Source organism: Rhinoraja longicauda, chromosome 9 (genome assembly GCF_053455715.1).
Source record: "Rhinoraja longicauda isolate Sanriku21f chromosome 9, sRhiLon1.1, whole genome shotgun sequence".
Classification (NCBI taxonomy): domain Eukaryota; kingdom Metazoa; phylum Chordata; class Chondrichthyes; order Rajiformes; family Arhynchobatidae; genus Rhinoraja; species Rhinoraja longicauda.
The window spans coordinates 30312156-30600513 of record NC_135961.1 but is presented as its reverse complement, the minus strand read 5'-3'; the positions used below and the strand labels follow the sequence as shown (position 1 = coordinate 30600513).

Sequence of the window (288358 nt, the reverse complement as noted above, 5' to 3'; positions counted from 1 at the left end):
ACGTTCTCCCCGTGACCTGCGTGGGTTTTCTCCGAGATCTTCGGTTTCCTCCCACACTCCAAAGACGTACAGGTATGTAGGTTAATTGACTGGGTAAATGTAAATGTAAAAATTGTCCCTAGTGTGTGTAGGATAATGTTAGTGTGCGGGGATCGCTGGGCGGCGCGGACTTGGTGGGCCGAAAAGGCCTGTTTCCGCGCTGTATCTGAAATATGAAAAAATATGAAAAATAAAAAATATTCCCCCAATTGCACCTGAGGACTGAGCACATGTGCCATTCTCCTGAATGCAAGGACTGCCAGAAGGGTTCACAGCTCTTGAAGGATCCGAGTCTGGCCCCTGGATCTGCTGCTTGTTTGACCACTTACCAGGTGAAATGGATGAATTACTTGTAAAGGAAGAATTATTTTCTAAGATCACCAGGGCATCTTTAAGCATTGCAAGCTTCCTCGTCAGAGGTTTCTGGGCACCCTTGTTGGGTCTTTCCCCCACTCTCCTTAAGTTAATAACTGCTCATTACCCATCTTTAACATAAACATAGCTGATATTTAAAGGGTGGTGGGGTATGCATGAGGAAAGCCAAAAGCTTCCGAGGAACCCAATTAAAAATGCAGAGGTCCTAAGTAATTTTTAAAATATTTATTCCATTTCCTGTCTGACCAAATAGTTGTTAGACCACTTCAGAAAGCTTCTGAGTAAACCAGGTAGTGCAAGACTGGTGTCATCCGCAGACCAAACCAGTTAGTGGAGGCAGGTTGCTTTCTCTGAAGGCTATTGATGAACCACCTGGATTTTCACTGCGATCCAATAATTTACGAGGTAATTTTATTTGCTGTTGCTAACCCATATTGCCAACCCAGAGCACATTTTGTTCTGCAAGTTCAATTACCTTGGCAGTGTGTGTCAAGGAATAAACAACACAAAATTCATCTAAATCTATTTAATCGCTATTGAAAAAAGGCACATTTTAAGAGATTTGTGTGCTGCTTAAAGTCATAAGCGAAAAATGGCAATGAGGCAAATACTTGGTGACCAGCTCAGACAATCCCGGGCTAAAGCCCGAGTTCAGTTCATCAATTTTTACAGAAGCCAAGAAACCTACAAATCTGCATATCTTTGGAACATGGGAGGAAACCGCAGCACTGGAGAAAATCCACGCAGTCACAGGGAGAACTTACAAACTCCGTACAGATAGCTCTCATGGATCACGTCCCTGGCACCTTAAGGCAGCAACTCTATTTTTGCGCCACCGTGCCGCCCTAAATACTGTGTGACCTTTTTTTGTAAAACAGCATCTGCAGTTCCTTGTTTCTACATATCCAGTGGTTTAACTCCCCTATTTCCACCACTTTGTTCTCTCCTCCCCACAGCTCTCAATTGATACTCCATTTGCATTTACCATCAACAGCATGTGGTTATTGGAATTAATTCCATTATCGATTCTGACAGGAAAGGGGAAAGAGCACAGATTTTAGCAGAGCAATTGTGCAGTGCACCAAATAAGTGGCCTTAAGCAAAAAATACTGATGTTTCACAATGAGCAGTAAGAGACATTGAACCACTGGAGAACCACACATATCACTCGGCTGCAGTTTGAACTCTTCTCTCCCGTGAGTGATGGGAGCTTAATTGAACCGAAGAATTCCTGGTCTGATATTTCACAGCAAATTTCAACTGTACATTTTTAAGTGAAATATTGTGAACTCGCAAACAAGTTTGATTTAATATCTCCACAGTTTATTATGCAAAATTCTCAGCCAATCACGTGAACGTTTCAGGTTGATGGCATTTAACCAGAATTGGTAAAAGTTGGAGCAAGAACAAGTGCAAGGATAAAAGGTAATTGGCTGCTTACCAGTAGATTGTCCTGGGGAAATATGACTTCCTTCTGAATGACCTCCTCCTTCTTCCTCTTTCAGAAGATCCTCAGATTCTGCCTGCTCGCCATTCATTTTCCTGGCTATGTTCATTCAATTGAGATCATTTACCCTAAATGGCATGGAAGGAGGATCATTTTGCCTGCTTCTTAGTATAAATTAGAGTGTTAATCCTGAGGCAATGTCATAGACATGGTATTTTGTCAAAACTGGGATTAAATCACTACTGCGTGGTGTACTGCCTAATTCACAGCAAAAACATTGGTCATACTGGGTGCAATTTGGTCCTCGAACAGTAACCATACCATCCAATTTCTCTCTATTGTTCCTAAACCTCACAGCTTGCAAAAGATTCTGGAGATTAAATCTTTTTAATACAACCTTAGAAACTTCGAAGAGATTTAAACATCTGGACCATCTGGATCACATATATCTAGCTGTTATTCATTGACTACAGCTCGGTATTCAACACTATCATCTTGAAACTCACCACTCGGTATATTAAGTGGCTATACAAACAAAGGCACGTTTCCATACTAGATTGGTGCTTTAAAATCTGCCTACATCAGATACAATTATGTCAAGTGGTCTCTCTTCTTGCCCTGTTAGAACAGTGGAAGAAGAGGCGTCATAGAGCCAAACAATATGGAAACAGGCCCTTCATCCCATCTCATTCACACCGACCAAGATGGCTCTCCAAGCTAGTCAGAAAAGACCCAAGCAAGCAACATTTTTTTACAATCCCTGGGAGGGATCCGCCAGTTCGCAAAAAAGGTGAGGCAGAGATTCACTTGCACCTCCTCCAACCTCATCTACTGTATCCGCTGCTCCAGGTGTCGACTCCTGTATATCGGCGACACCAAGCACAGGCTCGGAGATCGTTTCGCTGCACACCTCTGCTCAGTCCGCTTAAACCTACCTGATCTCCTGGTTGTTCAGCACTTTAACTCCCCCTCCCATTCCCAATCTGACCTTTCTGCCCTGGGCCTCCTCCATTGTCAGTGAGGCCCAGCGCAAATTGGAGGAACAGCATCTCATATTTCGCTTGGGTAGCTTACACCCCAGCGGTATGAACATTGGCTTCTCTAACTTCAAGTAGCCCTTGCTTTCCCTCCCTCTCCATCCCCTCCCCCTTCCCAGTTCTCCCATCAGTCATACTGTCTCTGACTACATTTTATTCCTGTACCATCCACTCCCCTGACATCAGTCTGAAGAAGGGTCTCGACCCGAAACGTCACCCATACCTTCTCTCCAGAGATGCTGCCTGTCCTGCTGAGTTATTCCAGCATTTTGTGTCTACCTTTGATTTAAACCAGCATCTGCAGTTCTTTCCTACCCAAAAAAGAAACCCAATGCGACCAAAGTCTTTGAGCATTAAACATAGGCATAGAAGAGTACAGCACAAGAACAGACCCTTCAGCCTGTACCAGCCAAGACCATCTCTTATCTACCTGCACATAATCTATATCCCACCATTCCCTGCATATTCACTAGCTTTGCCTATCCAAATATCTTTAAATGCCACAAGGAACACATTCCACTTATAATGTATAAAGATTCGGTTTTTTATCTGAAAACAAGATCCAAGAGAGAGGGTGTGAGTCAATCCCACCATTTAACTGGTATCAAAAGCTGGTTCCTCAACTATGCACAACTTCTCACCAACGTGATGTCCAAAATGAGTGGGATTTGAGGAGAGTCAGGAGTTTCTCAGACAAGTATGTCTGAGCTTACTTCGTGCAATGGTTGAGCTTCCAACTGCCTCTACCGCCTAAAATCAGAGCGCCAATCCTCATTTTATCTAATTGTCACTAACCTGCTCCAACAAATTATATTAATGTACTCGCATTACAATAAATTGGGTGATTTATTACATGATTTTTCAGAAGCTAGCAAGACATCTCAAAATATTGATGTAATTGTTGATACTCTGCCTTTACCCTCCAAAAAATCAATCAAACAATGTGAAAAAGTCGTCAATTGAACAATCATCATCATCATCATCATTTTATTTTATTTCGTACATGTTAAAAGACATCAATGAAAAAACAAAATAAACAAAAAAACAGAATACAAAGAATTTCATCCATTACTTAACGTCTTTACATGTGCGAAAAGGAGTAGGAAGAAGAGTGAACTTATTTAATCCTACCCCCATTCCCTAATCAATATTTATCAAGTATTATCTATAATAACTAATACCTAAAATACATATATAACTACATATATACTCACTCACCCCTACAATCATATGAATATACCTATTTACACAATAATGTCTATATTAACTACATCTGATATATATACATACATTAGGCCAATCATATATATACATATACCCGACCATTTACATACAAAATATAAATACAAATATAGTCACCCACCCGTATAATAAGTCAGATATTAATACAAAAATACTCATACACCCTTATATGAGTATTTTTGTATTAATATCTGACTTATTATACGGGTGGGTGCAATGATAAACAACAGAGCCAAAATTACGTAAAATCTATCAGCTGGATTTTCAATATTTGGAAATCACAACATGACAAAGAAGGAAGAAGATTTAGCCTTTGGAAGGGGGCAATTGGAAAGGGAACATCGTTTAATGTTCTAAAAGACATTAAATGCATTTTTAAAAGTCCCAAATGCTCTTCCTCGCAGTAAAATGGAAACAAAACAAATAAATTAGTTTCAAACTGGCAAAGGTTCAATTTGGAAGTGATCCAAGTGCAGTGACTTATTCTCTAAGTGGATTCAGGGTTAATTTAAAGAGCCTGCAAGTTCATTTTCATCTGTAGGTTCCTTCCAAATTAATTACTCTCTGTCAATTAAGTGACATGAAACTTTCAAAAAACTGATTTGGGTATTTTCTCTCCAAGATCTTTAAATTTCTTTCACTATCTTACGTGCAGATGTTTGGAAATTAAATGAGTCATAGAGCCATTGAGTCTTGCAGCATGAAAACAGGCCCTTTGGCCCAACTTGCCCATGCTGACCAAGATGCCCTATCTGCACTAGTCTACCATGCCCATGTTTGGCTCATAACCCTCTAAACCTTTCCTATCCATGCACCTGTCCTAATGTCTTTTAATGTTAAAATATAATGGGAAATCTTGCACTGAAAAAACGTGGTAGTCCTTGGACTACTTGCTAACTTTTAACTTTTTGGTTAGAAGTTTAGTTTAAAGTTAAACGTAGCTTTTCACTTTTAGGCGTGGCACAGTGGCACAGTGGTAGAGTTGCTGCCTTACAGCACCAGAGACCTGGGTTCGATAGTGCTAGTGTACGGGGTGATCGCTGGTCGACATAAACTTGGTGGACTGAAGGGCCTGTTTCGACACTGTATCTCTAAAGTCTAAAGTCTACTCACTTAACGGTCCAGCCCTCTGCTCAGCTCAGAGCGCTTGCAATGTCTGTGCTGCATCAGTAAGTTCCCCATACAGTACAGTCTCTGCCTAATTTCCCAGCTCTCAAGGTTGAAATATGATTTGCTGAGCCTGTGCCAGTGTAACTTGTCTAAGTCCGACGAGTCCACAGATGTCCTTGGTTGGAAACTGCTGCAGGGTGAATGGCAGGACCAAGCTAATTTACTTTTAAATTTATTTATCTATCTTATTTATTCATTTAAATGGTACTTAACCATTTGCAATATGTTTTACAGGTTAGATGGTATATTTTTGCATTGCAATATCTATGTGAGAAATCATTCCCATCAAGATTATTGCACACAAATGTTTACACAAAACTGCTCATTGTGTAAACAAAACACATTATTGTAAATGGGTGCTTGTCTACATCAAAACAGCAGGGAGTGAGGAATTCAACACAAAAGGCATCATGTAAAAATAAAGAGCTGCATAGAAACATAGAAAATAGGTGCAGGAGTAGGCCATTTGGCCCTTCGAGCCTGCACCGCCATTCAATATGATCATGGCTGATCATCCAGCTCAGGAACCTGTACCTGCCTTCTCTCCATATCCCCTGATCCCTTTAGCCACAAGGGCCACATCTAGCTCCCTCTTAAATATAGCCAATGAACTGGCCTCAACTACCTTCTGTGGCAGAGAATTCCACAGTCTCACCACTCTCTGTGTGAAGAAATGTTTTCTCATCTCGGTCCTAAAAGACTTCCCCCTTATCCTTAAGCTGTGACCCCTGGTTCTGGACTTCCCCAACATCGGGAACAATCTTCCCGCATCTAGCCTCTCCAACCCCTTAAGAATTTTATATGTTTCAATAAGATCCCCCCTCAGTCTTCTAAGTTCCAGCGAGTATAAACCTAGTCTATCCAGTCTTTCTTCATATGAAAGTCCTGCCATCCTAGGGATCAATCTGGTGAACCTTCTCTGTACTCCCTCTAAGGCTAGAATGTCTTTCCTCAGATTAGGAGACCAAAACTGTACACAATACTCCAGGTGCGGTCTCACCAAGGCCCTGTACAACTGCAGCAGAACCTCCCTGCTCCTATACTCAAATCATCTTGCTATGAATGCTAACATACCATTCGCATCCTCTTGCTATGAATGCTAACATGCCATTCGCAAATGCTGGTTTATATATAAAAGGACACAAACTGCTGGAGTAGCACAGCAGGTCAGGCAGTATCACTGGAGAACATGGATAGGTGATGTTTCAGGTCGAGATAATTCTTCAGTCTGATTATGGAGGGGGAAAAGAAAGCTGGAAAATTGGGAGATGCAGGACCTGCGTTGAAGGGAGGGGGATTTTGATAGGTTGCTAGTTGGAACAAAGGCCAAAGACAAGAAAGGAAGGAAAGTGTGAGACAGGTTTGAAGAGTTGCAGATTGTAAAACCATAGGGAGAAAATTGGCAGAATTGGCGGGGGGGGGCAGGCTCAGTGGAGGGGAGAAATAGGTGCAATTCCAGTTGGGGCACAAAGGATGGATGGAAGGGGGTAGAGAGGGGTTTGGGTGGGTGGATGGAAGACATCAGGGGGGAGGGGAGGGAATGGGGGGGGTTTGAGAGGTTACCTAAAATTGGAGAATTCTATGTTGATACCGTTGGGTTATAAGCTATCCAAGCAGAATATGAGGCTTCATGTAATGCCACTGATGGCAATAAATTTATTTCTTTATTTCATTACAGCCTACATCGTGTCAGTGTGAATACTCATATTTAACCAGCTTTAGTTTATTTTCAAAGAATTGCCGCAGGGCTGCATGGTGGAGCAGCAGTAGAGTTGCTGCCTCATTGCACCAGAGTCCTGGGTTCGATCCTGACCATGGGTGCTGTCTGTAGGGAGTTTGTACATTCTCCCTGTTACCTTTGCAGGTTTTCTCCGGGAGCTCTGGTTTCCTCTCACACTCCAAAGATGTACAGGTTTGTTGGCTAATTGGCTTGGTAAAATTGTACATTGTCCCTAGTGTGTGTACGATAGTGTTAGTGTGCGGGGATCACTGGTTGGCGTGGACACAGTGGGCTGAAAGCCTTGTTTCTTGGCTGTATCTCTAAACTAAAAGAATTGACAATAATTATCTTTAATTAGTTACCACATGGGCTTTAGCTAAGCTTTTTAGCAGCCAAAAAACAACAGGCTGTATGGAATTATTCCATGGCACAGGGTAGTTACTTTCTGGAAAATTTGGAAAAATAATAGGACTTTAAAAAAGAACTGAAATCTACAGTAAGTGAAAACACAGTTGCTAATGTGTAGGAATGAATTGCAGATACTGGTTTATACCGAAGATAGACACAAAATACTGGAGTAACAGCGGGTCAGGCGAAGGATAAGGAACCGTTCTTCAAACCCAACCCAAAAAGTCACCTATTATTTTTCTCCAGAGATGCTGCTTGACCCGCTGAGTTAGCCAAGCATTTTGTGTCTGTACACAGTTGCTAATCTTTACTGTGTAGGAAGGAACTGCAGATGTTCATTTACACCAAAGAGCGACACAAAATGCTGGAGTAACTCGGGGTCAGGCAGCATCTCTGGAGAAAATGAACAGGTGACATTTCGGGCCAAGATCCTTCTTCAGACTGAGAGACAGGGGAGAGGGAATCTACAGGGGAGAGTAGCCCACTGAGTTACTCCAGCATCCTGTGCTAATCTCTACTATTGATTTCAAAAACATGTTTTAGACAAATAGTTTACTGATTAATTTTCTATCAATTGCGTTCCCTTGCCCTTCACTTACAAGCACTACTCCAGAGCCCTTTCTTCTCTAGTGCCTCAGATCAGTGGTCAACAATGATGTCCAACAGTGGCCATCTACAGGCAAACAACTTTAGAAGCTTCACTACCAACCAGAAATGCAGCATCTTTGGTAAATCGCAAAATGCTGGAGTAACTAAGCACGTCAGTCAGTGTCTGTGGAGGGATTGCTCCCACCTCTTTTCCAACTTTCACCCCCTCTCACAGTACAATCTGTCTGAAGAAGGACCCCGACTCTAAACATCACATCCATTCCCTCTACAAAAGCTGCCTGACTTGCTCAATTACTCCAGCAGTTTGTGTTTTACTCAAGATACCAGCATCTGCAGTTCCTTGTGTCTTCATGGTTGTATCTTTAACTCATTTCCATGCACCTGCTGTTGCGTCATGCTTCAGTGGATAGCAATAAGGATTACGGCACAGGTTAATTTTCTTTTCTTTAAGCCCGTTATGTTAAGGCCACATATGGCATTTCTGCTATCAATCCGGGACTGGGGACCATTTTATGATACCCTTGACCTTCAAAGTTCAATCACTTTTACTTCTATCAATCTCCACATCTACATGTTGTGCACATTCATAAATCTTTAATTAATAGTCTTAAAATCTTTCAAAGCATTAGTTAAACTGGACTAAAAAATATATCATAAATAACCTCATCTCGTCACTACTTGGAGCCCCCATCTTCAACTGGCTTCTAGTTTTCATGACCAACTGTCGGTTAGAATTGGTCTTAACATTCCCTTCACTCTGATCCTCAACACAAGTGCTCCTCAGGGTGGTGCGCTCAGTCCCTGAGTCCTCAACTCCCTGTACATCCATGACTGGGTGGCCAAGTACAATGCACCCAATCATTAAGTTCGCCGATGACACCATTATTGTTGGCCGGAACTACAACAATGATGAGATAAAGACGAAAGAGATTAAGAACCTAATGTCATGATGTCAAGACAATAACCTAGCCCTTAACCTCAGGAAAAAGGAAGAGTTGGTTGACGAAAAGAAGCAAGAGGCTAATCGACGCAGCTGCTGTAGAGATGGTCAACAGCTTCATGGTCCAAGGCATCCATATCACCAGCAACCTAAACTGATCCCTTCACACTGATTTAGTAATCAAGAAAGTGCAACAGCGTATTTACTTAGGCCTCTGAGAAGATTTGGCATGTTCACAAGGATCCTCTCAAACCTCTATAGATAGAATGTAGAAGGGATACTGTCGGGAATAGTCTCAAGCCTGCTATAGCAACTGCTCTGCTGTCGACTGAGTGAGTCCACAGATAGTGATGATCACAGCCCTGTCCTTCACAGACTCGTCACTTCCTTTCCTCCAGCTCATCTACACAGTGCATTGCACCAGGAAGGCTTAATATGATCGAGGATGCATGCCACCCTAGCCATTTCATTTTTCCTCTTCTTCCTTCTGGAAGAAGATACAGGAGCTTGTAAGCTCAGATTTCCAGACTTAACAACAGCTTCTTTCCCTCTGCTATCAGACGTTTGAACCAATCATTTTTTTCACAGCTTGTTCCCGGAGGTGCTGCCACATACTATTATTCTAACTCTACTTTGTAATTCCATTATTTTACTTCAATATTCTTTTGCACTACTTGGATTTTGCATTATAATATTGCACCACTCTTCTGTTTTGCACTTGCTGATGTAATTATTGTTGTATTAATCATTGCTGTAGGTACACTTTTCACTGTGAGCTTCGTGTACATAAGAAATTTAATTGAACCCTGCTCTATATGACAATAAACTAAATTAACTAATCAAAAGAAGAAAAGTGATCTTCCCAAAACTTCTATTCAGAGAACAGAAGTTTTATAACTGATTTATTCATGCAACAATGGTCAGCATGACCTTGTAATTATGTATAAAGTGCATGACACCTGAAGAAGATCAATACTCACTAACAAGAAAATGTGTAAAACAAACCTTGCTTAAGAGCCTAATGCATGCTGTTCTGGACCTTGATTTTTTTTAAATTCATGCCTGTAATAAACGAAGGGGGAGAACTGGGTATCTGCTCGTCCTTATGTAATAGGATCCTCAACTTCCTCATCAGCAGACCACAATCACTACCAGATGGCAACAACATTTCCTCCTCGATGACCATCAGCATGGGGGCATGTGAAAGCTATGAGCTCAGTCCCCTGCTCAACTCTCACTATGCCCATGGCTGTGTAGCCAGATACACCTCCAATATGACCCCACAGTTAAACACTAGGCCATTATTGCCCTGACTGTTTCCGATCACATCATCTCTGGCGGCCGGCAATGTATTTTGTGTGTTTTGTTGCTTTTTATTGGTATGACTGTATGGCAAATCAAATTCCTCGTATGTTGCAAAACATACTTGGCTAATAAGATATGATTATGATTATGACATCCTTAATGCTTTGGAACTTCAATGATGACTGGATGACCACAACCAAGAGCTAGACCAAGTGCTTCAGGGCCATCAGGATCCGAAGGAGTGGCCAGCACAACAGGGTGGCACAGTGGCACAACGATAGAGCACCAGAGATCTGGATTAGATCCCAACTGCGGTAGTTGTGTGTATGGGGTTTGTACGATCTTCCTATGACCCTGTGTGCTTTTCCCCGGGTGCTCCGGTTTCCTCTCACACTTCAAAGACCTACAGGTTGGTAGGTTAATTTGGCTGCAGTAAAAGTTGTAAAATGTCCCTAGTGCGTAGGATAGTGCTAGTGGTCGGCGTGGAATCGGTGGGCTGAAGGGCCTGTTTCTGGGCTGTATCACTAAACTAAACTAAAGCTAATGCTGCACTAGTATCTGCTGCTTTGAAACCTGGAGATTGGCAATGAAGGAGGGATCAGCAGAGGGCTGTAGCTTGTAATGGGCCATATCCAGTACACAGCAACTTCTGTCCCAAGAGGCAGAAGATGTTGCATCAAATGCCCATAGATATTTGCAGACATATGGATACAAATCTGATTCCAGGTGGACCTAATGGTTGTGCTGTACAAGTGGTTGTGCATGCCAATGCTGACTTCATATTATTTTTTCCTGTAGATCATTGCAGATCTCATTCTGGCTGGTCTCGATCTTGCAGTAAGAGACTCATAAATACTTTAATAAAGTAGCGTGGTCTTTGTTAGGGACTGGCATTAAGGCAAAATTAATCTGCCAGTCCAACTAAGCAGGCAGTTGCATGTGGATCTAGCTAATGTCCAACTGTTGCAGGGTGTCATTATATGTGCACTTGAAAATAGATGGATTTAAGGCACCCACTGTTCATCCAAGAAATGTTCAGCAACCGCAAGAGATTCATCTCCAAAAAGGAGTGGTTGGTTGCAACTCACAGAAAGAACTGATCTTGCTTTTATCCTGCAGGAATTTCTTCTTTCAATCAATACCTGTACACTGGCTGGCTGATTCAAGATAATGGTAAAGCATTCATTGAGTATAAAAGTTGGGAGGGCATGTTACAGTTATATAAGACTTTGGTGAGGCCACATTTAAAGTATAGTATTCAGCTTTGGTCACCATGTTATAAGAAAGGTGTTGTCAAGCTTGAAAGGGTTCAGAGAAGATGTATCAGGATGTTGCCAGGACTCAAGGGAGAGGTTGAACAGGCTTGGGCTTTATTCCTTAGAGCGCAGGAGGATGAGGGGTGATCTTATAGAGGTATACAAAATCATGAGAGGAATAGATCGGGTAAACGCACAGAATCTCTTGCCCAGAGTAGGGGAATTGTAAACCAGAAGACATAGGTTTAAGGCGAGGGGGGAAAGATTTTATGGGAACCTGAGGGGTAACTTTTTTACACAAAGGGTGGTGGGTGTATGGAACAATCTGCCGGAGGAGGTAGTTGAGGCAGGTACTATCAAAACGTTTAAGAAACATTTCGACAGGTACATGCATAAGGTAGTTTTAGAGGGATATGGGCCAAAAGCAGGCAGGTGGCAAGTGTAGTCCAGATAACTGTGGGTAGGTTTATAATAGATGTCAGTCGTTAGTCTGTGCTCTGTGATGGAGAGAGGTCAAGAAAGAGGAGAGATGTGTCAGAGACAGTCCAGGAGAATTTGAGGGCAGGGTGGGTTACTGGAAAGGTCAATGAAATTCATGAGTCCTGCATAGATGCAGGAAGCAGTCCCAATGTAGTCATTGATGTAGTGGAGAAAGTGTTGACAGATCCAAGTTGTGATTGGATCTCCATGGGAAGAAGAAACAGAGGGCTTTGAGACCTTCCTGGTGGGGATGGAGGTGCAGAGGGACTGGATGTCCATGGTGGCAATGGGGGCCTAGAAATTGAAAGTTATTAAAGATTTGAAGGTCATGTGAGGTGTCTCGGACGTAGATGGGAAGGGACTGGACAAGAGGGGATAGGATGGAATCGAGGTATGTGGAGATTAATTCAGTTGGGCAGGAAGAGACAATGGGCTGGCGGGGCAGTCCTGTTTGCGTATTTTGGGGAGGAAATAGAAGCGGGCAGTGCGGGGCTGGGAAATGATAAGGTTTGAGGGGTGGGTAGATCACCAGAGGCAATGAGATCAGAAACGGCTTGAATGAGGTACAATGAATACCACATTATCACTAAAAGTGCCATAAAATGTTGGCCAATTCATGTGTTGCTGTTTATCTTCACACAACTGACTATTAATTAGCCACCAAGAAAAATAGTCAAGGCACGAAAGACAAGCAATGTGGGAGATGCTTCCAGCATTTTATTTTTGTTTTGGATTTACAACTTCTCCAGTTCTTTGCTCCAATTACTGTTCAGTTGTTCCAATTCTCTTCCAGGGCAGTTCAGATAAAGATTCGAAACAATGGCTCTCTGTTTCTTCTTCCACATTTGCTGGAATCTCAGGCCTTAACATTCTAATCATCGCCAACTCACTCTTCCTTTAGCTTCCCTTACATTTCTACCAAATACAACCCTGTGCAGTTAGCAGCGATGAAGACAGGTTCCTGTTCTGACCATTTGGGATGGTCCAAGATCATATACTTTAGGGATTAGAAGCCATAATACGTTATGACTTGCCTGAACAACAGATTTTTCACTCTATCTTGCATCATGAGGCAATAATGACCACTAATAACAGAGGTCCACTCAGACCGGCATTCGAGTCATGCAGGTTGACATCACATCTGCTGATGCTGATTAGACAAGAACTCTGGATCCGACCTTTTAGTTTTGTGGCAGCTTTTAAACAAAAATTACCAACAGGTGCACCCATGTGTACTCCAACAGCCTGCATTAAAATCTAGGCCGAAGCTGTGTTGCTTGGGAAGTAGTGTGTGGGGATTGTGTGGGGATTGTGTGGGGATTGTAAGGAGTAAGACCTGTGTGATCTCCCGGACTAGTTTCGATCGCCTAGCTTGGGGTCGGAGAGGAATTTCCCGGATTTTTTCCCAAATTGGCCTGGGTTTTTTATCCGGTTTTTCGCCTCTCCCAGGAGATCACTCAGTTCTTTTGGGTGGGCGGTTGGAGCGGTTGGAGTAGCGGCCGGGCGGTAGGTTTAGTAACTGAGCGCGGGGCTTTGTTTGGAGAGTATGACTGCCAGGGCAGTTTTTTGTTCTGGGTGTCAGATGTGGGGAATCTGGGAGTCTGATAGTCTTCCAGACATCCACATCTGCGCCAGGTGTGACGAGATGGGGCTCCTAAGGGACCGTATTAGGAACCTGGAGCGGCAGATTGATGACCTCCGTCTGATCAGGGAGAGTGAGGAGGTTATAGATAGGAGTTACAGGGAGGTGGTCACTCCTAGACCACGGGAGGTAGACAAGTGGGTCACTGTTAGGGGGGGCAAGGAACAGAGGCAGGGACTAGGGAGTACCCCGGTGGCTGTACCCCTTGGAAATAAGTACTCCTGTTTAAGTACTGTTGGGGGGGACAGCCTACCTGGGGGCAGCGACGGTGCCCGGGCCTCTGGCAAGGAGTCCGGCCCTGTTGCTCAGAAGGGTAGGGAAAGGAAGAGGAGAGCAGTAGTAATAGGGGACTCTATAGTGAGGGGGTCAGATAGGCGTTTCTGTGGACGCAGTCGGGAGACCCGGATGGTGGTTTGCCTCCCTGGTGCCGGTGTCCGGGATGTGTCTGAGCGTGTCCAGGATATCCTGAAAGGGGAGGGAGAGGAGCCAGAGGTCGTGGTACATATAGGTACCAACAATATAGGTAGGATAAGGGAAGAGGTCCTGAAAGGAGAATTCAGGGGGCTAGGAAGAGAGTTAAAAAAAAGGACTTCCAAAGTAATAATCTCAGGCTTACTGCCTGTGCCACGCGATAGTGAGAATAGGAATGGAGTGAGGTGGAGGATAAATACGTGGCTGAGGAACTGGTGCAGGGAGCAGGGTTTCAAGTTTCTGGATCATTGGGACCTCTTCTGGGGGAAGTATGACCTGTACAAAAAGGACGGGTTGCATCTGAACCCGAGGGGAACCAATATCCTGGCGGGGAGATTTGCTAAAATAACTGCGGAGACTTTAAACTAGTACGGTTGGGGGGAGGGACTCAAACACAGATAGCTAATAGGCAGTGTGTGAGGCAGGAGGCAGAAAAGGGAAACACTCAGACCCAATATGTAGGAGAGAAAGAAGGGAAAAGAAATAAACTGAGAATAAGAAATGATGGGTCCCTTAAATGTGTATATTTTAATGCTAGGAGCATTGTAAGAAAGGTGGATGAGCTTAGAGCCTGGATTGACATCTGGAAGTATGATGTTGTGGCGATCAGTGAAACATGGTTGCAGGAGGGTTGCGATTGGCAATTAAATATTCCAGGATTTCATTGTTTCAGATGTGATAGAATCGGAGGGGCAAGAGGTGGGGGTGTTGCATTGCTTGTCAGGGAGGATATCACAGCAGTGCTTTGGCAGGACAGACTAGAAGGCTCGATTAAGGAGGCTGTTTGGGTGGAACTCAGAAATGAGAAAGGTTTAGCAACACTTATAGGGGTGTATTATAGACCGCCAAATAGGGAACGAGAATTGGAAGAGCAAATATGTAAGGAGATAGCAGATATTAGTAGTAAGCACAGAGTGGTGATTGTGGGTGATTTCAATTTTCCGTATATAGACTGGGAATCACATTCTGTTAAAGGGCTGGATGGTTTGGAGTTTGTAAAATGTGTGCAGGATAGTTTTTTGCAGCAATACGTAGAGGTGCCTACCAGAGAAGGGGCAGTGTTGGACCTCCTGTTAGGAAATGAGATGGGTCAGGTGATGGAGGTATGTGTTGAGGAGCACTTTGGGTCTAGTGATCATAATGCCATTAGTTTCAATATCATTATGGAGAAGGTCAAATCTGGATCAAGGGTTGAGATTTTGGATTGGAGAAAGGCTAATTTTGAGGAGATGAGAAAGGATTTAAAAGGAGTGAAATGGAAATTGTTGTTTTATGAAAAGGATATAATAGAGAAATGGAGGATATTTAAAGGTGAAATTTTGAGAGTACAGAGTCTTTATGTCCCTGTTCGGTGGAAAGGAAAGAATAATAATTTGAAAGAGCCATGGTTTTCCAGGGAAATTGGACACTTGGTTCGGAAAAAGAGGGAGATATACAATAAATATAAGCGGCAGGGAGTAAATGAGGTTTTTGAGGAATATAAAGAATGTAAAAGGAATCTTAAAAAGGAAATTAGAAAAGCGAAAAAAAGATATGAGGCTGCTTTGGCAAGTAATGTAAAAGTAAACCCCAAGGGGTTCTACAGATATGTCAATAGCAAAAGGATAGTGAGGGATAAAATTGGTCCATTAGAGAGTCAGAGTGGACAGCTATGTGCTGAGCCGGAAGAAATGGGGGAGATATTAAACAATTTCTTTACTTCGGTATTTACCGAGGAGAAGGATATTGAATTATGTGAGGTAAGCGAAACAAGTAGAGTAGTGATGGAAATTAGGAGGATTAAAGAAGAGGAGGTACGGACACTTTTGAAGAATATAAAAGTGGATAAGTCTCCAGGTCCTGATAGGATATTCCCTAGGACATTGAGGGAAGTTAGTGCAGAAATAGCAGGGGCTATGACGGAAATATTTCAAACGTCATTAGAAACAGGGATGGTGCCGGAAGATTGGCGCATTGCGCATGTTGTGCCTTTGTTTAAAAAAGGTTCTAAAAGTAAACCTAGCAATTATAGACCTATTAGTTTGACGTCTGTGGTGGGAAAATTAATGGAAAAGATACTTAGGGACAATATATATAATTATTTGGATAATCAAGGCCTGATTAGAAACAGTCAACATGGATTTGTGCCTGGAAGGTCATGTTTGACTAATCTTCTTGAATTTTTTGAAGAGGTTACCAGGGAAATTGATAAGGGCAAGGCTGTGGATGTTGTCTATATGGACTTCAGTAAGGCATTTGACAAGGTTCCACATGGAAGGTTGATTAAGAAGGTTAAATCGTTGGGTATTAATAGTGAGGTTGCAAGATGGATTCAACAATGGCTGAATGGGAGATACCAGAGGGTAATGGTTGACAATTGTATGTCAGGTTGGAGGCCAGTGTCTAGTGGAGTGCCCCAAGGATCTGTGTTGGGTCCACTGTTGTTTGTCATTTACATTAATGATCTGGATGATGGTGTGGCAAATTGGATTAGTAAATATGCAGATGATACTAAGATAGGTGGAGTAGTTGATAGTGAGGTAGATTTTCAAAGTCTACAGAGAGACTTGGGCCTTTTGGAAGGGTGGGCTGAAAGATGGCAGATGGAGTTTAATGCTGATAAGTGTGAGGTGCTGCATTTTGGTAGGACAAATCAAAATAGGACGTACAGGGTAAATGGTAGGGAATTGAGGAATGCAGTGGAACAGAGGGATCTGGGAATAACTGTGCATTGTTCCCTGAAGGTGGAATCTCATGTGGATAGGGTGGTGAAGAAGGCGTTTGGTATGCTTGCCTTTATAAATCAGAGCATCGAGTATAGAAGTTGGGATGTAATGTTGAAATTGTACAGGGCATTGGTGAGGCCGAATCTGGAGTATGGTGTGCAGTTCTGGTCGCCAAATTATAGGAAGGATGTCGACAAAATGGAGAGGGTACAGAGGAGATTTACTAGAATGTTGCCTGGGTTTCAGCACTTAGGCTACAGAGAGAGGTTGAATAGGTTGGGTCTTTATTCTTTGGAGCGTAGAAGGTTGAGGGGGGACTTGATAGAGGTTTTAAAAATTTTGAGAGGGACGGACAGAGTTGACGTGGGTAGGCTTTTCCCTTTGAGAGTGGGGAAGATTCCAACAAGGGGACATAGCTTCAGAATTGAGGGACAAAGGTTTAGGGGTAACATGAGGGGGAACTTCTTTACTCAGAGGGTTGTGGCTGTATGGAATGGGCTTCCGGTGGAAGTGGTGGAGGCTGGCTCGATTTTATTATTTAAGAGTAAATTGGATAGGTATATGGATAGGAGGGGATTGGAGGGTTATGGTCTGAGTGCAGGTAGATGAGACTAGGTCAGGGAGAATGGTCGGCGTGGACTGGTAGGGCCGGACAGGCCTGTTTCCATGCTGTAGTTGTTATATGTTATATGTTATAGACACAAAAAGCTGGAGTAACTTAACGGGATAGGCCGTCATTCTGGAGCGAAGGAATGGGTGACGTTTCGGGTTGAGACCCTTCTTCAGATTCTTCAGATTAAATTAATACTTTTACAACAATTGGTTACATATGTTTCTTTACCAATATTTTTGTTTGCTTGAGAACATTGAATTTGGCAGGTTGAAATACAGAAATAGCTCAAATCTGTTTCATTTCATGATTAGTTCTCCAAATGTTAGGTAGTTTTCAAGAGTGGATCACTGAGAAAAATTTCTAGTGGCCTTTTATGTGACTGAGAGTGTGTAATAAGAAGTTAATGTTATTTCAGTGCTCAGATAGGATTTTTTGGTTCTCAAGGCTGAAGTTTGAGCAGTTTACAATTATCTGGTTCTCTTATATATAGTGCAGCCTTGACTGAATTTGTCAGCACTGTTTAATTTTTTTTGTATATATGGTATTTGCTCTTATCATCTTAGCAGAAGTTCATTGTTGAAGATTTACTTTTGTAAGCCTAGAAATTTATACACGGAGGACATGATTTTTGGACACCATTTATTCTGAATTATTTAATTTTATTGAGAATAGATTACACTAGAGATTATTTCTGGGGCACATTACAGCAGATGAGAAAATGGACCAGCCACTTGCTTGCGCTATTCATGTTAATTTACCCTATGTTCTTCAGCACCCTAATGCACCAAAAAATGTAATTATTCTCCCCCCACCCCCCAACAAACAGTCAGAAGAAAGGCCTTGTCCCAAAATGTCAACTATCCATGTTCTTCAGGGATGCTGCCTGATCCGTTGAGTTACACCAGCACTGTGTTTCCTCTTTCATCAGGGTGTTGTTCATCAACTACAGCTTGGTGTTCAACACCATCATCTCTCTAGTTATTGTCAGATTCGGGGGGAGGGGGAGCATGTGGCCGCTGGCTGGGTGAGGTCAAGTGGGGCGCGGGGCAATAATGTCCCCTTGTCCCTTATTTGGGAGTGAGATAGTTGGCACCCCTACCTAACCCCCTCCCCCACCCCCCACATAAAACAAACCAGAGAACATTAACACATGCTTTTAAAACACACTAAAAATAACAAAAAAGATGAAGAGACAGACAGACCGTTGGCGAGGCTGCCACCGCTGACGGCACCACCCGGTGGAAATATGTGGCACTTAACTTATTGATCAGAGCCCAAGAGGGCAGGTCATTCTACAGGGGCTTCATTATAAATGGCAGGGATCCACTGCTGAATCAGTACGGGAGAGAATGAGCTGGTAAAGTGGGAGTCCTGAACATGAGAGAATGCAGAGCACTGGGAAACAGAAGATGGAGGGAGCTACGAAAACAGCAAAGAAAGAGAAAGACAAAACACAGAGTAGCAGGGATGTAAAGGAAAGAGATAGATGGAAAGGGGGAGAGGGAGGGGAGAAAAGGGGAGGTCCTGCCCTGGTTTGACTTCTCAAAGTGCAACAGCTCACGCTTATCTCTGCAGCGGGCAATGTGATCCACAAGCCTATCAAGCTTTCTGTTGGTAAACCTGGGAGCACACGACATACCTTGAGATATCAATGGTGTCACCATCTGCACGTGAACATCTCCAGAGGTTGGGAGAGTGCTGGTGCTGTTCAAATGTGCCTTTAAAATCAGGCTGATGAACTCTCAGCTGCAAGACCACGTGGCTGCACCTGTGAGAAATTTAATTAGAGCGTCTCAATGAAGCAGATACATAGCAGCAACATGATGTTACACCAGAGATCATTAACATTATTTGTTAAATGGTGTATTGAATGTAGCTACCTTTTTCAAAGCTTTTAAAGGAGTTTTAGGGAGACATGCAACGATCCTTTCACAGCAAAAGAGTGCCACAGTTGAACTAGACTTGCATGCATCAGTACAACTCAAAAAAAGTTCCACTCTGCAGTGAAAAATTGGTTCAAATGGAAAACAATTTTGCTCACATTTCTACATGTTAGCACTCATCAGGAAATACAATTTGGAACCTCATAGGATTTGCATTTGCATTCTTCCTGTGTAGAACTTCTAAAGCTGGGTCTTGACCCGAAACATCACGCGTTCCTTCTCTCCAGAGAGGCTGCCTGCCCCTCTGAGTTACTCCAGCATTTCTCTCAATGATAGTTTATGGCAACATGCACTCAGGTGATAAAAAATCTCTTGTTCACATGAAGCTCACAGAACAGGCAGTATACATACAATAATAATAAATACAACTATACATACTATGATAAGCACCAAACAGTAGAATGGTGCAAGATTGTAGTTCAATCTGATGTAGGGCAAAAAAAAAAAAAGTATAATGGAATAACCAAATGTAAAAGATGTTGAGCCATGTCCTCATCTTGCTATGACCGTTATGCAGAAGCCTGAAGTCCCGCACCACTAGGTTCAAGAAAGAGCTACTTTCCTACAGCCATCAGGTTCATGAAACAATCTGCACAACCCTCGAACACAACCCTTGACAGCGGAACACTTTCACAAGTGTGGGCCTGCTTTCTAATTGTTTTTTTGCACTAATGTCTTGTTTCCCGGCAATGTCTGCTTTGCTTCACAGCCTTGTAAAATGTATGTGTAACTTAGGTATAACTTATGTGTAATTTTTGTTTCTGTTTGTTATCGGAGTCTATGTGATGGTGAGGCTGCTGCAAGATCTTCCTGTACTTCACCTCTACTGCATTACAAAAAACTCAATTTGACATATTTTGCAGAAACCATCAATTGAGAGAGTATTTATTGAAAATTAATAAAGAAGATATTTTGTGATCTGTTCCCCACCATTCCACAGTTGTATAACTTAAACAGTATAATTTGGTGAAACAAAATAAAATTAATTTGGGGGCTGCCTAGGCCCTTGCACTATAGGACGTATCTACAATTGTTTGAGCCAGGCAGGCCAGCTGTCTCAATGGAAATGTCACGAGTTGATGCATCGACACTCTTAATTGCATGGGCCAGTCATTGATTACAGTGTAAGGTAGAGCTCTAGCTTCCTGGAAGGCAATTTAAATCTATGACTAGTTCCAAAGGAACACCTGTACAAATAGTAGAATACATAAAAATGTTGGTGATAAAATGTCACCTCTGCTTCATTCTGTTCTTTGCAGCCTTCGACTGCAAGAAGGCAAATGTACTGTAAGTTGCTCAAAAGGTGTTTATCTTGAAGCCATTGCAGTTTCAAATATGCGTACATATGTCAAACAACCTGATTTATAAGGACACTTTGTTATATGCACCCTTTCAAATGAGCCAACATTTTCAATTAAACTTCCAACTGCAAGTTGCATCCCGCCACAGAACAGGCAGTGATGGTAAATGTTCTACAGCATGGGTGTGAGTAAACAATGTAAAGAATTGATATTTTCATGGACAACTAGTTAATTGTTCAGAGCAAGTATGGATCAGTTCTCATTACTCAGGAGCCAACATAAAGTGAAGGCAGATAGCAATGAAAAAATTCATCATTGTCTTCAGTGGGCATATAGCCTTCAGTTGATTGAAGAAAAGGGTATCTGAAGATCAGGACCTCAAACCTCCCGACGCACTCTACAAAACGCAAGTCTGAAGAAGGGTCTCGACCCGAAACGTCACCCATTCCTTCTCTCCAGAGATGCTGCCTGACCTGCTGAGTTACTCCAGCATTTTGTGATACCTTCCTGGTACAAAACGCATGGCCTACTGGACAGCAATGATCTGTGCTCTTCTATTTGCCTTTGTTACCAAACTGCTTCCAGCAGACACCTTAAGGAACTGGAGGGATGTCACAAATATTGTCTCTGTAAAACCTCCAAACTCACTGGAAGAATAGATGAACCATAGTCAGTGTCCCCTTTCAGGTAATGAATCCCTGGTTACACTCAATCAGTAGATCACAACATTCAATGCCCAGCACTAGACTCCCGACGCACTCTACACAGGGCTCTGTAATGGGAGGAGATCATCAGATTATCGATATTACTAAGATATGTCCAAAGCCTCCTTGAAGAAATGCAACACCCCCAATGACTCCTAGTAATCTCTGGCCCACTACTCAAAATGGAGAACAGCATCGGGGATGTTATTGAAAACCTCAAGTTCATGTATTAGATGCATGCAAAGGCCTTATGTAACTAATGAAGGAGCATCTTACAAACTATCCACCCATTCTGACAGGAACCTCCTGGCTCTAACACATTAACTGCTCCATAACCCATAAAACCAGGGTGAAAGCAGGTTATCCACAAATTCATGGCCTTCTTACGAAGGAAGAGTTGAAGGGCAGTTTGTCCTTGGCTGATCTTGCTTCCCTTTTGGGGGACAGATACTAAGGCTCACATCACTGTTGGCTGAGAGCCTCTTTGCTAATGGTCAAGTTTGGGATCATCATGAGGCCAGAGCTGGAAGAGCACCAGTATAGTCATAGTGTCATACAGTGTGGAAACAGGCCCTTCAGCCCAACTTGTCAACGCCGACCAACTTGCCCCATCTACACTCGTCCCACCTGACTGTGTTTGGTCCATAGCCTTCCAAACCTTTCCTATCCATGGGGCACTGGAGAGCTTGAGTGGATTACAAAGATAGAAAAGCACAAATCCGTTTCCCAAGGATTTAGAAATATCGACGGGAGTTTTAAATTGTTTGCCGAAGATCCACTGCAACATGGATCGGTGAACATGGGATTGATGTGTAAAGGGAAAGTGGGCAGCACAATCTGAATGATCACAAATTTACAGAGCATAGAATGAGAGAGGCTAGCCAGGAATGAGTAAGAATAGTTAAGTATAGCTGTAACAAACTTGCAAAGGCAGCAAAGGCACCTGCAGAGTAATGCGTGGTAATTTGTTTCCAAACAGAATTGAAAATGAAATACATCTGCAACTCATTAAAATCAAAACATCACAAAATAAAGGTAACTGCTGATCTTGTTACACTTTTCTCTCAAAAATGTTAAAGATAAACAAACGAGACACAAAAGAGCCTAATTTGCTTTACTTATTGTGTAACAATTTGTTAAATTGCAGCATCAAATTATACGTTGTGAAATTACTTTTGTTGTATTTTTTTTATTTTAGCAGTCAAGAGTCAGAGTACTTAATTGTCACATGTGCCGAAAATGGAACAATTAAATTCTCACTTGCAGCAGTACAACAGGTCTGTAATAGTTCAAAATAGTAAAAGTTCAATAAATTAAAAGAAAACCCAATAATAGTACAAAACAAAAGCCAGACGTTTCTAGCCCAACCAAGATAATCCGCATTTTGTAGTTTAGTTGGAGTTTGTAGTGTTCAAGAGCCTGATGATTTTTGAACAACATAGTTGGGAAGAAGTTGTTCCTGAACAAGAAGGGTCACACTTTTCAGACTCCTACACCTTCTTCCCAATGGCAGGAGTAAAATGAAAGTGTGGCCAGGGTGGTGAGGATTCTTGATGATGCTAACTACTTTTTTGAGGCAGCACCTCCTATAAATCCCTTCTATGACAGATCATCAATTATTGCATAAATTGTCTCATGCTAATTCATTGGAACAAAGTCTGAGTGTTATGACATTCAACATTTCAGATTGGGACCTTTCTTCAGACCAACCTGCAAAAGGGTCCCGACCCAAACCATCATCTGTCCATTCCATCTACAGATGCTGCCAGTAAGTTCCTCCAACATTTCATATTTGGCTCAAGATTCCAGCATCTGCAGCTTCTTATGTCTCTAGCCAGTCAGAGGAATGGAAGAGAGGGTGGGTGTTTATACTCATAGTCATGGAGTATTTCAGCGTAGAAACAGGCCCTTTGGCCCAACTTGCCCACACCGGCCAACATGTCTCATCAACACTAATCCCACCTGCCTGTGTTTAGACCATATCCCTCTAAACCTGTCCTATCCATGTACCTGTCTAAATGGTTCTTATACATTGCAATACACAATGTATTGCTTACGCAATGTATACAAATAGCAGCCACCCACGGTGCTGACAAAGTTACAAAGTCCTCCTTTTGTTTTCCCCCCCACAGTGGTTCCCCCAAGCCGGGTTCCCAATGTCCCTTGTTCTCCGCCCCTCCCCAATTGTCCATTGTTCTTCCCCCCCGCCCCCCATCACGACAGTCCCCCTATGCCAGGTCCACCATTGTTCTTCCCCTCCCCCCTCATGGCGGTCCTCCACGCTCAACTGCGGATTGACCGTCGACCACGGGTCGACCCACGAGGCACCACCGCCGAGGCCCCATCGTCGCGAGGCTTCACCACTGCCGCCATTTCACTGCTGCTGAGGGCTCACCGCTGTCAACGTCCCACTTCACGCCTCCGTGGTGCCAACCCAGGCCCCAACCGTTCCGCCGACTTGGACTCCGACCCAGGAGGCCTGGCCCCTCTGTCCGACCTGCGAGGCCCCAGCCAGGCCCTGTCCCCAGGCTTCTGCGCAGCGATCCGGGAGGCATCGAGACTGCAGCGTCTCGATAAAGGCCCCAGGCCGTGTTCCCAGTCCACAGCCAAGGCCCGTCAGGAAGCCTTAGACAATAGACAATAGACAATAGACAATAGGTGCAGGAGTAGGCCATTCAGCCCTTCGAGCCAGCACCGCCATTCAATGCGATCATGGCTGATCACTATCAATCAGTACCCCGTTCCTGCCTTCTCCCCATACCCCCTCACTCCGCTATCCTTAAGAGCTCTATCCAGCTCTCTCTTGAAAGCATCCAACGAACTGGCCTCCACTGCCTTCTGAGGCAGAGAATTCCACACCTTCACCACCCTCTGACTGAAAAAGTTCTTCCTCATCTCCGTTCTAAATGGCCTACCCCTTATTCTCAAACTGTGGCCCCTTGTTCTGGACTCCCCCAACATTGGGAACATGTTATCTGCCTCTAATGTGTCCAATCCCCTAATTATCTTATATGTTTCAATAAGATCCCCCCTCATCCTTCTAAATTCCAGTGTATACAAGCCCAATCGCTCCAGCCTTTCAACATACGACAGTCCCGCCATTCCGGGAATTAATCTAGTGAACCTACGCTGCACGCCCTCCATAGCAAGAATATCCTTCCTCAAATTTGGAGACCAAAACTGCACACAGTACTCCAGGTGCGGTCTCACCAGGGCCCGGTACAACTGTAGAAGGACCTCTTTGCTCCTATACTCAACTCCTCTTGTTACGAAGGCCAACATTCCATTGGCTTTCTTCACTGCCTGCTGAACCTGCATGCTTCCTTTCATTGACTGATGCACTAGGACACCCAGATCTCGTTGAACTCCCCCTCCTCCTAACTTGACACCATTCAGATAATAATCTGCCTTTCTATTCTTACTTCCAAAGTGAATAACCTCACACTTATCTACATTAAACTGCATCTGCCATGTATCCGCCCAATCACACAACCTGTCCAGGTCACCCTGCAGCCTTATTGCATCTTCCTCACAATTCACACTACCCCCCAACTTAGTATCATCTGCAAATTTGCTAATGGTACTTTTAATCCCTTCGTCTAAGTCATTAATGTATATCGTAAATAGCTGGGGTCCCAGCACCGAACCTTGCGGTACCCCACTGGTCACTGCCTGCCATTCCGAAAGGGACCCATTTATCCCCACTCTTTGCTTTCTGTCTGTTAACCAATTTTCTATCCATGTCAGTACCCTACCCCCAATACCATGTGCCCTAATTTTGCCCACTAATCTCCTATGTGGGACCTTGTCGAAGGCTTTCTGAAAGTCGAGGTACACCACATCCACTGACTCTCCCTTGTCAATTTTCCTAGTTACATCCTCAAAAAATTCCAGTAGATTTGTCAAGCATGATTTCCCCTTCGTAAATCCATGCTGACTCGGAACGATCCCGTTACTGCTATCCAAATGCTCAGCAATTTCGTCTTTTATAATTGACTCCAGCATTTTCCCCACCACTGATGTCAGACTAACTGGTCTATAATTACCCGTTTTCTCTCTCCCTCCTTTCTTAAAAAGTGGGATAACATTTGCTATTCTCCAATCCACAGGAACTGATCCTGAATCTATAGAACATTGAAAAATGATCTCCAATGCTTCCACTATTTCTAGAGCCACCTCCTTAAGTACTCTGGGATGCAGACCATCAGGCCCTGGGGATTTATCAGCCTTCAGTCCCATCAGTCTACCCAAAACCATTTCCTGCCTAATGTGGATTTCCTTCAGTTCCTCCATCACCCTAGGTTCTCCAGCCCCTAGAACATTTGGGAGATTGTGTGTATCTTCCTCAGTGAAGACAGATCCAAAGTAACGGTTTAACTCTTCTGCCATTTCTTTGTTCCCCATAATAAATTCCCCTGCTTCTGTCTTCAAGGGACCCACATTTGCCTTGACTATTTTTTTCCTCTTCACGTACCTAAAAAAACTTTTGCTATCCTCCTTTATATTATTGGCTAGTTTACCCTCGTACCTCATCTTTTCTCCTCGTATTGCCTTTTTAGTTAACTTTTGTTGCTCTTTAAAAGAGTCCCAATCCTCTGTCTTCCCACTCTTCTTTGCTATGTTATACTTCCTCTCCTTAATTTTTATGCTGTCCCTGACTTCCCTTGTCAGCCACAGGTGTCTCTTACTCCCCTTAGAGTCTTTCCACCTCTTTGGAATAAATTGATCCTGCAACCTCTGCATTATTCCCAGGAATACCTGCCATTGCTGTTCTACCGTCTTCCCTGCTAGGGCCTCCTTCCAATCAATTTTGGCCAGCTCCCGCCTCATGCCTCTGTAATCCCCTTTGCTATACTGTAATACCGACACTTCCGATTTTCCCTTCTGCCTTTCCATTTGCAGAGTAAAACTTATCATGTTGTGATCACTGCCTCCTAATGGCTCTTTTACCTCTAGTCCCCTTATCAGATCAGGATCATTACACAACACTAAATCCAGAATTGCCTTCTCCCTGGTAGGCTCCAGTACAAGCTGTTCTAGGAATCCATCTCGAAGGCACTCTACAAACTCTCTTTCCTGGGGTCCATTTCCAACCTGATTTTCCCAGTCTACCTGCATGTTGAAATCTCCCATAACCACCGTAGCATTACATTTTTGACACGCCAATTTTATCTCCTGATTTAACTTGCACCCTAAGTCGAGGCTACTGTTTGGGGGCCTATAGATAACTCCCATTAGGGTCTTTTTACCCTTACAATTTCTCATTTCTATCCATACTGATTCAACATCTCCTGATTCTATGTCACCCCTTGCAAGGGAATGAATATCATTCCTTACCATCAGAGCAACCCCACCCCCTCTGCCCACCTGTCTGTCTTTTCTATACGTTGTGTACCCCTGAATATTCAGTTCCCAGCCCTGGTCCTCTTGTAGCCATGTCTCAGTGATCCCTACAACATCATACTTGCCCATGACTAACTGAGCCTCAAGCTCATCCACTTTATTTTTTATACTACGCGCATTTAAGTACAACACTTTAACTTCTGTATTTACCTCCCCTCTCACATCGTTCACAATTGGCCCTGCCCTTAATTTCTTTTCCGCTCTAGAACTTCTGTTCCCATTCTTCCGAGAGTCTTTTGCAATATCTCCTGTATTCCCTTTTACCTCATCTTCATATTCACAATTTGTTAACCCCTCCCCCCCACTACTTAGTTTAAAGCCACAGGTGTCACACTAGCAAACCTGCCTGCCAGAATGTTTGTCCCCCTGCTGTTAAGATGCAACCCGTCCCTTTTGTACAAGTCACCCCTAGCCCAGAAGAGATCCCAGTGGTCCAGAAATCTAAATCCCTGCTCTCTGCACCAGTCCCTCAGCCATAAATTCATACCCTCTATCTCTCTGTTCCTGGCCTCACCAGCACGAGGTACCGGTAGCAGTCCAGAGATAACTACCTTCGACGTCCTACTTCTCAGCGTTTTTCCCAACTCTATAAACTCCCGCTGTAGCACCTCCTTCCTCTTCCGCCCGACGTCATTCGTGCCCACGTGCACAACGACTTCAGGTTGATCGCCTTCCCTCGCTAGGATTTTCTAGCCGAGCAGCCCATCGAACAGGAAGGGAGAGAGGACCGTCCCCTGTGGGACCCCTATGTTGTCCACTACCACAGTTCTGTAGCCTGACACAGGCTCTATGACTGGAATATGCTAGTTCTGAGCTCTGCTCAGTTGGTCTTTAAATAATTCCCATATGTCTGATGTGGACTTTCCCAACAACAGCTGCTCCCAATTTACTCTCCCCAACTCCGGCCTAATAATGTTGTTAACTGCCTCATCCCAATTTAGTAGTTTCATAACCATCTTATGATCATTGTTCCCAAAATGCGATTCCACTGAAACACCAGTCATCCGACCTGTTTTATTTTCCAATATAAGGTCCAGTATGATCCTTCCACAAGTTGGACTATGTACATACTGTTTCAAGAAACATTCTTGAACACGCTTAATAATATCTGCCCCATCTAATCCTCTTGCATTGAGGAAATCCTAGTCAATATTGGGGAAACTAAAGTCACCCACGACAATAACCCAGTTATCTTTCAGTAATCAGTCTTCTTATCTGTTCCACGATATCCCGCTAGCTATTGGCTGTTAGAATGATTGCACTTCCAGATGCCCTTGTAGATCTATACTTACAACTTTTTACTAAAATTATGCCCCAGACTCAACTCAAGAAACATGAAACTGTTCTACTCAGATTCCAGTCTCTGATCTGATTAAATACATAATGCCAGAGATGGCTTTCAGCTCGAGGACCACACTCTCATTTCTTCGCATGAATACAATCAGGCCATTCACAAGTACAACAGGTTGAAGGGGAAAATACCAAAGTGCAAAATATAGTTTATCAGCATTGTGGTGTAACAGTTCGAGGGAAAAAGTCCATTGTCCGCAATGAGGTAGGATGGTAGATCTGGGTTATACCCTTGCTTATTGAAAGACCATTCAAAACTCTGATTAAAAAAGGGATTTTTTTTTTTACTGAGTCTGGTGATATGTGCTTTCCAGCTATCATATCTTCTGCTGGAGGGAAGAAGAGGGAATGACCAGGATGAAAAAGGTCCTCGATTATATTGACTGTTTTCCAAGGCACCATGTAATGTAGGTGGAGTCAATGGTGAGGTGTCTGGTCTGTGTAATGAACTGGGCTACATCCACAATTCACAGCAATTTTTGCAATCTTGGGCAGAGGTGTTCTCAAACCAAGCAGCATTTCAATCCAATTAGATGCTTTCTCCAGTGCATTTGTAGAAGTTGGTAACAGTTGTTGGACACGTGCTGAATTTCCTTTGTCTCCTAAGGAAGTAATGGCATTGCATATAGGTGTCCTTGCTATCTAGGTGTTCCAGAGATAAGTGTAGGACCAGGGAGATGGCATCTGCTTCAGACCAGTTGCAACTGTGGGCAAACTGCAATGGATCAAGGGTATCTGGGAGGCTGGAGTTAATGTATGAACATCATAATGGTGGATGTCAGAGCCACTGGATAGTAGTCCAGCGGCATATTAAGGCATATTATATCTTGCTTTCCTTAGTCACTTGGATGTTAGTGGCCTTCTTAAATCAGGTGAGAACCTCAGAATGTAGTAGTGAGAGATAAACGTATCTGTGAATACTTCTGTTGGCAGGTCCACACAGATCACGATGACATAGTCAAGCATTTAGGCCACATGCTTTCCGCTGATTCACTTTCAGGAAGGCAAATCTTGCATCTACCACGGTGGCCATTGGTGCAGGCACAACTGAGGCTTAAGGGGTGAGTGACATCCATCCACTGACCTTCTGTTCCAAGCCAACATAGAATAGAATACATTGAGCTCATCAGGGAGGGACATGTTGTTGCCAGCAATAATGCCAGCTATAATGCTGAAGCCCATTATAGCATTAGGCTTTGCCACAAAAAGTTGCTCATGGTATTTTCACATTAACTTCTGGCAGTTTATATAAAGGACATCCAGGGTCCTAAAAACACCAATACTTTTCAATCTCCTACCAGTGAAAAAATGCTTTTATCTTGTTTTCTATAAACTGTTAGCATTAATAACCAAGTTTTAAGAAGCACAGACTTTCATGTTGTCATTCTTGGCATTCTTCCTCCAAAGTATGCAGATAGGAATGACTGATGATTACAAATACGATGTTCTCTTAAAACTTTCTCTTCAAATTTATTTCTTCAAGATGCAAAGGACACAAAGTGCTGGAGTAACTCAGCAGGTCAGGCAGCATCTCTGGAGGACATGGATATGTGATCTTTGGGGTCGAGATCCTTCTTCAGACTAATTTTGGTGGGGGGGGGGAGAAGGAAGCTAGAAGAGTGGAGAGGCAGGACAAAGCGTGGCAAGTAATAGGCGAGGGAAGGGGTTGAGAGGCAGTGGGTTGGAACAAAGGCCAGATGGTTGGAACAGGCGAATTGCGAAACTAGAAGCGGGAGGAGGGAGGGGAGGAGAGAAATAGGTGGGAGTCTAGGTGAGTCTCAGGGGAGGTGTGAGGGGGTGGGGGGGGAGGTGTGGGAAGTTAGTCGGTTAACTAAAATTAACCCAACCCAAGCAGAATATGAGGTGCTGTTCTTTCAGTTTGTGTGTTCTCCTAAGACGCAGATTAGTTTATTGTCATATATACCAGGGTAACACAAAATTCCTTGCTTTTTCATGGACCTCATAGTAAACAATATACATGGTAATATTAGGCACAACAATAAATACAACAACAGAAGCAAAACACCATATGGGGCAAAGGTTGTATTACAATCTGAAGTCATGCAAAGTTAAAGAGTACGTGGCAGCACTTCTGGTGTGTGAAAGCGGTGATTGGTTCAGGTGCCGAGCAGCAGTGGGGAAGATGCTATCTTAACTCCTGCTGTATATATTCTTTAAATTGCACTCATCTACTTTATGGACCAGTTATGGAAAATAACAGATTTTGTCCAATGAACGAATCTATGCAATCTTGTGAGGTTATAAAATAAACTTGCAATTTGGGCGAATAACGTAATTTCCAATTGATCTCTGATAATAATTCTTGGAATTTGCACAGTTTAATAGAAAATTATAATAATTACATATTTCGTATTTTCATGATTGAGAGTAATAAATTATCATATTGGGCCTGAACTAACTTTGGTTCATAGTTTTTTTAAATTGTCGCGTGTACTGAGGAACAATGAAAAGCTTTTTGTTGTTGTGTGCGATCCAGTCAGTGGAAAGATGTTTACATTATTACAATCAAGCCATCCACAGTGTACAGATACAGTACAAAGGGAATAACATTTAGTGCAAGATAATGTCCAGTAAAGTCCGATTAAAGATAGTTTGAGGGTCTCCAATGAGGTAGATGGTAGGCCAGGATTGCTCTCTCGTTGGTGGGAGGATGGTTCAGTTGCCTGATAACAGATAGGAAGAATCTGTCCCTGAATCTGGTTCTTTCCGTGTTCTAGAGGTGGAGGAGCAGAAAATACAGAGCAATGGTTGCTTCTAAAATATGTTGATGTCTTGCCAGAGATACTCCATGAACACTTCCAGACAGTTGTCTGTGCTTGTTCGAAATTAACTTTGTTCCTACCCTCAGGCCAGTGTCTTTTGACAGCCAATCTTAATCAACCTTGCAACGCATAACATTAACTTGGTAAAGAAATCTACCAAGCTGGAACCAAAGGCCCATTGTCTGACTCTGCCAATCCAACTGCACCATAAGTCAGCATATATGACTTTGTATGCTGACTCCATCAGAATATCTACGGTTAGGTCAGGATAACACTGGTCAGACAGCTGCATCTTGCATTGTGAATGCATTTATGATGATGGTTCCTAGAGTGGTGGGGGGGCTGAGCAAGGATAAAGAGTGATCTTTAAAAATGTTATCCGCCTATCGTCAACCTGCACGCAATACTTGAGAACAGGAACACTAGGAGGTGCAGATGCTGGAATCTTGAGCAGAACACGAAGTGCTGGAGTAACTCAGCAGGTCAGGCAGCATCTGTGGAGCGAATGAATAGGCAACATTTTTGGTTGAGACCCAAGTCCCGACACGAAACGTCGCCTGTCCAATCCCTCAACAAATGCTGCTGATCCGCTGAATTACTCCATCACTTTGTGTTTTGCTTAATGCTTGAGAACGCTTAAGAACATTCAATGAGATCTAAATTAACTTAATATTCACTCTTCGCCTTTACAGCCATTCCTTTCCCTTCAAATAAGTGGTCTGATTTAGAACGGGCTCACCAGGCAGATTTCTTCATCAGGTCTGAACTTGCAAACCTGCCAGTGGAGTCCATGAGAAGTCCAATAACCATATAACAATCACAGCACGGAAACAGGCCCGTTCGGCCCTACCAATCCACGCCGACCACTTTCTCTGACCAAGTCTCATCTACCTGCTCTCAGACCATAACCCTCCAATCCCCTCCCATCCATATACCTATCCAATTTACTCTTAAATAATAAAATCGAGCCTGCTTCCACCACTTCCACCGGAAGCTCATTCCACACAGCCACCACCCTCTGAGTAAAGAAGTTACCCCTCATGTTACCCCTAAACTTTTGTCCCTTAATTCTGAAGTTATGTCCCCTTGTTGGAATCTTCCCCACTCTCAAAGGGAAAAGCCTACCCACGTCAACTCTGTCCGTCCCTCTTAAAATTTTAAAAACCTCTATCAAGTCCCCCCTCAACCTTCTACGCTCCAAAGAATAAAGACCCAACCTGTTCAACCTCTCTCTGTAGCTTAAGTGCTGAAACCCAGGCAACATTCTAGTAAATCTCCTCTGTACCCTCTCCATTTTGTCGACATCCTTCCTATAATTTGGCGACCAGAACTGCATACCATACTCCAGATTCGGCCTCACCAATGCCCTGTACAATTTTAACATTACATCCCAACTTCTATACCCGATGCTCTGATTTATAAAGGCAAGCATACCAAACGCCTTCTTCACCACCCTATCCACATGAGATTCCACCTTCAGGGAACAATGCACAGTTATTCCCAGATCCCTCTGTTCCACTGCATTCCTCAATTCCCTACCATTTACCCTGTACGTCCAATATTGGAATCCAGTCAGAAAATCACATTGGCAAAGAGTGACCTGTGCATTCTAGTGGGACTGCTGCAATTGGTGGTAATTCTGCATAAGATTCAACTCAATGCAGCAAAGTTGATCCACATCTCCAATTCCATTAACGTTTGCGCGCGCGACCGAGCGCCGGTGGACGAGCGCGGCGGCGGCGCGCGCGGAGCTGCCCGGTAATCGGGGCGGCGCGCGGACACCCACCCACCCGCCCGGGGCGCGTGAACCAGAGCCTGGGAGCTCGCGCCACCCCGGCGCTGCAGCGCATTTAAAGGGAACACGCTGCATGCAGCGCGCCAAGTCCAAGTCTAAACACATTTATATATATTTTTTAAATACAGAGAGGACCCAAATGGCTTCTTCTATGACTTATCTGGCCTTCTTGATAAGTTGGAATATTGTCTCCGCGCAGACCTATCACTGCCCCAAGATCTGCCGCTGTTCCACTCAGTTTGTTAAATGCACCAAAAAAACAGCAGCCCGTGTCCCAGCTGCGATTTTACGCAGCTACTCCAGCCTGTAAGTATTCGCTTTCCCCATTTCTAATTTTCTTTAAATGGACTTGTTTTTAAGGGTTATTCTTTTGTAGGTTGTAATTGATAATTTTGAATAAGAAGTAAACTATCCAAAAGTCAGATTTGATAAATGCGTAATTACTGTAACCATATGTATATGAAGGTATTTATTCACAAAATTCTGGAGTAACTCAGCAGGTCAGGCAGCATCTCAGGAGAGAAGGAATGGGCAACGTTTCGGGTCGAGACCCTTCTTCAGACTGATTCAGAGTGATCAGACTGTATATGAAGTCAGTTCACGTGGTAGTTTGTACGTTTGTATTAAAAGTACAAAAGTTTAAGAGACCGAAACTTCCGCGAGCTGCAATCAGAACCATATTGAACCGTGCGTGATAAGTCTAAATATTAGTGCATAATTGTCGCCTTGAAATATTGGTTAGTTGCTGGGCTTTTTGGAAGGAGCCATTCTGGTGATTGCGAACCAGTACAGAGCCCGCTGATGTTTTTATTACTTACTCGGCAGTCCTCGAGATTGTCAAAAACTCCCGCGAAAAATATATTCGACTCTGCGAACGGTACAAGCAAAACCACAAATGTCCCAGGGAAGTTTATGAAACTGGCTTTCACTTCTTATACCGAATTATATGGGGTTAAAATGAATATTTTTTACTGCAGTTGAAACAATTGTTTTTTAGGCAATAATTAAAACCAGTAGCGTGGTCTATTAAACAGTAACACGGCTTTCATTGTCTATTTATGCTTACAATTTAAGAATTCTATCCACACGCAATCCGGATTCATTGTTTTAATTCCCTTTTAAATTCGGTAACTAACAGTAAAAACATCTGCTCCTTGCTCTGGAGTAACCAGTTGGCCAGAATGTCAACCTCATAAAAACCCGTAACTTCATGAATCTTTGTTGAGCTTTTTCGTGATCTTCTTTTTGCAGGTGCACTAACTCCAAACTTGTGAGTTTCTGTCAGCAGCCCAAGATTTTCTATAGCCAACAAGGCCTCCGCAATAGTTTAATTATTGTTTTGTTCTGCTTTTTAACATTGCGTATTTGCATTTATAGTTTATGTCCAGAAAAAAAACTAGATAAAAATATGCTTATTTGTCTGCAGTGACCTTCCTTCCTGCATTGAAAGATTTATGGATCTGATCCCCAAACTATTCAGTTTTCAAGTTTATGTTTCCTTTTAATCCTTCATCCTGAAACACTCTTTCCTTCACATTACATTTCTTAGACTCAGAGATCCTTTCAGCCCAACTTGTCCCTGCTGACTAAGATTTCTGTCTCTAATTTAATTTTGTTTGTGTTTGGCCCATATCCCTCTAAACCTTTCCCATCCACACACCTGTCCAAATTTTGTTTTAATGTTGTACTTGTACCTACCTCTATCACTTCGTTCTTTCTAGCTACTGCCCTCTGTGCACAAAGTCTTGCCCCTCAGATTCCCTTTCCATATTTCCCCTCTCATCCTAAATCTATGCCCTTAGAGTTAAACTCCCTACTTTGGAAAAAGACTGTGACTATCTCCCTTGTCTAACTAAGCCCCTTATAATTTTATGAACCTCTTTCAGTCACCCCTCAGCCTCCTTTTCTCCTCATGAAAAATAGTCTCAGCCTGTCTAATCTCTCTTTATAACCTATGTCCTCCAATCCAGGCAACATCTTGTAAATCATTTCTACACTATCTTGCTTAGTCACATCCTTCCTATGGCCTAACGACTGGAACTGCGCACAACATTCTAAGTGTAGCCATAGAGTTATGGAGTCATACTGCATGGAAACAGGCCCTTCAGCCCAACTTGCCCACACTGACCAACATGTCTCATCTACACTAGTCCCATTGGCCTGCGTGTGGCCAGTCTAACCAACGTTTTATGCATCTGTAACACGACATCCCAATCAGTCTGAAGAAGGGTCTCGACATGAAACGTCACCCATCCCTTCTCTCCAGAGATGCTGCATGTCCCGCTGAGTTACTCCAGCATTTTGTGATCTACCTACGACATCCCGATTCTTGTACTCAATACCATAGTCGATGAAGGCATGCAAGTGTACGCTGCCTTTTCCACCCTGGCTGCCTGTGTTGCCACTTTAAGGGAAACTATTTCTACCTCTAGGTCCCTCTGTTCAACAACATGAACAATGGGCACAGCAGTAGAGTTGCTGCCTTACAGCGAATGCAGTGTTGGAGACCTGGGTTCGATCCCGACTACAGGTGCTGTCTGTACGGAGTTTGTACATTCTCCCCGTGACCTGCGTGGGTTTTCTCCAAGATCTTCGGTTTCCTCCCACACTCCAAAGACGTACAGGTTTGTAGGTTATTTGGCTTGGTAAATGTAAAAATTGTCCCTCGTGGGTGTAGAATAGTGTTAATGTGTGGGGATCGCTGGTCTGCGTGGACCCAGTGGGCTGAAGGGCCTATTTCCACACTGTATCTCTAAAGTAAATCTAAACAACACTCCCTTGGTCCCTGCCGTTCACTGTGCATGTCCTGGTTTGGTTTAACTTTCCAAAATGCATCACTTTGCACCAATCTGAGTTAAATTCCTTCTATCATTTCCTTGAGAACTGTCCCAGTTGACCTAGATCCAGTAGTAACCTTGGACCATCTCATCACTGTCCATTTTATATTACATTTCCTCCAATATTAACTTGTTCTCCTGCAATCATGTGGTTATGATTCCCTAAGTAGGAAAATAGAGATCAATGTAAGAATGGCCTGGTGGCAGCAGACAGGTGAAAAGACTGACATGTTGCCAATCTTGAATCCTGGCACATATAACCCTCACCCTAACCGTTCCCAGAGAAACAGTTTTTTGAACTACCAATTTATTGTGCAGCGTTTGGTGTTTATAACTGAGAATCAAACACGTATTGGGTGACCATCATGAGGACATCTCTGTTCTATTTGTAAAGGTGCCTCTGAGCTTTTAGTTGTCTGTCACTTTAGGTTCATAAGTTCATAGGTTGTAGGAGCAGAATTAGGCCACTCGGCCCATCAAGTTTACGCCTCCATTCAATCAAAGTTAATCTATCTTTCCCTCTCAACCCCATTCTCCTGTCCCCAGTGTGTCGAATAGAATTGGGTGATCGCTGGTTGATGCAGACTTGCTGGGCCGAAGGGCCTCTTTTCACGCTGAATCTCTAAACCTTTCCACACTAGTTCTATGTTATTCTCCCCGTGACCTGCGTGGGTCATCCACTCCCTACACGCAAGGGACAATTTACAGACGCCAATTAACCTACAAACCCGCACGACTTTGGGATGTGGGAAGAAACCAGAGCACCTGGAGGAAATTCACACAGTCACAAGGAGAACATGCAAACTCCACATAGACAGCAGATGAGGTCATGATCGAACCCTGGTCTCTGGGGCTGTAAGGCAGAAGCTATACCAGCTGTGCAATTATTTAATTTTCCAATTTCAGGTAACCCGCAGCCTATGGGCTCTTTTCACTCTCTTCCTGGTCCACACATGTGCGCTCACCTCCTTTTTCCAAACACCACCCCAGCCCCTCGGCAGCCTTTTTTATTCTCCTTTCCTAACTGGTTCCAGCTATCATCCCCTTATTGGTTCCACATCCCCTTACTTACTTATCAGATTTCAGTATCTGCAGCCTAATGTATCTCCACTTATCACCTTCCATCCTCTGACTCTACCTCCACCATCCCCTTCTCCCACCTGGCTGCATCTGCTTCTTTTTTCTTCCCCTTATCTCTCTCTACTTATCACTCCCCAGCTGCTGTTTTCCATCTCTACCCCTTCACCCTCACCCCCATTCTCCCCTCTCCCACCAGGCAAACATAGTAGAAGTGTGAAAACGCACACCTCCAGATTCAGGAACAGTTTCTTCCCAGCAGTTATCAGGCAACTGAATCATCCTACCACAACTGCTGAACTACTCTCTACCTCATTGGTGATCCTGAAACTATCCTTAATCGGACTTTGCTGGCTTTACCATGCACTAAAGGTTATTCCCTTATCAAGTATCTATACACTGTAAATTGCTCGATTGCAATCTATATTGTCTTTCTGCTGACCGGATAGCACGTAATAAATCTTTTCACTGTATCTCAGTACACGTGACAATAAAGTAAACTTAACTCAACCTTGGGCCACCTGCTCAGCTTCCTCCTCACCTGGTTCCACCTATCTGTCAGTCCCTGCCTCACCTCTTCCCCTTCACTTCTTTATACTGGCTATGCTCTCAGACCCGATACAGGTCTTGAACCGAAATGTCAATCATCTCTCTGCTTCCATACATACTGCCTGAACTGTGGAATTCCTCCAGCAGTTTGTTTTTCACTCTCATTCAAATGTCTCTCTTTCTCCTCCATGCTGTTCCAACAAAGCACAATACAATATTATGGACCAGCATCTGATTCTTGGACATGCACATTACAGCCTTTAGGACTCAACATGGAATTCGACAGTTTCAGGAATTCCAGTCTCTTATGCGGCATTCAGTTGGTCATTGAGTCATAGAGTGATACAGTGTGGAAACAGGCCCTTCAGCCCAACTTGCCCACACCGACCAACACTGTTGGTCTGCTCTCGTCCTGGAATTTCAGATTTCACTTGATTCCTATTTGCATCTCCTCCAGGCAACCTGTACCTGTCCAGATGAACTATCCCAACCCCAAACGTCAACTGTCCATTTCCCCAGACAGATGCTGCTCAACCCCTGAGTTCCTCCAGCATTTTGTTTGTTACCAAAAGCCAAAGTTATTCCCAGAGTAGAAGTGATCAGTTTGGCCTGACTATATTTTGTTGAGGTTAGGAAGCCAGTACCAAATATTCAATTTTTGTCTTTTGTAAATGTTATGTTCATCAGAGGCGGTTAAGACTGGAAAATGTTTCATCTTCATTTTGATTACTTCTAAATTCTATATCGAAAGATCAAGGTTGTACAAAGGAATGTGATTTTGATTTTGCAGAGAGTTATGTTTTTCCAGTATTTCAGTGATTCTTCCGCCGAGATTAATATCCGTGAAAATTTACACCAGATTCCCATGTTTCCTTGCAGCACGGAGGATGCTGCTTGGTCGACTGAGTCCATGCCCGCTCACAATCCATCAGTCTCATTTTCCCGCTTATTTTTTGAGATAGGTTATTTTTCCGCCGCATTCCCATCCACTCCTCCCAATTTCTGTCATGCACCTACATGGTAGGGACAATTTACAGTGGCCAATTAACCTACCAACCTGTGTGGTTTTGGGATGATGGAGGAAACTACACGATTACAGGAACATGCAAACTCAGCATGGACATGGACAGCACCAGAGGTCACGACTGAACCCAAATCACTGGTGCTGTGATGAAGCAGCTCTACCATCTGTGCCACTTTGCCACCCAATGAACTTGCATGCTAAAGCTGCCATGGTGGGATTTAATTTTAATCCAGGCCTCTTAATTACATACCCGATATTTTAACCCTGAAGCGCCATGGTGAATAAAGATGACAATTTCTTGCTAAATTCTGTATATTGATATTTTCTTTGTTCTTTAAAGGAAAACATCAACATCAAAAGGAAGTTGAAATTTGGAAATACCATTTTTTTTCTTCATTCCACTCTTGTTTTGAACTTGTTCTGTCTGGATACATGTAATGGTAACACTATCATGCAAACATTTCCTCGTTGTTAGACTGCCATTGGTTATAAAACATTCTCATACAATTCATACATTCTCAACATAATTTCGCTCCAGTGCTACTGATTTTGATCCCCCGATGGCCCGATCAGGGAATCATATTTCTGATTTTTAACTCCTTGCCCTCTCTCCATCAGAAGATCTTTCCCCCATGCTATCTTTGTAGCCTCTTCTATCCTTCTTTCCCCACATTGCATTTTATGCACCTGACCTCTCTTTGTCCCACTATGCTGGTTATACCTTGGATCCAATCTCGAGGACTTCTTCCCAAAACTCTGAACCGTCCCCTTTTCACCCAGACTTGTGGACACATCGTTCTCTTTCATTCCAATGTCCATTGATCAATTTCCCACCTCTTTGCATTTTTGAAGTATTTCGTAATAAAAATTATGTTAATATTTAAACTCTTAAAAATTGGATGCTCAGGATCTATCCAATGACAGAAAACAATTTCTAGAAAACTCAATCTTCATCACATGTGGATGGGAGTTGCATAATCTGGCAGTCTTCTTAGAACTGAATGTTTACAGGTGTAAGTGTAGTTTCTTTGTTGTTGATGCCTTGAGACCCTAAAAAGAGAAAAAGGTTTGGGAAGTACTGCATAATTAAAATAAGCAACTGTATACATTTGCTGTTTCTGCCTTAAAATTATTTCTCATCATTTTAAAATCATAAAATAATTTTTCCTTGTTTTCGGGCAGATGTGTTTTGTTTGTGATGGCTCTTCATGGAATTGTCACTTGCCATTCTTGGGAATGCTGCCTAACTCGGAAATTTAAATTCTTCACTTTCTTTGGTATCAAAGTTTCCAAGTGTCATCTTTATTACATTGTCAAAAATTAGCCCATTTCTCTTTTACCATTCCAACTATATTGGTTGCTACGTGCTGGATTCTGTAGCCTGTACAGTGTGCTACACACTAAGCTCTCTGGGAAGACTTTTTTTGTGTGCAGATAACCTGTTAAAATTGGAAGAACGATGTTTAATAAGTGAATGAACCATCTCAACATATGCTTTGTGAATCATGAAATATGTGTTCTCGCACATGCAAGTATAAAGAATCATTAAACTAGAGAACATAGACATATACCCCACAATACACAGTTGACACTGTGTCACTTTTGCAATTGAGCAATCTGTTAATATTTGAACAATATATTATTGTTGTAATATTTTGGGCATTAGTGTTGTCGGAAAAGCTGCAATTTAGTTTCCTTCCGTAGATACTCTGGGAATTTGGTTGTTGGCTCCCTCCTTGAAATAGTTTAGTCAAAAAGAATATGTAAGGTTTGAGAAGCTAAAATTAGGCAAAACCCGCCAGGAATATAAAAGAAGCAGGAAAGAACTTAAACGAGGATTTACGAGGGCTAGGAGGGGCCATGAAATGTCCTTGGCAAGTAGGATTAATAGAATCACGTAACTTTATAAATGTATTGTATTAAAAATAAGTGGACAGCTAGGAAAAGGATGTCCACTCAAAGGTGGCAATCTGTGCCTTGAGCTATAATTTCAAATGCATCTATCAGGTCTCACCTCAATCTCCGACGCTCCAGAAAACAATTTATGTTTGTCCAACCCCTCTTCATAGCTAATACCCTCTAATCCAGGTATCATTCAGGTAAACATCTGCTATTCCCACTTCACATCCTTCCTCTAATTGGGCAACCAGAACTGCACACAAATGTGGCTTAACTAAACTTTTATAAAACTGATAGACACAAAATGCTGGAATAACTCAGCGGGTCAGGCAGCATTTCTGCAAAAAAGGAGTAGGTTATGTTTCGGGTCGAGTCCCATCAGGACACCCTGACTCTTATACTCAATGTTTTGACTGATGAAAGCAGTCATGCCATATGCATTATTTACAAGTCTATCTACGTCAAATCAGGGAGCTATGAACTTGGACTCCAAAATACCTCAATTTATCAATGATGTTAAGGGTCTTGCCATGAACTATACACTTTCCCCTTGCATTCAACCTCCCAATTGCAGCATCTCACACTTGCTCGGAATAAATTTGACCTGGGATTTTTCATGTCATAACTTCTGTATGTTTTTAAAGCAGTGCTCGCTACTGCTGCTTTCTGTATTTGTTCATTGAAAGCTTTGTTTAGCAAAGATCTTTCTCCACAATTTTATTATTTGCAATCGATGCTTTCTTAGAATGGATGCTCAGAATAGCAAATGTATTCAACCTTACTTTAGCAGTGGAGAATTTAGGGAGAAAGATTAATTCAGCCAAAGATTCAGAAGAAAGATTTGCATTTGATCCAGACTCCACTTCACTATCAAACATAAGCAGCACACTTGGCAAAAGGTCAAATGGAGAACATGGATAGGTGACGTTTTGGGTCAAGGCCTTTCTCATCTATCCATGTTCTCCAGAGATGCTACCTGACCTGCTGAGTTACTCCAGCACTTTGTGCCCTTTCGTGTAACAATAGGCCAAATGTCCTGACTTTGCACCAACACTTCATGAAGGAGATCATGGACATGTACAACCTCCTTTAATATTGGTCTGCTTGCCTTCTCCCATCTTTTAACCAAATAATAGTGATCACTGGATCCTCTTATTACTCTATTATTGGTTACCATTCTATTAACGATGATATTTGGATATGCGAGACATTGAGTCTAGTAAGACTGGCCACTTTGGGCTGTGCCCTTAACTTTTTAGGCTCATTTTAACTTTTTTACTTCCTATGTTAAAATAATAACTTATGAACTTGTGATCATTGCATTTACTTTGGTCTTCCTCTCTGGATCTAATCTTTCAGTAATTTGGACGTGCTGATTGTGGTGGCTTCAGATGTGTGGTAGATGTTCTTATTTTCATTTTCACACAGGTTTCAGATTTCTGAGATTGAAGAATATGTTAAATAATGTTAAATAATGCAATAATTGAATTGTAATTTGTGACTACATTCACATGCTAACACAGAAGCAAAATTTTGTGGCCCTTCAGAGGTAATGCATTTTCGGTTGTATGTGATGATTCAAGGTTAAGGTTTCCCTTGGAAGAGAAAAAATATTCTCAATTGATATTATCCTGTTTGGAAAAATAACATGCTCTTTTAATTTAAATTCACTATAGATAAGAGTCAAGAGTGTTTTATTGTGAAATATCCCAAAACAGAACAATGAAATTCTTTCTTGCAGGACAACAGATGTGTTAACATTGTTTTTTTTATTGCTATCCAGGTAAATCGTATCATACATGACTATATCAGGTAGTGCAAAAGAGAAAATAAATAGAGTGCAGAATATAGTGATCCATCTGCAGATTAAAAAAAATGTGCAAGAGCCGCAATGAGTTACATTGGAAGATCGGGAATTCATCCCTAGCATAGAGAGGTTTGGTCAAGAGTCTGATAATAGCAGGAAGGTACTTGTTCTTGAATCTGAGGCATGTGTTTTCAAGCTTTTGTATCTTCTGCCTGACAAGGGAAGGGAGAAGAGACAATGAACGGAATATGGGTGATCCTTGAGTACGGTGGATGTTTTCCTGACGCATTGATATAGACAATAGACAATAGGTGCAGGAGGAGGCCATTCGGCCCTTCGAGCCAGCACCGCCATTTAATGTGATCATGGCTGATCATTCTCAATCAGTACCCCGTTCCTGCCTTCTCCCCATACCCCCTGACTCTGCTATCCTTAAGAGCTCTATCCAGCTCTCTCTTGAATGCATTCAGAGAATTGGCCTCCACTGCATTCTGAGGCAGAGAATTCCACAGATTCACAACTCTCTGACTGAAAAAGTTTTTCCTCATCTCAGTTCTAAATGGCCTACCCCTTATTCTTAAACTGTGGCCCCTTGTTCTGGACTCCCCCAACATTGGGAACATGTTTCCTGCCTCTAACGTGTCCAACCCCTTAATAATCTTATACGTTTCGATAAGATCTCCTCTCATCCCTCTAAATTCCAGTGTATACAAGCCTAGTCGCTCCAGTCTTTCAACATATGATAGTCCCGCCATTCCGGGAATTAACCTAGTAAACCTACACTGCACGCCCTCAATAGCAAGAGTATCCTTCCTCAAATTTGGAGACCAAAACTGCACACTGTACTCCAGGTGCGGTCTCACTAGGGCCCTGTACAACTGCAGAAGGACCTCTTTGCTCCTATATAATTAATAGGGGGAAGACTGCTTTGCGTGATGGACTGGAGAGGGTCCAGAACCCTGTACAATTTCTAATGATCTTCCCATAACAAGCTGTGACTGTCTGGATGAGATGCTTTCTATGGTGCAGGTGTAAAAATTGGTAAGAGTCGTTGGAGATATGCTGACTTTTCTTAGTCTTCTGAGGGAATAGAGTGCTGATGTGCTTTCTTGACTGCAGCATCCATGTGGTTGGACTAGGACACATTGTTGTTGATATTTACACCCAAGAACTTGAGGCTCTCGGCCATCTCCACATCAGCACTAATGATACCATGGGTATTTATTCCACCCTGCTTCCTGAACGCTGACCAGCTCCCTCATTTTGCTAACATTGAGCGAGAAGTGGGTCAAGGAAGTAAATTACTTCACTTTTCAAATTGGCAGTCTTAGTTGATAAAGACTTGGCTTGTGGTGCATTCTGGATGGGAGCACTAGACAAATGCAGGTGTGGATCTCTTTATCACTGTCATACCTCCAATGATAACAATATTTTTCTCATGCTCGCTACTTATTCTGCAGTACGTGTGAAGTCAATCTTATGAGCTGAATCTTCAATCAGCTGATTCTTGCTGCTCATCTGTCAGCAAGATCATTCACTTGTTTGTTCATACTCTGTAATTCACCTCCATCAGATTGACCGGATCATTTCCTGGGAGTCTTGACCCTCTGAAACTTACTGTGCTTGAACTGTTCCAGCTCGACTGCTGGATCACTGACAATTTGGAATTTAGTCTCTTTCCATGCAAAGAACAAAGCAAGAGTAAAGTGAAACTGCAAAACACTTGAAAATGAGCTTCCATCAACAATGTTTTGTTAGAAGTTGTACATTTCAAGGAGCCTTCTTATTCATCTTCCCTTTATCAGTGCCATGATGGATTGAGTGCAAATGAAGGAGGCAATGAGGAGAGAGAAATAACTAGGAGGGATGACTGGCTATTTAGTTTGAAGAGACCTCTGGTCCACCCTATGTTCTCATCTATTGTGGCCTGTTCCAATAAGAAGATTGTGCAAAGTGGCACAATGATAGCGTCGCTGCCTTGCTGCACCAGAGACCCGGGTTTGACCCTGACAAAGGGTGCTGTCTGTGTGGAGTTTGTACGTTCTCCCTGCGACCGCATAGTTTTCCCCGGGTGCTCTGGTTTCATCCCACACTCCAAGACATACAGGTTTGTAGGTTAATTGGCTTCAGTTAAATTGTCCCTGGTGTGTTGGATTGTGCTAGTGTTCCGGGTGATCGTTGGTCGGCGTGGCATTGGTGGGCTGAAGCGCCTGTACCTCTTAAGTAAAATAAAAGTATGTCATCTTATCCTGTAAACAGAGATGTTGCAGAAGGTGGATTGGGCAGCAGAGTGCTTCCAGATAAATTAATTTACATGCTTTGAAAGATTTTCATCATCAGTGAATTTTTTGAGAGTTGCAGGAAAGTTGTGGTGTATGGTTTGGTATGACAACAAGAATGTGTATGTTGCCTTGCCCATCTCTCCCCGCTACCACCACCACCAATGTGTGCACATACACGTGAAGTACTTCAGAGGGAACGAGCCTTGTCTAAGGGCTTCAGCACAAACTTCCAATAATAATGTTTAGAAAAGCTTCTGAGTGTGTATACTTTCACACAGAGTTCCTAGAGGCAGGCTTAAATCAATGTAATAAGATAACCCAAATACTTAATTTAACTGATCCAAGGGAACTGCAGAGTTAAATGTCTGAAATTTAAGCGTTCAAAACATCTTAGTTTAGATCCTGCCACTTTACTTCAGTGAATGGAAAGTAAGGTCCCCTACTGTGACGTTAGTTCAATAGTTGAAAATGGAAAATACAGTAGATTATCTTGGAATCTACGTGACAATTTTAATATGGTTCCTAGTTGGCACTTACTTGGAGTACAAAACATGTTAATTCAACGTGACCTTGAATGCTCATCACAGCATGGCTTAGACATAGACTTAGACATAAAAAATAGGTGCAGGAGTAGGCCATTCGGCCCTTCGAGCCTGCACCGCCATTCAATATGATCATGGCTGATCATCCAGCTCAGTAACCTGTACCTGCCTTCTCTCCATACCCCCTGATCCCTTTAGCCATAAGGGCCACATCTAACTCCCTCTTAAATATAGCCAATGAACTGGCCTCAACTACCTTCTGTGGCAGAGAATTCCACAGACTCACCACTCTCTGTGTGAAGAAATGTTTTCTCATCTCGGTCCTAAAAGACTTCCCCCTTATCCTTAAGCTGTGACCCCTGGTTCTGGACTTCCCCAACATCGGGAACAATCTTCCCGCATCTAGCCTCTCCAACCCCTTAAGAATTTTATATGTTTCAATAAGATCCCCCCTCAGTCTTCTAAATTCCAGCGAGTATAAACCTAGTCTATCCAGTCTTTCTTCATATGAAAGTCCTGTCATCCCAGGGATCAATCTGGTGAACATTCTCTGTACTCCCTCTAAGGCTAGAATGTCTTTCCTCAGATTAGGAGACCAAAACTGTACACAATACTCCAGGTGCGGTCTCACCAAGGCCCTGTACAACTGCAGCAGAACCTCCCTGCTCCTATACTCAAATCCTCTTGCTATGAATGCTAACATACCATTCGCTTTCTTCACTGCCTCCTGCACCTGCACGCTTGCTTTCAATGACTGGTGCACCATGACACCCAGGTCACGTTGCATCTCCCCTTTTCCTAATTGGCCACCATTCAGGTAATACTCTGCTTTCCTGTTCTTGCCGCCAAAGTGGATAACCTCACATTTATCCACATTATATTGCATCTGCCATGCATTTGCCCACTCTCCTAATCTATCCAAGTCACTCTGCAGCCTCCTAGCATCCTCCTCGCAGCTAACACTGCCACCCAGCTTCGTGTCATCCGCAAACTTAGTATGGCTTGTATGGTAAATGCGAAATAAGTGGCAGGATGATGAGGATGATGTGTTAAAAGTCCTCGTCTGACCATGGGATTGAGGCATGCTGCTGAAGAGTGTGCAGAGAGTTTTATTTAACTTTTTATCTAACTGTGTTATACACATGGAGGTGTTTAATGTTGGTACCAATTAACTATAATGGGAAGGGCTCCATTCCAGCACAAACATCCCAGCATAAACATCTCTCAAATTTGAACAACAAACAGACCTGAAGGTGGATGGCTACTACTATAGAAAGATTGTTTCATTCCATGAATGGACCAATGGAAGGTATTTTACAACTTTCAGTTAGGTTTTGTAAATTTTAGAATGGTTGATTCCTCCTGGACTATCCAGTGTTTGAAGAAATACTCTGCAAAATATAAATTCATTCTGTTCCCATTCCTACACAGAATTACTTGTTAAGTTGAAAATAATAGTTGCTAGAAGTTTGGTTTTTAATTCAGCATAAAGGTTCTGCGAAATTGCGGAATGAACTTTGTGTCCAATCCATTTGTGTGAAGGCTATTATTGACCCAGACTATCTTTAAAAAATATTGAATTTTTTTTTTCTCTGTTCTATTTATTAGTAACTGCCCACATAGAAATAGATTAAGAAAACATTTTGTCTTTTAAATGTACATTTCCAACCACAAATAATCTTGACCACTATTTCAAGTGGTGGTTGTTACATTCAAACCCTATGGCAATTATATTTTTCTCTTCAAACACAATGTCACAGATAAATGACTTTTTTTAGATGATGATGGATGGTTAAGAAGGATGGTATGTCCTGTTCCTTTCTCCTGAGGAAATATTCAAGAGCAATGACCCAAATGTTGCGACTCAATTGAAAACGTGGTGCACCAGTTTTTTAAAAAGTTTTTGTGTCTACAGAATAATCCAACAGGGTATACTTAGGTTAGGTTTATCATTGTCACATGTATCGAATACAGTGAAAAGCTTTGTTTTGCATGATATCCAATCACATCAGATAATACCATACATAAATACAATCCAGTCAAACTCAAGGACAATAGATAGAGCAAAGGGGAAACCGCAGAGTGCAGAATATAGTTCTCAGCATTGTAATGCAACAATTCCATAGACAAGGTCCAATGTCTGCAGTGATGTAGAGGTGAATTGGACGCAACCTTAGCTTATGGAAGGACCATCCAGAAAGCTCATAACAGAGGGGAAGAAGCTATTCCCGAGTCTAGTGATATTCACTTTCAAACTTCTGGACTTTGTCAGATGGGAGTAGGGAAAAGAATGAATGACTGATGTGGGATGAGTCTTCCATTACATTGTCAAAGGCAGTGAGGTGTAGATGGAGTCAATGGTGGAAGTCTGGTTGGAAGGTACTACATCTACAGCACTGCAATTTCTTGCAATATTGGACAGAGATGTTCCCTAACTAAGCTGCGAAGCAACCTGACAGAATGCTTTGCATGGTGAATCTGTAGAAGTTTGTAAGAGTCATTGGAGTCATGCCGAATTTCCTCAGTATCCAAAGAAAGTAGAGGCACTGGTGTGCCAATTTGGCTGTTGCCTCAATGTAGTTGGTCCACGACAGATCATTGGTAACATTAACACCAAGGAACATAGAGCTGTCAGCCATTTCCAGTTTGATGTCCTTGCCTTAAAAAAAGTGCAGTGAAGATTCCAGGAATGGGAGGTATACTGCCTCTGGAATGTCAGAGGTTGAGGGGACACTTGGTAGTATGAGAGGCAAAGATAGGGTAGACAGAAACTTTTTCCTGGAGTTGATATGTCCAACACTAGAGGTCATGGGTATAATGTGAAAGGGATAAAGTTTATTGGAGATGTGTGGGGCAAGTTTTTGTACACGGAGAGTGGTGGGGGCCTGAAACGCATTGCCAGGGGTGATGGTGGAAGCAGACCTGATAATGTTTAAGGGGCTTTTAGATACTTGCAGAGAATAGAGGGATATAGATCATATACAGGCCGATAAGATCAGTTTAACTTGGTATCATGTTCGGCAAAAACATTGTGGGCCGAAGGGCCCATTCCTATGCTGTATTGTTCTATGTTCTATGCTGTATGAAGAGAGCTTGAGTACATTTGGTTGAATCCTCTAGAGGTAAATAATAGCTCAGGACTGCTCTCTAGTCCAATGACGGGGCAATTGCCAACAAGCTTAAAGATGATGTTGGAGCTGTGTCTGGTTACACAGTCATGGTTATAGAGAGAGGAGAGTTGGGGTCTTGACATGCCCTTCTGCTGATGGTCAGCAAGGATGGGGTGTTGTTGCCAATTCATAATGATTGAGGTCTGCCAATGAGAAAGTCGAGGATACAGTTGCACAGGGAGGAGCAGTGACCCAGTTCGATGAGTTTGGAAGGGGTGATGGTGTTGAACACCAAGCCATCATCAAAGACAACAGCCTGACTTACATATTCCTGTTGTTTAAGTGATCCAGCACATAGTGGAAAGCCAGCGAGATTGCATCCATTGTCGATCTGTTGTGGTGGTAGGCAAATTTGAAGTGGGTCCAGATCGCCATTAAGGTAGGAGCTGATTTATATCATAACCAACATCACTTCATCCCATCGGGCATAAACACCACCAATTGCTGAGGCATGACACCACGCTCTTCTTTGACACTGGTATTATAGATGTCCTTTTAAAGCAGGCTAGAGCTTTAATATATTGTAGCAGTCACAGGTGTTAGTTGGAAGTTAACTGCCTTCAATAAGGAGTGTTTTGTTGGTACTTCTACTTCTGTTTGTTACCTTAATAAGATGCAGAAGTAAAGAACTCTGAAACACCACATCTGCTAACTTTAATGAAATGTGCACATACATATCCAGTTCTCTTTGGATCCACAGCCCTTTTGGATTTGAATTACATGGTTGTTCCTTGTTCTCTCCATCAACATGTATCAACTTGCTCTTGTAAACAACTCTTGGAGAGTAAAACCTCCCACAAGACACTTTATAGGAGCGTTGTCAAACAAATCTTTACCCCAGACCACATGGTGATTTATTAGGACTAGTGATTAAGCTTTTATTAGGACTAGTGATTAAGCTTTTAATCACTTTTAAAGTCACTTTTAAAATTACAGCTTTTCACAAGAAGCTGTTAAGGTGAATCATAAATACAGATGCTAGCAATCTGAGACAAAAAACTAGCGGAAGCACTCAGCAGATCTGATGGCATCTCACGACATTCAACATATATTTCTATCATTCTATTCTCTCTATCATTTCCTGCTATTTTGAACTTCAATTATCTTCCTTTACATACATCTACAGAAATATCTCTACCATAGTTTCTCAGCAGGTAGCATGTTATTCTCTCCTGACACTCCTGATCGCCACTCTGTCACAGACGTTCTGTTTTTTTTTACTCTGTCCTCCATTTTTCTGCAAATTAAAAGTTATTTCATTTCTAGTTATTTTCAGATCAAAGACAATCTGGCAGGTTATTTGGCTACATTAAAATGCCCCTACTATGGAGAGGAGTGGTAGAAGAGTCAGGATGGATGGGCATGTGACCGAAAATATGTATCGGGAAAATCAATGGAGAAAGGAGATAGATGAGTTTGCTTAGAAAACCAGCAAAGACTCAATGGGCCATATGGTCCCCTTTGTTGTAAAGGAAAAGCACAATGCAACTATCTCATACTTCTATCTTCTTGCCTGATAGCAATTCTACCGACCCATACTGATGTTATCTGTAAGCAAGTTTTTTAGACTGAATAATGTGAAATTTATTCTCAATGGGGACAAAAACCACAGTGTTTGCCAATTTGAAACAAAACAAAAATGGTGGAAAACTCAGCAGGTCTTACAATTGTGGAACGAAAATCTATCAATGTTTTGGGTCTATGACCCTTCCAAAATCCAGATCTGAGACTGTATAGATGACAATTCTGTATAATTTTGGTTTGACCATTTATATATTTTTTCTTTCTGTAATGTCTATTTTGTCATGGCAATTAATTTTTGTACTATAACCAAATGAATGATGCCTCTGTGAACAGCAGGGGCATGGTAAGGTTCAGGATGCTAGTTAATGGGAGATTGGGGTTGCATTTATTGGTTATGCAAGAGAAGACACAGAATGCTGGAGTAGCTCAGTGAGTCAAGCATTTCATCATTTTGCTCGTTTGCAAAATCTCATCAATTTTCTTTGTGTCTTCTACTAGTTGTTCAATTTACCGGAGATGCTGCCTGGCCTGCTCAGCACTTTGTGTCTTCTACTGGTTGTTTAATTTGTTTATTTCACATCCTCCCCAGCTAGACAGTCCATCTAGATAGCCTCCTATCACCTTTTTTGTCTCCCTTGCCCTAGTCCTATTGCTCTGCACATGCTTACTATATAATTATGGATAGCGCTGCACGTTCATAGGTATGCAATATGCAAGTGACTATGACAAATTTTGATAATTATTGATTACTTCAGAATAGTCCTGACACTAAAGGTTTAGTTTAGCATACCAATGATCCGATCTGTCTTAATTCATTTGACACCAGTGTGTTTTTTAATCATATGCTGTGCACATGTGCTTGGGTTGGCCGATGGGGTGTTTAATCTCAGTATCAATGGATTTCCTTGATGTAAAGTTTCTACCGATTTGCTTGCAAAGCTGTCTTAAATGCTGTTGGTTCAGCAGAGTTGCCCAGAGTGAAAGTGTTATACCTATTGCCAGATATCTCATGTTTGACGACATAGTGGCACAGCTGGTCGAGCTGCTGCTTCACAGCCCCAGGAACCCTGGTTCGATCCTGATCTTGGGTGCTGACTGTGTAGAGTTTGCACGTCTCCCTGTAACCGTGTAGGTTCCATCTGGCTGTTCACGTTTCCTCCCTCATCCTCAAAGATGTGCAGGCTTGTAGGTTGATTGACCTCTGTAAAATTGCCCCAATTCTGTAGGAAGTGGGTGAAAATGTGGGGTAACCTAAAATTAGAGTGAATGGGTGATCGATGGTCAGTGTGGTCTTGGTAAGCTGAAGGACCTGTTTCCATGCTATATCTCTAAACTAAAAAAAAATGAATTTGTTGTTCAACTGACATTCATGTTTCCTTTTGTTCCCAGGAGGTTTACTCATCTACCACTGAGAAAGATCCAAAGACATTCTTTTGAAGGACTTAGCGATATTATAAGAATGTAAGTTTAGTAAAAGTTCCATTCTAAATTTGAATATGTTGCATTATGTATTAAATATTAAAACTACATGCGTTTATAGAAATGCTTAAACTTTAGGGAGTTTAAGGAATTAAATTTTCTTGGTTGCATTTCTACCTCTCCAGTGACTTCTTACTGAATTTTTTCATTGTTTGATAGTGAGGTAGATTTTCAAAGTCTACAGAGAGACTTGGGCCTTTTGGAAGGGTGGGCTGAAAGATGGCAGATGGAGTTTAATGCTGATAAGTGTGAGGTGCTGCATTTTGGTAGGACAAATCAAAATAGGACGTACAGGGTAAATGGTAGGGAATTGAGGAATGCAGTGGAACAGAGGGATCTGGGAATAACTGCATTGTTCCCTGAAGGTGGAATCTCATGTGGATAGGGTGGTGAAGAAGGCGTTTGGTATGCTTGCCTTTATAAATCAGAGCATCGAGTATAGAAGTTGGGATGTAATGTTGAACTTGTACAGGGCATTGGTGAGGCCGAATCTGGAGTATGGTGTGCAGTTCTGGTCGCCAAATTATAGGAAGGATGTCGACAAAATGGAGAGGGTACAGAGGAGATTTACTAGAATGTTGCCTGGGTTTCAGCACTTAGGCTACAGAGAGAGGTTGAATAGGTTGGGTCTTTATTCTTTGGAGCGTAGAAGGTTGAGGGGGGACTTGATAGAGGTTTTTAAAATTTTGAGAGGGACGGACAGAGTTGACGTGGGTAGGCTTTTCCCTTTGAGAGTGGGGAAGATTCCAACAAGGGGACATAGCTTCAGAATTGAGGGACAAAGGTTTAGGGGTAACATGAGGGGGAACTTCTTTACTCAGAGGGTTGTGGCTGTATGGAATGGGCTTCCGGTGGAAGTGGTGGAGGCTGGCTCGATTTTATTATTTAAGAGTAAATTGGATAGGTATATGGATAGGAGGGGATTGGAGGGTTATGGTCTGAGTGCAGGTAGATGAGACTAGGTCAGGGAGAATGGTCGGCGTGGACTGGTAGGGCCGGACAGGCCTGTTTCCATGCTGTAGTTGTTATATGTTATATATGTTATATGTTAGCTGTTGAGTATTGTATTAACAATCTGTACTGCTGTTGGAAGTAAGAATTTCATTATTCCGTTTTGGGACATTTGACAATAAAACACCACTTATTTTACTACCCCTGGCTGTTATTCCTGATGTAATCAATTATTTCATTCTATTCAAATCATCTCAATGCTTTCAGGATGGCTTCTACTTCTACCTACTTAGTGCCTCTACATCTTACTTGCTTCTTTTAATCTCTGTGCTTGTCATTGAGAAGGAATGGAGTGTAATTTGGATGATATGAATCCTGTGCTTGGAATGGTTGAATATGGTTTTGGGTAATTAGAATACTTTGCTTGGGCTGGAACTATATTCAAGCCAGCTATGTGCAAGACTAGACAATCTTAATACAGTAAATGGTCTGTTCTACGTTTAGCCAGATAACTATATGCAACAAGATATGTCTAACAACTCAGTTTGAACACCACATACTGCTCCATGAGAGAAAGATATGCAAACAGGATCAAAAAACACACTGCTGGAGGAACTCAGTGGGTCAGGCAGCATCTGTGGAAGGTAATGGACAGATGCCATTTTGGGTCAGCACCCTTCTTCAGGCTGAGGAAGTAAAAATAGGAGAAAGTAGTAGCTAGTAAAAAGAGGTGAGGCAAGAGCTGTCAAATGATGGACTCTGTGAAAAATTTCCTTCTGACCTCAGTCCTAAATATCTGGTGCGTTATCTCGAGATAAATTCCCTTGTTTCAGACATTCTAATCAAGAATAGTCACTCCACTCCTTCCCACTCACCTTTTCAAGCCCCATCAAACCTTATGTTTCAATAAACACACATCTAATTTTATTCTTAGTCTCCATCTTTTGTCACAGGACAATTGTCTTATCCTAGGAATCAATCTAGAAAATATACATTACAAATGAGCCAAAAATATTCCGACACATATGGAGGAAACAGCTGATAAGGGGAAAGGTTATTTTAGTTCTCATTTAGTGCGATGGTTAAATTGATAATCTTATTGTAAAGGGGCCTTCATCATGAAGTGCCCATGGCACGAAATTTCACTTGGGCAGGTTACAGCCCAGCGGTATGAACATTGACTTCTCCAACTTTAGATAGTTCCTCTGTCCCTCTCTTCCCCTCCCCCTTCCCAGTTCTCCCACTGTCTTCCTGTCTCCACCTATATCCTTTCTTTGTCCCGCCCCCCCTGACATCAGTCTGAAGAAGGGTCTTGACCCGAAACGTCACCCATTCCTTCTCTCCTAGATGCTGCCTGACCTGCTGAGTTACTCCAGCATTTTGTGATACCTTCGATTTGTACCAGCATCTGCAGTTATTTTCCTATCCTACGGTCAACTAATATAATCACAAGCACAGTTGGACTTGGTGGTATTCTGTCACAGAAAAATAATATTACGTGTTGGTTGTTATCATGGCAAGTCTTTTGCTGATGCCTAAGGAGGAACATTATTTACAGCTAGAACAAAAAACGCTCTATGTAACGGGGCATTTAACATGTACTTAGATAATAGTTTTAATCTTATGACTGCCCATAAGCCTCAGTCTGTCTTTCAATGCAAATAGCAAACTGCCCAGTTTGGGCAGTGAATAATGATAAGCAGTGAATACTTGAGCCCCAAGAAAAGTGATCTCAGCTAGTGGTTATCAGTTTTATTATGCTGATTACTTCTTGTGCCATCCCTTACCTACAGTTGAACCCATTGGCCATGAAGAAGTGGCTGTCAAATCAGATGTATTTTGCGCAAGCATAAATGCAGTGCTCAAAATTATAATGCTAAGCAAAATCAAAACTGCACTAAAGCAATATGTGATAAAAAGGAACTGCGGATGCTGGTTTATACCAAAGATAGAGTCAGATGCCAGAGTAACTCAGCGGATCAGGCAGCATCTCTGAGGAAAATGGGTCATGTTTCAGTTAGGAATGTTTCTTCAGTCTGCACTAAAGCAAGATGTGGCTCTTTCACAGTGCATGGTGACAATTTGTTTATAAAAATGGTCATGGAAATGACATCCTCTCCTAACAAGGCACATAAACTGTAAGCCTTGCAGAAAGTTTGTGATGAACTTGTAATTGCCCCTAGCTTCGTTTTTGTATTGTATGGGAATTACATTACGGATTACTCAGAAAGACAATAAAAATATCATGAAAATTTCCTGTTACAGTAGAACGTCAGGTTCCCAGGAATTGATTTTGTGGTTATACTTAAAATCAACAAACATCTACTTTGTTGAGCAATTATGACAGTAAACCTGCAATCACCAGTACAAATGTCAGAATTACCCAAAGGGCCATGATTCAACGTTTGTGTTGATTTTGCAGCTCCAATGATGATTTACTTGTAATTGGTGACAACTACAGTAGATTCTCCAGTGTCAAAATTATCAATTATGTATTGAGGCAGGCTGCAGTTCCAAAACCTCTTTATATGCTTTAAGATAGACACAAAATGCTGGAATAACTCAACGGGTCAGGCAACATCTCTGAAGAAAAAGAATAGGTGACATTTCTAGTCTGAACCCTTCAGACTGGACCCTTTTTTGAAAATTAAAAAAGCTGCAGATACTCAAAATCTAAAATAAAACTAGATAATGATGAAATGCTCAGTAGGTCAGTCAGCATCTGTGGGAAGAGAACCCTGTATGATGAAAGACGTCTGACTTGAAACATTAACTCGATTACTCTTCCCGCTGTTGAGATTAAAATAAGCAACTGGTTTTCAACAGTGATGACCTCTTGTATTCACTGGAATTTAGAAGGATGAGAAGGGATCTTATAGAAACGTATAAAATTGTAAAAAGACTAGACAAGCTAGATGCAGGAAAAATGTTCGCAATGTTGGGGGAGTCCAGAACCAGGGGCCACAGTCTAAGAATAAAGGGGAGGCCATTTAAAACTGAGGTGAGAAAAAACTTTTTCACGCAGAGAGTTGTGAATTTGTGGAATTCTCTGCCACAGAAGGCAGTGGAGGCCAATTCACTGGATGAATTTAAAAGAGTTAGATAGAGCTCTATGGGCTAGCGGAATCAAGGGATATGGGGAGAAGGCAGGCACGCGTTACTGATTGTGGATGATCAGCCATGATCACAATGAATGGCGGTGCTGGCTCGAAGGGTCAAATGGCCTATTTTCTATGTTTCTATGTTTCTAATGTTTGGAACTTGCTACTTGTTTTGAAGTGGATGTATCTGAATAATTAATCATAATGCCACTTTACAGATGAGAATTTTAAAATTGGGTTGTGGCTTAATGAGACACCAATCTGTTCTGTAGTCACTTCAGTTATGGGTGAATGCTACTTGGTACAAATTTTGGATTTGGCAGCAGAATTTTGGGTGGCTTCAAGTTTACAGAGGATAGAATGTGGGAAGGTCGGCCAGTTATTATGAGAATGCCAAGATCAGAGATAACAAAGGAAGGACAAAGCGTTTTAGCAGCAGAGGCCATGCCAGGGATAGAATTAGGCATTGCTCTGGTTATTATGGACATGGGCAGACTTAGAGATAACAATGGTGGAAGCTGATTTTGGAGTAAAGTTCAACACGAGCATCACAAGCTCAAACTAGATCAGGTTTGGGTATTGCATCTGCAGTCTTTTGTGCCTCTCAGATTTAGACTTTTAGATTTTAGAGATACAGCATGGAAACAGGTCCTTTGGCCTACTGGGTCCACAACAAGCAGCAATCACCCCATACACTAGTTCTATCCTACACAAGAACAATGTTACAATTTACAGAAGCCAATTATCCTACAAACCTGTACGTCTTTGGAGGGTGGGAGGAAACTGGACCACCCGGAGAAAACCTATGCGGTCACATGGAGAATGTACAAACTCTGTACAGAGTTTGGATCGTAGTCAGGATCGAACCTGGGTCTCTCTTTCTGTAGGGCAGCAACTCTACTGCTGCTACAGATATTGCTGACAGAGATGTACCTAGAGGCTGTGATACAAAATTTGTGAAGATTACTCAAGACAACAGCTTCAATCTGCCTAAAATTAATTTTAGGAAATATTTATTGTGTATTGGATGTAATAGATGTACTGTAATGGCATAAATAGGAGATGAAAAGGTAAATCGAGAGTGCGGCATGACCCTATTGTTGATGCCAGTGCCAACTTAAGCTAAAGATCCAGGTAAATTCTCAATTCTTAGAATTCATTTCTCTCTACTGGAATTAGAATGAGAAAATAATTTTATAATTTTATAGATTTATTTAATTCATCAGACAATGGAATAATTAATTTCACTTCTTTGAATCTTTCAGTGATATTTCTCAGAGTGATTCCTTGGAGAGAATTGAGACTCAAGCTTTTGTTGATCTTAAGGACTTGATGGAACTGTAAGTAGTGTTGTAAATATTATCATTTTGCCAATGCCAAACTAGTTTAACCTTGAAACCAATGTGATTAAAGGAGTTGAAAACCAAGAGCTGAATTTTAACTCCTTCAGGCATGTGAGTGTTTAAAACACTGAAAGTAAAGTGAAGCAATTAGATGTGTAGAGTCATAGAGTGATACAGCATGGAAACAGGCGCTTCAGCCTGACTTGCCCACACTGGCCAACATGTCCCAGCTACACTAGTCCCACCTGCCCATGTTTGGTCCATATCCCTGCAAACCTGTCCTATCCATGTACCTGTCCAACTGTTTATTAAAAGTTGGGCAAGTCCCTGCCTTAACTACCTCCTCTGGCAGCTTGTTCTAGACACCCACCACCCTTTTTGTGAAAAAATTACCCCTCAGATTCCTATTAAATCGTCTCCCCTTCACCTGAGACCTATGGCCCCTGGTCCTCGATTTTCCTACTCTGGGCAAGAGACTCTGTGCATCTAACCGATCTATTCATTTCATGATTTTATACACAAATTTCATTGTTTTATTATTAATTTTATTATGGTTTTAGTTTCCAATCTCTGAACTATTATATTTAACTCGAGTGTGCTAGGATGGGTGGGAACAACTCCTTCTGGGAGAGGCGAGCTCATAATTTCATTGAGATACTAATTTGCCTCGTGAGCTTAGTAATGCAAGCTGAGCAACAGTAGAAAGGGCTGAAGAATGGACGAGCAAATCTATGAACATTTACTGCAACCTCACAGCTGATTTCTCAAATGAATCTTTGGATGATTTTGTTCCGAAAAAAATTACACTGAGAGTGTAACTTTGAGCACCAGAGCTTGCTTTGTGAACTTAGCAGTTCAATTTCCAAACTTTCGACATGAGCACTTGTAAACTGTAAGAACACAAAGTGTTGGAGTAACTCAGCAGGTCAGGCACGGATAAGTGATGTTTTGGGTCAGGAAGAAGGGTCCCAAAACATTGCCTATCCATGTTCTCTAAACATGCTGCCTGACACGCTGATTTACTCCAGCACTTTGTGTCCTTTTTTGTAAGCCAGCATCTGCAGTTCTTTGTTTCTACTCCTTGTGAGCTGTAGTTTCTCATCAGCATAGTGTTGCTAATGCTGCAATACCTTGCAACTTAGAAAAGGTCTATTGATCATTGTCAGTTAGTTTCTCAGTGTAGGATAGATCCATGCACAAGACTAGCTACAGAGAAGAGAGGGAATCGGCTGAGTTATAGCTGACATAAGGCCATACCTACACGATCAGTGGTTCATGTGAGTAGCCACTCTTTTCATGTTCAAAGACATTGTATGATTGAAAATCTTGCTGGAGATTAATTTTGTGCTTTGCCCAACTGTTTAAACATCATTTGGGCAAGGTGGATGCTGCAAAGACAATGCTCATACATGTGAAATTCTCGCACCCAAGAACATATTCTCTATTAACACTATTAACAATTCCAATTAACTCTTCCATAGACATCTGCAAATCGGTTAATTTTTGTATGTGCAGGATTATTTATTTTTCTGGTTTCAGGCGCTCATTTTCTCAACACGTCTTTATTTTAAGTTTCGATCACAGGTTCCAGCTAAGACACTCCAGTAACATGCTTCACCATCTCCATGGTGAGAATTTCCATTTAAAGGTCAGTTACTAAAAATAAATAAAAGGCCATGCAAATCATTTTTTAAATTATTGGAGTATTAACACAAAATAGATTTTCAACTCATAACTGCTATTATAAATGAATAGTTAATGAAGTGCAAACTTGGTGTTCAGGGACTCCCTGGTCTGACCAGGTTTAAGATTTATCTTCTTCTATCATTCAACTGACAAAAAACAAAATTATTATAATAAGGTAACTTCTATTCTTGTGGTATATTTCCAAAAATGTATTAAAAAATTAAAATGAATAGTAAGCTTTAAAAGCTCACAGAATGTACCACTAAGAGAAACACTAATATATCCATTAAAATCACTGTTTTAAAAGAAAATTGCCATTTTATGCCCTGTTTTATTCAATTTCACAGAAAAATAAAATGAATTGGAAAACAATGGGCATGCTGTGTTTTGTTTTCTGTCTGAAATTACCCTTCCTGTGTTATCCTCCATAGGAAACCTGGTTGTACACATTGGCATAAAAAAACCTCCAGGGCAAGACTAGACCTCACTTCTGGGATTTTGATCTTCAAATGCATGGTCCATACCATTCAAACTATTTAAAGGCCCCATGTGTCATTTGCTCCTGTGTAATATAGAGTCAACCCATTGGGTAGGATCCCTTCAAGTTACCTATACTTACTATGTTCTCCAACATGTTCCACAACCATTACCACACCTCCATTATCTCATAAATACAACTGTCAATACGATATGATAGAACTTTATTCATCCCCAGTGGGAAACTAATCCAATACAATAAAGTATCATTCATTCATTCAACCCAGGTCCACCACTACCCCCATTTTCCCATTTTGCTGACCGATCTAATCCAACTGATATTGTAACATTACATTATCACATTCTTCTCCACATCCACAATCACCAGTGTCTAAAGGTTCCTGTGTCAAGCCAAATAGCCTAAACACAATTGAGCAAACATTCAATTTGACATTTACTCAAAATAAATCGGTGGGACCTACAAAGGATAAATAATCCAATAGTTAGGCGACAAAATATTTCTCAACTCAGTGTGAACATTGCCATGGGAGACCTGCAGTAAGCAATGGAAAATATATTATTGCCTAATCTCAAACACTGCAAATGGCATATTTGGTATACATGTCAGATTCCAATTAAATGAACAGGCTATCTCGTCAAGGTTTATTTGTCCAATCAGTTTCTGTTTGCTGGAAAATATCTGACAGTAAACTCACAAAGTATAGTACAACTGTTAAATGAAACAAAGTTTTAATGTATTGGCATCCTTTTAAAACACACAAACTCAGGAGAGCAAACCGAATATCATTGCAGGAAACATATGTTTGCCTGGACCCTAAAAAATGTTAGAAAAAAATGCCTGAATGAAGATGTTGATTGCAGTTGATCTGTTTGAAGGAGATGTAAACCTGTAAAAACAAACTGCAGATGCTGGCATATACCGAAGATAAAGTCTGAAGGAGACTCCCGATCCAAAACGTCGCCCATCCATTTTCTCCAAAGATGTTGGCCGACCCGCTGAGTTACACCAGCACTTTGTGTCTATCTTCGGAGATGTAAACCTGCTTGTTTCACGCTACTGCTCATTTCATGTCGCTGCAAAAATTTGACTGGGCTCCTCCAGTAGTAAGAGACCCTTGCAGTCCTGATGCAATCTGGTCCTCTGAACTCAGCAACGAAAGAGGAAGCAGTTGATTACTGCAGTAATTCAGTAATTTTCCTTGATACTTCAGATCCCAACCCTGCATAGGACCAACCACTCTTCCGCTACCTCCCACCCAATTCCCAATCTGCTGTCCCATAGATCAACCTCCCGCCCCAACATAAATATCATAGCCGGTGTCCCAGTTTTACCATTCTTTATTCCCATTAGCCAGTGATCCAAATGTGAAGCTTTGATGCCAGCTACCCACTGTGGCCATGAATATCTTGAACCCAGCCTCTGGACTGAATAACAGTTTCAATCCCTTGCAACTGAAAATTGCAATAGGAGTGGCTAATGCCTGAAACAGACATAGAACATAGAACAGTACAGCTCAACAACAGGCCCTTCAGCCCACAATGTCTGTGCTGAATATGATGCCAAGACCAACTCTTACCTGCCTGCACACAATCCATATTCCTCCATTCCCTGAATATCCATGTGCCTATCCAAAAGTCTCTTAAGTGCCAATATCATATCTGCCTCATCCACTACCCCCAGCAGCACGTTCCAGGAACATGCCCCCCCCCCCCCCTCTACCATTCATTGGTGGGTGGCTGGCTTCTGGACATAATTAGTTCAGCCTTGGTGGAGTAACAGAGAGATACAGTAGGGAAACAAGCCTTTCAGCCCCTCTCCATGTCGACTGGGTTGCCTAACCAAGTTCATCCCACTTGCCTGCTCCTGGCCCATATTCATCCAAGCTCTTCCCACCCATATACATATCCAAATGCCTTTTGAATGTCATTATTATGCCTACCTCTACTCACATCCTCTGGCAGTTCATTCCATGTACACATCCACCTCTGTGTGGAAATATTGCCCCTCGTTCCCGTGAAATCTTTTCACACTCACCTTACAATAGAGAAAAGGCTGTGACTATTGACCTTATCAATGTTCTCAGGATTTTATATACCTCAGCCTCCTGAGGTTCAGTGAAAAAAGTTCTGGCTTAATTTAGCCTCTCCTTATAGCTCAAACTTGCCAGACGTGGTAACATCCGCATAAATCTTTGTGGAGCCCTTTCCGGTTTATTTATATCCTTCCTCTAGCAGGATGAAAACTGTACACATTACATCAAATGTGGCCTTATCAACATCTTGTACAGCTGTAACACGATGCCCCAAATCCTGTAGTCAATATGCTGACAGATGAAGGCAAGTGTACAAAATGTTGTCTTAACCATCCTGTCAAGCTATGTCGCTACTGACATGGAACTATGCACCTGAGTCCTGTCCTAGTTTGCCCTGCTCTTTTTGTTGTTATTTACCTAATAAAATGCATTTGGTATAATTGCAGTTTACAAAGGGATAAACTTCAGAAATTATTGAAATCTAACTCAGCTGGGTCCCTGACATTTTCAGGTCTATTTTGGTGATCTCCCAAGGGTATACTTGCAGTAGTTCAACAAAACCCTTAATCCTTCCATTGATATATAAATGAGATATTTTTGCTTGAAGCATTGCAACATATTTTGGAATAAACAGAAAATTTCTAGCACGCATATAAAGCCTGGCGTGAACAAATACCCTGAGAGCTTTGAAGTTTGACATGATCAAGAAGAAAATCACCTTTACTTTATGTCGCCATTGTGACCAGGAAATTACACTTAAATGTCAGAGAGTGCTCCGAGTTACTTAGTTCTTTAAGGCTTTGAATAGTGTACTAATTCTGTTCCAGTATGATTCTTAATTTGAATTGATTCAGTCGAACAGCTTGTTGGAATTCTATAATTGACTCAGTTTTTAAGGAAAATTAAAAATCAGTCATTGTACCCATTCTTGGTACATGGGGCAACTTGGCTGGCATGGGCAAGTTGGGCTGAAGGGCCTATTTCCATGTTGTATGACTCTGTGACTCTATGACTCTTGTGAACAGTTAATTAGACTTTTTACAGTTGCAATTAAATAAAGCTCTTCCATTATTTATTGGTCCATTAATTTAAATTTATTAATGTTTTTATCTTTCTAGTTCAATTCAGAATACAAAGCACCTGGTAAAAATTGACCAAGAAGCTTTCAGGGATCTACCACAACTAAGATACTTGTGAGAGAACCTTAATTTGCAGTAGTGTCTGTGAATAACTTTTTAATAGAGTGCTATTTTGTTTAATGTTCCAGCTGTATTGCATATGGCCATTGCTTGCCTTTTATTCAATCTTTATAATGTATTTGCTAGTTGCTAAAGACCATGAAAGTAAATGCAGACAAGTGAAGCAATCTGATCCATCTATTTCATCCTTCCGCAGAAACAGTCCCCATGACATTCAGCAGATGGTCATAGGGTCACCCTCCTTCTGAAAATTAGAAATATGTTCAGAACTCACAGGGAAATTACTATTTATAACATTCCACCAGGGCGTTCTACTCCCAAAGTCAGATCTCTGTGGATCACAGTGCTTATCCACCTATTCCACAATTCTCCCTCTGATATTAACCTGGAGGATCATTCTTTTGAAAGAATTGTTTCCAAAAATCAATGCTGAAGTTACTTTTTATTGGTCACTACTTGAGTCCTTTTGTTCTGTAGTTATTCAGTTAAAATTCTTAAGAACCCCTTTCAGTTTATGTGTGCCAATATCACTCACCTTTGCGATTAGATTGGATGGGCTGTAAGGAGTTAAGTACTGATTCCTTTATGGTGCTTGGGCTTCCATAAAAGAAAAGTAAGAATGAGGGTCTTGTGTTTATGTACCATATTTAGGGTTTTTTTCCTGCATGTAGAGTAGGAATTTATCCCAGGATGCTTTGCAGTGAGGTAGAGGGTATTTGGTGTAGAACACAGATACATGCAACGTTAATAATAGTGTGTAGTTAATAATAATAATAAACTTGTTAATAATAGTACCGTTCTTTTTAGTAGAAAGGAATAACAATAGAATAAACCTTTTTTTGTGATATGATCCAGCAATGTTTCCTCAAGACATCAAAACTGTAGCACAGCTGTTTCCCGAACAATTCTAGGTATTTAAAACCTAGACCTTGTTATCACCTACTTGCTAATATCTCCGCTTATCTTCCATCGCCTTCATCCTTCGTTATGTTCCTGCATTTTGTCTTTGCCTTGATTTCTTATTGACAGAAATAATTGCCTGATGGTCAGAGAACTAAGTCATTTGGTCCAATGCAGCTGCACTGTCTTTTAAAGAATTGACCGTTTGGCATCTTTCATTAAACCTGTATGTTTTCTTTTAACCATAAATGAAAACTGTTCTGTGTTCTTCTTGCACCAGTTATTCCACTGAAGCTTTCCACATCCAAGATGGCCTTTGCAATAAATTAAGCAAGTTCGAGCCACTTTCTCTTACATGATGCACTCTGCTTCCTGTATTCTAACGTGCATTATGTAATTAACCAATCCTCTGCTTGATGATTGATCATGGTCTTTGTAACTTTCTATAGTAATACAGTCAACATTTTTTTTTATTTTCCTGCTATCTTCCTGTTCTGGCCTTTTGTGCATTACTGATTTTAATCCTCCATGAAGAACAGTTTTGCCAACAGTTGCTTGATCCCAAACTGGAATTCCCTCACTAATTCTATCTTTAAGATCTTTAAGATCTTACTAAATTCTGTCTTTTTGACCAGATATTTGGCCATCTGATACGTGACTGTGTCAAAGTTTGTTCAGTAAAAGTACTGTGAAGTGACTTGTGATATTCAACCATGTAATTCCAGAGTTGTACTGTATATTGATAATGTTGTATTTGCAGCCTCTTAGCAATTTATGGACACACAAAAATCTTTTTTTTTCAATATATCTAACTGAAGTCTTGTGGAATCTCACTTAATCCAACTTCTTTGAGCATCTGAATCACTACTCCATTTAAACAACTTTCAGATTACAATCAGATTACAATTATAAAGTGCAGAAAAACCTTGTGTAAACTTCACTCTATTAGTATTTCCTCGGCAATATTAGTAAGTAATTTCACAGAAAATTAGGATCCATGCCTGGTATTGTTTTGCTGTGAACATTATGGGGTAGATATTTTTGGGTCCAGGCTGGAAGGTATTTTACTTATCAAAAATTATTTTGTTGACAACTCTTTAAGAGCAGCTGAATGGTGCTAATTTCCACAAAAACCAGATTGTGAAAGATATCAAAGAAAGGAAAAATGCCATTGATTGTGGATATCGCCCCTGATAAACAATATCTGGTATTGCCCTGATTTGGGAAGTATTTCCCACTGAATGTATCTACTCAATATTATTTGAGACTTGTATGCTTGTAAAACTTAGATGTGGTCAGTCCACGTAAATCAAAATTAAACCATTTTGTGCATTCGTCAGTATATTTTACTTCTCCCACTGAAGGACTTGATCATAAATATATAACTATTTTTTAATAGGAGCATTTGCAATACTGGAATAGGACTCTTTCCTGATCTGACGCACATCCACTCTATTGCATCCAGTTTTATTCTGTAAGTGTCCAACTTATCAGTATTATTTAAATAAATTTGATGGGGTAGTGGGTAGGGAAAAGGTGTTTGCTTTTATTATCCAGGTGAGAGACTTCAGATTGGTAAACAGTATATTTTTAACTTTTCTTTCTTGTCTTCTCATGCAATCCACAACCAAAGACTGTATGCAGTTGAGTATGTTGCAATCCATTTGCCGTGCTCAAACAATATACCTTATTGCCTCAAATGAGAAGTGTTCTTTGAAATGTCATTATATTCTTGCAATGCATTAGCTCTTCTTATGGCTGCTTTGAGTGAAATTGTCAATACTAAATGTAACCTTTGTGTTGAGGATGCAAGACTGCTGAAATTAAGCAGATTTATTTGCTTAAGCTTATTTTGCAGTCATAGAAAATTGTCTGTTAATATCCTGGCTGTATTAAGATTATGATTATCATATTGAACAAGGTGTGAGAAAATAATTTAGTTGCAATAGGTAAAAACTCTTCCAGTAGTTCATTTATCCCACAGGTCATGCTGACATGAGAAGTCAGCTGCAAATTATCTTTCCTCACATTCAGTATGAAATTTGCTTAATAGGGAATTGGCCATCTGAAATAAATCTAAAGTGAAAGGAAAGGAAAATCAACAAAAATGTCTAATCAATGGATAAATGATTAGAAACTGGTATCTTTACACCATTACCAAAAGCTAAAGTTACCCAAGGAAGATAATAAAAGCTCCAGATATATAAGACAGGTAAAGTGAGTTAAGACCTCAGTATGAGACAACTCTGTGCAGGGTCAAGGCAATGAAAGGAAGGGAGAGGTATTTGTGGAGAAACCCAGGGTAGGGCTCACGAGAGAATGATTATTGTTAGAAGAGAAACATTGATTGCCATTCCTACTTAACCTTAAACAGAAAAGCATACCCATTTCAGAGTTAGCTACAATTTGCATGTGGAGTGAAATATTCACTGGACCATGCAAACTATTCTTCCGAATCAAACTGCCGCACTCTGGAAAGATCCAAGGATCAGCTTCAGCATTCAAGAGACCTTGAAGTAACATTTCAGATGCCTTGATAGATTAGACATAGTTTACATAATAGTTTAACTAGTCTCAAAGGCCATTGTTCATTTTGTATAACTTTGCTTTCCAAAGACACTTGACTGAAGAATTAGAATGGACATTGCAGTCAAGAACTTAGTAGCATATATTTCCATGAAGGATGTCCACATGCAATTTAAAAAAATATATTGCACCAGATGCGGATTAAAAAACTTTAAGAGCCTGATCTTAATATTACCCTTTTACCTGCACTTGTATACCTTCCCCACAGAATTCTATCTGCAACATTAATTGTTATTGAGGCCCAAATTTTGCTAAGATTTTTGTAGTTTAGTTTACTTTAGAGATACAGCATGGAAACGGGCCCTTTGGCCCACCGAGTCTCCACGCCAACCATTGAACCCCGCACACTGGCACTATCCTACACACACAAGGGACCATTTACAATTTTTTTTATCAAAGCCACATTCACCTACAAACCTGTATGTCTTTGGAGTGTAGGAGGAAACTAGAGCATGTGGGGGAAACATGGAGAATGTACAAACTCCATACAGACAACACCCAGAGTCAGGATCAAACTCAGGTCTCTGGCGCTGTAAGGCAGCAACTCTACTGCCGCGCCACCTAAGCTGCAGCCTCATCCTGCAGCATCAATAATAATGTCTTTGAGCAAAGTAGGGCGGCACACTGGTGCAGCAGTAGAGCTGCTACCCGACAGTGTCAGAGACACAGGTTCGATCCTAACTACGGTGCTGTCTGTACAAAGTTTGTACATTCTCCTTGTGACCGCGTGGGCTTCCTCCGAGTGCTCCAGTTTCCACCCACATTCCCAAAATATGCAGATTTGTAGGTTAATTGGCTTCTGTAAATTGCCACAAATGTGTAGGATGCAAAACTGGGATAACAGAAGGAGTGCATGAGTGATAGATGGTCAGTATGGATTCGGCGGGCTAAAGGGCCTGTTTCCATGCTGTCTCACTAGACTAAACTATTGTAAAATCAAGAGGAATTTGATAGAATGCTGCATCATCTTGAAAGGCAGATGGTATAACCTTAACATGCTCAGCATTCTACATGGGGCAAGAACAAAGTTAATGAAGTCTTGCCTTAATGTTCTGTCATTCCAATGTCCCAGCATGTTGATTGTAGACAAGATAACCTTTACTGAATTGAAGCTCAAGATTTTTTTTGGAACAGTTTGAACAGTCACAAGCAGTACTGTAACTGAAACATTTGCTACTGAATGTTCTATTACTTATGTCTTAAGGTTGCTCGTTGCTGCACACTTCTTGATGAACCATAGTGCTGAGAAACTCTCTTCACTGATGCACGGACCTGGCTAATGGAGTCCTCCTTTCTTCTAACCAAAATAACCAAACTGAATTATTCTGATAAATAATTCAACATGAAGAATCACTTTTTAATAATTGAGGTGAACAGGAACTTTGACCAAACGACTCTTTATGAGTCTCCACACACTTGTTCCTATCTTCATGAATCAATCTCATGTATTAAATCATTCCCTTGAGGCTTTCTTAGTTTAGTGATACAGCATGAAAATAGGCCCTTCAGCCCATTGTGCCCACATCGACCATTGATCACCTGTTCACACTAGTTCTATGTTATCCAACTTTCTCACCCTTTTATACCCTTCCCCAGATCTGTGTCTCGACACAATCCTATCTCAGTGGTCTACGGACAATTCCTTCGTCTTCATGGCTTAGGCTTTGCTCTGACATGCACTGTCAAATGTGGGACCTTAAATAGACAGGTGTGTGCCTTTCCAAATCATGTCCAATCAATTTAATTTACCACTGGTGGACTCCAATCAAGTTGTAGAAACATCTCAAGGATAATCAATGGAAAAAGGATGAACCTAAGCTCAATTTTGAGTGTCATAGCAAAGGGTCTGAATACTTATGTAAATGTAATATTTCAGTTATTTCTTTTTAATTACTTTGCAAAAATTTCTAAACACCTGTTTTCACTTCTTCATTCTGGGATATTGTGTGTAGATTGATGATTTAAAAAAAAAGAATTTAATCCATTTTAAAATTAGGCTGCAATGTAACAAGATGTGGAAAAAGTGAAGGGGGCTGAATACTTTCTGAATGCACTGTATATATATATACACAGGATCAATAGTGAGGGGTAAAAGGACACAAAGTACTCACGTAACTCAGCAGATCAGGCGCCATCCCTGGAGAACATGGATAGGTGTATCCGTGTGTGTGTGTGTACAGTATATATGGTTTTGGAGGGGTGGGAGCAGTCAATGGTCCACCTTAGGAGGTAAGGTGTAGCATTTTTCTCAAGCATCTATTTTTGAGAGAATATTTGAAAGCACATTGAAATTGTAATTAGCAAACTGAACAAAGTATGTCATATACTTTCAGAAATATAAATCATCTCCAAGAAAAATCTCAAAGAACACACATTTTGGGCTTGATGTTCATATTTGCTTGTAAAATTGGGCCAAGCACAATATTCCTGCCAATATAACATTTGTGAAAATCTGCTCCAACTAGATTGAGACAGGGAACACTATATGCCGTAGAAAATATTCATACCAGCAGGTGATTCTGATGTTGCAATCTTTTAGGTGACTTTTAAGAGACACAACCAGAAATATTATTGTTGACATTTGCAGATTAATAACACATTGTTAATTGGCATCCCTCCACCTCCATTCCAGGGAAATATGTGACAACTTGCATCTTCTATCAATCCCAGAAAATGCATTTCAAGGAATGAACAATGAATCCTTAACACTGTAAGTATATTAACTTTTAGTCACAGAACTCACTACCTTTTCCACATGCAAAATTTAAGTTTCCAATATCAAGTGAATTCTTGGACAGAAATTATTTGAGGTTTAAATTACCTGAGGTAATGTAAATTTTACACATTTTCTAGAGCCTTGGCTCGGGAGTCCAGATTGTGAAAGTGACCTTGTAGTATTTTCATTTGCTAAGAGGTAGTTTAATTATTCTGATGTGAAAGATAAAGAAATTATAATTTTTTCCCAGCTTTGAAATAAGAAGTTTGGTTTATTGTCATGTGTGCCAAGCAACAGTGAAAAGCTTTTGTGCGTGCTAACCAGTCAGCAGAAAGACAATACATTATTACAATCGAGCCATCCACATTGTACAGATACATGATAAAGGGAATAACGTCTAGTGCAAGATAAAGTTCTGTAAGGTCCGATTAAAGATAGTCCGAGGGTCTCCAATTAGGTAGATAGTAGCTCAGGACTGCTCTCTAGTTGTTGATAGAATTGATCAGTTGTTGATAGAATTGATCAGTTGCCTGGTGCTGCCACCCCTTGCTCCCTTACAAAGATTAATCCAAAGTTCCGGAGTTACTCAACGGGTCAGTCAACATCTCTGGAGAAAATGAATGGGTGCCGCTTTAGGTCTGGACTCTTCTTCATACTGATTGTAGGGGGTGATTGAGGGGCGATTGTGAGGAAACTGGAAACAAGAAAAGATCAGGACAGAACAGTGTAAGAAAATAACTGCAGATGCTGGTACAAATCGAAGGTATTTATTCACAAAATGGTGGAGTAACTCAGCAGGTCAGGCAGCATCTCAGGAGAGAAGGAATGGGTGACGTTTCGGGTCGAGACCCTTCTTCAGGGCAGAACAGGATCAGCAACAGATGACCTCAGGCAGGGATGTTTCCTGATAGGCTAATTGTTGGTGAGGGATGGTGTGATCCCAAGAGGGATACATCATTGCGAACGGTGGTACTGTTTAACTGACTTTTAGTAGAGGAAGGGGAGAAAGAGCGAGGGGAGGGGTGAGGGTGGTGTTTGCAGACGTTACCTAAAATTAACGCTCATACCACAGTATTACAAAATATGAGGTGCAGTTTCTCTAATTTGCATGTGGCTTCTCTCTGGCAATGTCACCTATCCATTTTCCCCAGAGATGCTGCCTGACCCACTGATTTACTCCAGCATTTTTGTCTATCTTTGGTATAAACCAGTATCTGTAGTTCATTTTCATTACATTAGGATTAAGGATTAATACTAGTTCAATAATAATAATTTAATAATGATATTTTATTTTTGAAAAGGGACAATGTACATTAATTAACATTCAAACAAATGTAAATGTACTCGAATTAGCTGAGAGGCTAGTTTTCATCAATAGTCCCTTAGCCTGATGTTGTTAGGCCTCAGTGTTCGGCGTGGGCCTCCTGCCAGCCTCGGCCTTCGGCCCAGCTGCTGCTGCTGCCGCCGCCGCCGGGCTCAGCTGCCCTCCGCGCTCCACGTCCCAGCCGCCTCCCCCTCCGCTGCCGTCGCCACCTCCCACCGCACCGCCTTCTCCTCCATCTTCTTGAAGAGCGCCATGAAGCTGCCATCGTTGGCCAAGGCGTTCACCCCTTTGCTCTCCGCGCCGCTATCCCTGTCCTGTCGGCGTGTCGTAGTCCTGCACGGAGCCCAGTTTGAAGTTGGCCTTGAAGCCCGGCCGCGAGTGGAGAATGCAGGCTGGGGGGGGTTTTCCGAGCAGGCAGTCGATGAGGAGGCGGCGGTCTCCGGAGAACAGGGCAAGGGAGCAGCAGGGCAGCTAGCAGCAGCGGCTCCGGCACCTCTCACTATCAAAATAGTTATCCACCGAAGAACCTTCAGCAAAATCTATTCATTATAAAAACTTTTTTTTGTAGAACAATCGAAGAATCGATGCCACATTGCATAAGATTTAGAAAATTAACAAAAGGTAGATTTCAACACGTGCATAGGAAACAATAAATTAAATAGTTTAAAATAATTCAAACCCATTGATGAGGTTTTGCAAATATCTTACACTAATTCCCATGATGTCCATTCTCCACATTTCAAAATAACCAGAAAGAGTTGATAAGATAGCAGTTTTGTGATGATTCACATATTCCACGTTGTCCTGAATAATCCAAACATATGCACCCTGTCTATAGGTTTTCATTCAATTTTGAATTTAACTAAACAGATGATTTGCTCTAATAACTTTGTCTTTGCAGGAAGCTGTATAAAAATGGATTTGAAGATGTGCAGAGCCATGCATTCAATGCAACAAAGCTGGATAAGTTGTATGATTTGTTTGCTACTTGTTATTGTGCAATATTGTTCTGATTTTAGTTATACATGAAATATTTTTAAATACTATTTAAAATAATTAATATCAAAAACAGTACTCCATTTAGTTTATTGCATACATTTACGATTTCATTTTGGCGTCTTTGAAGGACAGTACAGAAAAACAAAGCCTTAAACCAGAGAGTATTTTAAAGTCACAAGATAACCCCAAGGTTGTTAATCAAAGATAACTATAGTGCAAAAAGCAAGTGATATACATTACATTCCAGCACAGAATTTTTCTGAATCCATTCTATTACAAGTAAAAATCAATCTGCGATAGTTCTCACTGTATTTTGAGTTTGAATAAGATTGATGGCATGATTTGAGAGTATACTGGTGTCGAGTTACCGATTTATCAGTTGAAACAATGCAGATAAAAATATCCAGTGTCTTGCAATCAGTAAATGTTTAGAAAGGGTTATGATTAGCTTGTGAAGAACAAGCATTGAACTTACGAAATTTCCAAAATAGAACTAGCCTCAGCTAATATTATTATCCAGTGAATGTTACAAAATTATAACTAGAGGTTGCAGGTGAAGATTCTACCATGCACTGTGAAGTTCTTACTTATAAGTGGGTTTTCAATATCAAACAGTATTATTAAAAATGCATTTCCAATTTTACTTAACTTATTCTACAAAAAAATACTCCCACAAATGGAGCCTAGTATTTGAGGGAAAAGCAGCTTTATCACAGTGGTTGTGCAAACTGACTGAACCCACCACTTCCATCAAGATCAACTGGCACTAGTTCTGGCCCAACAACATGAACATTGAAACAATGAACCACATGGATTCTTTAGGCTATTTTATTTGTAAAGGCACATCTACATTTCAAAGAAAAAATAAATTATTTGTGCTTGCAGTTTCAAATGATTTCCTGCACTTCAACAAGCACTCATCTTCCTTACATGAAAAGCAACTTCAAAGACACCCTGGATTAATTCATGCAGATTGTCCTCCCTCAATTTATAGCCAGTGACACCAGTTGTTAAGCATGTAAATGAAAACAACTAATATATTTTGGAAAATAACTCCCACTCTTAGATTGTCAGTGCTGTTCAGAAACTTGTTAACAGAGGGGAAGAAGCTGTTCTCTTTCACATGGGAAAAGCAGGTTCATTTATTCGATTTCAATGCTCTCTTTACTTCAGTTCAGTTTACTTTAGAGTAGAAACAGGTCCTTCGGCCCACCGAGTCCACGGCAACCACCAATCATTCTATACACTAACACCATCCTACACACGAGGGACAATTTACAATCTTGTCAATTAACCTACAAACCCACATATCTTTGGCGTATGGGGGGAAGCTAGAGCACCCGGAGAAAACCCAGGCAGTCACAAGAACGTACAAACTCCTGGTCTCTGGTGCTGTAAGGCAGAAACTCTACCGTTGTGTCACTGCGCCACCCCCAATGTGATATCTGACACCTTGTGACATCAGAAGTAGGGGAAAAGATGGAATCTGTTTTGAAGTGATAACAGGCCCCTTAATAATAAAAAGATTGGGCAGATTCAACGTGGGCTGTCAGAAAGTTTTCACTTTGTAACCAGCAGAACAGATAATGTGAATCAATTAATGGGGTCTATTTGAACTTGCAGAATACCTGGGATACCAAGACATTATAAAATTAATGCTCGTGGTAATAGAGGTTAATAAACTGAAAAAATAGGTTATTTTTGGTTTGGATATCTAGGGTCAGTGGGCTGTCACAGGGATTTGTACTGCGCTCCCAACTGTGCACAAAATATAAGAATGATTTTGATCAGGGGATCAAGTATAACATGTCCAAGTTAACGTTGGTAAAAATGTAGATTGTCCGTAGTGTGTAGGATTGTGTTAGTGTATGGGTGAACGCTGGTCAGCACGGACTCGGTAGGCTGAATGGCCTGTTTCCGCGCTATATCTCTAAAGTCAAAATTTCAAGAGGGTTTGATTACACAAAATATATGGAGTCCTGATGACACTGAATCTGGCATATGGTGTGCCGATCTGCCCTCTGTACCTAAGGAAGCTTTGCAATAGTGCAATAGAGATTGATTCCTGGAGTATGTCCTGCGAATCCTCCCTGAACACAAGGCTCTGGTGGTGTTGACCATAAAACCAAAGTTGCCTTCACAGGCAGCTTATTGCCTGTTATGCACACATTTGTGATTGCCAGCTGAAACACAACAGGTGTTTTGTATGTTGCGTGAACTACCATATTCATCTCCAGAAGACTTGCACCAAACTGGTACAGGAGCCCTGCAATGTCATTGCTGAAGAATGTCTAGGCCAACTTCTTTTACTATCAATAAACTTGCAGTGTGGATTCCGGAAGTACATGATAAGCAGTTCTTATTCTTACTATTTTTCTGATAAACTGCACAAGGCATCATGACCTATTTTTAAATGGGCATTGGTCCAAAAACATTTGCAAGGGCAAATTCACATTGAAATAATGGGATTAATTTGTGTTCATGGACATAAAATCTAGTCATGTGAAATTTGGCTTTACCTTGGACTTATAATCAATGCAAAGTGATTTTTTTCCCCCTAAAAAATGAAAGTAACTGGAACACTGGAATTGGTCACTCAAACCAGCTCTCATATTCTTCAAGCTCGTAGCTGATCTGATGTTGTCTTTAACCACCTTCTTGCCTATTCCCATTTGCATTACCTAACAGCCTTGAATATATCTAATGACTGTGGTTATCAGAAAAGAATGGTTATCATGGTTATCAGTAGAGAAATCCTAAGAGCCACAGAGCTTCGAGTGAGGAAACCCCTTCTCATTCATAGAACATAGAACAGTACAGTACAGTAACAGGCCCATTACAATTAGCCTGAAGATGGGTCCATAATCAAAATGACCCACTGAGATACTCCAACATTTTGTGTCTATCTCAAGGATAACATATGCCTTCTTTACCATGATTCCTATCTTATATTACCGAACAATTCCCCCAGTTTTAGATTCCTCACGATTAAAGGCATCCACTGAGCAGACATCCTGTCGACCCCCCCTCAAAACCTTTCTTGTTTCAGTGAGATCACTGCTCATTCTTTAGTGGAAAGCAGCACCGTTACAAATTGGACTGGGATCCCCAAGCATCTTCATTTTTATCTGCTTTACCCAACTCGACTGACGTTCAGTGTGTTTTGCCAATCTACAGCATGCAAAGCTACACTATAAATTATAAGTGATATTCTGAGAATGTCTATTTGTTGGTTTGGCTGGAGTCATCTTGGGGATCATCTTGTGCTACTGCCTGACCTTCTGCAGACACCAATTTATTTTCTGTTACATTTGTGGTTGGCTCAACAGGCTTGCAAGCAATAAATATAACCACCAAAAGGATAAAACTCAAGACTCTTTCTTTCACATATAATCACTGTACGCTGCTGGCAACAGGGTAGACTAACTACAATGACCCTCTGCATATTTTAACTTACTTAAAATAAATGGAATAATGGTTCCATTAAAAGAAACAAAACCCCACCTGGTTCACCGATGTCCTTCTCGGTTGGAAATATGACACTCTTGCATGGTCTGGCCTGTGTGTGACTCAAGCCACACAGAAATATGGTTAATTCTTGAGAAGAATGTACGTCCTCCCCGTGAACAGATGGGTTTTCTCTAGATCTTCAGTTTCCTCCGACACTCCAAAGGTTTGTAGGTTAATTGGCTTGGTATAAATATAAATGGTCCCTAGTGTATGTGTAGGATAGTGTGCGGGTTGATGCGGACTCGAAGGCCCGAAGGGCCTGTTCCCACGCTGTATCTCCAAACTAAACTAAACTAAAACCTCCACAATAAACTACCAAGCCATTGTTCACAGGGCAATTTGGAATAAATAATAAATATGTTATATTTGACACCAAAATTCATGTTGGGGATTGAATATACTGTTACACCAAAGTTGTGAACGGTAGGTTCAGTCTCAGGTGATTAACAGGGAGAGGGGGCTATGGCTGAGGAATATATTATGTCATCAGGTGAAGAAAATAACATCTATCTACCCAATGTGTAACTGGGAAAACATGCACAATCAATGCAGAATGCTGGACAAGCCCACTGGGGATTTAGTGTCTATATCTGGTGGATGGTGTGAGTTACAAATATGGCTGGTGTGGGTAAATTTGGTAATGGAGATGTTCTCTTCAAGTGAGGTGGAGGAACCGTATTGAGGGAGAATGGAAATTTAATTTACAGGTAGTTTAGAAATCAGGAAACAGGCCCTTTAACCCACAAAGTCCGCGCCGACCAGTGATCACCCATACACCAGTTCTATCCTACACATTAGAGACAATTTACAGAATCCAATAGACCTACAAACCTGCACGTCTTTGGAATGTGGGAGGATTGATTGATTGATTGATCACACGTGACACGTCACAGTGAAATTCTTTGTTTTGCAAAACTTACACGACGTATGCAAAGAGTCTGAAGAAGTTTCTCGACACAAAACATCACACATTGCTCTCCAGAGATGCTGCCTGTCTCGCTGAGTTACTCCAGAATTTTGTGTCTGCCTTCGTATGCAAACAGTCGCCACAGAAAGGGCACCGACAAAGTTACAACGTATTCATGAAAGTCCCCAATGGTCCCTTTTTATTCTCAGCGGCCCCCTTACATGAGTTCCTCTTTGCTCTCAGCGCCCCCCCCCCCCCCCCCCCCCCCCCACGCCGGGTCCCTCCTTGCTCTCAGCGGCCTCGTCTGATCTCAGGCACCCACCGCGGTCCCGTCCGACCTCCAGCACCCACCACAGGCAACCAGAGAAAACCCACGCAGTAATGGGGAGAACATACAGATTCCGTACAGACAGTGCCCATAGGCAGGATCGAACCCGGGTCACTGATGTTGTAAGTTAGCAACTCTACCATTGCACACTGTGCCCCCCCCCCAAAAAAAAAGTCTGGACATCAACATGGTTAACATGGTTAAATGTTAAGAACAGGAAATGTTCTATTTCCCATAATTAATTGCTGTTAAGTAGTCAGAATATGTTGGAAATGGTTAGCAAGGACCTTATCTATGCTGTGAAGATGCATCGCCCTAACCCCTTCCACAATTCTTAACAGGTATTCATGATCTGCAGAACGTTTCCAGATATTTCTGCTTTATTTCCAACAATTGCATTATTTCACATTTTATGTTAATGTCTGTGTTAAACATGGACCTTTACTTAAAAAAAAGGAAGTAAGAAAGTACACACATTTTATCAAGACAAATGTATCTATTGAAAAATATTTATTGCTTTCCTGAGAATTATGTATGTGTTATGCATTTTTCAAAGGCAGATGAAGAAAATTACTGTATGACATATATTTCTTTATTTTCTTGAAGATTTGACATTGTCTTAATCATGTTAATTTTTTCCAGGGAACTTAATGATAATAACAACCTAAGAATTATACACAACGATGCTTTCAAGGGAGCCATTGGACCAGATGTATTGTAAGTTATAACAAGTTTTCATTATATTTGGATTAATTTTGAACATATTTGACTATATCAATTAAATTTTTAAATGCCTTTTGTAAAGTAAATTACACAGAAACTGCAAATTAATATTTTTGAACTTAAGCAGTAGTTAATTTTAACACTACATAATTATTTGTATATTTGATTGTCTCCTTTGTCCATGCTTCTCTTGATTGAGAAAACAATTAGCAGTTGAATCTGTAGGGAGGAACTGCAGATGCTGGTTTACACCAAAGAGAGACAATAAATGCTGAAATAACTCAGCAGGTCAGGCAGCATCTCTGGAAAAAAGCAATAGGTGATGTTTCGGTTCGGAACCTTTCTTCAGACTGGAGCAGTCTGAATTACTCCAGCATTTTGTGACTATCTTTAGCAATTTCATCTGTTAGAATTATGTATATTTACTTTTTGCCATAAATGTCTTCTGCATTTGCATGTTGCAGCACAGAACTCACAAATATGCTGGAGGTCAGATGTTGGTCTAATACATCTTTTGCTCTTCCACCTGCCTCGTCAATGGCAGAGTATGGATGTATAACTGCAGTAGTCCCATATTATTAAATAATTGCCAAAAAACTGCAAGGAGAAGCTGGAGACAGAGGCAGCAAAATAATGCCCATTAGATTAGGTTTATTTTAAACAGTTCTGGGGCCCAGTGAAGCATCTAATCTATTTTGTTGCTACAGAGATGTTTCCTCAACAGCACTTGAGTATCTTCCATCTAATGGGGTAGAGTTCATTCAAAAACTTACTGCACGCTTTACGTACTCACTGAAACGATTCCCATCACTGGAAAAGTTTGTTAATTTGATAGAAGCAAATTTGACGTACCCCAGCCACTGCTGCGCCTTCAAAAACTGGGAGAAATCGAATGGGTAAGTTGTTGTATATTTTTACTTTCTCAACCCCTGTCCCACATCAATGCATCTGTTGTGCAACTTAAGGTGATAAATAATCAACTATCTTTCAGAGAAGCTAAACCAGCATCTGCAGTTCCTTCCTCCACTATCTTTCAGGGAAAGTAGATGTAAAGTAAAACATTTATCAGATCAGTAGTGCCATGAATGCCACTGGTCCGGTTATGCTGATTTCACAAAATCAGGTTTTCATTGGCTCTGAATACTCTTTCCCTACCCTTCAAACCTTTCTCTTTTCAGTTGTTCTTTCCAAAAAGAAGTGACCAATAATACAGTGCTATGGATTGTAGAGACATTTTAATCCGGGATGCTATAAATTTAACTGAGCCATTAGAAAAGTAACATATTCCCTCAGCCACGCATCTTACTCTCCATCAGCCAATCGACAGAAAGTAAACTGTCGAGGTACATGCCATGGTTGTTTGACTAGGCCCTGTTCCATTTCCTAACAAGTGGAATAGATTAGAATTAACTTTATTTAACAACTTGATCAGAGCTTCTAAAAAGGCCATGTACACCAATAGAGTGCATTTCCTCCAACGAGCGTATCTGTAATCTCTTCAAACAACTACTATCTGATATTTAGCTTAGTTTAGTTCAGTTTATTTTAGAGATACAGCATGGAAACAGGCCTTTTGGCCCACCGAGTCCAAGCCGACAAGTGATCCCTGTATACTAACACTATCCTACACACTAGGGACAATTAAAAACTTTGCCGAAGCCAATTAACCTACAAAGCTGTACGTCTTTGGAGTGTGGGAGGAAACTGGAGCGCCAAGGGAAAACCCCCGCGGTTACGGGAAAGAACGTACAAAATCCGTACAGACAGCACCCATAGTTAGGATCGAACCCGGGTCTCTGGCGCTGTAAGGCAGCAACTCTACCGCTGTGCAAATGTGCTGCCCCATATGTTATGTGGTTTCTTGTTTTGAACTATGCATCAGATGCTTCTAATTATTATCTAGGTAGCTCAATATGTGTTTATTTATAATTAGTAAATGCATATTTTTTGTAGCACGTGACTAACTTGGATCTAATTGCCAAGATATCAGTATGAAATAGGGTCCCGACCCGAAAAGTGCCTGTCCATGTTCTCGAGTTGTTTTGTACTATTCAAGGGGGAGACACTTAAGGTCTTGTTAACCTCCAAGGTAATCTAATTAAGATCAGGGAAGAATTTCAGTTTTTAACTTTCAAAAGGAAGTTCTCATCTACCATTCTTAGAACATGAACATTGAGTCGTCCATAATAGGAAAGAGTCATTAAGCAAAGATAATGCTTTATTTTAGCTCTTCCTCTTTTATCCTGTTACATAAAGTTTTGTTGTGTATCCTAAACAATTAATTCTTGACCAATCCCTAGATATTTCCAGCTTTTAGGTGGTAAACAGACGACTCATATATACTGTGACAAAATCAAATACAAATCCAAGTCCATAATTTAATCTCACCTAATGAGTCAGTAGTGCTTTAATATTCACTTCCTTGCCTAGAATTAGCGACAGAAAGATTGACTAAAATTCATATTGTACCTCGTACATCATTCTCCACAAAATGTTCACATGTGGAGATTGGAGTTTGGATTTAGACGAGTGGATTTGGCTGCAATCCTGCTGGACAACTTGCCAACATTGTAAAGGCCCATGCAGGAGGGTTGAATAATGTTACAAAGCATATCTGGAACAGAACCATATCTGTCAGGAGCCTGATAACAACTGCTGAGAATTTGATAGTGAGAAAAAAAACCATGCTGAATATAGTTGATTGTTACTTTCCCTTCAGACAGAATTCCATACCTATACTTTTATACAACTTTTCGAAGTCTTGTGAAGCTCAAACAAGAAAAGTAACCACAGATCAGGACTACATCACCAGCTATGAACAGAATAAAATATAGTAAGTATTGTTCTAAACACAAAATTGGACTACTATTATTTAATTGGACTACTTTGCCAACAAATGATGTTCTTTCTAGGTTTAGGTTTAGGTTTATTCTTGTCATGTGCGCCAAGGTACAGTGAAAAGCTTTGTTTTCCAATCCAATCAGACAATACTACATATATATACAATCAGATTCAATTCCAATCCTATCAGATAAAACTATATTTAAATGCAATCAAGCCAAACTCAAATACAATGGGTAGAGCAAAGAGAAAGACAGTATAGAAGGCCAAAGAATATTATATAATATATATAACATCCTTTCTTATTTATTTGCCTCACACTCAAGTAATATAGATTGGAATACACTATGTATAGGCTACTATGTGTAGCAAATGCTTCAGCAATGTTGCCACGACTGTACCTTCAATTTTTCTTTCACAGTCAATTTCAGGCAAGATTTGCATTCAGCAACCCTTCATATTTTGACTTCTGCATGGTAACTAATATCAAGAATATCAGATGACACACACTATTTTTATATTTGCAAATTGCATACCCTACTTGTAAAAGTGAAAAACTCCCATGAGCCGTAGATTAATTTAGAGAATTGAATAGAGGTGGTAGGACACGTGAAAAAACACCAGATATGACTGGGCATTATTCAAAGCACCAAATATGGAAAACATACAAGCCATTTCCAGGATACTGATGGGTGTGGACAACAAAATGGGTTCCAAAAATACATGCCTCCATTGTTGTGGAGCATGAAGGATTCTGGCATCAAACTGGTACATGGCTTTCAGAGCCCAGAGTTAATTATTTTCATTGCCATTAGCACCAGTTTGGACTCAATCATGATGGTGAATCTGATGGCCAGTGTTGCAGCTTCCAAAGCTGCATAAGCAACATCTGCCCTCAATAACGTGTAACAGCAGAACCTCAGATTCAATAGACAATAGACAACCTTCTTTCAAGCTCAGCTTACTGCCCTTGTATCTGACTTGAGTGTCCAAAGTATATTGCTAGATACCACAGTGGTGCCACAATCATCCTCCAACTATTGACTTAGACTGCCAAAGAATAACAATGACCACCCAGATTTTGAAACAACAGTTTATTGTTGGTCCATTAAGCCCAGAGCTCCAACTGTGCAACAGTGCGATGACATTTGGTTTGAAATATTTTTGTGCCACTTTTACCTCTGCAAGTCGATACTGTAATAGTCAGTGACAGAGGGAATGAAAAAGAAGGAACCGTTAGCAAATCAGAAATTAGGATTTACGTCACTGCTGTTGCACTATTGTGCCATCTGGCTCGATCTAAATAGAAATGAGCTGCCTAAGTTGTTTCCCTCCCTCATCCTCCTCCTCCTTCTTAGATTTTGCTGTTGCTTATTGTATAGCTGGTGCAAGGACTGTTCCCACACAGTGCTGAGTTGCAACAGTGTGCATCAGATGCTGATGAATGCTGGCACCTGCTCTGTCAAATATTGCTGGGCTTCAACAGACATCCATGCAATGGATGCACTGTTTCAGCCAATGTCGGTGGTCTACTATATCACATTTCACATTGATACCACACATGAGCTGAGACAGGATTAAGTTGTGTGATGTCGTATTATTCAAAGATGTAATCTTCATATCATTGTAAACATCTGATCAGCAGCCCTTCCTGTAGTGAAATATGGCTTTAAGGTCTAACTTATCCGGTTCATATGTACATCAGCCATGAGAAAAGAGTTGAAATTGGTGGCTGGGAATTGAGGGATGAAAGATAAAGCATCCAGGCTTCGTAGTATTTAGCTGAAGGAATGGAAGTGTAAAGTTTCTTCTAGGGTGGCTTAGTAATATTCTTGTGACCTAAAGTGAAATTATTTTGGATAATCACCCAATCTGTGTTAAATTCTTTTTTATGCATTCAAGAGATGTGGGCTTTACCGGCTGAGCCAGCATTTAATGTGCTTTTCTAATTGCCCTTCAGGGGGTGGTCATGAGATGCATTCTTGAACCACTATAGTCCTAGAGTGTGGGTATACCCAGAATGGTGTGAGGGAAGGGCTTCCAAGATTTTGATCCAGTGACCCTGAAGGCACAGTGATATATTTCCAAGTCATGATGATGTGTGGCTTGGAAGGCAACTTCCTTATTAAGGTGATCCTAGGCTTTGTTGCCCATCTTTCTAGCTGGTTGAGGTCGTGGGTTTGGAAGGTGTTGTCGAATGAGTCTTGTTGAGTCGCTGCAGTGCATCTTGTACATGGTATAAACTGCTCCTACTGTGCTTCAGTGGTGGAGTGAATGGTTTTGGAAGGGATGCATATCACATGGACGTCAAGTTTGAGTGTTGTTGAAACTGCACTCATCTAGACAAGTGGAGTGTGTTCCATCACACTCCTGACTTGAGTCTTATGGGTGGACAGGCTTTGGGGAGTTAGGAGGTGATATTGAGAGTTGGGATTCAGTGATAATGCCATTGAATGACAGAGATTGATAGATGTTTTTTCTCTTGTTGAATATCATTATTGCCCGACACTTGTATGCAATGAATGTTACTGGTCACCTATCAGCCCAGGTCTAGATATTATCCAGGTCTTGCTGCATTTGGATGTAGACTGCTTCACTATCTGAGAAGTCGCAAATTGTGCTGAATATTGAGCTATCATCAGCAAACATCCCTACTACTGACATCTTTGAAGGAAGGTCATTAATCTAAAAGCTGTAGGTGGTTGGAGCTAGGGCTATGCCCTGATGAACTCCTGTGGCTAAGATAATTGACCTCCAACCACCACCATCTTCCTTTGTGCTTAGTATAATTCTAACTGGTAGAGGGAATTTCCCTGATTCCAGTTTAGCCAGAATTCCTTGAAGCCATACACATACATGAGTTACGTTGATGTCAACAGCAGTTCCTCTCCTTTCACCTCTGGCATAGAGCTCATTTGTTCATTTTTGAACCAAGGTTGTAATCAGGTCAGGCACCGAGTTACTTCAGTGGAACCTGAACTGAGCTTCTGTGAGCAGGCTGTTACTGAACAAGAGCTAGAATGGCCTATAATTCAGTACCAGAAATGATCCATGCAATGGGAGCATTGTTTCAGCAAGCATCAGTGGTCTCTTATATCACATTTCTCATTGCTAAGGGTTACTCTTGCAGAGGATCCAATGGAGAATAGCAATGTCACAGTGTCGAGGAGAGGATGTTTTTTCTTTGGTTAGTACAGCTAGATAAACTTTAATCTGTAGCTGAAGAGAAGCACCATTTAAAAAGCAGCTAGAATTTAATTGCTTGACGCCAGCATTTGAGACATGCGGCTTTTAATGTTACTCCAATTTTTCCTGGATCTATTTTAAAAATGGTTGAGAACTACAAAAAAAAATCATTACCTTTATACAGCTAAACATCAAAACAGATAAATATTTGGCTTTACTTTATTTCCAACACTATATTACACACACAGTAATATTGGCACCCTATGTGATTAGATAAACTTTAACACATGAATAAAGATGGATACAATTTAAAGGGATGTAAAGAACCATACAAGTGTGGAATTGTACAGAGGATGACTTGAATAAGTAAACGAACAGCCACAGAAGCCAATGAATGACAAAAGCATTGCTCCAGTTTTGTGGAGTTGAGAGCCATATTTGAAAGAACATATAATCTGTTATTGTTTATAGTGTGATCAATTCCTTCACTGCACGGTGAGTAAAAAGTTAAATATTCCTTTTACAGTACGATGGAGGAAGCTCCTCATGTCCCTCCGAAACTAGTGCTCTGTAATTCAATGAAGTGTTGATATGGAACTGCAGAATGCGTATGTTTTACTATAACTTTACCTTCCAGAATTTAAATAAAGTTCATTTAATAATGAACCTTTATTTGCTTACAGTTTTGGGGATGACTATTCTCCTGATCCACCATCACAGCATCTGGGTCAGCAAAGCGTGCAAAATGTGTCTGCTGGAATGAAGAAATACCCTTCCTCACAGAATTCATTGCATTCTCCAGACAATAATCTTGATAATGAATATGAACATTTAGAAGATATTTATGAAAACACAGTGTTTTTTGATTATGGATTTTGTCATGCCAAGGTAGACCTTATTTGTACTCCAGAACCAGATGCCTTCAATCCATGTGAGGACATAATGGGATATAATGTTCTCAGAGTTCTGATATGGTTCATCAACATCCTTGCTATTTTGGGTAACTTTGTCGTTTTTATTGTTTTGGTGGCAAGTCAGAATAAGCTCACAGTCCCACGGTTCCTCATGTGCAATCTTGCTTTTGCGGACCTTTGTATGGGTCTCTATTTGCTACTCATTGCCTCTGTTGATTTGAGCACCAAGAGTCAATACTACAACTATGCAATAGAGTGGCAGACTGGTGCAGGATGTGCTAGTGCTGGTTTCTTCACTGTTTTTGCAAGTGAGCTCTCTGTGTATACACTAATGGTGATCACCTTTGAAAGGTGGCATACAATTACCCATGCCATGCAATTAGACAGAAAGATACGTTTGAGACATGCTGTTGCACTCATGGTTGGAGGCTGGGTATTCTCTCTTGTCGTAGCAACACTGCCACTTGTAGGAATTAGCAATTATATGAAAGTTAGCATTTGTTTGCCAATGGATATAGAAACTCCAGTATCCCAGGGTTATGTTATATTTCTGTTGGCATTGAATGTTATAGCCTTTATTATCATTTGTGTATGTTATATTAAAATATATTTAGCTGTGAAAAATCCTGACTTTGTTTCTAAAAATAGTGACACAAAGATCGCCAAACGAATGGCCATACTAATCTTTACAGACTTTGTGTGTATGGCTCCTATATCATTTTTTGCTATTTCAGCAGCTTTTAAGTCTCCACTTATTACAGTTACTAATGCTAAAATTCTGCTGGTATTGTTTTACCCACTGAACTCTTGTGCTAATCCATTTCTTTATGCAATCTTTACAAAAGCATTCAGAAGGGATTTCTTCATTTTGTTGAGTAAGTTTGGCTATTGTGAAATACAGGCACAAATTTATAAAACAGACAATTCAAACTCAAGGAGTGGCACCAAAGAAAGTTTAGGTGCAGTTGTCAAGCTGGCAACATTTCATGACAAGGATTTACCAGTCAACACAACTGATAAATATCCTCACAAAGAATGCTGACACATTTCAGTTTAGTCTTTACTGCAGGAGGTGCCATCTCTGTGGTCCACATCCACAGGTCTCAGCAGCAATGCATTACCTCTCCTGGGTGTCCATTTTGGCAAATGTGAGCCCAAGACATAAATGTTGGTACACTAGTGAAGGGCTCCAAAACTGATGCAGCAAAACCGAGGAAGGAACCCTGGTTGATTTTTCAGTTCCAAGCCCAGGAGACATTGCCACATGGTAGAGAAGAGTTAAGAGCTTCAACCAAATATCAAACATTTGAATCTCGTGAAATCGCTAATAGACCTGTCCCCAATTGAGCAGCAAAAAATAAAATCCATGTACATGGAAAAACAATGAACATTTTTACATTTTAATCATTTTTCATCCATATTATTTTAGTGCACTTTATGCTTGGAGAAATGTTCATTGTTCCCTGATTTAGGAACCAGTCTAATGAGCAGCTGCCCATGTATAGTTTCCCCTTTCCCCCACATCAACAACACTCATTGTCTTGTCCAGCTACTATGGGAAAGGAATCAGGCAGATTTGAAGGGAAATAACTGCAGATGCTGGTACAGGGAGATTTGAAGGTCATTTGTCATCTGCATGGCAAGTTCGGGGATAGAAAGGTCAGTCAGCAGTCCTGCACGGGGATGGAAATTTGGGACAGGTTTAGTTTACACTTTACTTGTGAGCCCCAGAGAAAGCCCTCTCGCCCCTTATGACTCCACTAACAAAAGATTTCATCTGCTCTTATATCTGGTCTCGTCATTTATCAAACAATTCAGGCCATCCAGACAATGGTTCTACCGACTGTGAATAAAGTGGATGGGGATTCCATGATTAGTTTAGTTTAGAGGCACAGCATGGAAACAGGCCCTTCAGCCCACCAAGTCAATGACAAGCATCAACCTCCACCATACCAGTTCTGTTATCCCATGTGCTCATCTACACACCAGGGGTAAATTACAGAGGCCAATTAACTTGCACACACACACATGACGTTGGGATGAGGGAGGTAACCGGAGTACCTGTAGAAAACCTGCAGTCGCATGGAGAACATGTAATAGGATTCCAATTTGCAGAAATGTCTTCAGCTCCTGTGTGACTCAGGCAAAGTCTCCTCAATATCCCACAGCTCCACTCTTGCTCCCCCTCTCCCCAGTCGTAACAGGGACAGAGTCCCTTGTCCTCACCTTCCACCTCATCAGTCGTTGCATGCAGCACATAATCCTCTAACATTTTAGCCACCTCCAACGGGATCCCACAACTAGCCACATCTTCCCATCTCCACCACTTTCTGCTGGGACTGTTCCCTCCGCAACTCCCTGGTCAATTCATCCTTTCCCACCCAAACCACCCCCAACCGCAGGAGATGCAACACCTGTCCCTATACCTCCCCCCTCGACTCCGTCCAAGGACCCCAACAGTCTTTTCTGGTGAGGCATCCAACCTCATCTACTGTATCCGCTGTTCCAGGTGTGGACTCCTATATATCAGCGAGACCAAGCGCAGGCTCGGCGATCATTTCCACTTAGTCCGCCTAAACCTACCTGATCTCCTGGTTGCTAAACACTTTAAATCCCCCTCCCATTCCCACATTGATCTTTCTGTCCTGGGCCTCCTCCATTGACAGAGTGAGGCCCAACACAAACTGGAGGAACACCTCATAATTCGTTTGGGCAGCTTACACCTCAGTGATATATTGACTTTTCTAACTTCAAGTTACCCTTGCTTTCCCCCTCTCCAACCCTCCACCTTCTCAGTTCATCGATCAGACTTACTGTCTCCGACTATATTTTATCTCTGCTTTGTTGTTACCTTCTCCCAGCTAACAATGATCTATTCTACATTTTCCTTGATCTCCATTCCCTTTGCCCTGTTTCCACACTTCCTTATCAATGTATCTCCCTCCCCCCCTGACGTCAGTCTGAAAAAGAGACTCGACCCGAAACGTCACCCATTCCTTCTCCACAGAGATGCGGCCTGTCTCGCTGAGTTACTCCAGCATTTTGTGTCTATCTTCAGTATACCTGGCAAACAAGACTATTATCCCTAGACTATGTTCACTCTTGTAAACTTGAAAGCATGAAAGTCCAGGGCTGTCAATAATCTATGTTCACCTCTTTGCCTTCCCTACCCATGTGATATTCTTCAGTCCTTAAGAATGGCATTGCCAAACACCCTCAACTTTGACCTGCATATTACAGACTTCCTTTGCTCCACCATCAGGCTGCCGTGTCTTCAGCTGCTCAGATGCAAATTTCTCAGATTTTCACTGAACCCGTCCATTTTTAAACTGCTTCTTAAAATCAACCTTATTGAGGCAGTGCAATAAATCTTCATCAATGTGTGGTATAAAATAGTGTCTGACAAACAGGACATATTACAAAATCAAAGGCACTAAAGGAGACTTGGGAGAAAAGAGAATGGGGATGCTAAAACTCCATACATTTTTTTCATTTGCAAAGACATTTCAAACATTTTAATTAGTTTAAATAATATTGCATTTTCATTGTGAAATTACTTTGTAAAGATTAAAGTGCATTTCTGTTTTCTCATGGTGTTTTCCTTCTATTACAATGAAGGAGGGCTGGAATAGTTTACCTTTGGTCCACATTGACAAGACGTGGTTCCTGCAGTTGTCAGTAATATATAATTCCATGGTTTTTAGAATTTCAAGTGATAAAAAAAATCTTCTCCAGTGGTCAGACTCATGAGAGCGTAAATGAACCTCATGGAGTAAGTGATTTGTCATAAAGCACAGAAATAGGCCCTTCGGCCCAATTTGACCATGCTGAACAAAATGCCCCATTTACACTAGTCTCGCCTGCCTACTATCTTTCTAGACCTTTCCTATCCATGTACTTGTCCAAATGCATTTTAAATGTTATACTACCTGCCTCAACTACCTCCCTCTGGCAACTTGTTCTATATACCCACCATACTCTGAGTGAAAAACGTTGCCCCTCCAGTTTCCATTAAATCTTTCCCCTCTCATCTTAAACCTATTTTCAATGGTTCTTGATTCTCCTACTCTGGGTAAAAGACTGCAATTACCCTATCTATTCACCTCATGATTTTACACCTTTAAGATCCAAGGAATAAAGTCCTAGCCTGCCCAACCTCTTTCTACACCTACAGATTTAAATCTCAGTGCAATGAGAGTTCATTGTGATCAATAGAAATGGCAATACAGTTGCTATTGTTCTCTTTTTACCTTTTTCTGCACAGAGAGCTTGAGATTAGTCTTAGACCGAGGAAAATACAGGAAGCCGATACTGAATTTGGATGAAGCTAAATGATCATATTGAATGACAGAGCAGATTCCAAGGACAAATAGCCTACTACTAGACTCAATTTTCATTGCCAACTGGAAACATACCTGAATGGATGAGAATTCAGATAACAACTTAATTTTTGTGCATTGATGCTCCAACATGCTCTGAACAAAAAAGTTCTAGTAATGCTCAGATGTTCAGAAAGCAATGAAGGAAAGTGTTAATATTTTAGATTGTGCCCTTCCATTACAACTGGATAAAGTTTGACACGCAATAGCTTTGTATGCTCAACAACATTGTGTCAACTAATGAGTTTGAGATGGGGCATGTTTAAAAATCAATGAAAGCAATGGCACTTTACTGAAAAACAAGGTTATTTAAAGCACAGCAAGGCCACAAACTACATAAATATTCCCAACAAAAGTGGTCAAAATGATTCAGTTGGATGTAAATTACAGGTATAAAGACAATCTCAGTACAGTCACCAATCCTGTTCAGCGGAAGAATTGTATAACAATCATCATTCATGCTGCCCTTAATGTCACTAAGCATTAAATAATATGGAGACAAAGTGGGGGTGGGGTGGGAACAGAAGAACAAAAGAAATGTCATGGGATAGAAGACAAGAGATTCAGGGAGAATAGGTTACAGAATGTCAGCATTCAAATGAGCTCTCTTCTGCACTCTGGTCACACCCAACCCTTTTATCAATTTATTATTTGAAAAGCAAAAGACTAGATGCTTCAAATCCAAATTAAAGCAAAAAACTCAGCATATCAGGTAACTTCAATGTTGCAGCTCAATAACATTTTTCCTAATTTCTAAAGTACCGTTGATCTGAAACGTTAATTCTGTTTTTCTCTTCACAGATGTTGCCCAAGTTTGGTAAATGCTCACAGGTCTACTTACGCATTTTAATAAGCTTGGGCACTTTATGTCATTGCCATATTTGCATGGGTCATGTCTATCAATATTTATTTTTTCTTTCAATCGAATGCTGGGACTGCTGATACTCAAAAGACTTTCACAAAGCTCACAGGAATATTGAAGTAAATTGCCAGATGAGGACCAAAGTAAAAATCAGTTCTTCAGGTCCATCAGCACCTCATTACATATGTCTTTGAATGCAAGAGTTCCAAATATCACAAGCAAGGATGACACCATTATAAGAGCACCTTTTTTTGTCTCAATCTTATCCATCATTAGAGTTGGTCACTATTCACACTGACTTTCATTTAAGATTATGGAGAATGCCTTTCAAGAACCAACAGAAATTATGTTACCAAGTGCTAATGGATTAGTCACAGTTTTCTAATGCAGGCCCGCAGCATAAATAATGAGAAAGCTAATACAATTTACCATCACCTTGTGTGTTTGCTGAATATAGAACTCTAAGCACATACTAAAATGGAGCATTGTTGCAAGAATGTCAAAGTCATAAAACTGAGGAAATAACATCATGGAAGTGATGTAATCCATTCCATATTAATGATAGATCTGGCTCTGCGTTCCTCATCTCCACAGTACTATTTAATAAAATATTGTAGATGAGTATAGTTTGGAATAAGAGCCAGCCAGAACATGTTAAGTATGTTGAATGATAAATATTAAGCAGATGTTATAACTGTTCTATGCAGGTGTATCTGTGTCCTTCATTCACTTTTGACATGATTGATAAATGTTTTTTCACTATGTGAAGGTTACACATTTGCAAGAAAAAAATCCTGAAAAATAATCAATTGATATCAGATTAATAAAGCACTAAGGTGGTCAATTAACCAAGATTATAACTGATGAACTTGCAGTTGCCTTTGAAGGAACATTTATTCAGATTGTGCAGGATTATATGTGTTGGACAGAATTATAAACAAATCATAAATGTCACCATGTTTTAAAGTGGAGATTGTACATATTCAGTCTTGTATCATTACTGTTTCCTGCAGTGAATGCATAATCACCAACAAAATGTATGTACATTTTAAGGAAATGTAGATTATGGGGATTTGTGTATTGGAATTTGTTGCTTTGTTCTGAAATTCATGAAAAGATTTAGAAAGTAGACTTTTATTGTGCCATTTTAAAACAAAACAATTTTGTAAAGATTCATTAAGTGTCAGACTTGTGTATTAAAATGTTAATGAAACAATTAGTGACTTTTTTTAAAGCTGGACAATCCAATTTATAGAACATCATGGATCACTGTACATGTCAGACTGAGGTAGTGAAGATCAATTGTCAAATTGCTGAAATAATGGTGGACTTCATGAGGCCTATGACATCACCACACAATTAATGAGTCAGAGATTGGAGCTCTCTTAAACACAGCCAATGAGTTATCAGCATTAATGCTGCTTATTTACAGCCTTCTGCTTGGTATGGGGTAGAAATTTCATCCAAGTAGCTGGTATTCATGAGTCCCTTTCAAACTAGGGAATGTAACCATTCAAAATAGAACAGAGCAGCATAGAACAGAGCAAAAGAGTTCTTTAATTACCAGCAAAGGTATCCTCTGGACATCATCCCATCTCAAAATGTCCAATTCAATTTGTGAGCAGGTTAAAACAGCAGCATAATCATTGTTACCTCTGACGAAATTGGTACCGCAAAATCCGTAATGTTAATAAATGCTTTAAAATTTATTGCTCAGGATCTGAGCCAAAAACAGGGAGGAGGTTTTCAATAAATTAGTGTTTAAGCAATAAAACGAAACGGCACTGCAAAAGGATACCATATGAGAATTCCGCTTCATTTTAAGGGGCCAAGAAAAAGTCTGGTGGCTTCTGTAACTATTTCCAAAGGGAAGTTGTATTTGGATCATCGATAAGATAAACAAATTCACTTCCTTTTCTGAATGTTCTAAAGGCTGTTCGTTATCCTAATAACTAACTATAATTTGGTAGACTGAACATGATAGATAACAGTTGAAATACTGTATTGAACTTTCCTCATGGCTAGATCCCACTGCATGTGTTGATACCATTATCCCAGTCTAAAGCAATCCAGGTGCCCTATTTAAGGTCAAGTCTGTTGAATATAATAAATGGTTGGGACGGAAGATGGAACCACATTGACAGAGCAGAGATTGGTGCAGGGGCCAGATATGATGACTTTATCGTCTACACTAATGTTTGTGCAATATAATTATGACTTAAACAAATTTAAACAATTTAATGAACCAGGCATCGGAGCTACTGGATTAATTGAAATTAGATTAGATTTAAATTAATTAATTAAGTTCTACTTAATAGATAAATCCTTTGGTTAACCTGAACTGGTATTTAATGGGAATTATCAAACTTTAACTTACTAAACTGTGTTAATGGCATTCATGAAGAATGCAAACAATTCACCATTAATCGAAGGTAGCCTACATGAAAGTGACCACACAATTAACAAACCTCAGCCAAGTCTAAGAATGGAATAAATGTCCTGCTCAATATCTATGGATAAATCTCACTTTAAATTCAGATTTGTATTTAAATAATGTCTGATTAAGAAAGGAATTAAAGGATAGTTGCAGGTTATCCAATTGCACAGAACATTACAGCTCCCAATCTAGGAGTAATATCATTACAGTTTTGTCTCAGGCTAAACTAATTTATTTACATTTCACTAAACTGATTTAGTCAAGTTTCACTATAGCTTATTCATAAATGTCAGTACATTTTCTTCTTGAAATTTCTAACCTGCAGCTAATAATCACTAAACCTAATTATGCACTAAACTCTATTCTCTTTATCCTGTATCTGTACACTGTGGACAACTTGATTGTAATCATGTATAGTCTTTTCGCTGATTGGACAGCACACAATAAAAAAGCTTTCCACTGTACCTCGGTACACATGACAATAGACTAAACTAATTGGAAACAAAGTGGGGGTGGGGTAGGAACAGAAGAACAAAAGAACAATGTGGGTGCAATCCATAATCTCAAAATCAGACCATGGTTTGAAAGAACTGGATCAATTTAAAGAACCAAACAGCCTTTTCTCAGTTAATTCTAGTCTTCTCTGTACCCAAAATATAATGTTCTGCCGTGGTCTGTATTTGTAATAAACCCCAGCAACAGAGCAAAATGTTCATCCATTCCACTACCTCATCATTTTTCCCCCCCCCAAAAAAAAGCACCAAAAAAAAATGGAATGTCGTAATAACAAATGAATGGCATAATAGAAGAAACTTCCAGTTTTTATTTTGTTTTTGAATACTTCGTTCACTAAAATAGAACACAAATATATATATATATATATTTTATATTTCTTAAAGGCACTGATTTACAAATGATTCTCAAGTGAAACAAAACCAAAGTGATCACAGCAGTAATAGTAATTATGCTGAAAATGAAAGCAAACCATGGTGGCACTGTAAACAATCAACATGCATCACAACTCTAACAACCTTTTCAATGTTGGATCGCACACAGCTGCGTTTAAATCGATGAAAGAGAAATCATAAATATGCACTTGTCCATTTTATGATCCAGATACTCACGGTCTTGGAGAAAACAAATGCTACGTTATACCATAACCTGGATTTAGTGTTACGAGGGCAATTGTTGATGGAATGTAAACACCAGCATTGCAAGAAAAGTACACTCCTTTGAACAATTAAATACAAATCCATAGCACCAACAAAATATCAATCTATACCACCAATTCTTGGGGAATTAGGTTGAGGTTCGTCAATAAAAGGATATGAAAAAGTAGAGGATCATCATTGACTGCTCGATTTCTGCTTCTTTAGATCTAGCACAGGTAATGGATAATATGCCCTCCTGGTTGCATAGTGCAAGAAAACCAGATAGGTTAAGAAGACAAAAGAAGAGAAAAACCTAATTTGATAAGACAGATTATGTCCTTTGACAAATAAAGCAAAAATAAATGTTATAAAATTTCTCAGGAAATCAAAATGTCAGCATAGCATTACACAAATTATTAAATAAACATTCTGCAATTTTTGATTCAAATCCCAATTCGAGTTGTGGAATGCCTGCTAATATGGTATTTTGCATGGAAAATTTTAACTACAAAAGGAAAATTATCATCTTTGTGGTACTTCTACAAAACACAACACTAACGGAACATAGCCTGATAAGGAAACCATTGTGCACGTCTTCATTAAATAAACATTTCAAACATATGAAAGGCAAATCCTAGCCACTGTTACTTTCAAACTAGCGATTGCCATTTTTAGAGATTGCTCATCAAATGGATATATTCCATTTATAACATTAGTTAATCCTGCTTTTTTCCTCCAAATTGAAAAAGGATTAGAAACTATCCACTAAAGAAATTATCTCTCATCGTGGACCAATTCTTACACTGTGGCTAACACTTCAAGAGGCTTGTTGTGCTGGTATCCTGTATAAATTTTAGTTTTCTTTCCCCACAAGATATGACATTTTGCATAATACTAGTTTATCTCTATCTATAATATTGATCATGCAACATAAATTATATTGTACAATATAATTAGGCTCTTCTCCTCCACAAATGCATAATGCTTTTCTAAATTTTTATTATTAGCCAGTTAAGTGATTTCTATTTTGAAACAACTTGCATCACAGCAAGTCCTGATCAATTTTACCACGGGTATGCAAAATATCAATTAAGTCAAAGAATTTAAAAAATCCATCAATTTAAGGATGCGAAGTGGAAAGCAACCAATCAATTCAATGTAACTTGTAAAGATTTCCCCCAATAGATATCACATTGCTTAATTGATTTTTTTTTTCATTCCTACCATTCTGCATCCCCAACAGCTTTAGAGAATACATAATCTCTCCCATTGTAGGTCATTATTCCATCTTTAAGATAGAATTTCCACTTGTTTTTACTTCTGTGAATCTAATGCAGAAAAGAAAACAATGTCACCTGTCAGTCAAAATAGTGTACCGTTATAATTTCCAAAATAATTTCCACAAAACAAATAAGCGACAATGCCAAATTTGTAGGCAACATTGGTGTATCAAAGGTTATTCTTAATTTCATAACATCCCCACACCGACTTGTCTGAACTCTGCCTCCTCCAGTGGTCCATTGCTAGGGCAAGGCCAAACACAAACCAGAGGAACAGCACATCATATTCTGCCAGTGGGGGGGTGGGGGGGGGGGGGTGAAGAGAAACTATTAAAAGATAGCTAATCTACCACATAGATACATAGATACTGTCACAAATTACAAAAGTATGTTGCCAAGCCATTTCCTCCATCTGGTGCCGATCAAACATACCATTTCCTTATGCAGTGCTTGTATTCTTACAAGTATCTACCGTGACTTTCAATGTCAACCAGATGTTGGAGAGTCAACATGACCCTAACATTCCAATCCATTCATCTTTAAGGAAGCAGACCAATAAATTCATGTGGCCCCTTTATTGTTACTAGACCAAGTGTGCCCGTTGGGCCCATTCCTCGTAGAGGGGGGGCAGGAAAGGGGAGAATGTGTGTGAGTGAGCCCTGGACCCAAAGCCTCGCCTGTATTGGTGTAGCACCCTCAACCCCCCAACTCAATCGCCCTTATCCCCTTTCCCCCCACCCCTCCTCTCTCCTCCCCCCACTGTCCCCCTCCACCCCCTCCTCTCCATTCTCACTGTCCCCTTCCCTCACCACCCCTCCCCTCCCCCTCACCTCCCCATTCTCACTGTCCCCTTCCCCCCCACCACCCCTCCTCTCCTCCCCATTCTCAGTCCCCCCCCCACCCCTCCCCTCCCACCCCACCCCTCCCCTTCCCCCCCACCACCCGCTCCTCTCCCGCTCCTCTCTCACTCCCTCCCCCCACTCTCCCCTCTTCCCCCCCCCACCAACTCCCTCCCCACCAACCCCATCCCCCCACCCCACTCCCCTCCCCTGCTGTCCCCCTTCCCCCACCCCTCCTCCCCAGCCCCAATCTTCCCTCCTCCCCACCCAGCCCTCCCCAGTCCCACTCTCCCTCCCACCCCCACCTCCCCAACTCTCTCCTCCCCCCACTCTCTCCTCCCCCACCCCCACTCTCATTCCCCCATCCCCCTCTCTGCTCCCCCACCCCCTTCTCCCCCCACCCTCACCCCCCCATCCTGCCCTCCACCCACTCGGCCCCCATGCCATTCCCCTCCATGGATCTATTGGCGGCGAAAGGCACTTACCATGGGTGCTGGGAGGAGGAGGGAGCACCGGACTACTCGAGGGGGGAAGGGGACAGTGAGAATGGGGAGGTGAGGGGGAGGGGAGGGGTGGTGAGGGAAGGGGACAGTGAGAATGGAGAGGAGGGGGTGGAGGGGGACAGTGGGGGGAGGAGAGAGGAGGGGTGGGGGGAAAGGGGATAAGGGCGATTGAGTTGGCTGTTGCCTGGCCGAGCTGGGACTACTCAAGGCCGGCGGGTGTGGGAGAGAGGAGAGGGGAGAGGGGGAGAGAAGCGAGGGGAGAGAGAGAAGCGAGGGGAGAGAGAGAAGCGAGGGGAGAGAGAGAAGCGAGGGGAGAGAGAGAAGCGAGGGGAGAGAGGAGATGGGAGCCCCTGATTGCGTGCGAACGGCTCCGATAATGGCGTCCATCTTGTTTCGGCGAGTGAGGAGAGAGGCCGTGCGTGCCCTATGGTGATGTCATACGCACTGCACTTTGAAAAATGTGTTTAGAAATGAGAGTTTTAAACTTTAAAATCTCTCTAGCTTAAAAAATATACGACCAATTTGAATAAAATTTGTTTTAAACAGTCGACTGGAGAGTGGTGATTAAGGTGGCGCACAAATTGTGACATTATGGTTTACTGTTTTGGCTGTAGGTCCACATTTTCAGACACACATATATACATGCAAATATACAAGATCTGAGTTTTAGTAATATACTATATTTAGTAATATACTACCATTCCCACACCCCCATTCTCTCCTCCCCCAACCCCAATCTTACTCTCCCCACACCCCCCCTTTCCCCACGACCTCCCCTTTTCCCAGTACCCCTATCTCCCCCACCACCAAGCCCCTCCGGACGACCCCTGCTGTCCCCCTCCCCAGTCCCCATTCTCAGACCCCGCCACCATTCTCTCTCCCCCAGACAAACTCTTACTCTCCCCCACCCCCCTTTCCTCAGCACACCCCTTTCCCCTACTTTCTCTTGCCCCCAGCACCAACAGGTCCGGGGGGGGGGTCGGGGGGGTCATCAGTGAAAGGTCGGGGGGAGCGCATTAGTGAAAGGTCCAGGGGTGGGGGGGGGGGGGGGGGGATAGCGGGGAGAGGATCTCCCGGGTGTGGGAGAGAAGAGAGAAGCAAGGGGAGAGAGGAGCACAGACGCACAGCAGCGCCACGCTGAAAGCCTTCAATAAATCAGTAGGAGGGGGGTGCATGGGCATTTTGACGTCACACGCTGAAGGCCATGGAAAAAACGGCTGGATTTTTTTTTTTTTTACTAAAACCTCTAACTTTAAAAATATACGACCGAATCAAATAAAAACATCATTTTCCACCAGCGTTCAGCGTCGTGATTAAGGCGGTGCAAAAATCGTGGCGCTACGGTTCACCGTTTTTGCCGAAAATCAGGCGAAAAAATGAGAATTTCTTTTTGACTTTTAAACCTCTGTAACTTAAAAACTATACGACCGAATTAAATAAAAATATCATTTTCGGCAAGCGTCCAGCGGTGTGATTAAGGCAGTGCAAAAATTGTGGCGCTATACCTCACCGTTTTGCAGAAATCAGCCGAAATCACTGTTACAAATATACATACAAGTCAGAGTTTTAGTAAGATAAGAAGATAGATACCATTTACACATCTATATTAGAAATATCAATAATGTTTAATGCCAACAATGCCACTTTGTTCTGTTGATGTGGTCAGATGTGACTTGCACTATGGAGCAAATAACCAAATCAAGTTAACTTGCCTCAAAAATATTCTAAGGTATTTCACAAGAGCATAATCAAATAAGGTTTGAGACATTCCATAGATGCAAACATTAGAGCAGATAATCAAAAAGATGGGCACTAAGTATCCTCTTAAAGGAAACAGTGGCGAGGTTTTCGAAGGAATTATACTATCGGGCCTTGACAGCTAAGGACAGCACGGTAATCAGGCTAGAAGTAAAGGTTGCAAATACCTCGGAGCCATGCAACTAGAGAATGCACAAAAGGAAAGTGAAAAGTGAGAAGTGACTTTTTAAAATGGGGCATTATATAAACAGGAACCAAAGTACCCAAATATCCTAGAATTTGGTTTGGTTAGGCTATAGGCAGCACACTTCCATTCTTCAGTGGGTGAAACAAGGGAGGCTGCCCAGCAGTGTGCCAGTGTGATTCATACCTGGAGGCAAAAGCATGTCAAAGCAAGAATAGAGGCAAGAATTCTGCTCAGAAAAGTGAGATTGGAAAAGAGACAGAGGACAGAGCCATCAAGTACAAGCAACTCAAATGGGGAGTTATTGCATTCCTAGAAAACGGGTTATAATCGCAAAGCAAAAATGCATCACTGCGTCGAGAAAACACGTTGTTGTGTTTTTTTAAAACTTTTCACAGAATATCTGCAACAGCGAATTTTATACAAGATCTCAAAGTTTTAGCTAGTGATACATGATTTCACTCGGGACCAATTTCCATGACCCAAAGACTAATGTGGGGTCATCTTATTTACTTCCCCCCCCCCCCCCCCCCCCCCCAATGGAGAGTTGCGATTATTGCAGATTTGAAATACAATATAAAGTTTTGACCAAGTTAAACCAACATTTATTTTGAGGCAGAGCTTCAAACCTTCTCACGAAAACAACCGATATAAGGGACATTAATTACATTGGAATCTGAACTGCCAATGTTTTCAGCTACTTTGCAAATGAGCTGGAATCATTTCCTGACCCTAAATAATTTGTGGTCAAATAAGAAGCCAAATGCATTCCGATTTCATCTGGTCTAACAAGTTGAAGAGGGAACCGATCGGAATTTCGTCTCAATTTATTTCCTCTCTCTGCTAGTGGCACAAGCCCTGGTAGGCTGCGCAGCCAGACACACAAGACCCGGTGGGCCACAGCCTGTAGCGGGAAGCCGCCAAGCCAGCCTCTGCTCATCCCCCGAAGACCAGAGACCGTAGAAAAGGGAGCCGGGGATGACGGGGAGCCGGGGATGACGGATGCAAGGACCAAGGACAATAGGACAGTGAACCAGAGTCTGTCCTTCAGTCCCCTCAAGGTTAGCTGCGGAAGGCACCCCCTCGGGCACAATGGGCGACAGGGTGTATAAGAAAATAACTGCAGATGCTGGTACAAATCGAAGGTATTTATTCACAAAATGCTGGAGTAACTCAGCAGGTCAGGCAGCATCTCAGGAGAGAAGGAATGGGCGACGTTTCGGGTCGAGACCCTTCTTCAGACTGATGTCAGGGCGACAGGGTCATCAGTTCGCTGGATGCTCCAGACGTCCCAAAAAGGCGTTGGCTGCAGGCCCTGCAGCATCCTGGGGCTCGCCTAGATTGGGCGCCCCTCATAAGATCTAGAGCGCAAACTGGACTGTGAAAATGGCACCAAAACCTGCCGCCTCTTGCATGTGGGCTCAGTGGACTATTTCTGTACATTTTACTAATCAGGGATTGTGCTTAGGTATGGCAATACTTCGCTGAACTGTATGCAAAAAAAGAATCTCACTGTGCGTTTGTTTATGTGGCAATATAGCACCATTGCCCATTGAAGTCAGCTTCTTTTTCCATCTTTGCTAGCAGAAATAAAGTTGGGAATTTGACAAGTTTTGGTTCATATAGCGACACCTTTCCCTTTAAACCAGTTAGCCATTATTTTTAAACTAAAGACATGCTTTGAAATAAATATAAAAATTGAAATAAATAGTATGTAAATGAAGCAAAAGCATTTACCTTATCGTACTGGCAAACAATTACATTTTCTGTATCAAATAGATCAGGTATTTCTTGCTCACTCACATCATCTCCTGAATTCAAAGGATCCTGGAAAAGAAAAGTACACAAATGAACCCATCCTCCATTAATTATTGAATATTAATGACAAATTTCTGCAAGCTATTTTTTAAAGAATTAAAAAATGTAAGGATCAGGGTTGGTAGATTACAACCAAGAGTCAAGAGTAAAAAGGAAGAGAGGTACATTATAATGGAGTCTTTTGGATGGTTAATTTTTCCAAAAAATCGTTTATACTTTAAATATAAACACTAATGCGATGTGGAGAGAAGGACAATGTAAAGCAAGAAGTTGTTGTATCCTTTTTACATGTCAATACTGATGTGCAACAATTACAACAACTGATAATCCTTAATGACTAATTACCCCATATTTCTCTAATCTGACACAACACAACCTGAAGTGGGTTAGATGTGATGTTCATCTTGTTAATAGAGAAATGTCAACAACATGCAAAAATGGAATTCTATCATTGTTAATCCCATAGTATTTATGCATGACTTTTTTTGGTATTTGCCTCAATCACGTTGTCAGAAAGATTATCGCATCCAAATGGTTGATCCACCTCTGGGTACAACATCAACTCAATTGGCGTTTAAGCTCTCACACAATTATTCCCCCAGTTGTGTTGCAGTAATAAAAAATCTGCTCTTAATTTTAAACTGACACTTTTGTAATACATGAATGGTAAAATAGATGAAAAAGTGCTGGAGGGGAAATCAGTGATAGACATTACACTGCACCCAAGGAGAAAGAGAAGGTCAGCAAGGCCTCACAAATCAAGAAAATAAAAACTAGTCACAGACAATGACCAAATAGCAATTGAAGGGAGTTGCTATATTGGTCACAAATTCCTGCCAGTTTCTCTCAAGAGCAGGAAGACCTTACCACCATTACCAAAAACATCAAGGTGTAGAAACAAAGAACTGCAGATGCTGGTTTACACAAAAGGACACAAGTACTGGAGTAACTCAGCAAGTCAGGCAACTTCTCTGGAGAATATAGATAGGTGGCATTTCAGGTCAGGACCCTTCTTCAGTCTTGAGGCACTGGATGATACCAGGTTCATGTGTTCATGTATTTTTTTTGGCTGGAGAAAGTCAATGCCAAGATAAGTCATTTACAAAGACTTTGGCATAAGTAGCAAGACAAATGAAGACCTCTGTGTTTGCTCTATAAATATCAAACGTTTGCTGAAGTTAATCTTGGCCAGTTTTATGGGTCAGGCTTTTGCAATCACTGTCAGTGCATACCACAGAGCATAAAGCTAGCTCTCTGGAAAAAAATCAATAGATCGCTTAGGTAACACCGTTTAAACCAACATTTTATAGAGCACCTTATTAAGATCAGGGTTATGATGTAAAGGCAGGCACCAAAGATCACAACCAAAACTCATTTGCATCTTATGCAAGAAAGCAATATATTCTCAGGGGAATGCGAGGTTTTTTGAAACTAGAGGGAATGCCTTCTAATACATTGGTTCTGATTTATATTGATAAGGTTGCATGACACCTTGTAAATAAAGGAATTCATCCAGAATTTCACATTAAACTGCACATATGCATCTCCAGAACCAATTGGAAAGCTTATAATTTTGATACTGTTAAGGTCCCCAAATCTAGGCCAATCCTTGTGGATGTAAACCCAACATTTATATCACATTAAACACATTTGCAGAGAAAATGGATAAAATACCTTTAAATTCTGGTCAATAATTCTAGGCAAATCTTACAAGAGGCATGATTTTTTTTTTTTAACTGTAAAGCAAGTGATAGATTTGCCCAATTGTTGACAATAAAACAGCGTAACAATGATCAGAGACGATTTTGCCAAGTGACTGTAGATCATTACTTCCTACAATGAAAGAAGCCCTTTGTCGGCCCCACGGCTGACATCACTGTTTTTACAATAGGAGTAATATCATTTTACTGCAATACACCTTTCATAAGTAATATGATATTAACACTATCATATGATCTACTATTACCTACTTTAACAGTAGATCATACTATCAGAAAGCACAATGGAATATATTTAGAAGAGAGCTTCACAATCTTAAACCGAGGAGAAAAAGTATGAAATATTTTAAAAACAGAAAGATCTTGTATAGTTTATGCAGTGAATTAGTTGCAGGAATATTAAAACCTCCCACCATCCAAAAACATGCAATAAAGTCAAGATGGTCTGAAGGATTGCCAGAAATCAGTACAATACCTACATTTCAGTTAAGAAAGCTTTTTAAATTTTCTGCCTAAATAAACAATCAATTCTTCCAAATTTGCATTACTGTTCATTATACATTAAGAGCCTACAATCCACATGGCTACATATCAAAGGAATGGATTCATACATCCATGTATTAAATCTGAGATATCTGGTGGTGGCACAAGAGATAGCAGATGCTGAAATCTTGAGCAAAAAAAATGCTGGGGAACTCAGCGGGTCAGGCAGTAACTGTAGAGGAAATGGATTGACTATGTTTAGGGTCAGGACCCCCAAGGGTTTTAAAAAACCAACCTTTAAATATAGTTCTAATTGGAAGTACACAACAATAAAGTGTACTAAAGCTTTAATTCATTTAAATTCTCAAGCTTTTAAACATTTAAATGGAAAAACTACTGGAAAAAAATCATTCGACAATATTTTGACTCAAACTTTGTTACAAAGTGCTATTATAAATTTTGCTTACACCTTCAATAGAAATATTGTGATAAAAATAATACAATCATATAATAGAAAGCAACCTTTCATTATCCAGTTATTAAATAGAACAATTTATTGATTATAACAAAGCATGGCTAAATGATCATTATACTATATGCACAAAAGGTTCCTTTTTAAGAATGATTTCAGCAGCAATATAGTGGAAATTGAGATCTGCTAATAAAAATGGACTGGATGTAACTTTCCAACTACAGATGTTAAGCTCACCGGCCTGTAGAGCCCAGCATTTTCCCTGCAGCCGTTCTTGAAAAGAGGCACAACTTTTGCCACCCTCCAGTCTTCTAGCACCTCTCCTGATTTAAGGACAACTCGTAAATTTCAACCAGGGCTCTTGCAATTTCCTCTCTAGTTTCCCACAATGTCCTCGGATATATCGGATCAGGCCCTGGAGATTTGTTTACCTTCATACACAATAGTACCTTCAGTACTTCAACAGTACACTGACTGCTCTCAAGCCACTTCCATTGACTGCCCCAAGTTCCTCCGTCCTACTGTCTTTCTCCTCGGTAAATACAAAGGAGAAATACTCAGAGGACCTTGCCCATCTCCTGTGGCTCCACACAGATGTGAACACTGATTCCTGAGAGGTCCCACTCTTTCTCTCTCTCTCTAGTTACCCTTTTCCCCCCCTTATGTATTTATAAAATCTTTTGGATTGTCTTTAATGCTACCCGCCAGAGCTATCGCCTGGCCTCTTTTTGCCCCTCTGATTATCCATTTTCAGTTTACTCCTCAGTTCCCGAAACTCCTCCAGGGATGCACTTGATCCCAGCTGCCTATTCCTGTCCCATGCATCCTTCTTGTTTTTGACAAATGCCTCAATTTCCCTCGTCAGCCAAGCTTCCTTACTTTTGCCTGCTTTGCCCTTCACCCTGAGCTTTTGTCAGTACACGTTTAAAAACATCCCACTTGGCTGATGTTCCTTTCCCCTCAAATAACCTGTCCAGTCAACTTGAGCGAGACCTTCTCTCACGCCCTTAAAGTTGGCCTACCCCAATTGAGCATTAACATGTGGACCCTCTCCGTCCTTATCCATAACTATCTTAAACCTAATCGAACTGTGGTCACTGATCCCAAAAGGCTCCTCCACAAACACTTCATTAACTTGCCCTTCCCAGGACTAGATCCAGCGTTGCCCTCTCATGTGTGAGGGGCTCTACATACTGCTTAAGAAAACTCTCCTGAAAACTTTTGAGGTATTGAACCCCATTTAAACCCTTCACAGTATGATTTTCACGGTCAATATTTGGAAAGTTTAAATACCCTGCTACAACAACCTTATTTGATCTGCAGCTGTCTACAATCACCTGGCATGTTTGTTCTTCTAATTACCATTGACTATTTGGGGATCTGTAGTACACCCACAACAAGGTGACCATCCTTTTCTTGTTCCTCAGCACCACCCATATAGCCTCACGAGACGAACTGTCCGTAATGTCACCTCTGACCACTGCCGTAACATCCTCCTTAACCAATAATGCAACCCCCCCTCCCCTCCTCTTTTTCCCTCACCCCTGTCACTCTGAAGCTCCTGTAACCCGGAGCATTGAGCTGCCAGTCCTGCCCCTCCCATAACCAGGTTTCAGCCATGGCTACAACGTCCCAGTCGCTCGTAACTATCCATGCCCTAAGCTCATCTGCCTTACCCGTCAGGTCCCTGGCATTAAAATACGTGCAGTTTAAACCAACCCTCCTTCCTCACTCTCCGTCTTTCACCTGCCTATTCTGTCCACTAGCCTTTCCCCACCATCCTCCATACCAACTTATAGCCTCTCATGTGCCTCAGTCCCATACAAGATCCCACCTCCCTGCCAATCTAGTTTAAACCCTCTAGCAACCTCACGACATCAAAGGGGAGGACCGATAATTGCGAAAGAGCTCAGATGATAAGCTGAGTTAATTGTGATACTCTCAGAAAATCTAGTTTGGATTTTCAGATTGAGATTGCCTTATTTCATGACATAAAATCAGAAATACACAAAATAAAAAGGTGAGCCACCATTCATTCCTTGTTACAGGCAATACCTCGCAAGCAAAGAATGCTGATGAAGCATGGGGTGTTATTTGCAGGGAAAAAAAGAGGTAAAAGGAGAAAAGAACAAGAGGATTTCTAAACAGGGATGGTTGCAAAGTTAAGTGTTCTTCTGAGGTGAAGAAATCTGGAATAATCAGAAGACAACTACTTCAAGATAATTATTAATGCACTTTAGTGTGGTGGGCTCTTTACAAGATATTATGCTACTTTGAAAAAAATCAAATCATAACAGATACACCAAATGTTTAACTGCAATGAATAAAAACATTTTAGAGTTTAGAATTAACATCAGAACATTTGTTCACATCAGAACATTTGTAAAGAATGGATACTAATGTTTTGGCCAACAAAAGGATATCTAGGTTAAAATGATTCAATGCTAACAATGACAAGATACTCAAGGATGTTAACTGACCTAAATTTGTAATAGTTTTATGTAAATCTCGAGACCGATATTTACTTATATTGGCGCTACAGATCAGAAGTACCACTGCCATTTTACTACCAAGTAATAAACAAAAAATTTACATACTTACTTCTTCTCTAATGTCTTCTTTTGGTTGCTCGTCACTGTCATCACTGGAAGAGTCTTCACTGGAACTATTATCTTCATCATAACCTTCAAGGGCTTTCAGGTCTTCAGCATCAATAATTCCAAGTATGTCATTTTCTTCTACTTCTCGTAGGTTTACAATTTCCTCATCAGACGAAGTGTCATTGGTCCCATCCAGTTGTGGGATGGATGATATTTCACCTGTAACCTGTTGCTCCTCTGAAGTCGCTGCAAGCATTAACATCGTCTCATTTACCTTAAATGAAAAAGATAACATTTTGTTCACAAATATAAAAATCAACTGAAAAGAAAATCAATAAAACAGAAGATCTGGATTAATATCAATGAGTATCCCCATTGAAGTCTAAATAAGAACACTAAAAAGCTGCCTCCTTTTGAATCTGCCTGCTTCAATAATTTGTAACTACTGGAAAAAGAAAAATTATCTTCAGGATTTTCAATGATTTTTTAAGCTATATATTGTGAGAATTTGTATAAAGCACAAAATCTATCCCTGTGATAAACTCTATGGAAAACTGGCAAAGTAGTAGAAATAAGAACATGCAGTAACCTTGCAGTATAACCCATTCAATATTACACCCCACTATGTATGGTACTCTTTGGCATTTGACAAAGCAGCCTTTAATCTGTGTATTAACTGACATTCCTTACCTTCTCCAGAATGATGATCCCAGCACTGAAAATTAAGCCACAATTTCAAAGATCACTGCCACCTTCTCTCACCAATAGCCCCTCTATAATCGCTCTCTCCCCCACTCAATATGCACAGCTTTTTCACCAGGTATATGTAGAGTTTCAACACCTGCATTGTGAAAAAGCATTCTTGAATAGAGAACACATTTCGGTTCTCCATCAACAATACATTTTCATTGAAGTAAACCATAGAGATTTCCCATATTTGAAAAAAGTGAACATTTTTGTTGCAAATATGAAAAATTATTTATTTCACGGCCACTTAAGTATTTATCTTCGTCGCTTCTTCCTGCATAATGAACTGTAGTGCAATGAAAAACTGTGGCATTTCTTGTGCCTCCACCCACAGACGTCCATAAAATGCAACTTCTGACCTTTGAAAGTGTTCACACTTGCACTTTAATCTTTATATTTTTTGTACATTTCCAAAAGAACTCTTACCTGGGGTGCAAACTGTTGAGCTGCACACTGATCAGAAACGCACTGTGACATGTTCATTCCTTCATTTTGTTCAGATGATTGACTTTGAACCATGAGTGCATGTGCTAGAGGAATTCTCCCTAAATGTTGAGTCTGGCTTGAGGTTGCTTGTTCTTCCACTGTCTGCTCGAGCCTTGCTGGTTGTGTAGTTACTAACTGCTGCTGCGTCATTGTCCCTGTGTTTGCTATGGGCTGCCTCTGAATAATTAGGTGAGGCCCTGTCTGTACACCCATCCCAGAGTGTTGCAAAACAACCTGCTTCATAGCACCCGGTTGCTGAATGTATACATGCCGTGGCATGCCAGGTTGTTGCAGAATGGACTGGCCAGCTACATCGAAAGGTTGGTTTGCCAACAACTGTTGATGCGAGGAGACTTGACCTGAATTGGATTGCTGGAGCATAGATGCTTGATCATGGGAAGATGGTTGAATGACATGTGTTTGACCAGAGCTTTGCTGGATTAGTGCCGTCTGCCCTGTAACTGTATTTACTTGATGAATAATGTGGTGAACAGGCTGTTGGAAGTATTTCTGACCTCCAGCACCTTGAGTTACCATAACTGGCACATTGACTTTATACATATGACCTGAAAAATATATAGATTGATAATAAAAAATATGAGAAAATATTAAGAACAATAAAGAATGGAGAGGAAAATAGGACTGGAATGGGTAGCTCCAACCAAACCTTAGCATGCTGAATATCATCATTCTAAATCATATCTTCAACAATTTTAAGAGCATTGGCATCTCTAAAACATGGTGATTATCTGGGATTTTGCCCCAATACAGATTAAACTACTAAACACTGAGCACCATGGTTCTGATTATCAATAGAAGCAAGAATGTTATAATTAGATGAATGAATTACAAATGTTACACTATGTTATAAAATTGGTCAAATAAGCAAGTAGCTTATCTAAATACGGGGTTTTCCCCTCCTATTTAAAAAAGGATTTAAAAGTTAAAAAAATATATTCCAATGAATGGATCAGCTAAAAACAATGGCCATGAGTTAAAGCTATAGCCCAGAGGAATCAATTATTCTATATCAGCTGTCAAACGACTATAAAACAGTTTTAACAGTTATGTATCTCAGTTAGTTTGTGAAATTTAAAGCATTCAAGCAGACTCAAACAAAAATATGAATTAGTAATTAGAATTATTAAAATAAAATGTAAAACACTTACTGTTTTTCCCCAAAGGCACCAACCCATTGATGGGCAGCAGTGTTGCTTAGGCTGTACCACTGTCCCAAAGCTCCAGTGACCCTGATTTGTTTTGACCTCCAGTGCTCTGCAGAATTTGTACATTCTCCCTGTGACAGCACAGGTTTCCTCCCACATCCCAAACACATGCTAGATCACCGACTGGTAGAAATTACCTTTAGTATTGGAGGCAGTTGGAAGAATCTAAGGGGGGGGGGGGGGGGGAGGGTGTTCATGGGCACACGAGAATAGGTTACAGGGAAGTAAGTGGGAGAATGGGATGGCTCTGAGAGCCAGCATAGTCTTAATGGGCTGAAAGGCCTCCTAGGCTGCAAGGAAATATAAAAATAAAGCCTAATGAAATAAATGGGGCTCAACTATCTCATCAATCCTCATTGGTGCAATCCTGAGGGCCAGATGCAAAGTACACCCAAACCCGCTTCAGAAAGACACTGCTCTGCCGGACGAGCTTAAAGACTAGTTAACAGAAGAGCAGACAGTGAAATACACTGGCATCTGACTTTCAGGACATCTCAGATTTTAGCCTCACATGCACAAGGTTTAAGGAATAGTTGACAGGCAAGACTCCATTTGGAACTGCTAAACATCAATATTATCTAGCACTAGTGGTATTCTACTTTCCTTGTTTCAAACCTTGAATACTATACCAAGATAACCCAAGGATTTGCTTCCTTGAATTTAAATTTGCTCCTTTTAAAGCAACCTAAACCTCCTTAAACAGATCATCTTCCTCATAATACTAAATTACTTTCAAAGTCTTGGATATTTGTTGTGTTTAATATACCAGTAGTTGAAATAAATTAACATTCTGCTTAAATATGTGAAACATTTAAAATACTCCTCAGCTGAATACCTGGAAAACCCATAAAGGCAAGCATACCATATACTTTTTTCACCACTATCTTTATTTGTGTGGCCACTTTCAGGGAATTATAGACTCTACCCCAAGATCCCACTGTACTTCGATGCTGCTAAGGGATATGCTCCCAACATTCGACCTCCCAATGTGCAACACCTCATACTCGCTCAGATTAAAATCCATCTGCCATTTCTTTGCACGTTTCTGTAACTGATCTTTATCCCACTGTATGCCTTGACAACCTTACACACAGTCCATAACCTCATCAATTTTGGTGTCATCTACAAAATTACTAATCCGTCTATATTTACATCAGAATCATTTATACATATCACAAACTGCAGAGGTCCCAGCACAGATTCCTATGGAACTTCACTGGTCACAGACCTCCAGCCTGAATATTGCCTTTCCACTACAACCCTCAGTCTTTTATCCGTAAACCAGTGCTGAATTCATACGACCAAGTCAATGTTAATCCTATGCATCTTATTCTTCTGCATCAGCCTACCATGGGGGACTTTATCCAATGCTTTACCAAAATCCATGTAGACGACATCCACCGCTCTACCCTCAGATCACTTTTGTCGCTTCCTCAAAGAAACTCGGTCAAATTAGTAAGTCTAATTAACCCATTTTCCCCCCACATAATTACTGTTTAGTGGTCACTGTTCTATTCAACCTCAGATTTTCCTTCTCCTTTAGATAGATTGGAAAAAGAGAAATTCTCAATCACAAAGTCAAAATAAATATTTGAAAGTGGAAAGATCAATTTATATAAATGTATTTACTGGAACAAGTACTTGCCTGAAGCAGTCTGCAAGGTAACTCCAGCAGGGACCTGTATTGGAAGACTAATGCCCGAGGGTAGTGCAAGAGTTGTTGATGTCCCTGAAGAGCTCTATGCAAGCAGATAAAAGGATGAGAATATTTACAAAGAAAATACAAAATCATTATTCTCCACCAGTTTAAAAAATAGATTGTTGGCTTGGGTCTTGATAACCAGCTGTCAGACCAGACTGAAGCAGCAATCTCACATTAATGCTGTCTCGAGACAAATGAAATTAATATGTATAAACTAAGTAGGTACAGCAGTTTTGAATCTAAATGGACATAGGCTGATGAGTTTTCATGAGACAGATTGAATGTGTACACTATGGAAATAAACATATCAGAAAACCTGTCCCACTTTAAAGGAGGCACATAATGATAATCACTGGACAAGATAGTAAATCTTGTGGCACCAAATGTTGGTGGCATCAGTTTCTATAATAATTTTAAAAATGTGCTTGTAGAAAGTAGTGTAAAACTCCAAGCAACAGTGGTGCATGCGGTGCCAGCGCATTTGTCGATAATGTGGCCCTCTTTCAGGAAGAGACCATTCTTATCGAACTCCTTCAACTCTACTCATGCCATTATCTGTCAACCATCCAAGAACCTTGGCATAATTACACCTCACCCACCAAGAATTGAGTAAGTGGTCCCATATAAAATCAGTGCCGCTGAATTCAATTTCACAATTAGAGTAGCTAATGAACTGGCCACAAGAGAAGAACAATCAACACTAGGCCACAGTAACCATATATATTTTAAAGTGTCAAAAATGCACAACTAAAATGGAACTTACAAGTTCTGCAGATGTAAAATTCTGAACACTTCTACCAGAAGGAATCACAACAGAAGCTGCAAACATAAATGTGAAGGTTAACTACAAAATATTGTGATCTGCACCACATGATCCACAATTTCTAAATGGCATTGAAAAATAAAATACAGAAGTATGAAAGTAAATTAAATTTGTTAATGGGAATGTGTTACTGAGTGTTATTTTCTGGAGATATTATCAGAATAAGTTCCAATACTAGTTTTCTGGGCAACTGACTTTGTGGTATCCCAAGATTAAATATGGAAGATTAATATGTCAAAATTAGATTGGACCAACTATTGGTACAATAAAACATTATTGTCTTTAGTACCAAAACCAAATCTGCTTCCACAAACTGTAATAATGAAATGTAATAAAATAAATACCCAAAAACATTTAAGACAGTTTTACACTGAGAAAGTTGTCCTAAAAGCAGGGCCAAATTCCAAACACTCTCGCTGACACATTGCAGGAAACAATCAAGGAACTCGGTTATCTAAAATGAAACCAGCTACACCAGAAACAGAATTATGAAAATAATATTACAGTTAGGCAGTACAATTATGAACCAACTATAAATTTCAGGTTAGGTGGAGATACCTGATCAAAGTCCATGGATACTATCCAGTGACACTGTACACTGCACTTGTGTACCAATAGATTTATACAGCATTGAAACGGACCACTTGGCCCATCATGTCCAGGGGGCCTCCTCCTCCCCCCCTCCCATTTGTTCACAATAGATCTATATCATTCAATGCCTTGCTTAAAGTAGGGAGAGGGTAAGAGCAAGTGGTCCCCATAGTCTAAGAGTGCAACAGAAAATACTTAATTATACTACTATGTGAACAGAAAATGGAACATGGCAACACTCATGATGTATCGCTCACTATTTCAGCACCCAAGGAGCAAAGAAGAAACCCAAACGGAAAAGTTTTGTAATGACAACAAAGCAACCATCTAACTTTGTGGAACAACTTTTAGCGGTACAAACTTCAGTGAAAAAAACTTGCATCTGATCAAATCAAACAGAATTAAATATTATTGTTTGTGCTTACTGCCATCTACAGCTAGAAACTAACCTTTTCCTTCAAACTACATTTCCTCCTTGGCAGCAAATATCGCTCTTGAAGAGGCTTTAAATTAATTCTATCGATCATAATTTTATGCTATTACAATTGTGGAACATCTACTCTTTTTCTAATTTGCAAAAAAATGCAATCTTATTATAATCCAAGTTCAAAGCATTTATCAGTTAGATCCCACTATTTAGAAGAGGTATGTAAATAGCAATCCGATTCATTAGTTATAAAAACTGTATGGCATATTATAATTTAGAGAGAGTAAGATATAGTGGGAACAAGAATTATTCTGGACTGGAATTTAACTGACTTCCAAAATTAATTGAGTAGTAATTAGAGTACCTTTGTACTACACTTTGTTTTATCATGTCCCTCAGATCCCTAATCAGAGTATACAGGATAATGCTTCTTCCTACTTTATTGCCTGAAAATATACTTCCTTCGTTTGGTTATCTGGACGTTGCAGTAAAGTCCAAGTCACTGTTTAATAATCAAATACTCAATGGGAATAAAAAATCTGTGCCTCTACTTATTGTCTTAATCTGGCAGCTCCTACAAAACTACAGGTCTAGTTAGGATGGTTAGATATCTAATTATTGAGATTAAAATAGAGATCAAAACATTTACCTGTATCTAGGGCAGCTCATGTCACTTATCACTACGACCTTCCCCCAATCCCAGTGTTTTAGCAGATCATCGTCTCTTTCTGCTCTTTGTGCAGCAGATTGGTGCAGTGATAGAGTCATGAGTTCACAGGTCCAGCAATCCAGATTCAATCTCAACACAGCACAAGAATAAGCCCTTCAGCCTTGTATCAGTGCTGACAATATATTCCATGATGCATATTCTAGCACCTGCACATTGCTATTATACCTGCTTCCACCATTCCCCAGGCAATGCATTCCAGACATCTATCATTTCCCTAAATGAAAAACTAAAAGCACAGACATGTCTAAAACTTTCCTCCTTTCACCTTAACAGTTTGGATTTAGTTTTATTATTGCCACATGTACCAAAGATTATGGAAAGACCTAGTATTGATATTGTCACCCTGGGGGGGGGGGGGGGGGGGGGGAATACATAATTTCCAACCGTTTCTATACCTCACAATCTTATAAAGTTCTACCTGGTTGCCCCTCAGCCTTCAACACACTAGAGAAAATCATCCAAGACTGTCCAACCTCTCCTTTTAACTAATACTCTCTAATCTAGTCAACATCCCAGCAAATTTTTGACGCACTCGCTCCACATCCTCACTGTAACGCAGCAACCAGATCTGGGCACAACACTCCAAATGAGACCCAATTTTTATTTATATATGACATGACATCCCAACTTTTACACTCAACAGGTGGACAAAGACATATATTCCTTAGATCTTCATTACCACCCAATCTATTTTTGTTGCCACTTTTAGGGAGCTGTGGACTTGCACCCCAACATCTCTCTGTATTTCAATGCTCATAAGGGTCCTGCCATTTACTATATGCTTTGCCCTGATATTGGGCCTCCCAAAGTGAAACACCGCACAGGTGTCTTGAATAAACTATGCAATTTCTCCACCCATATCTCCAATTGATCTATGTCTCAAAATCCCTCTGTACTCCAAGATTCCACTGTGGTCAGCACAAGTACCTTGATACAGTCTGTGTTGGGATTTATGTATTCTCTCTGCAACCTCAGGTGCTTTGGTTAACTGCTAAATTCCAAGAATAAACCAGGTTTGAAACTGGTTTACAAAATAAGACAAACTGTTGGAGTAACTCAGGTGGTCAGGCAGCATCTCTGGAGAACATGGATGGGCAACATTTTAGGTCGGGACCTTCTTCAGCCAAGCAGGATGGAAGCTTAATTGGCCACGGAAAATTGCCCCCCAACATGTAGGTGAGTGGCAGAATGTGCAGTTGGGAGCGAAGGGAGAAAGATTTGATGAGAATGCAGAGAGAATAAAATGGGATTAGTAAAGGGTTTGCATGACTTAGTGCTTGTTGGCCAGCACAGACTCAGTGGGTCAAAGGGATTGTTTCCATAGATCACTTCCAAAGTGGCACACGCATTCAAATGTGGGAGTAAATACACAGTTTATTTCTGTTTTAAGAGCCTGCTTTGATGACAAGCTGAGGAAATAGCATCTCACTGCAAAATGAAGTAATCTTTTGGATTCAGTATTTCGTCATAACTGATTGCCTTCGCCAGAGATGGGTTGAGCCGTCCAATAAAACCTGCCCCCTGGAAGGGAATTCTCAGTCCTAACAGACCAAATCATGCTCCTAAATGCACTATATCAAACAACATAATTTAACCACAGTTAAACATAATGCCAGTTACTCTAGTTCATTTACTGCAAACATTGTGGCTCCTTCATGATATGCTAGTTTCTAAATAATATTTTTCTAATAGACCATGTGGATTCTATTGGAAGATGCATTAAACTGAGCCCCTTCTGTTCATCCAGGTGACGCTCATGGCAATATTTTGAAGCAGGAGACGAGTTACCCAATATCCTGGCCAAAATCTATCCTTCAATCAGCATTAAATTAAACTAACCTGAGGATGTGTGTAGAGTCTGATGAGTTTTCTGATGAAGTTCTAACATGATCTGCTGATGATTATTTTCCCTGAAAAAGCCTTCCACAGCTCTGGATTGGAGAAGTTTGCTTTCCCAAAGCTTTATTACAGGGTAGACAAGGTATTAAAACAATTAGAACAGGATAAAAATTCCTTTGACTTAAAATAGTTTAAATAAATGAGGAACATTTGACAGCAAGCTACTGAATATAGAAGTTAAAACAGCAGTGTCATGCTATTTGAGAGAATTTGATTGTGACATCCTAATAATGAAAACCAAAAGAAACAAATGTGAATTATAAACTGGCTACAATATTCCAAATCATTTCAATAATTTAGCCAATTTTATGAACTTTAACAGCCTTTTGAGAGATTTATCAAATGCTTCCAGAAATTCATATGACGTCCAATCCTGCTGTCCACTACTATCATTCTAATTTCCAACTATTATTTCAGATTCATCAGGCATGATCTACTCTGTAATACCTTAAACTAGCACTATCTGATTAGTTGAATTTTTCCCAAGGCATTCAATCACTTCCCCCATAATTGAACACTATTAACTTTTGACAACTTTTGTTCGGCAACTGATCTGTGATTCCCTAGTTTCTATCATTTTTTTTTAAAAACAGCAGACAGACATGCACAACTTTCGAAACCTAAGAAACAGTCCCTGATTGAAGCGACATTGACTATCTACAACACAAAATGCTTAAGTACTCAGTAGGACAAGCAGCATCTTTGGAGAGAAGGAATGGGTGACGTTTCGGGTCAAGACCCTTCTTCACACTCATTGACTATCTACAATATCTTCACCTGCCTCCTTAAAAAATCTGGAATATAATCCATCCATTGGGGATGTGACATTATTTACTTTGGTTTTGTTTATATACATTTTAGGAAGACCAAATCCTGGATTTGATATTACATTTCCTTAATGCCCAGTATGCTAGTTTCTGCCTTGACTACAAATACTTGTATCAAGTAATTAACCCCAAATTCTAATTCTCAGTTATTATTCAAGATGCTAGTATTTCCCAATTTTCATCCTTCAATGGGGCATGACCACCCGTTTTTCATATACAAACTGTAAACCATAAAGATAAATGCACATTATTTGTTTTGCTAAAACAAAGCATTGAATGTTTTAAATTGAAATACTCCCTTTATTAGAGAGCAAATCTTTTTCGCGTGCTTTTAGTAACTCCATTGAACTTGTGAAAATATCAGTGAGCCAACCAAGCTACTAAAGATTATAATTCCCATCCACTCAAACAAATTTACACTCATTGCGAGTTTCACGACTATTTTGTTTCTCATTTGCTGCATCCATTACTATTCACGTGTGCGTTGCATGAAGTCGAGCTTCCAATAAAAAACGGCTCCAACATTAGCCTCCGATTTTAGATTTTAATGAGAAATTACACATTTCTTTCCTTCATCTAGAACTCAGACACAACTACCTTATTACCTAAAGACTTTTAAAAAAAGTTAAAACATTAAAAGGATTTTTGTGGTACTGAAACACTTACCTGCTTTAGATCTTTAAGAACATGATCATCAATGCCTTCTTCAAGGAAATAATCATGTGCATTGTTGATGACATCCTCAATAACAGATTTATAAAGCCTTGGCTGAAAGAAAAAAAAGTCCACGTCAATCAGACTTTTGTTTTTGTCGTTTAACTTTCATGTCCATAATCTTTCCTTCGTGTCCCAGAAGATTGCATCAGAATATAAGGCAGCTCCAAGTAATTACAAGGTAAACCATCTCAAAACTGACCACGGTGATTACATTAAAACAGGTTCTGGACATTTTATTGCTTTTTCTAACCAGCGTTTGAAACATCATGCTTAACAATTTTTGCAACAGGAGCTTCATATTCATGAACCACGTATAACATTGCCAATAGTTGCTCCCCTGAATATGCACATAGCCCGTGTACTAGATAATCTGGTGGCTTCTGTTAATGATATGGTTGGATTAATTTGATTCACAAAGGAGATGAAATCTCTTAACTTTTATCCCGTGCAACTAAATAATTTTTCAAAGACACTAGCCCACTCCCCTCAACCCTCACAAAAAAAAGCTGTGCTAAAGCAAGTGCAGCGCCGCGCTTAAAGTGAGGTGAAAGGCCGGTGCCCCGCTCTCACCACCAGGTTTGCATTTGCCGAATAGGCCATGTCCTCCCCACACCGCCGGTAACTAGGCGCCTGACGTCACCCCACACAAAGCGGCGATGTCAACCGCGCAGAGGCTGGGTGACGTAATAAAGGTACGCGCTTCGGTGACGTCACCTGCTGGACGAGTACTCAACCAATGCGGGTGTGAGGGGTGATGTGGAGAAGGCTGGAGAATGGGGTTAGGAGGGAGAGACTGATCAACCATGATTGAATGGCCTAATTCTGCTCCTACTACTTATGAACTTATGAAATTACCTTGTTGAGCGCACAAAGAGCCAGGAACAGGGTGAAGCAGCCAAAATCAAAGGGTGCTGATGACTATTCTAAATTGTATTCCCATTAGAGGTTCACACAAAGGGTGGTGGGTGTATGGAACGGGCTGCCAGAGGAGGTAGCTGAGGCAGGGTTTATTGTAACGTTTGTGAGAGAGGGGTAAAAAGGGATAATTGATTTAGACTAAGGATTAAATGACTTAGACGAAGGGATTAAAAGTACCATTAGCAAATTTGCAGATGATACTAAGTTGGGGGTTAGTGTGAATTGTGAGGAAGATGCAATAAGGCTGCAGGGTGACCTGGACAGGTTGTGTGAGTGGGCGGATACATGGCAGATGCAGTTTAATGTAGATAAGTGTGAGGTTATTCACTTTGGAAGTAAGAATAGAAAGGCAGATTATTATCTGAATGGTGTCAAGTTAGGAGGAGGGGGAGTTCAACGAGATCTGGGTGTCCTAGTGCATCAGTCAATGAAAGGAAGCATGCAGGTTCAGCAGGCAGTGAAGAAAGCCAATGGAATGTTGGCCTTCGTAACAAGAGGAGTTGAGTATAGGAGCAAAGAGGTCCTTCTACAGTTGTACCGGGCCCTGGTGAGACCGCACCTGGAGTACTGTGTGCAGTTTTGGTCTCCAAATTTGAGGAAGGATATTCTTGCTATGGAGGGCGTGCAGCGTAGGTTCACTAGATTAATTCCCGGAATGGCGGGACTGTCGTATGTTGAAAGGCTGGAGCGATTGGGCTTGTATACACTGGAATTTAGAAGGATGAGGGGGGATCTTATTGAAACATATAAGATAATTAGGGGATTGGACACATTAGAGGCAGATAACATGTTCCCAATGTTGGGGGAGTCCAGAACAAGGGGCCACAGTTTGAGAATAAGGGGTAGGCCATTTAGAACGGAGATGAGGAAGAACTTTTTCAGTCAGAGGGTGGTGAAGGTGTGGAATTCTCTGCCTCAGAAGGCAGTGGAGGCCAGTTCGTTGGATGCTTTCAAGAGAGAGCTGGATAGAGCTCTTAAGGATAGCGGAGTGAGGGGGTATGGGGAGAAGGCAGGAACGGGGTACTGATTGATAGTGATCAGCCATGATCGCATTGAATGGCGGTGCTGGCTCGAAGGGCTGAATGGCCTACTCCTGCACCTATTGTCTATTGTCTATTGTCTATTGTGACCCTGAGAAATAGCTGACCCGACCGTGCTCGGCTAGAAAAAAAAACGCAAGAACAAATAGTGACATTCCAAGGACAAGTGTTAGAAGATAACCAGAGAACTAGGAGAAAGAGCAAGATAACCAGAGAACTAGGGGAGAGGGCAAAATAGCCAGAGAACTGGGGGAAAGGGCATGAACTACTCTGTACTGCGCTTGCCTAATGAGATAAATGAATATTACAAAAACGCCCAGCATGACAAGATGTCTCATTTAAATGCACATGCGATGTATGATGTGGGAGGCAACAGGGGCGGTGCCGGTAGATTGTGCACCTCAGTGCTCCGATTGGAAGGAGCCCAAAGGGGAGGAATTAAAGGTGTGACAATTGTAAATTGAAGTGAATAAAAAGAAGGGATTTTCCCGACCTCGGTGTGTCTCGACAGGGGAGGCACCCAACTCTGCAGACTTGCAAATAAACTATACTTGTTTCTCTAGATTGTCTCGAGCATCGTGATTGTGAGCACTCACATTTGCATCTCACAGCTTGGGGGCTCGTCCGGGATCGCCACTCCGGTCGGCTAACGGGAGTATACGGAAGAAGGGATGGTGCACCCCGCTGAGTTCAGCGGTCTCAGACTCCTTGCTTGCCGTCAGCAGTTTGAGCGAGTGATACCTGGACCAGAGACTCGAGAAACAAGTGGGAGTAGCAGGAAATCGCGAGGAGCTAAATCGAGTGATTCTTGTGCACAGGACCCGGGTAAGAAAACTGACTATTAAATACTACTCGGGCGATTACAGCTAAGATCGGAGGGGAATTCCGATCGGGAGGATGGGCAGTGAAAACGGAAAGCCCAAAGGGGAGGGGAAGGACGGTAAGACCAACCCCCGCATTCCGCCTGATAGTCCGTTGGGGCGAATGCTGAGCCATTGGGGACAGGGAAAAACCCAGGGATTGGAGAAGACAAAAATGATTCAACTCTGTTATTTTGAGTGGCAGAAATACCCGATCAAAGGAGACTCGGTCTGGTGGCCGAAGTATGGGTCAGATGAGGATTGGGTGCGGCAGGCATTGAATGTATATGTGGATAATAAACCCGACCCGTTGATAGAAGAAACCACGTATGCCGCAGTATGGGAGACGGGATGTAATTTGTTAAAATTAAAAGAAGAAGTTGAACAGCCAGGCCCCCCTTCACCCCTATGGGATATACTGGAGAACCTACCTCCTCCCTATGTACACCCACCACCCGGAGTAGCGCCCATAGGGGAGGCACTACTTGCGGCGGCGGCGGAAGAGGTGAAACCCGGACCCGCTTCCGGGAGTGAGGGAGAAAAGGAGATAGAAGGAGGGGAGGCGACCGGGGTAGATGAATTAAAACCCCCGCTACCGGGAGAGATAGTCAGGAGGTCGGACAGAGTGAGAGAAAAACCGGTAACAATTAGACCCCTAAGGGAGGTACCCATGGGAGGACCCCAAGGGGGAATGGGGTTTGTTAATGTCCCCTTAACTAGTACAGAGGTAAGGAACTTCAAGAAGGAGATGAAAAGCCTCCTTGAAGATCCCTTAGGTCTGGCAGAACAGTTAGATCAATTCCTTGGGCCAAACACTTATACATGGGATGAGTTGATGGCCATTATGGGGAATCTCTTCACATCAGAGGAGAGGCAAATGATTAGGGCAGCGGCAATGAAAAAGTGGGAACAGGGGAACCCGCCAGGGCAGCAAATTGCGGCGGCAGAAGATAAATTCCCAGTACAAGAGCCAGATTGGGACAAGGGAACGGCAGCAGGGCGAGGAAATATGAAGGACCTGCGGGAGATAATTATAAAAGGGATAAGAGAGGCAGTACCCAAAGGACAGAATTTTGAACGGGCATTTGAAAATGGACAGCAGAAAGACGAGGCCCCGACAGTGTTCCTTCAAAGACTCGTGAAAAACATGCAACAGTATTCCGGAATAGATCCGGACTCAGAGGCAGGACAACAACTGCTCAGGGCCAATTTCGTGACTAAATCCTGGCCTGATGTGAGGAAAAAGTTAGAAAAAATGGATGATTGGAACGAGAGACCACTACCTCAGTTGCTTACGAAGGCCCAGAAAGTGTACGTGCGGAGGGATGAGGAGAAACAGAAGGGAAAGGCAAAGATTATGTTACAGGTAGTAAAGCAAGTAATAGACAAGGAACAGGGAGGTACAGGACGGCGGGGGAGTTACGCCCAAGGCAGAGGAAGAAGAGGCGGCAGAGGCCGTGGAAGAGGGGGATATGGAGAAGGATACGGCAGGGGCCGGGGGAACACGGGTACGGGACAAGGTTGGAAGACAGGGCCTTCAAAATGTTATTTTTGTAATAAGGAAGGACACTTCAAAAGGGAGTGTCCTGAGCTTATAGCGGAGTCCCGCACGTACAGTATGATGGAAAATGAATAGGGGGGTCAGGGGTTCTCGTCCTTGGGGTCGAGGGACTATAGAAGGGAGCCCCTGGTAAATTTGAAAATAGGACCCCAAGGAGAAGATACGGTGTTCATGGTAGATTCAGGAGCGGAGCGATCAAGTGTGACCAAAGTACCAACAGGTATGGAGGCAGGACAAGGGAGAGTAAAAATAACCGGGGTAGGGGGAACTGTGATGGTAGCTCCCGAGATAGGAGGAGTGAATGTAAGGTATGGAAACCGGGAGGCGGAAGAGGACCTGATCTTAGTACCCCAGGCTGGCGTAAATTTAATGGGCAGAGATTTACAAATACAATTGGGAATAGGCACAGCACCGGTAGAGGGAAGGGTAGTGGTCCAGTTGTATACTCTAAGGAAGGAGGACGAGCAAAGAATTAATGACCAAGTATGGGCCAAGGAAGGAAACCGAGGAGGGTTGCAAATACCCCCTCTACAGATAGCATTAAAGGACGGTGCATACATAGTACGAGTAAGACAGTACCCCATTTCGACCGAGGGACGAAAAGGCTTACAACCAATCAATGAGAATTTATTGAAGGACGGGGTATTGGAACCATGTATGTCCCCATACAATACTCCGATCCTACCCGTCAGAAAGACCGACGGAACGTTTAGACTCGTACAGGACTTAAGGGAATTGAACAAGGTAGTTCGAGCCCGACACCCGGTAGTACCTAACCCTTACACCATCATGGGACGGATACCCCCAAGCAACAAATGGTTTAGTGTGGTAGATTTAAAGGACGCTTTCTGGAGTTGTCCGCTGGCAACCGAAAGTAGAGACTTATTCGCCTATCATATATATACAGCCGGAAACAGGCCTTTTCTGCCCACCAAGTCCATGCCGCCCAGCGAACCCCGTACATTAACACTATCCTACACCCACTAGGGACAATTTTTACATTTACCCAGCCAATTAACCTACATACCTGTACGTCTTTGGAGTGTGGGAGGAAACCGAAGATCTCAGAGAAAACCCACGCAGGTCACGGGGAGAACGTACAAACTCCTTACAGTGCAGCACCCGTAGTCAGGATCGAACCTGAGTCTCCAGCGCTGCATTCGCTGTAAAGCAGCAACTCTACCGCTGCGCTACCGTGCTGCCTTTGAGTGGGAGAACCCTAACACCGGGCGGAAACAACAATTCCGGTGGACGGTGCTCCCTCAAGGTTTTACAGAATCACCAAATTTATTCGGCCAGATTTTAGAGCAGGTACTGGAGGATTTCCCAGGTCACGGGGAAACGCATCTATTACAATACGTAGATGACCTTCTCTTGTCAGGAGAGAGAGAAGGAGAAATAAGGGACGCCACGATAGTTTTGTTAAACTTCTTGGGGGAGAAAGGGTTAAGGGTGTCCCGTAACAAGCTTCAGTTTGTAAAACAAGAGGTAAAATACCTAGGACACCTGATAAGCGGAGGAAAGAGACGAATAAACCCCGAAAGGATAGCTGGAATCACGGGAGTACCACTCCCGAGGAATAAGAAAGAGATCCGAAAATTCCTGGGATTGATAGGATACTGTAGACGATGGATAGATGATTACGCCCGACAGGTAAAATTCCTGTACGATAGATTGGGAGACGAAAAAGACAAGGTTGAGTGGACCCCTGAACAGGGGTGGAATTTGGGAAATTAAAGAACAGTCTGATTACCGCTCCCGTGTTGGCCCTTCCCTCATTAGAACAACCCTTCCACCTGTTCGTAAATTCAGAACAGGGGGTGGCACTAGGGGTACTTACCCAGAAAAGAGGGGGGAACCCGACAGCCGGTGGCCTTCCTCTCAAAAATATTGGATCCAGTCTCTAGGGGATGGCCGGGATGCATACAAGCGGTAGCCGCTACTGCAATATTGGTGGAAGAGAGTAGAAAATTAACCTTCGGAGGAGCTCTGGTTGTTTCTACACCACACACGGTGAGAACCATACTCACTCAGAAATCCAACAGATGGTTAACGGACTCTAGAATTTTAAAGTACGAGGCCATCCTGATGGAAAAAGATGATTTGACTATAATTACGGATAGAAACCTTAACCCGTCCCAATTCTTGTATCCAGCAGAAAAACAGGGTGACGAGGGAGAGGACCCAGTACAGTGCTGTAGTGAAATAATAGATTTACAGACAAAAAGTAGAGAGGATTTGGAAGAACAACCTCTGGCTGAGGGCAGCCGGTGGTGTATAGACGGGTCCTCCAGATGCATAGATGGAAAAAGACATAGTGGATACGGTATAGTGAATGGGGAAACTATGGAGGAAATTGAAAGCGGCAGGCTGCCTGGTAGTTGGTCAGCCCAATCTTGTGAATTATACGCATTAATGAGAGCTTTGGAACTATTGGAGGGAAAGGAGGGAACAGTGTATACCGACTCAAAATACACCTTTGGGGTAGTACACACCTTTGGGAAGATCTGGAAAGAGCGAGGAATGATAACAGCTCGGGGGGGAAAGAATTAGCGCATGAGCAATTGATAGGACAGACACTGGAGGCCTTGCAGAAACCAGAACGGGTAGCCATAGCACATGTGGCAGGGCATCAGATGGGTAACACCCTGGAAGCCCGAGGAAATAGGGCAGCGGATGAGGTGGCAAAGAGAGCGGCCACATATCAGACGGTAGAAATAATGTCACTGATACCTTTAAGGGAACCAGAGGAAAAGATACCTATCTTTGGTGAAAAAGAACAGGAACACATGAGAGAAATGGGAGCCCGGCGTACCCCAAATGGGAAATGGTGGACACCGGATGGAAAGCAGCTATTGAACAAAGAAATTATAAGGGAGTTATTAGGGAGGCTGCACGGGCAAAGCCATTGGGGAACCCAAGCCCTCTGTGATACCCTCCTCAGGACCTACGCTTGTCGTGGGATGTATACCATGGCCAAACAAGTCATAGGGGGTTGTGTAATATGTCAGCAAATCAACAAAAAAATCATGAGAGCAGTCCCAGGAGGAGGACAACCATTGGCAAAAAGGCCCTTCCAAAGAATACAGATAGACTTCACCGAGTTGCCCCAAATACAGAGATGGAAATACCTGTTAGTGGTAGTGGACCATTTCACTAGATGGGTAGAGGCATTCCCTACAGCAACTGCCACCTCACAGTCGGTAGCCAGGGTATTATTGGAGCAAATTATACCCAGATATGGGATTGTGGAAACAATAGACTCAGATAGAGGGACCCATTTTGCCTCCAAAACACATAAAATGATATGTGAAGCATTAGGAATTGAATGGAAATTGCATACACCATGGCATCCCCAGAGTTCCGGAAAGGTGGAAAGAATGAATGGCACCTTGAAGACCCAAATCACCAAGTTAATAGAGGAAACGAGACTCCCCTGGACTAATTGCCTTCCGATAGCCTTGTTAAGAATCCGAACGGCACCTCGGAAAGACATAGGGGTATCACCATATGAGATGTTATTCGGGCTCCCGTACTTAGGAAAGATAGAAGGGGTCCCAACAATACCAGGGAACGACGTGTTCCTAAGAAACTATTTACTGGCAGTATCACAATCTCTTGCAGAACTAAAAACTAAAGGATTACTGGCCCAGAGCCCGCCACTGGATTTTCCGATTCACTCAGTCAAGGCTGGAGACTGGGTACTTATAAAAACGTGGAAGGAAGAAAAGTTGCAACCTAGGTGGACTGGACCCTACCTTGTGTTATTAACCACCGAGACAGCAGTACGAACAAAAGAAAAAGGGTGGACACACGCAAGTCGATTTAAGGGTCCCGTGGAGGCCCCACCAGACAATATCAGCCCGTGGACGGTACGTGGAGGAAAGGAGCCATTGACTTTGGTATTCACCAAAACCCCGCACGGAAAATGAAAACTTCGTGCTGGTGGATCGGGTGCTGGGTGGTTACCCAGCTTGTGAGTAATGTAGCATGTATAAAAATCACTATACCACAGAATAGAAGGGCCACCACCATCCCATTTGATGTATGTAAAGGAAAATGGTGGTGTGGTTATAGAATGTATGTATGCACCCATCCCTGTAAAAATTGGCGCGAGGTATTCACTTCATCCAGAGAAGGGTGGCATAAGCCCACCTATCAAACTGATAGGTGGAGAGTATATCAAAATCCAAACAAGGGATTGCCAGGACGTGTATATGTAAGCATACAGAGGGTTCAAGTAAAGGAAAGTGGTAGGTATTGGATATGTGCAGATAGAACAGGGAAGGACGCATGCCTGAGGTTTGAAATAGAGGTAGAACGGGACGGATATATAGTAAAATATGAGGATAAGGGGGAAATGTTCCGAATAGATGACAGTCAGAGTAGGGATCCCTGGACAACCCCAGCACCACCGGTAGTCAGCAATGTCACCACGGAATATGAGCCTAAGGATTTGAAGATAATGATAGTAACAGGAGAGATAGAATTAATGCAATTGTATGAGGAGGGAATACCAACAGGGGAAAAGGGAACCAACACCTGGCTTACCTGGATGATGTACACGGCCAGAAGTATGCAACAAACCAATTGCTACGCCTGCGCCGGAGCTAAGCCTCAGCTGGTCCCAGTACCATTTCCCCTGAATTGGAGTAGGACACCTGGGGCTATGTCATGTATACTACAACTATTCACGAATCCCATACTACCAAGGAATGAGACCTGCCAGAGCTACCATTACCTATTCCCGGCTAGCAACAACAACACGAAGGGCCAAAGGAAAGACCCTCGACCGCCCCCAGTCACCATTCCCCTCGGGGAGGAGGGCTTCAGTGCTATACAAGATATAACCCAGATGGACAGGAAATGGGAGAGGTGCTAAACTGCAATCAGATGTATAACATAACAGCTGAGGAACAGGGGTCACTGTTCAGTAGCTCCTGGCTGAGAAAGCAGATAGTCAGTAGAGCCGATGTCTGGTGGTGGTGCGGAGAGGATACCCTGTGGCCCCGGCTACCAGGGTCATGGACGGGAACCTGTACCCTTACACAACTGATGATGCCCTTCACCATAGCAGTAGAGCATTCGGTCAAACTCCATGAAGGAGGCCGACGACAAAGGAGAGAGGTGAGAGGATCATTCGACACACACATCTATATAGATGCAATAGGAGTGCCAAGAGGGGTACCCGATGAATTCAAAGCCAGAAACCAGATAGCTGCTGGCTTTGAGTCCATACTCTTCTGGTGGTCCACAATTAATAAAAATGTGGACTGGATCAACTACCTATACTACAATCAACAACGCTTTATAAATTACACTCGAGATGCGGTTGAAGGATTAGCGGAACAACTGACAGCTACCAGCCTAATGGCCTGGCAAAATCACATGGCCTTGGACATGCTACTGGCTGAGAAAGGGGGGGTGTGCGTAATGTTTGGGGAACAATGTTGCACCTTCATCCCCAACAGCACTGCTCCTGATGGGTCCGTGTCAAGGGCCCTAGCAAGTCTCACCTCCCTGTCTATCGAATTGGCCGAGAACTCTGGAGTAGACACCTCCTGGACCGAGTTTCTAGACTCCTGGTTTGGGAAATGGAAGCACATCTTTACATCAGCCCTAACATCAGTAATAGTTATGATGGGGTTGCTGTGTCTATTCGGATGTTGCATCATTCCCTGCATACGGGGGTTGTCTCAGCGATTGATAGAGGCAGCTCTGACAAAGAACGACATCGCCATGATGGCCTTTAGAGCACAGCATAACCAGCAGGAGGAATATAGAGAGGCAAAGACTCTGCTGCTAGCACTAGAAAAGGAGGAAATAGTATAAATCAAAGTAGCGTGGCATAAGAAAAAGGGTGGATTGTGAAAGAGGGGTAAAAAGGGATCATTGATTTAGACTAAGGACCCTGAGAAATAGCTGACCCGACCGTGCTCGGCTAGAAAAAAAAACCCCGCAAGAACAAATAGTGACATTCCAAGGACAAGTGTTAGAAGATAACCAGAGAACTAGGAGAAAGGGCAAGATAACCAGAGAACTAGGGAAGAGGGCAAAAATAGCCAGAGAACTGGGGGAAAGGGCATGAACTACTCTGTACTGTGCTTGCCTAATGAGATAAATGAATATTACAAAAACGCCCAGCATGACAAGATGTCTCATTTAAATGCACATGCGATGTATGATGTGGGAGGCAACAGGGGCGATTGGAAGGAGCCCAAAGGGGAGGAATTAAAGATGTGACAATTGTAAATTGAAGTGAATAAAAAGAAGGGATTTTCCCGACCTCGGTGTGCCTCGACAGGGGAGGCACCCAACTCTGCAGACTTGCAAATAAACTATACTTGTTTCTCTAGATTGTCTCGAGCATCGTGATTGTGAGCACTCACATTTGCATCTCACACGTTTAAGAAACTATTAGACAGGTACATGGATAGGACAGGTTTTGGAGGGATATGGGCCAAAGGCAGGCAGGTGGGACCAGTGTAGAATGGGACACGTTGATCGGTGTGGGCAAGTTGGTCCGAAGGGCCTGTTTCAACGCTGTATGACTATGATAGGTTGTTTGAGTAGGTTAGAAACCTGTGTCTTTGTTTGGACTTAGTTTAGAGATACACCACGGAAACAGGCCCTGTCGGCCCATCAGGTTCGTGCTGACCAGCTACCAAGCCAATTAACCCACAAACCTGTACGTCTTTGGAGTGTGGGAGGAAACCGAAGATCCCGGAGAATACCCAAGCAGATCACAGGGAGAACGTACAAACTACGTACAGACAGCACCCGTAGTCGGGATCGAACACAGGTCTCCGGCGCTGCATTCGCTATAAGGAAGCAATTCTACCGTTGCGCCACCGTGTCGGATATTTTGCTGGATTCATCTGGATCTCAATGGAAGCATGAAGCACTGCCTCAAAAAGGCAGCCAGCATCATTAAGGAACCGCATCACCTTGGCTATGCTCTCATTTCACTGTGATAAAGGTACATGTGTCTGAAAACTATGACCATCAGGTTAAAGAATAACTTCTTCATAACAATGAAGCTCTCGGTGCTCTTGAACACTACAAACAACTAACTAAACTATGAACTATTGATGGTCTATGGGTGAATTAAGAACTTTGGGCATTTTTGCACTAGTATTAGGATTATTACTTTATTTTTTGTCCATTATATGTTACCTATGAGTATCGCGCTTAGTAAGAATTTCATTGCAAGTAAGAATTTCATTGTTCTGTTGTTGGTACATCCTTGACTCATGAAAACCACATAAATAGGGAGATTCAAATAATTCAAAGATGTTGCAATCTTGAAATATCTCGTGTTGAAATATCTCAGCAGGTCCGGCAGCATCTCTTGAGGACACTAGCCGGGCGTGGACCCGTTGGGTCCAAACCTCTCCTGTGGGCCTGGCAAACCTCCGTCCAAACCTCTCTTGCGGGCCCGGCAACCCTCCCCCAACTGACGACCCGTGGACCCATTGCTGGCCGGGGAGTCTCCCCCAGGGCCGGGGGCGGGCGAAGGGGGAGAGGAGAGGAAAGGGGAGAGGGAGCCATTCACCTCAGCCCCGGGTGGCCATTGCGGTGGCAAGAGCGACCCGTGGACCCGTTGGCTGGAAACCTCTTCTGCAGTGGCAGCTCGAAGGCGACGGCCGTTGCTTTGCAGCGGCGGCGGCGCTTCCCCTTCATGGGACCCGGAACAGTGACCGATCGGGTGTCGAGCAGGTCGGAGCCAATCAATCGACCCCACGTGGAGGTGAGCGGCAGGACCTGCCGGACCCCACATGGGGGAGAGGTGGGAGAGCCAATCAAATTTATTAAAGTTTAAAAAGTTAATAACTTTTAAAATATAACAACCATTTGAACCGCAGGACAATGTTGAGTAAGATGGGCCTAACATTGTTGCGCTATCGTGTACCGTTTTGGCTGTATTCCGGGTACGCACAAACACATAAGATGAGAGTTTTAGTAGTATAATAATAGATGGACAGGCGATGATTGAGCGTGAAGAACGGTCCCGACTTGAAATGTCACCTATTCATGTCCTACAGAGATGCAGTGTTACTGCTGAGTTACTCCGGCACTTTGTGTTTTACCAAATAGGGAGATTGGTGTTTTACTATCCTATTTGGGGGAACTTTGTCTAGATATTTTTCACATTTCTAATTGTATTTGAGAAGATGGTTCTTTAACCAATGCACCTTGTGTAGACGTGCTTTCACAATACACTTATTTATGTAGCAATTATCAGGATTCTATATAGAACTTAGAGTACAACACGTAAACAGGCCCTTCAGCCAACAATGTCTGTACCGAATATGACGCCAAGTTACACTGATCTCCGCCTGCACAATATCCATATTCCTCCATTCCTTGTATGTAGTCCTGTGCCTATCTAAAAGCTTCTTAAAAGCCAACACAGGCAGATACTTGGTTAAAAAAACACAATGTCCTGGAGTAACTCAGCTGATCAGGCTGCACCTCTGGAGCACATTGATAGGTCATGTTTTGGATGGGACCCGTCTTCACTGCTAGCAAGACGTTCCAGGCACTCACTACTCTCTGTGCAAACATCTCTTGCCCTGCATATTTCCTTTTAATTTTTTCCATTTGGTCTTAAAGCCATCCCCTGTAGTCTTTAACATTTCCACCCTGCGAAAAAGGTTATGACTGTCTATATTTATGCCAGTTTGACCCGACGATGATGAAGGAATGGCGACTGGGAAGTGTGACTTGGAAGGAAACATCCAGGTGCTGACATTCCACTCCAAATGTTTGCTGCCCTTGTCATCTCAGTGATATTTCTGCAAAAGAAAAAATGCTGGAGGAACTCAGTCTTCCATGGCCAAACCAATTTTAAACCCAATCTACTACGTCACCATGGATTCCATGCATCTTAATCTTCTGGATCAGCCAACTATGAAGGACTTTGTCAAATGGTTTTACTGACTTTACATCTCAAGCATTGTAGAAAACTTGTGCATTTCAAACAAATCTGATGTTTACATTCTGGTGAGGTGGGATGGAGTTTATTTCTCAATCTTTGGAGCAAATTTCATTAGACAACTATTCACCCTGCATCATATCATCAAATCCAATTTATTAGACTGCATTTTTCACTTAGTGACGTGTCCTTTTATTTCAATGAAAATCAAGCAGCTACTTCCCACATACTGTTGAGGACAGTATCAGAGAGATGCTGTCTGAGGTGCTTAGTAAGATGTGTCACTATTCCAGTGGTCATGAGTCAAGAGTGTTTAATTGTCATATGTACCACCAATGGAACAATGAAATACTTATTGGCAGCAGCATTACGGGCCTGTAAACACAATACACGTATTGTAAACAAAACTTAAATTAATTAATAACCATAATACTACTGTGGAAAAACCCTGAAGTTCTTTGTGCAAAGATGTTTTATGTTAAGGTTAATGTGCGGTGTTGAAGAGCTTGATGGTTGTTTGGAAGAAGCTATTCTTGAATCTGTTCAACAGCACGAACTTGCAGCACAAATTTGTGGATACAGACAAAACTTATCCAGAAAATTTTACGACTTATCTATACGAAATAATAGATAGAGAAATCATTACTGACAACTACGAAACTGTTGCAACGTGGCGTTTCATACCTTCATGTTTTAATTGTAGGAGATTTAAAAATAAAATCTTCCTTGATCTTTCTCTTATCTCTCTCCCATTCCCTTAATTTAACTTACCATATTTGATTTGGCATTGAGTCTGCTGTTCTAACTGACAGTTCTTTCTTTAGACTTTACTCTGGCCTTTAACAATTTCTTCATTTTATTGTGTAGGAAAGAACTGCAGATGCTAGTTCTGAATGCAGAGTTATCGAAGATGGACACAAAGTGCTGTTGTAACTCAACAAGTCAGGCTGCAACTCTGGAGAAAAAGGATGGGTGACATTTCAGGTTGGAACCCTTCTAATTTTATTGGTTTAGGAGGCATCAATTGCCATCCCAATACACATAAAGGCCTTTATTGGCAATAATGGTTTTTATTGAGAACATAAAAATAAGAGCCGACTCGCCATTCATCAATCTCATGGTTAATCTTCTTCCTCACCATTAATGGTCACAGATTCACATGCACAGACATATGTGCGATGATGTGTTGCAAATTCTTTGTACAAGAAGCTGACGTGCTGTTAAAGATTTCTTTTAAAATATTGATTTTTACTTGACTAAATTCCCTCCAATGTTCACTGTATCTACAGGAGAACCCCTTGAGAAATGTTTTAAAGCTTTTCTCTTTAAAGTCTATTTACATTGAAATGCCTTAAGCTTTTGGTAAAACCAGTCATGGCTTGTGACTCAGTGTATCTCATGTTGCAGAAGTCATTCATGGAACGTTAAGTGAAACACATTAGAGCAAGAGCATCCAGGAGTGACAATTTGATAAATATAATTGATATATCAGAAATGAAAGAAATATTAAAAGAAAAATTATTCTAATAACTGAAGCACTTAATTCAAATATTCAATAAAGTCAGCCAATTGCAAAATGTCTTTATTTCACAATGACAGATAAGACCATAGAATGATGTTTTTCTACATTTTCAACATTTATAAAGGACAAACGACTGATAATCTAATCATACAGTTTTATGAACACAGAAGTCATGTTTAATTAATACACAGTGTTGCTCAAAGGTTGTATAAGATAAAGTCATAGACACTTCAGTACAATATGCCAATCATACCTAACAATAGTAGACAATTTTCAATATTTTCAAGAATACATTTCTGCATTACTTTGTATTGTCAGCAGGTCAGCTAACACCTTCAGACCAATCAGACCAATCAGTCTGAAGAAAGGTCACAACCCGAAATGTTGCCCATCCATGTCCTCCAGAGATGCTGCCTGACCTGCTGAGTTATTCCAGCACTTGGAGGCATGACTCCAGCATTAGGAGTTTCTCATGTCTACATCTTACTTTGCATTCTACAGCCACCTCAAGGAAAGCACATTTTTATCTTTGGTAGAATGTTGTCCTGAGCCTACAGCAATTTCATATTGAAATGGCAACTACGTGAAAAGAGCAATTTGTTGTAAAAGTTACTGTTCTCAACGTAATACTAACTCTTGGTCATACATCTGAGATTTGTAATTCTTAGATGCAGATATTCATTGAAATGTGGATTTAAAGAAAATGCAGGAAGGTTTCTTCTCTGGAGGAAATGGAATTATCTCTTTAATTGGCACATTTCGTTACGTTCAAATCTCCTGATGCCATATACCAATTGAAACACAAAAATACTACAGATGCTAGAAATCCAAAATGATAAAAAAATCTGGAAATACTCAACAGGTCAGGCACCATCTGTGGAAAGCAAAACAGAGTTAACATTACAGGCTGATTAACTTTCAGTAGAGTTAGAATAGGTCATAAATGAAAGGTTTAGAGTTGCAGGAAAGAGAAAGGGGTTAGAAACATAGAAACATAGAAAATAGGTGCAGGAGTAGGCCATTCGGCCCTTCGAGCCTGCACCGCCATTCAATATGATCATGGCTGATCATCCAGCTCAGTAGCCTGTACCTGCCTACTCTCCATACCCCCCTGATCCCTTTAGCAAAAAGGGCCACATCTAACTCCCTCTTAAATATAGCCAATGAACTGGCCTCAACTACCTTCTGTGGCAGAGAATTCCACAGACTCACCACTCTCTGTGTGAAGAAATGTTTTCTCATCTCGGTCCTAAAAGACTTCCCCCTTATCCTTAAGCTGTGACCCCTGGTTCTGGACTCCCCCAACATCGGGAACAATCTTCCCGCATCTAGTCTCTCCAACCCCTTAAGAATTTTATGTTTCTATAAGATCCCCCCTCAGTCTTCTAAATTCCAGCGAGTACAAGCCCAGTTTATCCAGTCTTTCCTCATATGCAAGTCCCGCCATCCCAGGGATTAATCTGGTGAACCTTCTCTGTACTCCCTCTAAGGCAAGAACGTCTTTCCTCAGATTAAGAGACCAAAACTGCACACAATACTCCAGGTGCGGTCTCACCAAGGCCCTGTACAACTGCAGCAGAACCTCCCTGCTCCTAAACTCAAATCCTCTTGCTATGAATGCCAACATACCATTCGCTTTCTTCACTGCCTGCTGCACCTGCATGCTTGCTTTCAATGACTGGTGCACCATGACACCCAGGTCACGTTGCATCTCCCCTTCTCCCAATCGGTCACCATTCAGGTAATACTCTGCTTTCCTGTTCTTGCCGCCAAAGTGGATAACCTCACATTTATCCACATTATATTGCATCTGCCATGCATTTGCCCACTCGCCTAATCTATCCAAGTCACTCTGCAGCCTCCTAGCATCCTCTTCGCAGCTAACACTGCCACCCAGCTTCGTGTCATCTGCAAACTTAGAGATGTTGCATTCAATTCCCTCGTCCAAATCATTAATATACTGTAAATAACTGGGGTCCCAGCACTGAGCCTTGCGGTACCCCACTAGTCACTGCCTGCCATTCCGAGTTGTGAAAATAAAGGAGAAATCTGCAAAGTGGTTCAGTCCAATAGAGACTGAACAACACAGCTGATTACGGTGTCAGCTGTGAGTGGGTGGTGAAAGTTTGTTAATCATAGTTCATCTGCTTTGAGGAGATGTAAATGGAAAGAGTTGAATAAAAATGGAGAGGGGGGAGAAAAAGTGCTGGAATAGTGCAGATGCTGGAAATCTGAAATTAAACAAGAGAAAGGCTAGAAATACTCAGTAAGTCAGGCAGTACCATATTGCTGCTAATTTCCATGATCCTCCTCAAGATCTAACCGCTGCAATTAACGAACCTTCACTGCCACCTCTCAGCCAGCACCACCTACACCTATAGCAATCAGTTCTCCTGTTTTCCATTCTATTTTATCCTCTCCACCTCTTATCCTCTTTCTCTGCATATTGACAGTTAAATGTTTGCTTTTTCTTTACCATCGCACATTTTATTTACAAATCACATCTGAAATGGAACATTTACTTTTGTCTGGATGGTTTACTTCTTTTCACTTCCTGTACCGAAAATAGGCAGTTAACTAATTTTTATTGCAAAGAAGAATCATTTTAAACCCACATTATTATCTGTACAGTCCTTTAAATCCACATGATACTAGTTTCATAAAATATATAAATGTTATTTATAATTTATGTTGTGTTCTATGCCTTTGCTTTACAATGAGAACATTAAATCTGCTTGTTGCTGCGTCAGGATTTATACAAAGCCAAGGCAGAATAACACTCTGTAGTTCGTGCTGTTGCATAAAATATCACACTACTTTGAGTTTATTGTTGACTTTGACTACTTACTAAAACTATTATTGCATTTTCTTTCACAAAATTCTATTTAGTATTTAATGCTGGTGAAGAAAAGATTAGTTTTGAATATAGATTAGACACTGTCTTGTGTTGGAAAATATTAACAATTTATTACATTAACTACAATCTAATTTATTTTAGAATAATATACTTTACAATCTAATATATTTCACCAGTCTGTTAATTTTAAATGTTCACAACAAAAGGAAGGAATGACAATCCATAAAGCACTTTTTAAGAGATACAAGGAACTAGATGCTGGAATCTTGAACAAAGCACAAAGTGCTGGAGGATGTTAGCGGGTCAGGCAGCATCAGTGGAAGGAATAGATAGGCAACGTTCTGAGTCAGGACTCTTTTTCGGACTGAGCATTTTTTATTCAAAATGTTATGTTTCTGAAGGGTAATGAAGTCGCTAAAATTAACTCTTAAACTTAGGTGAAACAAAGAGAGATAATGAGACACATTAATGTCGCAAATATTATTTACATCGAAGTAAATATATATATATATATTTTATGATATTAATTAACTACAAGTGAAGCATGCTAAAGATTAATTACTGAAATCATATTATTGTGTTGGTGGCACGAGCCTCACAGTGTTACATGTGTCTAGTGCTCTGGTATAAATCCAGATGCCGCTGGCTAGCATTTTTGTGAAAAAAGGAGCCGAGTGCATAAGCTTCCCCCTGCCAGTACATAACCTCTGCATCATCAAGACTCTCGCAGCGCCTCCTCATGGCAACCCAGAGTAACTGGGGCCACCTTCAGTCCCAGGCTAAACTGCGCGGGGATCTCGGAGGAACTCTGGCCCCCAGAGATGCGACCTGCAGGCCCACCGGCGTGTGGACACGCCCTGACATCCATCAACCAGGTCACAACTATGGCAGGCATGTGAATATTCTGCGTTTCCACAGATTTCCACATTTTTCAAATCCATTTTCCGCGCTTTTGCATGATTTCCGTGTTTTTCACTTTGCCAAAATCGCTTTTACCAACGGAAAAAAAAAGAAAATAAACAATGTATAGACTTGTAATGAACACTAGGGTTCCGCTAGAGGTCGCTAGGGGTTCCGCGAGAAATCCCCCCCCCCCCTCCGGAAGTCTCCCCGAAAATGTGGCACCTAGGCTGGGCAAGGCAGCCATTTGCGACATCATCGGGACTTCCATGGCCGATCGGTGGGTTAAATTTGGAACCTGCGGCCTGGGCTCTGGAACTCTAGCCCAGCTGGAGCCAGCACATCTATCCCCATAGCCGACCTCCTTGGCCAGCTGGATAAACCAGCAAAGCTCTGGAACAAAGAGTGCCAGAAAATCAGTGGTGGAACTGTAATGAGTAAATATTAAATTTAAGTGCAAGATTATATAACTAAATGAATTAAAATAATAAAAATGTTATTAGTATACAGTGACATATTCACATTATTTTGTAATGTCCGTTTTTACTTTGAAATGCACTAAAAGAGGCTTGAAACTAGTAATTTTGCATGTAAATTTTCAAAAATGGCCCAATTTTTTACCCCCGCTGTACGCCTTACACAAGCGCTTGGCTCTTTTCCTCTTTTTTTTACCTCACCCACATGCCTGCTATGGATTAAATAGCACCCCGCTGCCTTGTGGGGAAGGCTCAGGAGAGCCAAAGGCACTGGAGCTGGAGACCCTAAAGACGGTCGGCTGATCCCTCGTACGTTCGGCTTCCGGCACCTCCTACAACCGAGTAGGCCCCAGACGGAGCAGCATGCCACCCACCGAATCAGCCTACCAGGTCGAGAGGGGAATACAGATGCTGGGCAAGTTTGTATTCCCATTTACCTGCCCAGGCTCAGCGGCCAAATCAAATGGAGAGATCACTTCATCCTTGCTGGGCACAGTGAGATGGAACCACAGATGAAAAATCCCCCTCTCCAAGCAGGACAACGTCAAGCAGCACCATCATCTCTCGCAGATGGACGGATGCCACTAATTATTGCAATGTCTCCTGAACATTATTAGTCATTGTGTTCCATACCTATTACAACACAGGCCATTGGCCCATCAGGTCCATACCAGCTCACAGTAGAGGAGTGCAATTGTCTGCTGCCCCCTTTTATTTTCCTGTACCCCTGCTAATTTATTCTCTCTTATGCCCATTAATTGCTTTAATTCTTTTGCCATTTACCTACAATAGTCGTAAGTTACAATAGCCAGTTAACATACCAGCAATTGAGGATATGGGAAGAAACCAGAGTATCCAGCAGAAACCCATGAGGTCATGCAAACTCCACACAGATAATATGGAAGGTTAGAATTAAACCTGAGTATTTGGACCTGCGAGGTTATATCGCTAACTGTTGCACCACTGTGCCAGCTCAAAAGAATGATTTTTACTAAAACCCATTCTACACGGTTAATAGTCTTGCACATAAATAGTTTCACTCATTTTTGAAACAAAGCATAATCATAATGAAATGGGAGATTGTCACATCTGAGATAACACCATTGACTGCTTTTCACTGTATCTCAGTACATGTGGCAATAATAAAACCAATGTCACTGTTTCCAAGTATTGATTATTGAGCGAAAAGTGATCAGGCTTCGGCAGCATTTGTCAAAACAGCGGGAAGTTGTCACCCTTGGACTTTCAGCTGAGCACGGTTACATATTGAGAATCAGGAAAGGCAATTAGTCGTAAAGTTTTATAGCATGGAAACAAGCCCTTCAGCCCAACATCTCCATGCCAACCAAGTTGGCACACTGGGCTAGTCCTACTTGCCTACATTTGGCCCATGGCCTTCCACACCTTTCCTATCTATATATCTATTAAAATATCTTTTCATGATATTACACAGTTTAATACCATTACGCAATTTAATATCTTGAGAATTTGCACCTGTTTAGATATTCTAGCTGCCGTTGACTCTAAAGCAACATCTTTTACTGTCACATTAAGCTGCAAGGTAATGATTTTATCACTCAATTTAATATTATTGCATAATGCTGAAGAGAAATTTCATTTTGCCAGTTACTATTATATCTATTACTGGCAGAACATTCTGGATTCTAACAACCAATTCCCCCTCCCCCCCCCCCCCCCTCTTCTGTAATTCCTTTAATTTACCCTAAATCTGCTAGCTCTTGTCCCAGGCCCTACTGCCACTGGAAACCATTTTTTTCTTCATTAATTCTTTAAAACACTTCTTGATTTTTGTACACTCCTTACCGTTTAAAGGAATAAGCATCAGTTATTTTTCTCTATTTTTGCCATATTCTTTGGTTTGTAATATACAAACATTGCACCTATACAAGACCTTATTATTCAAATAAGAATACTTATGGATAATTGGATAATGCTCCAGTGAGGGCTCGGAGGACGATTATCGTCCATTGATTTAGCAAAACCTTCTTGCATTTAATCTCCGTAGCAACATATTGAATCAAGGATCCCATTTGCTGCTTGTATTAGCCTTTACACGTCTTATTATCTTCAAAACTTTGTGTTAACCCTCTTCTGAGTATCTCTTTTCTTGCTTGGCCTTTAAGGTGCCAATGAATTTATTCATTCATCTCTCCTCATTTACCCCATCAAACTGAAAGGTAAATAAACTAAATGATATCTCTATCATTTAAACCTAATAAACCTGCTGCCTCACAGCTCCAAGAACCTGTCTGTGTGGAATTTGCACATTCTCCCCTCAAATTGCATAGATTTCCTCTGGGTGCTCCGTTTTCCACCGACATCCCAAAGTCATGAAGATTGATGGATGAATTGGCCATTGTAAATTGCCCATAGTGTATGGGGAGTGGTAGAAGTTGAAGAGAATATGGGGATAATAAAATGGGGTTAGTGAAAGATTAGAGTAGATGGGTGATTAACGGTCGGCATACGCAGTGAAGTCATTCCTCACAGTTCAATACAATGTTAAATTTCATGATCCAGAGTCCAATTCAATAATATATATGAAAATTAGTAAATCACAACATAAAATGATTCCTGCGTGGATTATTGTAATTGCCCTTCCCCCCCCAACTAAGGATAGAAAAATACTGCTTGGAACCGTGGATAATAGTGAAATCCTAATCACCACCCTAGTGTGGATGCTGCCGCCAGCTAGCAATGGAATAGGTAATATCAAAAAGAGACTTTTTGCCAGACTTTATCAAAATGCAGCACAGAAACAGACTCTTCCGCCCTTTTTGTCCATGCAGATCAAGCAAGATGCCCCGTCGAAGCTAGTAGTTCCATTGCCTGTCTTTGGCCCATATCCCTCTAAACCTCAATGTACCTGTCCAAGTGACTTTTAAATGTTGTTATCTTACCTGTCTCACCTACCTCCTCAGGTAGCTCATTCCACACACCTACCAGCCTCTGAGTGAAAAAATTGCCCCTCAGGTTTTTATTAAAGCTTGTTCCTCTCACGTTAAACCTATGTCTTTTAGTTCTTGATTCCCCCACCCTGGGTAGAAAAGAGTCTGCATTCACCCTTTCCATTCCTCCACCGGCTCATTGCTGCTGGTTGCAGCTGCCAAATGAGAGTGTCGGGGGCAGAGCTGTGTTGAAAAACTGTGCAGGACGGAGCAGATATTCATGAAGAATATCTTCACGGTCACGGTGGCGCAGTGGTAGAGTTGCTCCCTTACAGCGAATGCAGCACCAGAGACCTGGGTTCGATCCCAACTACAGGTGCTGTCTGTAGGGAGTTTGTACGTTCTCCTCGTGACCTGCGTGGGTTTTCTCCAAGATCTTCAGTTTCCTCCCACACTGCAAAGACGTACAGGTTTGTAGGTTAATTGGCTTGGTAAATGTAAAAACTGTCCCTAGTGGGTGTAGGATAGTGTTAATGTCGCTGGTCGGCGCGGACCCGGTGGGCTGAAGGGCCTGTTTCCGTGCTGTATCTCTAAACTAAACTAAAATGGTGTGCTCGGCTTTGAGCAACTACTGAACACTTTCTTTTGAATTCTCCAACAATCAAGTCACCAAGATAGTGCCATAATTTGAAACCCATGGATCATTTTTGTTGCAATATAAAGCTGGAAGTCGTGCTCTCTGTAATGTTCATTGTGTTGCACAATCTCCAGGTTTCTCTGGATCTTCTCCCTCGATTCTAATCCACTTCTTTTCAATTTCAACCTACAGTGAAAAAGGTTCCAGAATAAATAAGGAGGAATTGCAGTACCTAGCAGAGTGATAAAAAGAGAAAGATGGTCTGTAACTGCTTGGCTTGGCTGAAATGTTTCAATGGGTTTGGGATGGGGTTGGGAGAGATTGGGGATTAAATTAGGAACCAAGCCAGTGTGGTTTAATTTGAAGTGCCAGCACCTTTATTTCATCATATGCAAAAGATCGAGAACTTGGCGGCACCATATCGTAGCTGGTAGAGCTGCTGCCTCAAAGTGCCAAAAGACCCGGGTTTGATCCTGAACTCGGGTACTGTCTGTGTGGAGTTTGCATGTTCTCCCTGGGACCACATGGATTTACTTCGGGTGCTCTGGTTTTCTCCAAGATCCCAAAGATGTGCATGTTTGTAGGGTAATTGGCCTCTGTAAATTGCTCCTAATGGGTAGGGAATGGATGCAAAAGTGGGATAACATAGAATTAGTGTTATTGGTGATTGATAGTTCTTGGTTCTTGGTTCTTGGTCCTCCAAAATATTCCAAATGGAATTTAAACTGGAGGTGGCGGAGTATGGACTTAAGCAAGAAGGGCTTCTTGGAGAAGAAGAGGTACCTTAAATTTAGTTGCGTCTTGGTTGAAAGGCTGGAGCGATTGGGCTTGTATACACTGGAATTTAGAAGGATGAGGGGGGATCTTATTGAAACATATAAGATAATTAGGGGATTGGACACATTAGAGGCAGGAAACATGTTCCCAATGTTGGGGGAGTCCAGAACAAGGGGCCACAGTTTAAGAATAAGGGGTAGGCCATTTAGAACGGAGATGAGGAAGAACTTTTTCAGTCAGAGAGTGGTGAAGGTGTGGAATTCTCTGCCTCAGAAGGCAGTGGAGGCCAGTTCGTTGGATGCTTTCAAGAGAGAGCTGGATAGAGCTCTTAAGGATAGCGGAGTGAGGGGGTATGGGGAGAAGGCAGGAACGGGGTACTGATTGAGAGTGATCAGCCATGATCGCATTGAATGGCGGTGCTGGCTCGAAGGGCTGAATGGCCTACTCCTGCACCTATTGTCTATTGTCTATTGTCTGGTTGAGTAACTACAGTAGGGTGAAGGCTATTCCATGCTTTAATTGTGCGAGGGAAGAATGAATTGCTATACACATCTGTCTTGGTAGCTGGCGTGGACTCAAGTGGGCTGAAGGGCTCGTTTCCATGCTGATTCTCTAACTACATATAAATTCAACTTAGTAGCCTTGGTGGCAAGACAGATAAAAGCACAACCGCCAACAGTGGAGCATTTAGATCTGGAAATTATCAATCTCATTTTGCAAAAATATTCTGACAATTTACTGCACAAAGAATCTTCAGAGTACAAAGACTTATAAAGAGGGCAATACAACTGACCTGATAATGGTATCGAGTTTTTAGGTGAATGTGTTTCTCCGGTTGGATGTCACTCTCTGTGCCAAATGACTTCACTTTTGTTTTGGAAGCTGTTGAGTCAGGCACCTCAAATTCAACAGCGACAAGTGGCTCCCACTCTGAAGGTATCTCCTGGTCTGAACCCAGCTCAAGTTTGCAAGAAAAGCAATGTGGCTGATCAGATGCTAGGGAGAGTGAAACAGGAGAATCCATTATTTCACTGTGAAATGACGAGGAATTAATTAACCTTGATCCCATCAAGTACCTAAAATGTCCACATTCATTATAACTGTCAACAAACAAGATGGCTACATATTAAAATTACTGAAATATCCTCAAAAGCACAATTGATATAACAATCCTATTTCAACTGTTGTTATTCTGTCATTGGAGACCCAATTGTGGATACTTGGACTATCTTTTATTGGACTTTACTGAACTTTCTCTCGCTCTACATGTTATTCCCTTTATCCTGTATCTGTTGTCTGCGGACAGCTTGATTGTAATCGTGTACAGTCTTTCCGCTGACTGGATGCCACGCATCGAAAAGCTTTTCACTGTACCTCGGTACATGTGACAATAAATTAAACTAACGTTATTATTTCAATGACAATAGACAATAGGTGCAGGAGGAGGCCATTCGGCCCTTCGAGCCAGCACCACCATTCAATGTGATCATGGCTGATCATTCTCAATCAGTACCCCGTTCCTGCCTTCTCCCCATACCCCCTGACTCCGCTATCCTTAAGAGCTCTATCTAGCTCTCTCTTGAATGCATTCAGAGAATTGGCCTCCACTGCCTGCTGAGGCAGCGAATTCCACAGATTTACAACTCTCTGACTGAAAAAGTTTTTCTCATCTCCGTTCTAAATGGCCTACCCCTTATTCTTAAACTGTGGCCCCTTGTTCTGGACTCCCCCAACATTGGGAACATGTTCCCTGCCTCTAACGTGTCCAACCCCTTAATAATCTTATACGTTTCGATAAGATCTCCTCTCATCCTTCTAAATTCCAGTGTATACAAGCCTAGTCGCTCCAGTCTTTATACATATGACAGTCCCGCCATTCCGGGAATTAACCTAGTAAACCTACGTTGCACCCCCTCAATAGCAAGAATATCCTTCCTCAAATTTGGTGACCAAAACTGCACATAGTACTCCAGGGGCGGTCTCACTAGGGCCCTGTACAACTGCAGTAGGACCTCTTTGCTCCTATACTCAACTCCTCTTGTTATGAAGGTCAACATTCCATTGGCTTTCTTCACTGCCTGCTGTACCTGCATGTTTCCTTTCAGTGACTGATGCACTAGGACACCCAGATCTCGTTGTACATCCCCTTTTCCTAACTTGACACCATTCAGATAATACTCTGCCTTCCTATTCTTACCACCAAAGTGGATAACCTCACACCTATCCACATTAAACTGCATCTGCCATGCATCCGCCCACTCACACAACCTGTCCAAGTCACCCTGCAACCTCATAGCATCTTCCTCACAGTTCACACTACCACCCAGCTTAGTATCATCTGCAAATTTGCTAATGGTACTTTTAATCCCTTCATCCAAGTCATTAATGTATATTGTAAATAGCTGCGGTCCCAGCACCGAGCCTTGCGGTACCCCACTAGTTACTGCCTGCCATTCTGAAAGGGATACATTTATCCCCTCTCTTTGCTTTCTGTCTGTCAACCAATTTTCTATCCATGTCAGTACCCTACCTCCAATACCATGTGCTCTAGTTTTGCCCACTAATCTCCTATGTGGAACCTTTTCAAAGGCTTTCTGAAAGTCAAGGTACACCTCATCCACCGGCTCTCCCCAGTCAATTTTCCTAGTTACATCCTGAAAGAATTCCAGAAGATTAGTCAAGCATGATTTCCCCTTCGTAAATCTATGCTGACTCGGAATTTCAATTTTAAAGTACATTAATTGACCAGTGTTTTATTAATTGATATATCAGTAATAGATTCTGCTTTCCATGAAACAAGTGGTATATTACTTTGATTTTGACTTCTAAGATTGTTCCTCCAATTCAGACCACATGATCATTTACAAATCTAATTACTTCACCACCTGTGTCAGTGTCTTTAGCTGTCAAGCCTCTAAGATGCTCTTGTATTTTGAACCCTCCCTCCCAAATACCACTGTCAACTTCTCTTTCCTTCTTTAAAATCCTTTTAAAAGGTACTTTCGACCAAGCTTTTGTTCAGCTGTGTTAGTATCTTCTTCTCATTGTCAATGTCAACCTCAGCGATAAGCCTCCTGTGAAGCCTTTGGTTGTTTTTTTTACAAGAAAGGCATTATTGAATTAAGATGGCCTTGGGTTAAAAGTAGCAGAAAGGAATTTCAGTCTTCAAATGCCTTATCTAAGTCCATGAACTTCATAACGAATTGTAAAGCTTGCCCTCCGATCCTTGTGAATTCCGCATCAATGCCACGAAGCAACAGAGTTACTGCCTTACAGCGCCAGAGACCCAGGTTTGATCCCGACTACGGGTACTGTCTGTACGTTCTCCCTGTGACTGTGTGGATTTTCTCAGAGTGCACCAGTTTCCTTCCACGCTCCAAAGACGTGCAGGTTTGAAAGTTAATTGGCTTCAGTAAAAATTGTAAATTGTTCCTAGAGTGTGGGATTGCATTCAAATAAAGTAACATTGGGTGAAATAATTCCAACACTTCACAGCACGGAGCTGTTACCACAGAGTTGGAGACCCCATGCAGCCATTACTTTAAAGCACGTTAAGAGCGAGCAACAAAGGATGAGTTTCTAAAGATTACAACATTCTAAATAAACTGAGAAAAGATTTGTTGGTTTACAGTTTATGGTTTTTTTGAAAAGTGGGGAACATGTATCACCCTCCAGTTTTTGTTAAAATCCCTTTTCAAAATTATTTTGGAAGAGATGGTGTCCCTGTCTTTTTACTGTCAGCAGTTATTCCATGACCAATATTCCTGACTTGGTTACTTTTAGGACTCTGTGCATTCACCCAATTCCCCACCTCTACAAGTTCACCCCTTAGACTCCTGTGCTCCAAGGAATAAAGTCCTAGCCTGACCCTAGAGTCCTGGCCACAGCCTCCTAAATCTTCTCTGCACTCTTTCCAGCTTGGTGCCATTCTTTCTATAACATGGTCACCAAAACAGAATACGATACTCTTAAGTGCGGCCTCACCGATGTCTTGTGCAACTGTAATATAATGTCCCAATATCTATACTCAATACCCTGACTGAGGAAGGTCAATGTACCATAAGCCTTTTTTACCACCCTATTTGCCTCTGACGCCACTTCCAGGGATCTATGTACCTGTACTCTGAACTGTTATAACTATTATTTTTCTCTTTAGCAGATATAGTTTAAAATATTGTATTAGGTGTAAATCTGTGTGATCAAAATATAACTTGTCAATTTGATAGCATGTGGCATGCATTAAATTCCAACATTATGAATGGGGATCAACGCCCATATGTAAATCATAGAATATAGAACTGAGAACAGTACAGCACAGGAACAGGCCCATTGGCCCACGTTTGCACCGAACATGTTGCCATGTTAAATTGATCTTATCTGCCTGTACATAATGCATATCCCTCTATTCCCTATACTTTCATGTAGATTTGTTCTGTGCCTTTTCATACCTCTAGTTCCCTCTCCCCCTATTCTCAGTTTGAAGAAGGATCTTGACCTGAAACGTCACCTATTCCCTTTTCTCCAGAGATTCTGCCTGACTCGCTGAGTTACTCCACCAATTTGTGTCTACCTATCTATAAGCCTCATAAATGCCACTTTGGTATCTGCCTCCAGCACCACCCCTGTCAATGCTTTCCAGGTCCCCACCACGTCATCAGCCTAATTTCCACCTGCCATTCCAGTATCTCCATGTTGACTTTCTTCAATCATGTTATGAAAAATACCTGCATTTTTGTCGGGTAGACTATCAATCCTCCAGACAATTGCCCTGAAAGCATGTTCATACTTGGCAGTGCCAATGGTAACTTGCATCACTGGTTCACCACCTGACGTGCTAACAGAGCCAAGCCGTGCATTCCAATTCTTCTTAGCCTTCAAGGACTTCTGTCTGAAGAGATGGACGGTGCGGAATATTTTGAACCAAGTCAAAGGAACAGGAAACCGTATCATCACGTTTTCACAGTACTTGGAAAGCAGCGTGTTTTGTAGGTTAGAATAAGTAGAGGACATGACAAGAAAGGCTTGCAGTTCTGTGTAGGCTCCATGAACTGTGACCAAACCCTTCAGCAAAAACGGAAGTTGGGGATCATCACAGACGGTTTTGAATCGCATCAGTTCCAGTCTACAGGCATCCGGAGGGGTAAATCTAACGATTCTAGATTTCTCAAACTCATTTTCCTTCACACACTTGTGAACATGGTAATCGCAGATCTGAATCCATGTGGTATCTGTGTCATTTATTAAGTAACTGCGATCTTTGATCTGTAGCTGCAAGTCATTGAGAGCTAAGAAACATTCTATATTGCCATTAATGAAGCACAAACAATGAACGCGAGTCATCACTGAACTTTGAAAGAGCTTTCCTTCCTTTGTAAATGTTCCCCAGAAGTGATCTGTCAGTTCAAGTGTCATGTCTTGCTCTTCATAGACCTTCCTTCGCTGTGTTGGGGGAGGCAGCTTCATTAATTCCTCTTCAACCGCCGCTATTAAGTCTGTGATATCCCCATAGTCGGTCGTTCCTAACTTCATCACTTGCTCAACCTCTGTCTCATGAAGGACTTCAGGTCTCGGATGATACTTGCGTTTTTCTGTATACGATACGTGTTCAATCTTCACCGTGTGGATCTTTCCTGACTCCTTGTAGTTTTCCAGCTTGGGTTCTGAGAGCCTGCAGTAAGGTTGCAACTGCAATTCTTTAAAGGGTTTCTCAAGGCCCTGCTCATAATATAATTGTAAAATACCACCAGCTAGGAGCTTGAGATAGATTGGACCCCATTGACGAGAAGACATCATGTTCTTCTTCTCAGGGATCCTCATCATTAAAGGCCAACCATCTTTGCACTCACGTCTGAAGAAATCCCTACCAACTGACAAAGAAATTTGAGTATTAAGCTGTTTGCTTCCCAATGTCGATCTCTGTGACAACTGGAAATCCTCTGCTTGTATTTTTTCAAGCTTTTGGCAAAGGCCAATCAGAGGAGAATTGCTCTGACTTTGATGGTCTCCTCTTATCTCCTTGGGTGGGTGATTTCCATGAAGGAAAGTGTGCGTTGCGTTAATGCCTGTTGGTTTATTGGAGTGGTTAGTCTCCTGTACACAGTGAGCAGAATCAGTCCGTAAAATACATTTCTGATTCCAAAAAGGGTTGGCATATCCATTCTCATTATTGGGTGGCCTGAAGTGATTGGTTTGCGATTGTTCCTCTACCTTAAATAAGTAGTTATCCTTCGGTGAGCTAGGTGTGATTGGAGTCTGAGGCCCAAAGGTTGGGGTGCAAGAGGAGCTGGAGCAATGTGGAGAAAGAGGTGTGTTACTTCCAGAGGCAGATCTCCAGGCTGTTTCGTGTTGAGAAGAAAGACTTAACACTAAGCCATTCGACTGCAATCCTTTGAGCCCATTATCTGATTCGAAGGAACTTTTCGGTGACTGGAAAGCATTATCATCATCAAAGGTAACCCAGTTCGGATAACTGGCGGAACACATGTTTAATTTGATGCATTTAATTCATAAAAATCTCCTCTATATACCGTTCCAGGAGGTCGATTGCAGCATGCCTTGCTGAAAAAAAAACATAATAATTTTTTTAAATTATTATAAGTTTCAGATGGTTCTCCAATATTTCTAAATGATAACTAATACCAGATTGCAGATAAGCAGATCAACATAACGATGAAGAACAAAGAACTGCAGAGTTTACCAAAAAAGACACAAAGTGATGGAGTAACTCAATGGGTCAGGCAGCATCTCTGGAGAACATGGATAGGTGTGTTTCAAATCAGGGGCAAATGGAATGAGCTGCCAGAGAAGATAGTTGAGGCAGGTACTGTGACAGCATTTAAAAGACCCTTGGACAGGAGGTAATGGATAGGAAAGGTTATAAGCCAAATGCAAGGAAGCGGGACCAGCTTAGATGGGGCAATTTGGCCGGCATGGACAAATTGGGCCGAAGGGCCTATTTCCGTGCTGTATGACTCTATAAATCCTGTTGGCCAACAGTCAGGCGGCTTAGTGACAGTGGCAGAGTTGCTACCTTAGAGCACTGGAGAACTGGGCTCAATCCTGACTATGGGTGCTAATTGTACAGCATTTGTACATTCTTCCTGTGACTGCATGGGTTTTCTCTGGGTGCTCCAATTTCTTCCCACAACCCAAAGACATGCAGAGTTAATTGGCTTTGTAAATTGCCCCTAGTGTGTAGGATAGAACCAGTGTACGAGTAATCGCTGGTCGGTGTGGACTCAGTGGCCTGAAGGGCCTGTTATCATGCTGTATCTCTAAACTAAACTAAACTAAAAAGATCACAGCACAGGATGGGAAGAATAAAGCAGAGTAGAATGTCAGAATTGGCAGCTCCACATTGATGTCAAACTGTTTGGGCAAGAGATTCAGGAATTTTTATGGACATCTATATAAATGTGCACCCTGGCCAGGATGCCTCCAGCACCAGCCAAGTATTCTGGAAATTCACAGCAGGACTACCCAAAATTTTCCATTCAGAGGAATAACAACAAATGGACAGGAAACCACAGATGTTAGGTTTATATTGAAGTCAGTGAAGTTCCTTACCAGTCCACAATTTTATAAGTTCAACCCTGTTGCACTGTACTGAGTCACTGTTAATCCTGGATAAAAAAATAGATTCCCCATGGCTGACATTACTGAATTCAATAAGCACCACAGAGAAATAATTAGGTAGCACCTAAGTTCTACTCAGGAAATGATACCTGCATCTAAATGTATCCAAATTTATCATACTCTGTAAACGAATAATAAATAAAGACAGCTTTAATTTGCTTGCTTGAACAAGCTGTCCTATCTTGTCTTTATAAAATATGATGTACTGCTGAACAGGGCAACTAAACAACTCATTATCTCATTCAGAATAGTACTGTCTAGACAACTTAAATATTATCTCCAAACCCATAATCTTCCTTTTACTATAATAATACAAAGAACACTTCTGTGGAAATACATTACATGGATTTTAAAAGTATATAGCATTTCTGTCTGGTTGTCAACTTTTCAGAATCTGTCATTGACAATGCACATTGGGAAATCATGCGTAGGACATTAAACTTTCAAAAGCAAAAAAGATAGGGTTAATGCTTCTTAAACGTTGCGATAGTACCTGCCTCGACTACCTCCCCTCCGGCAGCTCATTCCATACACCCACCACCCTTTGTGTAAACAAGTTACGCCTTAGATTCTTATTAGATCTTTCCCCCCTCACCTTAAAACCATGTCCTTTGGTTCTTCATTCCCCTACACTGGGCAATAGACTCTGCGTTTACCCGATCTATTCCTTTCACGATTTTGTACACCCCCGCTCCCTAATTCAGAGGGAAACTTAATAATAGTGAAAAAATCCCATCTCCATACAGACAAGAGACATGTCCCCCTGTACCTGGTATTAACATTCTTGCATGTTTTGTACTCAATTACAACGTAGGTCTCTGTTGTGACAGCCGTCTCTAACACTATTACAGACAGAGATGTTTAAAGTAATTATAGTTTGGACTTTATACATGACACTCAAATTATAGAGCCATCCTTACTTAACTCTGGCTTCAATATCACAGTAGCAAGAATGCTTTTCATTTCCTCCCCGTCAAACAATATTGTTAGTGTTCTCAAACCTATGCAACTGTTAACACCAGGCACCATTGCCTGGCAAAAAAACTGTTATTTGATTGGAATCATATGAGATATCAGGTTCAAGAGTGGGACAGGAAATACCAATGATCGTACAAGAAGTTTTCCTTCTCCGAACGATTTCTCAGCCCCTCCTCCGCCACGCGATGTTCCTGCCTCGGTCGGTCAGTTCCCTGTCTTAAGACACACGGTGGGTGGGGGGGGGGGGGGGGGAGATATCACGGGAGGTGGCACGGAAAGTTTTATTTCAATGGAACAGAATTGGCGCTTTGCAGTTTGTGGCCTCTTATGCTGTCAAATATTTATTTAACAGCGGAAATTTACCAGATACTGGCAAATGGGATTAGTATGGATGGAGACACAGATAATATGGAGACACAAGGAACTGGAGATGCTGTGGGCTTGACAGTGCAAAACAGTGCTGGGGGAACTAAGCGGGTCAGGCAGCATCTTAGATCAGGATTCCCCCCGCAGATGTTGTCTGACCCGCTGAGTGACTCCAGCACTTTGTGTTTTGGTGTGGATGAGACTTGATGGTCAGCATGGACTGGATGAGTCGAAGGACCTTTTTCTGTGCTGTATGACTCTCAGACTCGACATACTTTTCGCAGTTATTCAAAGCGCTCTTTAAAACAACATTTGAGGAAGAATATTTTTTGCTGGCGTGCCGTAACAACTGGTGCCTGATGTTTGTTACACGCTACTTGTCAGGAATGCACTGCTCAGTTTACAGAGAAAATACTGGCTCTGTACGTCGGGCAGATCCGCGGGTTAAAAATAGCGTGTAACTTAATCTCAGCTCAGCAGAAGGAGTTTGGCTTCGAGTGGAGCCGGGGGTGGACTCTGCTTTCCTGGACGAGGTCGGTTATGGCTTGGAGTCATAGAGTGATAAAGTGTGGAAACAGGCCCTTCGGCCCAACTTGCCCACACCAGCCAAATTGTCTCAGCCACACTAGTCCCACCTGCCTGCGTTTGGTCCATATCCTTCCAAACCTGTCCGATCCATGTACCTGTGTAACTGCTTCTTAAACGTTGGGATATTCCCAGCCTCAACTACCTCCTCTTGCAGCTTGTCTCATACATCCACCATCCTTTGTGTGAAAATGTTACCACTCAGATTCCTATTAAATCCTTTCCCCTTCACATTAAACCTATGTCCTCTGGTCCTCGATTCGCCTACTCACTCTGTGCTTCTGTGCACACGGCCTCTGATCCTCAGGGAACCAACTGCGGTTGGAGTAAACGGGCCAAACGCAGGCAAATGGGGCCAGCTTAGACTGGGCATCTTGGGCTCGTTGGGGTGAAGTGCCTGTTTCAGTGCTGTATGATCCTACGAGGAAACACATCGCCTTGCACATTCGGACAACTTGGCACCATTGAAGGAGCCGCGTCTGGCAAAGGTTCACAGGCGCTGAACATCGATTTTCGCGATAGGAAATTAACTAAAAAATGCGGAAATGCTGTGAAAATGGGATGAAGAATCGCACTGAGAAGATTCTTCTGCAAACTGTCAACAACTCTTGTTTTTTTGTTGTTGTTATTGCAGGTTCCCATAATTTCCAACAAAAACAAAACCAAGTGTTGGAGTAACTCGTTCTTATCTTCATTCTATCTTCAGTATAAACCAGCATCTGTAGTTCCTTCCTACTCATTCTCCTACAATTTCTGTTTTCATTTGTTTTCCTCCCACCGCGTCCCCGTTGAATGACAGCGAGTGTTACCGCACAATGTCCCTGCCCTCCGTCTACACGGCACGTTCCTCACATTCACCGAGATGTTTTCTAAATGTGAAATCGGCAAAAACGTATGGTAGATATCAGAAATACTCACAGTCGTGCAACGTTACCTGGAAACAGCAGTGAGGTTTTAAACGTTATTCGAGTCGTCCACAAGTTCCTAGGATGTCGTCAGTTGCCTTTTCTGTCGTCAATAATAATAATAATAAGAAGAAGAAGCAAAGCGGCGACAAAGAGAATTAAATCTCAAAATGGCCCAGGAGTGCTGAGCGCTTCTGCCTGAGCGGGCAGAATCTCTGCTTCGGGCTGGGGCGAACATTACACACAAGAGCTGGTAAACTGACTTGCAACGCGACGTCCGGACAGAAACAACATCTTTCAAAACATGTACTTAACTGCGGGAGTGTATATCTATCTTCCCGCAAGCAGATCAGGGGAAAGGAACATTCAATTAACTCGGATCTGTTCCCTCTTCCTGTTTTTCTCGGGTCCAGTCGGGTTTTTTTAAGTGCTGTTGGAATATCGACTGTTATAGTCTCGATTATAGAAACAAAAAGCCGGAGTAACTCAGCGGGACAGGCAGCATCTCTGGAGAGAAGGAATGGGTGACGTTTCGGGTCGAGACCCTTCTTCAGACTCGATTAGTTCTTCGTGGCGTGGGTGGCGTCAGTAACCCGAGAGTGGTTGACAGTCCACGGGACTCACTGATTCACATCAGGGAGAGACTCACGGGTCGTTGCACAGCTCAACAAAGAAATAAGGGGAAATAATCATCTGCATGGGCGACTGCTTTCATCTGAAGCCGGGGGATATATATCTGCCCGGCTGAAAGAGACACAAATACTGGTGCTGGATTGTGGGAAGCGCAGCAATAAAGGAAGTGAACAGCCTCCAAGTTTAAAAAAAAGTTAGGCAATCCTTTGGTCTCCAGAGAGCGCAGACCGTGCTGAGCAGTGAAAGGCTGTAAAGAGCAGCCTCGCCTGGAGCAGACTGTTGTTGAGTGGTGGCAGAACATCAAAACAAAGCCTCATCCAAAGCTGCCTGCTGCATCACTGAAGCGGACAGGCAGACTAATGAGATATCGACGTTTCAAAGTGCATTTCATAAACGCCACCGGTTAAAAATGACCTCAAATAGCAATAATGTTATTTGAAAGCATTTGCAAAATGAGCGGAGTACTCTACCGGTAGGAACTGCAGATGCTGGTTTGCAAACCCCCCCAATAAAAAGTGCTGGAGTAACTCGGGGGAGGGGGGGTCAGGCAGTGTCCCTGGAGAATATGGATGGGTAACGTTTCGGGTCGGGACCCTTCTTCAGAGAGTACATTTGCCTCTCTCTGTACTTTACCTCTCTGGGTCGTTTGTTAGTTCTACATTAGGAGGAGATTGCAACACTGTTGATTTGGAGGATGAACAGTCAGAATCCTGGATTTATTGACCCATAGACGTTACACAAGCTCCAAACGCACGGCTGTACAATTTCAGATCAACTAATAAAATAAATATGAATTTGTTTTATTTTTCTAAAAAGAGCTAGTCTCGGGAAGGGAGACCAGGTTAGCATTTGGTCGTTGTAGACGCCAACTTGAGTCACCAGCGGGTTTCAGTACCTGAGAAAAAAACATTGGAACAAGAAAGAAACCGAGAAATGAAGCTCCATAAACAGGCTGGAGTGGAACTAACTTTGTCCCCATCTACATGGTATCATTCATCTGCAGAAGCTGACCATTGAGGTCATTTATAAGTGACTGCTGAAGCCATGGTCAATCACCAGCTAAATACTGGGCCATTCACATTGTTAATTTACCACTAATCCATCCTGGATTTTGCCCACTGGTTTATTGCATCCCCAGAGCCCACACATGAGGCACCAAAGGTCAGCACCAATGCTGAAGCAACAAACGTCAGATGCTGTGCCAACCTATTACTAATGGGATGACGTGTCTCAAGAAGATGGACTTTGCAAACAACATCTACATTCTGAGAACAAATATATGTATAGAGTCATGGCCAGGGAGGGTGGGGTCAGGGGGATGGTGAAGCTTTGGAGCTGGCGTGAAACATAGTGTCAGAAGGAGGTCATGAGTGAGGACAGGAGGCGTTAAGGAGTAGGGGGATAGGGGGAAAACAGGAGAGAGGGAAAGGAGAAGGGTCCAGGGCGGTTTGGTTTAAGTTGAGTTTCGAGATACAGTATAGAAACAGGCTCTTCGGCCCACCAGGTCCACGCCGACCAATGATCACCCATATACAAGTTCTATCCTACACACTAGGGACAATGTACAGAAACTGATTAACCTACAAACCTGTACGTCTTTGGAATAAGGGAGGAAACCAGAGCACCCAGAGAAAAACTACATGGTCACAGGGTGAACGTACAAACTCCATACAGACAGCATCTGCAGTCAGGATTGAACCTGGATCTCTGCTGCTGTAAGGCAGCAACTCTACTGCTGCACCACTGTATCACTGGTGACGGGAAATGGGAACGGAGGATAGTGGGAGCTCTTGGTGCGATCTGTAGTAGGAGATGGGCTGAGCCCTCTGTGGAAGGGGGCAGTCTTTGTGAACAGGTTTGTAATTATCCATCAGTCTCTCTCAGTTCCTGCTCTGTAAACTCCCTACTTATCTCAGGTCTGTCAGACCAAACCCAGAGTCCATCCCAATCACCAACATGAGCCTCAGATGGAATGTGTTGACCCAGTCACACTATATGGCCTGAAACAGCCCTCAGCTGCCAACAATCGTCAGAGGAATGGGTTTTTCATTTTCTAGCTGGTGGTTTTATTTTAACAACAGTAAGCAGAATCAGTAAGCTATTATGATGAGTAACAGCCAGGAAAAGGCAACATCTCACATGATAGCCCAGGAGCGTTCTTTGTAACTTGTGACTGCGGGAAAGTTGTGGCTAATATTTGTAGATTTATTTTCCTCATCTAGTTTATGTCATGTCTATATTACGTTCACACTGTTTGATCAGTAAAATGTTAATAATCACAAAGGATTATTGAAAGAATAGCTCATGAGCCTTTGCCCGCATTTTCCTCCTAACCCATCAGACGAGACGACTTCATTCTAATCTGAGTTGGACAGCTGGGATTTGCCTGAACATTGTTTCCTGTGAAATTTATTTGGCTTTTTGCATACATATAGTTTCCAGCTCTCGGTAATAATTTTTAAATAATGTTATGCATTTTCTGGTACTAGGTTCCAATTCTCTCAATGACAGCATTTAAAATTATTTATTCCTGGGCCCTTACCAAAATCCTGAGGTTGAATTTCTAAAAAAAAGTGCAATAAAATATTTCTGGAATTTTGTTTGCTATGGCTGCTCATTTCCTGCCAGTCCCACATGATCTGCCAATTTAGTCTTCAACTGGAAAAAAATGGTACATTATTTCCAGTTTTACTAGTTTTCTCTCCTGTTTCCTCTGAAGTTATCTACATCTCCTGAGCTGTCATAAACACCTGTTAATCCCTGATAGCTCACTCAAGAGGCAAATTGTCATCTATTAGGTTAGGAAGTAAGTGCCAATAAATCATTCGTCCACAGGGCTTCAAAATTGGACGCAACATCATCTTCCACAGGCAAAACACAAAGTGCTGGAGGAACTCAGCGGATCAGGCAACATTATTGGAGGAAATGGACGGACAACATTTGGGTCAGGACTCTTCTGTCTGAAGAAGGGTCTGCCATTCCATTTCCTCCACAGATTGGTTTAGGTTTGGAGATAAAGCAGGGAAACTGTCCCTTCGGCCCAGCGAGTCCACGCTGATCATTGATCACCCATTCACACAGGTTATCCCACGTTATCACACACCAGGGGGCACCTTACAGAGGCCAATTAACCGACAAACCCGCAAGTCTTTGGGAAGTGAGAGGAAACCGGAGAACCCAGAGGAATCCCATGTGGTTAAGGGGCAAAAGTGCAAACTCCACACAGATAGCACCCAAGATCAGAACCATACCCAGGTCCCTGGCGCTGTGAGGCAGCAGCTCTACTGCTGTACCACTGTGACGCCCCACTGTTGCCCGACCCGCTGAGTTCCTCCAGCGCTTTGTGTTTTGCTCAAGATTCCAACATCTGCAGTCTCTTGTGTCTCTGACCGAGAATGATCTAGTAGTGATCAACAGCTTTTAATCCCTCTCCAATAACCTGATAGCTCTGACAGTTATAATATGGTGCTCCAACTATAATTGTGCTGAAGTCAATAATTCCAGAATAATGGCTCTGTGTTCTGCAAAGCATTACACTGGAGTAACCTGGATGCATTTGACTGGCTGTCGATTCAGCCTCCTGTTTCGGACCCAAAGGATCTTAGGATGGCACCGAGAGGGAATTGACTTTGCCTCTACTGTTTTTCTGTTCACATACATGTAGCTGAGGGGCAGGGCCAGGGGAACATGATGTGGATGATTCACATTTTTGGGGGGGGATGTGTGCGCCATTAGCAGCCATCTCTCAGCCTTGATCACCTTTAGTGGCAAGCCCTGTTTTTGAACCATTGCAAGCTTTCTGCTCAAGGTACTTCCATATTGCCGTTTGACAGGTAGTTCCAGGATTTAGACACAGCAACATTGAAAGTCTAGCAATATATTTCAAAGTCAGGATCGTATGCAACCTGTAGGGGCACCTGCTGGCACTGGAGTTCCTATACACTTTTTGCCTTTGTCCTATTTGGTGGTAGAGGCTGCAGGCATGGGTGTGCTGTTTTTTTAAATTATTATCAAAAATTGTACTCAATTATTTAAAAAACAATATTTCCAAAACAATAAAACAAAACATTACCCACCACCAGAATACTATACAAGCAAATATACCAAATGAAACTATTATACAATTATATTACAATCCCCATCCAGGATACATCCAATCCCCCGCGGTGCCCAGCGGTCCCGGAAATCCTCCAGGATGCCCGTGGACAGCGCACAATCCGTCTCCAACACCACCCGGGCGCAGACGTAACCCCGGAAAAGGGGTAGGCAGCTGGCTCGGGCAGAGCCCTCTTCCGCCTGGCGCCGTGAGTCGTGGATGGCCAGCGTGGCCAGGCCCCTGGGTGTGCTGTGAGCTCCCTGGAGCATAGGAGGCTGAGGAGAGACCTTATAGAGGTATATATATCCATGAGCTGCGTAATTTAGTTTGGAGATACAACGTGGAAACAGGCCCTTCGTCCCACTAAATCCGTGCTGACCAACGATTTCCGCACACTAACACTATAATAAACACAAGGGACAATTTACAATTATACCAAGTCAATTAGCCTACAAACCTGTACGCCTTTGGAGTGCGGGAGGAAACCAGAGATCCTGGAGAAAACCCACGCAGGTCACGGGGAGAATGTACAAAAACTCCGTACAGACAGCACCCATAGTCAGGATCGAACTCGGGTGCTGTAAGGCAGTAAATCTACCGCTGCGCCACTGTGCTACCCCATAGGTTAAATGGTCATGGTCTTTTACCTAGAGTGGATGAGTCCAGCACCAGAAGGCATAGCATTAAGGTGAGAGGAGAAAGAGCGGCCATAGGAAGCTGTGGAGCCAGGTTTAAAAGAAATTCAGACAGGTACGTGGATAGGAAAAGTTTAGAGCGATATGGGCCAAAAGCAAGTAAATGGGATGCACAGTTGTAATCCCTGGCCAGTATAGAAGAGCTGGGCTGAAGGGCCTGGTTCCGTGCTGTATAACTCTATGACTATCAGTGCCTGCTGCGCCACCATCTTACCAGGCAATTGTGGGAGATATCTGTCAATGATGAGACACGATTACCCGACACGTTACCCATTCCTTCTCTCCCGAGATGCTGCCTGTCCCGCTGAGTTACTCCAGCATTTTGTGTCTACCTCCATTAAGTGTAGACTGAGTTAAAAAATTTCACCATATCCATATAACCTACTTGATGAAAAAATACTGAAATCCTCTATTTGACATTTGAATATTCTGGTGTTTAACAGTAGTATGCTGCGGCATTAAAGTTAAAATGTTTTGGTCAATATATAAAAAGCACCTGATGTATAGCCAAGAACTATACAACTCTCATTGGAGTAGTCATGCGAGACAGGCCTAAATCTTTCCACTTGCAAGCTAAGGGATATTGAGGCCAATTACAACATATCCAACAGTGTCCAGGGGAGCAGTAAAGGCTCAGTCATCTACAAGTCAAACAAGGGTTCATGTCTGATTCATAGTGTATCACCTTAAACTGTACTAAATTATACAAATTTACAAAAACTATAGTCTGGTAATGATAATTTTGCAATTATGTATTTTATATAAAACAGCTGGCAAAAATTGGTCAGCCCTGGTATAAGAAGGGGAATTTTGTCCAGTGCATTCATGGTAAGTATCATTCTGGAATCTTGCCAACTTTGTATATAGCAAAGAAAAGCGATCAAACTTATGTTTATTTACACAGACATTTTAAACATTTGTTGGATTAAGCAAATAACTTTTCAACCCCAGAGGTCGATTGACAAGATGCATATTTCAGCCCTTTTGCTTTTAATTGGAAGCCATCATTCACAAATTTTCTTTTTTCTTTCCTTCAGTTGTGGACACAGCCCAGACCACAAACCAACAAACCAACCTCCCTTCCATTGACTTCATCTACACTTCACGTTGCCTCGGCAAGGCCACTAGAATAATCAAAGATGTGTCAGTCCCTCTTCTCCCATTTCCCATCAGGCAAGAGATACAGAAGTGTGAAAACGCACACCTCCAGATTCAGGGACAGTTTCTTCTCCAGCTGTCATCAGGCTACTGAACCATCCATTCGACAACCAGAGAGCAGTCCTGAGCTACTATCTACCTCATCGGAGACCCTCAGACTATCTTTAATCAGACTTTACCTTGTATCTTGTACTGTGTTCAGCTCGATTGTAATCATGTATAGTCTTTCCGTTGACTGGGTAGAATGCAACAAAAATCTTTTCACTGTACCTTATACGTGACAATAAATTAAACTAAAGTCAATAGCATACATTGATAGAACGCCATTGACATATGAAAAAAGGGTAATTCACAAGAGTAATCTGAAATAGTGAAAAGGAAATTTTGTTTGGGAGGACAAAGGTTTGATTGAGTGATTGATCAATTGAAAGACATTGCATGGAAACAAGCTCTTCAGCCCACCAAGTTCATGCCGATCATCCGTTCACACTAGTTCTACGTTATTCCACTTTCGTTTCCACTTCCTACAAACTATGAACAATTTACAGAGGCCAATTAACATACAAACCAACATATCTTTGGGACATGGGAGGAAACCCAGAGCACCCGGAGGAAACCCACGCGGTCAGAGAGAACATACGTACTCCACAGACAGCACCCAAGATCAAGATTGAATGAGAGTCTCTGGTGCTGTGAAACATTTTTTAAAAAATGGTAGACTGGAGAGGCATTGGTAGATGATTTCAGAACATGCAGCCCAAAAGGTTTAAAGTAAGACCTGATGGTGAGACATGGTTGATAAAGCAGCCCGCATGCTCTCAGCTATTATAGGAAGTAAACTCATTCAGTGACAAAGGAGCAAAACACAGAGCAGATGGGAAACAAGAGAAATGGATCAAAGCTACTGGAGCAGAAAGAGAAACGTCCCAGTGTGGAGACAAATCTATGCCCTCACAAAACCTGGCACTGGAATCAATAAACCAACAGGAAATAATGACTCAGTGGCGATAAAGATGGAGGTCACATTAAGATCAAGACAGCAGCAGAAAAATGCACTTCAGTCCAAGAGAAAGTGGGTTTCTGTTAAGAACTACTACAGCAGAAGGGTTAAACTAAAGCTGCCAGTGCAATAGACCACATCTTTAAATCATAGTTGATATCAGCAATGGTTGGGCAATAGGCATCGTAAACTGGAGTGGATTACCTTAAGGTGATGAAGAGAATCAAGGCAGTTGATTCCTAGAGTGTGGTCTAGACTAAAGCACTCGTGATAGCAGAGTAATCTAGGAAATCAAAATCAAGAGTATTTTATTGTCACATCCCAAACAGAATAATGAAATTCTTACTTGCAGCAGCACAACAGAATATGTAAACATAGTACTCTGTAAACAATATAGTAAAAGAAAAAAGTTCAATACATATACATATATATTCACACATAAATATATATATATACACATGTGTATGTATACACAGAATATATACCCAGGAATGTGAAGCTTTTGACTCTCACCACCATTGTCTGGTCGATATAGACAGATTTGTGAGTCCTCATCCTTCATCTTCCAAAGTCCACAATCAGTTCCTTGGTCTTACTGACATTGAGAACAAGGTTGTTGTGCTGGTACTATTTGGTCAGTTGATCAATCTCCCTTCTATTCTCTGAGTATGAGTGATTTGCACTCATTTTTATTTAATACTTTCTCTAATCATTGAAGTGAGGCAACAAAAGTGAAGGTACAATAACATGAACCATCCTCACCAGTTGACAATCTCATTAATAAAGACATTTGGTGCAACGTTGTGTTGCTCTAACTAATGAAACGTTACCACAGATGAATGAATGAATAAATTAAATAAACTTTAATAACATGTTACATGTCAGTGAGATTCTTTGTTTTGCATACACAAGTATGCAGATTCGCCACATATAGGGTGCCAGCAGTTAAAGTATTCCATTTAGTCCCATGGTCCCTCTTTGTTCTTGGCAGCCCCCCATGCTGGGTCCCCCTTTGTTAACAGCGGTACCTCCAAGGCAGGTCCCCCTTTGTTCTCGGCTACCCCCCGCTCGCTGATTGACAAGATACATATTTCCACCTTTTTGCTTTTAATTGGAAACCATCATTCACAAATTTGTTTTTCTCTCCTTCGAGGTATTATTTCTGCAGTGACATACCAGACTCTCAATTGATACATTTATTAAAAATGCATACCAGTAGATTTTTAGAGACAGGCTGCGAATCGACTACAGCTCGGCGTACAACACTATCATTCCTTCCAAAATCATCACCGATCTCCAGGATCCGTGCCTTCCTTTGCAACTGGATCCTTGGTTTCCTTATTGGAAACCTCAATCAGTGCTGATTACCAACATCTCTCTCTTATTGACCATCAACACGGGTGCACCAGGAGACTGGGTTTAGACCCTTGCTCTACACTTTACAGCCATAACTATGTAGCTGAGCACAGCTCGAATGCCAACTATAAATTTGCCAACGACACCACTGGAGTTGACTGAATCATCAATGTTAATGAGTCAGTGTACAGGAGCGATAGAACATTTGGTTGAGGAGTGCCATAACAATGCCTTGCTCAGTGTCAACAAGACAAAAGCACTAATCATTGATTGTGTATGTCTAAACTGAACTAAACTGCCTTTGGAACTGGGATGTCGGGTGACCATACAAAAGTTTATCAGCGGGTCAGTAATGGAGAACACAAGTAGCTCCAAATTCCTGGTCATTAACATCTTGGATGACTCGTCCTGGATATAGCAATCTTGAAGCTAGCGTGCCAGCATCTCTACTTTTTCAAAGATTGGAGATTCAGTACATCTCCAAAAACTCGCAACAAGCTTTCTACACATTGTAGAAAATATCCTGACTTGTTGTATCATGGCCTGGTACGGCAATTCTAACACAGGAATGTATGTGGCTGCAGAAGGTGGTGGACTCAGTCTGCTCCATCACAAGCATAGCCCTCTCCTCAATCGAAATCATCTGCATGCAGCGTGCCTCAAGGCAGCGGCATCTTTTAAAGATCCCCACAATCTAGGCCCTGCCCTCTTCTCACTGCTGCCATCGGGTAGAAGATACAAAATCCAGAAGTCCTCACACCACCAGGTTCAGGAGCAGCCACTTTCCCATCAGATCCTTGAACCAGATTTTTGAACCAACCTACATAATCCTACCTCAACAAGGTCCAAACTATTATCTACCTCTTGCACCATCGTGGATTTGTTTTTTTTAAAAACTATGTTTTTTTACCATCTTTAAGAAATTTGTGTATAATCTGTATCATTTGTATTTGTGTTTTTGTCCGAGTCCATGTGCCTGTGAAGCTGCCGTGAGATTTATTGCACATGTACCTTGCCCTTGATGTGCATATGACAATGAACTAGACTACACCTGACTTGGTGTGCCAAAGGTCCTGTTATCATGCCGTAGGACTTTATAACAATAACTCTTGCAGCAAAGATCAAAATCAACATCACAAAATATTAGCTAATCAGTATGACAGTGTTTGTGTGAATGATGTGTTCACATTGACTGAGATTTGAACATAACTGATTATACTTCAAAAGTATTTCATTACAAGCCCCAAAATGCTTTGTGGAAAGAAGCTGTGAAGAGATGTTGTGTGGATGCACATCTTTTTTTCTAAATCACGATAAGAAATGCCAAACAAGCTGTTATTTAAATTGCATAATAACACGAAACACTCCAAGTGTACAGTGCAGTGTTCTTTTTTATTGATTACTTCTCCATTAACATACACTTCAGTGAATAGATTTCTGCACATATTTTCTGGGGGGGATGAAATAGCAGAACAATGTGGTTTGGTAAAAAAAATGAAGCAAGATGAGCAGACTGTCAACACAGAGGATGAAAACCAGGAGTAAAATGGATAAGTTAGAATTGTGCTCCACATTTTAAGAAATCAAAACACTTGCCAGGAACAATGTGCTGTATTTTTTCATTTAAGAAATAGTTACACAATTATCACACACATTGTCACATAATTCAATGTACAAAACCATCTTTATGGATTTACACAAGTAAAATGATTTAAAAGCTACTGTTACAAATCACATATTGAATGGAAATTTCATAGGTACATTATTTTTGGATATGTTTGAAGTGCCAGAATACGTTCATACAATGTTAGGGAATTATACAAAAAAATCCCTTCAGGTATAATTTCTTTTGATTTCTCAGCTCTACATTTCCACTATCATTTCACATCTATGTCCCCAGAATGAACTGTGATACTATTCTTCATTTGGCATGAAACATTACTGCAGAAAACAGTGGTTGCATCTTTTGTGCACAGGCCTCCAACTGAACGATGCTTTGGATGTTATCGACTTCTGTTTTTCTTAGCATTACCCTTCAGGAAAAAAGAAGAAACCAAATGGTTGATCAGCATGACTGGAACTTTGATCGCCGGCATCATTTCATTATATCTGGGTATTGGTTATATCTATCAAATAACATATCTTTCTAATATCAGTTGGATGAAAACAAAAACAAAAGGTTCGATCCTGACTACGGGTGCTGCACTGTAAGGAGTTTGTACGTTCTCCCCGTGACCAGCGTGGGTTTTCTCCGAGATCTTCGGTTTCCTCCCACACTCCAAAGACGTACAGGTATGTAGGTTAATTGGCTGGGTAAAATGTAAAAATTGTCCCTAGTGGGTGTAGGATAGTGTTAATGTGCGGGGATCACTGGGCGGCACGGACTTGGAGGGCCGAAAAGGCCTGTTTCCGGCTGTATATATATGATATGATATGATAAAATAGTAACAGAACAAATAACAATACTTGTGTTGGAAGGAACTGCAGATGCTTGTTTAAACCATAGATAGACACAAAAAGCTGGAGTTACTCAGCGGGTCAGACAGCATCTCGAGAGAGAAAGGAATGGGTGATGTTTCGGGTCGAGACCCTTCAGACTCAGGGGAAAGGGAAACGAGAGATATAGGCAGTGATGTAGAGAGTGAAATAGAACAAATGAAAGATATTCAAAAAAGTAACAATGATAAAGGAGACAGGCCATTGTTAGCTGTGTTATAGGTAAGAACGAGTTACAATGAGACTCAACACTGAGGTTACTTCAACGACTTGGGTGGGGGATGGACAGAGAGAGAGAGAGAGTGTTTCAAGGGCTACTTGAAATTAGAGAAATCAATATTCATACCGCTGGGTTTTAAGCTGCCCAAACAAAACATGGCGCTGGGTTGTAAACTGCCCAAGCGAAAATAATAATTTGTGCATTTTGAAAGTCTGCTCAAAGATGAGAACAAAATAATGCACATTGTTTGTACATTTTCTCCTCTTCCCCTTTTCACAAATATCTGCACCATTCACCAATTCCCAACTCGTATGGTAATATCACTGACTAGTTGTTAGGTGCTGACTCACCCATAGATTTCTTTACTGCTGGCTATAGAAGGTACAAGCAAGTAATAATTTACATTTCCTATCAAGAGTGGCTAGGCAGCCTGGGTCTGTGTCCTTGGAGTTCAAAGGACACAAGCGCAAGGGTGGTGAATCTCTAACATTCTGCACTCCCACCCCAAGAGGCTAAATCATGAGATACTTTCATTGTGGAAATAGATAAATATTTGAAAGATCAATACAGTGAACAGGCACAGAAAGAGTTGAGGACTCATAGATTAGCCATGATCATATTGAAAGGAAGGGCAGACTTGAGGTGCCCGTGATCTACTATTTCCTAGTGTTCTTGACTAAGATTTCATGACCTGTGTTATCTATCTTTTAGTTGAAGGGTACAATGCTAAGTAATAATTAATGCAAGCTCATTCAAAGAAATAGACTTATGTTTGAACATTTTAACCAAACGGAAGAGAAAATGTGAGCTAAACTCCAAATGAATAAAATCAAAATCTGTTGATTACCATCAGATTGTGTAAACATTGTTTAGCTGCTTGATCAATCATCTAAAATTTTATGCATTTTAGTTTCATTGTCAATCAAATATTCAAAGTCTCCATGGACCTTTCCTTTCCATGTGAGTAAAAAGACCAGACTTTCAGCTGCGCACATTGAAAATGCAGAACACACAAATGTGCACACGCACACACACGCACGCCAAAACAAAAAATTGTCAACTTGACTTTTTCCCCCTCCAAGAATTTCCCTGTGAAAAATTCCCACTTGTCTACATTTCTACTTTCTCTTGGTCTTCCTTTAATGCATGTACATGGCAAGAGTCATCCATCTGTGCACTATCCTTTCTGTAAGAGATCTATTTCAAAAACAACTTTAAAGATGAAATTGATTCGAACTGGCTCTCAGACCATAAACTTCCCCAGTCCACATACTTTTCAAAAGTTAAGCACCAATTCATTAGCCTGTATTCTTGGAGAAACATGGAATTGCAGATGCTGGTTTACACCAAAGAAAGACACTAAGTGCTGGAGTAACTCAGCGGGTCAGGCAGGGATTGGTGAGGTTTCGGGTTGGGAACCTTCTTCAGTCTGAAGAATTCACAAATTTGTTAACTAAACTCTACATAATTAATCTACCCGAAACATCACCCATCCTTTTTCTCCACAGATGCTGCCTGGCCAGCTGAGTTACTCCAGCACTTCGCTTCCATCTGTAGACTGTTTTCTTCATAAGGAATAATGGACAAAGTGCACACAAGAATGTCAAGCAATTTGGAGATGAGAAATGAGATCAGAGGTGGGCAGAAAACACATCATTAGATTAGTGCTGGTAAAAGGGCTTCTCACTCTCAACAAGACTGGGGCCCATAACAATATTCTCAATTTAGCCAAGTAATTTTATAAGGAGTCAGAGTAAAAGCTGTAGAGCATGGAGAAAGGCCCTTTTGCCCTTCTTGTCCATGTTGAGCATACTCAGCTAGTCCCATTTGCTTACATTTGACCCAAAACCCTTCTAAATACTTCCTATCCATATCTGTCCAAATGTCTTTTGAAGTAGTAATTATATCTACTTCTTCTGACAGCTCATTCCAGTTATGGACAAACACCCGAGTGAAACTTGCACTATCGGTCTCTCTTAAATTTCTCCCCTCTCATTTTAGGGCTATTCCTTCTGGTTTTGGAATCCTCTTTCCTGGGGAAAGGATTACGAGTGTTTATCCATGTCCTTCTTCATCTTGTACACCTCAATAAGGTCACCCCTTCGCCCCCTTCTCTCCAAAGAAAAAAGTCTCAACCTGTCCAATCCCTCTCTATAACTAAAGCCTACAAGCCCAGGTAACATCCTTTCCAACTTAATCATATCCTTCCAATAGCTGGGTGACTAGAACTGCACAAATGATTCCAAGTGTGGTCTCACCAATGACTTGTGCAGCTGCATCATGATGTGCCAACTTTTGTACTCCAGGCCCTTCCCCAAGGAAGGCAAGCATGTCAAACAACTACTCCACACTGTCCACCTAGCTTGTCACTTTCAAGGAACTATGCAAATGTACAGCCAGATCTCTATGTGGTAAGAGTTTGATGTCATTGATTACAAACAATCCTCAACTGCAGACATGTAGAATACAGTGCAGGAAGGAACTGCAGATGTTAGTTTAAACCAAAGATAGACACAAAATGCTGGAGCAACTCAGCAGGAATGGCAACATCTCTGGAGAGAAGGAATGGGTGAAATTTCAGGTCGAGACCCTTCTTCAGACTAGTCAGGGGAAAAGGAAATGCGAGATATTGACAGTGATATAGAGATATAGAACAAATGAATGAAAGATTTGCAAAAAAAGTAACGATAAAGGAAATAGGCCATTGTTACTTGCCTGCTGATAAAGTATTCTATTTGCAAGTACAAAGAAGTTTGTTCATGTTGGATCAACTTTGTTGTTTCCCAATGCTTTATCAAACAATAATGAATGAACAAACTAACTGAAAGGTTGCTCCAACGATCAAAGGTATTATAAAAAGAAACGAACAGGTCATTTTTGCAGGTATTTACCTTGGTGCCCATTCGAAGGGAGTCAATTTCGTCTCTTTGTTTTGATAAAGTCTCATTCATGCTGCAAAGATGATCACTCATCATACTCAACTGATCTTCATAACTTCTTTTTGTTGTAGTCAGCTCATCCTACATCAAAATGTAGACATTTAATACACAGTAGTGCCTGAAGATCACCTGCAGAAGCTGCAAAGTCATGTTTAATTATAAACTGAATTTATTTGATTCATCTTATAGTGCATGGAGATTATTTTAATCAGAAATAGCAGCACTCCTTGAAAATATCAGCTTGTTCAAAAACGAACATAATTTATCTTGGTTTACTCTCAATCACATGCATTATTCTTTCCAGAAGATTAATATAACAAAAATTCCCCTATTACTTGCCAGGATTTGTCTTCTCACTACCTCTCATCAAGCCCCCCCCCCCCCCCCCCCCCCCAACCACAGTGGATTCCACATTCCTCACTGTGATGGAAGGCAATAAAGTTCAAGCTTCTTCCTCTTTGTTCTCCCGCAGTCGGGGCAGTCGAACCATCCGCAGTTGGGGCGATTAAAGCCCCCGCAGCCGACAATCCAAGCCCCCGTCGGGGTGATCAAAACTCCCGTGTCGGGATGGTTGAAACTCTCTCCGCGGCATGGAACTCCCGAGTTGGCCTCTTCTTACCAGAGACCGCAGGCTTCACAATGTTAAAGTCCATTGGCCCCGCAGTTGGAGCCTCGATCCCCGCCAAAGGGATCGCAAGCTCAGCGATGTTAAAGTCTTGTCTGCCGATTGTTTCCAGAATCTACAATTTGATTAAACTACGAGGTACGTGGTTCCTTAAAATGTTGGGGATTCCTGTCTATTCAATAATCCAGCTCAAATAAAGCCTCCCGAAACATTTTGGTTTCACCAATTATTTTAGTTGCACATGGCAATTATTTCCTTTTTGAATATTGAATTCAAATAATACAGCATTTCCAATGCCAGCTGTCATACTTTCTATTTAAAATATGTGGCAGACTGAAAAGGCTGGATGGAAATGGAATAATTTACAGCATATGCACCCAGTCAAAGCAAAATTAAAAATATGAAAAATTGCAAATAAAGAATAATTTAGTTATACATGTTTGTGCATGTATGCATGCAATTGTCATGTAAATAGCATGTTTTATCATATTTAAAGTTATAGTAGACGATTCACTTAAAATCCCATGATTTTGTTGATGCAAGGACAAAAAGGGACTATATATGAAAATTGTCCATGGGAAGGCAGATTGAAGGAAGTTCGTCAGTAACCTGTAAACAGATGGCCATTTCCCAGTGAGCTCTGGTCATTAAAGCAGTGCCCACATATGGCACTGGGGCACTTTGGTGAGTAAATGCTAATATTACGTAGAGTTATGTTAGCAAATTTGTGAATATTAAACAAATGGGATACAATGAGGCCTGGAATAAATGGATGCTATTTATTCATAATGAAGTTAGACCAAAACTGGTACATAATTTCCTTTTCATGTAATTACATTGTAGTTACAGACAGGGAAAAGATTGAGTGTGTATACTTTGCTTAGTTTATTATTGTCACATGCACCAAGGTACAATGAAAAGCTTTTTTTGTTATGTGATATTCAGTCAGCAAAAAGACTATATATAATTACAATCAAGTTGTCCACCGTGTACAGCTACAGGATAATGGGAATAAGGTTTAGTGCGAGATAAATACCAGTAAAATCTTATGAAAGATAGTTTGAGGGTCTCCAATGAGGTAGATGGTAGGTCAGGATGCTCTAGTTGGTGATAGGATGGTTCAGTTGCCTAACAGTTGGGAAGAAACAATTCCTGAATCAGGAGTTGTGCATTTTCACACTTCTGCAGCTCTTGCCTGATGGCAGAGAGGAGAAGAGGGAGTGACCGTGGTGAGACTCATCCTGTCCTTGCCAAGGCAGCATGAATTGTAGAGGAAATCAATGGAAGGGATGTTGGTTTGTGTGATGGTCCGGAATACATCCACAACTCTGCAATTTCTTGCCATCATGGATGGAGCTGTTCCTAAACCAAGCTGTGATGCATCCCAATAAAATCCTTTCTACGTCGCATCTGTAGAAGTTGGCGAATTGTTGGGGACGTCAAACTTCCTAAGCCTTCTAAGTAGAGGCGATGATGTGCTTTCTTGGCCATTGCTTCAATATGGCTGGTCCAGGAAAGTTGCTGGTGATATTTAATCCTAAGAACTTGAAGCTTTCAACCATCTCTACTTCAGCACCATCAATGCATGCAGAGGTACTTCCTGAAGGTGATCACAATCTCCTTTTTCTTGCTAACATTGAGGGAAAGGTTCTTGTCTTGGCAACAGGCTACAAGGTCCTCAATCTCCTTTCTGTACTCCTCTTGTCTTTGTTTGATATTCGGCATATTGTTTGACATGTTGTCTGCGAATTTGTACATTGAATTGGAATGGTATTTGGCTGCAGTCGTGGGTGTACAATGAGTAAAGGAGGGGGCTGAAAACACACCCATGCCAAGCACTGGTGTTGAGGATTATCGTAGAGGATGATTTCTCACCTATCCTCACTGATTGTTGGTCTGTTGGTCACGAAGTCGAGGAGTTCACAACACTCACACAGTTGCAGAGGTGAGTGCTACCTCCAAGTTCCACGAGTATGGAGACAAGCTTGGGTGGGATAAAGATATTGAAAGCAGTATTTGAATACTAGTCTGAAGTAGGTGTCTCTCTTATCCAGGTGTTTCAGGGATGAGTATAGGGCCAGGGAGATGGCATCAGCCCCCTGTTGTGGCAATAGGTGAACTGCAGTGGATCAAAGTTGCTTGCTAGGCTGGATTTAATGCATTTCATAATCAGCCTCACAAAGCACTTCATGATTGTGCTTGTCAAGGCCACTGTACGATAGCCATCAAGGCATGAGAATTTGCTTTGCTTCAGCGCTGGGATGACATTGGTCTTTTTGAAGCAGGTGGGTACCTCAGAACAGAGCAGGGAGAGATTAAAGATGTCAGTGAACTCTCCCGCCAGTTGGTCCGTGCAGTTCCTAAGGATGCGGCCAGGGACTACATCAGAATCAGTTGTTTTCCGTGGGTTCCCCCTCAGGTAGGCTGATCCAACCTCTGCAATCATGACCTTGGGAAGAGTCACCCTTGAGTCTGACGGGACAGATGTTATCGCCCCAATGGGCTTCTACTCAAAGAGAGCATAGAAAGCATCGAGTTCATCAGATAGGGCCGCACTATCACCAGCGATGTTGCCTGACTTCGCTTTGCAGCCACTATAGTAATCAGGCCATGCCACAGTCTGTGGGTGTCCAAATGATTATACTGGGGCTCAAGTTTGTCCCAGTATGGTCTCTTGCCATTCTTGATGGCTTTGCGACATTCACAGCAACAGAGGGAGAGGTAGAATAATCTGTTGCAGGGTCTCAACACAAAATATCAACAATCCTGCCTCTGCAGATATTGCCTAACCCATCAAGTTACTCCAACAGTGATTTTTGCTGCAGATTACAGCATCTGCAGTCTCTTGTGGCTCCATTATACAGTATATACTACCAGTTGGAACAGTGAAAGACAACCCAAAATGAAACAAATTCCCATATGGTCCTGACAGGGTGGACGTGAAGAAGATGCTTCCTCTTGTGGGAGATTCTGCGACGAGAGCTCTTGTTTTAAAATAAGGATCATACGTTTAAGATAAGTTTAAGGATCATTCGTTTACAGTGCCCTCCATAATGTCTGGGACAAAGTCCCATCATTTATTTATTTGCCTCTTTACTCCACAATTTGAGATTAGTAATAGAAAAAAATCACATGTGGTTGAAGTGCACATTGTCAGATTTTAATAAAGGCCATTTTTATACATTTTGGTTTCACCATGTAGAAATGGTTTATACATAGTCCCCCATTTCAGGGCACCATAATGTTTGGGACACATCAATGCGTGTAAATGAAAGTAGTTATGTTTAGTATTTTGTTGCATATCCTTTGCATGCAATGACTGCTTGAAGTCTGCGATTTATGGACTTCACCAGTTGCTGGGTGTCTTCTCTGGTGATGCTCTGCCAGGCCTGTATTGCAGCCATCTTTAGATAATGCTTGTTTTGGGGCTAGTCCCCTTCAGTTTTCTCTTCAGCATATAAAAGGCGTGCTCAATTGGGTTCAGATCGGGTGATTGACTTGGCCACTCATAGAAACATAGAAAATAGGTGCAGGAGGAGGCCATTCAGCCACTGTTTGAAACATCATTAAGAAGAAAGAGAGCACTGGTGAGCTTACCAATCGCAAAGGGACTGGCAGGCCAAGGAAGACCTCCACAGCTGATGACAGAATTCTCCCTATAATAAAGAAAAATCCCCAAACACCTGTCCGACAGATCAGAAACGCTCTTCAGGAGTCGGGTGTGGATTTGTCAATGACCACTGTCTGCAGAAGACTTCATGAACAGAAATACAGAGGCTACACTGCAAGATGCAGACCACTGGTTAGCTGCAAAAATAGGATGGCCAGGTTACAGTTTGCCAAGAAGTACTTAAAAGAGCAACCACAGTTCTGGAAAAAGGTCTCGTGGACAGATTAGACAAAGATTAATTTGTATCAGAGTGATGGCAAGAGCAAAGTATGGAGGAGAGAAGGAACTGCCCAAGATTCAAAGCGTACCACCTGATCTGTGAAACACGGGTGTTATTGTCTGGGCATGTACGGTTGCTGAAGGTACTGGCTCACATATCTTCATTGATGATACAACTGCTGATGGTAGTTGGAGGAGGCCATTCAGCCCTTCGAGCCAGCACCGCCATTCATTGTGATCATGGCTGATCATCCACAATCAGTAACCGGTGCCTGCCTTCTCCCCATATCCCTTGATTCCACTAGTCCCCAGAGCTCTATCTAACTCTCTCAAGACCATTTTTTAGCTTTGAAAAACTCCTTTGTTGCTTTAACAGTATGTTTGGGATCATTGTCTTGCTGTAGAATGAACCGGTCGGTGGCCAATGAGTTTTGAGGCATTTGTTTGAACTTGAGCAGATAGGATGTGTCTAAACACTTCAGAATTCATTATACTAGTACCATCAGCAGTTGTATCATCAATGAAGATATGTGAGCCAGTACCTTCAGCAACCGTACATGCCCAGACAATAACACCCGTGTTTCACAGATGAGGCGGTATGCTTTGAATCTTGGGCAGTTCCTTCTCTCCTCCATTCTTTGCTCTTGCCATCACTCTGATACAAATTAATCTTTGTCTAATCTGTCCACGAGACCCTTTTCCAGAACTGTGGTTGCTCTTTTAAGTACTTCTTGGCAAACTGTAACCTGGCCATCCTATTTTTGCAGCTAACTAGTGATCTGCATCTTGCAGTGTAGCCTCTGTATTTCTGTTCATGAAGTCTTCTGCAGACAGTGGTCATTGACAAATCCACACCCGACTCCTGAAGAGCGTTTCTGATCTGTCGGACAGGTGTTTGGGGATTTTTCTTTATTATAGAGAGAATTCTGTCATCAGCTGTGGAGGTCTTCCTTGGCCTGCCAGTCCCTTTGCGATTGGTAAGCTCACCAGTGCTCTCTTTCTTCTTAATGACGTTCCAAACAGTGGATTTTGATAAGCCTAAGGTTTGGCTGATGTCTCTAACAGTTTTGGCACAACTTTGGTCCTCATGTTGATAAACTGCAATAAAAGTTTCCAAAGGTGATGGAAAGACTGGATGAAAGACTAGGTGCTGAGAGCTCTCTTATATCTGTATTAAGGAGGTAATTAAACACACCTGAGCAATTACAAACACCTGTGAAGCCATGTGTCCCAAACATTATGGTGCCCTGAAATGGGGGGACTATGTATAAACACAGCTGTAATTTCTACATGGTGAAACCAAAATGTATAAAAATACCCTTTAATAAAATCTGACAAATGTGCACTTTATCCACATGTGATTTTTTCTATTACAAATCTCAAATTGTGGAGTAGAGGCAAATAAACAAATGATGGGTCTTTATCCCAAACATTATTTTGATATCCAGCGCAGAAACAGGCCCTTCGGCCCACCGGGTCCACGCCGCCCAGCGATCCCCGCACACTAACACTATCCTACACCCACTAGGGACAATTTATTTTTATTTTTAATTTACAGTTGCCCAGCCAATTAACCTACATACCTGTACGTCTTTGGATTATGGAGGGCACTAAGTAAAAAACGTAATTCTCAGACAACTGTGCCATGGGAATTCTTTTCCTCAAAGTGTAATGGAAGTAGAGTCTTTCTATGTGCTTTAAAGCAGAATTAGATCGATTCTTGATAAGCAAGGTGGGCAAGGAATACAAAATTGAGTTTATAATCTGATCAGTTATGATCTTATTAAAAGGGGGAGCAAAAGGAACTCAGTGGAATACTGTTGATGAAAATTGGGGAGACTGGCTGAATAAGGGTGATGAGAATGCTCAAGAATGAGTTGGCATGTGCTCCATGGGCCAAATGATAGTCTCCTCTGCTGTAACTATGGTTCTATCAATTAGAAGTATTGCTCTGCATTTCAATCCACATACACATACAGGCAACAAATAGATGCAAAGATCACTTACTGTTGGAAATATTTAGCCATGTATAAGCCACACATGCTTATATTTCTTTCTTACCTGCAAACGGACAATGTTTTGATTGGCAACTTTTAATTCTTCAGAGAGCGTTTCTCTGGATCTTTCTGCAAGTGCTAAGCATTTAGCAAGGGCTCGGCACTATAAATTTAAAAGAGAATGGTTCTGTATCAGTGCTTTCAAGTTCACACAGTCAATTGTGCAGTTGTTCTGGGTGTAGGGTTGTTCTGTTGGTGATGTGATGTGGGTTAAGCATTGTGGGTCTAGCAGTCCGAGGACACAGAGGTAACTAACCAACTACACTTCACACAACTTCCAGCTGGGCCAAACACTAATGTGCCAGGATCCTGACTGGATCCCCTGCTCTCCGCTGACAGACACCCACAGCAATAAAATGTTGTTGGTTTCCTCCATTTGTGCTGCACTCCCAAGCATGGACATTTCTCTTCATTAATAAGCTTAAAAAGGAGGTTGTGGGGTACTGCACTTGTTAATAGAGAAACTAGAGATGATGAGAGACTCTGGGATATGGACACAAAGCATCAACAGCTGGTGTCCAACATTAGCTTACACTCCCTCTGCCACCCAGGATTCCACAGCACCAAGTGACCAGTCAAACTACAAACTGCTGTGGTTGCACTGCGGACTTCACGCTTTCTTTTGGGGTTTTTTTTGCATGAGAATGTTTTTTATATTGAACTTTTTTAAATGTTTATTTTATTACCTATCAAGTACAGTTTACAAACCTGTTGTTGCAAGTAAGAAGTTCGGTTTCACTGCATATGACAATAAAACACTCTTGGCATCACAGACTCCCCTTACACATCAATGTTAGGGCAGAGTCTAACCATGTAATAAAGAGATCCATTTAAGCATTTCATTGTTGTGGGAGTGCAGCAGAGGGCTCCGCCATCAAACAGACTCCCAGCACAGCAACATGCATCAGCAAGGAGTTGTGTCAAATGTCTAGCACAGCAGTGCCTTCAGTAACACTATATATATATATATATATATATATATAAACATAATGCTATATTGACTCTTTCAATTTCTGATTTCATTAGCACTCTCATTCTCGGGAATACTTTGAGCATTAGCTTGGTTCTAGTGTAATTGCAAGTTTGCGAACTGCAACAAGAGTGTGTTGCTAACTGCAGCTAGAATGCATTGATTACACACTAAAAATACAATCCATACATAGCCCACTATTATACAATTCATGGCAACCATATAATTATAACTTGATATTCTATTTATGATGTAGACTGAGGGATAAACACATTGAGAAAGAGCAGGTGTGTTATTCCCAATTTAGTATAATATGTTATACTCCCAAAAACTGCAGATGACACCCTAATTTAACATTTTGTCCAAAAGACAGCTTTGTCTATTCATTTATTTTTGGGGATCTGGGTACTTCGGCCAATGGTAACATTTATCACCCATCTTTAAATGTTCTGAAAAGGTGGTGGCGAGTTGTCATTTTAAAATGTTGGTGCTCTCCCAGAGGGTTGTTGGGTAGAACCCATTCCTTCTCTCCCGAGATGCTGCCTGACCTGCTGAGTTACTCCAGCATTTAGTGAATAAATCGGGTTGTTGGGTAGAGTTCCACACCTTGACCCTATGATAATGAATGAAAGGAAATATTTCAAAGTCAGAATGGTGTGTGACTTGGAGGTATAATACAATTGTGCATTCAAATGTGTCTTATCGCCTTGTCCTTGATAGAGGCCATGGGTTTGGCAGGTCAATTAATGTGAGCGAGGCGAGTGATCTTAAAGGTGGTGCGATCAAACAGGCTGCTTCGCTTTGAATGAAATTAAGCTTTGTGAGAATTGTCAAATGCACTCATCCAGGCACATGACAAGTGTTTGTCATGCTCTTGACTCATTTTTCAAATGATGGAAAAGCATTGGTGTACTGCAAGGTTGAGTCATCAACATGCATTTATAGCCACGATATTCAACTATATAAGGTATCAACTGGTGCAATTGAGCTTCTGGTCAATGTTGAACTCAGGATGATGATATCGGGGAGTTGTCAAATGGTACTGCAATTGAATGTCACGAGTAGTTGGTTAGACCTTTAGTTGGATATGGCCATTAACTGACACTTTTAGAAAATGTTGCTTAACAAACTAGGTGTGAATGCTGCAATTTAGAGAATTGTTCATTTGCTGAAGAGTTGTGAATGGATAGGAACATTGTCTAATTATCAGTGGGTGGATAACCCCAGTTCAGACAATACAGCCCTCCAAGAATTCTTCTTAGGCATTCCCTCGGGATCACAGATGACTACCAGTGGAGGTCCTGGATAGCAAGCAGGTGTCAAATTTGAAGAAAAGTGATAAAAGGTCAAGATGTGAAAGTGCCCAACAGCAAAATTTAGATTAGTCTTACCTCTGAATGAAAATGCACCGACTTGCTATCTGCTATCTGAAGCTGCGATGTGAGTTCTGCCACTCTCATCATGTAGTGACTTTTGATCAAATGTTCCCGCGACTCCTCATCTGGAATCTAGGAGCACACAAATGGGATAAGCTGTGTGTTTCACTTCAACATTAAAACGTTTTATGCAGCAACATTAAACAGTTAGTCCATACAAAGCCAAAATAAATTTCACATCCTTTTCTACTTAAACTCCTCAATTTAATGCATTAAGCTGATAACATGCATAACGTAACCCCCGCAATTTATCTTTAGGTTCTGTATCTTGGTCACAATCTAACATTTGTACATTCATAAGAATCACAAAACATTCCTGGTACACTTAATTCAATTAACTGTGAAAGAAATTGAATTGTATCACTGTACCTCATTGTCATTCGTGTAAGTGGACAACATTCCAACCTAGCAAAAAAAAATTCAAATCATGACTAAAGTTCAAATTTAAACCACTAATATGTTAAATAGATATCATGTGGAAAAGGCGATGTCTTGCTAGAATGTGAAGGAGTAAATTTGGGATGAAACATCTTTAAAATAATCCTTTTTTGTTCAATGAATAATTAAACACAATGAAATACACTTTAAATTATGATCTCAAATGGTTAAACTGTCTGTATTCATGAGACTGGGTTGCAATTCCCTGATGGATCAGTTAGTAAATTGCTACTCAGTATAAGACTAATATGGCCTTGTAGGATTCAATATTTCCACGCAATATATACCATGAACCAGAAATGATTTCAGCTGTTGGGCAATTTGAACAAGTTGCAGACGGTTGATTTTGAAATTTCAGAAGGAAGGAAAGGGATCAGGAGGGTTATAAAAATAAACTAGGTTTCCCTCTCGATAATGATCTCAAATGTAGAAACATGGTAGACAGACAGAACTTTTTTTTCAGGGCGGAAATGTCAGACTGGAGGGTCTAGTTTTAATGTGAAAGGTGTAACGTTTAAAGGAGGTGTGTGGATTTTTTTCTACAGAGGGTGTGGTGCCTAGAATGCGCTGTCAAGACTGGTGGTGAAGGTAGATACAATAGTGGCTATGAGACACTTTTAGATGGATACATGGATATGCAGGGAATGGAGAGGTATGAATCACATACAGGCAGATGAGATTAGTTTAGCATGGCATTATGTTTGGCACAGACATTGTGGGCTAAAGGGCCTATTCCTGACCTGTACCTTTCTGTTCTATGTAATGCCCAATGGGGTAGGCATTAGAAAAATAGTGAATTCTTATGCAGTTCTGTATCATTTTCAGGAAGTAACTGATTTGGAATTAGTTAAAAAACAGAGCATCACTCACTAGACTTGTACTTCTGACAGGCTCTTTGGAATCCTTTTCAACACAGTCCAAATCTTCAATTGTCCTGATTGAACCATTTGCTTGTACAGAATCAATTGAAGGCATCTGTCCAGTATGTGTTAATCTGTATTGATTTTCCAGGTCAGTTATACGCTGATTCTCCTTCTCCAGTTTTATTTTGGCTAACTGAGCCTCCAGCATCCAGTGCTCCTTCTCCTGCTCCAGTTTTGTTATCTTCTCTTGGCTTTGTTGCACCTGCAGAAGTTGGAAATATTACATGGTTAAAAGTTCCTTCTTCACCCTTTGGGTAACTTTGCCACCCTTCAGACTACAGGAAATAGAGATGGGTTGACTGCTATCTGGGAATTATAGTCAACAATAGCTTCTCTTTCATCCCGTTTTTCAACGCATCTGAGAATTACAAGTGCATCTATGCAAACCACCCTTTAATTTAAATAAAACTCCGTGAATTCATTCCAACAGTCAATGACAGCAATGGTAGTCAATTTGTAACTAAAAAGCAAGAAATTGCAGAACCTGGAAATAGGTTGGACAGTATCTTTGGAGAGATAAACATATCAGTTTGTTCTTTCATTAAAAAGACCGATGAAATAGCAACAATCAGAAACATTAACTGGTAAAAATGGATAGGTGACATTTCAAATCGGGACCCTTCTTCAGACCCAAAGCATTTTGGGTCCGAAGAACGGCCCCGACCTGAAATGTCACCTGTCCATTTTCTCCAGGGATGATGCCTGATCCACTGACTTACTCCAGCATTTTGTGTTTATCTTTGGTATACGCCAGCATCTGCGATTCCTTTTTATTACACTGAAACATTAACTGCTTCTCTCCAGAGATATTACCTGACGAGTATTTCCAGTAATTACTGCTGATATTTCAATTTTTAGCTCAAACTGGAACCCATTTGGAATTGATCAAAAATGGAAACATGAAGTAGACAGAATGAATGGTATCAGATTCCCCACAATCTAAAGGTCTGTTTAGGAAGTCACCCGCCGCTCGCAGCAGGAGAAATGGTGCCGAGGTCAGTGCCTTCTCCCTGTCCACTCTCGCCCACCCATTGCCCCGGGAGACATTCCCCGCCCGGCAACGAGTCCATGCCGTGGCCAGCGTTCCGCGCCGCAGATTGCAGCCGAGCTGCAGGAGAAGCTTTGACTCCGCAGGAGAAATAGGGCCGATGTCACTGCTTTCTCCCCTCTCCCCCCTTGCTGGCACACAGCCACGGGGGCACTCCCCGCCTGGCAACAGCTCCACGATTGGGCCAAGGGGGTGGGAGGGAGGAGGGAGAGGGCTGAAAGGGATGGGGGTGAGGGGGAGGGATGGAGGGGGAAGAGGGGAGGGAGGGGTGAAGGGGATGGGGAGGGAGAAAGGGGTGGGGTGAAGGGGATGGGATGAGGGAGGGGGTAAGGGGATGGGGGAAGGGGGAGGTATGGGGGAAGGGGTGAGGGGGATGGGGGAGGGGTGAGTGAAGAGGAGGAGGGGGGGGGTGCTGCACCAATGCAGGAGAGGTTTGGACCCAACGGGTCCACTTGGTCTAGTAGCAATTAAACCTCAAATGCAATTTGCATTACTGCTTACAGGATACTGAAGTAATGTGTTAAAATAAAGCGAGAAAACTCTACAAATCAAAATCTCCGTGTTGGCAAAAGTTGTACAGTCCGAATGGAAACTGCTCAGCAACAACCCAATTAGAACCTAAGCTGGTCCTCGAATTAAATCCTCCTCACTGGGTTCACACTGTACTCAGTCCAAGTCACATTAATCAATGGATACAGTCTGGTTTCCAGCTAAGCAGAATCCCAATAATATTAGCTACCCTTTGATGGATTGAATAACTTTCTCTCTGTGCTTGAAATTTCTATCGAGGGACCAATGCGGAGAGAATTTCAACTCTTCAGGCCAGGAAGGTTTGCATGGGCTCCAGGATTTGCAAAATCCATGGTTTAACAGCAAACATTTTGAGGAATAGTCAGGCCAATAAGAGATTTATTGCTCTATTCAAGAGTTATATTGATACATGTGCATCTCTTCAAGAGCAATTTTGTCACTTAAACTTCCAAACAAAAAGGTCTGTTTCTGGATTAGGCATGTAACAACTCATCTGCCTACTGTTCTGGGATGTGTGCTAGGATTGTAAACAGATGTCAATGAAAAAATTGAATGCATGCACATACATCATAGCATTCCCAACATTTATGAAGTAAAAGTTGGACCATGTTGTATTTAACTGTGCAATTTTATCACAGGTTGATTTTTTTTACTTTAAGGGGAAAACCAATGCATTCAAGTATTAACTTTTATGTCAAAAACCTGAAGTAACACAAGATGCATTTTTACCTGTTGTGAAAGACCTTCACGGCTCTCAGTGGAACTTAAAATGGTCTTGCGACTTGCCAAGGCCTCATCATATGGTACTGATTCTGGACAAGACTGTAACAAGATTATTCAATTGCATCACCCACAATACTTATAAAAAACACCACAGAACAGAGCAAATAGTAATCAACAAATTCCCAAACTATTCAAAATATGATTTCCAATATTTTCTAAATATTGCAAGAGACTTAGTGGTCATACCACTGTCATTTCATGCTTTGTTAAAACATTTCTGAATATCAATGCTGCGTCTGGCTACTATATCCACTGATGTCACCCAAAGATGATTTGCCTTTATTTGATCCATTTTGGCATTCCCACTGCATCTCAAAATCTACTTCATATCAAGCACTGATTAATACAAACCAGTTCCCAAATTGTTCACCTATTACCATGAGTCTAGTGCCACCCTTTGCGCATGATAAACATATGAAACATTTCATGTATTAAATGTGTTATGGTTTTTAAATTCTCTAAATTATATGCAAAAGCCATTGGAAAATTGTAGAGATTCATTGATACAGGTGGAAGGCAAATAGAGGATAATGATAGGCAAGACAATCGTAATACAGATTATTGTAGAAACAAGGAACTGCAATGTTGGTTTACAAAAGAAGACACAAAGTGCTGGAGTAACTCAGCAAGTCAGGTGGCATGGCTGGAGAACTTGGACAATGACATTTCGGGTCGGGATTCTTCTTCGGACTGATCAAGGGGGATGAAAAAACCTGGGAAAGAGGAGAGTCAGGACAAAGCGTGGCAGGTGAACACGGGCGAGGAGGGTTATTGATAGACAGATGATTGGAACAAAAGCCAGAGATTAAAACAGAAGGTGTGAGGCAAAAAATATTGAAGAGTTACAAACTATGAAGTCAAAGGAAGGGATGTGGGTGGAGGGTAGGCGAGAAACAGATGAGAGGCTAGGTTGGGCACCCGTGGGGGGGGGGTGGTATTAGGGGTAAGATTGTTAGCGGTTACTTAAAATTGGAGGACTCAATGTTCATACTGCTGTAAGGTACCCAACACAGATTATTGCAATTTTGTTATCTGACAAATTATTTGTAGACTTCAATTACAAGAGATTGTAAAACATCAGTTGCTGAAAAAACAGATGCTCTAAATATTTAGGTCAAGTAGTATTTGAAGATAAATGGATACTTTCTCTGCAGATGTTGCCTGTCCTCCTGAGTAGCTACTTAATAAGAACGATAAAGAGCACCAAAAACCACTTGCGTAAAATAAACGGCAACTCCTTATTCCATTTCCTTGACCATTCCCAGCAATATATGTATCATGGAATTACACAAATTAGTTTAACGATAATATATTTACAAACCTTCCTTAGCGACTTAATGTAGGCAGCTGCTTTCTTCTTATTCTCCAACATACATTCTGCTGAGAGAGGGTCTATTACACCCATTCCTTTCTTAGAGCTGTACACTGAAGGAGCTGTAAAGAAGTCCAAGTTGTTGCTGAAGAACGTGCATATCTGGAGACACAGAAATGTGGACTGAGACTATATATTAATGCACAGCAAGAAGACAATACTTTTTGCTGTAGTAAAACGTGTCCTGATTCGCATCCTCAGAGATTACAGTGAAGTCCAACCCAAGTGCTTCACAAGATATGAACAGCAGTGAAGCAGAGTCAGAATGAAATGGACAAATTAGAGTCACTTGCCCATCATATTCTTCAGTATATTCATTAATAATGGGAATTGTTAAGTAGTTTTCTTGGACAAAATACAAAGTGAAATAGGTTGTCCTCATTATTCCAATATCTTAAGAGTTTGTACACTTATTATTAATTTTACTAATCTGAATTATCCAATAATCCACTCTACCTGAAAAATTTATTCCACAAATTAATGCTTCAACAGTTAAGGCGAATTGTAAATTCTCTTGCAATAAATGCCAATGTGAGAACAAGAATAGATATCTTGCTCCAATTATACAAGGTTGAATATTGTACATGGGTTTGATCTCCTTACCCGAGACAGTACAGATTTGCACTTAAAGAACAGAATATATTCCTAAAATGTCAGATTTGTTGAGAGGCGAGATTGAACAGACTATGCCTATATTCTCCACAGTTGAGGAATGACAGGCAATCTTATTGAAGCATACAAAGTTTGTAAGGGGTGTAGGAGGTAGACAGTATTGGTGCTTCCATCTGTTGAGATATCCAAGGAGGAAGTAAACCTTTAGTTTTCGACTCAATAGGGATGTGTGGGCTCGGTTGTTGAATATAGTTAAGGGCAGAGACCAACAGATTTTCAGATATTAAGAGAACCAAGGATGAGGGGTTTCTGCCAGAAAATAATGCCACGGTAAAATATCACCTACGATTTTATTGAATACACGTGATCACGAGGCCGGAAGCGAGCTGCGGCTCGTTGCCGTTTGCACCATCGCAACATCGAACTAACGCATGTTGAAGCATCGTAAGGCGGGAAGCACCTGTACATGTCTTTGAACATTTCCCTTCCTAAAAATCTTCAAAATGTTATCGGAGCATGGGAACCGCAAGCAATATTTATAATGCAAATTTACTCAGCATTACAGTTGCAGAATAGATTCGATATTGGTTCATTCTCATCAGGAATTGCGTAAATTAATGAATACCAAATGAGTTGCAAAGCCTTTTCCAGTGAGCAACAGAACCTCTGGAACAGGCTGCATGTGGCCTAGCAGAGCCAATTCACAGAATTCTTTCAAGACGATTTCTGACAGATCAAAATTTAGATTTGCCATAATTTATACTTCTAACGAAGTCAAGCCCCGAAATCCTTTTCTGCAGCAGTTTCAACTTGATTAATCTTAAATAAAATGGATGTAGCACTCAAAGCGTAATCTGTCAAAATTGGTGCACCTTCCATTTTATAATCTACTTTTTTATTACAATGCTGCTCAACATTCTGTTGATTTTAGACTGATTCTCTGAAATACATTTCATGTTATATTTGTTTAAGGGCCCTAGGTGTAACTCAATTTCATCATCAACATTTAAGAAATGCATATATTCCTTACTTTCATTTCACGACTTTGATATTGCCTGTATTGTTTTGTTTGCCAAAAAAACTATTCTATAATTGATCTACATATTTCAATCCACAATGCAAGAACTGCTTTTTCGTGCTTGTTTCAGCAGCATATGCAATTAATTAGCATTAAACAACCAGATCTAAATCATGCATGCAAAGGATCATTTGGCCAATTCAATTTATCCACCCAAAATAATGATACTTTGCGCAAGCCTCTTAGCCAGCATCTAACAGACTGAATTTTGCAAAGCAGTGAAAAGAATATGATACAATTGTGCAGAATAGCTGCTGACAATCACATTCTTCAATGAATACCATAAACATAATTATTAATAATTGCATATTTGAGACAGTGGAGGGAAGTGGAATAGAAAGATCACATTTGTAAAAAGTGCCTTGTGAAGAAGCTGATTTATGATCAGTAAATTGGAAGCTCTAATTAAGTGGCTGCTTTCGCGACCCTCATTTCCTATTGCAATTGAGTCAGATGATGAATAGATCTGATTTTGCTACAGGGTGACCCTTCACCCCAACACAATTTTACTTATGTCATGGACAGAATGATGCCCAAAACACTTTAGTATCCCACTGGAAGCCAGTATTTTTGTTTTTATAAAACTGCAGTGATAGACAACATTCAACTGTTCTCATAATAAAAATAAAGATGATGCATCGAAAAAATTCTCCAGCTACAATTGATTAGCCTACTGCCATGAATGAAAGATTGCAGACTAACAGGAAATTATAGACATAATGGGTCTATTTTGTGGGTCACTGAAGCAGCCAGTTAATTAAAGCTTACAATTCACCGCTCATAAATCAGTTTACTTGCAAACCACATTTTTGGGTTGGCAAGATGTAATGAGTAGCGGGCCATTAAGAATAGTTGCCACAGCCTCATTTTCTGCATTACATAAATGAGACATGGATGAAGGTACTTAAAGTATGATTGTTCAATTTGCTGATGACGCAAAAGATAGCAGATTGCAAAGACACAAGGATGCTACAAAGGGATATAGATAGGTTGTGATTGGGCTAAGATCTGGTTAATGGAGTATAAAGTGTGTAAATATGAAACTGTCCATTTTGGCAGGAAAAATATTAAAAATCCAAATTGTAGAGCTGAGATGCAGATGTATCTGGTATCCTACAGCTTCATTAACAACAAGCCAGGATAAAGAGCGTAATTGATTGGGAAAGCTAATAGAATGCTATCATTTACTACAAGGGGAAATTACAACAATAGCAGAGGGGAGTGGTTTGGTAAGCTTCAGTTAAACTGGGCATTGCCCAGAGTATATCTGGAGTAATACGAATGGTATAGGTTTCTTTACTTTAGCAATAATGTAAATGTTTTGGAAGCAATTCAGGAAGGATTATTAGACTGAAGCCTCGAACTGGCAGGTTATTTTATAAGATTGACCAGAATAGGCCTGCATACCCTGGAGTTTAGAAGAAAGAGGGGGAACTTAATTGAAACATTTTAGATGTGGCCTTAAATAGATGCTGAGAAGATATATCTCCTTCTGGAAGAATCTTAAACAAGGAGTCACTATTTAAAAATATGGGGTCATCCATTTAAGAAAGTAGAGCCAAAACATTTTCTCTCAAAAGGAATTCTCCTCTATTCCAAAAAGATTTGGAAACTAAATCGTTCAATAAGGCTACAATAGATAAAGTTGCAATGAGCAAGGGATGTGAAAGATTAAGGGAAGTGGATATGTGGAGTTTAGGTTAGCACCAGCTGTGCCGCGATCTTATTGAATGCGAGACCAAGTTCAAGTAGTCACGTTACCTACCACTACTCTCAATTTGTGTTTTCATAATCTTCTAATGCGACTTTACTGCAATTGGTTTGCCAATCATCCGCTCAAAATTTTGTTAAGAATCTATTTATGAATAAAATCAGGAAAATTAGAATTTAGTCCAAAGGCATGTTAACATTTCAAATGGGACATTTTCAGGTTTGTTTTGAATTCTGAACCCCTTTCTGATCTCAGCAGTCTCAATGGATGAAGTTGTATGATGAACCAAACAGTCATCTTCTATCCTGAACTTCGCAGAAGGCTGCGAAGCCAACTGAGCATATCACACATTCATTTCAACAGACTTTAAATTATGATTGCAAATTATGAATCAGGTAATAACTTTATTGTAAAAAGGAACATTAGCAACTTAAAAATTGATAGCATTTTCCTAATTTTGCAGGAGTCCCCAATCATGAATATTTACCTTTCCTGTGACATTCGACAATGCCACAATAGAAGATAGAATGCAGTCATTCGTAGTTTTAAGCTTCTGCGTAATAGTGGGTTGTTCCTGCTCCAATGAAACCTTCTGACTATAATGCTTGGAAATATCTAAAGATAAAAACACATAACAATCAACTATACAAATACATTTGTCACGAGAGTGATATTTGTTTACCAAAGATTTTTTTTTGCACTTTCACAGAAAGATTATGGGTTTTAATGAAACACACAAAAATTTAAGATGCATACATCCCGACACAGGATTGTTGGTATCTCAGAGAGTATGCTCATTAAAACACACTAAAAAGAGCATTACTCTATTGAGAAAAACAAATTTTCTTCCGTTTAGAAACTAGAACATCTTGTGTCTACTAAAAACGATCCCATCTTTTTGCAGTTTCAGTCACTGCAGGGAGCAACCCATCACAAAAAAAAATCAAAATGGATAACTTCACATTCATCCACATTATATTGTATATCTAACAAGTTTTTGCCCACTCCCTTAATCTGCCTGGGCCACCTGACTCTTTAACCATCTTAATAATGCTATCCAATTTCATTTTGTTCCCTCATTGATATATATTGTGAACTGCTGAGCACTGATCCCGGTGATACCTCACCAGTTATCATCCATTAACTTAAAAAACTATTTTATTTGCATTGCTTGTAACCGTCAACCAATTTTCAATCCATGCCAATGAATTAGCTCCAAACCATACAGCTTATTTGGTTCACTGACCTCTCACTTGAACTTCAGGGGCTTTCTTAAAATCCTATTCATCGGCTTTCATCTCTTCTGATACATCTTAAAACATCTCCAGAAGGCTTGTCAAACATATTTCCCTTCGAAAACTCCATGCATACTGTGTCTAAACCCACTGATATTTTCCAAGTCCCGCATCTTTCTGACACTGGAACTCAGATATTCAATTCTTTTCTGTGCAGTTTACAATGCTTGACCTTTTATCCTAATGAACTGAAAATAGTACTACTGTGTACACCCATAGACACAATGGTTGGATTCCTAGAAAACAGTGAGCACACTATTTTCGGTTATGTGAACTCTTATCCCCTCCCACCCCATCACATTGTTATACGTAGGATGCTTTCCTCTGGAAATTTTTGTCTCAACAGTAATGCCTCTATGGTATATTGTCTAAAGGCAAGGAATTCTGGTTGTATTGAAGGCAGAAGGGAAAGGGCATTGATTTAATTAACTTGAAATAGATGTCACAATGTTTGATAAAGTATTATAATACAGGTATCAATAGAAGAGTCTGCCTTGTCAGTTTCCAAAGCAAATCTATTAAGTAGACCTCTGTGTGAGCAGGCAGATTCCAATTGTTGTCTTGGTAAACTAGTTCACTTCTCTGTGTATATTGTGTTTTTTTTCACATAAATCCGTAAGAGCAAACTTTTATTCCATATCATAAAATGTTTTGGTAGCTCAAATTCCGTAAGGGTGAACCTCTGTACTTGAAATGTTGTAATGCAGGGGCATACTGTAATCATATTTGACAGAACATAATATTATATAGTTTGAGTCATCTTATTTCTAATGTATTATTTTGGCCACATAGTTTAACCTATTGACATCAAAACTTTTACAAGAGTAATGGCTAAGGAAATCAGCACAACCATTCTTTACAAACTGTCACAGTCAAACAAGGCCATCAATAATTGCATTTAGACTTGCCTTTCATAACATCATGCAAGGAATGCAGACAAGCAGCAAGCTGTGTGAAAACTACATTGTAGTTTGTCTGCAGCAGCATTTCAGGATTGGTACCTAAGAAAGAAAAAAGATATAACGTTAAAGCAAGTACATTTTATTTTCAAACATTACCATTAATAACAATAAAAGAGGTTTATTTATATCTTCCTTTACAACCAGCAGCACAAAACTCATTCAGTATTAACCCATTTGTTCAATATATAGCTTTCATATAGGTTCCAGAAAAACCCAATTTTGCTAGCTACACAATTTTATTCAGCACGTTTTTAGCAAAAATAAATGAAAAATGCGGAATTATTACATGCCCCCTGTATGATGCAATTCAATAATGGGCATATGAATTTGGATAATAATTTTACTTTGATCTAGAAGTTTCTAATCATCATCCTTTCAAATTTCAGATTTCAAAATCCAAGCATTAAGAATCATCCCAAGAAATGTTATGTACAAAAAGGAAAAAGGAGGCTGAATGGCAGAAGGCAAAGAGTGGGAATAAAGGGGGCTTTTGGATGGCTGCTGATGACTAGTGGTGCCTGCTTGGCCTCAGAATAAAAAGATATACCTTTAGAAAGGAGATAAGGAGGAATTTCCTCAGTCAGAGGGTGGTGAATCTGTGGAATTCATAGCCACGACAGCAATGGAGGCCAAGCGATTGGTATTTTTTAAGTGGACATAGACAGATTCTTGATTAATACAGGTGTCAAGGGCTACGGGGAGAAAGCAGGAGAATGGGGTTGAACGGGAAAGATAGATCATCCATGAATGAATAGTGGAGTACACTGGATGGGCAGAATGGCTAAATTCTGCTCGATGACTTATGATACAATCCCCTCCATAATGTTTGGGACAAAGACCCATCATTTATTTATTTGTTTCTGTACTCCACAATTTGCGATTTGTAATAGAAAAAAAATCACATGATTAAAGTGCACATTGTCAGATTTTATTAAAGGGTATTTTTTATGCATTTTGGTTTCACCATGTAGAAATTACAGCTGTGTTTATACATAGTCCCACCATTTCAGGGCACCATAATGTTTGGGACACATGGCTTCACAGGTGTTTGTAATTGCTCAGATGTGTTTAAATGCCTCCTTAATGCAGTTATCTTTGAAAACTTTTATTGCTGTTTATCAACACAAGGACCAAAGTTGTGGCAATGAAAGTCAAAGAAGCCATTATGAGACTGAGAAACAAGAATAAAACTGTTAGAGACATCAGTCAAACCTTAGGCTTACCAAAATCAACTGTTTGGAACATCATTAAGAAGAAAGAGAGCATTCCTCCAATTTGACGACATTGAAAAAAATCATTCACGCATTCATTTCCTCCCGCCTAGACTACTGCAACTCCCTATACACTGGGATCAGCCAATCATCCCTGTACCACCTGCAATTGGTCCAAAGCGCCGCAGCGAGACTCCTGTAAAAGGGACCACATCACCCCAATTCTGGCCTCTCTCCACTGGCTCCCAGTACGGTACAGAATCAACTTCAAGCTCCTCCTATTCACATACAAAGCCCTAAACGGGCTTGCCCCCCCCCATATCAAAAATCGTCTAACCCACCACTCTATCCAGGTCCCTCAGGTCGGCCGATTTGGGGCTACTCACTATCCCGCGGTCTAGGCTTAAGCTCAGGGGTGACCGCGCTTTTGCGGTTGCAGCTCCGAGACTGTGGAACAGCATCTCTCTCCCCATCAGAACTGCCCCCTCCATCGACTCCTTTAAGTCCAGGCTCAAAACCTATTTCTACTCCCTAGCGTTTGAGGCCCTCTGAGGGGGCGCTGTGAATTGTTTATGTATGTGCTATTATGTTTGTGTGCCATTGTATGTTCGTTTCTTAGTGCCTGAACTGATGTACAGCACTTTGGTCAACGTGGGTTGTTTTTAAATGTGCTATACAAATAAAATTGACTTGACTTGACTAGTGAGCTTACTAATCGCAAAGGGACTGACAGGCCAAGGAAGATCTCCACAGCTGATGACAAAAGAATTCTCTCTATAATAAAGAAAAATCTCCAAACACCTGTCTGACCGATCAGAAACACTCTTCAGGAGTCAGGTGTGGATTTGTCAATGACCACTGTCCGCAAAAGGCTTCATGAACAGAAATACAGAGGCTACACTACAAGATGCAAACCACTGGTTAGCCGCAAATATAGGATGGCCAGTTTATAGTTTGCCAAGAAGTACTTAAAAGAGCAACCACAGTTCTAGAAAAAGGTCGTGGACAGATGACACGAAGATGAACTTGTATCAGAGTGATGGCAAGAGCAAAGTATGGAGGAGAGAAGGAACTGCCCAAGATCCAAAGTTTTTCAAAGCTAAAAAATGGTCAATTCTTGAGTGGCCAAGTCAATCACCCGATCTGAACCCAATTGCCTTTTATATGCTGAAGAGTAAAACTGAAGGGGACTAGCCCTCAAAACAAGCATAAGCTAACGATGGCTGCAATACAGGCCTGGCAGAGCATCACCAGAGAAGACACCGAGCAACTAGTGGTCCATGAATCAGATTTCAAGCCATCATTGCATTCAAAGGATATGCAACAGAATACTAAACATGACTACTTTCATTTATATGACGTTGTTGTGTCCCAAACATTATGGTGCCCTGAAATGGGTGGACAATGTATAAACAGTTATAATTTCTAAATGGTGAAACCAAAATGTATAAAGAATGGCCTTTATTAAATATTTTAAGGCTGGTTTCTACATTAAAAAAAAATCCTACACACAGCTAAATCTCCCATTTCAATGACTCAGGACAAATATTATAAGACAATAACTGCAGATGCTGGTACAAATCGAAGGTATTTATTCACAAAATGCTGGAGTAACTCAGCAGGTCAGGCAGCATCTCAGGAGAGAAGGAATGGGTGACGTTTCGGGTCGAGACCCTTCTTCAGACTGATGTCAGGGGGGTGGGACAAAGGAAGGATATAGGTGGTTACAGGAAGATAGAGGGAAATCTGGGAAGGGGGAGGGGAAGAGAGATGCAACACTTGTCCCTTTACCTCCCCCCTCAACTCCACCCAAGGACCCAAGCAGTCTTTCCAGGTGAGACAGAGGTTCACCTGCACCTCCTCCAACCTCATCTATTGCATCCGCTGCTCCAGATGTCAACTTATTTACATCGGCGAAATCAAGAGCAGGCTCAGCGATCGCTTCGCTCAACACCTGCGCTCGGTCCGCGTTGGCCAAACTTGTCTCCCAGTGGCCGAGCACTTCAACTCCCCCTCCCATTCCCAGTCTGACCTTTCTGTCATGGGCCTCCTAAAGTGCCATAGTGAGGCCCACTGGAAATTGGAGGAACAGCACCTCATATTTCGCCTGGGCAACTTGCAGCCCAGTGGTACGAACATCGACTTCTCCCACTTTAGATAGTTCCTCTGTCCCTCTCTTCACCTCCCCCTTCCCAGATCTCCCTGTCTCCACCTATATCCTTCCTTTGTCCCGCCCCCCTGATATCAGTCTGAAGAAGGGTCTCGACCCGAAACATCACCCATTCCTTCTCTCCTGAGATGCTGCCTGACCTGCTGAGTTACTCCAGCATTTTGTGAATACAGGCCAAATATTAGATTCGCACAACTCATTCTTTCCACAACATTGCTCTCATTACTCTCCTGTAATCCACAAGTACATAGTCTGACAATCCTCTGGTCCTCCAAACTGTGATGCATCTAACTAGCCATGGAATCAATCAGGTGATGGATTTTTTCAGGAGCACATGTGGCAGTTGTGTAAATCTTAAATGACAAAAAATAGCAATGCCTTTCTGTGAACTTACTTGGTAAAGCAAGGAGACTTATGTAAACCTGCAGCTTTTCAAAGATTGCAGTAACTTTTTGCATGTCACTCCGCAGTTCCACGTTCCTTGCTTGTAAGTTAACTGTGCATACCGAATGCTCACATTCCTCTTCCAAACTGCCAATTCAATAAAGCAAAATGATTAATGTTTGTCAGCACGCAAGTCAAATCACTCACTCTAAAGCATTTCTGAACAATTCACTCATAACTGAAATGTTTCTATATGAACCAGATTTTCCTCTTTAGAGTTTAATTGACGCAATGAAAAGACAATGTGCATGTATATAAAAAGGTCATGTGCTATTAAAGAGAGTTAGCAATAGAATATATGGAACATTAATAACTAGAAGTGACTAATGCTTACAAATCCCAAGGTAAAGCAGAACAGGTGTTCGATAAATCACTTGGAAAGAAACCATGCACAAAGAAAATGGCCTATTGCAAATTATAAATTCTGCATAGCTTGAATGTACTGCAATTAAAAATTGTTATGATGATTGTACATTAAAGATAGGATCAGAATCAAAATAACATTCCAGCTTTTACAGCTATAAAAGTGATTTTAAATCCATCCTTTGGACAAATCGCCTTTTGTTAAACAAAGGAAGTTACCTGCCTTAAAAGTTAAACATTTATAGCTCTACTCTCTGATGAACCTCGATTTAAACGTTACTTATCTAGTTCAATGGAAAAAACATTATTTTTATTTAGAGTGTTAAAATACAGTATGACTGCTACTGGACTAGTAACAAAAGATCCGGACTGTTCATCAAGAGACTAATTCCAAATCTTGGGGAAATTAAAAACCAGTAACAAAATAAATCTTGACCTTTTAAAATAAATACCTCTAATCTCAGCAATAAGTGCCATGAAATTACAGGGATGTCATATAAACACCAGAGTCCTTACACAGCTTATCCCTTAAATGGCTCCAGGTACCAATCTAGCTACCACTTAACTGCCTCCACAATTCAGGAACAGTTAGAGAAGTACAATTAACCATGACAGTGACTTCTAAATTTCATAAATTAATAATTTTAAAGAGTTGCTCAATTTTCACCACATAAATTAGAGTCCATCAATCTTGTGAAAAGCAGGAGAGTTTAAGGCAAATGAGAAACCATATGTAATATTTATGCACAATTCAGATGAATAGATAATTTGGACTATTCTTATTTTCAAAGGTGACCGACATTTGAGTTGGTATTATTAAATTCAATTCAGAAAAATAGTAATTAATTATGTTTAGCAGTAGATTGAGCAAATGTTTCATATCAGCTTTAATTTAAAGTAACATTTTTCATAAGCTGAATGAGAACTCCAATTTTATGCTTCAAAATTATAATCATCGCATAAAATTTGATGCCTGTGTTCTTGTTTCCAAGATTATACAGCAGTCATTGATGTAGCAGCACTGTATCAAATGGTTTCACTTTTGTCGACAAAATCATAGTCAGATGTTTTGATGCTAAATTGCTTGACTATAGCCTCAGATGATCGTCTGGCGGAGTTGCATCCAGAGATAAAAATGTTTTTTTTAGTTGAATGACATTGTTTTGATAGAAGTAGTTATTCACATGGAACAGCCCTAATCACTAAACAAATTACAATTTCTTGCAGTCTGGCTGACCTGTAATCACATCCATTGATAAAGTGAAGAAAAAGACACTATGGCTTCCATACCAGAAGGATTGAAGCACAAAGCTTGAAACAGTCATTCATTATTAACTGGCACACAAAACGCTGCACTTTGTTGTTTACAAAACTATGATGATCAACAGAGCCCACCTTTTCAATTGGTACGGTAGAATCTTCTTTAGAAAGCAAACATAAGAAGTAAAGACTTCTGAAAATGGTTTAAGTTTCACAGCAGTTTCCTAGGGAAAAAAGGAAAAGGGCAGATTCTTGGTGGTATGCACAATCCACAATAATAGTATATTTAAAATTTAAAGGATTAACATCTATATAAAAGCCAACTTTAACAAACTTACAAGTGTAGTAACACTTTCTTCAGTAACACTTTCAAATAAGTGCAACATCCCTTCCTCTAGAGGACGAACATACGAGGCATTTTCATGCAGGTATTCAGAAAACTGAAAAATAAAGTGAGAAATAATGATTCTTCTAAAAAATTCTATTTTATTCAATAGCCTGAGGCAGATCAGTTTCAAATAGTTTGTATGGTGTGCCTTGGAATATTTAATTACTTTCAAAGCCAACTATAAATACCATTTGTTGCCACCCAAATAAAGCGTACCTTTTGGTTCAAAGGTGATATAACATCCGTTGCAGAATCTATGGGATAGATCTGAATTCTTTGCTCTGTATACGTATGAAAATTCAACAACGCTCCAACCAAGTCTTGACAAAAAGATACTGCCTGTCCACTCACATCACGAGCTTTTAACTGAAATTTAACAGTTACAGATTTATGTCGGATAGTTTGACATAGTACATTTTAATTTTTTTAAATTCTTGTTTCCACCATTGTCCAGTAAATGGTGAATTTACACAGAACACAATAATGACCACATTGTCAAGTTAATTCATCACAGAACAAGAAATGAATCCAAGAAATGTTCTGATCTCCAGGTTCAGTGCAAATATATGTTGAGGCCCAAGAATGGATCAGCCATGATCTTCCTGCATGTGAGAACAGGCCCAAGGGACCCATTGCTCCACATCTGCTCCCATTTTTTACATTTGTCCCACGATCCCTTTCAGCCATTATGGAAAGAGATTACTGATGGATATAGGAAAAATAGTTAAAGCTTGTTCTCAAAGCCCTACTGAAAATATGTAATATCCTGACTGACTCATGGGAAGAAGAGCATTTGGAACACAGAATCCCAGTATAAACAGTGCACCTTCTCCAAAACTATCCACCTTCCACCCAAGAAAGTCTTTCTAACCCCATCTATGAGAGTGCGCCAGTCACGCATTGGCCTGTTTGAGAACTCAAAAACTCTCAGAACTGGTAGAGAAACAAATCACACTTGACCTCAAGGAACTAACCAAAAAGTAGTACAATGCTAGGGCCACTGTAAAATACACATGACAATTTTATTTTCCTGAGTTTTATCATCAAACTTGATGAATATTTTCAGATATTAGTGTAAATATAGTGGGTGAAATTTACAGTCTTCTGGTTTGTACACAGTTAATCTCAACACAAATATTGACATATTTTTGTGGTACCTTGAGAAACACAAAAAATTAGAAACATAATAGAAGCTACATTTATTTGGAACTAGCAAAAGGCAGTTTATATATCAATTTTGTTAAAATATAACAAAAGAGAAAACAATACAGGCTAGACACCCAAAACAAACATAATCACTTGATACATATAAAAGGTAATGTCGTTGACCATGTTTAAAATGTCCTCATATTTAGGAATTAAAATAATCAATTCTATACTACGGGTGCTGTCTGTACGGAGTTTGTACGTTCTCCCCTTGACCGCGTGGGTTTTCTCCGAGATCTTTGGTTTCCTCCCACACTCCAAAGACGTACAGGTTTGTAGGTTAATTGGCTTGGTGTAAATGTAAATTGTCCCTAGTATGTGTAAGATAGTGTTAATGTGCAGGGATCGCTGGTCAGTGCGGTCTCGGTGGGCCTGTTTCTCTAAACTAAACTCTCAAACATAAACTCCCCCTCCCCACCAAACCCAATGATAAAATGAAGCTCGGTTAGAGATTTTTTTAAAGAACAAAGGCACTACAGGTCCATTGTCCAGTAATATGAGTTTCCTGAACCTGCATCATCTATGCAGCAATGGGTACAAAATATTTTTGTTTACCATCTTACTAAGTGCGCTGATGCACAAGAGTTTCACAGACTTCCAGTTTAAATTTTAAACCTCACACGCATAACAATATGATAGGAGTCACTGAACAAATTTAGTCGCCCCATCTTTACCTCACCACAATAATTCTTGACATGAATGAGTTGGTTTAAAATATCAACCTGAAATTAGATATATCGTGGCCTCAGGATATCATATCATATCATATATATACAGCCGGAAACAGGCCTTTTCGGCCCTCCAAGTCCGTGCCGCCCAGCGATCCCCGTACATTAACACTATCCTACACCCACTAGGGACAATTTTTACATTTACCCAGCCATTTAACCTACATACCTGTACGTCTTTGGAGTCCAAAACACTTTATACTCAGTATCTAGTATAAGCACAGATTCACAGAAATGCAGCAACCAATTTGTGCTAAACACATGGCAATCAATTTGCAAAAAAGGCACAAATCCGGCAACATGATATGACCAGATAATCTGTCTGGTAGTAGCGATAATGATAGTTGATTGTTCGTATAGGGATACTCTTCTATGGGTCAGTTAGCTGCCTGCGAGTCAGATGGCATGGGTTCAAATTCCATTCCACAATCTCGAGGAAAAGAAATGTGGCATGAACCTTAAGTGAGGCATTGAGGGAATCCTGCGTGACTAGGGATGCCATCATCCAAGTCTGCTGCAAAAATCAGGTCCACCTCAACTTTCACATGCAAATGGAAATTTTACAATTAATGCACTGTGTAAGAAATGCCAGAGCAGGCCATACCTGCTGAGGAGACTCAGGTCCTTTGGAATGCAGGGGGCACTCCTGAGGACTTTCTTCGACACTGTGGTGGCATCAGCCATTTTCTATGGAGTGGTCTGCTGGAGCAGCAGCATCTCAACTGCTGACCGGAAGAGACTTGATAAACTGATCAAGAAGGCCAGCTCTGTCCTGGGATGCCCCCTCGACTCAGCGCAGATGGTGGGAGAGAGGAGTGTGATGTATACATGCAACAATATGGTAAAGCTGCTATGCGATATATACATGCAACAATATGGTAAAGCTGTGCCTGCGCAGCTGCAAAAATATACAGCGAGTTAAAATGGCGATCTTGTGTCCAGACCTGTGATGTTTTGGTCTCCCACTCAATGCGTGCTTTAGAGAATGATACTGAGTAAAACGCATCATTAATTGGCGACGAGGATAAACTTGTTTTGAAGTTTCGCTTGGTGACTTGCTGTTGTGGCTACAATGGCTATTTTTGGCTCAATAGGAGAATTTGATGTTGCACAGGGCGACTGGGTGCAGTATGCCGAGCGCATTGAACATTACTTCCTAGCCAACGACATTACAGATGCAGGAAAGAAGAGGGCTATCTTGCTTTCCGTGTGTGGAGCACCAACATACAGACTCATCTTGAGTTTACTGGCTCCACAGAAACCTGGGCAAGTTGAATATTCAGAGATTGTGTCAACAGTCACGAATCACAAGGTCCCAAAACCGTCGGTCATCGTCCAGCGTTACAAATTCAACTCTCGTCATCGTCAACCGGGTGAGTTAGTTGCTGATTATGTGGCCGAGTTATGTCACCTCGCTGAACATTGTGCGTATGGTTCGACGCTCAATGAAATGTTACGTGATCGTTTGGTGTGTGGGATTGATGATGACCGCATTCAGCGTCGATTACTGTCGGAAGCCACGCTGGATTTCGACAAGGCACTCGGTATCGCCACCGCTATGGAGACGGCAGACCGCAACACGGCTGTTCTCCATGATGGGAAACAAAAGCCCAGCGAAGCGATAAATATAATCGCGAAATCAAGGGGGCCTCACAGTGGTCATCCCAAGCGGGGTACCATAAGAGGATCATCGTGTTATCGCTGTGGTGGCTCTCCCCACGCTGACCTGAACGACTGTCCAGCAAAACAGGTGGATTGTTTCAACTGCGGTAAAAAAGGGCATTTCTCACGGATGTGCAAGTCGAGTGGGAAAAATGCTCAGCGTGGAAGGAAAAAACTGCAGAAAAAGCAGTCAGCCGGAAAAACGGAATAAAGTCACCAACTGACCGAGGAAGGTGATGTGTATGGATTGAAGTGCATATCAGACGCGAATCAACCAGTGACGTTACTATGGACAAGCTTCGCTTCGTGTTCGCGACACATGGCCTTCCGCATACACTGGTTTCTGACAATGGCCATGTTTCACGAGCGAAAAGTTCGCAAAGTTCATGAAAGCGAATGGCATTCGTCATGTCAAAAGTGCGCCATACCATCCAGCAACCAATGGTCTCGCAGAGCGCGCGCCGTGCATACAGTGAAGGCAGCACTCCGCAAGATGTCGGGACCGTTGCAAACGCGTGTCGCTCGATTCCTCATCTTGTATCGTTCAACGCCGCAAACTACTACAACGCAAATGCCGGCTGAAATGCTGATGAAAAGAAAAATTTGCACGCATTTCAGCATCGCGGTGCCAGATGAAAGAGCGACCATTGGTGACAAACAATTCTCGCAAAAGTTGCACCACGATTCACGCCCAGCTCGAGAATTTGAGGAGGGAGAGAACGTGCTAGTGCGCAACTACGCGAGAGGGGAGAAATGGGTACCAGGACACATCGCAAAGAAGCTAGGTCCTGTCTCGTACCAGGTCAAGGTTCATGTCAACGGGGTAGAAATCTGAAAACGTCACGCAGACCAGATTCTGAAACGAGAAATCGACTCTCCCACAACCAACAAAACGGGAGATTCGATAGATTTCGACAGGGATACGCCCACAGTGCGCGATGAAGATGTCAACGAAAGAAGCGTTGCACAGGAAAACTTCAACGAAAGCAAACACGAAAGAAGCGCTGCACCTGAAAACGTCGACGAAAGCAACCATGATGACACCATCGAGGACGCGACATCAGAGCGCAACGAAGAAACCAATTCAGGGCGTAAGCAGTACCCAAAGCGAAATAGAAAGCGACCGGATTACTACAGATTCTGAAAACGGACTTCATTATACGGACTCGGTTATATGGACAATGTAAATGCCACGAAAAATTGGTTATCATTAATAGAAAGGACTGTAGCGTGAATACTCTTTCGGCATTACATTGAAGATGATACTCATATTCAAAAGATGTAAACTTTGATTTGGATTGTAAATAGATGCCAAAATGATGCATATTTTTGGACTTACTTAAATGGGGTTTTGTATAGAAAAATACTTTGGAAACATAATGTATAAAAATCATTATGATAAAAAAAAATGTATCACAATTCTAAGGGGGGAGATATGTGATGTATACATGCAACAATATGGTAAAGCTGCTATGCGATGTATACATGCAACAATATGGTAAAGCTGTGCCTGCGCAGCTGCAAAAATATACAGCGAGTTAAAATGGCGATATTGTGTCCAGACCTGTGATGTTTTGGTCTCCCACTCAATGCGTGCTTTAGAGAATGATACTGAGTAAAACGTATCAAGGAGGATGATGGCAAAGTTATCATCACTGCTGGACGACTCCTCCCACCCCATGCAGGACACTGTCACTGCGCTGAGCAGCTCCTTCAGTGACCGACTTCTTCACCCCATGTGTGTGATGGAGAGATATCGAAGGTCCTTCCTTCCTGCTGCCGTCAGGCTGCACAATCAGCACTGCACCAGCAGACCAGTAAATAAAGATAATTACCGTTATTTTATTTTTTAATGAATGCTTATTTATTTTTGCTATCCACTTTGCTGCTGTAACTCCACAAATTTCCCCGTTGTGGGACGAATAAAGAATTATTTTATTTATTTATTATTTATTTTATTTTTCACACGCCGTCTGAATTGGGGGCAAGGATATTCCTGTACATTGTTAATCAGGTTACAACAGTTCATGAATGTGTCAAAGTTTTGTTATTTTGACTCCTTTAAAGAATAATTCAAATATTATGGCCTGCCTTCAGAAATTTCCTTCATGTGTTACTAATGAAATTGATGTAATTATGTCTAAGTTACGTGGAAAACTAGCCAGTTTTATCGTTTTAGGCTTGCACATCTGATTCCACTGAAGCATATTTTTGTTGGCTAAGTGAAAAGGAAACAGATGTTTAAAGTCACATCGACTGGGATTGCTGATTTAGTTCTAGTCCACTGGACTGAAATGTCAGTTTTATGTTATCAGTGCGTTACACTGACAGAATAATTTCTCAAGATATTAAAAAGGGAACTTATTCAGTGATGGACAAATAATTTATAAATTCTGACACTGAACACAAAACACATTCCAGAGTTCTGTTTCATAGTTCAAACTAAAACAAAGCCAAGGCATGATTTTTATCACACATGCTGTTGTGCTGGAAATTGGGAGCAGGTTCCTGTCCTTCCCAGTAATGTACTAACGTGAGGGGAACCCAGTATCCCAGCCATCCGCTGATTCTCTGCCAGCAATGAATTGTCATTGTGGAGAGACGGATGTTGGCTAGGCCATGGAAAAGAGTGGGACCACTCACGCAGTATGAGAAATAGGGCAAGCTGGCTGGCAGAATGATTGCAGGCCATTGTTGGAGACTGGCTGCATCTGCTCCATGTGTCATAACATCATCAGTATGCAGTGCTCTGCCGCAACAATGGTTGGACGTGATGGGAAGCGGCCATCTCCCTTCCTCGGGTGAGGTAGTTACTATGGTGACATCTCTCAGCCAGCAGAGAGAGAGTAGCTTCCACTGCATTATGCAGGTGGTAAGGGAGACCTACCAACACAGATTTAAAGTGAAAGGGTAAAGTAGATGCAGGGGGCATTTTTTTTTCAAAAAGAGGGTGTTGAGTGCCTGGAACGCGCAGACAGAAGGTGTGGTGGAGGCACATACAATAGTGGCATTTAAGAGACTTTTGGATAAGCACATGGATATGTAAGGAATGGCACGGCCGAGTCCAGTCGCCGTCATGGTAGCTCCGCAGAGACTGTGAGTTTTTTTAAACTTGTATGTTCATTTAAAATTTATTTTTAAGTACTAACACACTAACACTAATAACGTCCGACCGGAAAACTCTTGTAAAACTAAACTTTAGTGTAAGCGCAGATTTATTAAACACTGTACTCACCGATCCAGCGTGGCTAACAGAGATCAAGAGAGCGCACCTGGGCAACAACAATGGGAGCGCGGCTCCGAGAAAAAGTCGGAGAAAACATCGAGGAAAGCGGGGGGGGATTCGGAATAGGCTGAGAGCCCAAGCATTCCATGCACCTCTGCCCAGCATCCTTCTGGCAAACGTCCAGTCCCTGGAGAACAAGCTGGATGACCTCAGGGCGAGGATCGGATTCCAGTGGGACATAAAAGACTGCAACATCTTCTGTCTGACCGAGACATGGCTGACCCCGCTGGTGCCGGTTCAGGTGATCTGCCCAACCGAGTCCTTCACTGTTTTCCGTGCGGACAGAACGGAAGAATCCGGTAAATCCAAGGGTGGAGGAGTTTGCTTCATGACCAACAATAACTGGTGCAGCCCTGGGAATATTAAGACGCTTTCTTGTTCCTGCTCGCTGGACCTGGAGCATCTAACTATCTCATGCCGTCCATTTTACATTCCCCGGGAGTTCAGCTCGGTGATCATCACAGCCGTCTATATTCCACCGCATGCGGACACCGACGTGGCACTATCAGCCCTACACGATGTGTTGTGTCAACACCAAAACAAGAACCCTGATGCGGCTGTGGTGGTGGCTGGAGATTTTAATAGGACAAATCTCAAAAAGGTCATGCCTAACTTCTGCCAACACATCACGTGTGTCACAAGGGAGGAAAGAACTTTGGACCACTGCTACACGCCGTTCGGGAAAGGCTACAAGACCGTTTCTCTCCCTCCTTTTGGAAAATCTGACGACGCTGCCATTTTCCTGCTGCCGGAGTATAAACAACGGATAGTATGGCGGTGACGAGGGACGTAAAGCGGTGGTATGACCAATCAGAGGCCCTGCTGCAAGATGCACTGAGCAATGTCGACTGGAATATGTTCCAAGCAAGTTCCAGAGACGTCAGAGTTCGCGGAAGCGGTTACGGACTTCATTGCAACAATAGCCGATAACATCGTCCCCATGGTAAGGGTTAGTTAGTATCTTTCCTAATCAAAACCCTGGGTGGACAGGTCTATTCGCGTTGCCTTGAATGCTCGCACCACTGCTTACAACTCCGGCCTGGCATCCGGCAATATGGACGACTACAAGGGAGAGTCGTACCGACTGCGAAGGGTGGTGAAGGACGCAAAAAGGAGGTACAGGGACAGGATGGAGTCACAGATGAAACAGCAGGACACCAGATGCCTTTGGCAGGGGCTACGGACTATAACTAACTACCGGTGCAGCCACCCCTCAACCGAAAGTGCCGGCACCTCCCGAGCTGATGACTTGAACTCCTTCTATGCACGATTCGAGACGGGGAACATTACCCCTAGCTCGCCGTCTAAAAACACCGCCAGCGTGCTGGCTAGCGAGGCTGGAGGGAGATCCACCACTGGGGATGTGCACACATTCTCGGTGTCCGAGCACGACGTGAGGAGGGCTCTGAAGTGTGTGAACACGAGGAAAGCTGTAGGCCCAGATGGTATATCTGGGCAAGTACTAAAGTCATGTGCTACTCAGCTTGCTCCTGTGCTCACCACAATATTCAACCTCTCCTTGGCCCAGTCCATGGTCCCTGCATGCTTCAAAAGATCCATCATCGTACCAGTGCCAAAGAATACCTCTCCAGCTTGGATGAATGACAACCGACCGGTGGCCCTCACCTCGGTGGTCATGAAATGCTTCGAGAGGCTGATCAAGAACCACATCTGTGCTTTCCTCCCTCGCAATATGGACCCGCTGTAGTTCGAACAGATCCACGGATGATGCGGTCTCCCAGGTTCTGCACACCGCTCTCTCTCATCTTGACAGCCAGAAGGGGGGTTATGTGAGGATGCTGTTCATTGATTTTAGTTCAGCTTTCAATACAATAGTCCCCACCAGACTTGCCGAGAAGCTGCTGAAACTGGGGCTTAACACTCCCCTGTGTGCCTGGGTCCTGGACTTTCTCACCGCCAGGACCCAAGTGGTCAAGAAGGGGAGGCATACATCTAACCCCACCCTGAACACAGGATCCCCCCAGGGTTGCGTCCTTAGCCCCCTACTGTACTCCCTATACACACATGACTGTGTGGCCAGGTTCAGCTCCAACTCCATCATCAAGTTTGCTGATGACACTGTGGAGGTGGGCCTGATCTCCGATAACTATAAGAAGGCCTACCGGGAGGAGGTGGCTTATCTGGCACTCTGGTGTCAGGACAGCAGCCTCCTCTTGAATGTCACAAAAACTAAGGAGCTGATTGTGGACTTTAGAAGGGCTCAACATCCAAGGACATACATGCCACTGGAGATAAATAGGATTACTGTGGATAGGGTGAGCAGCTTTAAATACCTGGGAGTCCACATCACAGAGGATCTGACATGGACAACACACATTGCCGCACTGGTGAGTTAGGCAAGGCAGCGCCTTTACCACCTCAGACAGCTGAGAAAATTCAGAGTCTCTCTGAGGATCCTTCAGTGCTTCTACTCTGGGGCTATAGAAAGCATCTTGTCCGGCAACATCTCAATCTGGTTTGGGAATAACTCTGTCCAGGACAGGAAGGCTCTGCAGAGAGTAGTGCGTTCGGCTGAACGCACTATGGGAACTACACTCGCCCCCCTGCAGGACCTATACATTAGGAGGTGCAGATCCAGAGCCAGCATCATTATGGGGAACCCCTACCACCCCAGCAACAGACTGTTCCAGCTGCTACCGTCAGGCAAACGCCTCTGCTGTCATGCTGTGAAAACAGAGAGGATGAGATGGAGTTTCTTCCCACAGGCCATCAGGACTGTTAACACTTTTATCACCAGGGACTAATTTACTATATTAATTTATTTTTTGTGTTAAAAAAATTTCTATTGTTTTGTAGTTTTAGCACAATCTGCAGGCATTGCCACTTTCATTTCACTGCACATCTTGTATGTGTATGTGACAAATAAAGTAGACTTGAACTTGACTTGGGGGATATGGATTATGTGCAGGCAGATAAGAGTTAGTCTTGGCATCATATTTGGAACAGACATTGTTGCCCAAAGGGTCTATGTAATTTGTGTTGTCAGTTCCCAACAATGGCCCACACTCATATTGCTCCCCATCGGGTGATTTATAGCAGGATTTGCACCAGACTCCAAGCACATCCGCACACAGTAAAGTGAGGGCAGAGATTTACACAAGGTTCCAGCTCAACAATGGCAGAGACAAAAGTGTAGAACAGCCTTCTCAGCACAGCAGCTTCGTTAGAAATATATTTCTTTATTATATAATAATATAATGAACCTTATTAGTGCTTATTCTCTTAGCATTCTCATTCCAGGACTGGCCTCCAGAGAGCCAAGTACTGTGCATTCTCATTTTGACTTAAATGTGCATATGTACGAACCATAGGTCCAAATCAAACCCCAAAAAATAATTATGATAAGTAATCACATGTTGATCAGATTGAATCTGAAACAACCAAAAGAGCAGCAAATTCATGCAATGAATTTAAAACTTTAACTAACCTGGGATAATTTCACAATTATTTAATTCAAAATTATTTAAAGATTGCATCAAAACTAGATTTGAGACAGCTGTAGTATACTTAATCACAGAACTGCATTTAATTAGTGTTCAAATCTCATTGTTAAATAGTGTTGAAAAGCAATTGTAATTTCCACACCAGACTTAAATTTTACTTTGTTCTGATATTCAAAGTTTAGCCTCTACCAAAGATTCCTCAACATCAATTTTTTGATTACGTACCTGATGCCTCCTATCATGAATGGGTACATCCAATGTGTAGTACTCTGCAAGCCCTGTTTAAAAATAAGATCAAAACAGTGATTACAAATATTCTGAAAACAGATGTATATGCACTCTAAATTTCCACTGAATGCCCAGTAGACCAAACAACTTAAAACAGCTAACAAAAATACATCTATCCACACAGAGATAATAAATCAGCACCAAAATCCACTACCCTAATTACATTCAGGAAAATGAGATAAGTCTTCACAAAATGCGAAGACTTTCGCCTCGCCCACCCCATCCACCCTCAACCCCCCTTATCCCCACTCCATCCCCCTTCAAACCCCCTACTTCCCTACTCCCCCACTCATTCCCCCCAACTCCATTCCCCCCTCCTCCCCTCTCCATCCCTCCTGCTCCCTCACCCCCCCAACCCTCCCCTCCACACCACCTCAACCCACCCTATTCCCCTCCCCCCCCACTCACCAACTCCATCCTCCCTGAACCCCCCCTCCTCCCCACTCCATCCCCCCCTCAACCCCCCTCCTCCCCCCACTCACCCGCCCACTTCATACCCCCTCCTCCCGTTCTTCCCCACTAAGTCTGGCAGCATCTGTAATAGATGTACAGGCCCCAACTGCGCACGCGCGGACCGACGTTGAAAACGCAGTTCATCCTCCCGGCAGGGGGGGGGGGGGGGGGGAAAGCGCATTTATTAGCCGCTCCCCCCACCTCATTGGCTACGACTCCCATCACTCTGGCAGGTCCCGCCCCCGGCGGTCATTGTGCTCCCCCCCCCCCTCATTGGCCATCACTCGGGCAAGGTCCCATTGTGATGTCATACGCTGAACATGGCATGCATCGGTTTAATAAGGTAATTTTTAAACTTTATAATCTCTCTAACTTTAAAAATATAAGATCAATTTGAATGAAACTTGAATGAAGGTGTCCCCAGGGCACAGGTGAGTAAGGTGGTGCTAAAATTGTTGCACTATCGTGTACCATTTTTTATGTGGATGAAAAGCGCACATAATATATATAAAACAATACAGTTTAGGTTCTTCCCCCACCACCATCTAGTTCCGATAACACTAGTGGAAATATACAGAATAGGTGTAATAGTCACAATCGCATGTTCATTACAGCACAATGTGATTTTGGGGCTCCAAGTCCACAAATGTTGTATATAAAATTCCACATACTGAAACAATACTTATTATATAACTGCAATCACAAATGTTAACTTGCACAGGAAGGAGACATACTCGTATCATTGAAAGGTAATTTTTCTTGAATAATGTTTGTTGACTGGTCCAATCGCCTACTTAGATCAGCATGGACATTCTTTAGTTGTTGTTGGCTGCATTTGAAAATAAAGAAATTAAGATGATTCTGTAGATATGCTCTACTGCAAAACTTAAAATATCAGCAAAACAGCAAATTAAATCCTGGCTTTGTCTTACCATTCTTCCGCGCGGTGTCTACAATCTTTTGTTTCTCTTTCCAATGAGTGTGATTTCACCTGTAAAAATATTGCATATTTTAAGGGAAAAAAAACTAAGAACCCTTTGTATTGCAAATAGTTTTATAAAAATTCAACATACTCTTGTTCACTCTTCCTTGGTGTCTTGCTTGGAAGCCATTTCCTTTCCTCAGGGAGTATTAACACTAAACCCAACATCATCTCTCTTTTACAAAAACTCACCTTTCCTCTCTTGGGTCCTTCAAACTATCACCTCATCTTTAGGTGGCTTCCTTATCACAAATCCTGGAAGAGTTTATCACATAACCAGAAAATACAGATCTTTCCCGAAACTTTGTATTTGAACCTCTCAAACCATGTTTGCAACCATCTCAGAATGATGAAATGGCACCAATGTTGTACATGTCATCAGTTTAACATTAACTTTCTCTCTCCTCTGCCATTGCATCACACTACACCAATCTCTTTAGAAATCTCCACTGCTGACAGCTCAAACAGCCCTTGACTTCATTCTTAACTTTCCAATCACAAGACAATTTCTAGTGATTAAAGGCAGTTCTGTTATAACGTGTTTGTCGAGTTCCCAAAGAAACTTTGTGTTATAGAAAATTGCATTATGAAACAGATTGTGCCAATGGGGAAAAGGACGTGAGGGGATAGAGTTCCAGACTGGCAATAAAGTTATTTTTCCCTGCAGGATTTTTAAAAGTAGGTCTTTTTGATAATTCTAAGTTTGTTTTTGTTACTGCAAACTAAAAATACTAAAGGCTCTATGTTATGTTACATTGTTCAATAGAGCAATATTGCAAAAGCGTCATTAGAAGCAATCGCTTTCCAATTGCAATAACCACCCGCAGTGAATTTAGCAGCTGTACTCTTAAGGGACAACATTGTGGGATTACTGCGGGGAGGCTATGTGAAAACAATTTTTTTCTCCCAAGGTAACTTTTCCTGCTTGCCAAATTCCAAAGTAATTTTGAAGTGGTTCTCCAGTTCCCAATTGAAATTACATTATAACCACTTAGGCCCACGTAATATACATTCTTTAATTCATTGATCACGTTATATCCAATTCACATTGTAGAAACACGTTATAGGATTTATTTTCTTCTCCTGTACTTCTCTTTTTCCTCAAAATGTGTTATGTACTGCAGGTCCTATGCTGTAAGTGCTTCAATAAAATGATGCGTTGTATCTTAGCATGTACTTAAGTACTTTGTTACAATGGCGCGCGGGTACTCTACAAACAATTGTTCCATAGTACATCAAGCATCTTCAGACATATAGCCTTGGCCACCTCCTTTTCATCTATGTGTAGTTCATATGGGTAAAAATAATCCAAAGAAGATCAGGACTGGCCCCAGTAGCACCAAGTTCTTTCTCTCCACTGCCTGGATATGGAGAAATTGCAGACCAACAACTAGTTTTAGACAAGTTTTAGTGTTCTTCAGTTGAGCAACAGGAAGACAAAAAACATTGGCACTAAATGCTCAACATCCATTTCAACAATTTCATAATTACGGTCTCCAGTTTTTCATCTATGCAACTTATTCAACTTCATTAGAAAGAGCCCCAAATGTTTACACTATCCTGGCTATTTTATTGGGCTAATAATCCGGAATCCTGACTAATGGAGACAAAGTTGAAATTTGCAGCAGCTGGACAAATTAAGCAGTTAATTAAATACATCTGAAATAAATAAATAGCATCATTAATGGTCACCGCAAACCATCGCATTGTTTCAGAAACAATTTGAGGATCTCAGTCTCTTGTTCTTTACCTACTTGAGCAATATGTGCTACAAATGCATGGAAAGTGATAAATGTCCAAATGCTCTGAAATATCAGGGTAATGAGTCACAGACATTAAATATTGGCCTTGGTAACAACGTCCACATCCCTCAAATATAATAGTTTCTCCAACATCACCAACTTGTGTCTCGGTTATTTGACTGTTAAAGCTCTCATCATCTTCTTGGTCACACAGGTACACCACCGTCTTTCGGACAAAATTACAAAAGCGCACTTGAAATTCCCGTGACAGCCACACAAGTTCACTGGGTGGCCACAGATGGCATTGCGTGTCATTTATACCTGCTCTAATGTATTTCATCAGTCATTTAATTGACATTTAATATTTGTTTTATTTAAGTTTCTAGCAATCCATTCTGCTTAAAAGATACGGAAGGAGTATAATTAGTGGGTCAGTGATATATTGTTAATTATTATTATGTGACCTCTTTTGGTTCGGCAAAACAGACAATCCAACAAGGCTCTGGAACTAAGGGTGCCAGACAATCAGAGGTGTACCTATATTACTTAATAGTCCCAACTCAGGATCCCAGCTGGGACATTCATGAGCTCCAACTCTAAAATGACATCATCCTCCAACATCCACTTCTTTCTACAGTTGCCAAAAGCACATTTAAAAAAGCAGAACCAGGACAAGGTCATTTAATCCACTATGTCTGCTTCTCTACTCATTAAGATCATGGATAATCCATCACTTTGTCTCTTTCATGCACCTCAAATCCTTCAAGTGTCTTCATATTTAAAAGTCTAGCAATTTTTTGTCAAGAATATACTCACGAACTCAGCCTCCACAGTCAACAATTCCAAACATTCCACACCTTCTGGGTGAAGAAATGTTATCTTGTACATTCTGAAAGGCCACCCCACTCTGTTTCAGATTGAGCTCCCTGGTTCCAGGCACTCCAGCCAGGATAAATGCCAACTCCACATTTACCTAGAGAAGTCCCGTAAGAATTTTAATTGTTTTAATGAGATCACTTATCTTTCTTAACTCGAGTGGCTATATACTCAGTCTGCTTAATTTCTCCTCGTATGACAAATCTGCAATCCCAGGAATCAATGAGGACCTTTTTCCACTATCTGTTGTCTACATTCTCACCTCTCCACAAATTCTAACCAAATGCCCCTCAGAATATACACTGTCACTTAGCTTTCTATCTTCAGCATGCTTGTGCCTGATAACCTCACCTAAATCTGATTATAGATTCTGTCCCAGCATCAATTCCTGCTCTTACTGTTTTTATATCTTTTGCCAGACCAGTGTCTTTTATGATATGGCATGTGAGCTATTGGCAGCTCCTATCAATCTTAAATACAATTCTCTTATAAGATGGAGAATGGCTGGGAATAAAGTCAATTACATAGATGATGGATCGGATGAATCTGGAGCACATGAGATGAGATTGTGACTATGAACGGAGGCGTGTGAAAAGGCATCGTGCTTAAGCTATACAAAAGTTGTGCAGCAAAAACACTCCAGAAAGGGTAGAAGATATTAAATATTGAAAGCACATACCACCAGTTTCAAGAAAATCTCTCCCGCTGTTACTCAACAGTAGTCCCATAAACTAAGGTGTTATCACGATCTTCCAACTTACCTCATTGCAGACCTTAGATTTTTTTGAAAAACATGCACTTTCTATGGTATTTTTCCCTTTGCACTACCTGTTAACTTGTGTATGGCTTAATTGTACTCACAGTATGATGTGACTGGATCGTACTCAAAGTTTGACTGTATTTCAGTATACATGACAATAAATACAAATAGACACAAAAAGCTGGAGTAACTCAGCGGGACAGGCAGCATCTCTGGAGAGAAGGAATGGTGACGTTTCGGGCCGAGACCATTCTTCAGATCCGAAACGTCATCCATTCCTTCTCTCCAGAGATGCTTCCTGTCCCGCTGAGTTACTCAAGCATTTTGTGTCTATCTCTGATTTAAACCAGCATCTGCAGTTCTTTCCTGCACAATAAATACCAAATCCCTGTTTTAACCTCAATTAATATGTATTCTTTGTTAAATGTTACCAATTGCTTAGTTACATTTATATCTATTAATGTAGTTTCCAATCTTACCAAAGCCAACATACCCTTGATGCCTTAATAGTTTAATATATTCCATTTTAAGACCAAAGATTCAGATTGAATTTAACATTGAAGGGTGCTTGGCCACCAGATCAATTAACTTTTTCTCATTGCACAATACACGTTACACAATACCACATTTAAAAATAGCCTTTCATTCTAAAATAAACATTTTAAATGTAATCCCCAAATTCACCCTCCAAGCTATTATTTGTACTTTGGTGTATGCTCAGTTGATGTACTTCAGTTGGATAAATTTGTGGATTAACTATTCCTTTTTCCTTGTTACCTCCTAATTTCTGAATTTTGCCATGTCATGCATTACTACAAGTGTTTTGGCACCCACATATAATTCCCATTAATATTTTCTGCGTCTTGTTATATCTTAGCTCCATCCAGTCATTGTACATGAATTTTTTGGGCAAGTCCATCTTTTCTACTGTTTTTATTCCATGCTTTAATATCATGGCAAAGCCATCTCCTCTTCCATTTTGTCCATCTCATCTAATACCTCCACTTTGTTCCATCTTTGGTGACTTTAGCTTTACAAACTTGAATGTCATGCATGCATAGATTGCTTCAGTTTACAAGTATAACTGATTATTTTGCAATCAGCTGTAAGGATTGGTAGGAATTGGACTCAGTTGGGTTGGTTGTCAGAGGATAGGGATGGTAGGACAAGTGGGTTATTCATAAAATTTACAGACAAGGAGGAGGACCTAGAAATAATTTTAATTTGTATGATTAAGCACTAATAGGAACCATTCTTTTCTTATCCTTTTCAACAAAAAAATATTCATAGCCTTAAAATCATTTTAATCACTGTGATTTGTTTATTCATCACAAACACTGCAAATTTATCATAATCCAGAAGATTAAATGGATCATTTAGAAAAACATTAAAACCAAGCGGAATAGTTTTGCAAGTACCAATAAAAGTGCAATACCCTGGAGTGATCCAAAAGTTTCATTTTATCAGGATTTGTAGGATATAGCTTTGGATCATACTTAAGTCCTTTATTTTTATAATTATCAAGCAATACATAAATAAAGCCCCAAGTATTTGCCTCCTTTTACACATCAAAAAAAATCCTAATATATCTCTTGACACACATTCTGCAAATTACAGGTGACTTCCTTTCTAGCTTGCTGCAAACTAAAGCAATACTGAGAACAGAAGCTCACTCACTAAAAAATGCAGGAGACAACACAAAATGTAGGTCAAGATTCCATCTGTGAAACACCACAGGAGGTCTTGTGTTTTTCCTTTGAGAAAAAAAAAGCTTTTGGGTTGATGCACAAAATTCCATCCCCGTCAGCATGTTGAATTTAAAACAAAGGAAAAAAGGATAAAATTTATGATAAAACCTCATGCACAAAAAACAGGGGATGAAAGGTCTGACCTCTAAATTTGCTTTGTCGTTTTGAAGTTTTTCTATGGCGTCCATGTATTTTTGTTTCATGCCATCGACCACATCATGATGCTGCACAGCATCTCTCTCCAGCACCACCAATCGTTCCCTGAGCTCAGTTTCAATTTGCTTATGTCTTTCTTGAGCTTCTTGAACCTATGTGTTCAAGGAAAGACAAAATGAGGAGTCACATCCGTTAAATTAATGAATTAGTTTGATTTTCATGCTCCAGCTTATTGAAAAAGCAGTTGCACTCAGCAACTTCCCAACCAGTGTTTTTAAAACATAATTGCAAATTTTTGCCCTTCAATTATATAGTTACGGTAGTTAACCTATCTTTCAAATTGTGAAATTTGTGGAGTTTATGGTAAGGGTTATTTTGATAGCAAATTCCTTACATTTAATCTCAAGGAACCTGCATGAATGCAACCCAATTACAAAACATCCCAAAGTACTTCCAAATATTGATATTTTGGAACTCCATATCCGTCATTTTGTTTAGGTGAAGTCCAGAGTTGTATTTAATTCTTACGCAAAATGCTTATTGTAATCTTTCTTACCACAAAGCCCAGTTCCATCATGAAAATTAAGCTAACAAGCTTCAGGATAGCATCAATCATGCAGTAAATTCAACTAAGCAATACAGGTGCTTTCACTTGTTACTCTTCCTCAACAAAAATAAATCACATGGGGGCAGAACTTCAGGGGCACCGAGTCATACAGCATGAAAAAAGGCCACTTGACCTTCCACACTTATCAACAGGTACCCACCCGTATTAATCCCATCTTCCAGCACTTGGACCAAAGCCTTCTATGCCAAGGAGATTTTATGTGCTCTTTAAATGCTGTCAGGATCTCTGATAATATAGTCCATCTCAATGGTGTCTATCAACAGGCTATACTGAAGTCCGGTACTATCCTTGCACATAGTATAAAGATTTCAGTCACCAACAACAGTAAATATTGAGAAAGGACACCAATGCCAAATGAAACATCTAAATCAACAAAAATTTGATTTTATCATTGGTTTATACGAATCAGCCGTAGTGATGATTTAAAAATAATTTCCAAATTAAAACAACCAAAAGCATTGGTGCAAGGTTATGACTTAAAATAGAAGTAAATATTGCAGTAAATAGTTTCAAACAAATAAAATGACATTACCCAAGGTTTAAACATAAATCTTCCTGACACTGAAGCACATAGGCAAGTCTTTCCTTTGTCCACATTTCAAGAACTATTTATTCACAAAATGCTGGAGTAACTCAGCAGGTCAGGCAGCATCTCGGGAGAGAAGGAATGGGTGACGTTTCGGGTCGAGACCCTTCTTCAGACTGATGTCGATGTTTCAAGAAACTGATGTTTCAAGAACTATTGATGAGTTAGATGTGGACAGACCACTACTAATGGTGAAGCCTGGAAAATTGTTCAATTGTTTTTCCCTCTCAACAATGATTATGGAAGCAAAAACAAAATACAAAAATAGCAAGAGAAGGTCATTCGACCCTGTTTCTATTGCCACCCAATACAAAAATGACCAATCCTCTAACTGAATACACTATTCAGTCTCTTCCCTAACCCTTTGATGACTTTTGTGTTATGAAATCCATATCACATTCAGTGACCTGGCTTGCACAGCCTTTTTGATAGAGAATTTTAATGTTCAATGTCCTCCAGTGAAAAAAATCCCTATTGGACTTTATAAATTTGTAATCACATATCCTGTGACTAGGATACCACGGAAGAGCGACTAGGGAATCATCCTTCTTACAACCATCTATTGAACACTATCAGCATTTTGTAAATGTCAATGAGATCTCTTCTCATATGAAATACAGACCTATTTGACCCAATCTTGCTTCATCAAGTTAACTTCAGGGACATACTCCCCCAACACCATCAGTAAGTCCTCTGCCCCATGCGGGGTGTTAACATTCTAGAGCACTGCTATGACACCATCAAGTGTGCCTTTCGCTCCATCCTTCATCCTCATTTCAGCCAGTCGGATCATCTGTCAATGCTACTCCTGCCAGCTTACGGACAGAGATTGAAGCATGAGGAACCAACAAGGCGAAAAACACACCAGTGGTCTGAGGAGATCGAGGGGCCAGGACTGGCTCGAGACAGTGGAATGTAACATGTTCAAGACCATTTCATCCGGAACTGAATGAGTATCCCTCAATTGTCACCGATTTCACTGTACCAGAAAGCCAAGGGAATTCCGAAATGAGTTGGAGGCTCAATTCAATCAAGCTAATGCCAGGCGACTATTATCATGGGCGACAAGCCAAAACCTAGGTGATCTTGGGCAAAAGTGCACCTCTACCAGATGAACGAATTTGGGTCCCATATCTGAGGAAGGATGTGCTGGCTCTGGAAAGGGTCCAGAGGAGGTTTACAAGAATGATTCCAGCATTTGACAGCACTGGGCCTCTACTCGCCGGAGTTTAGAATGTTGAGGGGGGACCTCATTGAGACTTACAAAATAATGAAAGGCATAGATATAGTGGATGTGGAAAGGATGTTTCCACTGGTGGGAGAGTCTAGGACCAGAGGTCATAGCCTCATAATTAAAGGGCGCTCTTTTAGAAAGGAGATGAGGAGGAACTTCTTTAGTCAGAGAGTAGTTAATCTGTGATCAGAGGGCTGTGGAGGCCGTCAGTGGATATTTTAAGGCAGAGATAGACAATTTTTTTATTAGAACGGGTGTCAATGGGGATGGGGAGAAGGCAGGAAAATGGGATTAGGAGGCGGAGATCAGCCATGATTGAATGGTGGAGTAGACTCGATGGGCCGAATGGCCCAATTCGACTCCTGTAACTTGTGAACTATTAGTAGGCAAACCTAGCCCCACCTAGGCGCAAACCCATCCTCCATTGGCTCTGCCCCATGCATCTCGGTGGCAGAAGATTGGCCACAGCAATTTCCAATAAACGGGTAATACCACCCAGGAGTTTACCAAATCTATACATAACAAAATGGCTGAATATAAAAATAGCAAGAATTATGTTTTCTGCCAACACCCTTTTTACAAAAATTCTGAGCTGTAATTACAATTAACTCAAAGATGCAGCTTATGTAGAACTTACAGTACAGAAACAGGCCACTTGACACATCTCTGGTAGAGCAAAATAGGTTGAGAAAGTACTAAAACCAAACTTGCATAAAAGCTATTAAATACATTTGAGGTCAAGCAAAATGTACTACAAGAACAGTCATCACTTTCTCCAGAAAACACTGCAGCCAAAACAATGCATTAAATCAAATCAGCCGCCAAGAGAGTAAAAGATTTGGGAAGAATATTTAGTAAAATCTGCTTTATGGATTCATTAATTCAAAGCATAAACAATAAATTAAAGTACCAAGAACAAAAAAAAACAAGTTGCTGGAGGAACTTAGTGGGTCAGGCACCATCTGTTTAATAAAATGAACAGGTCACATTTCGGGTTGGAATGCTTCTTCAACTTTTTGGGTTGGAACTGTACTTCAGACTTCAGTTAGTCCTGACCAGAAACGTCATTGAGTCTGATGGATTCAGATCCCAAGTGTCGTCTATTTCAATGATCCAATGATACTTTATCACATGTATCTAGGTAATAATAATAATAATATATTCCTTTATTCGTCCCACACCGGGGAAATTTACAAGGTACAGTGAAATGCTTTGTTTTTCCATACAATCCGGTAAAATCATATAGCAGATCTCACCTACCAAGTATGCATCCTTCCACAGATGCTGCATAACCCACTGAGTTTAGTGGAAGCAAATTCACTGGATGTTTTCAAGAGAGAGTTAGATATAGCTCTTTGGGCTAACGGAATCAAGGAATATGGGGAGAAAGCAGGAACGGGGTACTGATTTTGGATGATCAGCCAAGATCATATTGAATGGTGGTGCTGGCTCGAAGGGCCAAATGGCTTACTCCTGCACCTATTTTCTATGTTCCTTCAGCAGTTTGTTTTTTGCTGAAGAATCCAGCATCTGTAATAGTGTGCATATCAATTAAAGTACACTGCACTACACTGCAGTAGAAAGGGATTCTGGTTTATGTCCTCACCATAAGAAAGCTGCAACAACAAAATAACTTATTATTTGTAATCCAACTCCAGCAGATTTCTTTTCTGCCAAAACATTGAATTTGCCCCAAAAAATCAAATTGCACATTCTTAAGAATAGTCTTTGCACAAAAGCCTGATCAAGTGGCATTGCGTGGTTTTGCTCATCCCACAGAATTCAAGTTCATTAAAATACATCCATATTGCACTGTTGGATTTTGTTCCAATAGTTGGTTGCTGAGGAATAAATTATTTAGTAGTTTAGTTTTGTTGAGAAAGCACATGCTTGTACAAGATCCAGCTTGATTAGAATTCCCTCTCCAAACTTAACTTCTCTTACACACATGGCCAGGATGCATTCTCAGGAAGAGCAGAACTAATGTGCAGCTCTCAATGGTGAGAACCTGGTACAAACTCCTGCTCTCCCTGATGCTGCACAAGGAACCTGGTGCTCGTAGAGCAATGAATCTGTGCACACTTACACGTGGAGAGGCTGCCTACAAAAGCTGGCGGTGAGTTGCCTACAACAAGTGGTGTGGCTGTGTAATATTGAGTTGAGGTGCAGGGCTACACCTATGGGCTTTGTCTAATCACAGCTGTTCCTGGTCCATGTGTGGACTGATCTCTTGGACCTTAGCCTCCCTTGTTGCTTCTTGTTGGATATTATACAAGCTTGTTGCTTCTTGTTGGATATTATGATTCGCCAGCCGGGAGACTTATACGGTAAATCCCAACAATAGTTGCAGGCAAGAGTGCCAGTGGACAGCAGGGACTTGCAGTAGCCTCATGGTACACTGGAGGAGCTAGTTCTTTCGAATGAATCAGTACTTGGGAGTATCACAGTGGGTTACTACTGTACCACACATGGGGAAACTCCTGGGCAATCAAGACTTAGAAAACCCTACCCAATAGGATGCAATGCTTTCAGAAGAGGAGCAAGTGGTAAAAATTAGCAAACAATAAAACAAAATACAAAGGCAGAAAAAGATTATGTTCAAGGCAATTGATGAGGTACAGATCAGCTAAGATTCAAGTAAAATGCTAAGTATTTAGTTCCAATACTAATGCATGTTCCAATACTAGTACATTTACAACACAAATGTTTTTAAGTAGCTTGAACTGAAAACTTAGAATAAATAGCACAGTGAAAACATCTGGTTTCCATTCCTGACATCCTGCCAAATGCAAACATCAGCAAAACACTCACAGTAAGCCAAACAAAAACTTGCATTCCAAACCACTTAAGCAAAAGATATGAAACAAAGAATAGAAAATTTAGGCAGCACTGATTAGAAGAGGCCTAACCACTTAAAGAGAAAATAATAAATAGAAGGAAAGGAATGTTTGGAAGAGAAGGTGGGAGGGATGCCGATGCAGAAGACAAAGGAATGCTGAGAGAAGGGGCTGAGTGTAAAAATGTAGTCATAGTCTGAAGACATACCCCCCATATTTAAAACAGTATATACTCGCAATATAGTCTATGTTATATTATGGCAACTTATAGCGCCAACACCTACACCTATTAATTGGATCATATTCTTACACCTCCTTTACTCACCTCCATGCCTTCCTACTTAGATAGTGCTTCTAACCACCTTTCATTCTACATGGTTTCCGTACCATTTTATGCATCTTTTAAGAATAATACAAGAGTTTCCCTTTTTTAAAAGAGATCTACAAAGGAGGGCATTCAACCCATTGAGTCGACATTTGCTTTCAGAGCAATTTCTCCCTGCAAACTTATTTGCTTGCACTTGCCCACCAACAAACTGTACCCATGGAATGTTGGAGGAAAACAATGCACCCAATGAAAAATTATTGTAGAGAGAACATGTTAACTCCAGAAGCAGAGTTTAAAATTGAACCGAAAATGGCTAAGGATCTTAAAAATCAAGTGTTATCAATGGTTTACATTTCTTGCACTATTGTTATAACAGTTCTTCTTATAGCTACCGATAAAGGAAACTTAGACGGCATGAAATTAACTCACTTGCTTGTGCAGTCGTTCATTTTCTTCAATCTTGTTCTGCAGATCTTCATCGAAAACACTCTGTTGTTGTTGTTGATTCAGTTGAGAAGGAGAATCAGCACCCTTCTGCTGTGTAAAAAAAACAACTGCCAGTTAGGAGCTATTCTAGATACAAGGAACTTTAGCACTGCATTCTGTGCATATTGAAGCAAAGCAAAAAAAAACCAAAGACAGTTATTGGACATATAACGGGTAAAGATAAGTCAGAGCATAAGAGGGAAATAGATTGTTTGATTGAATGGTGCCAGAACAACAACCTTGCTCTCAATATCAGGAGCTAATTGTTGACTAAAGAGAGAAGCCAATGATCCACAAGCTGCTTTATCGACAGGTTGATGGTAGAGAAAGAGTTAACACTTCAGTTTCCAGGACATGCAGATCTCTGAAGATCTGTGGTGGCCCAGAAATTGCTGTGGCAAGGAAGAACTTCATTGTTCTGTTTTTGGTACAGGGGGCAATTAAACAGAAGTGCATAAAAACTGCAGTATGAGTATATTTGAAACTCTGTTGCAATTATCATCATTTACCACTGGGTGATGCTGCACCCATGCAATCATCGAACAGAAAACACAACTTCAATTTATATTTCTTAATAAAACCATCCCTAGTCATTTCATAGGAGCATCACTAATCAAACAGACCCCGATCCATAAATAATTCTTTGGGAAGATGGCAAAAGGCTTGGGAGGAAGATGGATTGTAAAAGCAATTACTTTCACTAATTATTTATTTGCACTGAACTTTCTCCAAGCCATGCTATTCATTCTTCCCACAAAAATAGTCACATCTCCACTAACACCACACTGCTAATCTAAACAAGCCATGGGCATATGTGACAGCAACATCAACTAAATACACCTTGGCTCAAGACAAACTTTGCCCAATTGGAATATGCCAAGCTTCTCCCAATACTTCTTCCAAATTCAATTCCAATGGTTCAGACAGACACTTTAATCATATCGAACCCAAAGCAATTCCACTCCTGCAGGTTCATATGAAACCAACATCCCAATAGAATCTCTGCTTATTTACTACAAGCTTCTGCTGATAACTCAATCGTACTGTAGCATGTTACTGTGAGCAGACCAAGCGCCTCTTTCTATTTTACATTATTCTGTGATACCAGTCTAATTAATCCAGTAATTAATCCAACAGTAAAAAATAATTTAGTATTGGAAGGAACAGTATATCACTCAGATTTGTATACATTGGGTATGCAAGCAAAGAATTTCACTGTGCCTTGTCACATGTGGCAATAAGTATTCCATTCCATTTTACCATATGCCCCCAGATTGGAAGCTTCATTACAAGGTTTAGCATTATTTGAACACTTGTGCTAAAACTCCAGGATTTAAAACTAGCATTCAGCAAATTAGAAACTCCGATAATTATTCATCATAGAACTCTGCTAATTCCATACCTTTCTCTCCTCCCTGAAGGGATAAAAACTACAAAAGAGACTGACTCGTGTGAAAAAGCAATACTGTAAAAGACTTGAGACAAACAGGTTAACTGAATGGGAAGCCACCACCAATACAATTCCAATGAAAATAAGATCATTTTTGAAAAAGTGCCTAAGTAACAAAGTTTCTACACTCATTCACCATGATAATTCCAGAAATAGTGGGATAACAGGTGTACGATAGTGTACGGGTGACCGATGGTTGGCATGGACTCAGTGGACCAAGGGCCTGTTTCCACACTGTATCTCTAAAGATGGGAAACTGAAGTAATAAGAGGCTTCAAATACTGGGATTATTTTCAAAGGTGCACGAGAATGGCAAGATTTAATAGGGTTTGTTTAATTAAATGTTCTGGCAATACGAATAGCCAAAGTTGAAGGTTAAAAAAGACATTGGAAAAAAACGTCTTTATACATGGAATCTTTTAGCATGAGCAGATGGCCTTAGAAACCACTGCTTCTTATAAGGGAAGATTTGAACAATTTTTAAAAGTGCCTTTGAGATCATCAATTTTGGATTGTACCTCAAATTAACACCGCACACATTTGAACAAATTTTCTCAATTTCTGTGTTGTAGTGTTTGATAGCTTCATTGCCTTTTCACATGAGTCAGCCTCTTTTGTAGTTTTAGTTTTAGAGATACAACGTGAAAATAAGACCTTCGGTCTACCGAGTCCACGCCGACCAACAATCATCCATTCACCAGTTCTATCCTACACACTAGGGGCACATCACAGAAGGCAATTAACAAACCTGCACATCTTTGGAATGTTGGAGGAAACCGAAACCCATGCAGTCACAGGGAGAGCATTCAAAATCCATTGAGATAGCGCCTGTAGGATTGAACAAAGGTCCCTGGTGCTGAAGGGAGCAACTCGACTGCTGCGCCACTGTGCCGCCCCAATTTTTATTAGATAAAATCTATCAAATATCTGTAGTCTATTTGAACACGGAAGACTTGGGTGGTGTCTTATAGTGGTGTATAAAATCATGAGGGGGATAGATAGGGTGAATGCACAGAGTCCTTTACCAGATAAGGGAATCCAGAACCAGAGGGCACATTAAATACACAGAGGGGCAAGATTTAATACACAGAGGGTGTTCGATATCTGGAACAAGCTGCCAGAGGAGATAGTTGACGCAGGTACTATAACTACATTTTAAAGATGTTTGGACAAGTACACGGCTATGAAAGTTTTGCAGGAATATGGGCCAAATGCAGGCAGTTGAAAATAGCGCAGGTGGGACATCATGGTTGTCATGGACAAATTATGCCATGGGGCCCATTTCCATGCTGTTTTACTATCATGGCTCACAATAACTCCGTCAACTCATTTGAAAGTTTAATTTCCATTCATCCTCAATCAACAACTCAGTTCATAACATTTGCTCTGCTAATAACATTTTGATGTCCTGCTTGAAACACTTTCCAAAAATACAAATTTTAACTAACGTATGGAAAACAAGAGAACGAAACACAGCAAATGCTTTGGCATTTGCCATCCAAGTTCAAGAAGTCAATAGAATTGAAAGACAGGAACTGTGCTTTATTTCATACTGTTTACCTTACTTTTCTTCACTTTGGCCTCAGTAGTTACTAATTCCTCTTGAAGAAGCGCAACCCGCTTTGCCAGCTGTTGATTCCGGAATGTCAGGCTTTCCATTTCCTGCTGCAACTTTCTAACACTTTGATCCTTCATTTTCAGCTCCTCCTGTTGCAGGGAAAGTTTTGTTTTATGTTAATTTGGACAATGCAAAGCATAGGGAGGTACAGATGTGGGAAAGCATTTTGTTTTCACCCAGCTGTTCCTAACATTATTGAATCAAAGAAATAATGGAACAATGCTGAATTAGGGAATTTTCAGTTGAAACCTGCAATCTAAATTAGTTCAAATTGAGAAGTTTGGCTTGATGAAGATGGCAATGACATCCATTGTTAGTAGCTTTAGACGAGTAAACATTAGACTAAAAACGAGTAAACATTTACAAGAGCATTAGTAAAACTAAGGCTGAACTATGAGAGTTCAGAGCAGATAACCAAGAATTTACTGAATGAGGTGTGTTTTAAAGATTTGAGGATGGACAAAAGTTTGGGACATTGAAGAGGTTTAGAGAAAGCAAAGAATACAAAATTGCTTGCATCCATGCACCACATATCTAACCCTGGTATATCAAAATGCTTCGCACTCAATGATATCTTCACCATTGCAATGCAGCAACTGCGACAGGGAATTTGCAGTAATGCAAGTTGCTGCGAGATCGGTGCTGATTCCAGTGCTTGGTTGTGCAACTACTACTGGTGATAAAAATGGGCAGTCACATGAGCACATTTCTGTTATAGGGCTTGGAGAGATTACAACATTAGTGTGGGATTGAAGTAGTAATTAAGAGTTGAAAATGCAGATGAGAAAATGAAGCAATCCTCATCCACAGCCATCATTAGACAGCAAGCAGAATGGTTTTGGTTGAAAAGGACAATATGAATAAGCAAAAATAAGATTGCTGGAAGAGCTCAACAGGTTGAGCAACATTTGTGGGAGGGTGGGAAGTAATTGGCAATGTTCAGGTCACGATACCACATCAGCACTAAGAATGGAAAGGGAAGAGAGCCTGTATAAAGAGGAAGTGGGGTGGAATGAAACAGGTTAGTCGGTGATAGGTGGATCAAAAAAGAGTGGAGGAAAATGGGCAAGGGAATAAAACAGGAGGACCAGAGTGATGTTGGCAAGGGGAGAGTTTCCAAGCACGTACAATATAATTAACAATACCCATCATATTGGGAGCCAGAACGTTGGGTGTCAACAAGTTGATAGAAGTGAGTGATGGGGAACCAGAAATGGGCCTCAAGAACACAGTGAGTCATAAGGGAATAAGGAAAAATAGGAGGGAAGCTAAAGGACAAGACAAAATATTTGTAAACCTTTAGCCTACCAGACTGGGAGAAAAGAGGAAGGAACCAAAGCAATTTAAATGATGTTTCTGGAGTGAAGTAAATTGTGTACCCATGGTGTTCCAAATGTAATCCTCTCATTCTTAGATGGTTTGCAGAGGACAGAGACAAAGACGCACAAGTAAATCAAACAGTTTTCCAGATCTTGCTAGCCAGAATCATCATGTGGTCTCCCCACGTCAAACTTACATGATCAGGGTGAGAAGGGTCACCTTTCTGCCCCATATCATGCTCATCACCAATGGCTTGGAATGAAGAAGGGTCTCGACCCGAAACGTCACCCATTCCTTCTCTCCAGAGATGCTGCCTGTCCCGCTGAGTTTCTCCAGCATGGAATGAACAATATATATGGCTTTCTGGAGATTTCACCCTTAAAAGCTTTGGCAGAGCACAAGCCAATTTCACAAGCTATGAAAGTCATGAGTAATAATTAATAACTTTAAAATCTATTTTTAAAGTATCACAGATACTTCAAAATTGTAAAATATTAACAACTAAATAATATATTATATATATATATTAAAACTGAATGGTGTCAAGTTAGGAAAAGGGGACGTACAACGTGATCTGGGTGTCTTAGTGCATCAGTCACTGAAAGGAAGCATGCAGGTACAGCAGGTAGTGAAGAAAGCCAATGGAATGTTGGCCTTCATAACAAGAGGAGTTGAGTATAGGAGCAAAGAGGTCCTTCTGCAGTTGTACAGGGCCCTAGTGAGACCACACCTGGAGTACTGTGTGCAGTTTTGGTCTCCAAATTTGAGGAAGGATATTCTTGCTATTGAGGGCATGCAGCATAGGTTTACTAGGTTAATTCCTGGAATGGCGGGACTGTCATATGTTGAAAGACTGGAGCGACTAGGTTTGTATACACTGGAATTTAGAAGGATGAGAGGGGATCTTATCGAAACGTATAAAATTATTAAGGGGTTGGACACGTTAGAGGCAGGAAACATGTTCCCAATGTTGGGGGAGTCCAGAACCAGGGGCCACAGTTTAAGAATAAGGGGTAGGCCATTTAGAACAGAGATGAGGAAAAACTTTTTTAGTCAGAGAGTTGTGAATCAGTGGAATTCTCTGCCTCAGAGGGCATTGGAGGCCAATTCTCTGAATATATTCAAGAGAGAGCTAGATAGAGCTCTTAAGGATAGCGGAGTCAGGGGGTATGGGGAGAAGGCAGGAACGGGGTACTGATTGAGAATGATCAGCCATGATCACATTGAATGGCGGTGCTGGCTCGAAGGGCCAAATGGCCTTCTCCTGCACCTATTTTCTATTGTCTATTGTCTATACTAAATAGTTAAAAAGGGATGTTTAGGAAAGGGAATTTGCATTTCCCCATTATCTTCTAATCTGCAGCCCTGCAACTTGCACTGAAATCAGCAATGTCTCAGATCATTGTCAGATCCAACATGGCAAGGCTCTGACAAGCAATTTCTCAGATCGGAGAGGGCATCGTAAAAAGTCAACAGGTACTAGATTTAAACACATCATAGCACATTTGTTTCTCCATTAAAAAGCTAAAATGCAGACATTTACTTGGCAACTTGCAGCATTAGGCAGCAATAATGCCCAATGTATTTGTATAAGAATATGGGGTAGGCCATTGAGGACTGAGATGAGGAAAAGCTTTTTCACCCAAAGTTCTGTGAATCTGTGGAATTCTCTGTCACAGAAGGCAAGGGAGGCCAATTAGCTGAGATGTATTCAAGAGAGAATTAGATATAGCTCTTAGGGACAACTGAATCAAGGGATATGAGGAGAAAGCAGGAAATGAGTACTGATTTTGGATGATCAGTCATGATCATATTGAATGGCGGTGCTGGCTCGATGGGCCAAACGGCCTACTCTTGCACCTATTTTCTATGTTTCTATGCATCACTTACACACAATCGGTGCACTATACCTTTAAAGATGTTCCATGACCTTGCTCATCCACAACAGCTTTCTTCAGAACTTGGTTCTGAGCTCGAAGCTGAAACATTTCAAACAGTAAAATATTTTGAATTATCAGCATTAATGCCACTAAATGTTAAGCAGCTATCAATTTGAAATAGGGCAGCACAGTGGCATAGCTGGTAGAGCTGCCGCCACCTCAATGCGCCGGACGTCTGGGTTCGACCCTGATCTCGGGTGCTGACTCTGTAGAATTTGCACATTCTCACAAGTTTCCTCTGCTGCTCCGGGTTTCTCCCACATCGCAAAAACATGTGGGTTTGCAGGTTAATTAGCCTCTGTAAATTGCCCCCAGTGTGTATGGAGTGAAATACGAAAGTGGTATAGCCTGAACCATCCTACCAACAACTAAACAGCTACTCAGCTACTATCTACCTCATTGAAGATGCTCAGACTATCTTTAATAATGTATCTGCACACTGTGAACGACTCGATTGCAACCATGTTTAGTCATTCTGCTGACTGGTTGGCACTCAACAAAAAGTTTTTAACTGTACCTCCATATGTGACACAAACTAAACTTAGAACTAGTGTGAATGGGTAAGATAGGTATGGCTATCATCAGTTTACATGTGGGAACCATAAATGGAGGTGTGTGGTTACTGAAATGTATGCAATTGATTCTCTGATTGGAATTTTTTTATCAAACTATAATTTAAATAGACATTTTTCAATAAATTTCTGTTATTTACACAAGATCAATGATTGGAAACACTAAGCATTTCCCTCCACAGCTACCGTCTGACTTGCTGAGTACTTGCTATTATTTCAGATTTAAAGTATCAGTAATATTTCTTTGGGAGAACTGGGAAGGGGGAGGGGGGGCAGGAAGAGAGGGACAGAGCAACTATCTAAAGTTGGAGAAGTCAATGTTCATACCGCTGGGCTGCAAGCTGCCCAAGCAAAATATGAGGTGCTGTTCCTCCAATTTCCGAAGGGCCTCACTATGGCACTGAAGGAGACCCATGACGGAAAGGTCAGAGTGGGAGGGGGAGTTGAAGTGCTCAGCCACTGGGAGATCAGGTTTGTTAAGGCGGACTGAGCGAAGGTGTTGAGCGCAACGATCGCCGAGCCTGCGTTTGGTCTCGCCGATGTAGAGTAGTTGACATCTAGAGCAGCGGATACAATAGATGAGGTTGGAGGAGGTGCAGGTGAACCTCTGTCTCACCTGGAAAGACTGTTTGGGTCCTTAGATGTTGAGGGGGGAGGTAAAGGGACAGGTGTTGCATCTCCTGCGGTTGCAGGGGAATGTGCTGGGGAGGGGGTGGTTTGGGTAGGAAGGGACGAGTGGACCAGGGAGTTACGGAGGGAACGGTCTCTGCAGAACGCAGAAAGGGGAGGAGTTGGGAAGATGTGGCCAGTAGTGGGGTCCCGATGGAGGTGACGGAAATGTTGGAGGATGATTTGTTGGATACGCTGGCTGATGGGGTGGAAGGTGAGGATGAGGGGGATTCTGACCTTGTTACGAATGGGGGGAGGGGGAGCAAGAGCGGAGCTGCGGGATATAGAGGACTGCATTGACGACTGCATTGGTGCTACAACTTGTACCCATGCACAACTCACTGACTTCATACACTTCACTACCAATTTCCATCCTGCTCTTAAATATACTTGGACTATCTCTGACGTTTCCCTACCGTTTCTGGATCTCACCATCTCCATCACAGGAGACAGACTAGTAACTGACATCTACTACAAACCCACTGACTCCCACAGCTATCTGGACTACACTTCTTCCCACCCCGTCTCCTGCAAAAAGTCTATCCCCTACACCCAATTCCTCCGTCTACGCCGCATCTGCGCCCGGGATGAGGTGTTTCACACTAGGGCAAGAGAGATGTCCTCATTCTTCAGGAAACGGGGCTTCCCCTCTTCCATTATAGACGAGGCTCTCACTAGGGCCTCCTCTACATCCCGCAACTCCGTTCTTGCTCCCCCTCCCCCCATTCGTAACAAGGACAGAATCCCCCTTGTCCTCACCTTCCACCCCATCAACCAGCTTATCCAACAAATCATCCTCCAACATTTCCGTCATCTCCAACGGGACCCCACTACTGGCTACATCTTCCCATCTCCTCCCCTTTCTGCTTCCCACAGAGACTGTTCCCTCAGAAACTCCCTGGTCCACTCGTCCCTTCCCACCCCCTCCCCAGGTATTTTCCCCTGCAACCGCTGGAGATGCAACACCTGTCCCTTTACCTTCCCCCCTTGACTCCATCCAAGGACCCAAATGGTCTTTCCAGGTGAGACAGAGGTTCATTTGCACCTCCTCCAACCTCTTGTGTCCGCTGCGCTAGATGTCAACTTCTCTACATCGGCGAAACCAAACACAGGCTCGGCGATTGTTTCGCTCAACACCTTCGCTCAGTCCGCCTTAACCTACCTGATCTCCCGGTGGCTGAGCACTTCAACTCCCCCTCCCACTCTGACCTTTCTGTCATGGGCCTCCTTCAGTGCCATAGTGAGGCCCACTGGAAATTGGAGGAACAGCACCTCATATTTTGCTTGGGCAGCTTGCAGCCCAGCGGTATGAACATTGATAGTTCCTCTGTCCTTCTCTTCCCGCCCCCCTCCCCCTTCTCCCACTGTCTTCCTTTGTCCCGCCCCCCTGACATCAGTCTGAAGGGTCTCGACCCGAAACGTCACCCATTCCCTCTCTCCTAGATGCTGCCAGACCTGCTGAGTTACTCCAGCATTTTGTGATACCTTCGATTCATCTGCAGTTATTTCCCTACAACAATATTTCTTTTACATTTTCTCTTTCCTTTTTTAATATACTGCATCATTCGCTAGATGACATTCAAGTCTTTTCATAAAAATAGTTTAAATGGTCATTAATGACCTCTTGCTCGTGATCTGAAGACAAGGATATAATATTCTCTATCATTTCACTCTCTTCCTTAAAGAGCTGAAATAGCATTTAACCTTATTAGTACTTCTAAAAGATGAGGCTAAAATGAACTCACCCCTACATGCAGCACTTATCACATTAAATTCATTTCTAAACATCCAAATTACATATCAAGAGTATACAAGTTAAAAACTTCAATGCAAATAATGATGGAATTAGATTCAAGCTTCATGCAGTCAATACACATCAATACTTCAATGCACATTTGTAATAAATTGCAGGTCATTTCACAATTAAAGGATTATTTTCTTTACATGCTAAAATGAGGCAATTTTCAGGTTACTTATTCGACTAGCAATTAATCTGTACACACTGTGGAACAGAACGAGTAAAGTGGTATAGACACCTAGTCTTTAAGTTGGAATGCAAAGGTTGTCTTGTTAGATCATCACTGCAAAAAATACCATAGTGATCACAATTTAACAAAGGATTGTTGACCTAAAGTGGGAAGTTAACCCATTTACGTTTGGAAATGCTTATGTTTATATGAAAATGTTTACAGTGCAAATCGACTAAAATGCAAATCGACTTTAAGAGAATGATTTATGATTTCTAGCTATCTACCCACTAATGTGTAATTCCACAATTCTTTAATGAATAGGAGACGTTCGCCTACTGCCAAATATCGCACAAAAATCGAACATCACGCAAAAAAACATTAAAAAATGAAGCCAAGCCTGCCCACCTTGGAGTATTCCTGGGCCAGTTTCTGATACTTAGCTTGCAAATCTGCGGCCATGGTCAGCAACTGTTTGTGAAGGGTGACTGCAAGAGGCGGCCACAACCTGGCTCATCACCCAGCAAGGGAGAAAGGTCGAGGGTACCCGGGGGGGGGGTCTCTGCCTTCTCTCACTTAGATGCCATGAACCACATCAAAACATCTTTGGATGAGGAGAAGGAAGAAATTAGCATGGGGTGGTGGAGAATTAATGAAATGTTTCTCAAGTCCTTCCACTCTGCTCGTTGCCACTGGCCCTTCGGCCCGTCCAATCTCTCGTTGGCACTGGCCCTTCGGCCAGTCTACTCTGTTTGCCTCCTTCACATGCGCTCTCCGAACAATTCTTGCTTTCTTCTGACGTTGAACCTTCTTGCCCCCCAATCGGTACTTCAGCCGGTGTGGACTACTTTGATCCCCCCATAACTCAGACGCAGCGGTTGCGCGCGGGCAGCGCCGGGGGCCCGAACCAGCGCTCGTACCTCGGCGCCGACTACTTCCGGCCCTGCGAGCTGGTTCAAAAGGCCACGCGCAAAGCGCGCTGACGTAAACCACATGAGCCGTCGGACGGCGTCGCCACGGCAACCAGTCCGCGCGCCGGAATTGGGTCACGTGCGATGCGACGGTTCCCCCTCCCCCGCCGCAACCCACGTGACCGGGACGCTGGGGCTCTGGATCGTCATGGCAACCAGTTTGTATTTAGTTGATGGTCTCGGGATAAACACCGCGAAACTTCCGATGAAAGTATTAAATTAATCACCGGACGATTATAAAGATCGGCAATACTGCAACTCTGAGAGGTGCCGGAGGCATACAACAGGTGGGACAAATTATGAAAATAGAAATATAATTCAGAAATCTTTTGCAGTTTGTAAAAGAGAATTGTCTTTTATTGTGGCCGTGTGGATTGTATGTAATATGCCGTTTAGATCTATTTTTATTTCATTTTTTTCCAACATTTATTCGCAGCTCCTTATAATGAACTTTGATATACTGGAATCACAACTATATTTCAGTGTATTACATTGCTTGGCGTCGCATCAGTGTTAGTGACATTGTAACATTCAAGGCCTTGAGCCCACCCATCGCTGATTAATTTTTAATAATCCTGAATCCAAATCTTTGGCAAGGATCATTTTTATTGTTTTTCAACTCAATTGAGTTGTTTTTTTTACATTGGCTTGACCTGTAATCAGTGATATACACTTGAAACATTTTTATACTAACTTGCCATTCTGACCATTAACACAGCAGATTACCCTGCATTGAGTTTTACGGGTTATGCGTAAAAACCACTAGTATTTATGCACTGGCCAAAGCCCTTTATCTTTGTACTTTAGTTATCAATCATTTAAATTCAAAATGATTTCAGCTGAACACTAGAATTATTATAGAATGAAGGAAGGAATGAAAAAAGAGATGGGAGTAAGATGTTTTAGGAAAAAGATATGGTGATGAGGAGTAGATGAGAGAAGGTGGATGCAAGGAATTCCCAGGGTAAAAATAATAGATTCAGAATTGTTACCTTATTTAAGGAGATGGATGTGGATGGGGAGAAATACTCTATCATATCATATCATATCATATATATACAGCCGGAAACAGGCCTTTTGGCCCTCCAAGTCCGTGCCGCCCAGCGATCCCCGTACACTAACACTATCCTACACCCACTAGGGACAATTTTTACATTTTACCCAGTCAATTAACCTACATACCTGTACGTCTTTGGAGTGTGGGAGGAAACCGAAGATCTCGGAGAAAACCCACACAGGTCACGGGGAGAACGTACAAACTCCTTACAGTATCTACTTCATGTATGTGGATGCGGCCTATTAGAGCATTCTGGGTTCAAATGTTTTTTTCACTCAAGTGACAGGGGTTTAGGAATTCTGTAGAATCAGTAGTTCCTGATTTTTGCGATTTGCTTTTCCTCTCTGCTTCTTCAATTCTACCTTTCTCTTATGAGCAAACACTGTTTTTGTTGTTCCCAGTGGGATATGTCAATATTGAAATTCTTCAAGGATGCTCTTGTTCTAAGAGTCTTTGAATCTCTTTCTCAGTCCATCATGTGAATGTTTGCCTCCAGTCAGCTCTCCATAAAGTAACTACTTTGGTACTCTGTCATCAGACATTCGTTTCAACGTGTCCTGCCTCCCTTATCTGTGATTCATTCAATAATGGGACAGAATCAATGTGTCTGGAAACTTGGCTTGCCCACTTGATACAAAGCATTCTGCAGACAGGTCATTGGAAGTGGTTAAGCAGATACACCTTCACCTTGTTTTTTAAACAAATTTCTCTTCTTTCCCACACTTCTCAGTCTTACAAAAGCAGAGATAGATTTTGCTACCCTGTGGAGACATAATGAACTGCAGATGCAAGCTTGAGCAAAACACGGAGCTGGAGAAAGTCAGTGGGTCACAGGTAGCATATATGGAGGGAATGGACAGACAACATTTCAGGTTGGGACCCTTCAGACTGATGGAATGGAGGGAGGGAGGGAGGGAGGGAGGGAGGGGGGGGGAGTGAAAAGAGAGTAGGGGAGTTGGAGACCTATCCAGCACTTAGCATTTTGCTATCTTGTTATTGACTTTGTCATCAATGTTGATTGATTTTGAGAGAGTGCTGCCAAATGAACTTGTCCACTACTGAAAATCTTTGTCCATTCACAAAGATGTTTGCTTCTATATACAAGGTATTCGGTGCAGGTTTGTAGATAATGTATTGAGTCATAGAGTAATAGTGTGGAAACAGGCCCTTCAGCCCAACTCGCCCACACTGCCAACAATGTCCCAGCTACACTAGTCCCACTTGCCTGTGCTTGGTCCATATCCCTCCAAACCTGTCCTATCCATGTACCTGTCTAATTGTTTCTTAAACGATGGGATAGTCCCAGCCTCAACTACCTCCTCTGGCAGCTTGTTCCATACACCCACCACCCTTTATGTGAAAAAGTTACCCCTCAGATACCTATTAAATCTTTTCCCCTTCATCTTTAACCTACTGTATGTCCTCTGGTCCTCGATTCCCCTAGTCTGGGCAAAAGACTCTGTGCATATATCCGATCTATTCCTCTCATGATTTTGTATACCTCTATAAGATCTCCCCTCATCCTCCTGCGCTCCATGGAATAGAGACCCAGCCTACTCAACCTCTCCCTAGAGCTCACACCCTCTAGTCCTGGCAACATTCCTTGTAAATCTTTTCTGAATCCTTTCAAGCTTCCACCATCACCCTCTGCTTCCTTCCATGGAAGCAAATTGCTATCCATTCAGTTTTCACTCCTTGGATCCCATGCGATCTAACCTTCCAGAGCAGCCTACCATATTTTCTTTGTGCTAATTGTGAAGCGAAAGTTGCCAAAGGCACTGGCAATCTTGTCCAAACAAAGTATGGCTGCCATGAAAAGTTGATTGCAATTGTCCAGCAACTTTATACAGTCATAAAGTCATACAGTATGGGAAACAGGCCCTTAAGCTTACCTTCAGCTTACCTTGAGCATGCTGACCAATTTAGCATTCTAAGCTAGTTTCATTTTCCTACATTTGGCCCATATCCCTATAAACCCTTCCTATCCATATATCTGTCCGAATGGCTTTTAAATGTCATCCTTGCATCTGCGTCTATAGCTTTCTCCACCAATTCATTCCAGATAAGTTCCACCCTGAGTGAAAAAGTTGCCCCTGAGGTCTTTCTTAAATCTCTCCCCTCTCACGTTAAGCCCATGCCCTCTAGTTTAAGAACTCTCTACTTGGGGGAAAAAGATTGGGTGTTCATTTTATCCAAGTCCCCCCTGATCTTCTACACTTCAAAAGGTCACTCACCTACACCCCAAAGGAAAAAGTTGCAGCCCATCCAGCCTCTCTCTATAACAAACCTGCAAGCCCCGGTAACATCATGGTAAAACGCTTTTTGCACCCCTTGCAACTTAATAACATCTTACCTATAGTTGGGTAACCAGAACTGCATGCAGTACTCCCAAGTGTGGTCTCACTTGTACTGCTGCATCATGATGTGCTAACGTTTGTACTCGGTACCCTTCCCAATGAAGGCAAGCATGTCAAACAGTATGATGGACAGAATAATGGAATCTTCAGACCGATTCCTAGTCACCAGTGATGTGAAAGAAGGATGTGTGCTTGCCCTTTAGTATGATGTACTTTGCAATGTTTTCTGCACTAATAAAGAAGATGGAAGTCACCTTAGATACAAGACTGATGGTGCTCTTTTAACCTAAGGAGACTCTTAGCCAAAACCAAACCACTTTAAGGGACTTCCTCTTTGCTGATGACTGTGCACTCAATATAAGCTCAGAGGTTAATATGATCTGTAACGTAAGGATGAACCACTTGATGGCACTCTAATTACAATTGTGGTTGTGTGGACGAGGAAGGATCAGTAATAATGCTGCAGTCTCATTTGACATGCCGGCATGAGCAGTGGTTAAAAATGTTTCTGAAATTCACTCGGGGCCAAGGGAATGGGAGTTATGGAGGTGGATTTACAGATACAACTTCTTTACACTTGGATTCCTGGATATCCTACAGAAATTAACCTAAATTGTTTGTTTTTCCTGTGGTTGTTTCCCACCAAACAGATTAACAGGATAATTGTCTATCAATTGTATACCCAATACCCAAAACATCATCCAGATATCTGTGAAATCTACTCTAATTGGAGTGAAAGGTCAGCAGGTCACCCAGTTGACATTTTGGAGAAAGTATTAGGGTAAGGTGCATGGTGGGTCAGCGTGAAATCGGCTTGTGTGTGAGTAAAACTTGGGCAGGAAGAAATTCATCTACTATGCAGCTTAGCACGGTTCCAATGGCATTTATAAATTTGCTGACGACACCACTGTGGTGATGAGTCAGCCTTCAGGAAAGAGAGAGAACAACAGCTGGAATGATGCCACAACAACCACCTCTCACTCAATGCTAACAAGGCCAAGGAACTACTCGTTAACTTCAGAAAGAGGAAGTCAGGAGACCACACACATGAGATTTCATTTGTGGGCCAACAGTGGAGATAGTTTGCAGCTTCAAATTCCTGGGTATTAACATCTCAGATTACCTTTCTTGGGCCCATCACATAGGTGTGATCATGAGGCAGTGCACATGCACTTCTACTTTTTCAGACATTTAAAGAAATTTGGACAGGTGCGTAGATAGGAAAGGCTAAGAGGGCTATAGGTCAAATGCAGGTTTGACAGTAAACTCGAATCTAACTTGACCCAGACCAAAACAGAAAATTGGGGCACTTCTGTCATGAATCCAGTCTTCTGGTTTTACCTGTCAAAATTTCCAAAGCTTCGCAAACAAGGTTTCAATTAATTAAAAATTGAATAGTAAAATTAAGGCATGCAGTCTCACAATTTTTATATGACCAACACTGTTTCCTTGCATTATTAGGTTATTCAGCCCTTGTATTATCTGCATCAGAACTGAAATTGGACAGCTGTTTTGCAGAATTTTTTTTCCTGCATGTTTTATGAATTTTAATTGCTAATCCACATAAACCAACTTGTTTTGTGAAGCTTCCATTATAGAAGAGATAGTCAGTAATGATATCTTTCACTTTAAATCCAGAGTAACATTATGTTTAGGAAGGAATTGCAGATGCTGATTTAAACCGAAGATAGGGACAAATTGCTTTTACTCCAGCATTTTGAGCGGGACAGGCAGCATCTCTGGAGAGAAGGAATGGGTGACGTTCCTTCCCTCCAGAGATGCTGCCTGTCCCGCTCAGTTACTCCAGCATTTTGTGTCAATCCAGAGTAACATTACTCAGGAGGTAATTCAGTATCTTGTGTTTATAATCAGAAGCAAAATATTGCAGATGCACAAAATCAGAAAAATCAGGAACAGTTGGAACTCACAGAACATTAAACAGCATCTGTGGAAAAAGTTAATATTGCAAGTCATCACAACGAGTTATCTACTTAATCATATTCTCCATCTGTATATTTACATGCAAAATCAAGAATTAAACATTAAAATAAAGGCCAGCTGAAGAAGTATGTTTAAGTTAGACACAGCACTGTACTGAAGATAGCCAAATATATCAATAAATGTCAAAAGATTAATGGCTAATGAAATATCATCAAGAAATATACAAATAATTATCTGACCTTATTTTCCTCTTTCCTGTAGTGCCCTAAGGTTCCAACAGTGTCGTTCATTTGCACTGTCAGGAGCTGTTACGATTTTAATTGTGGGGCGGGGGGAATTCAAGAATTAAGTTGTTCCTGATTACTTTGTTGCAAAGGGTAAACATTTCTTGAACTCCCTATAGAACTTTAATCATGCCTCAAATTAGAAAACATGTAAAATTTGTCAAAACAGCAATTCATAATCTTCACACTCCTCAAGTGTAATGGAGGAAGATATGGGAGTGGCTCGCCAGCCTCTTTCACATCATAATGCTTGGATAATTTAAGATTTTCAAGATCAGTGGAGAAAAAAAATCTTAATTTATAGATGTGAAAATTATAAGTAAAATTGTAAGAGAAAATTGAGCCTACTCTGCAAGCTATACTGTTTAAAGTTGGACAATAATTCAATGAAGCTGCTATCAGAAATCCCAGTAATACTTCTGTGATGCAACAGCAGACCGTGAAGCAGATCTAAGGTAAAGGGATGGTGCAGATGTAATCAAACATAATTGGTGAACATGTTTGTGAGGCAGCACTTGGAGCATTGTGTTCAGCTTTGGTCACCCTACTATAGGGAAGATTCCATTAAGCTATTCCATTAAGGGTACAAAGAAAAGTTATGAGGATGTTGCCAGGATTTGAGGCCCTAAGTAAGGTATAGGGAGAAATCGGGGAGGCGAAGACTATATTCCTTGGTGTGCAGGAGACTGAGGGGCGATCATATAGAGGTGTATAAAATCATGAGGGATAATGATAGGGTGAATGCAGAGTCTTTTTCCAGGGTAGGGAAATCAAGAACTACAGGGTTAGGTGAGAGGGGAAAGATTTATTAGGAACTTGACGGGGTCTCTTTTCCACACAGATGGTGTATATATTGAACGATCTGCCAGAACAAGTAGCTAAGGTAGGTACAATGATACAAAAATGTAAAAAACATTTTGATAGGTACATAGATAAAAAGCTTCAGAGGAATATAGGCCAAACATGGGCAAATAGGACAAACCTAGATGAGGCATCTTGGTCTGCGTGGACAAGTTGTGCTGAAGGGCCTGTTTCTGTGCTGTATAACTCTGTGACTATGCCTCTATAAAATAGATAGTTCACGTGCAGAAATTTAGGAAAGAATGAACATAACCAGAAACGTGCAAACAAAAAATATTTATTTGTAATTCCATACAAATGCAATTTGTGTATCTTTGGTGAAAATAAACATTAACAACATAGGGTAACGTACATATTTTGTGTGGTATAATTAAACAAATTTTAAAACATAGTTTCCAAAACAACCTTAAGAATCAGATTGGCAAAAGTTTTTAGTAAAATTATATTAGATTGTGTAGGCACAAGGCAATTATCACAAAATTTCTAATGCAGGAAGTCAAATGTATCCTTCCTTACCCCCATTATTATAAACAATTGTTTACTGATTTATGAAAAACAAACCAGTTAGGTTGGCATATTAAATGTTAAGCATGTATTTTTGGTTACAAAGTAGAAGGATAGGAAATATTGGAAAAGCAACATTTTACATCCATATAATTGTTTTGTTATTTCACTGAATTTCAAGTTCTCAATCCTTTCACTGTTAGCTTTAAAAAAAAAAGTGTTTCATTATCTTACAGCTACCAGAGTACCATTCAATTTTACTGCATGCAATATTCAACAAAATAGAATAACATAACTCACATAATGTCAGCTTAAGCCAAAAACAGCTTGATGAATAAAATGTTAAAGTTAAACAAAGACAATGGCTTTCAAATATGGCAGTATGATACTCCTGTAAACATCAACTTTTGCAGATTTTGTTCTCTGAAATGACAATGCAAAATGTACTAAATTTGTCCCAATGTGGTTGTATCATTTATCGTTTGTTAGAGAGTAACGTTTGTTAGAGAGTAGAGCGGTTGTACAGTAAATCTCATCCAGCACAACAAAAACACATACACTCAAGCAATCAAAGCTTAAAAAAAACCCAGACATTGCTTCCCATTTTCTGGGAAATTAGTCTTCATTTAGAGAATTTAAAATGTTAAATCATTTCAAAAGGAAGTACAAAAGCTCCATATTTAATAACTGAACATCCCAGGGCAAAATATAGAATGGGTAGGGTTTCAATCACCTTTGAAATTCACCTGCGTGAGTGCAATGGTTCATCCCCAATTAGTGTCCAGGGTCTTAAGTTGTAAAGTTGTTGTGTCTGTTTTTATTAAGGGTCAATCATATCATCTCTTCACATAGCAATGACTCCTGCTGCTGATTCACACAGATTTTCACCCTAGTTTGAACTGCCGTCTTATGTAAAGGTAGGGAATATTGATAAAAAGGGATTTAAAAAAATACAAATTTTAAATAAGAGAATCATTTCCCACCATGGTGGAAATTAAACAATACATCAGAGGTCAGGAAATAACTTGTGGCAAGCCGATGTTTTGTATGACAGCTGTGCCATACTCAGTCCATACCTATTTTTATTTTGCCAATTGCAGACATCCAAATAGGGTGCTCCATTTACTACAATAGCTTTGAAGGACAACAGTAATCACAATGTTGGTTTAGGAACAAACTAGTTCTACCTTGCATGCAAGCAATTTCTGCAAATTCCCAACCAGATGGTAATCTGCCTCTGTCCAGAGATGCAATATAAAAACATTGATATGCACTGCAGTGTGGAAGAATCAAGTTTAAATCTTTTGTGTTGTTCTGAAGTGGATCATGATTGAAATTAGTTACAAAAATAACTTGTTCCTGTGAAGGGAACATCTGGTAAGTAACATTCATCTGTTGCTGCTCCAGTGACTCACGAATGCAGCTAGTCAGTGCTGAATGAACCAATTTCAGCTGGGATCGCAGAGGAATGCTGCACCTGCCTCAGCATGACTGTTCTATGGAAGATAAAGAAATCAACTGTGTTTCATTTTCCCAGTTCATGCTAGTATTATTCTACAGCAATGTGCACATTGGGTACTGGCAGCATCAAATACAGCATTAATGCCCGTGAAGCTGTATCCAAGTAATTAATGACATTGGAGAGTGGTGGACAAACAAAATTCCTGCTCCTTCTCACCTTTCCTCTGAATCAGTTGGTGTAGTTACTATTCAAAATAACTAGAGTCCAGAAATGATGGCCTTAATTTCAATCGTCAAATTGTCTTTCTTCAGGCAAAGTACAAGAATAGCTAGCCAGTGCAATACAATGCATGAAGTCCCATTCAGAGAGGGAAATGTGTATTTGCCCTGTTCTCAAACGATCCTGCCGATAAACATTTATAGGAAGTAAACATTGAGACAACAAATCAAATAATAGTTTTTAATTGATAAATAGCTCATTTAGAAGATTTCAAATTGTTCAGCAGGTAACAAAGGCACGTAAACAAACATCATCTTTAATGTTGTTGAACTGACAGCCATTTTATTTGTTGTGGCAGCCATTTTAATCATTTTTTCATGGTAATGTTTTGTTTATGAACAGTATTTTATAGCTCTGTATAACTAATGTACATTGAAGAATGCTGTAGGGGGAAAAGTTATGACGTTAAAAAAATCCATGCAGGAGGCCACATTTAGGTATCCAATAGCAATTATATACATAGTTGTTTTTTAGCTGGCAAACTGTAACTAGGTGCCCCACCAAATATCTGCATGGTGAAAAATTGTATTCTGTTAATTGATTCAATTTCAGCATAGCCCAAACTTGGCAACCAAAAGTATTCAAGATTTGTAGTGAGAAGGTCCACCCCATCATGAACACAATGTACATTCGTTAAAAGGGCCAACGGAAAATAAAAATATATACTTCTCAAACTTTGGCAAGGAGGCATTCACCGAAAGACGGTGCAGTAAGAAATGGAGCACATCTACTGTTTATTTGTACAACAGCTGAGAAAGAGAGGAACATTGATTAGTAAGTTTTGCTGGTGTTGTCTGGACTACAGAGCCAAACGAAACTTTAAGAAAATTGTTACCTAGTTCTATTGAAAGGTTATTGAAACTAAAACTTCTTCTCTGCCGATGCTGCCTGGCCCACTGAGTATCCAAAATGTTTATTTTAATTACACTTGGAGCTTGGAAAAACGCAGTTACTATATTGTATTATGAAAATAACTTTATATAATTATTCACTATTTTCCTTTTAAAGGGATATTGACCCATACACAAAAGGAATGGAAAAATGTGAACATAATAATCTTTCAAACTTAAATGTTTCTTGTTAATAAATGGATATTTTAGGATGCTGGGGTAGTGAAGAATTTAGCAAATTATTTCACTAAACATATTCACATAAAAACGAGAAAGAAATTGTGACACATATTACAATGTTGTTATCATAAGAAAATAAGTTAATGAATTTTGTAGCTATATGCTTACATAACCTCAGCCTGTGTATTTGCATAGGCCTTATTCAATCAATGTGATCAGGGGAGAATGTTTTAAGTCTATGCTGCCAACTAGTTCAAACATTTTTTTAAAATGCTCTCCTCTCCTTCCCATCAAATGGGATATAAAATCTCTCAGGGTGCTTGGCCTCCAAACTCTACCAAAGTTGCTGGAAACCTCAACTTGACTCAGGAAAAATATGGAAATGAAAATCAAGCAGTCCAGCATATCTTAAAGTCACAAAATGTGCCCCTGGACAATATTATCAAATAGTAAACTGGACATATCCATCAGTATTATCTGTAGAGGGAAAAAAACAAATAGTATTTGGTCACAGCACTAAACACATGAAAGAATATCAGTAAGTAGGTGTACTCCATAAAAGGAACTGAATATGCAGGGGAGACTGTAGCCTGAAGCTGATATTCTTGCTTATGCTTAGCTCTACTAACCAAAGATGAATTTTTAGAAACATACAATTTGTCTCCCTGGGGATTTCTTTATGAAAACTGAACAATTAAGATATGCCAGTTTACCACAAGAAATATCTCTTACTGAACACCTTGAATACATCATGCAATTTTACATACAATGCAATATGAAAAAAAACCCCATCACTTTCATTGCCTATGAACCATCATTTAACTGATCTTATAGATTTCAGATGCTTAACCTTTTTCAGGACAGAACCACATGAGGGAAAAATAATATTGAACATCTTTTTTTAAAAAAGAACATTAGGAAGGTTATTATTCTTCTTCAGTATTTGGAAATAGCATGGTAATTGTACTAGAAATCACATATTGCTACAAGACCAAAGGAAAGGTAATTATTTTGTGGCAGTTGGCCTGTGGTCTTTTTAACAAAAAAACTTTAAAAAATCATATTCATACTATCCCATTTACAACCTCCCCAAAAATAAAAATCTTCTGATATCCAAAATATACAGGGTCAGAAAATATGGAAAAATAAACTTGAAAATAAATGGTCCCCACAGGACAGTATTCTATATTTACACAAAACAGTAGATTGTTAAGTACACATTTAATTCACCAACGTCCAAAAATCCAAAATTAAATGCTACAATTTTAGAAAAGCTCTCCATGTACATCAGTTCGAATGCAATTCTTCCTAAGAGAGACCTGATGTGTCAGCTTAAAAATATTAGTGGATAACAAAAAAGTTAACCAATGGCAACAAACTCATCAAGTAAGGAGACAGAAAATTTTGCGTATGTTGAAAAATTGAAATACAAAGTGCTGATGGAAGATCAGTGGTTTGAAATGTTAACTCATTAGAATTCCAGCATCTAGATTTTTTTTAAATCTGAAATAAAACAGAAAATTATAGAAATATTCAGCAGGTTGGTGACCATTTGTAGAGTGCAGTAGTTTTAATTTTTTGCTTCAAGTGACCCTGGCCTCAGATGATCTCTGATTTGCTGAACGCTTCTGCCATTTTATATTCTCTTTTAAAAATATTAACTTGTATGTCTAACCAGAGCAATTCTATAAAGTGGATCTACAATGTTACTTTAAGATCAATTTTAATTCCCATTCAATTTTCAGGGGAAAGAAACTGCAAAATACATTCACATGCCCATTTTTTATTTAAAACGTGTGCCTCTTCTGTCAATCTGAAATGGGCAAAAGTACAAACTACTTGGCAGATACAATGAAACTTAATTCGGCAAAATGCCAGTGTCTGGCAGCAAAGGTTGGCTTGTCAGCAAAAGGCAAATCATAGCAAATAGGTTCTGGGAAAGTTGGGAAATTGAGTACAGGGCAACAAAACCCAGATGTTCCGAAGAATATTTCACTCCTCTTTATATCATAAAGGAACAACTATGACTTATCTTGGAAGGTCTGTTGATCCACCTGACAGCTATTCATCTGAATCACAAGATTAGAAAGTTGCAGTACATTTCCATCAAACCAAAGTTAACATCGGTTAGCATAAGCTTACGAGCCCTTCATCTGCTTCAGTGAGCAACACAATTAATTTGGGTATTATGGAATTATGCAGAAGAAATGCAAGTCAGATTCGAATGGCATGGGATGGTGATGAAGCAGGCTACAATTTAATGTTTCCCTTCCTTCCCCCTCCCTCCCACCATTTCCCCCCCGAGAGACAGTGGATTAAATTAAAACCCTTCTCCTTGACAAATAAGAATATCAAAAAAGGTTGGATTTACATTATTATATTTTTCTTAAGATTCTACTTCAGCTGTAGCACATTATCAATGCGTAACTCTGTAAAACTCTCACAAGAATGGAGCTCAATAAAAATCATAATATATGCTCCAAAATGAGCTCCCAGACAAGGTGAATTAGTAATCTGTCAGCTGTTCCTCCTACACCAATCTCAGTCTCCCAATAACATACAACCACAAAAAATGTTCATTTAGTAGGACTTATTGAATATTGTGCACATTAAAGAAAGTTCAGACAACACCATATCCGAAGTATTGCATATCTTGAGACATGATCAACAATCTAAATAGAGGACAAGTTAAAATTTGCACAAAATAGTACAGTCCCAACGTAGTACAAATGTTTTGTAGCAAATTGATTTTGTATTTGCGGCTTCCTGTTGCGGTGAAGATGAAAATCTCTGGTAATTCTAATTATTTCACACTATTTCAGGGATCAGTAAAGGCTAATATCTTACAGTTGACCAACTCTGTCTGTTATGTTGTGGTGCAAAACATAAATAACATTTTCAAACGAAGAACATTAATTAAGAAGAAAAATTAACAAGCGCATTTGAATGAATTACAAGGCCCCCCTCTGGTCAGTAGATTTAGATGACGTCATGAATCTTTACCATAAGCATTAGAATTTTAGGATTCAATAACATGTATATCAATTTTCTAATAATTTTTTTTCTTATTTTAAAAATTGGTAGTATTACTTTTGCATTGCATGCCGATTTTAATTCTAAATTACACAGCAAGAGGTATTGCTTGCTTACTACATAAAGGTAATCTAACCCTCTTTGATGTGACCGATACAGTAATATCTTTTGATAGAGTCACTCCAGGGTTATGCTATCATATGGCTCCCAGGTGTGCATCAGTTTAACAAATCCAACTGAGATTTGAGTTTAAACAATTTAAAACATACAGCCAATCTTCTCCCATTAATAGTTCTCCCATTAATAGTCCAACAAGATCATGGAAGCATGACTACAAGTCATAATATTTTCTAAAAAGGATTATAATAAACTGCATAGCAATCTCAACTTTGTTCCATTGTAAAGTGCAGCAACATCACAATCTTCATTAATTTATCCAATTGCAGCCTGGGCAGCAGCCAAGAGATATCATAAATGCTGTACACAGAGAACATATTTAACCGCCTTCCAACACACAGCATTGCATGATAGAAAACATGTATGATAATGTGTCTATCGGTAAGAACTAAACCTTGCTGTGATATCCCTTACAGCCATATGGCTAGTTGAGTTAACCTAAGCACGAAGAATGGTGATGAATGATGGCTGCTTGTGTCAGAGAAGCCAGCACCTTAGAAAGGTTTATGTATTTCCTCTTGAATCTAGGGTTATTTAGCTGTGATGTGCCACCGGCAGCAATTCAGTGTTCACTGGGAACCAAAATAAGCATATTTGATAAAAGGGAAAAATGTGAGAGATGGTTAACTTTTAAGTATCTTTACCAACATGCTAGTTTGGGAAAATACTGTTTACAATTTCCAAGATGTCTAAAATATTGCAAAGCCCCACCACCCCTCTCCAACCATATTCATTTTTTCCTAAAAAAAATCTTAATTTGCACCTAGTTATGTTAACCAATGAAAGTTTGAACACCTACTTTGATGTGCAGACTGATCAATTGCATGTGTTGTGGACTTGTAGAAATCAATAGATCTTTAAGATGTTCATATTTAAAACATTGATACAAATCCAAAAAGAGCTGCTCATTTTCAGAATAGGTGCAAACATATGGCAGTTTATGCAGGACAAACACCTCTGTCTTTGTATGGCTTTTATGTTCCTTTTGAGAGGATCCCTTTGAAGAATATTGCCACATTGACGCACAATGGGAGACGTGAAAAGGAGACCGGCTATTTTGCACAATGTTTCTCATGTTCATTTTTTCCTGGTTCACTGACTAAAGAATCCAGCAAGATGCAAAAGTGAACCAGCAGCTTCCTTCAGTTCTTCATCAACTTCATGTTGCATTGCTCTGCAGCTATTCCCAGCTGATTGCAACACATTAGAGGCACTGGCACCTAACAGGTCATCCCCTTCAGACTCTTCATCGCTATGGAAGCCCTCACTTCCATCACTTCCCTGACGGCTAGCTTTTGGAATAAATTCATAGACTTCTTCCACCGAGGAGAAGGATGAAACACTAGACCTTGATTCACTGCGAAGAGATATCGTTCCATTTGCACTGTAATTGTGATCTTCCTTTGGATCACTGTTGATGACAGGTAAGCCAGATAGACTTTTGCTAGCTTTCTGTAATGGAGAAGCTTCCACATTTTCTCTAAAATTCATAAAAGTAAAATTTTAATGAGTGCTGTAAACATGGTAATTTTTTTAAAAAAGAGCATAAAAACAACCCCAAACTTGTTCTGGAATCTATTATTTGCAGTACATACCCGAGGACGATCTACAAAATTGTAAATAGCATTCAATGAGATTTCAGAGCAGGATATACCTTCCCTTATTAAAAATTTTAAAACCCTTTGATAGCATTCTTACCAGTAAAGTAATTTAGGAATAAAACCCAAAATAGGTTATAACTTAATTTCTAATTTACTCTTGTGAAGAAATTCACTTTCTTAAATAGGATATAATCTACAGCCCATTTTACAGATTGTACTCCTCTCTTTAAATGCTTATGTCACATGTGGCTGCTGCGGGCCTGGCTGAGCTCAGCTGAATACCTGCAGGCTAGTGCTGAGATCCAAGACCCTCTTGCTTGGTGTGTCTGTTTCTCAAAGGTAATTTCACTCTGAAAAAATTCTCCAAGCTCAGTAAATATCTATCATGTTCACACCCAATTATTGAAATTCAGTGACTGTGTAACAAGAAACTAAACATTGCTTTACCTTGTTCTGATTGTGGTTTCAGGCATTTTCACTGTGATTGGGGCATGCTTTGAAAATGCACGTTTGTGACTACGTTTTCTGCTTAGCAATGGACTGTGTTGCTGGGATGAATTACCTGTCAAAATAAAAGTGCAAGAATTGATCAGTACTTACAGAAGCTGAACGGAAGAAAAAGAGTAGCTTTTACACATCATGCAAGTTGCATAATGCAGTTTCCTTTATTTATTTAATTAAGTTATTTTAAGAGTGGTAGAGGAATTTATTGTTTTATTGGAATACAAGTTAATATTACAAGAATGGGAGAACATTTCTTAGTATATTACTAGCCGGGCGTGGACAGTTGGGTCCAAACCTCTCCTGCAGGCCTGGCAATCCTCCGTGCAGGCCCGGCAACCCCTGTTGGGTCTAAACCTCTCCTGCGGGCCCAGCAACCCTCCCCTAACTGAAGACCCGTGGACCTTTTGCTGGCGGGGGACTCTCCCCCGGGGGCGAGCGAGGGGGGAGAGGAAAGGGGAGAGGGAGCCACTCACCTCGTCCCCGGGCGACCAGCAGCAGGAGAGCTCTCCTCAACCCCCCCCCCCCGCCCGATTGGCCGCCACTCCCATAACTCGGGCGAGTCCCCCCCCTCCGAGCAGCAACCCTCCCCCAACAGCGCACGCGCGGATTCATCGGCCATCTTATGTAAGTATTAGATCAACGGGCCCCAACTGCGCAGGCGCGGCCCCGTTTGTTCTGTACACGCACAGATCCGCCGGCCATCTTACGCAAGTATCAGATCAATGGGCCTCTACTGCGTAGGCGCGGACGCGTTGGATTCCCATGGTGAGGTCGAACACGCGGACCCATTGGGTTCCCAGTGTGATGTCGAACACGGCTGACGGGCAGTGCAAGTGGAAAAGGGATTTATTAAAGTTTAAAAAGTGATTTATAAAGTTAAAAAAGTGAAAAGCTTTTAAAATATAACATCCATTTGAACCGCAAGACAATGGTGAGTAGGGTGGGCCTAAAATTGGCGTGCTAACGTGTACCGTTTTGGCTGTATTTCGAGAACAAATATATCCACAAACACAAACAAGATGAGAGTTTTAGTAATATATAGATTTACATTTTTCCAATCTTTATTGCTGCAGGACAATACCAGAAAATAAGCTATTTGTACCTAATTTCTTTGTTGATTCTTAGTTTTGTCAAATTTCTTAAGGTAATCTTCAATCTCGATAAAGTGGAATCCTGTCATGCGTGGGGAGGTTGTGGTGCCAGAAGGCACTCTTCCCCCCCACAAAATCACCCAGAAAGAAAATGTATGTTTTACCATTTATATAAGAATGCACATCGTTGCCCCGTAAAAAATGGCAAATTTGAATTTCTGCAGATTATGTGTCATGTACTAATCGTTTTTATATGTGATCATGGGAAATGCAGAAACCATGGTTTCAGGCTTTGAGTTCCAGACTCCAAACAGCAACAAAAAAAATTTCAAGTGCGCTCTAATCTCTCCACCAATTATTTTAAGATTAATGAAGCCAATAATCATCGTCTAGACTTGTACCTGAACGCCGAGCGTTTAGGCTGCTGATTATTTAAGTTAATAAAAACATTTACAAATCTTTACTGATATCTCAAACAGATGTACAAGGCCAGAACAATTGGTAGCTTTGTCATCTCTCAAAATTCCTGAATGCATGTGCATTTCAAGCTGATGCTGTTTGTTTAACTGAATATATACATGAAATGTACTTGCCTGTGTTGATTGCGCCTATGTAAATTTTATTTTGTGTGGTTCTGACTTAATGCTTACAGGTAAAACCCTATTTGGGTGACCGAAACCATGACTAGTCAGGAATACCCTGTGGACAAAGTTGGATAAATTTGAAATTATCACTAAGAAAGTGGGAAGAATCATAAGGAGAAATATGCAGAGCTGGTTATTCAAAAATATATAGCTGAGACATTTCATGTTGCATCTTTTACAAGTAAGATAGGTAAATATTTTAAAGTGTGGGACATGTAAGGTTTTAGTTCATTTATAGAGTTCATCCAGTCGTGGTTGGCAGTTGTACATTCTAAACTTCTCTTGGATTCAGTAGCTTTGGAGATGGAGTACAAGAAGCACCTTTTGAAATACTTGCCTTGTTTATTTTAGTGATAATCAGCCAATTTTTAAATAAATGTCCTCAATCTGACCCCAGAAATAGATACTATAGGCTTATTAAACCAATTTATTGATGAAGAATAGGGAAATATAAAAGGCAGCTTACACTGAGGAAGTCTTTGTTCTGGAGAAGAATTCAGCAACATCATAGCAGTGGCAGCATCAATATCAGAACCTATGAAAAAAAATTAAGTGTAAACAAATGAATTTAGATTAATCATAAGTTACATAGCTAATCTAGTCCGGCAGAGGCATACAAAACCGACCAAATAAAACAAGAATCCTTGTCTCTTCACTCGTCAGTCAATAACTTAAGAGTTCAATTCTCCGGAGAGTGTAATGATATAAATTATGAACAACCAATTATAACTGGCCAGATTTTAAATCAGCTGCCAAAAGCCAATTATAGTGTTAGGGTTTGGTAGTCATAGTTACAAGCATAGGCGTGGATATTCTAGACACAACAACAGCACTGCCAGCAATGAAAAAAATATAAAGAATCCAGCTTCCTTGCAGTAAAAGTGCAAAATGAAATCTGAGACAGAATAAGAATTCTCTGTTTTTGACCCAGTCTCTGGTAATTTCTGAAAACAAGTACAGCTCCAGCTAATTTCAGATCAATACAGATTTAAAAGCACACCTCCTTTATGCTCCTGATATCATCACATCTGTGCACATGCCAAGCTTTAGCTGGACAATTCTCATGATAAATTAACTATAACAGTTCCCACCTCTGGAATTGCAATACCATTTGTAAAACAGGCAAGATATTGATGTGAACTAACTTAAAAGGCTTAAATAATTTTCTTCCTTGGATTAGTTGATAAAAGAGCAAGATAAATCTTCAGCATTGAATGTTGAAAGTTTGATTCCATTCCACAATGAGATGACTGATCGCAGCTGGAGAAAAGTCGGGTTGCAACAATTAGCTGTCGTATTCTAGGATAAGGAAAGGGTTGGTGGAGGTGGATGGTACTAGGAATCAGAAATTAATTGGAAATTCCATGTGTTTGTGCATGTGTGTGTGGTACAAATAATTTGGGCTTGGTATGTTGTGGAAACAAGGAACTGCAGATGCTGGTTTACAAAAGACGACAGAGTGCTGGAGTAGCTCAGTGGTTCAGGCAGCATCCATGTACTCCTGAGATGCCGCCTGACCCACAGAGCTACTCCAGCACTCTTAGTTTCTTAGTATGTTGATTCTCTCGTCAACAATAGCACCACTAAGATGCACATGAAAAACAGACATTTAAACGATGAAATGATGAGCAATTGGATGCTAGAAAGTACATCTAGATGGAACTGGTAAGGCAGAAAGTAGCAGCAACAAACATTGGCTGACCATTGATTGAATTGGGGAACAGAATTCAAGCAGGCTGCTGTAAATTAGATTTATTTTCCCTGGAGGATATATACAACCATCCAAGGCATCCTTTAAATGACATTCATGTTAATTACTGTGCCAGTATGGTTAATCAAAGCCTGACCTGACTTCCTTATCCAGTATTGGCACAATTCAAACAAAAATGGCTGGATAGAAATGTTTTAAAACTTGTAATTCTGGCTAATGTCTCCTCTCTACTGCAGGGTTAAGTACTTTTATTTATACATTTTCTGCGATGTGGGTGTTACTGGCAAGACCAGCATTTATTATCCATCGCGAATCACCTTGAGAAGTGGTGGCAAGTCATATTTTTGAGTCATTATGTAGAATGCAGCTGAGTAAGATCTTAATTGATTTAGACGCAATGACAACTTGGAGTATTGGTACACTTCTGGCTGCCCCATTGCAGGAAGGATGTGTAGACTTTGGAAAGGGTGCAGACTTGGATTGTTTTCTTTGGAATGCCAAAGTTTATGGGGAGACATGGTGGAAGTATATACAATTATGAGAGACATAGATGGGGTAAAGAGTCAGAACTTTTTTTCCTCCCTGGATGGAAAAATCAAATACTAGAGGACATAGTTTTAAGATGAGAGGGGCAAAGTTTAAAGGCGACATGTGGGGCATGTTTAAAAAATATATATGCACAGAAGGTGGTGAATGCCTGGAGGGGGAGGATATTGTGGTCAAAAAGGCATGTTCCAGTGCTGTACTTTTCTATGTTCCATGTTGTCTTTCCAATTCGGGATGATGCCCATCTTGAAGGGGAATATGGAGATGATGTTATTTTCTTATACTAGTAGCTTGAGCGAGTAACTGCAGTGCATTTGGTAGATGGCAGGCATTGCAGCCACAACACAGCAGTGATAAAGGAGAAAAATATTTACAGTAGATAGTATCATTCAACTGGGCTGTTTTGTCCTGGATGGTGTTGAGCTTATTGAGTGGATTGTATTTTCAGCCCAGTGGGTGAGGGGAGAAAAAGCAGGATTTTTATTGTCTCAAAATAAAACAGCAATAGTGGCCATATTTTAGTCAGACTGTTTTTCACAGGTCAAGGTGTTATTGCCAAGAAATTAACAATGGCATAAGTTATGAGTTTACACAATTTTAGTTTATCCATGTATTCACAATTTCTAAATAAATACGCTTAAGAAAAGAAAACTGAACTCACTTTTCTGTAGGCTGTCTCGGAGCTGTGGCGATGTTGATGTGAGGTGGTGAGGAGGTGGTGATGCACTACAAGAAACACAATTACACATTTGAAATAGTCATTTGCTAAAGATGTTGACCCACTTTAATATTGTTTCACAAGTGCTATTCCCTATCTATGAAGCTAGGTTAAAATAATTGTCAGGTTATTTGGACAGAGAAGAATTACAAATCCAATTATTTGCACATTTGATATTAACAAACAAGCAGCCTATGTCTACTGTGATTACAAAAAAACAACTTTCATTTTGCAGTGAGCAATTTCATTACTCAGTATGCAATTTAGTAAACAGTGTGACCAAAAATTAAACTTGTCAAACAGGTCGGTTTGTAAAAAAGTATCCAGGCAACACTTCTTCCATAGTCTTTCTTAACAAAGGCTGTTTAAACATAAATTCTTATCCGAACATTTATTCTTGGTGCTTGGTAACATTTTTTTCTTATAATAACTCTTGCAAACTCCACCCCCCCCCCCCCCCCAAATTGATTACAGTCAAAAGTTGACTGCCGTAAACCCATTATCAATGCTTTTGAGAGATATCTGGAGGGTGTTCAAGAAGTAGTAAAAGTGACTGGATTCATCCTGCAAATTATGCGGCTTGTTAGGCGGCACAGTAGCGCAGCGGTAGAGTTGCTGCCTTACAGCGCCAGAGACCCGGGTTCAATATTGACTGCAGGTGCTGACTGTACGGAGTTTGTATGTCGTTCTCCCTGTGACCGCATGGGTTTTCTCCAGGTGCTCCAGTTTCCTCTCACACTCCATAGACATACAGGTTTATAGGTTAATTGACCCTGGTTGGAAGGCTAGTGCTAGTGTATGGGGTGATCGCTGTTCGGCGCGGACTAGGTGGTCCAAAAGACCTGTTTCCATGCTGTATCTCTAGTCTAAAATATAGTCCCTCAAAAGGTACGACATCAGTTACAAATTCCAGCCCATAAGTATATAATTCTCGTATCCTACACCTCCAAATTCTGAAAGCGCTGAACTATAATATCATAAAGTCTTGTGAGCACCCAGGCCTTTTGTTTATCTGGTAAGGTGACGATGCTTAATGTTTAAATGCAAGTGTAAGCGTGACATGTAACCAATGGAAAGACCCTGCCAAAGTAGCAGAAGGAAGCATTCATGAAAAACTAGAACTAGAAAATAGATTAGTAGTGCACTCAAGGTGCCACTTTCCCAGAACTGTCCAAATGTAAATTGTGAGGGGATAGATAGAAATGCTAGCATTTATTTCGAGATTACTAGAATTTAAAAACAGATTTGTAATGCTGAGGCTTTATAAAACACTGGTCAGACCGCATTTGGAGCAATGTGAACGGTTTTGGGCCCCACATCTAAGGAAGGATGTGCAGGTGTTGGAAAGGGTCCAGAGGAGGTTTATGAGAATGATCTCAGGAATGATTAACATCAGCGTTTGATGGCACAGGGCCTGTACTCGCTGGAGATTAGGATGAGAGGTCACCTCAAACTTACCAAATAATGAAAGGTCTGGATAGAGTTGATGTGGAGAGGATGTTTCCACTAGGACCAGAGGCCATAGCCTCAGAATAAAAGGACATACCTTTAGAAAGATGAGGAGGAATTTCTTTAGTCAGAGGGTAATGAATCTGTGGAATTCATTGCCATAGATGGCTGTGGAGGCTGTGGATATTTTTAAGGCAGAGATTGATAGATTATTGATTTGTATAAGTATCAGGGGTTATGGCAAGAAGACAGGAGAATGGAGTTGAGAGGGAAAGATAGAGATCAGCCATGATTGAATGGCGGAGTAGACTCGATGGGCCAAATAGTCTAATTCTGTTCCTATAACTTAAGAACTTACGAAATATAAAAGTTGTAAATTGGCAAGTTTTATTGATAGTCTATTTTTAGTTAATTATTCACAAAATGCTGGAATAACTCAGCAGGTTGTGAGTGCTACTCAACTACTCATGCTGTAGTAACTCGAGACCCGAAATGTCACCCATTCCTTCTCTCCTGAGATGCTGCCTGACCTGCTGAGTTACTCCAGCATTTTGTGAATAAATACCTTTGATTTGTACCAGCATCTGCAGTTATTTTCTTACACTATTTTTAGTTAATGTTCATTTCTAGTCAGATTTTATCATTCTTGAATATTATATTACTCAAAATGAGGAATACCATATAACATGCTGGCATGATCAAACCACCAGGTCATCCCGATATTAAACTGGAATCAAATAAGAACAGTTTTTTAAAAGAACATTTGCTTCTATTGTACAGAAATGGACATAGCTGGATTTGGTGTAATTCCCTGAACTGCAAAGTCCAATTGACTTGCTCATAATATAATTTTAGCTGCTCTAAAGTGAGCTTAGCTTTTCTGTAAACATACCCCAAGTATTATAAATGCAAGGTCACCCACTGACATCCATTATTCTTTCATATTGCTTGAAAAAATAACAGAATAACAGCAGAAAATATGTTTATTAAAGTTCTGTATCTCTGGTATCTCTGATTTTGGTATTGGTATCTCTGATACCAATTGATAATGATAAATTCAAACAAAGAGGTTTCTCAGATCCCTCCAGGGCAAAAATTTATAATGTAGCTTATGCACATACAGACTGAGCTGCACAATAGCTTAACAAGTCCACGTTGTCCACACATAATACCTTCATGTCCTCATCTAGAGCAGGAGTGATGATAAATAGTTCTAAGTTTTAAATGACAATGGCCAATGCTTCTTAGTGGAAATAAAATACTGCAAAACTTCTACATTTATAAATGGCAATCACTGACGTCTTACTGGGTCCATCTTTCAGATAAGAGTAAAAAGCAGTCTGTCACTCATATGATTAGTTCCCATAGTAACATTACAACTGGCTTATTTATTGTTATTTTTGTGTCATGGCGAAGTGGAATTGACAACTACATTCATTCCTTATTTTTCAACAATAAATAAACAATGTGAATGTACATTATTCTATGAATATTAATATCCCAGTTTACTTTGAAGCTGTGGCAGCAAATCACTTCAGAGCACGTTCAAGTTGCATAAATGAGGTTACCTTATTACACTCCAGAAACATGGACTACTAAGTGCCTCCCCTCACCCTCATCACAGTTGTTGTGGATATTTGTTAACCCCCAAACCCCCACCCATCCACAACTTAACATCCCATAGAAAAGTAACAGGCTTTGGATCAGTAATAACCACTAATGACACAAATAAAGTATCAACATCTGGAGAACGTAGAGATTGGTCTTATCTGTATGGGTTCATGGTGTATTTCAGTTACATCTTTATAAGTACATTTAGAGACAAGTTTAATGAGGAGTTATAATGATTATGTTAAAAAGATAGAATTATTGTCATAGTTGTGTAGGTTATAAAAACCTCAAGTAGGTTGAGAGAACTGATACATACCTTGGAGGAGAGGCTGGTGGTGTGCAGAAGATTTGCATCGTTGAATAATATGGAGTCTTCATTAGAGCTTGGATGAGGTTGGGCCTGTACTGTGGGTCTACACACCACAGTGAGCCTTTCCCAACAGGCTATCAGAGACAAATGACAAAGAGCAGATTATTTCATTTACACACAGTTAAACACCAACCACCAGCTACAATCTAGAACAAAACAAAAGAAAACAGGTTAATGGACCAAATTTCAACATGGTCTGTTAACACTGTACTTAATGCAACTCATCGCTTTATTTCAGTCACTCAAGTCAGTTATTTCCTTACCAATAATACTGGTCTTTAAATCTATTCCTCTTCTGAAAGTGTTTTGAATTGAGTTACTCCAGCATTTTGTGAATAAATACCTTCGATTTGTACCAGCATCTGCAGTTATTTTCTTACACCTGAAAATGTTAACTGCTCCACAAATAAGTTTATTGAAAGCTGACCTATGCAACACCTGATACTCCCAAATATTCAGAAAGTTCCAAAATGGCTTTAATAAGTGATAATAATTTTTCCTTAACAAACTTATGGTTGGCTTGAGATATATATTTTTTAAACAGCCTTACGTACTTTAATTTTATTTCACAGCATCAAGGTACACCATAGGCCATTTGGCTCCAAGAGCTTCTCCCAGCTCTACTTTGTCTAATCAGATATCCCTTTCTTCCCTGAATCATTTTGTTGTCCCTTAAATGTGTTGATGTTATGGCTGCATTCGCTCCTCCATGTGATAAGGCATTCTAATAATTCTTTGAAAAATAAGTTCCAATTGAAGTCCCCAACTTAGATGTTTTTTCTCTAGTTTGTATTCACTCAATGCATCGCCTCATCAAGTCTTTCAAAATTGGCATTATCTTGACCATATACCAAGTACTCAGTGTAATTTATCCAAGTGTCAATGCAGGTTTAACATTTATGTGTCCCTTAAGAAAGAAACCCAACTATGCATTTACTTTTTGTGCAGCCTTATTAATCTGTTTTACTAATTTTCAAAGAACTTTCCAGACCGCTTTACCATGTGGGACCTTGTCACACAGCATGCTAAAGTCCACGTGGACAGAATCTGTCACCCTACCCTTGTAAATCCTCTTGGTCACCTCTTCAAAAAAGCTCAAATTCAAGGGAGAATATTTCCCATGCATAAAGGCATACTGACTAATCAGTTTTTGCCCTCCAAATGTAGGTAGATCCTGTACCTCAAAATTCTCTCCAGTAACTTCCCAACACAAATGTTTTATTCACCGGCCTGTACATCCCTGGCTTGTCCTTGCACCTTAAATTAAGGAACGTCACAGCCACCTCTAGTCTTACCATACCTTTTCTGTGACTAAAGATGCATATAGGGGAATTTCTTCCCCTCCCTTCCCACAATGTCCTACGTCACTTGATTTATTCACTTGGGTTTTATCCATCATAACGTGCCTTCAGACTTTGTCTTTTAATTTTATCTATGTATTCTCTTCACTCTTTGCCACTTAAAACAAATATTTCCTATCTTATATATCTGGTTCCATTCCCATCCCCATCAAATTAACTTTATTCTAATCGGTTAGTTTGATTTTTCTCTTATAGACATCTTTCTCAACTGTTATTTCATCATGATAGCCATTGCCAAGATATGTTACTCCATGTTTACTTCCCACATCTGGGCACAGTTCCTCATCTTGAGATTTTTACATACTGGATAAGAAAAAATTTAACATTGCACGCTGCGTCTGTTTGTATTGGTCCAAGTTATTGAAAATTATAAGGAAACAGGAGATTGTAGAAAAATGCTCCAAATTACCTGAACATCAAAAAACTAGATGCTGGAAATCTGATATAAAAGCAGAAAAAGCTCACTCTTCAGGTCAAAGACCCTTTACTGGAACTACGTTAAAGACTTGAAACAGAGACCCTATTTTTCTATTCAGAGAGGTTGCTTGACCTGCTGAGTTCTGCTTTTTTTTTTACCCAAACTGGAAAGTAGAAATCCTGTCTGCTAATCAGACACTGATGTATTTCTTTAGTTCAGTGTCAGATTGTTGGCAGGCACACTGGTATAATGCTCAAATTAGGTGTGACGTCATAATTGCGACAGAAGATAAACTGAATTGATTGAAAGAGACAGCGCGGAAACAAACTCTTTGGCCCACCAAGTCCATGCTGTCCATTAATCATCCATTCACACTAGTTCCATATTCTCCCACTTTCGTATCCTCTCCCTGCACACGCTATGGAGGCCAATTAACCTACCAACCCACATGTGGGATGTAGGAGGACACAGGAGCACCCAGAATAAATCCATGCAGTCACAGGGAGAATGTGCAAACTCCACACTGACAGCATCCAAGGTCAGGGTAGAACCCTGGTCTCTGGCACTGTGAGGCAACAGCTCTACCAACTGCACCACTGATCCGCTGTAATTAATTGCTTGAATCATGAATAGGCAATGATTCAATAATGACCGACTTTAGCCAAAAATAAAGGCATGTGTGAAACACTTTTGGAAGCAGCACAGCACTGTTGAAGGGAAGTAATTGGAAATAAGGCAAACAAGCACAATCCTAATGAATAGCTTTTCCAATTAAAGATCATTGAAATACTGGAATCATTTTTTTATTTCGGTAAAGTAAAACTGTTACTTGTTTATTAATTTCAACAAACTTGCAAGCTTAGTGATATCCGAAGTGTGCAACAGCTTTATCTTCCTGTGCTATTCTTCAAATATGACCAAGACAGTGAATGTACATGTGTGTGTGTGAACAAGTGTAGTGTGGGAATGGAATCTCACCATCAGCAATGCCACAGTCAGCTATGCCATAAGAAAATAATAGTTTATGTCCTAATAAGGATGACTATTTCAAGAGTAGCTTTATGTGCAAAATACTTTGGACAGTGCAAATTTATTTTTCATTGCCCTGTTCTGACATGGTTCAGTCAATGTCAAAATCACCAGGACTAATGTTCGTACTCCAAATCTCCACACTGGCTATGAGACTGTTGCACTGTCGAAGAAGTCATCTTTCAGATGAGACATTAAACTTAAGTCTTGTTTGGTTTCTGGGATGGGTGTTGAAGATGCAATGGTATTATTTTGAAGAGGAGGGAAGTTGTCGCCAGTGTCCTGGACAAAATGTGTGCCCTAGCTAACTCCACTAAATTGTCCAATTATCTGAAATAAATTATCACAATAATCCTGGAGATACTCTTTGAAAATAGCTCACCATGTTTTTTTTCAGTCATTTTCAGGATGACACTGCCAATGCCAGAATTTATTGCTGATCCACCAAATGCCCTTGAGAAGGCGGTGTGAGCCACCTTCTTTAACCGCTATGATCCTTCTGGTGAAGGTACTCCTACAGTGCGATTGGGAAGGAAGTTCAAGCATTTATACTGTGACATTGAAGAACTGCCAAATAGAGTAATAGAATGATACAGTGTGGAAGCAGGTCTTTCGCCCCATAACTCTCCAAATCCTTCCTGTCCATAAATAACCATTCCCTCCTTCATAAGTAATCACACAGCCTACCTAGACTTTTGGCCACCCCATATTTTATTTTTCAATTTCCAGTTGCATTTTCCTTCTCCTGAAACGAATCAGTCTTTGATTCACAGTGAATTTTATAAAAGCTGTTCAAAAAAAATTTACACAAAAAAAAAATCAATTGTAAGAAATAAAAACAGGAAGTGCTGGAAATACACTGCAGGTCAGGCAAACACTATGGAGAAGAAAGTAAAGTAAATGTTTCGGGTAAATGAAGACATCAGAACCGGAGAATTGAAAAAATAAGTGTGTTTTGACTTGAAGTCAATTTTGATACATCAATTTCCGTTGTCAGAAATGTAACAAATACAGTGAGGCACAACATTGATGAATGTAATTTAATATCCTTGCCCTTGGCTGTATCGTCAAGGACATGTGGCACATGGAAAGCCTGTGGAAGAATAAAACCAAAGAAGAGTTATTCTCCACAGCCCTGGCCATTTCCTTGATTTCCAGTTGCTGGTGACTAGTCAATCCTGCTGATGCAGATATATCCTCAAGAAGAAAAATTACGTCTAGTTTTAAATACAACCTATTTTCTTGAACTCCATATGGAAGATTACATTTTCTTTTTACAGAAAATGGTGGGGGTGGGGGGGATGGTGATGTCCAGGCTGCGCTAACATCTTCAAAGTAGGCATAGCTGGAGAGCAGGAGTCTCAAGGAGGGTCGCGATCCAAAACGTCACCTATTCCTTTCTCCAGAGATGCTGCCTGAACAACCAAATTACTCCAGCATTGTGTGTCTATCTTGGTTTAACATCCATTTGCCATCTCAAAATGCCCTTCTACAGAACTGTCACTGCCATTTCACAGAGCAATTAATTATCAACCACTCTGGTGGATGTGAAGTCACATTTAAGACAGAACACAAGAATGGTAGTTTCCTTCCCAGACATATGTGTGAACCATATGGATTTTTACTAGTATGTGTCATTGTCATGTTCACTAATACTTATGTTAGCTTTCAATTTCAGATTTAATTTCATAAATTGAGGTTTAAATTCCCCCAGCCTCCCTGACAAAATTCAACGTCATACTTCTGGATTAATAATCCATGTCTTTGGAATACAAATTATATTGCAGATGCTGGAATCTGGAACAAAAACAGAAAATGCTGGAAGAATTCAGCCAGTCGAGTATCATTTATAGAAAAGGGAGCCAGGTCCTCAGATCAGGGTATTGTGCATTATAGAGCATTATAGAGCATAATGCATTATAGTGCATAATTGTGCATTAGGATTCAATGGTTTTTGCACTCTTATTTCTTTCTCCAGTAAGATGGCTTTCTGTAAACAAATATTTTCTCCAAAGCATGGAAGCAGGCATTTATGTATTGTGGAAATGCCACATTTCTTTGGAGCTTGCATAAAAAATATGTTCCCATCTTCAACATTGTGAATAAACAAGTCCGAAACAATTAGCACAGCCTTTTGAGATGCATCACAACATTTAAGCCATACGAAGTCAGGCTTAATCGGAAATAAAACTACTGGCTCGTATTATGATGTATTGCCAAATTAAGCTTCTGCTTTGCTCTCTCCTCACAACACCAGTTTAATATTATCTAAAGCTTTTCCAGTCCCCAAACATTAATGCTGTCCTTTCTTAGGGTGGTTGGAGCTTGAAATAAGTTTCCATTCTTTACTGGCAAGTTAAGCTGTTGTTACAGGTAACAGTTCTCACTCTTTTAAACTGTCGATCACTATCACATTTGCCCAGTGGATACATACATTTCTTTTCACCCCATCTTGTTCTTAGTAAATATGTTATTCATCACAGTTACATTAAAAAAAACCTTTGCTCAACATATGTTGTTTTGTTTACACACAATGCAAACAATACCACTCTCTATTCCTTTTCTCTAGAGATGCTGTCTGACTCGTTGTGTTACTCCAGCTTTTTGTGTCTATCTTCGGTTTAAACCAGCATCTGCACATCCTTCCTACACATAAACAGTAGTTTTGACGGGTGTGAAGATCCCTACTCCCATTGACCTAGTTGTGATTGACTCACAGTTACAGGGTGCATTGCACCGCAAAATCTTCATTCGCGCAAATCTAGCCATCGACTAGAAAATAGTGACGCTATAAAATACATACTCAAGAACATAGTCTCACTGTTAAAGCCTGCATGCTTGCAGTTCATTATTAAAAGTACCATAATAAAGATTAGGCAATCTCAGCGAGAGAAATCTACACAATTCCCAACGAGGGTTGAAGGAGTACATTTTTGTTGAATAAGAGACAGGTAAAAAATCCTAAATGCACCACTTTTACATGTAACTGGCCATTAGATGGCCTGACTCAAGAACAAATTTTGACAAGCAGGAAGCACATGCATTAATACTCTTATCCAGTTTAAGCCAGATCAGTCATGTATTATGTTACTGGCAGGTCACAAACTGATAGAGCCGAAGGAAATGTTACCATAGCAACTCAAAACCAGGCCACAAAATGAAACCCACACCCGGTAAGCAACTTCCTGACTGTTTTGCAAATATATCCAATCTCAAAAATGATTTTATTTACAATTATAATGAAGCAGCATTAAAATTCTAGCATCAAACTCTGAAAATAAAAATCAGGAAATATTTGTAAATAGAAAAACAACCAAAGTTCTGCAATTTTCAATCTGGACACATTGCAGTACACAGTAGCCTGGTGCTCTGTGAAGCCAACGCCTCACATCTGTCAAAGATCCTGCCACAGGACCATTACATCTACAGAGGCTTTTCAGTCTACCTGACCAATAATCATAGTAACCAGGTTAGGTAGGTAACTATTTATTACTATCAACAAACTGGCAAATGATGAAATTCAAATATTTAACCCAAGACGACATACATATCAAATACAATCTAAGACTGATCACTAACTTAACCTATTAGCTGATTGTTAACCTCAAATCATCCAGAATTGCTGCTTCTGACTATTGAATTCCATTGCAATGTTAATATTTAAGAAGATATGCCCATATTCTTTTAAATTATTTTTATTTAATTTAAACAACCTCACTGTACAAGATGAAAAGGTGCATGCCAGCTCTAGGTGATTATGTCAATGAACTGGCCACAGTATTGGGAATGATACAACAAAAACGTGCAAAGAAATAGTGACATTTAGTTTGAATAAATACCCCAAGTTGTTTCAAAGAACGTAATTAAATAAATAGGTGCCAGGGCCAAGAAGCGAATAAATGGCAGTGATGGGCAAGTGGAAGGAAGCAGGAAGAGAATTTTCAATGTGATGTTTCGACTTGCATGGCATGGTTGACAAGGGGAGCAGCAATAGAGAATTTTATTTTGGAAATGTATTCCTGTTTATCATGCCAATTACTGATAATTGTATTCTCTGTTTCTGGTTTAGTCCGAAGCAAATTGCATGTTCTTTTTCCTCCCCTCCAATCATAAGATCAAATGCCATGAGTTTAGGCACATGTCGACAGCGCAGTGTGGCCGTCTGGCATGCCATTCTTTCTGTTTGGAAACAAGGAACAGCAGATGCTAGTTTACAAAAAAAGACTGTTGGGGTAACTCAGCGGGTCAGGCAGCATTTCTAGAGAATATGAACAGATGATATTTCGGTTTGGGACCTTTCTTCAGACAGATTAGTGGTGGGGTGGGGGTGTTAGAAAGTTGGAAGAGAGGAAAGAAAGCATAAAGCCTGGCAGATAATAGGTTGGTACATGTGAGGGAGGGTTTTTAAAAAATAGGCAGATGGGGGACAAAGGCCAAGTTGAAAAGACAGAAAGTGTGAGACAAAAGGATTGGAGAATTGCATCTTGTGAAGATAGAGGAAGGAATGGAGGTGGAAGGGAAAAATAGGTGCAAATCCAGGTGGGGCACGGGAAGAAGGGGGAGGAGTAGGGTTATGTAGTTATGTAAAGTTGGAGGCACGGTAGCGCAGCGGTAGAGTTGCTGCTTTACAGCGAATGCAGCGCCGGAGACTCAGGTTCGATCCTGACTACGGGTGCTGCACTGTAAGGAGTTTGTACGTTCTCCCCGTGACCTGCGTGGGTTTTCTCCGAGATCTTCGGTTTCCTCCCACACTCCAAAGACGTACAGGTGTGTAGGTTAATTGGCTGGGTAAATGTAAAAATTGTCCCTAGTGGGTGTAGGATAGTGTTAATGTACGGGGATCGCTGGGCGGCACGGACTTGGAGGGCCGAAAAGGCCTGTTTCCGGCTGTATATATATGATATGCTGTTCCTTCATTTTGTGAGTGGTCTCACTCTGGTAGTGAAGGAGACCCAGGACAAAAAGGTCATTATGGGAATGGGAAGAGAGTTAAAATGGGTACAATCCAGGAGATCCAGTAGGCCTTAGCAGACCAAGTACAAGTTTGGTGAAATGGTCACCCATGTCCACATTTGGTCTTGCTGATGTAAACATCCGGAACACCGGATGCAGTAGATGAGGTTAGAGGACATGCTTGTGAACCAGTCTCACCTGGACAGACTGCTGGTGTCGTTGGATAGAGGTGAGGGAGGAAGTGCAAGGACAGGTGTTACATGTCTTGCAGTCGAGGTGCAAAGTGCAAGGTGATTTGGGTGTGAAGGAATGCGTTAACCATGGAGTTGCAGAGGGAGCTGTCTCTGTGGAAGGTGGAAAGAGATGTGATTGGTGGTGGGATCATGTTGGAAGTGATGGAAATGACGAAGGATCAGGGGAACTATTTTTGTTCCGTCTGGGAGCGAGAGTAGATCTATGGAACACAGAGGAGACGCGGGTGAGGGATCCATCTGTGAAGGCAGGGGGGAACCATGTTTACTAAAGAACAAGGACATCTCGGATGTCTTAGAATGGAAAGCCTCATCTTGGGGGCAGATGCAATGGAGACAGAGAAATTGAGAGATAGGGATATCGTCTTTGCAAGAGGCTGGGTGGGAGGAATTGTAGTCCAGATAACTGTGGGAGTTGGTAAGTTTGTTGTAGACCTCTGTTGATAGCCTGTTCCCCGTGATAGAGATGGAGAGATGAAGAAAGGGGAGAGAGGTGTCAGAGATAAGTGAAATTGAGGGCAGGAGAAAGTTGGTGGTACAGTTAGTGAAATCAACAAGTTCTGCACGGGTGCAGGAGGCAGCCAGGATCCAGTCGTCGATGTAGCAGAGAAAGAATTGGGGGACAGTGCCAGTGTACATTTGGAACAAGGACTGTTCGATGTAACCAACAAAAACGCTGGCCTATACGAGTGCCCATGCCACACCTTTAACTTGAAAAAAGTGAGGAGTCACAAGAGAAGTTGTTGAGGGTGATAACAAGTTCCACCAGGTTGTGGAGAGTATCAGCAGAGGGAAATTTATTTGAGCTCTGTTCAAGAAAGAACTGGAGGGCCTCGAGACCTTCTTGGTGGGGGATTGAGGTGTAAAGAGACTGGAGGCCCATGGGGGCCTGAAAACTGAAAGTTACTGAAGAGTCGAGGACCATGTGAGGGGTCTCTGATGTAGGTGGGAAGGGACTGGACAAGGAGAGGACAGGACACACCATCCCCCACAATATAGCAACAGTGTACTCTACTACAAGTTTCAGGTCCTTCATTGTACACACGAGTCAAAAGCCTTACGCGAGATGATGCATACAATGTTAAAGGGTTTCATCCCTGTCCTTAAATTGTAGGTTTACTTGCTCTGTCCAACCATTTATTGCAAGAGTAGAATCTTGCCTGTTGCTTTTTGATTATTTGTAAACATCTAATACATGGACTTATCAACATGCAGTTGTGTAACTAGAATTTTTCTGTGGACTTCCATTTATGTTGTACCTTCCCACCCGTACATGGAGTAGAATCACCAGTCTTAATGTGTAGTATCATCTGTCAACAGTTTTCACAAAAGTGAACTTATCTTGCAGTGCAGAAATTGGCCCTTCCCTGCATTCATGCAAACTGTTTTGCCAGTCTACGATAATTCCATTTGCCTGCACTGGGACTAGATCCTTCTAGGCCTTGCATATTTAAGTGTCTGTCTAAATGCTTTTTACACGTAGTAATTGTATCTGACTTCCAACTTCACTTGCAGTGATTTCCAGATACAGAGTTATAAACATAGAAATTAGCTCTTTGCCTAACATCCAAGCCTATCTGTACAAATCTCATTTTGTGTTTGGCCAATATCCTTCTAAACCGTTCTTATGCAGGTATTCATCTGAATGTCTTTTACCATTGCATTTGTACGTGCCTCTACCGCCTTCTCAAGCAGCCTGATCCATTTGCTGATGACCATGTGTGTAAAAAAATAACCTGCCCCTCAGATTCCCTTTAAATCTTCCCTCTCACAGCTTAAACCTTTGCGCTCCCCCCAAACCCCCCCCCCTACATACATTGGGAAAAAGATCTCCCCTATCTATGTACCTCATCATTTTATAAACCTGTTTCAGATATCAATCATTCACTATATTAAAAAAACACCCTTCAAATCCACTTTAAAATTCCTACCTCTCAGCTTTAACCGATTCCCTTCTGCGTTTAATACCGTTACTATGGGGGAAAAGATCTTGACTGTATAACCCATCTATACCTCTCAGTCTTAGGTGCTGGCTCGAAGGGCTGAATGGCCTACTTCTGCACCTATTGTCTTGTCTTTTTAACCTATCAGCTCACTTTTCAATCTCCTTCTCTCCAGGGAAACAGGAATAGCCTCTACAATCTCTCCCCATAACCAAAATCCTCCCATCCAGGCAACATCCTGGTAAAACTCCTCTTGACTCTCTCCAGCACATTGACAATCTTCCTATAGTGTGGCAACCAGAACTGCACACAGAAATCCAAGTGAGTCCTAACCAGTGTTTTGTCAATGTTCTATCGACCTTCTCTTTTTATTACTGTAAATATTTACAAACACAACAGAGAAGATATGGGGGGGGGGGGGGGGATTGTGAAATGCAGACTTTTTGGGGCATTTAAAAAAATCTGATATCTGTACTTCGAAAAGACTAAATTGTGGGGAAATGGTTAGTTTAGTTACAAACATTTAATGTTTCAGAAATCACACTTGAAGGGACACAAGATAAAACTGTAATAGTTCACTACTGAGCAGTCGTATGAAAAGACGTCAGTCCCTTCCTATTATTTTTTTTGATAATCTAATCTTCCTCCTGTTAGAAAAATGTGGCTGCCAACTTGAAGGTCTATTCAATAACATACACATGGAATTCCATCAAAACCAGTAATCTTTTGTTGCAATCATTTTTAGGAACTATTTTCATCTGGTACTTGTAGTGGATTTCATTTACACAAGTTGAGAACTCCTCCAGTAGACCCCCTCCATTTTGTCCATTCTAAATTTTGCAGCTCCTATTTCAAGAAGCAAGGAAAGTTTAACATAGTAAAATTATGTCATCAACTAGCATGTACTGAACAAGAACCTTGAGCTCATTTTCACTAATTGCTTTCATGTGCTGAAATTCTCAGCAGTACACAGCTCAGATCAGCAAATTTACACAGATCAGAACTCAAATCTAGGGTCTAAATTATGGATGTTGCTCAGCACCCCATTTACCAGCCAAGCAATTAACAGTCTATCTTGACATTCACATGTAGAAAGAAGGAACTGCTGATGCTGGTTTACAAAAAAAAAACTGCTGGAGTAACTCAGCGGGTCAGGCAGCAGCTCTGGAATATATGGATAGGTGACGTTTCAGGTCAGAAGGTCACAACTGAAATGGCCCCTATCCAGGTTCTCCACAGAAGCTGCCTAACCAGCTGAGTCATTCCAGCACTGTCTTTTTAAAAAAAACATTTGCATGGTCTGATTGAGACATTGAACTGTGAACACTAACCTTGCCATGACCCTTTTCCGCTTTCCGGAAACATTTGTTCAAGGAAAGATTGTGCCTTACAGAGTTCTTCCAGCCAGTGGGTGCATTGGTAAAATAAGGAAAACGTTCCAATATCCAATTGTAGATATCCTTGACTGGCAGACATTTTCTGGCCGAGTGATCAATCGCCATAAAAATAAGGCAGCTAAATGAATAGGGAGGCTTGGAGTTCAATCCACCCTTCTCATTGTTAAGTGAATCAGAGAGTGGCAAAGATGAAGTGTCTTCTTCAGTAACATCACGAGTAGGACTAACACTTCGTAGCATCTCACTGCCAAGGCTAAGGTTTTTGAGTAGGTTTTTATTTTCATGAAGCCAGTTGAGGTTTGTAAGCTCCTCATCATCTGTCATTCCTTTCTCTGCAAAAATAGTTCCGGGCCTGGAACCACCCATCACCTCTGGAAGAACATCTGTTGGACAGTTTGAATTCAAGCCGCAAGGCTCCTCTGTGCCCGAGGTCTCCCCTTTCTTCAATGGAGACATGCTGCTGATTGGACCCATTTAACTTTCACATCTATAAAGCAAAGAAAAGGGAATATAATCAAAGAGAGCATCTGTTTTCACCTTTACGACTTTCATCACAGGTCGCAAAAGATTATAGTAACACAGAATGGAATAGTTCCATGTCAATCAAGCTTCATGACCACACAGCAGAAAAAGTAATCAAAATTGATTTTAATGTACACTATGTACTTTATTTTATGTACATTATGTAACCATCACAGCATTTTTCTTGAGAAACAATCTTTTATTAGAACCTGTGGCAGTTTCTCTTTCCTCTGCTCTTTAAATGGCTAAATAGGCCATGTTTCTTGTACAAAGCTATGCGTCATTCATTGATCCATCTTCAAATCATTGGCTAACAATACCATATATACCCTGTGCATAAACCCATCAGATGGTTCCTAATAAATTGTATAGTTCTACTCATGTTTAAAACCAGGACATCAGGCAATCTTCCACACTTGAATATAAATAATGGAAATATCAAACAATTGGACCTGGTCAATCATTCGGTCTAAATTTCTCACAACACAACTTTGCTGTATTGAACCGTTTATGTTCAAAAACAAAAGTGCATCCCCGCGTTATGTTCCTAGAAAACCATTTGTGGTGTAACCAGCTACAGACCACTAAATTTCATCATGCTTTAAGGAATGTGACAAGTAAATTGGATGAAAGGGAGCCAGTGGATGTAGTGTATCTAGACTTTCAGAAAGCCTCTGATAAAGTCCCATACGGGAGATTGGTGAGCAAAATTGGTTGGCAGACAGGAAGCAAAGAGTAGGAGTAAACGGCTCCTTTTCAGAATGGCAGGCAGTGGCGAGTAGAGTGCCGCAAGGCTCGGTGTTGGGGCCGCAACTGTTTGAAATGAGACATACAAGATCGTAAGATGTCTTGACAGGATTGGCGTAACAAGGGGAGGTTTGTTTTTGTGAGAAAATCGAGACCATTTTTAAAAAAAAGTTTAAATCACAGAGGAGATTCATTTTTTTTAACCCTCAGAGTAGCACATTTTCAGGAATCTCTTCCAAAAAGGATGTTGGGAAGTAGAATCTTTGAATATTTTTATGGGAAAATTTGATCCAAAGGTTACCAGGGATAGGCAGGAATACCCAGATGAGACATGGTTATTAGTTGGTCTCCCCCCCCCCCCAGTTTTTCCATTAAAGACATCAGCCATGCTGTTGAGTGGCTATTTAGTTAAATATCTAATTAGCAACACAATGCTCACCTGCTTCAGGAGCAAGTCCTCCTACCCCACCCATTTCAATTCAAGAAGGCGCCCACAAAAGCAAATCTGATGCCGAAACATCCTCCAGTTTTTCCACACATTCACTGCTTTATGTGGTGTTCGATTTTGATGCCTATCTATTCTATTGATCCAAAAGTCAATTTGAGTTCCCCCATTCTTATGTTTTCCATTTCCTTCTCCCTCCCTGTGTTCTCTGATATGATGTACATCATTCAAACATACAAGTCCCTGCAGTGCCCACTGATTGTGAAAGGCCTTGAGCATAAAAGCAGACAGTGCAATAAGTCATTTCCAAGGATACCGATAATGCAAATGTAACTCCACGAGGTAGAACCATCAGGATGGGTGAATTCCACCGATAACTGTAATTTGTGCTGTACTTTTATCATCCCTTACGCACTTCACAAGAGTGTTACCAAATTAAATATGACATCAAACCATGAAAATAAATAGGACAGGAGGCGAATGAATTGTTTGTCTTTAAGGGCCATTTTTAAAGGAGAATGTAGGTAAGAACGTTTAGAGATGGATTCCCATACCTTAAACTCTAAAAAGTGTTGTAATATGAGTATTTATAATTTAATGTAAAAGACACCAGGTTCTAAATTAACTCAACGGGTCAGGCAGCATGCCTGAATGTGGACAGGTGACGTATCGGGTCATGACCCTACTTCAGACATTCATCCCTGACCTGAAACATCATATATTCATGTTCTCTAGGGATGATACCTGATCTGTTGAGTTACTCCAGCATTTTGTGGGGTTTTTTATAAACCAACACCTGCTGTTCTTTGTTTCTGCATAATTCAATGCAAGTTTGAAGTAATGGACTTCACGAGAAAGTTACAAATATATTCCATTATAAGTGGTTCTAGTGAAAAGTAATGTGATGCAGTTTATACATTTTTTAAGATAGTTGGGCAAGTTAAGGAAATGGTTGAGAAATTGAAGAAGATGTTGACTTTTTATTTGGTATTCCTATTCATTTTAAACATTCACAGATCTGGGACAGCATGTGACAGAGGATGGATGGTTGCGAAGTAGATGGTAATGGATGCACTGGTTTTATATAGATATTTGAATTTACAACGATGCCTGGAATTGCCACATCATTGGTCTTCCTGTTTTCATGACCTTGATCACATATATATTGAACTTAAAAAATAAATTGTATTCGCCGTCTTCATGTCCACTCTTCCAATTCTAAATGAATTTCTTTCAGTGTCTGGCCTTTGAAAAACACCAAATTCCTAACAACCTTTGGCTTTCTGGGCATCATGCTCATTCTAGTAATATATGGTTTGTTCGCCACTTCATCAATCCATCCATAGTACTTTTTAAGCAATAAAATGTTTGAATGGTCTCACTTGTTAATTATTCCACCAGTAGGATGTTCATCTTCACTCCCTGATCCTCATCCAAATGATGGAGAATCCAGCATGTCTGGTCCATTACTGGTTTGACCATTCATTGAAAGTGGATGTGGCCTGACTTTCCCCATGTCAAAATCAGCTATTGCTCCAGATCTAACCTAGAGTCTTAATATTTTATGTGTCTGCTTTCCTTCACTTCCTATTTTGGCACAGAATCTCTAGCCTAGCTACTTCCCTTCATGGTCATGAATTTTATCACAAAGCCTAAAACCAACCGCATGAAAACAAACACCCTCCCAGGATCCACTCTGCCTTAGGCCTAATTCTGTCCCTTGTTTCTATCCCATCCTTTTTCATGGTATTTCCAGGATATTCTTTCCCTGCTCCTTAATCCCTACTTCCTATGAAGTGCTGACTACCCCAGGCCTTAAATCGGCTGACATTGTAACAGGTTTCTTCTCCTTCAGCATTAGTTGTCTTAATTGCCAGCTGTAGTTCCAAACTCCCTTTTCTGTCTCAACTATGAGCAGATTATTGCCTCTCAAATCTGGTCCAAAACTGAGCCACACCTTTTATTTTAAATTTCCCCAATCAAAGTTTAATCGCTGCCAATGAAATAGCCCTAATCAAAGTCACTATAGTTCATATGACTGGCCCATATTTCAAATTGAAAATGAGCTGCCCTGTACTGAAACAGTAAATGACGGACTTTATCTACTGAAGCCACTGTTTTTGTATTCATGGCGGTAAGATTGGAGGCTTTTCCAGATCCCCAGTGTCTGTTGAGCACCATTTATCTGTGACCTCACAGGTTACTGGGGAAAACATTGGGAATATCAATGCAGACAAAACGGTAGTGCTGAATCTTCTTCCCTGAAATTGGTTAAAGAATGAAAGAAAGTTGTCAAGATTGATTTACAAGACGATGGGAAAAGATCCTCAGAGTCCTCTTTGTGTTACATATTCATATCTTGACATGGACAAAAGGGAAATTTTAAAAAAGGCTGCTGAACAAATTGTATAATGCCAAATTGGTTATTTTTGATTTTTTGGTTCTTGGCCATTTTCTTCATTTTTGGTTTTCGATTAGTCTTGCCCAGAATCTGGAAATCATCTCAGGATTTGTGCTCCCCAACTAGGATCCTGGATTCAGTCCCAGAATTTGCATCCCCTGGAGTCAGATGGGCAGTTTATGGGAATTATAGCTTGGATCTTTGCTTTATGGTGTGCAAGGTAGGCCCCCAAACTGGGAAACATTCCTACGTCTTATACTCCATGTTGCTGTGACTAATCAGTCACATTTTTCCCAGATACCACATTAACTAAGATTTACTAAAATCAGTTTTACATCCCAAAATTAAGAATTGCAGAAAAACTGATCAACAATATCACACAATAAGAAATGTTGATTTGTTTTACATCACAGAGTGTGCAGTGGAAGATGTCCTTCCACTCTGAACTCACTGAAGTTTCCGATACAACATGCTGTTATTTAAGCACCACCCATAAAGGCCAACTAACAGAGAAATCAAAATAGTCAGAGGAAGGAAGTTAATGTGTCTTTGCATCATTTAAAAACAAATCAGATTTTTCAAAAAGCTAATAAAACAGTTCAGAAACATTTTTGATGACTCCTTAATTGAAATATAATAAACATAAAAAGTTGTTTTAGTTATCTTCTTAATAGTAGGTGCAAAACTGGGGAGTTTATATATAAACATGAGAAGCTGGAGTTATTCAGCGGCTCAGACAGCATCTCTGGAGAAAAGGAATTGGTGATGTTTCGGGCTGAGACCCTTCTTCAGACTGGGTCAGGGGAAAGCTTTCTCAGTCTGAAGAAAGGTCTCGGCCCTGAAACGTCACCTATTTCTTTTCTCCAGAGATGCTGTCTGACATGCTGAGTTACTCCAGCTTCTTGTGTATAACTTCAGTTTAAACCAGCATCTGCAGTTCCTTCCTACACATTATATACAAACATTTTTTTTTTAAACAGAATGTTCCAAAACACCAAATGCACAAATCATATAAAGTAATTCCTTAACCAAATGTATATCAAACCCTTTCATAGGAAAAAAATCAAACATTCCCCTTTCTCATTAAAAGGCTAACCAGTGGCACATTGACGCAGCTGGTAGAATCGTGCCTCACAGCAGTAAGAGACCCAGGTTTGATCCTGATGTAGGTACTGTCTGTGTAGAATTTGCACTTTCTCCTCTCCCTATGAATGCGTGGGTTTCCTTTTGGATTAGTGCAAGTGGGTGGTTGAGGCTGGCTCCATGAGCTGAAGAACCTCTTGTGTGTCATATCTCCTTACAGCTCTATGACTAATACATTAATGTCTGCCCTTGACAAAGAAGCCAACGCATTCTCTCGAAACAATGAAACCTGCATTCATCGTTCGCAGTCAAACATCAGTCTAAAAATACACTTAATCCAAGAATAATTTTCTAAAGTTGTAATTTTGGATTGATCCAGCTGTTCAGTGTCCTCGTATTATGCCAGGTAGCTAACTTAAGAAACCTACTTAATACTGAAGTATACAAAATAATTGCCTTAACCTCTGCAGGACAAAGGTCCTTAACCAACCTGTCCATACAACACTGCTTCCTAACTTTAAAGGTTCACCATTACACCCTGGAAAATGCAGAACATATATTCTCAGAATGAAATTCACCATCACCATCTATGTATCCACGCAGAGGTAGTGAAGATCAAAATCTGAGACCTGGCACGAAGGCTATGGTTCAGTGATCCCTGTATTTCTATATGCTTCTGAGACCTGGCATCTCAAGGCACTGGAAGAATATCTCTAATGCTGCCTCTCCAAATTCTTCCAAGTTCATTGCTAGGATGAGCAAACTAACATCAATGTTCTTTCCTAGGCCGACACTCTCAAACTTAAGGTCATAGTTACAGACAGTCATCTCTTTTGGGCAGAACACGTTCCTCACATATTCAATACCATACTTCTAACACAGACAATCTCTTCTGAGGTCTGCACAAGAAAAGATTACTGGGTGGACAGAGTAACAATGTGGCACAACCAGCATTTTTGTGCAATTTTTTTAATATCACCACTGGATAGATATGCTGAAATTCCTGCCTACATTAGTTATGGCAATTTAAGGAGAAAGCTCATTTCCCAGGACATCTTGGGATGAGACAATGAATAAACCCAAGAGCAACACAACCCCAGTTAAATCCAAGACACTATGCTAGCTGGGAAGCATTGAATTAAGCAAGTGAAAAGATGCTTTCACAGTGGTGTATGAAAATAACTGCACATGCTGGTACAAATTGAAGGTATCACAGTGGTGGTCAGGTTAAATTCTGGATGTAAAAAACGATGAACCGTTGGAATGGATTTCCAGGTAGGATAGTGGAGTGCTCGGCAGTTTGATGAGATGAGGAAATTTGGGTTTTACTTTACTCTAGGTGGATGTGCAAGAACAAACTAATTGTTTTCGACCTTAAGTATCTTAAGTGATTCAGAGGAGTAAACAAAATAAATTTCAAAGCACTTTGCAGCTAAGCAATACTTGTAAAATGTAGTTATTGTCTTAATTGGAAAAGCAGCAGCCATTTTGAGCACAGCAAAATATATATTTTTTTGTATTGTGAATTGATGAAGTATTGGTCTACAATGGGGAACCACCGTGCTGTTGGAAAAAGTGCCACTGATTGTTTTACATCCACTTGAGGGAAAGCTGGGTTATCTGTTTAATGTTTCATCCAATCTCTTAAGTGATCGTGAGTCCACCGTTTTCCATTTCAATAACTAACACATCATCCCTTATCAGATCGTCCCAAATTTAAATCTTGCTACGACTTATTGTGCACAATTTGTCTTTGAAGAGGAATTGGCTAAAGGTGCATATTACTGCTAGGATTATAATCAGAGATATAAGGAATTTTTAAACAATGAAAAATAACCAGCAGGATTTCAAATTGGTGCCAGGACTGGTGCAAAGCAGATGCCAGGTTGGTACAGTAATTTTGCATATTGGCAAAGAGAGAAAATGGTTGCTGGGAACAGCATTACATACAACCTTCAAAACTCACCCAAGATTGTACTCTAATCACTTCAATGCAATTTTAACTTGATCAGTGCCAGCATATGGTAGTCATTTCAATTCAGGACCTAAAACATAAATAAGAAAACTTGAGACAACATTCTGATGTTTTATATTACAAAGAAAAAGTGCCATGGTCACATCTTTGATATCTGGTAAAACATAGCATCGTTATGGCTTTTTCCTGATTTTCTAACGACATTCGCTCCATGGCCTGGTAGTTTTCAAGTACCTTTTATGAGATGAAAGGCCATAGTTTAGAGAGACCGCATAGGAACAGGCTCTTCTGCCCACCAGATCCATGCCAACCATTGATCACCCAATCACATTAGTTTTGTTATTCCACTTTTGCATCCAGTTCCTACATACTAGGAGCAATTTACAGAGGTCAATTAACCTACAACCCCACGCATCTTTTGGGATGTGGGAGGAAACTGGAGCACCCAGAGAAAACTCATACAGCCACAGAGAGAACATGCAAACTACACATGGACAGCACCCAAGGTCAGGATCAAACCCAGGTCTCTGACGTTGCAAAGTAGCAATTCTACTCGCTGCGCCACATTGCTGCATTTAAAGGCAATGAAATATTAACCAAATCTACCAAGAAACATAATAACTGCACACAATTCTCATTTGTACCTTCCTTGAATCTCACAATAATGATTATTATTGTGAACCTAGGTAATGTTTCTTCTCCCACAACTGATGTATTTGAATTGCTTTCCCAAGCAACACTAGTTAAGTTGCAGTCAAACTTGGACATCTTCTGACTTTGTATTAATTTCATTGGCATTTGTGGGAGCTGTTCTCAGACTACTCTATAGGTTTAAGGTGAGAGGAGGGAGTTTTAAAGGGGATCGGAGGGGAAAGTTGTTTTTTAAACTCATCATGTTGCATATCTGCCAGAGCAGGTGATGCAATCAAATATAATACAAACAATCGCCCAGATGTTCTAGTGGCCAGAGATCCTAGGGTGACAGAGGAACTGAAGGAAATCCACATTAGGGCAGGAAATGGTGTTGGGTAGACTGATGGGACTGAAGGCTGATAAATCCCCAGGGCCTGATGGTCTGCATCCCAGGGTACTTAAGGAGGTGGCTCTAGAAATTGTGGAAGCATTGGTGATCATTTTTCAATGTTCTATAGGTTCAGGATCAGTTCCTGTGGATTGGGGGGTAGCTAATGTTATCGCACTTTTTAAGAAAGGAAGGAGAGAGAAAATGGGAAATTATAGACCAGTTAGTCTGACATCAGTGGTGGGGAAGATGCTGGAGTCAATTATAAAAGACGAGATTGTGGAGCATTTGGATAGCAGTAACAGGATCGTTCCGAGTCAGCATGGATTTACAAAGGGGAAATCATGCTTGACTAATCTTCTGGAATTTTTTGAGGATGTAACGAGGAAAATTGACAGGGGAGAGCCGGTGGATGTGGTGTACCTCGACTTTCAGAAAGCCTTCGACAAGGTCCCACATAGATTAGTGGGCAAAATTAGAGCACATAGTATTGGGGGTAGGGTACTGACATGGATAGAAAATTGGTTGGCAGACAGAAAGCAAAGAGTGGGGATAAATGGCAGGCAGTGACTAGTGGAATACCGCAAGGCTCGGTGCTGGGACCGCAGCTATTTACAATATACATTAATGACTTGGATGAAAGGATTAAAAGTAACATTAGCAAATTTGCAGATGACACAACGCTGGGTGGCAGTGTGAACTGTGAGGAAGATGCTATGAGGTTGCAGGGTGACTTGGACAGGTTGTGTGAGTGGGCGGATGCATGGCAGATGCAGTTCAATGTGGATAAGTGTGAGGTTATCCACTTTGGTGGTAAGAATAGGAAGGCAGAGTATTATCTGAATGGTGTCAAGTTAGGAAAAGGGGACGTACAACGAGATTTGGGTGTCCTAGTGCATCAGTCACTGAAAGGAAGCATGCAGGTACAGCAGGCAGTGAAGAAAGCCAATAGGTTTACTGGGTTAATTCCTGGAATGGCGGGACTGTCATATGTTGAAAGACTGGAGCGACTAAGCTTGTGTACACTGGAATTTGGAAGGATGAGAGGGGATCTTATTGAAACATATAAGATTATTAAGGGGTTGGACACGTTAGAGGCAGGAAACATGTTCCCAATGTTGAGGGAGTCCAGAACCAGGGGCCACAGTTTAAGAATAAGGGGTAGGCCATTTAGAACGGAGATGAGGAAAAACCTTTTCAGTCAGAGAGTTGTGAATCAGCGGAATTCTCTGCCTCAGGGGGCAGTGGAGGCCAATTCTCTGAATGCATTCAAGAGAGAGCTCTTAAGGATAGCGGAGTCAGGGGGTATGGGGAGAAGGCAGGAACGGGGTACTGATTGAGAATGATCAGCCATGTTCACATTGAATGGTGGTGCTGGCTCGAGAGCCAAATGGCCTACTCCTGCACCTATTGTCTATTGTCTATAATTAAATAGACAATGCATTTGCAGTTAGTGTAGATAGGTAAAAACTTTTGGCAAAGGCACAGTGGGTTGTACAATTTTATGATTTTTATTCAAGTTCATTAAAGTATTTCTTTCTTCCTTGCTCATGCATAGTGCGAAGCTTAGAAACACAGAAACAACATATCACCTCCCCTTTTGAATACTATTGACAATCAAATCTCCTGCAACAGGGTTTGAGAGTCAGCAGATTGTCCCATTTGAAACTGACACATCTCAGGAACAAATGCTCATGTTTCAAGAAATAGCAGTCTTTCACATGTTCAAATGTATTCATCTCATACAGAGAGTTGAATGGGCTTCGAAATGGCCTCTGTTGCCATGGGGTAATTCCAAATGAAATAGTTGCAAATACTTAATTGTTTAATGAGAAGATTTAGCTTGCCAATGATGCACTTTCAACAACAAAGCAGTACATCTTTAACTGCCATAAAGCAATGACTGTCTAGGGACACTGAAAATTAAACAGAAAATGCTCCAAATATTCAGCTGGTCAAACAGCATTGGCGGAGAAAGAATCAAAGTCAACAATTAACTATAAAGTGCAAACTTTGTTTCTCTCATAAGTTGCCTGATCTGTTGGGAATTTACAGTCTTTGTTCATTTCCAGTGCCTGCAGTTTTTTTAAAATAAAAAAGTTTCGGAAAGACCATGGAGTGCAGCTAAATGCACAGGCAACCAATTTTAGTCATCAGAAGAGGAATGTTATTAAAAGTTGAAAAAATCCTAATGGCACCTTCAAACATAGCATTTGAATTTTGTGTGAAAATCATGTGTGCACATACAATTTTATCAATAATTTTCTAAATTTCTGAATTTTCTAAATACAGCATTTAATTGGTATTTGGGACAGCAATGGTGCAACTACGAGAGCCGCTGCCCCATAGCGCCAGAGACCCAGGTTCAACCCTGACCTCGGGTGTTGTCTGTATGTACATTCTCCACGTAACTGCATAGTTTTCAGCCAGATGGTCCATTTTCTTCCCACGTTTCAAAAACGTGCAGGTTGGTAGATAATGATAAACAAAACAATCTAGGTGCTAGATATCCACAATTAAAAACAGGCAATGTTGTGAATATTGTAACTTGATGGGAACGTGTAGAGAATAAAATGGGATGAGTGTAAATGGGTGGTTGAGGGTCGAGTGAGACTTGGTGGACCACAGGGTTAGTTTTCGTGCTGTGTCGATGTCAAGGGCAAAGATTTACAAAGTAAGTTCTGAAGGACACAAAAATACGTTGTTCAAAATAATCTCCGCAAACAAATTGCTCACAATGTGGTTGTTGACCTCCGCTCAGTCCCCCTAGGTGTACGTGATCTCCCGGTTGCTAAACTCTTTAGCCTTTAACTCCCCCTCCCACGCTGACATTTCTGTCCTGGGCCTCCTCAATTGTCAGAGTGAGGCCCAACACAAATTGGAGGAACACACCTCATATTTTGTTTGGGCAATGTACAATCCAGCTGTATGAATATTGATTTCTCTAACTTTTAGTAACCATTGTTTTCTCTCTCCGTTCTTTCCACCTCCCCTCCTATTTCCCCCCTCCCCCCCTCCTAGTTTCACTGTCCAGATAGACACGAAAACACAAAAAGCTGGAGTAACTCAGGACAGGCAGCGCCTCTGAAGAGAAGGAATACGTGACGTTTGGGGTCAAGACCCTTCTTGTCTGAAGAGGGGTCTCAACCTGAAATGTCACCCATTCCTTCTCTCCAGAAATGCTGCCTGTCCCGCTGAGTTACTCCAGTGTTTTGTAACTAAATATTACTGATTGTATGCCTCTCAGCTAACAATGAACCATTCTATATTTCCTGATTGTCTGCTTTGATCTGTCTTTTCCACTCTTTACTCGTCCACATCTACATGTCTCCCTCTCCCCTGACTCTCAGTCTGAAGAAGGGTCTCGACCCCAAACGTCTCCCATTCATTTTCTCCAAGGATGCTGCCTGTCCCGCTGAGTTACTCCAGCATTTTGTGTCTATCTTCGGTTTAAACCAGCATCTGCAGTTCCTTCCGACACAATGTGGTTGTTTGGCCAACATGGTTGTGACTGGATATCATTGATTTTGGATGGGGACACATGCGGAAATGACGAAGATCCACCCGAGTATTTTTAGGGGAGAAAGGGAAGGCCGTATCGACATCGGGCGGTGGCGCTTCCTGTCTCCTCAATCCGACCACGTGGACCTGTCAGTTTACAGCGCTCTCGACAAGCTGCAACATCTCATTCAGGAAACTGACACGACCGACAACTCAGTTGTTGGCTCCTCATTCTCGACCAGGCCTACAATTCTGGGCCCCATTGCACAAACTCTTTAAAAAACGGTGAACTCTATTTTTTTTGTTTTCAATCTTCACAAAACAGTTAGACCACCAATTTAAATCTTAAATCTTAGATCTTACGACATCTTGAAGTAGAAATAAATATAAAACGATCGAAATTGAAAGGTGAACCCCGAGCAACTTAAAAGCTTCCAAATCCAGCGAAATATTGCAGGATTTCAACTGCTATTATAAGAAACATCCGTGTTATAGATTTCATCGTTTTAATTTTTATTAAAAAAGCCTTGTTGCATTAGAAATAACTTTACACCAAATCAAAAAAAAATGCGAATGCAGAGTTCGGAACTGGGGGTGCTGGTGAAAGAAGTTTGTTTTTAAAAACAAACAGCCCACCGCGTAGTTTTTAATGATAATTTACATAAAACTAAGAAAGATTTGTTTTCGGTGTGAGCTCAGCCCCGGCGACGTGAAACGTGGTGCGAGCGCTCGCGCCCCGGGGTCGCAAAACTTACGTTCCATGATTCCCGGGGAACGTTCTACTGCGAACGAAAGAAAAAAGAAACCATTCGAAGCACGAGGGGCGCCCGGCGCTTGCCGCGGATCCTATTTATATAGTCAGAGGCGCACTGCTCCCCCGGCCGCTCATTAGGGACACTTTCGCCACTTTCTCACACACACACATATATATTTATATATAGATATATATATATATGTACTCACGATCTTCCGGTGCTGCATCCCGAGGGGGGGGGGGGGGGGGGGGAGGACTGCTACTTCTATTTCGTGTAATTTATTTACGTTTTTGGCTTCCCGGGTGCCGCGCTAACAGCTGCCCCTCGTCCGAACCAAAAAAGCGAGAGAAACTCCAAAGAACGCCACGAAATCCCCTGCTGTTGCCATGGTAACGTGCCGCCGCCTGGAACCCCTCCCCTGACAGCGGCAGATGGCCCTGCACCCGTCGCTTTGTGTGCGCCTGTGTCCCAATAAGGCAGTTCCTCCTGCTCAGCGACAGGACGGAGGGTGTGTAGGCATCAGTCGGTTGATTTGGGGACGCAGCAATAAAGTTGAAAAGATCAATTATTTTTAAAAATAATTTCGTCTTACATCTTTTTAAAAAAAAAGAGGGGCTGATGGAAACAGGGCAGTGCAATCCGCAAATATGTATTTGGCAGGAGAGGCCAACCAATGATATCGTGGTCTCGGGGTTCCTACGCGTCATTTTGGCGGTAAAGCCTTGAGGTTTTGTATGGAAATGATGATCATGATGACAACGAGTCGCTGATTCAGAGGCAATACGCTTAAGGGCATTTAAAGAGTTTGGGATGGGCTGACCTTTTCAGTTTACGTGCGACGGACATGTATCGTATGTAATGGTGGATTCCCGTCGATTAATTCACTTCATTTTTTTTTAAAGTATCAAAACGTGTTTTGATGCATCTCAACGATGAAGGAACACGAGAAAGGATGCAGATCATCCTGTCGATTTGGCCATGTAAGTACGTCTTTCTGGAGAGAGCAAGTTCCATGCAGTCAATTTAACACAACAAGCCGCCGAGTATTTTTTTGCGGAAAAAAAATCAGCGTTTGTTCACATGCCAATGATTAATATTTAAAAGTGCGAAAAACCAGCGTTTTTGAACCTGTCCAATGACAAAAAGTAATAAAGCTCCTCGTGTGTATTCGTAATTGCATGGTTTACATTTGAATTGTGAAGTGGTGCTAAATCAACTTTTCCCTCGGTTTGCCTTTCCTTTGGTATCATAAAATCATATGGCGCAGAAGTAAAGAGACTTGAGGAACCCCAACATTTTCTGGGTTTATTGCAGATTTTAAGTATTTGCAGATTTTTTTAATATTGGAGGGAAAAAGGAAGTCTTGCCTTTCATACAGCAACTTTTAGGATTTCTGTATGTTGCGCACAACAATTTTTTTTTTATAGTAATCTAAACATTTGTCATCCAGGAAAGTTGGCAATTAATTTCTGCACAATGCCAACAAAATGATAATGACTAAATAATGCATTTGTTTTGCTTGGTAACGTTTGAATAATTACCATTTAAGGGAACAGATTGGGCCTCGATTTCCCCTTATCCTGTTGTGTCTGGTGATTGAAAGGAAAAAAGGCTTACGTTTACAACAGGTGGTAGAAATGCTACCATCTGCTTTGTACCCCCAGTATTAAAATGCTCAAGTTTCAAGATGAATGGCAATTTATAAATGTAAACTCCCTTTAATCTCTTTTATTATTTGATGGATATTTCATCTTTTCTTGAAAGGAACAGATTGTGCTGATGTATCGACAGACCTCTCATCCAGGTATCATCTTTCATACCTGAATTCCAGGAGCTAATTGCAGAGGGGAAAAAAAATTGTAATGTCACCCAGAAAGGAGGAGAGTATGACAAATTGGAATGCTCTTTTGGAATGCACAGATGATGGGATGAACAGCTCGCTATTCTGCTCTCATTTAATGGCAACATTGCAGGTGAGCCTGAAGCCGTCTTACTACAGACAAATGCATTCACAACATGACCATCAGGAACTAATATTCCCCTTACCAACCTTTTGTCCTACCAAAGAGTATTTAAAGTGGGAAAACATTGCAACTATTCTTGACTCATAGCCTCATCCTGTATACAATTTAAGATTAAGATTTAATTTTTTTTAAATTGTATTAATTTGTTCAGTCAATATATTTGTTTTAAAGAAACACTGAATGATATTCTGTGGGTCTGTTATTTCCGATTGCAATTGCAGCCCCGGTGTGTTGTGTATGGAGAGGAATGTTGTGTGTTACAAGGAGTGGAAGAGTCCTGTAGCTTTAATTGCCTATAAATCTGCTGCATTCCCATCCCACTGACAGCCTGATACAGTGAACATTGTTAATCAGAAATAGAAGAGCCTAATTTTACAGTCTGTGCTTTCGGGTTAAAGTGGGATACCAGTACTAGTTCATATAGCCTTGTTCATTTAAGAGCGAATACGCTAATAAAATACTCCATTAACAAAACCAGTTTTTCTTGAGGGGCTTTTTGTTTGCATACTTTGCCTCTGTTTTGTTGTGATTTTAAGAGACTTGTTGAATTCCATAGTTAAGTAGTGGCAAATGAAGCTCGCCATAGCAAATGAAATCTTCTAAGAGAGATGTGATTGCATTGGAGAGTGTGCAAAGGAGATTTATGAGAATGTTCCAGGGCACAAAATAATTAGCAATGAAGATTTAAAAGTACATAAGCTTGGACTGTTTCAATTGGAACATTGAGTGTGAGGTATGCAAAGAAAATTACGGGAGGCCTAAATAAATAAAGCAGATGGAATTATCATCTCTGGTAAATAGATGAAACGTTGCCTGAAAGGGTGACACAAGTAGATACTTTCATTATCCTAAAAATGTACTTGAACCATATCATGTCGTGCTACAGACCAATTTCAAGTAAGTGGGATTGGGTTAAGTAACTTTATTTTGACCAGTGTGTTTGCAATGGGTTGAAATGCTTCCTGTGTCAGTAATTCTCTGCACATTCTATTCCATTATACATTTTCAGTGAGGAGAAATAATAGTTTAATGAGGTACATTCAGTGTCTATAGGTAACAGGCTCCAGTGCTGCCAAAGGTGTGATATTGTGTTCTATGCTGAGTTCTGGAGTATGGTTTGCAGTGTTCTTTAAGTCATTGAAACATTTCAGCAAAATGTAAAATTAATATGTTTCTTTTGACTTTAAATATGGAGACTTGTATCAAAGTTAAGATCCACATAAACTGGGATCTCTGGACTATTCATTAATCTAAATAACCAGTTATCTTTCAATCAAGCCCAAACATGTTAGCATTTTTCTCCATTGGCTTCATTGAAAAGTTACAAAAATCTGCACCAATTTTTAAAATCTCATCTCAATCTCTGGTACTACAGACAACAATATGGGTTGAGTTAATACTCATTCCCGACCTATTCCCCCTCCTGACCCGAAACATCACTTCTCCAGTGATGCTGTCTAACCCACTGAGTTACTCCAGCACTTTGTGTCCTTTTTTGGGCTGAGTTAATGCTCTGTTTAAAACAACAACATCAGCACACAGACCGTATTTGGGGGTGGTACAGCTGCCGTCACCATTGACCAGATTATGTACTTCATGACACTGTGACTCTAGAACTTAGATCTTTTCTTGTTTCAATAGCTTAGTACTTGGAGTCATGACCACTCCTGCCACTGCCTTCCTATCCTGTTTATGTAATAATACCACTTCCCCATTTCATTTTATATTCTTTCTTTTCATTTACAGTTTCTTTCAAAATACCCTCGTGTTGCAATAATGAGAAGGCATTTTCACATCTTACTTAATCTATTCAGTGTAGTCCTATCGAGCCCTATTACAAGTAATAATGTTATTCAAGGGTGTTTGTATTATTCTTTCTCTCTTTGAAATAGTTTGCCACTAATTATAATTTTGTCCAGAAATCAAAAGTGTTTCATGAACTGTGAAGGACCTTGAGATATCCTAAGATGGACATGAAAGGAATCACAGAAATGTTCTGGTGATTCCTACTGAAGGGTCAGTAGGGCAGTAAGCCTTGGACTCCTTCGATCAACTGCAAACCTGTCAAATCTATTCCATACTAAACTCTGAACTCGCAGATAAGAACACCACCATTTGGCTGCTTGCCTTTATAAACAAGCCATTGCATATAAGAGTTGAGTTGTCGTGTTTCATTTGTACAAAGTTTTGGTCAGGCCGCACGGGGAGTATTGTAGAAACATAGAAAATAGGTGCAGGAGGAGGCCATTTGGCCCTTTGAGCCAGCACCGCCATTCATTGTGATCATAGCTGATCATCCACAATCAGTAACTTGTGCCTGCTTTCTCCCCATATCCCTTGGTTTCACTAGCCCCTAGAGCTCTATCTAACTCTCTTTTAAATTCATCCAGTGAATTGGCCTCCACTGCCTTCTGTGGCAGAGAATTCCACAAATTCACAACACTGGGTGAAAAAGTTTCTTCTCACCTCAGTTTTAAATGGCCTCCCCTTTATTTTTAGACTGTGGCCCTCTGGTTCTGGACTCCCCAACATTGGGAACATTTTTCCTGCATCTAGCTTGTCCAGTCCTTTTATAATTTTATACGTCTCTATAAGATCCCCTCTCATCCTTCTAAACTCCAGTGAATACAAGCCCAGTCTTTCCAATCTTTCCTCGTATAACAGTCCCTCCATCCCAGGGATAAGCCTCATGAACCTACGCTGCACTGCCTCAATAACAAGGGTGTCCTTCCTCAAATTAGGAGACCAAAACTGCACACAATACTCCAGATATGGTCTCACTACAACTGCAGAAGGACTTCTTTGCTCCTGTACTCAAATCCTCTCGTTATGAAGGCCAACATGCCATTAGCTTTCTTCACTGCCGGCTGTACCTGCACGCTTGACTGGTGTACAAGGACACCAAGGTCTCGTTGCACTTCCCCTTTACCTAATCTGACACCATTGAGAATAATCTGCCTCCTTGTTTTTGCCGCCAAAGTGGATAACCACACATCTATCTACATTATACTGCATCTGCCATGCATCTGTCCACTCACTCAACCTGTCCAGGTCACCCTGCAACCTCCAAATATCCTCTTCGCAGTTCACACTGCCACCCAGCTTTGTGTATTCTGCAAACTTGCTAGTGTTGCTTCTAATTCCATCATCCAGATCATTAGTATGTATGTAAATGGTTGCAGCCCCAGCACCGAGCCTTGTGGCACTCCACTCGCCACTGCCTGCCTTTCTGAAAAGGACCCGGTTATTCCTTCTCTTTGCTTCCTGTCTGCCAACCAATTCTCTATCCATGTCAATACCCTACCCCCAATACCATGTGCTCTAATTTTGCTCACCAACCTCCTATGTGGGAACTTATCTAAGGCTTTCTGAAAGTCAAGATACACTACAGCCACTGGCTCTTGTGTGCAGTTTTGGTAGGCAAGGAGGTCAGGGAATCGTTAAGGAAGTGATAAGGAATATGTGTCCGATGGCAGAATCTTGTTGGAACTGGCAAAAATTGCAAAGGGTGATCCATTGAATGTGGAGGCTCATGGGGTGGAAGGAAAGGACCAGGGTTCGTGCTCTGTGCAGAAGGAGAGGGGTGAGAGCAGTTGCGGAAATAGATGAGGTGCAGTCACGAGCTCTATCCACCATGGTAGAAGGAGAGTATGTCTCAGGGAGAATCTAATCAAGTTCTCAAATTTCCAGTAACCCTTCCTTTCTGTCTGTATCAGAACTGGACATTTCTGCTGATCATCATTTTGGCTCAATGTTTTGTTTTCTTTGTATATTGCAGCTTTCTAGGTAGGTCCCACAACCTGACCTTTAGCAATACATTACACAGACACTGAAGCTTAATATAATTTCATCTGCTACACAACACGGAGTCATCTGGAATGTCACTTAACGTTGAGTCGTCTGGTCTCATCTCCAGAGATATTCTGTTCCCCACCCCAAAATCTCCGCTATCTAAAACGGACTTGTTTTTTCTCTTTCCCTGTTCTGTGGAAAGAATGGATTCTAACCTGCAGAGTGTTTCATACTTTCATTTACTTTTACCACTGTCGGGGTCAATGTGTGAGATTGGCCGGATGCAAAAGAAATATACACTTATTCCGCCACTTAACCGTAATCTCTCAAAAACGTATTTTAAATATTCTTCTGCTTGACGTTGTTATGGTACTTTGGAATGTGCATTTTCTAACTTGATTTTTGTCTTGCCTTTTTATCTGACAGTAGAAGAAAGTTTCTTCCATTCAGCTCAACCAGTTATGAGAGGTAAAAACCCAATGTGCTTACCTATTTCCCAAGAAATGCTGAACCCCCATGTTTAACAGTTCACAAGATGGTCTGGATACAACTTTAAAGCAAGTGGGAACATACACTTAGATGCACGCTTACTTTTAACCCTATCCTTCCAACCATAGAAAGTTTTCCAATTTAGTTTGTTTTTATTGATGGGAGAACCTTTATTGACCAAACTGCCTGCAATAAGTTTTTTAACATTTTGGATTCTCACTTGATTTCTTTAGCCCTTTATTTGTGTAGAATAATGGGTAGGCCTGAAGCTGACATCCTGCTGAAAGTCCAGTTAATACTTACCCATTTACTAATAGATACACTGGTTTGGAAGTTTTAATGTCAATTACCAAAATGAAGGTAGACATAAAATGCTGGAGTAACTAAACGGGACAGGCAGCATCTCTGGAGAGAAGGAATGGGTGACATTTCGGGTCGAGACCCTTCTTCAGACAGTGTGACCTGCAATTTTCACTTTCAGCATCTTATTTTAGAGACTATGTGACAAGTTCATGGTGATATCAGTAACAGCAGCATTGTGAGCTCTAATGATCTAAGCACTGCAAATCCCGTGGAAATGGTTTTCTCTCATTAGAGTTGCTGCCTTACAGCACCAGAGACCCGGGTTCAATCTTGACTACGGGTGCTGTCTGTACAGCGTTTGTATGTTGTTCTCCCTATGACCATGTGGGTTTTCTCCGGATGTTGCAGTTTCCTCCCACACTCCAAAGACATACAGGTTTGTAGGTTAATCGGCTTTGGTAAAATTATAAATTGACCACAGCGTGTAGGATAGTGCTAGTGTACGGATGGGGTGATTGCTGGTCGGCGAAGAGACTGTTTCCGCACAAGATCTCTATGGTAAAGTCTAAAGGAAGTTGAGGCTTTTGAGAGGATGGTAAAGAGACTCGCACAGCAAGTTGCCTGGTTTGGAGATGTGCAAGACAGGTTTTTAACACTGAGATTGGGAGGTTCCTCGAACATGCTGCGAGGAGAGGTTGTAGAACCAGATATGATAGTGACTTTTAAGAGGCATTTAGACAGGAACATGAGCAGATAGGGATTAGATTTATGTGGACCACATGCAGGCTGAAGGGTTGAGGTTGATTGGCATCATGGTTGGCACATTGTGGGCTGAAGTGCCAGTTCCTGTGCTGTACTGTTCTCTATTCTAAAATGGGTAATAACACTTGAAGGCATTTGTGTGGCCTCACTGGAATGATTGCAGAGGCATCTTCAGGTCCTCTGTCATTTTTAACGCCAACTACATATTGTAGCTATCATCTGACATATTTGGAGGTGAACAGGAGTATAATGATTGTTTTCATCACAATCATTTTCTTGTCTATTATACAGAGATGCTCTGTTTCCTTTTTATGGCAGAGTCACCTAAAACCTTTGAGATGAATGTGCACATGCAAAATGTCCATCAAACATGAAACTCATCAATAGCAAGTTGCCTGTAAGCCAGTGAAAAATACATTATCTTCTAATATATCTTTTTTGATCAAACCTCCTCACAGCAGACAGTGTTGTACTAAGAGTGTAACCTCTGTCATCAAGTGACATATAGCTAATGTATTCATTTTCTTTCATGTGTACCAACAACAAAAATGCAAACACGGTAGCGCAGCGGTAGAGTTGCCGCTTTACAGCGAATGCAGCGCCGGAGACTCAGGTTCGATCCTGACTACGGGTGCTGCACTGTAAGGAGTTTGTACGTTCTCCCCGTGACCTGCGTGGGTTTTCTCCGAGATCTTCGGTTTCCTCCCACACTCCAAAGACGTACAGGTATGTAGGTTAATTGGCTGGGTAAATGTAAAAATTGTCCCTAGTGGGTGTAGGATAGTGTTAATGTACGGGGATCACTGGGCGGCACGGACTTGGAGGGCCGAAAAGGCCTGTTTCCGGCTGTATACATATGATATGATATGATAAAGGGGTGATTTAACAAGCAAAAAAACTAACCGTGCAAGATATTGTGTTACTGCTGGCAGTAGGCTTTAATCATGTAGCAACTTGGGAAGTCTCATCGTGGCAAAGTGATGAATAGCTTTAGGTCGTGTTCACAATAGTTAGAGGTGATTAATGGGATCAATAAGAATGATAAATTGGTAGTATGTGAAATGTATACTTTGGCTCTCTATCGTGTAGTGATCTTCATCCCATGTGTAATTGAGTCACACAAAGCAGGAAACTTGGGAATCCAACTGTTCATTTAACTTAGTTGAGGTTCAATTAGTACAAACTTAATGGCCAAAATCAACTGCAAATAGAGTAATATCATGAACTATTACCCTGCCCATTCCCAAATCAATCTGTAAATCATTCTCTCTCTGGTATCCACTTCCTTTAGGAAAGCATGTTGTTTTTTAATCCACCACCTTTGCAGGCTTGAGTTCCAAATCAAAGCATTCTGAATATTTTTTTTAAAATGAAACATTACCTCAGCGCAGGAGTGGAAGAACTATCTCCATTGAACCTTACACAGTGTACGTAACTATAAACCATTGCAGCACTGTTGTTTCACTACCCATTGGAAGCACTGCCCAGTTGATATACAAGCTGCAAATATATGGCCTGAATTTTACTAGGTTGTAGATGGTTGGTGACATAATGAAGAGACTGGTGACATGGGGATTGCAGTTGTTCATGGGGCATTGTAACATTCATCAACCCACATTTTTCTTATTACGAGCTCTAAACCTTGACTTGAATAGTTGTACAGTATTTGCTTCCAGAAGCAAAATAACACTGAGACAGAATTATATGTTGGAGATCTATGAACTTGTCCTACAAATAGCCCGAATGAACAGACGTAAATTTAAACCAATCCCTCTTCTGAGGAAAATGTAATTGATTCAAGAATAGAGACTTTTCACAATCTCAACATACCGTGTTTTGAAATGTAGGACCATATGCAAGTGACATGAAAATTAGTGGTATGGTGGACAGAAAAAGGCTGTCTAAGGTTACAGCAGAATATGGATCAATTGGAAAATTGGGTAAGTTAGTGAAATTAAAGGTGATGTATTTTGGAAAATTATGGACATGCACAGTAAAAAGCAAGGCCTTGGGGAGTGTTATTGAACAGAGGGATCTTGAGGTACATGTACATAGTTCCTGAAAGTGGCAACCTTATAGACAAGGTGGTGACAATGGTGTATACCACACCTGGAATACTGCGCAGTTTTGGTCTCCAAATTTAAGGAAGGACATTCTTGCTATTGAGGGAGTGCAGCGTAGGTTCACTAGGTTAATTCCCGGAATGGCGGGACTGTCGTATGTTGAAAGACTGGAGCGACTGGGCTTGTACTCACTGGAATTTAGAAGGATGAGAGGGGATCTTATTGAAACATAAGATTATTAAGGGATTGGACACCCTAGAGGCAGGAAACGTGTTCCCAAAGTCGAGGGAGTCCAGAACCAGGGGCCACAGTTTAAGAATAAGGGGTAGGCCATTTAGGACGGAGATGAGGAAAAACGTTTTCACTCAGAGTTGTAAATCTGTGGAATTCTCTGCCTTAGAAGGCAGTGGAGGTCCATCCTCTTGATACTTTCAAGAGAGAGTTAGATAGAGCTCTTAAGGATAGCGGAGTCAGGGGGTATGGGGAGAGGGCAGGAACTGGTTATGCTGCACCTGGAACATTTTATGAAGTTCTGGTTGCCATGCTATAGGAAGGATGTGATTAAGCTAAACATGGTGCAGAAAACATGCACAAGGATGTCCCCTGGATCGTAAGACTTATTAGGAGAGATTGGGCAGTCTGTCTTCACTGGAGCAAAGGAGGCTAAAAGGTGATAAAGGGATATAAAATTATAAGATAAGATACATAGTCAAAATATGTTTCCTATGGTAGGGATATCTAAAACCAGGAGGATAAGTTTAAGGGGAGATGGAGGAGGTTGAAAGGGGATCTGAGAATGTTTCACACATAGAATAGTCTGGAATGAGCTGCCATAAGAGGAAATGGAGACAGGAACAGCACCAACATATAAGAGGCATCTGGACAGGTAGGCATGGTGACTGAATGAGAAAGGCAAATAGTGGATGATGAAATTAATGCAGGCAAGTATGATTAGTGTAGGTAGGCATGCTGGCCGGCCTGTCTCTGTGCTGTGTGAACACTTTGACTCTGTTTGCAGTGCTATGGTCTGAATCTCAGCTATGCTTGAATGTGCAAAAGACTAATTGTCTGCTGTCAGAAGCCTTGTGATAGCCAATATCCAATCATCATTGGAACACGAACACCTCATACAGGAGTGGCCAACAACTCTCAAGGAAGTAGAAAATAAAATAATCCTAAAAGAGGTGGGGGAATCAATTGAGGTTTTGGAAGTAATGAACTTGTGTTCCAGTCACTCAGTAGCCACAAGTATCAATTTCTACCTTGTTATGTTCAATAATGGGATGACTTTCTTTCTCTGCATATACAGACTCTTTCTGGATGAGAATTGGAAAATTTGTCCAGATGACCATTTTTTGCATAACAAATGAAAAATAAAAACAGAAAGCTGCAGATGCTGTAAATCTCCTGATTCAGGATCTGGATTTTCAACAGCAACTGTCCCTTTGTCTCCACGGATGCTGCTTGACCTGCTGAGTTATCTTGTGTGAGCAGCTGTGGTCAATTGGGTCTCTATTAATTTCAGTGTGACCTTGCTGTGAGTATTACAGATTTATGTACATCCGTGTTTCTACCACACTAATAGAGTCTATAGCACGTCCAGAGTAAATGCAAAATGAAACCGACGACCAAATTATTCATCCAGTCCCTGTTTAAGTGTCATTTCTCCATACATTTTATGGAGCATTACAACCAATCATGATCTGCCTCTTTCTAGGTTGGATGAGTGACTGGTTGTTATTTTATTTTATCTCCATGTTTCTTATTTTATTTCCAAGGGTCAACAACAGGGAACGACTGGCATGCTCCAGACTGCAGAAATACGTGCTGAGGGACGCACTGAAGCTTGGCGCAGCCAACAACAAGGCTCTGTGGGGGAGGACCACTGTCCAGGGTCCTTCTGCAGCTGGACATTGGGGGGGCACGGTGTTAGGAGACACCCTTCAAATGAGGGAAGGAATATCACTCCAGGGGGGCACAGGACTGGAAATGATGCCGGGTAAAATATTTGTGAACACTACAATACGATGCAAATGAATGTATATATAGCCTCCGAGAATGTCGGAAGAATTTTTGCACAGTTCTTATTTTGTATGTATTTTTTATTCTGAATAAAGTTTATTTTAATTTTTAATCTCCATGGTCAACAGGTATTGATGTCAATTATTTCAAGGACTGGATCAGTCTCCCATTGCTCTCCTTTCTATAATCCTCTCATTTAAAATAATTCCAGTTGTTCTGGAAACAACACCTCCTTAATTCATTGATTCAAGTCTACTGCAAACCTGAACAGCCTCATGGAACTGAGTATATTGTAGAGTATATTGTAGGTTACAGCTCCATATATGGAAGAAAAACACGAGGAGAAAGAAACCTCGAATGGTTCACAATGATCTTGGGCTGTGTTTGCATTGGGCTGTTGAAGGAATATTCAAATGCTTTTCCCTCTTCAGACCAAGGCACTAAGTCCTTTAAATGTGAATGAGTTAGAGAGTTTAATAGACTGTCTGTGAGAGCAGGAAACAAAGGAATAAAGAGCATGAGGACAAATATCTAGTCAAATGATTTAGTAGACCACAGCTGGAGTGCAAACAAAAGAATCCAGCAGGAGTGGTACAGGAAACAATGAAGTGAATGAAATTACACATTCCAGCCCAAACTAATAATCTGGTTCTTACTAACTGAAAACCTATACTCTGTGGAAACTAGAGGGATGGAAACCAAAGCAAGAGACTTCACAGTTTATTTTGATTCTGATGCATCCAATCTCATTCCTTTTTAGTTTCTTCAGCCCACAGTGATGCCAAGACCAACTATAATCTGATTGCACATGATCCACATCCCTCCATTCCCTACATATCCATACGCCTATCTAAAAGCCTCTTAAATGAAACCAAACTATCTGCCTCCCCAGCAGTGCCCACTGGGTTAAAAAAAACTTGCCCCACATGTCTCCTTCAAACTTTGCCCTTCTTGCCTTCAAACTTTGCCCTATAATATTTGATATTTCCATCCTGGGGAAAAAGGTTCTGACTGTCTACCCTATCTATGCCTTTCATAATTTAATATACTTCTAGTAGGTCTCCCCACAACCTCCACCATTCTAAGGAAAACAATCCAAGTATGTTCAATCTCTCCCTGTAGCTAAAACCACCTAATCCAGGCATAAACTTATTCTGCACCCTTTCCAAAGCCACCACATTCTTCCTGTAATGTGGTAACCACATTACAGAAATTGTATGCAATACTCCAAAGATGGCCTAGCCAAAGTTAGATTAATCTGCACCATGACTTCCGGAAGATACAAGGAACTACACATGCTGGCTTACAAAACGACACACAAGGTGCTGGAGTAACTCAGCAGGAGAACAAGAATAGGTGGCATTTGGGGGGAGGGGGTGGATAAGCAACCCAAGTGGAATATGAGGTGTTCTGCTTCCAGTTTGCGTGTGGCCTCTGGCAACTGAGGTGGCCCAATACAGAAAGGTCAGTATGGGAAGGGGAATTCCACCTGGTTCTATTAATGTAAATCACTGATACAGAGATTTAGAAAAAGAGTTCAGTACACATGCATTAAAGTGAAGAAGGGTCTTGACCCGAAACATCTTTCTATGCTGCCTGACCCACCGAGTTAACCCAGCACCTTGTGAACTTTTTGTGTGTTAGCCATCATCTGCAGTTCTTTGTTTCTACATTAAATTTAAGGTTGAGTATGTTTTGAGGTAAAGAGCAGCTCTCACCTATACTGGGAGATATAAACTGCTGACTTCCTCCAGTGACAGTATGGCGAGTCCGGAAACTTGTTGGTTGTAGAAGAAGTTTATTGCAGCCGCAATATTCGAATACAGAGTTAAACAACAAGGTAAAGGACAACCATCAAAAACTTACTGTCTTCTTCGAAGACTTCGCCGAACTAACTGTTTCGGGCGCCAAACGCGCACATGACATCGCTGGCCAATCAGCGATGTCGCTCCCTGGACCAATCCCCATGGTCGCGTTCACACGTGACCTCGCTGGCCAATCCGAGGGTTCGACGACCTGGACCATTCTCTATGGTCGCTACATGACCCCCCCCAGAACCCGAGGTGCGGAACCTAGCAGGGAGCCGGATTTCGCGACCATAACGAGTACGGAGAGGGACAGCCTGAACCACAGGAGCCGGGGGTTCCGGACTTGGCGGAACAGCCGGAACGGGAGGTCCTGGAGGAACTACCGGAACGGGGGGTCCTGGAGGAACTGCCGGAACGGGGGGTCCTGGAGGAACTGTCGGAACGGGGGGTCCTGGACTGAGCGGAACTAACGGAGGTCGGCCTCTCCTAGGGGTTTGACCGACCAGGACTGGTTGGTCCGGATCCAAATGTGCAGGTTTGAGCCGGGACACCGAGACGAGCTCACTCTTGCCGCACATGTCTAAGGTGAAGGTAGCTGTTCCCTTACGCAAAACCCGGAACGGCCCTTGATAGACCCTCTGCAACGGGGCGCGATGGGAATCTTTTCGCAGAAAAACGAACTCACAGTCCTTCAGGGAAGGCGGTTCATGTACCATGGGACACCCATGACGTGAAGTCGGAACTGGAGCCAGGGAGCCCACCCGTTCCCGGAGAGATGCTAACACTGATGGGACTGTAGGCAGCTGGACTGAAGGGTCCGGAAACAGATCTCCTGGTACTCGAAGTGTCGAGCCATATACTAGCTCTGCGGACGACGCACCGAGATCTAGCTTAGGAGCAGTCTGGATGCCCAAAAGAACCCAAGGGAGCTGGTCTACCCAGTCCGGGCCTTCAAGCCTTGCACTGAGGGACGCCTTAAGTTGGCGGTGGAACCTTTCTACGAGTCCATTTGCCTGGGGGTGATATGCAGTCGTGGGTTGTAACTTGGACCCGTACAGATCTGCGAGCGCGGCCCAGAGGGACGAAGTGAATTGTGGGCCTCTGTCAGTGGTAATAACTGCCGGGACCCCGAAACGAGCTACCCAATGAAGGGCCAAAGTCCTAGCACAAGACGCTGACGAAATATCAGACAATGGGAAAGCCTCTGGCCACCGGGTGAACCGATCCACCACCATGAGGAGGTGGGTGTAGCCCCGGGAGGAAGGCAAAGGACCGACCAAATCCACGTGGATGTGGAAAAAACGAACAGCCGGGACCTCGAAATCCTGTACGGGGGGCTGGACATGGCGCTGGACTTTAGCGGTCTGACAGGGAACGCAGGCACGCGCCCAACCCGCTACCTGTTTCCGTAGGCCATGCCAGAAAAACCGAGCTGCTACCAAAGCAGAGGTGGAGCGGATGGACGGGTGCGCCAGCCCATGAATGGCATCGAAAACCCGGCGCTGAAGGGAGGGCGGTACTACCGGCCTGGGACGGGGAAGAGAAACATCGCACCAGACTTTTGTGCCTTCTGACCCACAAGCTACCTGGGCCAACTTCAATCCCGAAGTGGTGGACTGGTATGCCGAAGCGGTATCCGCCAGAAGCTGTGCCTCCGCAAGCTCTTGGGGATCCACTTCGCAGTCCACCGCCGAAATAGGGGGAAAAGCAGGTCTAGACAGGGCGTCAGCAACGGCATTAAGCTTACCCGCGACATGACGGACATCGGTGGTGAATTCGGAGATAGCAGTCAGGTGCCGCTGCTGGCGGGCCGACCATGGGTCAGACAATTTGACAAAAGCAAATGTTAATGGTTTATGGTCCGTAAAGGCCACAAATGGGCGGCCCTCAAGGAAGTACCTGAAATGACGAACAGCTAAATAGAGGGCCAAAAGCTCTCGGTCAAATGCGCTATACTTCAGCTCAGCCGAATTTAGTTGCCGGCTGAAAAACGCCAAAGGCTGCCAACGGCCACCGACCTGCTGCTCCAGAACCCCGCCCACCGCCACGTCAGAGGCGTCAACCGTCAGGGCCGTGGGGGCGGAGGGGCTCGGGTGGACCAACATGGTGGCGTCTGCCAAAGCTGCCTTAGCTGCTGTAAAAGCCGACTCTGCGGTCGGGGACCATATCAACTCTACCGGATTCCCTGCAAGGCATTGGAAAAGCGGGCGCATGACCCGCGCAGCTGCCGGAACGAACCTATGGTAGAAGTTAACCATACCTACGAACTCCTGTAGTCCTTTTACTGTGGTGGGCCTAGGAAATGCCCGGATAGCCTCCACCTTTTCGGGCAAAGGGGAGGCGCCGGCAGGGGTAATTCTGTGCCCTAGAAAATCAAGAGCAGGAAGGCCGAATTGACATTTGGAAGGGTTGGATTATGAGCCCGTGGTCTTGGAGCCGCTGGAAAACGGTCCGCAAGTGGGCCTGGTGTTCCTGTACTGAGGTGCTGGCAACCAGGATGTCGTCTAAATAAATAAACAAAAAGGGTAAATCCCGGCCCACGCGGTCCATCAGTCGTTGGAAAGCCTGTGCCGCGTTCTTTAAACCGAAAGGCATACGCAACCATTCAAACAACCCGAACGGAGTAATCGTTGCAGTTTTCTGTATGTCCTCCGGTCGCACCGGGATCTGGTGGTATCCTCGCACCAAATCGATTTTGGAGAACACCACCGCTCCTTCCAGCCCAGATGAAAAGTCCTGTAGGTGCGGTATGGGGTAGCGATCAGCCGTGGTGACAGCATTGAGACGCCGATAATCGCCACATGGTCTCCACCCCCCAGATGCCTTGGAGACCATATGTAACGGTGAGGCCCACGGGCTGTCAGACTGACGAACAATTCCCATTTCCTCCATCTTCCTGAACTCTGCCCGTGCCACCACCAGTTTGTCTGGCGGTAGCCTCCTGGCCCGAGCGAAAACAGGAGGGCCTTCGGTGCGGATGTGATGGACCACGCCGTGCTTGGCCGAAGACGTGTCGAAACGTTGAATGAGCAGCTCTGGAAACTCCGCCAGAATCTCAGCATACGAGTCGGGGGCCGCGACGACGGCCTGGACAGTAGGGCTGGGCGAGGAGGCGATTGTCGGAGCGACGTGCTCATCTTCGGCGGAGGGTCGGAGGTCGTTACCGCGGACATCAGGGACCAGTGAAAAAGCCCAGAGAAAATCTGCTCCCAAGATCGCTTGTTTGACGTCGGCTATGATGAATGGCCATTCGTACGTGCGGAGGCCTAACACAAGGGACATCTTCCGTATACCGAAAGTGCGAATTGGGCTGCCATTAACCGCGATGAGGGTGGGACCTGTCTTACCCGATCTGGTTTCGAGGTCGGTCGGCGGCACTATACTGACGATGGCTCCCGTGTCCACCAAAAATTCTGTGTCCGTGAATCGATCATGGACATAGAGGCGCCGGTTCTGGTCAATCGTAACTGCCCCTATGTACGATCGGCCGAGGCATTTCCCGCGAAGGTACAAGGTGAGCGGCAGTTGCGGGATTCGCTACCCCATCGTAGGTGATAATAGCACCAGCCGCGCTTGTGCGGATCTTTTTGGCGGGCTTTCGGAGAATTGGCGGGAGACGTGGCGCCATCTTGCCGTCGCTGTGGCGTGGTCACTGATGTCGAGACCTTGTTGATCGAACCGCTTGCCTGGTCCTTTGCCTTGTTTTTAGCCGCTATGAGCGCGTCCGCTTTCGCTGCATATGCTTCGGGGTCCTTAAAAGAACAATCCGTGAGCAGCAGTCGGACATCCTCAGGAAGCTTCTCGCGGAATGCCTGTTCGAACATAGGGCAATCCGTATGCTCACCGGCTAGCATCATCATTTCGGACATGAGGACGGAAGGCAGTCGGTCTCCAAGATCCGGTAGGTGCAGAAGTCTTGCCGCACCACCATGCTTATTAAACCCGAAGATTCGCAGTAATACTTTCTTCAGGGCCTCGTACTTGCTTTCCGCAGGTGGATTAACGATGAACCGCATCACGCGCGTGGTCGTCTCCGATGATAGAGCGCTGACGAGGTAGTAATACCTCGTGGAGTCGTCCGATATCTTCTTTATATGAAATTGAGCTTCGGTGTGTATAAACCAAGATTGCGGTGCGTGCGTCCAAAACCACGGAAGGTGAACGCTTACCGCGCTTGACTCCGGTGTGCCCGGCGCGGCCATCGCCGACGAGGCGTCGGGTCCCTGCATAGTCGGTGATCATCCAGATCACGTCGGGGTCACCAATATGGCGAGTCCGGAAACTTGTTGGTTGTAGAAGAAGTTTATTGCAGCCGCAATATTCGAATACAGAGTTAAACAACAAGGTAAAGGACAACCATCAAAAACTTACTGTCTTCTTCGAAGACTTCGCCGAACTAACTATTTCGGGCGCCAAACGCGCACATGACATCGCTGGCCAATCAGCGATGTCGCTCCCTGGACCAATCCCCATGGTCGCGTTCACACGTGACCTCGCTGGCCAATCCGAGGGTTCGACGACCTGGACCATTCTCTATGGTCGCTACAACAGCAATATTCATTATTTCTGGCCCATGTCCGACAAACTATGGGAATATAAATGAGAAAGTTGATGGCACAACACAGGTAAAATACCACTCTATTGATGCCTGTGGAACATAAAGAAATTGCTTAGGTTCTCTGTTAGTAATTCTCTGCTACCCTAAGTATCCAAATTGTAGCCATTTTTTTAACCTTTTGTATATACAGTAGACTTTACTTTAGACTTCAGAGATACTGCATGGAAACAGACCCTTCGACCTACCTAGTCCGTGCCAACCCCAGCGCACCCGTACACTAACACTATCCTACACACGAGGAACAATTTTTAACCAAAGTTGTAAAGCCAATTAAACTACAAACCTGCATGTCTGGAGTGTGGGAGGAAGCCGGAGCACCCGGAGGAAACCCACGCAGTCACAGTGAGAACGTACAAACTCTGCTGCCCTGATTCTTCTATTTTGGTACTTGCTTTAGAATTATGCACGTTAGAAATCTGGGTGAAGAGTCATGGTCAAAAGTGCCAGCCGAGGTTTGAAAACAAGAGGAGTGGCAGCCCAGTAATTTATCTTGGGGAACTTTAAACTCTGGCATAAAATGTCCTTTGAGTGCCCACAGGCAATGTTTGTGCATCAGGTACAGATAAGGGAAATTTGGCTGCTTTGGACTTTAACACCACCAGTCTCAAAACTCAACAACAATCTTTTAGTTTGAGTATTTGTTGTCAAAACAGTGTGCAAATTATTCCAAATGTGATTATTTTATTTCCTTTTTTAAAATGTAGCTTAGCACAATAGTTAGAATATGTCTACATCAAGGGAATTGATTTGCAATAGGAAACAAGTGAAATTGTATACCTGGCATAAAAAAACAATTATTTAGTTAATGATATGCACTCTTTCGTAATCTTGAATCCAAACAACGTATTTGGGGATTGCTGAGTGTAGAATTAAAATCTGCTTTTGCCTGGTTGTGGGCTTGATCAGACTGCTCACCCATTCCTGGAGAGTTCTAATTGGTGAGATTGAACACTGGGTTCTGGAACACAAGGAGATTTTCACCATTCCGGACTGCACTCAACACAAGCAGCCACAAATTACACCATGGCTGCAATTAAACAACAGAACATCTCTCTTAATACCATGTTCCTAAACTTGCTGCAAGCTATTTAAGGAGAGGGGGAGCTGGGTTGGTGAAAATATTGCTGAGGTGCTCACAGTTCTCGCAGCTTTATTTAACTCTCCGTCATCCCTCTGAAATACACATCCTCTCAGACTGATTAGAGCTCTGTCTCCACCCTATCACAGCCTTTGTTCTCTGCATCCCTTCCACTTCTCTGCAAGTTTAATCATGCCTGGTTTCGAATTTTTCTCAGTTATCAGCCCATCAACCTGAAATGTCACCTTTGGTTCTGCCTCCACATATGCTGCCTGAACAGGTTTGATGACAATGGTGAGGTTGCTCTTTGTAAATGGAGCACTGCAAGTTCAGTGGAGGCTATGTATTAGACTTTTGAATGAATGAATGAATAAGTTTATTGGCCAAGTATGTGCATTTTCCCTTGCTCCTTTTCTTTACTGTTGCCTGTGCTAAAAGCACAGCACAGTGTGTAGCCTGTGCTGATATTCCCATAGTGTACTGCGTTTGTTCATTTGTCTTCATTCTATTGCATTCATTTCACTGGGCTCCAAACTACATAGACTGGGGGCATTGTTTTTTTTGTTGTCTTTTTCTATATTATTGTTTGTTTTTATGTGTATGAATGTGTATATATTTATATGTGTATATATATTTATTTATATATGTACACATCAACTTCCAGTATAGTTCCTGGTGGACTCTTCGGAAGTGATGACCACAAGATACCAGATACACAAACACACACTGAACTTTTTTTCTCATTTATTATATTGTTTACAGAGTACTATGTTTACATATTTTGTTGTCCTGCTACAAGTACTAGACATTCTAGACTTAGAGGGAGTACAGAGAAGGTTCACCAGATTGATCCCTGGGATGGCAGGACTTTCATATGAAGAAAGACTGGATAGACTAGGCTTATACTCGCTGGAATTTAGAAGACTGAGGGGGGATCTTATTGAAACATATAAAATTCTTAAGGGGTTGGAGAGGCTAGATGCGGGAAGATTGTTCCCGATGTTGGGGAAGTCCA

General features: G+C 41.3%; 4 protein-coding genes and 1 long non-coding RNA gene across 8 annotated transcripts; 2 read left to right on the top strand and 3 right to left on the bottom strand.

The window, feature by feature from the left end:
* The first annotated feature begins 32877 nt into the window (after window positions 1-32877).
* On the top strand, window positions 32878-83715 carry LOC144596951 (lutropin-choriogonadotropic hormone receptor-like). The gene is made up of 11 exons (XM_078405849.1): window positions 32878-33044; window positions 50839-50910; window positions 56246-56320; window positions 61659-61733; window positions 64039-64113; window positions 67858-67935; window positions 70167-70235; window positions 75652-75726; window positions 76440-76628; window positions 78452-78565; window positions 82443-83715. The coding sequence occupies exons 1-11, from the start codon at window positions 32878-32880 to the stop codon at window positions 83713-83715; spliced, it is 2262 nt and encodes a 753-aa protein (XP_078261975.1).
* An 8956-nt stretch (window positions 83716-92671) lies between these two features.
* Window positions 92672-147923, bottom strand: ston1 (stonin 1). The gene is made up of 11 exons (XM_078405965.1): window positions 147226-147923; window positions 141452-143285; window positions 137521-137723; window positions 113282-113383; window positions 111729-111849; window positions 108082-108137; window positions 107262-107355; window positions 104331-104956; window positions 103159-103431; window positions 97804-97893; window positions 92672-92830 (listed from the first exon to the last, which is right to left on the bottom strand). The coding sequence occupies exons 2-11, from the start codon at window positions 143208-143210 to the stop codon at window positions 92723-92725; spliced, it is 3432 nt and encodes a 1143-aa protein (XP_078262091.1). The 5' UTR covers window positions 143211-143285; window positions 147226-147923; the 3' UTR covers window positions 92672-92722.
* A 9590-nt stretch (window positions 147924-157513) lies between these two features.
* ppp1r21 (protein phosphatase 1, regulatory subunit 21) lies at window positions 157514-221290 on the bottom strand. 2 transcript variants are annotated; one of them, XM_078405026.1, is made up of 22 exons: window positions 220750-221290; window positions 217104-217172; window positions 213816-213962; window positions 210749-210856; window positions 204694-204858; window positions 199375-199433; window positions 199177-199271; window positions 197927-197979; window positions 187572-187721; window positions 187306-187407; window positions 187103-187191; window positions 185295-185431; window positions 181466-181558; window positions 179750-179877; window positions 175811-175963; window positions 174436-174528; window positions 172075-172329; window positions 171136-171171; window positions 170722-170838; window positions 168365-168463; window positions 161742-161870; window positions 157514-158167 (listed from the first exon to the last, which is right to left on the bottom strand). In XM_078405026.1, the coding sequence occupies exons 1-22, from the start codon at window positions 220801-220803 to the stop codon at window positions 158138-158140; spliced, it is 2361 nt and encodes a 786-aa protein (XP_078261152.1). In that variant the 5' UTR covers window positions 220804-221290; the 3' UTR covers window positions 157514-158137. The 2 variants fall into 2 exon arrangements, with proteins under 2 accessions (XP_078261152.1, XP_078261153.1); XM_078405027.1 differs by having other exon boundaries at window positions 210749-210853.
* A 12152-nt stretch (window positions 221291-233442) lies between these two features.
* On the bottom strand, window positions 233443-268638 carry LOC144596566 (forkhead box protein N2-like). Its single transcript, XM_078405024.1, has 8 exons — window positions 268593-268638; window positions 263099-263177; window positions 255869-256421; window positions 244529-244656; window positions 241096-241160; window positions 238644-238712; window positions 236386-236500; window positions 233443-235817 (listed from the first exon to the last, which is right to left on the bottom strand). The coding sequence occupies exons 3-8, from the start codon at window positions 256406-256408 to the stop codon at window positions 235430-235432; spliced, it is 1305 nt and encodes a 434-aa protein (XP_078261150.1). The 5' UTR covers window positions 256409-256421; window positions 263099-263177; window positions 268593-268638; the 3' UTR covers window positions 233443-235429.
* Window positions 268639-268774: 136 nt separating this feature from the next.
* LOC144596950 (uncharacterized) lies at window positions 268775-279889 on the top strand. Of its 3 annotated transcripts, XR_013547673.1 has the most exons (4): window positions 268821-268892; window positions 269287-269364; window positions 270155-270357; window positions 279596-279889. It is a non-coding gene; the product is annotated as an uncharacterized LOC144596950 (long non-coding RNA). The 3 variants fall into 3 exon arrangements; XR_013547671.1 differs by having other exon boundaries at window positions 268775-269364; XR_013547672.1 differs by having other exon boundaries at window positions 268775-269364; window positions 270149-270357.
* Window positions 279890-288358: the final 8469 nt, after the last annotated feature.

Coding starts and splice junctions, on each gene's coding strand:
- LOC144596951 (XM_078405849.1), top strand. CDS start 32,878: ATGGCTTCTTCTATGACTTATCTGGCCTTCTTGATAAGTTGGAATATT. Junction 64,114..67,857: donor ATTGCATCCAGTTTTATTCT/GTAAGTGTCCAA, acceptor CCTCCATTCCAG/GGAAATATGTGACAACTTGC. Junction 76,629..78,451: donor AACTGGGAGAAATCGAATGG/GTAAGTTGTTGT, acceptor CTTTCCCTTCAG/ACAGAATTCCATACCTATAC.
- ston1 (XM_078405965.1), bottom strand. CDS start 143,210: ATGTGTTCCGCCAGTTATCCGAACTGGGTTACCTTTGATGATGATAAT. Junction 103,432..104,330: donor CTCAACAGTTTGCACCCCAG/GTAAGAGTTCTT, acceptor TTTTCATTTAAG/GTAAATGAGACGATGTTAAT. Junction 92,831..97,803: donor TTGTTTGCCAGTACGATAAG/GTAAATGCTTTT, acceptor TTTCTGCATTAG/ATTCACAGAAGTAAAAACAA.
- LOC144596566 (XM_078405024.1), bottom strand. CDS start 256,408: ATGGGTCCAATCAGCAGCATGTCTCCATTGAAGAAAGGGGAGACCTCG. Junction 236,501..238,643: donor AGAACAAAGACTTCCTCAGT/GTAAGCTGCCTT, acceptor TTATTTTGACAG/GTAATTCATCCCAGCAACAC. Junction 235,818..236,385: donor GAAACCACAATCAGAACAAG/GTAAAGCAATGT, acceptor TATGAATTTTAG/AGAAAATGTGGAAGCTTCTC.
- ppp1r21 (XM_078405026.1), bottom strand. CDS start 220,803: ATGGCCGCAGATTTGCAAGCTAAGTATCAGAAACTGGCCCAGGAATAC. Junction 179,878..181,465: donor CTTGCATGATGTTATGAAAG/GCAAGTCTAAAT, acceptor TTTTATCTTTAG/ATATTTCCAAGCATTATAGT. Junction 161,871..168,364: donor AAAACATTGTCCGTTTGCAG/GTAAGAAAGAAA, acceptor ATTTTGATGTAG/GATGAGCTGACTACAACAAA.